Here is a 259119-nt window from a genome sequence, read left to right as displayed (position 1 = left end):
ACATCTCACACACAAAAGGAACCGCAATGTGATGGATTTAAGACAACGTATTGGTCTCATGTTTAGGGTGCAATACTCTGCACTCATTTTTGTAGCTCTTGTAAATGTTTTTTTTTTTTAATTGTTGTTGTTGTCCGATCAGACCATTTTGCACATTTATTGTTCAGGGATTTATTTGAACCATAGCATCAACTTATCAGCCTCTGTCGCAGAGGTCTGTCACTTCATGTTTCAGTGCAATATGCGCTGACATGTCATCTATCATAAGAAGGGACGTTGGCTCTGGTCAGATGGGTCATGAATTGCCAAATTTAGTTGATTTAGCACCAATCCTTTAGGAGTATAAGTCTGTTGTATCGAGTAATTCTATGTTAATAATCACTGAAGTGATGTATTGAGAATGTGCTATTTCTTGTCATACAAGAATCATGTATAAAGAAACCTATTTCTGATGTTGAGCAGAAAACAGAGGTTATTTTTTATTTTTAGAGCAAGCCAATACAAGTGTAGAGAAATCAAAGGATATTATTGTAGAACTGAACTGTGATGCTCCCTCAGGGGGTTGATAGAAAATGTACATGTCTGTAAAGCAAATAAACCTATTTAATCACTTCATGCCAGTGTGTTTTCTCTCTTTCTCTTCTTTCTGTCAGCCATTTATCACAACCCAAATAAATGCTGGAATTGTACTTTAAATGGATACGTTACATTTGCAAGTTATTTATGTAGCAGATACGTTGAAACTTTGGTTATTGTATGGTTAGGTTACAGCACAGCAAGTTCCACAGAGTATAAAAAAATACCACCTGCTCTTTTTGAAACTATACCCAGTGGAAAGAGTGTAAAAAACAACCATGTTTGGGGGCTAAAAAGCTGTTGGAAACACAGTTACATGTCCTTAAAAACACTCATGTTTGGGGGCTAAAAAGCTGCTGGAAGAAACAGTTACAGGTCCCAAAATAAACACCCACATTTTAGGGCTAAAGAGCCGCTGAAAACTACTAGCGATGCATAAATTATTTTTATTTTGCTATACGCACCACTTTTGAGAATTGGATACTGGTTTTTCTCCTCTCCTCATCTCCGTGGAGGCTTTTAGAGCTTGATTTTTATCACAATGAGAGAAGGTTGGAGTTGAATGAAGTGCTGTATTGTTCAGGTGCACTCAGGCAGGTCTCAGTTTGCATAGTAATCTTGCTGTCTGCAGAGTGTTTTACAGATACACTGACACATCACAGACATGACACTCTGTGCTGTGGATGCAGTGGAGAAAAACACATAATATTTACCTTCACAGGAAATGAGGAAGTCCACAGTTAAAGGCCCTCTGTGTGCCTGCGTTCAGAGTTACCTAACATGGCAGCTAATAGCACTAATGGACATGTGTATGACAGGGCTGCACAAACACAAAGAGTAACTGCATTTGACAAAACAAGACTTGAGATGTCGACTGCGAGGCCTTTAATTAGAGAGACTTTAGAGAGGGCAGCGTTATATATGAGGGAGAGGAAGCTCAAAGTGGAGAATTAGTGTTTGGTCGGTGGACGAGCGGGAGAAACCAACACCCTTTCCCACAGTCAGACCAGTCCGTACCCCAAAGTCAGGCGCTCCAATCTCAAAGTCAACACACCTAGTCATGCAGCAGGCAGGAAACTCTGGGGCGTACACAGGAAAAGGGGAGCCATTCTAGCGAGCACTGGAATTTCCATTTGCACTTTGCCACTTAAACTCACAGAGGACAAACTTTGTTCAGCGGGGTAAATTTAGGTTGAAAAATAGCCGCCGGTGGATGTGAAGCTTCAAAATGTCAGGTTGTTCGAGGTTTAAAAGCAGCATTGTTTAGAGGCCATCTATTTTTTAAATGTTGCAGTGCACTGTGAATCACAGTGACCTGTAAAGTCAGCTTTCAATTCAAGTAAGAAAATAAACGTTTTTAATGCTACAGAGGCTTAAATTAAAAACCTAAAATGGTCTCTATCATAAATAAAACGTGAAACGGTCTCATCATGGCAAGCAGCATGTTATTATAAAGTTAGAACACAATATATTTATGTTGTGGGTGACAACCACAATCATATTTAATTACTCTGTGACATTAAAATCACAGTCTAACAAGAAACAAGCCTCAGGAGTTTGTACATTTGACAAAAGAAATTATGTATTTGATTACAGCCCAGTTGGCAGAAGAAATGTTGGCATTTGTACATTTCTGCAAACCAGGAATACTTTACATTTTCACATTTCATACTAATCAAATCATTGTTTCTAATGTGATGTAGTATATGAGCCATTTTGAGGCAGAGGAGATGCCTGCAAAGCTGCAGAACACCGTTTGAAACCAACAAGCAACAACACCAGTTGTTTGAGTCATCGATATGTTTCCAGTGGCTTTTTAGTCACCAAATGTTGGTATTTTTTGGTGATTTGTACTTGTTTTTCCACCAGAGATAGTGCCAAGAAAAAATGTGTTTTTTACCAAGACATCACTGTTTCCAATCGGGACTGTGTCACTAAAACTGAGTATTTCAATCCCATCCAATTGTGCAGTCATTGCTGCATTTCCTAATCACATAATGACACAAAAATCAGTTGTGTTTTAGAGATATTGCTGTGTTTCCAGTCAGGATATTGCCATAAAAGCGGCTGTTCATATCGAAACATTGCTGTGTTTCCAACAGGGATAGTGCCACAAAAAAAGCAGTTGTGTTTTACTGAGACAACTCTGCATTTCCTGTTGGGATTGTGCCCCAAAAACTGGATAACTTAAGCCAAAACGTGATCTTTTACCATCTATTACCAAGTCATTTTTGGGCCTTAACCTAACCACACATTAACTACCGTGTTGTTGAAATGTAAAGTTACTATGGCAACATTTATTCTGACAGTTGTCTTCTTGTTTCCTCCTGAAAATGTACCCCCTTCCTGAGTTGTACTAATGGATTTCAGATGGTCAAATTGGTGCCTTACTCTCCTTGTCTGAGTTCTTTACAAAGGTTTGGTTGCAGGCAAAGACGTCTGTATAATTAGAGTGACCTGACAGTTAATGTGGAGTTACCATCTCAGCACAAATGGAGGTCAGGGGGAGAAACGGAGACATAAAAATTTGCCTCTCTGTAAAAAAAAAAAAAAAAAATGAATAAGAGGTATCTGTAGTCTGCGGTATCACATCTCCACTGTGAATCTCTCACCTTCCCTCTGCTCACACCTACCGATTTTTCCAACCTGCTTTACACTGCAGAAACCTTCACCAAAGAAAGTGTGGTGGAAACATCGCAGAAGTCTGTGGTGTGGGTTTTTCATGTTGCCCTGATGTGAATATTTTTATCTATGTGTCAATTTGTGATCCAGGATCTAATCCAGTGAGGATCTGTCACACCAAGAGTTTTAATACCATTTCAGGGTTGAATTTATCTGTTTTTGGTTTACAGCATTTGAAAATGCTAAAACATGGATGAAATATTAATTGAATGAGCAAAGACTTGGGTACATGTTGTACTGTGTTAAGACAAAGATGCAAAGCGACAAACCAAGTCATCCATTGGCCCATATAGCACATATATCTCAACATGATTGAACATGAGGGATTAAAAGGAGAAACAGAGAACAACAAATGACTCTCCAGGCTGTCAGTGCAATTGAGGAGAAAAGGCAAAAATAGCTCTTTGCTTCATTAGAGGTTCGCTTGAGGCGGGGACGTGCTCAAGTTTTCAACCACTGTCATTACAAGACGACACGATGGAGCGAACAACCTTCACATCACTCTGATGGCAACAAAACAACACCAATGAAGATGTAAACTACAATGAAGAGTGAATGGAGGATGCAGCAAGAAATACATTAGATTTCTAGTCAACATATGTAGTGTTTTCATTACATGTAATCAGTTTCATCATTATATATGAAAACAAGGAAATCTCTTCTTCCATTGACTAGCTACTAGTGAAAACTACAGATGGGACTTTAAAAATGCATATTGTCATTCGGGTGGCATCATCGTCACTTAAGAGCACGGCCAGGTCAGGTTGAAATGCTGCCAGTACCAACGTAATATAAGGAGCATGAGGGCGCTTGAAGGGCGGGCAGGAGGGAAGCTAGATGGGTTGAACACGTGCGGACTTTGATGCTGGAATTTGGTGTTTGCTTCCCGTGTAAAATACAATGTTTTTTTTCCAAACCTATCCATGCAACTCCTTGCCCTAATTCTAACCATCTGCGACTTTGCCGTCTAAACTTACGTAAAGCAGACACAGAAGGCATAATATTTAGATGACGAAGTCCACTGACAAAGATGCAACATGGGAAAACTTAGGATGAGAACGTGTTGCACCACCGCAGCCACAGCAGCGGCCGAATCCAGGATATTCTGGCTTCATTTTTGTACAGTGGGAGAAAGTTGAGACTGTTGTTCATATCTATAGACAGTCAGTAATAAAATGATCAACCAACATATTAATTAACACTATTAATAAAAGGTCCATGTGTCTATCATCTAATCTAACTGGTAAAATAAAGCCAAAAGCTGTTTTAGGGAGAAAATGAACAAAAATTCATTGTACAGTTGAGGTGCCAGATTTGTTGCTTTGTAGCTGAAAGACTTTCCTCGTCTTCTTCCCTCACTGTTGTCGAGCATCTCGTCTTTGAGCGTCTCTTCTTTCATGTGTGAATGAACAGCCAGGCCCGAGGAGCCAACTAACCCTCGGCTGTCAGAGTCTGCATTAATGCATGGCTCCGCATGCGTTACTGTGTCATTAAAGAAGCTGACACATGTTCCAGAGGAAGCGTGAGATGTCCTCCTCCTCTTTACTGTCTGTCCATGTGGAATGAATAAGAGATGTGCTTCATGGTGGGCTGAGCAATGTCAATGAAGGACCAGAGGATTCAAGAAGACGTGAATGGCAAGTAATGGTCAGGCCTGCTGTCGTAGTAGCCACGATGGCAGAAGACGTCATTACCCCACAGCCACTTCTAATGATCACTCCTCGTCTCCCATCAGGCCTTGAAGCTTCACTTCAAACTGTGCCAGTGAGGTCCGATGCAACGAGGGCTTAATCTGATTTGCATGCTCGCTAACAAGGATGTGATGTAAATTGACAGTGGAATAGTGTTACCGCGACTGTGCTTGTTATATGCCGCAGTGGGTTCAGCATCCCGGGTGCAGCAAGTGTAAGTTATGAATATCAGAGTTTTCTGAATTAAACATGAGCTTACGCTTGACTTGGCAAAGAGTGAATGATGTTGGTTGGCTTTAGTTGCTGTTTTTAGCTCAAATGAGTCCATATTTAGAACCACTGTTTCCACTGCAGCATAAGCTGATTCAGAAATACCTCCAAAGGCTATTTATGCGTGCGCCCGTGTGCGCTCCGCAGCATCTGCATTCATGTGTCCCACACGTGAGGCAGGGAGGGAGCTTTGTGAATGACTTGCGTGTATAGTTCAGGCTGAGGCGATGAATGGCAACAAATCTGTGTGAATGGAAGCAGAAGTATGTATGAACACACTCAACAAATAGCCGTCTCTTTCAGGTGTGCAGCCCACAGAAACAGTGACACACACGAACAGATCAAGCAACGCACAAGAACTTCAGATGCACAGAGGAAACCAGTCTCCTGCAAGGGGTCAAGTGGGTTAATTTCAGCATTTGTCGTCATTAAATATGCATAGATAAAGAAATTAATTCAAGGCATTTCTGTTATTTTGTGCTGTGTAATTAAAAGCGCTTCACTCCAGGAATACATTACACAAACAGCTAATATTAGACTTCCCAGGGTAATTAAGTGCTCTCCAATGCTGCTGAATCAGTTATGCTCTAATACTTTGCAGTAGTTGATCTGAATACCTGCAATGCACAAAGTCCCATTCTTCAAACCAGTGAACGGCAGCCAAACGGTGGCTGAATGGTGGCCAAAAGACAAGTTAGACGAGCATCAAGCCCATATGTCCAGATCATACACTGTTTATAAAGATGTGTCCCCAATTAACCCTGCAATGCTTAAGTAAAGCCAACATTTTTGGAATACAGACGTTGCCATCAACACCACCCAATTTGTTACATATGTTATAATCCACTTAAGTCAGACACCAGTTTTTGTGTCTAAAAAGCCACTAGAAATACAGCGATAACTCACCAAAAAGCAACCAGATTTGTTGTTTGTATGTCTGTAGCTTGGCAGGTAGCTCATGCACCTCACAAAGAAAAAAATCCAGAAATATGCTATGAGACTTCAGAAATGTTGATATTTGTCTAAAACATCCAAATGTAACATATTTGTGGTGTCAAGAAACATAAAATGCCAACCATTTATTCTGCTGACTGGGCTGTCATAAATAAATTTTCATGCATAGTTAAGTTTTGGCGAATAATTGGTCACTTATTTGTCTTAAAAAAAAAGTCAGAGTTCCCCTGTCTTGCCTAATAAAGCATCAAAATGAACTCTAAACCACTGTAATTTTTTTCCATTTTTTTCCCGTTGCGTTGTCATTACGTTAATGAACACATACACCATATGTGTCTTTTAACCTTTCTTATATGATATTATCCCGACATTGCTCTTGCCACACTTAAACTAAGATGATTTGCTTCACTCCAGCTTCTTTTCATGCTGCTGTCTTCGCTCACTTTCCTCACCTCTTACACAACCGGAGGAATGAGAGCAGGGAGCTGTTAACCACAAATGAATGAATGTCATTGAGGCGGCGCTGCGAAATGAGTGATAAATGGGGTTGATAGATTATTCATGATGGTAGGTGACCTACCAGGCTCTGCATTCTGTCAGACAGCAATGTTAAAATGGACTCAACCTTCAGATCAGTCCACCCAGAAAAGTTGTGTGCGTTTTAATTTGTGCTGCAAAAATAATCTGAGAGTTAAAATCTCGTATCATTTCGGATGTAGCATGATTGAGTAACCTAACCCTGTTTTTCCAGCCTCAAAGAACAGACACATTCACTACCATATGTGAAAGCACATGCAGGTTATGCACTTCCATTGACCTCATTCTCTAATTTTACCACAGGAATCACATGCTCAAGCCTTTCACATATGGCGAAGAGAGGGAGGAAGAAGATTTATTTTTTCTTGGGAACCTCAGGAAACGGACTCGAATTCTATCCATTCAGGAGCACCACATTCCAAATGGTGCTTAAATCCTAAGATCCTATTTAAGGAACATGACAAAAAGAAAAAAGCAAATGCGGAAAGAGAGACGTGAAAATAAATAAAGGATGGGAGCACAGAAAATAAACTAAAGGGGTTGGAGCCACATGGATATAAACTATTATTACATCAATTCTTGTGTTTATCAGTCTTATTGCATTTAAAGCTAACTTGACTTTGAGTTCCTTGACCTCTTTTTGGCAGTAATAATGAATAAATAATAGACCAAATCACTGTGACATTGCGTTAACAACAATAATCACTTGTGGGTACACAAATGGCAATTGTTTTGAATTGCTGAGATTTCTGCTGTCGTTTTCAGCTTTAACTGTACTCCACTGAGAATCCCAATGTTGAAGCACAACTTCTTTTTCTAAATACAACATTTCTAAAGTCCAGAAGAACCATGATATTAAATAGTCTCCAGTTCCCCCGCTTTATGGTCTCATGCAAAATATCTTGGTAATTTCAAACTTTTCTGGCTTCATGCGCCACTGAGCAACATTCATAGGAATGACCAGGGCCCCTCCCCCAACACTGTATCCATCACTTTATCTCTTTATACATTAATGGTGGCAAATGACTGGAGAATTAGCACCACCCATTACTTATCTACAGAAACCATGTCCCAATATTCACATAACAGCAGTGGATGAAAATAAATGGCATTAATTTGCATTTTCTTTTGAGGATTTTCTAAAAGTTTGTGCTGCATTTGGATGGAAATCTGTCCTCTGCTGTCAGTCTGCAGGCAGGAGATCGTTAAAGCAACTGGGAACACCTGAGGGAGATCAGAGGTTATTTAGGTCTGGCTGCAGCTTCTCTCTGGTTGCTCTTCACTTTGCTGCTGCAGTTGCAGTAGTTTCACTCCACTGCCTTTTGATTTCTTTATGTTGATTTTTACACAAAGGAGCACAAAAAAGCTCCTCAACTCAGAGAATAGATAGAGAACACAGAGTTGAGACTTATTCAAGTTTTCTTTTGGATCTTATTGTCATCTCAAGAGCTGATTATTCAGTACAAATAGAGAATGCTGCAGTGAGAGAGGAAAAAGAGCATTTTAAGATCTTGGGATCAGGCTGAGACAAGAGGAAGGCTTTTTTCAGGAGCTGAATTTAAAAAGGATGAGAAAATGGTCAAAATCTCATTGAAGTTATTTTGAATTTCCTTTCATACAGGCTCCCGATATTCACATAACAGCAGTGACTGACATAAATGACATAAATTTGCATTTTCATTTGAAGATTTTATCAAAATTCAGTTAATATTTGCACTGCATGTTGATTGAAACCCAACTTCTGGTGTCAGTCTGCAGGCAGGAGGTTGTTAAAGAAACTGTGAACACCTGAGGGTGATCAGAGGTTACTTAAGTCTGGCTGCAGCTTCTCTCTGCTCTTCATTCTGCTGCTGCTGCAGTTTCTCTCCTCTGCATTTTGATTTCTTTAGGTTGGCTTAGTTTTGGTCTTTTAACAAACTAAAACTTATTTTCCATTTATGAAGCAAAAATACTGATTTCCACAGTCCATACTTTAAAGCCTTAGTTTGTTTAATCTGTTGTTTGTTTCTTGTGCATTGTTTTGTTCTTGTTTTCATTTAAAAAAAAAAAAAAATCTTTTGTGAAACAATACCTCGGCCACATGAGCCAGGTCATTACTCTAGAGAAAGAGATAAAAACAACAGTGAAATCACTTTTCATGCAGTTGGTTTTCAGCAGCGAGCATCACCATTTCACCATCAAAGTCTAATATTAATTGAAGATTTAGACACATTTTTGAGTCTGAGTAACATGACAATTAAAAATGCAATAGTGCAACATCACTTGCATTGCTACATCAGTGACCAAGTTATGTTTTTGCATCAACATCCTGCTTATATGAGCAAAAGCTGCATCATTAGATGTCGACAAAATTTGAATTCTGCAGATACTGGCAACATGTTTGACTCTGGTATTGCGACAACAGGGATTTCCAAGGGACTCTTGCTGGTGCATGTGTTAATCCTCGCTGACATTTTCTCAAATCAATTAAATTGATCAACAAGTCGATTCATAGCATGAGTGATGGAATTGATTTTCATAAGGATACATTAAGCTAATGACATTCATACTGAAGGCCTCGTTAAACCATGGGAATGTTCAATGACCTCTGAAGCAGTCGATAGTTTAAAGAGCTTTCCTGCCTGTCAGTGAGACGCAGGTGAAAAACGTCAGTGTGTGTGAAATGTCTCACACTGATTTCAAACAAATCTCCTCAAAAAGAAGGCAACAACAATTATGTTCAACCTGGACCCTGTTTCCCCATGTTTAAGTGAATAAGTGACCACTGGGGGCTGTAACTTCTTAAATTGGTCCTGCATTGAAATGCAACTACTTGGGGCATTGGTGTCAGTGAAAGTGCTTATTTTTGCCACTGACAGGCTCTGATTTTTATTCTAAGTGTCTTACAACATTATGAAAAGGATCACAACTGAGGTCAACCTTTTTGTTAAAGAGTAAGATCCTTTTTGTTTAACCCTTTCAAACCTGGTTTGATTTCTTTCAACCTTTACCATTAAATACAAAAGCCAGATGTCAGGGGGTATTAGTGGCTTATTTGTGCAGTGGAAAAGTGGCGTTAGTCGACGTAAAATGATGGTACGAATATGACCCAAGTGGTTGCATTGCAGCCTATTTAGCCGCTGACAGCTGCAGCCTCCTCACTTAATACTGGACACATTTCAGAAAGTGTTGTTCTTATTATTCATATACAAGAGAAAATAGGGTCCTAGGTTGAAAAATACGGAGGTTACCCTTTAAGAGATGGGAGGGTATGGACAGGGACATTTGCAGAATGGTAGCATGACCTGACTGGTGGAGAAAGGGCACCCAAATCTGTGCAGCAGGCAAAATGCCACAACATGTTAGCATGCTGTGCAGCCTTGTAGCCTGTGGACAAAGAGTGGGAACCAATCCAAAAAACCCTGTTCACACCCAGAGGGCTTGATCTGAATATGATCCGTAAACAATCGGACTCACAGTGACATCGGAGACATGTCTTCAGGTCAAAAAGAGACACATTGAGACTGGTGTGATTATGCTCAGAGGTGTTTCTGTATCTGCTCTCTAAATTCTGATGAAGATTGAACATCAGTGTGTGGGACTCACCGTCAGAAAAAGTCCCAAGAGAGAGGGAACACACACCCCCGGTTTTACATACAGACATCTGAACCCTGATGAAGTTTATCCCAGCTTTAATCCAACCAGTGAATCCATCAGATGTGGTGCTGGTAGACAGCATCCAACAGCAGACTCGTGGGACTGAGGGGGATTTATGGGATGTAGGCAGCAGGGTAATCCACGCAGAACTCTCTCCCACCAGCACTGAACATTAAATATTCATTTCTACGTAGGAGACAGTCTGCGCTGAACTCACGATTGATTAATCTGCTCTAATGAGTTGAGAAAGGAACGCGGCTTTTTGGTGGAGGACTGTTGGTGATCTACGTGACTGAGATGACAACTCTGGTTTCAGTTCAGAACAAATTTAGGGATCTTAAAAAAAAAAAAAAAAAAACACACGAGAGAATCATAAATGAATCATCAAATAACTAAAAAATATCTAGAAAACTAAATTGATGATCATTATGATTATACATTTAAAATTACGATATAGAAATATGTATTTATTATTAATGCTTATACTTATTTAGGGGTTTGGTTTTTTTTTTTGCAAATTTCTGGTCTTTCTTGTAACTTTCTACCAATTTCTTGCTTTTTTTGTCATTTCATGTAAGTTACTCATCGCCTTTTTTTCCGTGTTTTTGAAAGAAATCAAGCTGGTTTGCTCAGATTTCAAAGGGTTAAAAATGTGCAGAAACCAAATGAAGTAACACTGAAAACGAGGTTGGGATTTGAAGCATCCAGTTATCTAAATACAGAGGAATCTAGGTGTTAGGAAGCCTGATCCAGTGTGTGTGTGTGTGTGTGTGTGTGTGTGTGAGTGAGCATGGTAGCACCTACAATGCACCAGACTGGGTGTGAGACTGAGGTGTGGACCAGCTGTCATTTACAGTGCACGCTCACACCCATCATACACTGAGGCATCTTCAGTAAACTAAATGATGCAAAAGAAAGATATTTTTAGGATGTCAGCAATGCAGTTTGACTCGCTCATGTTCTCGCTTCCATTAATCTCAGGACTGTGTGCTGCTTGTAGAAAATAGGTCCGCAAAACAAATTTTGGGGCTCCACCTTGTGGCAATAGTTTAAAATTACTACAAACTCCTTTTATAGGTTCATTTTATACAGTATTTTTTGCTGAAGGTTAATATCTAAAACTAAATTAATTTGTCAAAACAACAAGCAGAAGGAGGCACTGGTGTGTGTTTATTGAGACTGGGATGTCCGTGAGTCATTTGCCTCATGAACTGTAGTGTTTGTATTTTAATACCTATTCTGATTTTTTTAAAATTCTACCACTGACAAATACCCACATATTATTATAAAATAAAAACTTAAACAAAAAAAATTAAAAACTAATCTGAAACAACCAAATGCAGTCTGGAACTAAATTAAATTAAAAACAAAATATAAAAACTGAAAAATGCAAAACTATACTACCACTAATACAACTAAAACTCAGCAACCCAATACATATCAAATGCATTACGCCAAAAACACCAGATGCTGTACAGATGCATCCAGTCACATTTAGCAGTATGTAAGCCAGCATGCTTTTCTGTTTATTCTGACCCACAATCCTTCGCACAAAAGAAAATGCATCAAATCGACTGAGCCGTTAGCAGATGACAGCTTGACAGCTTGATGACAGCTGTCAGAAGCTGCAGTGACAGATGACAGCATTCAACTGACTGATGACCAGTCAGAAGTAATAACAGTATACAGTATACTGTATATTAGCGCATTTTGTCTTCCATGTTTTGCATAGGAATCACATTAGGAACCGATTATTTCTGGACCCTGGACCAACTGATGTTGATCCAGGATTAAAACCTTTTCATGTATTTGTTCTGAGGAGTTTCTGAAAGGTTTTTGTTCTGAAAGGTTTTGTTCTCTGATTCTGGGGATCGGCGTGTTAATTTGTCAGGACGCTGGGCTGATATAGTTTATAGGTTTGATGTAGTTTAAAAAGCCTCAACTGAGTGAGGTGGCTGTGACTGGTGCTGGTCACATCAAACAACTTAAAATAAATCAAAACTTGTAGTTTCGATTATTGTTTTCTCATCAGTAAAATCTTTTTTGTAGCGTTCAAGACTGAGTGACAAATGAGAGCAAATCATCACAGTGTGCTTAGAAAAGCATGTTTAATAATTTTCTTAGAAATAAAACATGTAAAGATAAATCAACAAAAAATGAATGACTGGGTATTCCTGCCTTAAGGCCTCAATGACGAACAGAAAGGTGGTGAATTCAGAATCAAGCTGAATTTCAGGGAATAAATTTGAATTCAAACAATGTAGAATTAAAGATGAACAAAGGAGAAAAATGTAGGAAATTCAATCAATTCAATATTTTTTAATTCTACCTTCAATAATGTTCAATGCTGAATTCAAATTTAAGTAAAATCCAGTCCTGAACTGACTGTGAAAGCAGACCAACAACATAAAAACTTCAGTGAGAAAACACAGAAGTCATCTTCATTATGAGGTGTCCATTGAAGTTGTTTCTGAAATGTGAGAACAGATACAGATTACTTTTTTACCAGGTCATGCAGAATGTGGATATATTGCAAAATCAGTTGTTTTGTTTTTTTCTACATATTTTCCTTTTTTTGTTTGTTTGGGCACTACCAGAGACCGAGCGGCTGGACCGCAAACTCACGTGTTTCATTGAAGAGGAAGGAATCCTGATACTCCTTCATGTACTGAGAGGATCTGGCCTCGTCCAGGAACAGAGAGTAAACCCTTTTGATGTCCTCCACCTGGACTTCTGTCCCCTGAAGGAGCCAAAACCACAGAAATTATCATCAAAACAGAGACTTTAGGAATTCACAAGTGAAAAACGGAAATATAAGCAGTTGCTTCTAGAATCCGCTTATTCAGACAGAGCTTACTTTGCGTTTGCGACACACGAGTCCCGCAGTGCTGATCAGCTGGATGGCGTAGCGCAGCGACGTCTCCATGCCGATGCGAGTCAGGACGGTGTGAGCCTCCTCGCTCAGCTCCACGTCCTCCTCCTCACACCTGAAATCAAACCATGCAAGTTGAGTTCTCTTTGATTTTTGACACTGGAAAAAGAAGCAGACAAAGTTTGCTGACAAATGACGAACGCAGATTCTCACCGGATCTTGAGGATCTGCCTTGTTTCTTTTTCGGTGTAAGGCGAGGTGGCGATGATGAGCAGGCGGTCCAGCAGGTCGATGGGTATGCCATGAGGGCTCTGATAGTTTGTGCCGCGGATACTAAGAGATGAAAAGATGGATATTTGACAAGAAATGACAAAAAAATCATGATTTCTTCTCTGATAGAATATGAAAATAGCCAAATAAACAGCTCATAGGAAATTTAAATTCCCCACAAGGTACACTAAGACAATCCATAATTCTACAACTCAAATGATCAGATTGGGAGAAAATGTAGACGGAGTAGTACCGAGTGATGCCTCTGTTGGTGGCCATAATGAGAACTGGGGACAGGTCACTCTCCAGGGCACGGTTCAGGAAGGAAAAGCACTCCATGTCCAGCATGTGGACCTCATCAATAAATAACACCTGGAAACCCAAATGTAGCACTTTAGTCAAGTACAATCACAGACAAACCAAATATTCACACAAACAAGTAGCTGAACTTACCCCGGGGATGATCTCTGCTTTGCCCTCTTCTCTCCACTCACACACTTTGGCGTTAATCTGCTCGCGGACTTCAGATTTGATCTCTCCGGTGTCTCCGGAGAAAAGAGCCAGGAAGCCTTGTGTGCGGCTGTTAATGACGTCGATCTCATGAAGGGACACTGTGTGGACCACCTCTTTTCTCTTCTGCAGCTCTCCCTCGGGACACTGTACAAACTGTGTCTACAACACAAATACAAAAATAATTTCAAAAATCTGCCCATTAGATGTTAAATGTGCAATTTTCTGCTGCAAGTAGTCTCAATTAAACAAAAACTGGAGCGATGCCGTCAGTTGCAGTCAGGTGCTCCTTTCCAAAACAAATGGAAATGGTGATGTAAACCGTAGAAAACGAATAATAAAGTAGTTTCATGTTAAAAATTTGTGCTTCTCTGATACTGTTTGGCTGATTATGGAGGGATCACTTCCTATGGATTAACGCTTAAATTTTCCTCTGATAACTTAAGAGCCAGATGTTCAGGACATTTTTATTGGGAGCCAAATTATTGTCAGAGGTCTCTTATGCTCCAAAAATAACAGACCAGTGGATTTAGGCAGTAAAAACACTCAATAAAGAAGTGTCATGTTAAAAATCAGTGTTTCTTTGATGCAGTTTAGCACTGTAAGGTCTGGTAACATTTGTCTTAACTTAAGATCCAGACGTCTGATGACTTCAATCCTTCATGCAGTTAAAACAGTAAAAAACAACCAAGATCTAAAAAACTTGCTCTAAAAATAGAAAGCCAATTCATGACTGCTTTTTGCAGACAGCCACACTCTTGACACATGCACAAAGGGGATGGAAACTGCACGACACAGACTGTGACCTTGATTAAAATACGGATTCCTCTGGGTTTGAACATTGTCAGAAACATTTGGCGAAATGTACCCAATTTAACAACAATTATAAGGCATTTTAAATGAGTTACGATTCACAAGTAGTCTGGTGATATTAGGCAGTTTATTGTGTGGAGGCAGGCGGTTGAGCATCTGCTGCTGTTTGTGAATTCGTGTCTGCAGCAGTGGCATTTTATTGATGGAGCAGGATACCTGAGCTCCCATGGCGTCGTAGTCTCTGGCTCTGGTGAAAGAGCGGCCCAGCTTGCTGATCTTTCCAGTGGCTTTGTCGATGGTAATAACGTCTCTGAGACAAACAAAAGAGAGAGACAGTTTAAAATCATGTGAGGACGTTTCACGGGCCTGAATCATCCTCATGTTTAAGACTTCTGAAGAAGAAGATTAACTCACCCTGCTTGAACCTTCTCTTTACTCAGACTGTCGATCATTTTGTTTCCCAAGTCGTATATTGTCTCCATCTCAGTAGTCTTTAGAGTCAGCTTGCCCACTTTAGCACCCTGAGAGACAGAGATAAATTAAGTTTCTTTTGCCCGTGACGTCCTTCAAACAAAAAAAAACTGTATATTCTGGCATAAAGAATGTCTGAAAGTACGCCGTTTACCGTTCCAGTGGCTGGTCTATCAATCTGGATCTCCACCACTTCTCCTTCAATAATCTCCGTCTCCTCTCTGTGAAAGAAACTCGCCATAAATATTGATTCATTTCAAACAGTAAGAACTACAAAGCACAACTATTGCTCACTCACTTGATCCTCACTCCGATAGCTTTTCTAAAGGCCTGGCTGAGCGCCTCGGTCTTGCTCATCTCCAGGGAGAAAATCTCACTCCCGGCCAGCGCTGTGAAAGGTGTATCAGGGCCAAGAGACTGCGCAATACCTGCATAAAAACCAAATCTCAGCTGGTGAATATGGGAAAAGGAACTCTTACCTTCATGAAAATACAACATAAGCCAATTACAAGAGCAATATGACTTCCAGAGGGGGAGGATGAAATGATATTGTGTTCTGGAAAGCCTCCAATGTGACCCCTCTTACCCATCGCGATGGCCGTTTTTCCTGTGCCAGGTTGGCCAGCGATCAGGACTGCTCTGCCAGCGATGTGACCGTCTTTGATCATCTCCAGGATGACCCCTGCCGCCCGACGGGAGGCCAGCTGGCCCACCATCCCCTGAGACACCTGCAGGTGAACAGGAACAGGTATTCTTGAAGCCAAACACATATTAATGCACATCATTCTGTGCTGTAATCCAATATATCTGCTAAATTCACAACCTTCTGCTTATAATCCTATAATGAGCTTGTCCTTCACTGGATTTCCTAACAGAGTTATACTCTAAAAAACACCAACTAAAAAGGGAAAAAAGTCCTTAAGCTACATACTCTTCACTTAAGACTTAACATTACCTGTCTTGGCTCCAAAGCATCATCCAAACCGAGACCACGAATGTGAGAGTGCGCTCCTAAACACAAGATAGATATTAATGAAATGAGGGACTAAAGAGCGGGGAGAACTTACATGAGGGCTGACCTACTGTATGTAAACACACAAACATGGGCGCTTACCGATTCTCTCAATCCGTGTGATGTCACGAACTTCTGGGACCTTTGTACTCGCCATCTGTATTTAATTAAAGGCAGAAAGCAGAAATATCTTTAAAATTAAAAAGAAATAATAAATGACGCTGCACAGCACTGTGATATTTCGCAATGGTATACTGTATCGACACACAGGCACCACATATTTATATTTTATTATATAGATTCTTAATACTGCAAGTGCAAATTGAGTGTTGGTAGCCTACTAGAATAGTAAAAAAAATTGCATTTTCAGTCTTAGATGCATTTTGCTGCAATAAAAATTAATAAATAGAGAATGACAGATTTTGTTTTCCTAAGGAGACTTAATTTGCTGCTGAAAAAAGGTAATATAGGTCAGTGTATGTTGTCATAATCCTCAGCATATTGCAAAATGTTTCAAATGTGTTTGTTCTTTGTTTTTTGTTCTTTGTTCTTTTTTATGTGTGATTATTGTTATTTATCTTCATGAGCCATTTTTGGTTTCCTCTCCTGCCCAATGTTTAAACTTTTAAAATCCTTACTGTCTTTTCTAAACACGTGTATGTACAAATAAATAAATTTGGCTAAAATAGATCAACAACAAAATCAGCGAACATGTTAATAACAGAAGAGGAGATGCACCTGACATCAGGGAGAGTGACAGTGTGTATCATGGGATTTATTACAGACTCTGGATGTCTTCCTCACAGTCGTGTCTTATTCCCAAAACTGAAGTGGTCTTCTGTATGCACACTGTATGTTTGTATTTACAAAACTATTCTTGGTAGACTTTTCGCATCTTGTCAAAGTCAGGACTGAATTATGGCAGGGAAACACAAATTATCACTTTTTGCCTTACTCTAAAAACGACAATATTCCAATTAAGCTGTTGCAAGTAAAGTTGTAGTATTTATTATATTTTTGTGAGATTTTTAGTCACTAACTATTTTAACTCCTCGATCAAAGCTACTTCCTTTTGCGCTTTTCTACCCCGATTAATGTTTATATCACGTCTCTAATTAAATTGGAAATGCTTGACGATTCACCCAAAATTTCAGTGCTAATAATATATATTAGTCTGTCCGGTCGGTTGTCATAGTGACAGTTGTAACGCATGTCACAACACCAGAAAATAAGAGCGTTAGCCACTTTGTTTTGGCTTTAAATTGTCATTTTTGTCGTTTTAATAATTCTACAATGTAATTCAGCAACATCGGCTTGACTTAAATGATATAAGGGACCTTATTTCTCCTTACAGTCTATCTTTTATCATATCTTTTCGGCAGCGATAGTGCTGAAAATGTGATGCTAACGCAAGCTAGTGTTATGTTAGCAATCCAGCTAGCTCCATTCATCAGTTTTCTGTCATCAGTAACGTTAAAAAAACACCGATGATTTCCTTATAAAGCCATTTAAATTATAGCAAACATGCTACGGCATCGTTGAGATAAAGATCAGCATCTGAAATGTTTATTAAAGTTATTGAATGAGTCTAAACTCACCTGTGCAGCCACACTTGTGAAAATGTGAGAATGCGGCGCTTCTTTCTAACGGTGCGCAGAGTAAATGTGTCCGACTAGAAACAAGTCTTTCTTTTTCTGTGCAGGTTTTGATGTTGACTGCCCTCTGCAGGCACGGCGGCCTACATAAAAACATCAGCAGTTTGGTAAATTGCACGGCAGTTAAGAGTGGTGGCATGGCCACCTGTTTGTGTCGGTTTTAATCGAAAAGACTGTGCATTTGAGCCGTTTTAAGCGCTTGTTTCGTGGCCGCATTTGGTGTAAAGGAGAAAAGGTAGGAAGATATCCATGTGCTACCTTGTTTCTTGTGATACAAAAACTTGTCAGGTGATTTAAGACGTCAGATACAATGCGACAAATAAGCTTTTACATCTTTGAATATTAGCAGCAAGTCGTCAAACATGCTCTTGAGTTGTTGCTGTAAATGTTATTTGCATGAAATAATCGTTTATATCGGTCTGAGATACCGTAAAACTTAAATTAATGTATTTAAATCATTAAACTCAACAGACTTATATTAGAGACAGGCTTTTAATTCCTTTCACACTTAACTGTTCCTCAGGAAAGAAGGAAATACAATGAAATTATTGAGTTAACCCTTTAAAACTTAGGCAAATTTCTAAATTCTTTTAATTAACACCCTGTTTTTTTCATAGAAGCACAACATAAGTTATAAAAGTAACATTTAAGGCAGTCTGTGGAGTTTTAAGTGGTTTTAAGTGGTTTTCTTGGTTTCTCAAATTGCCCGACTTTAGCCTTTATAAAAGTAAATAAACTACTGACCACGTTAAACAGTCCCACAGTTAAATAGTAGGTCTGTGTTTGCAAGTGGTAAGACATATTTAGTAGTTTACAGTCTAGCCAATTAATTAATTATTATCATAATTCCTGATAATAATACAGGATACAGGTGGATCATCTCCCCACACAGAGGCTTCCGGCCTCGGTGAGCACCGTGTACATTTCTCCCCCAGAGGTCGCAAAAGACTCACAGGTGATTTTACTGATTTCACAGTTTCTGTGCAGAGCAGCCAAAAAGTAACACTGTTTTAGTTGTTGTTGTTGTTGTTGTTGTTTTTTAATGCTAGATCATTGAGTTAACCCTTTAAAATATATATATATATATATCATACTCTGAGCCAAAAATGTAAATGTGAAAATGAAGTTATATTTTTCTATGTAAAAATGAATGCTTTCTGTAGATTAAGTAATTAACTGGGGAAGTTACATGCTTATTAGTTTTTTTTTTTTTTTTTTTTGTTTTTGTTTTTTTTTTGTTATTTCATTTATCTCGGGTGTCTTGCAATCAGGGATACACTATGCCTGAACTACAGCAAAACTCATCCACTGACCTTGACCTCGTGGATTCTGGAGACGTTTTTCATATCCTCCCAACTGTATCTTCAAAGTTTCCCCTTAAGGCTGCAGTTTTGGGATTCCACTATCTGAACTTAATGAAAGTTGCAGATGATTAGAACTGAAATGAAACCTTATGTATGTCATTGTCATCAGTTGGGATGTTTCATGGTTTTTAATCATTTTGTGTTCTGTCCTTTTATTATAAGTGAGCTGTTTGATGCTCAAGACACATACTTGTTAAATTGTTAATATCAAGTTAAGTAGCAACTAAGGAAAAATGGTTTAAAGAATAAGATATGTGAACATGTAACTGGAAAAATGCATGTACCAAAGTCCAAATGAAAGACTTTTTTGTCATTATTCGTGTTCCAGACCTCTAAAATGCTGCATAAAAACCTAAATAACTGTCCAATTTGCAGGCTACTTTGACAATATAATTGCTTAAGGTTTAGTAAAGATAAAGTGGCCACAAGATTGAACTGCTTGTAGTTTTTACACCTACTTTTGTTCAAATACAATAAGAAAAAAAAAACACTCATCGGTTGCATCACTAATATTTTTATCTGCCTGAATCCAGATTCTTAATGACTCAATGACTGAACCAAACCACAAACATTTAAAACTGCTGCAAAATGAGGCTCAGCCATCTGTGAACTCAGGAGCCTCCCAGTCACACCTCAACTACTCCTGTACAATATCCTTGAACCTCTCACAAAACCAAAACACTGCTCTGTACAGACAAAGCATTAATCATAACACACAAACACGTCCTCATCTCACCCTTGTACCATCTTACAACAGATACAGGGGTTTAGAGGACTTTTATTTTGGTAAAAAAAAAAAAAAAAAATTAAAGACCTTTACACAATAAATTGATGCAAAAAAGGAAAATTTGTGCATAAAAAGTTGATGGATATTTCAAACATGTCAAACAAACATAAACAGATGATAATTAAACAAAATGGCAATAACAGAAATGGATGATGACCTATACAAAAAAAACAATGAAATGATTCAAATAAGCAACAAGAAATTAATTTGAACTTTATCTGTAACATAAAAATTCAATTAAAATTCACTATCATGCAAGTAATTTAGTGTTTGATACTCAAAATGTCAGAAGATCCCCAAACCCCCAGCTTTCAGGCTGTTCTCATGCACTGCATGCAGTCATGAGGGCTGCGATCACGTGACCGATGCTGTGACGGGAGTTAGACCAAAGTAAGAGCAAAAGTCTGCAAAATGGGGCAGGTTTGGGTGGCAGTTGGGTCAAACAAACAAAGGACTTTACCCCAGGAGAGTGGTGTTGGTGTCCCGTGTGAAACCAGGTCAACTTTGAGTTATTTAAAGCTACATCGTAATGTTACATTTTGGGGCCATTTACACAGCAAGGGTTCTTGCATGAAACGTAAACTTTTGTTGCGGTTTGGCCTTTTAAAGCTCTTTTAAAACGGGTTCCAGAGTGTAATCTTTTAAAAATGCAACCCTTTCTGTCGCTGTGCAAACTGGCAATGCGCGGATCCAGTGAAATCGCTGACATCACGGCCGTATTTTGTGCGTGCGCATTGGTCTATGGCCTGTCACCACAAAGTTATCCCACCAACTACTGACCTGGCATGCATACTACCGGTTTTTGGTTGTTTTTGCAGGTCCACATACACAAGGATCGTTTTCACAATGTTATCATATGAACAGATTTTTTTAAAAATGGGAAGGAAAGACTTTTTTGTGTTTTGTGTCTAAAGGTAACTTTACATTAAGTGCTGAACAATTCAGCACCCAGCCATTGTTCTTTTCCTAATCTAACCTGTGAAACGTAACATTTGGTACGTAACTTTACGCCAAGTTCATAACATGACAACACCCAACCATGAACCATAAAAATGTAGACTATAGAATATAGACTAAGATACCTTCATTAGACTGTCTTTGTTTTCTCTCTGGTCAATTTATTATTACGAGGACTGGTTTTTTTTGAGTTTCCGTTTATTGCATTTTTCCCTCCTGTATTTCTTTAGGGATCATTGTAACTGACAACATTAACAATTTTAATGTAATATTATATACTGTGATATTTTCTGACACTGTTACCATACAGAGTAAATCTCATACTGTTTCAACCCTGGTAATAATAGAAGTGAGAAGTAAAAAAAAATGGAGCAATGTTTGTCCTTTATATAAAATGTTTATTGATAAAAATAAGTATCACATCAGTATACATGATCATGTGACATATCTCAATCAAGAACAGCCTTCATTATTTGTAATTATAAATTAAATTCATTTGTTGTGTACACCTGATTTTCTATTTTACACATGTTGATTTGCAGAATATTCACAGTCATTAAGAACAGCTCCTCTAATACTCAACACAGTCTTAAAAAATTCTCAATATTGTAAAATTAGTAGGAAGTAGTACTCATGTTTTTGTTCTGTAATTTCAAACAAACTGAATCACAGTTGTACATTGATCATTGGTTATCATGTGTAATTACTGGATGAGGGTGATGGCAGATTCATACCAAACCCAGAAGCCTGGGTAGACCGCCTCGCTGAAGTTGGCCTTAAAGCGGTGGATGAGAGACATGGTTTCCCCTACGGTGTAGAAAGACAGCGTACCCCCGACGTGGTCCAGGAACACCCCGATGCGTGACGAGTAGGGCGCGTTGATCTCTATCTGGTCTTTGCTGTGGCGTGCAGAGTAGCTGGAATCGGAGCAGAAGAGGCTCCAGGACTTGCGATTGTAGCCGATGCGGCAGCTGTCTCCGTAGCCCGTCCTCTTGATGCCTTTGTAGGTGACTCCGATAGCAGCCCCCTCGCCACTCCAGTCGACCTCCCAGTAGTAAGCTCCTCCAGCGAGAGCCTCCTTACACAGGACTTGGGGCAAGGAGTCGAATCTGGCAGGGTGGTCAGCGTAGTTCTGGGGGTCTCTCTTGAGGGCAGCTTTCCTGTTTCCTCGGGACAAGTAGAGCTGTCTGTAGGCTGTGTTTGAGTCCAGGGTGAGCTCGCAAGCATCTAGGGAGAGAAATTATAGAGATAAAATTAAACATTTACTTCACAAGAGGAAGCTGTTAACTTAAATACCTCGGGTTAAATGTAAATGAGCAAAAGCGCCCCTCACCAGCACACCACAAGCTGCAGGTTAATTGAATTTCTACTGCTGTTAGATTTTAACAGATTTGTGCAAAAGGAAAAGTGGTAAGACCCTCTGGCTGCACACAGAAATCAGAACAGTAACTGGGGTTGGATGTCACCTGCCTGCTGTTTATCTCCACCTCTGCAGGTCACACTTGGTGGGACACACGGTAGCGTCTCCTAGATCTGCTCGGCCTATTATCTCCCGGCCTATTATCTGGAATGCCAGAGGTATCGACACTGTTTGTGAGTTTGACCCCAAACAGAGAGTCCATCTAACAAAGTGCATCTTAAAAGCTGCAGCTGGTAACTTTTATAGGAATAAGTTGTTGTCATATCTGCCAAAATGACATTCACACTGAAATACATGAGATAGAAGAAAACCATGTCAATCCTCCTCAAGTCTGACTAAAACTGGACTTTTAAAATACATGTAGACATGTTAGTCCAACTGAAATCGTGCTTAGCTGAATTTCACGAGTTGGACTAATACACCTAGATAATGTGGTTTGGCGTCAATTTACTCTTTCATGTATACACCTCAATAGGACCTGAACTGGCTTAGGCCTTCTGCACATGCTTCATAGTTCCTGTGCAGGGCTTTGATCCGGATGTCAAACTGTATACATTTGTAGAAAAAAGATGAGAAAAACAAAAGAAAAATAAGGAGAGGTACCAAGGTACAAATCAATTCTCCCCAGTGCTTGTATACTGGAAGGACAGTAGTTCAATTAAAAGGATTAATTGAGCTTTAACTGTACCTTCACTTTTCTGTGCATGTAAACGCACTGACTGGCATTTGCAAGAATTAACGCAGCCGAGGAAACACAACTAATCAGAACCAGGAGGAGTCTCTGATGTAGCTGTCAATCATTTCAGTCAGTGCTGGTGAATTGCGGTTTAAATTGTCAAACGTGGCAGCGCTGATCAAATGTCAATCATGACTGTTACTGCTTTGCTTTTGCCAGATATCAGACTGAACTGTTAACTCACTGCACTCAGTTTCCATTTTCAGTCTGACATTGCGTCCACTGTAAACGATTTCTGTTAGATTTTCCCTAACCAATCACAAGAGACCAACCTTTCGGCCTGAATCTAACGTCGCTTTAAGTCCGCATTGGTGCATAGCCATGCCAACATAACGGAGAAAGGGTTGATGGGAGCAAAGTAAAAATGACTTAAAATGTTGGGTGATATTTGAAAGACGTAAATTAAGAGTAGCCTCGATAGCAGCGTTTATCTTGTCTCAAGCACTCGCCATCCTTGTTATTGAGCCTAATTGGTTCAGCCACACCCTTGATAACAGCTTTACAATCGTGTTAGTCCCTCCCATGGCACTGATTGGCTAATCACCTCCCCTTGTTGTGCTAAATGGTTGTTTTTTGTTTGTTTTTTAGCTGAGAAACTGACGTTTGATCTCATGCCTGACGCCAGATGAACCAGTCAACCTGAATTTGGTGGAGAGTGCAGATTCAAAGGTCTGAACTCAGGTAAGCATTGACTATTTCTCACCTCTAAGAAACGCATGACTTTCACCCAGGAGACTAGCATTTGCATCCTGAGCGTTAACTTATATTAATAACAGCATAGCTTCATATGCTAGTATGTGTGGTATTCTTTGCTAGTGACGTATTTGACGTGTGTCATGTTGAATCAGTAACAAAAGGATGCTATTTAATGCCAAACCATGATATATTTTACTAAACCTAACCTGGTAATTTTGATGTAGAACATATTTAAAACTTAACACATGTTGTTTTGTGGCTGGTCATAAGTCGTTTTGGAAGTTGATGGAAGTTCAGTTATTTTGTTGTTTAGGTATGAGAGAGTATTTATCATATTTGATCAGTTTGATCGCAGTTCCTGAGCAGTAATTGACCTGATTGGCAGCTATGTTACAGACTACTTGGCTCCTGGTTATTTTTATTCATGTGGAGTAAGGAGGAGGAGGACCATGATTTTTTTTAAAAAAGACTATCTGGTTCATGTATTGTTTTGTGGATATAGTCACAGTTTCAGCAAATATTACAAAAAATATTTTGTATAGCAGTTACCAACTACAGCTTTAAGTGTAACTGTAAGGTGAGACCCACAACCGTTGAAAGAAAAACTGGCAATTTTCTAAGATAATAAGAAAATATAAGAAATAATATAATATATATATATATAATATAAGAAGAAAAGCTATGAAACTATGAAAACTTGGGAAACCTTTGTGTTTTTCCCCCCCAAGGATGATTAAGCATTACTTTTGTTCTAATTTGAGTGGTTAGTAGACATCAGCTTTTCACACCCTCAGCTTAAATAATGACAGAGCACTTAAACTGCAAACTTAAGTTAAAATCACACAGCTGTGTAAGTGCCAGCTAATTTATTTGCAATGAGTCAATCCCAGTCTCTGTCAACACTGCAGAACATACAGTAGTTACTAAAAACCAGATTTTGTGGTCAGCCACAGGGTCTGACAGAGAACCTCATCAGCAGCTAATTTGCCTTGTGTAGTGAACTGAGCGGACAGAGCAGCGATCTGCGTCCCTGCAGAAAACAGAAATAGAGAAGCGGAGACTCACATTTCAGGAAATCGTCCCTGTACTGAGGCTCCTGGACTGGTAGAGGCTTGTACACGGTTTGTTCTTCATCTGGGAAAGTAAATATGAGTGTTAGAAAATTGTGACGGTGGTATAGTTCATTATAAAACTTTGAACTGACGATTTTTGTTTTTACTTATCTGAACTGCAGCTTCATAAAAACTCACTGGCAGTTTGGCTTCCTAATCAAAGTAAACATTTAACCATGTGATCGCTGAGTGACCTCAGACTAACCTCCAAAGAAAAACATCAAACAGGACTGCACAAAGCCCTATTGAGGACAGGGGAAATTGTAAATCTAACTTTCTCTAGACTAGTGATGGTTAAGGGGGACAGTTCACCTCAAAATCAATCTTATATCATCAATCGAGATAGTTTTGGTTTGAGTCGCAATAGATATCGGCTGGAGAAATGTCTGCCTTCTCTGGAACTAAGCACCAAAAATACCTTTTCGCGGTGATGCGTATTTCCGAAAATCATGACCCAAATCATGGTGCAGAAGCAATCGCATATCTACTGCTTGCTCACCTAAATGTGTGGTTTTGTTTTTTGAGTGACCTGTTCCTTTAATTTTTTGGGGGGCGCCTATATAATTTACAAATACCATAGTTCTGGTAGCTTTATGGATTGTGTAAAAGTAATTTGTACTGATGTTATTACCAACATTACATTGTTGTCCACACAAAATCAACAGTTATTTGTATTAAAAGAAAGACTCACTTTTTATCGACCGTCTCTTTTTGGAATCATCCAGTTGACAGAAGGTCATTTTGTTAACTGCAAAAATACAAAAATAAGGAGTTAATATGATGACATTGGAATTATTTTCATAGTGATACCTGAAATTTGAAGATATATCTGAATATTTAAATAACTTTTGTGTTTTTCTGTGCTCTTGAACTCACCTGCCTTGGCAACCTTAACCAGTTCATCGTTGCCAAATTCATTCAGGTGCTGTTTCATCTCAGAGACGGCCTTAGTTACCGGGCCGAAGGAGAAATAGGGGTTGACGCTCACTGTAGGCAGCTCCTCCGCCTCTGTCTGGGCTATCAGCATGTGGTAACTCTGATAAGAAGAACAAACAAAAACGCAGCTGTGATAAAGTGCACTTTAAATTAGCGTTCTGTTTCTTTTGTTCCATTTTGCAGCTTGAAGTACATTTTTAGTTAGAGTGAGTGATATACATTTTGACTAGAAATGCACTGTGATTGATGGATGCAGAAAGGACTATATATTATACAGTAGGAATGTTACTGGTACCGTTTAAGTTTTTAATTACTATTAAAACTGTGTTTGATTGCAAAGCTTTGAAAAAGTCACTGAAAATACTGTTTAGCAATAACCAAAATTCGCAGTAGCCTTCCAGACACACGTCTATATGGCACATCTTCAATATTACTGCATATTTTATACGTTTTTTAATAGAGCTTTCATCCAATTGACTTCAAATTTTGTCTGTACCATCTAAAGACCCACGACATCAAAAGTTAAGAAAAGCTTGAGTTTTCGTTAGATTACTTATTGGTTCTCTGTGCCCGTTAGGCCCTGTTCTGTTTTTTTTTTCTATGTCACAGGGGAAACATCCCCCTCGATAGTTAGAACATGTGCATTTGTGCCCCCAAAACAAACATGAAAGTAGCAGAGGACTTTGATTTTAATGAAATCCCATTAACCCATTTACGCAAAAAAAAATTGATGCAGAAAATGCACAAAGTGGTGCACACATATTGAAAAGAATACACCAAAATTAAGTGTTTCATGCTCAAAATTTCCTAGGGGAGTACCCCAAACCTTCTATTTCATATGTGTCACTCCCAATATTTAAAACACAACCAACACTTTTGATTAAGTTTGATATTTTGCAACACAACTCTGCCTATATCTTGATTTACTGATGACCCGTCCAAGACAAAACTGGTCTTGTCTCAAAATCGATCTTGTGTCTCTGGAGTGGTGGTCAGTTACCTGGATGAAGTGGATGTGGTCCTCGGTGCGGGACAGCTGGGTGATCTCGTTGTCTCTCCTCCTCAGATCAGCGATTTCATGGTTGAGACGCTCCATGTGGCTCTCTGCATTGTTGAGCGCCGATCTCTTGTTGGAGGAGATCAGCTTGGCCATCTCTTGCTGCATCCTCTCGATGGAGCGCAGCATGTCGCCAAACATCTTCTCGCAATCCTGCAGTGCCGAGTGGGCCGAGGTCTGCACCGGAAATGAGGAAGCATTAGTCAACTGGGTGTTACACTGGTTTCGCTAGAAAGAGACTGTCATCAGTCTGACACCAAGGAATGTTGTCTGTGTAGTAGTAAATTTAGCTTTCCATTCAACTGCAGTGGTTAGACTGGTTTTATGATGGATGGCACAAACCTTGAGTGAGTCCACTGCTTGTTTTAGTTCCTCCATCTGCTTGAGGCGGTCATGAATCTTCTCCTGGATCTCGGCCTGGGTGGCGCCCAGACGTTGCTATGGGGAAAACAATGGACGTTGTTGTTGATGATGACAGCAGTTCCACAAATCAACAGCTCCAATTGGAGGAATCATTAAATAAAAAGAATACTTTATACTTTTATTTCAAAACAAAAGCTTAGTAAAGGGACGAGAAGGACGCATTTTGCAGAAAAACTCCCACACACTTGCAACAAATGTAATTTATTTTGATCTTTCAATAGCAAGACCTTCATCAAGCAATTTTTTTTTGCAAGATAGACAGTGTGCAGAATCATGAAAGGGATACCTCACTGATTTTCAACCAGCTTTGTATCAAAACAACGTGGGTAGTATGTGTCGATAACTGAGATAAACTTTCCTCCATCTAACCAGGGCCTTTATATCCCCCCTCATGGCGAAACTCCGCTGAAACAAAAATGTGGAGGTACATCCTGTAGTTTCGAGCAACAGGAGCCAGAGAAACTCTGCCAGATGATGTAAAATACAACACAGCAGCGTTTCACTGGCTCTTGAGGATGTTGCTCTAACTACAGACTGTACCTCCGCATTTTCGTATTGCCCGCCAACCATGACGCCGCTATGACGGACACAAAGAAGAGTTTCAGAGAAGAGCTGGATCAAGACTTAACTGCTCCTCTCTTTCTCTCTCTCTCAAAACTCGGAACAAAATCTGATCAAACGGTAAAACTAGGCAGTGCTGATCGAAAACAAATCAAGATAATGTTATTGCACTTTTAGAAATGTATTTTAATGCCCCATTTTGCCATAACGGTGAGAGATTATGAGCAGCACACAGATACATAGTTTCCTGCACAGTGAAAATAGAAGCCGAAAAAAACGTGATCGGACGGTAAAACTGAGCAGCGCTGATCAGATATAAATCAAGATTCTGGTACTGAGTTGCCTATTTCTTGCCTTAAATGTTTCCAGAAACATTTATTCGCCTACCGTTAAACTGAACGGACAAGGTTGCATTACGTTATCCACCAGCAAGAGCATGTATTGATCCATTGCATTCTGTTAATTGTAGGTTTTCTACCTTTTGAGCAAAATCCAATTCCACTGTCCTTTTCTCTGTTTTCTCTGTTGATGTAACACCAAGTATCTGCGTCTTTCTACTATATAGAAGGCCTAGTTGTATGTGAAGAGTCTGTTTACATTTGTGAAATACATTTTTAAGCTTAAATATTAGCTGACATTTTGCTCAAAGTTGATCGTGAAAGTTTCGCATGCAGGTAGCTGCTTTGTCTTCATATGGGTGCGTCTTGCTTGTTCTGCTGCTTTATCAAGCAATACCTGCCATTGTATCACTAGTGCAATAAACCGTGGCAGGTACGTGTGTCTCCACTGATTCACAGTTAACAAAATGTTCATGTGCATGAAACAATACTTGTCATGTTGACAAAGAACTTTAGCTTTCTAAGTAAACTTGGTGACAGTCTGAAACCCAGCGCTGTCACTTTAATTAAAACATACCTGCTCATCCGCCCTCTCCTGCTCAGCTGACACCATGTCGTGACCTTTGTGCTCTTTCACCGTACACAGCACACAGATACACATCTGGTCGGTGCGGCAGAACAGCTCCAGACCCTTCTGATGCTGAGGACAGATCTGTCGGTCCAGGTGGCCGAGTTCATCCACCAGCTTGTGCCTTTTAAAAGTGTTTGACTCGTAATGGGGCTTCAGATGCTTCTCGCAGTAGGAGGCCAAACACATCAGGCAGGTTTTGACGGCTTTGTGCTTCTTTCCGATGCAGATGTCACATCCTACATCCTGGGGTCCTGCATAGTTGTAGTCAGGGGATGGAGGTGGAGGCGGAAAGGATTCGGCGTTGCGTTGAAGGGTGGAGTGCCGGGAGCCTCCCATGCGTCTCGGGTTGGGCCTCTTGTTGTAGGTGACCCTGCATTGTGGGCACAGGTATGAGCCCGTGTGGTCAGCATGATCCCAGTAGGTCTTCAGGCAAACTGAACAAAAGCTGTGACCACAGGGGATGGACACGGGATCCCGGAGGTATTCCTTACACAGGTGGCAGTCCTGGTCTGAAGACATGGAGACAGTTTTAGTCCCTCTGATGCAGTAAAGATGCTGTGTAGGCAGTAAGTAGCTCCTGTCAGCACGGTGGCAAAGTGATCTCACAGGTACTACAGGCGCAATTTATATAGAGTAAACAGAGAGGGCGGCTCAACTGGTTAAGCCGAAACCAGTCAAACAAGGGCGGGGCAAGAAAAGGACACAGTGAATGCTTCCATCAGTTACAGAATGTGAGGAGAATGAATGAAATGTGTTATTAGACACAAGGTTTGGCCTGGAGTGTTGACAGCTAAAAGGATAGTTCCTCTTTGCTTGTTTTTTATTTTTTATTTTATTTTAATGTAGACGCCATGAAAATAAAAAAGGCAATACTGGCCTTGAGGACTTCATATATTTCTGAGCAGGAGAGGAGTTCAAACAAAACATGACAAGTCTATTTGGAAGAATTTCAGTCATATTTGCATCGAGGAGTAAAGGCAAAAAAATTTACATTCAAAATAAGCACAGTACATTCAAAAAAGGTAGGTATCTATGAAACTATGTAGTGTAAAGAAAACACAGGTTGAGTTTACTCTGTTAAATGTTAGACATTGCCTTAAGACAAACTGTCCCCTTTGGGCATGTGATGACATCAGTTGTGGACAAAGTGCCTTAAAGCCATGCATAAGTAAAAGTACAAATATCTTACAAGAAATGACTTTGGTAGAAGTTGGAGTCACCTATTAGAATATTACCTGAGTAAAGGTCTCAAGTGTCTGATATTTTCTGTAATGAAGTATCAAAAGTACTGTTATGATATTAAATGTGTTTAAGTGTTGAAAATAAAAGTACAAGTATTGATTTGCAGATTTTTTTTTTAATATTCATTCAAATACAGTTGTCAAGATATTTAATGTCCTAATCAACTTTATTGTTTTTGTTAATATACTCTAGTTCTGCATTTGATGCCTGCAACATGTTCCAAAAAGTCAGGACAGAGTCATGTTTACGACTGTGTCACATCGCCTTCTCTTTTAAAAACACTCAGTGAGCATTTGGGAACTGAGGACACTAATTTTTGAAAGTTTGAAAGTGACATTTCTTTTGCAAGATGCACAAAGGGGGGCACCCCACGAGAAGAAGTGTCTTGAAGCTGGCATCACAAACAAAGGCATCCAAGTATTGAATACATTTAATTTAGTGTGTTAAGTACTTTTTTTCTGCTTCATTCCACTTCATTTCAAATAATTGCCTCAGCACTAGCAAAAGCCACAGCCAGAGGCATTATGAGTTATCCATCCTATTCCTGTGAAAGCGATATCTCAAGAACGCACATCAGAAATGTCTTCATATTTGGCACAAACGTTGAAGAAATAGTTTTTTAATGTAGTATTGTTCTTTCTGTCCTTCTGATAAGGTCATGAACAGTTTACCATCAAGTAAAAGACCCCTGTGTTTAATCGCTGTAGCTACTGATTCAGGAAGACAGTCTTTGAGTTGTTGATGGGATAAGGGCACCAAGAGTGAATTAGAATTGTATCACATTGTATTGTTAACGGCCTGTCCGGGTTTCCTTTTCACTCGTGTTGTGATCCACACCTGCTGATTAGCTCAGCCATTGTTTTGGTCGTAAGTTGCATCTGAAAAGCATCAACAGACTCAGTGTTTCTAATTTTCAGCACTTTGGCTAATAATAATAATACAGCTGCTTTTCTCACGTGCAGCTGTAATGTCTCATGAGTATCAACATCCACAATACCTCTTTTAACCCCTTAAAACCTGAGTGACTTTGTTGGATTTCTAAAAACAAAAACAAAAATTAGCAAGAAATTCTTTTTTTTTAAAATATAAGAAAATTACCTGAAAATTAGCAAAAGAAAAGAAGGAACATTTTTTTAAGTTCTAAGATAATTTTAAATATATAATTATGATAATTGTCTGGACATTTTACCCTGTCTTTTAAAAAATATTTTTTTGAAATCTACTAATTTCTCGCCATTTGCAGGATATGTCTTGCTCAAGTTGTTTAGAGAAATAAAGCCAATATGCACAGGGTTCAAAGGTTTTAATTCTTCTGAAAGGGGTCTGAGTTCAGCACACGAAAACAGATGTTGGTCCAGGTTTCATAGGGTTAATTTTGATGTATGGTCAATAGAATAAGTGTTATTATGCCAATCTAAACGCTCTTTTTTTCCTTTTTTTTATTAAGTTTAGTTAGCCTTCTTGAGCCAGAGAGACCTCCTTAACCTTCATCTCAGCCCTAACGAGTTAATTATCAACTCTGTTTTACTTCGCATTTCATTGCCACTGATTGGTTTCAGAGCAGTTTCTATGAGTCACAGAAAATTTCTGTGGTATAAAAACCACTGTAATATCTCAAATAAGAAAGTGTGCTCATTGAAACCAGTTGTAAGAATGTTTCCTGTCCTCAGCTGAATACTTTCCTCTGTAGATTTCACCTTACAGTGAACACACCTCCCAGCCAAGATGAAGTTTCAGGGCTGTTGAAATGGAGATAGGAATGCGACTACACTTGATAGCCCAGATAACAGGAGGGCCGAGAAAGCCTGCTTAAAAGATTCCATTGTGTTCGAGCCAGCAGGGCCAGAGCCCAGTACCAGGCATTATAGGGTCTGTTGTCCGTCAACAACAGTAACTACAGCTGACATGCAAGACTAAATGTAGCATCTTATTGGACAAAAAATTCCTCTGACAGGGGCCGTAATGTTATGTGCGAGTGCGGCAACGCCGACCGAAACTCTGAGTAGTAACGACAACAAGGTGAAAACTATGTGTTAACAAAATATTTACTTTAAGTGTAGCCTAAATGTATTTGTTTTCATGAGAAAATCTTGTTTCATTTTATTTAATGAACAAAACACTTTGACCTGTAATAGGTTGAAATTAATGGTTACTCAGTTAAAGTAGTGTAACTATTTTAAATACCCGATCAAAGTAATGTAACTTATAACGTTTGATTACTTTTCTAACAAATGCTTTAAACCTGCACGGCAAAAAGATGCAAAGCAACAGAATGAAAGTTATATTCTATAATGTGAAATGGTGACGTGATGGCATTTTATATCCAAGAGGTCAAAAGTCAACTTTACTGTGACATTATAATGTTCTGCAAAAACACTTTTCTAACCATTACTCAAAACCATAGCTCAGGAACAGAAGGGGAGACATTTGGTCCGATACTGAATTTGTGACACTAATCTTGAAACTGTGCTGATCGTATAGATAATCTGTGCTGCGTGGAGGAAGATGTGTGTGAAACATCCATGTTTTCATGGATGTATTGAGAAAGAAACTTGACTGGTGTGTAAAGGTATACAACCACATCGTGGTAATTCAAGGTTTGTTTCTGCGCTGTTCTACCAACCAGGCTGGCCATTTAGACCTGTTTTAGCCAGGAGATGGACTTTGCTTCCATAAAACAAAAATAAAGGAACTTTATGGAGAAGAACATCCTGTTGGTCTACACTTATTTAACTTATTAAACTTGATATTTGACACACAGCGATTTTCTGCAAAGTCTGCACCTACTGCAGATTTACTCCACCTAAGACTGAGTGTCGTAGCAGACAGGCTTTTGAAAGCAAACATGATCACATGGACGTCTGTTTTACAACACGTTTATGCATGTGATGCTTGACCAACATGCTTTCCTTGACACTGAATTGCTTCTAAGATGAAGGCTCCAGTCTGACCTTTTTTTAAGTTTGAGTTTGGCTGAATAATCTCAACTGTTTGTCATGCACAGTGCTTTGTGCCAGACAGTGGTGGACATTTACTCAAGTACTGTGCTTAAGTACAAATTCAGGTACTTTTACTTTGAGTACTTTAATCTCATACCAGTTTCTACATTTTACTCCACTACACCTCCGAGACAATATTGTGCTTTTTTTACTCCAATAAAGTTAGTTGACATATATAGTTATAGTTACAAATGAGGACTTTCATGCACAAAACACATGAAATATACAAGAGAAATGCTTCTGAATAATCTGGGGAATTTGACTCCCTGAATCAAATCTGAGGTCACCAGTCTTGGTGTTATCCTCGATTCAGATTTGAGTTTTCAGTCCCACATTAACAAGGTGACGAAAACATCTTCCTTCCATCTTAGAAACATTAGCTGAAGTACAGACTTTCAAGACTATGCAGTAATACGAAGTTGATAAAAATGACCAGTGTGGTATTAGTGCTTTTACTGAAGTAAAGGACCTGAATATGTCCTCCACCTCTGATACCATTCCTGTAGTACATATGTCAAATCTGCATATTGTTAAATTATGACACCCTAAAAAAAATGGGACCACTAGTTCGGGTTTGGTCCAGTTTTTATAAGGACACACTCATTTTAACACTGAAATACGCTTCACGTGTGCTGTGAAGCTCTTCAGTTCACATCTCTTCTGTCTGTTTCAGTATTTTTCGTCTCTGTGTATCTGCCAGCATCACCAGAACACGTATTCATATTGTGTCTTCCTGTTTGTATTACTCTCACTCATTAGGTGGGTTGTTGTTTCCTTTAATCAAAAAGCCATTTGTGTTCTCCTGCACTCGCTCTGCAGAGAGCAGGTTGACCTTTCGCCCTGAACCTGGACTACGGAGTTGCAGGATAAAAAAAAAAAACAATTCATATAGATGTAATCCCTCCAAGTCACCTCTCATGACCTAATAGAAGAGTGTGGCGATGCATTTTTCTGCACCCTCTGCCTGTATTTTCTATTTTTATTCTCATTTTCTGGGTTTGCAAAAATTTAAAGGGCATAACGCCAAAAGAACAGCAAATACAGAGCGGCAAAATGCCAACCGAGAGTGAATCTGAAGTTGGCTTTTGTGTCACTTTTGCTGGCAACCGTGTTTAAAAAACAATAACTGACAATCCCGATACCTTTTAAATCTCATTAACTCTTTCAAACCTGGATCGACATCACTTTTTCTTGTGCTGCATTTAGACGCCATTCACAAGTATTTAAACCTTTGGACATTGAGAAAATGTATTTGATGTCATTCAACAACATTAGGGGAAAAGTCAATGAGCACCTTTGCAAGAAATCTCCAACAAACTGCAAGAAATTTAGAAATTTAGAAAATTATAAGGAAAAAATGTCCAGAAAACTTAATTTAGAATTATAAAATATGCTAATTCTGTTGAATAATAATGATTTTAAAGCACTTTTTCAGTCAATTTTTTGTTTGTTGTTGTTTTAGATTCCCCTCCCTTTTTTGGTGCTATTTTTAAGGTAACTTTTTTGCATGGTTTACTGATTTCTTGCTAATTTTCTTTTGAAGTTGCTCATTGCTTTTGTGCTGCTTTGACTCTCTAAAAGAAATATACATTTTTGGACCTTTGTGCACTGTATGGTCTTTTCTATTAGAAATTAAGAGTGGCAAAGATCAGTTGTTTAATCAATTAGTTGAAATACTGAAAATTAATCAGCAACTATTTTATTATTACAGATTTATTCCTGCGTGTGTGTGTGTGTGTGTGTGTGTGTGTGTGTGTGTGTGTGTCTGTGTGTCTGTGTGTGTTGTGGTTATTTTATGTGTAAAGCATCTTGTAAGGTAGATTTTGATAAGTGCTATTAAAAAAAAATATTTTTATTATTGTTATTGGTAATTATAATCATAATAATAATCATAATAGTTTATTTGTACAGAAACTTATCAAAGCCTACCTTACAGGGTGCTTTATATATAAAATAACCACTATAAGACACACACAGGGGAATAAATCTGAATGAACAATAGATCAAAAAAAGTAAAACAAACGGGTAAATTTAAATCAAAAATAGAGCAGTGCAAGATTTAAGTGCATATTAGGTGTAATGTACAGTGTAACTCACTGGTAAATAATAATAATAATAACAATAATAATAATGATTTAAGAAATAAATAATTTATAGGTCATAGGAAAGCCTTGTGATTACGATGAGTGTTTGAATGCGATTTAAAAGAAAATACCGACGTAGCTCAATAGCTTTACATTTTTGGACTATGGTCAGATAAAACATACCGTTTAAAGAGGTCACCTTGGGCTCTGGGTAAATACACAGGGCATGTTTCACTATTTTCTGACATTTTATTGACAAAACCATAATTTGAGAAAGTAATGGGCGGAATAATTGATTATTAAAATAGTTGTTGTTGATTTAGCGCTTGATAACAACTCTCAAAAAAAATCGAAACCATGTTCAGGCGTCTGTCCCTTTGCAGGGCTGCTCACCACTAACAGGTAGTTAATCTGTAAGCACAGAGCGCTCCCTTTACTCTGCAGGAAGGAAGGAAAACTGGCTTATCAGAAACCTGACCAAACATGGAAAGGCGAAACTGCCGAGTGTATGAAGTAATGCAAGATATGAATTTAAGGTGCAGCCAGTGTACTTTTAACAACCTGTAATTGACTCTTTTTGCTACCTGATTTTGCAACAAGCAAGAAATGCAAAATACATTTAAAAAACTTTAATTTTAAGACAGAGCTCTTTTAAAGCAGTAGTTGACATTAATTTTTGACCCCAAATAATGGCAGAAAAATTATTAACATTATTATTGGTAGAAACCAGTAAACTAGACCATGTTGAAATGCAAATTAGAGGCTATTATGTCAGCAGACACTTTAATACTGCAGACTAAGTCAGTCTCCTTTGAAGTTTTCCCCCTTGCACTATGAGACTTTTTCAGGTTTTTATGAATGCAAAAATTTTACATGACTTGTGATTAGTCTTGCAAATATGCAAAACATGCACTACAGCAACACACCTGGACCGGACAGGAATGTTGTGCACACGCACTTGTGCATGTGCGTTTCCGTTTCTCAGTGTTGTGTCTCTTGACATCGACACTTACCATCTGACGCGTGAAAGCACCCAGACTGGTCCGACTGGACGCAGTGTAAATACTGCAGCTCTGAAGTCTGGCAGCTCTGCTACAAACTGCCTGCAGCAAGTTAAACTTTTAAAGTTTTTGGTGATAAACATCCCTGATGTTTGAAATTACTTTGAAACTCTGCTCAAGCCTCTGTTTGTTTATTGGGTGGTCCCTGAAATTCCTAAAGTACTTTAGGCTGCATTTATGTTTGTCAGACTATAACCGGTTTGAGACAATGGCGATTCTGTCTGACAACAATAGGTGGAAACGCAGCTGCCGAGAAGTGTGCGCACAACTTGCCCGCAGATGAGCCACATGAGAAATTTCAGAATAAAGGAAGCTGTGAGGAAGGCTTTTTTTTCTGGCACATTCGCTGTCACTTTGTGTGCTTTTTACTTTTCATTCATTCGCGGTCTTTCACTCTGTGCTCTCTCTCCTGTTCTGTCTACGCCCTCTCCCTCTCTCTCCCTCTCCCTGCTTGCTCAACCTGCTTATCTGAACTGGGCAGGGCTCGATATACTCACAGCACAGGGGGAGGGCCTTGTCTGCTTTCAATCAATAACCTCTGGAATTCAGAAATACAAGTAGGTCCTGTCTCTGGCAGGCTGTACCACACTCTTGAGGGCGGGCTCCCAGGCGCACTCGACGGACTCTATCTGCTCCTGCCATTCTCTGTCTGTTTCTGCAGGTCTGACTGAGCCCATCACAATGGCTGATCTCAGTTCTCCAGATTATTTCAGCTGCTCCCTGTGTGTGAACCTCCTGAGGGACCCCGTGGCGATCCCCTGTGGCCACAGCTTCTGCATGGACTGCATCAGCGGCTACTGGAACGAGGCTGACTACACAGGGATTTATATTTGTCCCCAGTGTAAGATCACATTCACCCAGAGGCCAGTGCTGCGGCCCAACGCCACTCTCAGCATGGTGGCTGAGAAGATCAAGAAGAGCGGTCTGAACCTCAACCTCAGTACATCCCAGGGGAACATCTATGCTGGGCCGAGCGACGTCCCCTGTGACTTCTGCTCTGGGAAGAAATTAAAAGCGTTGAAGTCCTGTCTTAACTGTCTGGCATCCTACTGCGAGAAGCACCTGAAGCCGCACTACGAATCAGCCACTTTCAAACGGCACAAGCTGGTGGAGGTGCTGCCAAACCTGGACAGGAAGATCTGCCCGCAGCACCAGAAGTCCCTGGAGCTCTTCTGTCGAACAGACCAGATGTGTATCTGCGCTATCTGCACAGTCAGTGAGCACAGGGGCCATGACATGGTCTCTGCTGAGGCAGAGCGGGGCGAGAAACAGGTAAGGAGTCCTCCTGTCTCTTTTAAACGATCCTTTTCATAGATGAAATACTCAAAAGAATGGGAACAGTAAGTTATAGCATCAGGAATACTGTAGTAATAGTGAAAAACTTCTCATGTCAGAACTACTTGAAAGAAACCACGAGCTGTAGAGGCAGAGGTGGGGTTTCCTGCAAAACTCCACCTTCTTCCAAGGTACTTTGAGAGGGAAAAGAGGTCAAAACTCCAGCAATACTTGCAGCATATAGAACAACTTTATTGTAAGATTGCGTGATCAGGATGACCCTGATGAAGGCAAAAGTGAAAACACATTGATCTTGTCTTTTGTTGCTAGAGTTTTGACCTCTTCAGAAACTCCCCGAATTCAACTTTAACATGTTTTACACTGATAAACTTGATCTTTGATACACAAGATTATTTGTTCACTGTAATAATTTGAGTTTAAAAAAAACATGGTGTTTTTCATATTGTAGTTTGTAAGATGTAAGATGTGTTGCTGGACCTCATTAGAAACTTTCCAGATGCAACTGTAATCTCTTTTAAAGACAGATAAACTTTTAAAAACACGCACATCCTTGATACATTAGATAGTACTGTCATTTGATTATAAAGTCACCCAATGTTGCATGTAGAACAACTTTATTGTAACACCAAGATTGTAAGATCAGAATGACCTAGATGAAGGCCATAATCAGAGACACGATGATCTTGTCCTGTGTTTCTGGAGTTTTGAACTCTTCTGAAACTCCCCTAAATCAACTTCAGCATGTTTTGTAGACATATAAACATTTAAAACAAGCACATCCACGATACATTAGATTAAAGATTAGATTTATCATGTAGAACAACCTAATTGTAAGATCAGGATGACCCTGATGAAAGCCAAAAGCAGAAACACGTTCATCTTGTCTTGAGTTGCTCGACTTCTTCAGAAACTATTCTAATTCAACAGAAAGATAAACATCGAGGCACAGCCGTGACACATGGGATTCTATAGTCAACGCAGTATGTTAAATTCAAACAAACAGGGTGTTTTCCCATTGTAGCATATAGAACAACTTTATTGTAAGGTTGTAAGATCAGGATGACCCTAAATGAAGGCTACAAGTTGAAACACGATCTTATCTTGAGTTGCTCTGCATCTTTAGAAACTCTTTTTCCAGCTGTTATCTCTTTTAAAGACAGATAAACTGCAATAAACAGGTACATCCTTGATACATTAGATTTTGTAGTCATTGTCACTCTCCTAATTCAACTTTAACATTTTTTACAGAAACATAAACGTCTAAAAACAGTCGGATCCTTGATACATTAGATTCTAGAGTCAATGGAGTATTTTGACTTAAAACGGGGTGTTTTTCTCGTTGAAGCATATAAAACAACTTTAATCTAAGACCAAGATTGTAAGATCAGGATTACCCCGATGAAACAAGTGGAAACACGCTGATCTTGTCTTGTGTTGCTAAAGTTTTGACCTTTGTAGAAACCTTCTTAATTCAGCTGTTGTCTATTTTGTAAATGTCAAGAAAACAGGCACATCCTTGATACGCTGGATTATATAGTCATCGCAGCATTTTGAGTAGAAACAAACAGGGTGTTTTTCCCATATTTTCCTATATAGAACAACTTTATTGTGAGATAGAAGATCAGAATGACCCCAATGAAGACCACAAGTGGAAACGTGTTGATCTTGTCCTGCTTGACCTCTTCAGAAACTCTATTATTATCTGATATCTCTTTGAGAGACAAATGAACTTTTTAAAAAAGGTACATTCTTGAAACATTAGATTATTTAGTCAATGGAGTATTGTGATTTGTTATAAAACAAACAGGATGTTTTTTTCCCATTGTAGCATCTAGAACCGAGATTGTAAGATCAGAATTACTTAGATAAAGGCCACAATCGGAAGTGTGTTTGACTTTTCTTGTGTTGCTCAAGTTTTGACCTCTTTAAAAGAGATTACTGTTGATTTAAGGGAGTTTCTAAAGATAATTAAACTTTAGGAAACAGGCACATCCTTGATGCTTTAGATTATGTAGCCCCTGGAGTATTTTGAGTTCAAACAGAGTTTTTTTCTCATTGTAGCATGTAGAACAACTTTATTGTAAGACCAAGATTGTACGATCAGAATTACCGAGATAAAGGCCACAAACGGAAACGTGTTTATCTTTTCTTGTGTTGCTGGAGTTTTGACCTCTTCAGAAACTCTCTAATTCAACTTCAAGCAGGATGACCCTGATGAAGGCCACAAGAAAAAACACATTGATTTTGTCTTATGTTGCTAAAGTTTTGACCTCTTTAAAATAGATTAAAGTTGAGAGTTTCTCAAGACAATTAAAGTTTAATAAAGAGGCACATTGATTATACATGAGATTATATAGTCACTGGAGTATTTTGAGTTAAAACAAACAGGGTGTTTTTCAGATTTAAGATCAGGATGACCCTGATGAAGGCCACAAGTGGAAAAACGTTGATCTTGTCTTGAGTTGCTGGAGTTTTGAACTCTTAAGAAACAGTTGAATTAAGAGAGATTCTTAAAATAGTCAAATTTTAAGAAACATGCATATCTTTGATGCGCGTAGTGTTAAAACAATCAGGGTGTTTTTTTCCAATGTAGTACATCGACTAACAGTATTATAAGATTGTAAGATCTACATCATTCTGATGAAGCCCACAAGCAGAATCGCTTGTCTTATGTTCCTCTAGTTTTGGCCTCTTTAGAAACTCTCCTAATTCAACATGTTTTACAGGCAGAAATTAGAGTAGTAGTAGAGTATTTTGAGTTAAAATAAACAGGGTTTTTTTCCTACTTTAGTATATAGAACAACTTTACTGTAATATCAGGATGACCCCGATGAGGGCCACAAGTGGAAAAACATTGATTTTGACTTGTGTTGCTCAAGTTTTGACCTATTTAAAAGAGATAACAGTTGAATTAAGAGAGTTTCTAAAGACAGTTAAACTTTAAGAATCAGACACATCTTTGATGCATGAGATATATCAGATAGCATATAGACTTTATTGTGCTGTAAGACCCAGATTGTAGAATCAGGACGACCCACATAAAGGCTACAAGTGGAAACGTCTTGTCTTGTGTTGTTAAACCTCTTTAGAAACTCTCTTAATTCAACTGTTGTTGTCTCCTTTAAAGACAGATAAATGTTAAGGAAGAGGCACATCCTCGATACATTAGAACATATAGTCACTGGAGTATTTTGAGTTCAAACAAACGCAGTGTTTTTTCCAACTTCTGCCCCTGCACTACGCCTGGCGCTTGTACTTTGACCCATTTCATGCTATCAGCTGAACTGGCAGGCCTTCACCGCCAAAACAAAATCCAGCTCTCTGATTAGCTGTGTGAACACCGGGGGTGGGAGTGTCGTATAGCCTCTGAAAGCTCAGAGAATGTGGTGTTCCAGCTGTGGGAATAATACACAGAAACTTCCTTTTGCTGCATCGGTTCCCACCTGTGGGAGTGGGTTTGTAATGGTACTGGAATGTCAGGGAGGCAAGGCCTTGAACACCTATCACCACAATGAAATGACTCACAATCACATGGCTTGTTAAAGGATGTACAGAAGATAAGAGCGTCAGCAGATACTGTCTTTAAATCGGAGCAATTCCAGTTTTTATGCATGCGTAATTTAAGAGTTTTTATGGCAGAGGTACGAGCTAAAGCAGTTTTTAGGGCATGATGAAGTAATAATTCAGTTTTCCTTACAACACGGGGAGTCTGGTTTCTCTCATCCAAAGATTTACAACCTGAGTCTCACACATCTCACTCCCGCTCTCTCCCCTCCCCCCTCTCTTGTTCACTCCCCCCCTCCTAGATTCCCCACATTCCTCAAGCTTATCTTGAAGAATGGGTTGGTGGGCTTGAGTAAAAGCTGAATTAGAAGCGCACTATTTGGCGTGTCAGTGCTGCGTGCACCTTGAAACATCTCTTTAAAAGTCAAGCAGCGGTAGATTCACATTCCTAACATGGCCAGAATTCCACTACAGATTTTTCCCCCCGTCTCCCTCTGAGATAAAAGCTGGCCGTATTAAGAAGATTCTTTGAGCCGGGTTTATTAGACATGCCGAAGGGCCTCCCCAGATATTCCTTGATGAGAAAGATTTTTTTTTACTGAACCAACAAATTATGGGTCTTTATGTGTCGTACAATAAAACAGCATGACGTTCAACTAAATCTGATTTAATGCAACTTTTATGATTCTTAACATAATAAATTAAAGGAGGCCGGTCAGCGTGGGAGTGCGCGCTTAACAAAACAGTGGAACAGATGGGTGTGTTGTGTGCTTTTATTTTGCAGAAACTCTTGGGAATCTCCCAAGCTGAGATCAGACAGAAATGCCAGGAGAGAGTGAAGGAGCTGGAGGAACTGAAGACTGCTGTGGATTCATTAAAGGTAAATATCATTAATTTTACGTACGCAAAAAAAGACGTTGTTTGTTTGTGTCTTCTGTAAAACGCTGACACTATGCATTATCTGTGCAGAACTCAGCCCAGAGAGCCATGGTGGAGAGCCAGAAGATGTTTGAGGACATGATCCGCTCCATTGAGAGAATGAGGTCAGAGGTCACCAAGCTGATCGGTATCAACGAGAAGGCTGCTTTCAACCAGGCCGAGGCTTTGATCGAGAGACTGGAGCAGGAGATCGATGAACTGAAGAAAAAGGAGTCTGGCCTCAAGCAGCTGTACAGCACTGAGGACCACATCCACTTTTTGCAGGTAACAAAAGAACCCACTAACACTTACTGACATCTGGCTTTTGTCTTTCGTGAAATGGCTCTGCAGTAGTAACAGATATTTATCAGCTCCAGCTCTGATTGGCTCCAATTAACCGTGATGGACACTCATTTTTGCCCTTTTCCGGCTTGACTATCAGTAACTTCTGCAGCTCTTTGTCACCTCAGCCAATAATTGTGTCCATCTCCATCCAAGCAGCACTCGAACATTTTTTCAAATTAGTCGTCACTGAGTGTCAAACATACCCCTTTTCCACCAAAATTAGTGCATGTTCGCATGGAAAAATAGGTTATAAACTGCTTTCTTATTGCAAGTACAGTAGAGCTGTGTACATGGCTCTGCAGCAGACAAGTGTGCCTTCCTTTGTGTGTGTTTCTTTTGTTTTGTTTTGTTTTTTTTGTTTATTTCTTTTGGCGTGTTACATCCGATATCACGGACAAGCCAGCAAATAGTGGAAAGCAGCATGGACAGACACCAGTGAACACTTTATGGTGGTCACTTCTCTTAAGACTTTACTAACTTATTCAATCTCTCTTGGTGCACACTTATTTGGATTGATGTTTTCGCACTGCAGAGGAGGAAACGGACAGTAATCAGTGGTGGTGCATCATTGCATCTCCCTGGTAAAATGGACTAAAATTAGCACATTCACCCAGGTGTTGTGTCACATCGATGCTGATGAGAGCCAGAGGCGATAAATGTTTTCAACTCTTTCTGTTACTTATGAAGTTCACAACGCTTTTCCTTTCCTGTCAGAACTTCAACTACCTCTGCACCCCCACCGACGACAGCTTCATACCTAAAGTGGCGGTGAACCCTGACTTCTCCTTCGGGGCTGTCAGGAAAGCCGTGGCTGAGATCAAGGATCGTCTGGAGGAGTTTGGCAGAGAGGAGCTGCTGAGGATCTCTAAGTCAGGTGTGACCTCAGCTGCAGAAACGCTTCTACATGATGGGCAGAAAATGCAAATGAACTAAAATTGCTAAATATAAATTTGTCCTGTCTTATAGTAAATGAAGTTCCGGTGTACACCACAGAAAGTCGAACATTGGACAGACGGAGCAGAGGTGAGTGCTGCCACGTCCTATATGGCAATGTCAAACTGCGGGAGGCTAATTATTGTTGAGGGTGATGACGTAGTCGCCATGACTTGTAAGAAGAAAACTCACAAAGTGATTGCATCATAGAGTTACAAACACTTCAAAAAATCCCATGCACAAAAGAATTACAGGCATGTGGGTGTGTGCAGTTCACGTTGACCGAACACGGTGCTTCTTCATGTGCAGGCAAAGAGGTGGTGGACAACGCTCCTCCTCCAGAGCCAAAGAGCAGAGCGGACTTTGTGAAATGTAAGTATGCAATGTACCTGAAATATGACAATTGAACTCACGATAGATAGATAGATAGATAGATAGATAGATAGATAGATAGATAGATAGATAGATAGATAGATAGATAGATAGATAGATAGATAGATAGATAGATAGATAGATAGGGATATCACTTTTATTTGCTTTATTCTTGTTTACCTTTTGTGTACGCATTTTGTTCTTGCCTTTTTGTTTGAGTTTTATCGACCGTTTTCTGTTTGCTAATGTTTATTTTATTATTCCCAGAGTTCCTGCCTTTGCTTTGTCTGTCCAAGCACTTTGTAAACAACTGTTTTTAAAGGTTGCAATGTAAATAAAGTCATAATTATCTGTCTCCTGGGACAGCCCAAAATCACACAGTGTACACTGAGCTTTAGACAGAGGTGAGGTGTTGTTGGCAGTTATATGAAAACGAATCACTTCTTCTTCTCCAGACTTCTGCCAGCTGAAAATGGACTCTAACACGGCCTACAAGGAGCTGTACATCTCTGAAAGCAGCAGAAAAGTCATACGCACTCGGGAGCTGCAGCCCTACAGTGACAGCACAGAGCGGTTCGACAGCTTCGCCCAGGTGCTTTGCCGTGAGGCGTTGTCTGGAGGCCGCTTCTACTGGGAGATCGAGTGGAGCGGGGAGTTCTCCATCGGCGTGGCCTACAAGAGCATCAGCCGGAAGGGCAAAGGGTCGCTGTGTCTGCTCGGCTACAACGACAAATCCTGGAGTCTGCTCTGCTCTGACACCGGTTACTCTGCCTGGCACAACCGGGTGGACAAAGCCGTCAGCGGCCCCCACTCCCCCAGAATAGGCGTGTACCTGGACCACACTGCAGGCGTGCTGGCGTTTTACAGCATAGGCAACACCATGACCCTCCTGCACAGGTTCGAGACCAAATTCGTCGAGCCTCTCTATCCAGGCTTCGGAGTTGGAACCTCAGTCAAGATCTGCAACGTGAAGTGAGCACCTATGTTTGAGCTTTCATTCAAATATCCTCCACATGTTTCTCATAATATGCAGCCATGCTTTTGGAAATATATATTTTTGCAAACCAACATTAATGAAGTTATATTTTTGAAGAAAAATGTTCCTCCCTAAAGTGTGCATCCTTTCTTTTTTTAACGTTACATATCACATTTTACATCTTGCATTGATGTCAAATCACATTTTCATGATAGTTTTCAGAGATATTATTGAAATACATAATCACACAAGTACAATATAAAGTGTTATATTTAAGCATCTGATCATAACTGCTGGATAATATTATAACATGTCAGTCTCCTTGGGCTGAACCTCTTAATGTTAAAGGTTTCCATGGAAGCATAAGGGACATGATATATCTCAAGTAATAATGTAATTAAAAATGAATGTAACCCGAGATAACCTGAGGTACATTTTCTTATATATGAGGACTTTTATTCATGTTAAATTAATTTAAAATATATTGCACCCTAATGATCAGCATGAGTAACACAAAAACAAGCATGTTGGTGCATTAACAGATATTATTTACACATTTTCAACAACATATCTCACTGGCATGTTCTGATATTATCTGATAGTTGTCACACCAGTTGCTGAGAGTCCTCACAGCTTTATTTTCACTTGAACTAACCCTTATTTAATTGTATGTATGTTTACATATATATTGGACAACCAGAGTATAATTCATATCAAGAAATGACTTGTTTTTTAACAAAATTATTCATTGACGGTTCTAAATAAAGAGCTAAATTAATGGAATTTTGTGTTTTGAGATTATATATCCATTTCAACATCAAAAGAACCAGATAGTGTTTTATCTGTATTTTCAAATTAAAGGTCATATTCCCTTAAAAATTATAGGTATGGATTTAAATAAGAAGATATGGCTACTTTTCTTTCATTGTCTGTGCTTTAAAGAGGGTTGAAAAAAATAGTACCTGTATAAACAGAGATATAAAATGTATTTGATCTTAAAAGTATTTAACACGTTAACACATGTTAACCATTTATAATCATGTATTTGTGAATAACCAAACCACCTGCTCTGAAACAAATTACAGCACTGACATAACTTGAACAATGATTAACAGCTCCCTCCCTTGGTTAGTTACAGCAGTGGTTCCCAATCTTTTTAAGATATATTGTTAAAATACCGGGTGGCCAGCTGTTTCTTTTATCTCATGGTTTATTATTGTTAATAATCACCTGCAAATGATACAAATGCAGCTGGTTCATCTTCAAATTAGAAAAAGAATTCAACTTGTCTTCTTTGCTGTTGCAATGTCAGCTACCTACCTAAGGAAATATTTGTTTCTGGCTCATTTTTCGTTTGCTTGTTCATGGTTTTTTCTGTTCTTTCACAGTTCTTACTTGGTGCATGTCAACAAACGGTCTTGTCTTGCTATTATTGGGAAAATGAAAAAAGTGAAGTGATCTTGCTTGATAAAACATTGTGTTGATTATAAATTATATTTTGAAATACAAGCCAAGGGCCATTTAAAATTGGTCTGGCGAGAAAACCAGGTATTTTTTTTACCTTTAAATAACAATCCCATTGCATATTAATTTTGACAAAAACACTTGTTAAATCTACTGGATAGAAGTGTCACAGGTGAAAAAAGCACCTCTGACTTTTTTATCATTTCCTTATATAGAAATCAAGGAGCCTGAAAACAAGAGTATTTCAATAACAATAGATATCTGTTTATTGGTTCCCAGAATTCTTGCAGGAAGTTGAGCATATGATGCCTAAAAGAAAAAAACAAAGCATGACAGTCCAAATTTCAGACAGCGTAGCCGACGATGCCCCCTTTGCCGATGCACTCTCCGATGTAGAACCACATCAACACTTCAGTGGCCACCAGGCCGTTCCTTGCCATATCCTGTGACAAAACAAAAAAATAGATTTGCTATTAGAGAAAATGTATCAAGTGAATTGTTATTTGCCAAAAATGACAATTTTAGTTTCTCTGTTTTCATTGTGGATTGATTAAATCATGTTTTTGTTTTGTAAAGCATAGACAGACTCGCTGTTTTAGTGGTATTTAAGCATGCAATGATTCAACAATTTGCTGGGTTCTGAAATTTAAAGGCATTTTACCGTCCCTAATGTTTTGCGTCCTTTGCCATGAGAACTTCAAGAGGTGAAACTCAAGAAGCAACTGTAGTATAGAGAACAACTTTATTGTTAGGTCTCACTTTTTAAGTTTTTCTGTATACTACCAGTGTTGCTGTAGGTTTACCTTTTTAAATTTTTTCCGTCTTCGAGCACCTCAGAAGTAGAAGAGTTTGTGCCGGAAATCCCTACTCTGCTTCTACAATTACCATTAAAATTTTATGAAATGTTTCACATCTTAATTTTGACAGTTAAATTCTCACACTTCCTTTGTCACTGACAGTGATCACTACTAAAGTTATTCGGGTATTCTGATTCCATAATATCACCTACTTTTGGCCTCTTAACCCAGAGTATATCATGGTACATTGTGTACACCCACTTGTTTTGTTTAACTATGATAATTCAAAGCAAAAAGAAAGTTGAAAACTCAAATCATCTCATAGGTAAGTACATGTTTTGGACAGTGGAAGGAGAAACTGGTGGACGAATGACCCTAACATTTAAGAGTGCCATTTGACAAGACCTCCTAGTTGTACCACTACCGAAAAACTATTTGTCACAAACATTGTTTTTAAAAGTGATATTTAAATAAATGTATTATTATCTAAAGACAGAGTTTGGGATTCTTGCCGAGGCAAAATAACCATAAGAGCCAAACAATTATGCTGAAATACGGCCAGACAAAATATAGAAACAATTGCAAAACATAACTAACAGTGACAACCAATAAGAGTCAATACAAGATACAATTCAAAGAATATAAGCAGCGGAAATAATAGTAGTAATAATATAATTAAACCTGATCAATACAAAATAAAATAAGATAAAGAATAAAAAGAAACTAAAAAAGATGTATTAAAATAGACATCACATAAAAAAAAGTTTATAAAATGGATTTTAAGACGTGATTTAAAAGAGGTCAAGATGTGAGAGGGGGTCAGATTTCAGTCTTTAAAAGTCTTCTAGTAAAGGTAGGCCTTAGTTTTCAAGGTGTCTCCTTTTCAATCAGGACTTTAGAAAGTATCCACTTCGATATTTTGTCTTTTACACTAAAAACCACAATCTAGTGTGTCCTGTTAACTCGAGTCTATTAGATTAATGCTTGAGAATAAGGTCTAAAATCAGCATGGCACAAACAAAATGACAATTTCACATTAGATGCTTTTATTTGGGCTTTTTAAAATAACATGGCATATCACCACAACCTTTGATAACAAATACTTCATATATATTTTAACCGACCACAAAGACACAATATCTGTCAATAACACACCCACCCTGACTGTGAGTTGACCGAGACGTCCTGACTGGAGAGCCTTGAGGACATCTGCGGCCCCGGCGATGGCCTTGGGGATCTCGGCAGGTGAAGGGGGCACGAGTTCAACACGAGCATAGTACCAGAAGGTCTGTAGCCGAGGTTTGGAGTAGCTGACAGCCGCTACGAGAGAAGAAAAGCGCAGTCAGTCTGGTGCAACTATCCGCCGCTGCGGCTAACTGCTACCTTTGAGATTATTGTTAGCTTTAGCCACTTAGCTGTATGACTTGTGCATAGTAAACAATACAAGCTAGCTAGCAGCATCAAAACATATTTACTAAGAAAGTAAAATCTAAAATTTAGACGTGGTGTATTCGGCGTATAATAATATCAGCTTAATAACGTTACTTCATTTTTTGAATGAAGTGGATGTTACGTTAGCTAGCCGGGTCGACCTAGCGACGTCTTGTCAATAAAGATTATATTACGTGCAATTCAGCCCTCCATTATCGCATAGCTATCAGGATTAATAACGCAATAAAATAACTTACAGCCGATCAGAGATGGTACTTTAGCGACCAGTTTTTGCACCGCCTGTGCCATGTTGAAGCGTGTGTCGATGCTAACTGCGCTAGCCCACTGAATGTCACCTCCAGCAGAAGGACCCCCGACGGCGGCTGACCACAAAACTGCCTGTACAGAAACGCGTGCTTTGTATAAGGGACTGTTGGTTATTTATGAGAGGAGGGGGTGGTGCAAAAAGGGGGAGGCATGTCAAAAAAATTTCAGCTGTGGGGAGCAGTGTTTGGATGTTTCTTTTATAATATATTAGGTCACGTTAGGTCAGTTACATATCTGGTTTCTTAATATCTGTAAAAGATGTAAAGCAACAGAATGAATGTTTTACTCAACTTATAAAGTTTTTTACTGGAAAAGAAAAGAAATATATATATATATATATATATATATATATATATATATATATATATATATATATATATATATATATATATATATATATATATATATATATATATACATATACTTTTTTTTCCATATGTAACCTCTTTGTTTTCACCAACATTTTGATTAGTAACTGTACTAAAATTGCTTTTTTTCTCAGTCATTAACTGGTTACAATTTAATTAATTTATTAATTTAATTACTGCAACACACTGGGGAGGGACTTGTGTTTTTTTTATTTGGCTTAGCTGTATTTTGTATTATTTCACTGCTGATTTTTAAAAGAAAACATGCAGGTTTAGAAGGTATGTTTCCTTTAAAAAACACTAAAATTACACTATTTATCAAAGCCCAAAACTGTGAAAATATAAATTATTGTTGCATTTTGAAATTCCTTGGACACATCATATGCGACACATGCTTCCATCAGAAAAACAAACAAAATAAAAAAGAAACCTATTCTAATCTGATTTTGAAATAGTGATATTCCCCAAAAATCAATATATACTTTGTGTAATTTAGGATTTTGCCATAAAAAATAAAAATTAAAAAACAACAACATTTGTGCTAACTTACCAGATGTATTCTGGATTCATTCTGTGTCTAGAAAAGCTTACAAGACCACAAATGACAAAGTTGATCCCAAAAGATGTCATGATAAATTGGACTTATATTTGGTCAGAACATAAAATAAAAATCTTCTTTTACATAAATATTGCAGAAACACTTCACCAGGCTTATATCTTTCTTGAAACTTCTATTTTAGGAGCCATTTGGTGTGTGTGTTTACATTTTTGTAATGCTTATTGCTGTGGATTGTATTGAGAGACTACACATTTCAGACCACTAGATGGTAGCGTGTGTATAGTCTGAAAGGTTAAAACTGGACACAGGTGATATTAATTACTTGTTTTGAGGTCATGGTGGAGGGGAAGTCACTTTGAGCACAGGTGCAGGAACACACAGTTCTTACTGTAACCCCAAACTAAACATGGCTCAGCATAAAACACCTAAATGAATCTGGATCACATCAAGTTCTCATCAAGGTAATCTATTTCTGTCTGCATCATCATTCTGCAATAACACCAACCAAAGATACTTTATGTTTTTGGACATTCACTCAACAATTTTCACCTTTGCACGTGTTTGTTAGAATGTTTGAATTTAATCGACAGTCACAACATCTTTACATGCTTTCAGTCATTTCCATATGGGCCTTTTATCTGTTTGTGTAAGCCAATGTCATTTTTGGAGTTCAACATGTTATTGTTTGGTGAAAATCCAGAAACATACGTTTTACAAGTAAAAGAAAACATTGCACACATAACAAAGATTTTTTTCTGTGCCATTAGATTCTTTGTCAGGAAAATTCTCAATAAACATGCACACATAAAACACATACACATAACCCTCTGCACTCTCCTACAACGATACAATTAACACTTTTAAATAAAATATGATAATACCAGTTTTTTTCCCCATTCATCACCAGTACTTCACATTATTGCTGATAATTTTCTTTTAAATGGTAACTTTCTAGATTCTAAAATGTGTTTTCAAACGTGGTTTCATTTATAATAATATAATATAATAGTAGTCCTTTAAGAAGTGGAGTATTTTTTCTGTATTTTAGCTGATTGAGACCATGTTGTGTCGATTGTTGGCTAAACGTCCATCATTGGATGTAAATAATACAGTACTGAAGGACATTTTTATATCATACTCAAATACACATCACCACATTTGTTTGTGTTTTGCATAACTTAACTTCATTATAAGCTTATTTACCTGTTTCATGTTTTGGATTCATTTGTGAAACCCTGGGATTAAATTAAGGCAATATTGTCCAATAAAATGATGATAACAGGTAAGTATTTTCTTGTTCAGCTCAGTTTGGACACATCGGATGGGGTACAATCTTCAGAATTATGAGGGCATCTTTGTCACTCACAAAGATGATATCTCATAGTTATCTTCCTCCTGCTGACGAATAAAGAGACATACTGTGGTCACTGATTAACTGATAAATGTATTAACAGAGTATGTAGAGGATATAAGGTTTTTTACCTCATTGTTAGTGATATCATTAGTAGGTGTGTCACACTGCTTCATCTTGTTGTAGCCAGTCTTATCCATGACTACCAAAGAAAGAAAATGTCCTCCCTCCTTCACAAGCATAATCACATCCTCCAGATACTTCTCCTCCACATTTTGTCCATTGACTTCCATCACCACATCACCCACAAGTAATCCTGCACTCTGACCAGAGCCCCCAAAAGCCACCTAAACAGAAAAAAAGCACAATCGAATATCACATTTGACAACAAAATTATAAATTAAAAAATATTCTGCTCTCGTCTGGTTATTTCTGCCTCAGTAATGTCAATGCAATGCAGTATTTCTTCCCTACCTGGCTGATGAAGGTCCCAGGATACTTTGGGACGCAGCCCAGGTTAAAGCCAAACCCCAAAGGGCCTTTTTGGAGAGAGCAGTGTCTGGGCTTGCACGAGCCATCAGGTTCTTTTAGTGTTGAGCACCTTGCTGCAGATGTTAACGTGCTGCTCTCCTTTTCTCTCTCAGCAGCATCTTCACAGAAGAGAAGAGGGGAGAGACCCAACTGCAGAAACAAAACCGCAGATAAAAACGTAAGCACTGATTTTTTTTTCTGAATTATGTTTAGATACGACTTCCAAATAGATTTCTAAAGTTTAGGTTTTTTGCTCTTAAAAGATACAAACGCAACTATTTTTTGTTTGTTTGGCTTGGACCAAGTTACAGTGAGCACCATCAGATATATTTAAAGTATTATATAAAGTATATAGAATTATAGGACGCAGTTACAGTTAACAATCATCTGTGAAAACATACTTCACACACGTCTTCCACCCGCCAGCACAGAATATTATACAGTCAGCACAGTTTCAAGACCTAAACTATCCAACAAAATGTCTCCTCTCTCTGTTCCTGAGTTATTAAGTTGAACAAAGTCCAGAAAGTTTTATTTCCAGAACATTATGATGTCAAAGTGATAAAACATGTAACCGCTTCATCATTCTATTCGTTAGACATTTGTCTGAAATTTTGTCATGATTAGCGCATAAATTCTTGTCTTATGGCCTAAACATATTTAATGAGGTCACAGCGACCTTGATCTTTGACCTTTAACCACCAAAATCTAATCAGTTCTAATCAGTGTTGTTGAGATATTCCATCCATGAGAATGAGACAGATGCAGGTTCACACTCAGTACATTTACATGATGCTAAAAAAAGTCAAATTATTGTGTTAGTCTAACTAAAATTGGACTTTTAAAATACACGTAAACATGTAAAACTGAAATCGTACTAATGGAAATTTCCCGGAGCATGGCTAAAATAATGCGGTTGGGTGTGGATTTACTCCACTCCATTAGTGACTCAAAACCCCAAAAACATAATATATCCAGACATGGCTGATGGCCATGTGGAGTTATACACAAACTGTATTTTGGAAAAGACGTGTATCTGGTAAGTGATGCCCACCTGGGTGTAAAACTCCAGCCCCTGCAGAGTGATAGTGGTGAGGGACATCTGTTGTCCACTCTGTCTCACTCTGTCCACAATCTCCTCATGCGTCAGTGACTCCACTGACTCCCCGTTGACCTCCAGCAGCAGCTCTCCGTCCTTCATACCCGCCTTCTCTGCTGGACTGCCGCTGTCCATCTCACGCAGAACATGAACTATTATTCAAAAATACAGTAATATTTACATGGAGCACTAAAGTCTTTAAACACCTGTGAGTGATTTTTGGACTCTTTTCGTCCTCTCACATGTGCGTCCTGATGGCAACTTCTCCAGCCGCAGAAGGAAGCCGTAGCCGTCAGGTCCTGCCACCAGGTGGAGTTTTCTGGTTCTGTGGGGCAGGTTATGTGGGACAGCCATGGCAGGCAGAATGGGCTTTTTCTGTCGCATGTAGCTCTTCTCACTCTCACTGTCAATCACGAGGATGGTGATGTGATTGCCACATTTCTTCATCTACAGCAAAATGTAATTTGTTACTGATAGATAATAACTGCAATCTATTTCTGCAGAAAAAAAGTTGGCATTGTACGTTTCTGCAAACCACCGATACTTTACATTTGCATGTTATTATGAAGTGGATACGTTGAACACTGTGGTTAATGTTTGGTTAGGATTAGGCACAAAAATCACTATTTTGTGGTTAGGAAAACATCATGTTCTGGCTTAAAATTGAAAGCGGAAAAAGCAGTGACGTCTCAGTGATAAACAGTCACTGGGTTGCTGCAAAACACCCTTGTTTTGAGCCTAAAAAGCAGCTGGAAAGACATTGACAGGTGGCCACAAAACACACATTTGGAGCCTAAAAAGCTGCCGAAAAAATGCACACAGGTCACTACGTAACACCCACATTTGGAGCATTGAAAAAGCTCCTGGAAAAACACAGATGTGTTTCTATAAACAGTCATCTTTGGAGCCTAAAAAGCTGCTGCAAAAATGACAGGCTGCTACAAAACGCAAACATATGGAGTCTAAAAATCTGCTTGAAAGGCTTTGACAAGTCACTACAAAACACCCAAAGCCTAAAAAGCAGTTGGATGCACAGCAGTGACTCGCTTAAACACAACTACACAGGTTATCTAACAGGTGACACAACATTTGCTGTCCTCTCACCTTCCGATGACAAAGTCAACTTGAAGTTTCTAAATGATTTCACTTAAGAATTTTTGATATGATGTTCATGGATCATGCAAATGTAAATTATTTGCGGTTTGCAGAAATGTACAATGCCAGCATTTTGTTGTGGCCACTGGATTGTCAATATTGCAATGTGAATATACAGCAGAAGAGTTGTGACTTTGCTTTTTTGATAAAAAGAGGCTGACTACGCACCATCCTGCTGAGTGCAGAGTGTGTGAGATTGGACACTGATGCTCCGTCCATCCACACCAGGTGATCTCCCTTACACACCCCGGCCTTTTCAGCCGCACCTCCTGGAACCACGCTCACTGAGAAGCGACCTTTCCCTCCTACGGAGCAGAAACAGGAGGAGCGACTGAATACCTCTGCACAGACATCAACTCAACGCCCCTCTGTTAAACGTCTAATCTTGAACCTTGGACTTGTTGTTGTTACCAGGAGTGGTGTTACCTTCCAAGGGTGTGAAGTTGATGCCCAGACCCGAGGTCGGATTCTTGGTGATGTGACAGAGTCTGGGTGGTTTGCAGTCTTCTACCTTGTGTGCGCTGACTAAACTTCGGAGGTCTTGACCTCGGGACACGGCCTGCTCATACTTCTCACCATCCAACACCAGTAAACACAACTGGTTTCCACTTAGCTTTATCATCCTAGCCACCTGATTCAGAAAAAGGGGAAACAGATCCACTAAGTATCAGTCCTTTGAAGAGGCGTCAGTCCATTTTATAATGTAGGACGCTCATCTTACCTCAGGGTGAGGGATGTCATCAACATAGCAGTTGTTGACTTCCAGAAGCCTGTCTCCATCTTGAAGGCCACTGCACGCCCCCACCCCTCCTGACACCACATTTCTGATTATGTGACCCTGGCACCCCCTCTCCACCCGCAGATGGAAGCCATAGGACTCCCCTTCCTCGCGTTTAAGGGCACACAGACGTGGGCTGGGTGTCGACACTGAGTCTGAGCCAGGGAGAGACAAAAAAGTGCTGTTATACCTTCTGAGAGCAGAGTAACAATTTACAAGTGTGCATGCACATAATAAATCTACAAATACACGCCATTACCTTAGGTTAACTTCAGGTTAGATAGAGATGTAGTACGTCTGTCTGGTTCATGCCCTGATGAAGGCCCTTTTTGGTCGAAACATGTTGGCTTTATTTTTTTCTCTTCCACCATAAACTAGCCTTTATAATAAAGCTTTATCAGAAGAAGGGTGCCTTGGTTAAGCCCCCCTTTTATACGCCATAACCATCTGTATCTGCAGCATTTTTCTTTTGATGCATTCAGAAAATTGGTTTAATTTCTTTTGAAAACATGAAGAAAAAGACAATGAGCAGCTTGGCAAATAATGCCCTGCAAATTCCCAAATAAAAATGGTAATTATTAATTAATTTATTATTATTAATTTATTTATTTATTGAAATTAATATACTCAATTTTCTATAGAATACCATGTATCAACAAAAGAGGAGTATTTTTTTGGTATTTATTTTTTATTGATATCTTTATTATTATTTTTCCTTCTCTCTCTTTGTTCGGTATCAATGCGGCAACTTTATGTTGTGTATTAAAAGAATGTAAAAGGCTCTATTTTATGGTATTGAAAATGTGTTGGCTATGAAAGATACCTGCATCGTCTGTGATCGCCATCACTGGGTTGTCTATTCCCTCTTTAGGATTAAATGTAAATTTCCTGCAAAAGGAGAAATGAGACACATTTGACTTAGTTAGACTGCAAACTATTGACTATTAAATTTCATAAAGTGGTAGGCACAGGGAAAAACCAAAATAAGAAAGCATGTGATTTTCCTTCTGTTATGACCCTTTAAATCTCTGATGAGATGAATTATGAATGACGTATTTGGTTTTCTATATTTTACTGGATCAGTTATAATTATAGCTCATTACAATTTCAGGTTCGTTACACAACCTCACCTGTTATCACCTCTACAGCAACACTTATCAGTGAACAGCATGCCTTATCTTGGGCCCAAAGTCTTAAAAGAGTACTTCACCCGTAAAATGACCATTTGAATATCAAATACTCACGCCATGTTATGTTGCATTTGTGGAGGAAATACCTCTGTGGTGAACTGAGAATCCTAAAAAGGCAAAACTTTTTCATGAATTGAGGTCATTGGAGATCACGATTAACAACTAAACTGTATAAAAATATCTTTTACAAACTCTCACACTACTCATGCAGTGAAAACTAAATCTTATTAATCCATTCGTGTGCTCAGTACTTCCTTAAATACATGTATTTCCAAAAATAATAATAAAAAAAAGAACACTTCCGCCTAAGAGTTGCATGCTTTGAGAGTGTGCATGTGTGTACTGTACTGACCATTTTTTTGTTTTGTTTTTTTATCAGTTTCATCAAAAATGTGTTTGGGAGGTACTGGATAAATGAGATTATACAGCACGAGCTGTGAGAGTTTGTAAACAGATGTTTTGATTTAGTTTTTTGTTGTTATTGAATGTAGACCCTGTTAACTTAAATTCATGATGCATGTTCATCTTTTTGCCAGAAAAAGAAAATTTAGCTCATGAATTCAACGGTGAGTAATTGATATGCAAATGAATTCTGTTTTTAGGCTGAATGTCTAACTCTGATCTATGCTGTGAAGGATCATCTTGTCATTATTCTCTCAGTTTTTAGTGTAAATGTGTAAGTTTGAACTGACTCTGAAAAAATGAGCCAATTTCAAAATGTATGAACATTGGAGAAAAAACATAGACTTACTCATTCATTCCTAGGATTTCCACCAAACCTTGAAAAACAGATAATATGTGAATTTAATAGCAGCACAAAATTTTTATACATTTCTGTAAATATTAAATAAGTGTGGCACAGTTAATATATTCATTTTCAATCACCACTGACACCACACACCCTCACATTTTAACTCAAAAGTCTGCAGCATAGCAACACAAATCAGACATGATTGTTAACTGTCAGTCGCATAACGATGTATTAATTTGAACTTACAGCTCTGTGAACGTCTGCGTGGTTCTGTCCACTAAACTGGGAGTCTTCAGCTGAACTGTAAGACTCGGTTTTGAGCCTTCGATTACATATCTACAGACTTTAACTTTCAGCTGAGGTGCCATAAAACAGGGTTTAACCTCATGTAATTATCTCTAGTCTTTGCCCTCTCTGAAAGGGGAGGGAATCAAAGCACATTAAAAACCTTATAGGTGCGAATGTCCAGTTAATATCACACCAATATAGAATGGAAACCTGGCACTTTAATGGTCTGTCGGCACTTTTTACATAAGTCATCCTGTGTTTCCAATTGGATTATTGCATCATGACAACTGAAATACAGATATTTTGTCAGAGAAAAATAGAGTTAAGGGTCCGGTGTGGAGAGTTTATGGGGATATATTGGCAGAAATGAAGAATAATAGAATATTTGAATTTCCTTAAGTGTATAATCTCCTGAAAATATAGTGTTTTTGTTACCTTAGAATGAGCCGTGAGCAGGTAAAAACAGGTATGTTGGAGTGCCTCCAGCATTGGAAACAGAGCTCCATTTATTCCCATAAAAGCTGCCAAAAACGTTCAACTGCCATGTAAAAAATTACCCAGATGATCAACATTGCTTCCACATCATTGGGCCCATGGCGGCCTATGGAGTGCCCTAGGGATGACGTTTTTCTGTAAGCCGTCGTGGAAGCTAGCATCGGCCCAGTTCCCTTGTCAAAAAGCCTAAGGGATTTTTCCATAAGATTTCTGATCACAACAGAAAATAACGTTTATGATACTCATTCATATTGTTTAGAAAGATAATCTTCACAAATGAACGCCATCTTTAGGATATTTGGGGCCTAAATGCAATTGCCAGAAGTAAAAAGCTAATGTGAGGCTATAAACAAACAAAAACTATGGTCGCATGATTAATGTTTACAACCACAGCAAGGCTGTAAAGCCGCGTTCAGTGTGGCTCAGCGTAGTGACGTTCTGTAGTCCTACTTAGCCATTTTTCAGCAAGCAGTTCTTTAATGACTCTCAAAAGCTTCAAATATATGTCATAGAACAAAACATGACAGTCTTTTAAGCTTAACAAACCTTATTTCAGACATCTGACCAAAAACCCATTAAAAAACCCATTAACTTCAAGAGGAGTGAACCGTGGGTGCTGAAATGCTGATGAATTTTGTAGGACTTGTTAGTTGGGTATACTATACGTTAAATGCACCAGAGACTTCCGCTAGTAGAGCCATATATTTCCAAGTCAGCACTCTGCCCGCTTGGATGGGAAAAAAAGATTTAATCTTAAGGTAAATCTTCTAGATCTTCCAAATTTCATCACATCAAATGGATAAAAAATCTGTTGGCAGAATGAGGCATTTTATGGGAGTAGTGCTGCCCAGAAAAATGCATTGACTTATACTCTCTGAGCTGTCGAAAGAAGATCGTTAAAGCAACTTTGCTCTCAGATCTAGATTATGGGGATGTGAGTGTGCAGCTGAGGCCGCTGTACTCCCTCTCTGCTCTCAGGTTCATGACTGATGATGATTATAACCCTCACGGCAATCTATATGATAATGTTGGTTGGCCTTTCTGCTTCAGAGAGGTAATAACTGATGGCATGTATTTATCTGCGAAGCACTCTTTGGTAAATTGCCATATCTCATGGTGGTACTCTGAACTGTACTTAGACTGTGTGAAACAGCCTGAGAACAGAGTTAATCTAAGAAAACCTGCTGTTAATGCACTCATCTCATGGAATAATCTCATATGTCTCCAGATAATCACTTCTATCTCAATGTTGCATTTATTGACTTCGCTTATTCCATAAAACTGTTAAAGGGGCTTGTATATTTGCTGAGCCTATATATCCAGTGTAACTCAAGATTCAGTAGAAATAAATAAGTGTATACATTTCTGGTTTCCCATCTGCTTCTGGGCAGTTAGGAGGAATACAAAAATGTCTACCCCTCTGAGACACAGTAATTTATATTTGTCCTCTGTGGGGGACATTACATCATGCGTGCATTCTATTTGGGTCCCGGTGTACTGTACAAAGGACATCCTGGACTCTCTAGTGATGTAACATATAGAGATAATAGAGCACATCTATTGTCTTTGCAAAAAGGGGGATTTATGATAGTGAAAGAAAAAAATGATAACTTTTTTATACTTTCTTTTCATCATATGGATGTTTTTTTATTTATGAGAGTCTTAACTATATTTAATTATTGTTTTTATTTTATTTATTAGATGTAGTAGGATTAAGGATCAACTTTAATTTAATTAATTTAATGAAAACTAAATGTGAAACTAAATCTACCTTTATACCTTGTATATATATTATTATATTTTATTATTAACATTAATTTTAAGCCTTTCAAAATACAGATTCTTTCCCCATGTCCTTTGTTGGGGACAGTGGGACTTGCTTCTTTTTTATTTTCAACCATTTTCCATACTTAAGGATTAGAACACACAATATGTATAACCAGTTAAATAAATGCTCAATACCTTTAATATTTCATTTCTTAAAGTGAATTTAATATTATAATATAAATGTTCTGCATAGGTGACTGTAATCAAATGTATATTTTGTGAAAAAGATTTATCCAATGTCCATTAAAAGGGGCATGTCAAAATAATAATTATATATATTAGAAATTATGTTTCATATATCAAATGACGTAAATAAATAAATAAATAAATAAAATATTTAAACTTTTATCATCCTGGTTCTCAGGAGGCTACACTGACACGAAACTATGACCTGCAGTCCATTAAAAAACAGGCAGCAGGCCGCGGTTGGCCAGCGGGCCGTTCTTCCTGAGACCTGGAATAACATGATGTCAGTCATCTTGAACAACTACAAGCCCAGCCACTGTTTTCTTAATTTGAACACTAGATCTAAATACATTTACTATAGTAAGACATAAACAATGATGGAGATGATGGAGAAATATTTTTTGTAACAAGGTCACACCAATAACCTAATATAATGTCAAATGTTAAACTATCCAGTAGTGTTATATAGTATTTTTTTTATAGAAAAATAGTTTTCCATAGTAAATGGGCTTTTCTGGTCTAAAGAAACTGCTTTTCTTGCCATGTCAGTGGTTGAAAACTATTCATTTTACTCTTGTTTGACCCACGACTCCTTATATTTTTTACTAAATGGCCCACAATCAAAAAAGTTTGGCCACTCCTTCACTAAACCCCTTCTGCACTATCTGTGAGGTTCACCATATCAGTGACACGGAGTCCTTGTTTCTCTGACGCAGTGTCAAATAGAAAAAAAACATACAACAATGAAACAAACTCTCTGCTCCCACATGAAATCCACATATCACGTCACGTCTGAGCAGCTCCTCTCCTGAATAGCTCATACCACAGGCACTTCAGTGCAGCTAATGGGTCACTGTTTGCTTTTCCTGACCATAAACCTTCTGTTTAGTGTCCCTGGAGCATTGTGGTCCTCTTAATCCACACAAAAACAAGCTGCTGGAGCTTGACGAGATGAGAATGTCTAATTAATCAATTATAAAATATAATTTTCTTTTTAGTCGTGGAAGCACTACCCAGCCATATGAATCTATTTAAAAATGTGTATTTCATCAGACTCATGGAGAATAGTTAACACTTATCTAAAGTTGATCCTAAATGCAACACAATAGGATTCAAAGTGTTAAAGGCTGGTGGAAGCAAAATCAGATGTGAGCATTTTTAATTTCTTTATTATGTCTTGTAGTTGAGTGTTGTAACTGTATGTAACCCTGATAACTTGCCTTCATGTATATTTTACTGTAACTGTATGCTGTAATTCTTTAAAAACTTGATGTGAATATTTACATTTTTGTCTACTTTTGCACCATAACTGTAACCTTGACATCTTCTATGTTAACCCTTAAACACATGGATCGCCATCAGTTATCTTGTGCTGCATTCAGACACTTTTCACAAGCATTTCAACCTCAGAAACTTGGGGAAAATGGTTTGATTTCTTTTGACAACATGGGGAAAAACGTAATAAGCAACTTGGCAAGAAAAGTCCCTTTAATTGCAAAAAAAGTAGTAAAAGATGACAAAGAGATCTGTGGGTTATTATTATTAGATATTATCAGAAAACTAGGCAACTATATTTATAGCTCTTATAATTTAAATTAAAAAAAACTTATTAAAGAAAGGAAATATTAGCACTTTATTGAGTCATTTTGTTGTTTGTCTTTTTTGTTTGTGTTTGTTTTTATTGTCTTTTTTTCTTATTTTTTGGTACCTTTCTTGTATTTTTTTTTTACTAATTTCTTTATATTTTTTGGACCATTTGTTGATAAGTTGCTCATCACCTCCTTCCCATGTTTCTGAAAGAAATCAAGCCAGTTTGTTCAGGTTTCAAAGACTTAATTTGCATTGTCCCTATCAGATAAAAATAAATATTTTTTTAAAAAGAAATATTGATGGAAACACAAGAAACATAAAATAGAGAGAGAAAAGGGACAATACAGAGGATATTAATCTCTTATTAGTTAGTGAAAATTAATAAAGATCAGGAAATGTATATAAATATGAATGTATTACCTGTGTTTGATGTCATGTTGTGTCTCTTTCCCATGTGTTCAGCAGTGGCCCACACAGAGGGATGAACCCTCTGAAACATTTATTCTGACCACAGAGAGACTCCTCCCTTTGAGGGCCACCGGGCTTAATGTTTAATCTGTGTGTGTGAAATTCTGAGCTCACATACTTATGTGTCACGACTGCTTCGCATTGTACTGTGGACTGAACAACAAAACGCATAACAAGATCACTCCCTGCTGTTCAGTCTGACTTCATCTTGTTATTCTGTAAACTATCCGTGCATGAGAGTGTTTTACATTTGTGTTTCCATGAGAGTTGTGACTTTCAGTGTCAAGGCCAAAGCTCAGTGACAAGCTGCATAAACATTTGGATAAAAATAACAAGAGTTTGGATTTGTTGTTCAGCTGGTGCAGCTGAAGGAAATTGCTGATTGATGTTGACTGGAAATATAGAGAAAAGGAGGGTGAAGGAGGGTAATGAGAAGTCAAAACATTATTCATGGTCACGTCTAATTTGGTTATCTAGTTCCAGGAAGCCTGACAACATTTAGAGATACATTACTGGAAACAGGAGGTTATTAACTGGATTGAAGTTTTCTCTGAGTCACCATATTTTTCCAGCATGTTTGAAGTTGATTGTGAGGCCTTTTAAACCACCTGAAATCTGAGCAAATTGTTTTAATTTCTTTCAAAAACACGGGGGAAGGCAAGAAGCTATTTAACAAAACACGGCCCAAAAATTAGCAAAGAATTTGTGAAAAAGTTAAAAGAAAATGACAAAAAATAACAACTAAAAATTACTTGAAAAAAGTGCTAAAAACTAAAATACATTAATTTATATATATATAAATGTGTGTGTGTTGTGTGTGTGTGTGTGTGTTGTGTGTGTGTGTGTGTGTGTGTGTGTGTTTATTTGATATATTTTATCATAGATTTTTTTATGTTAATATGAAATAATTATAAATATACTTTTCTGGAGATTTTTGCCTTTTTTCCAAATTATTTTCTAATAATCCTCCCCTGGTTTTTAAAACAAATTTTTAGGTAAAATTGTTCGGACATTTCTTGCCAAGTGTCTTGTCATATCCTTTTTCACCACGTTTTCGAAAGAAATCAAACCAATTTGCTTGGTTTTCAAAAGGCAGTAAGCACTGAAACTCCTTGCCCCGTTTTTAACATGCAAATTGGAAAATATGCTCAATTTTTTAGTCATTGCTCATGATGTATGCTCTGATGAAGATCTGACTGACTGAAAGCTTAGAATAAAGTGAAACACTGCATCAATATAAGTGTGCAAAAACTTTTTTTTAACAAATTTCCACTCAATAATCATTTGTGACTAATAAGAACTGTAATGACCCAAAACACAGGGTATTACTGATCAACTACTTCTGTGTCTCCTGAGAACTTAGACAGCAAGAGCATGTGCGTGTCTGCTGCAACAAAAAGGTTTGAGATGGAGAGATACTTTTTTGAGTGGAGGGAATGCTTCAGAGTCAAACTGGCATTGCTACCTTTCAGTCTGGCAAGTATTCATTCATGGATTTGGTCACAAAGTGACACAAGATAAGCTTGCTGGTAAAAGGATTGTAAAGTGTCACCCCTTGTGATTACATGCCACTGAAGGCTCATTGCAGCATGTCCAGAATACTGTCAGAAAATGACATTACATACAGTTTCTATGATAGCTTCAATCATTTTAACATTAGAATGGACATCAACAAATTCAAACTGCATCAAGTCTAAGCCAACACTGTTGTTGAGGCTTTTGTCCACTAGATGGCAGCAAATTCCAATATTTATGCTCTGAAAAACTATTTTTATTGAAAACATTTATCATTTAAATTACAAAAGGGGAAAAATATCTTTGTTTCTACTTGATCATATTTTTAGTATTTGTGACAAGCCAAGTCAAGCCCTAAATGTATGTGTTTATTTCGAGAGGAACAGGCTTAAACTCTGTTATATTATATCACTTTATTTTACGTTTTAAATATACATATAGATAGATAGATATTAGTAAGACTTGCACTATTTGATGTCATATATTTCCATTTCGCTGTTGCTTGCATGATTTTTTTGATGCATATCTAAGTAGCATTGTTGGAGGGAGCCTGAGATCGAAGGTTTTCATAGAAAACATTTGTTTCTGTAATTGTTGTGCAGTTAATTAGATAGGATAAGATAAAATATCCTCTACTAATCGCACAGCGAAAAAAATTGTATTATTTCAGCAGCAAAGGGGATAGTATAAAATAAGCATCAGGAAAAAGAAAAAAAAACAAAGCAAATATAACACGTAAACAGTAAATAAATAAATAAATAAATAAATAGAATAAAATAAAAAAGCCAAATATAGGCTAATATATAGACAGGCTGAATGGCTGAATTCACATTATTGCACATTGGAAGTATTGCACAGTTTAGGAGGCACTGATATTGTGCCTGAGCCATGTTTGATCATGGTAAAAGGGGGAGCAAAAAGACAATAAAGAACCTGAAATTAGTTTTGAATCCTGATACAGTGAAGGCAACTGACTCATAGATACATTTAACCAAAGAGAAAAGACAGAAATGAGACCAAACTTTGAGCAGTTCACCATTCAGATGTTACATAAAAATTGTTTGACTTTACTGGTTCCTCCTCAAACTGGTATTTGTGACCAGTGAAAACGATCACAAATACTTTTAAAGGTGCAAAGGCCCACACACAGTCAATTAGTAACTTCACCTCCACTGACGTTCAAAGGTTAGGCTGCAATACACTGAGTTTTTTGAAAATGAAATGAAAACCCAGTGACCCAAGATCATTTGGAGAGGCTTTATATAGCATGTGTGTTATAGTTCAACTCAGACTAAATATTTATTTGAGATTACAAAAGGGGTGGTGTTAATATCGTTATGTGACTCAGTGAAAGTGAACAGCGGCAGATTTTCCTGTTGGCAGCTAATTTCTTTTTTTTTTTTTTTCGAAAAAATCGAGCATAAGGGAAACATTTGCAATTTTTTATAAAGATTATTTAGATCATTAAAAAAAAACAATAATGATAATAAATACTAATTTTTAGAACATGGGGGTTCGACCTTTTAGTGTAAGAAAAAAAATGAAAGGCAAAAGCTATCTTGAGTCTCTTGAGTTTATGGACATACAAAAGATTTGTTGTCTACATTTTGTCAGAAACATGTGTCTGGTGAAAAACAAAGGGTGATTTCTGATTAAATGATAATAGAGGATGTGCAGCCTACTGACTTTGAGCAAAGGAAACCTAATTTAAATGCAGTGGTATAATGCAACAAAATACTAATATATTTTTAGTATCTGTGCTTGTAGCTCTTTTCCTTGTTAGTAATCAATGCAATTAATAAAGATTATTTAGATTATCAAGCTAATATTACATTACACGTAATATTGATCATATGCTTTTGAAATTGGGTGGAGGATCCCACTTATTTTATTTTATTTTGTTTTATTTGTTTGTGTTGTACATTCAAAAAAACTGAGCAGGATTGGTGAAGCACAGGTGTGTGTGTGTGTGTGGGGGGGGGGGTTGTGGTTGACACTGCTTGTAGCGTATCATTGATTGTGGCATTAACATTGGTGCTGTGGAGGGAGAGTCTGCTAGGTCCAGCATTGGACATGTACCTGCTAAATGGCAGATGAAAAGAAAGAAAAAGAACAGAAAGTGCATATCAAGTGGTAGTATTATTATGTGATGACATTCCCTTAACCACTGTCTTCTTAAAGTAGAGCAGAAAGAACGAGAGACAGGGAGAGAGAGAGAGAGCCAATGGGTCTTCTATGGGACTTTTCATTTCTTACTCCGGATCCAAGTGTCAGTCTCGCTCAGTCATCCCTGATGGGATCCTCCCAGCCACAGGAAGACACGGAGCTCCCATCTGTGCCTAAATCCTTGCCAAAGCACTGGAGTGTACTAACGGTCAAAAATCTGTAAAGGAGACAGTTACCTTTTTGTGAGCAAGATCCCATTTGATGCACATAGTTCAAGTCCCAAGTGTGGCTGCTCCCCTTGGGGACTTCACTGGACTCCTCAGTGAGCTGCAGGAGACGCAATAAGTAGAGATGGGGACATCTGGTAATAAGGAAAGACAAGGGCAAAGGCTGCAGGACCACCAGCGCTGCTGCCTCTTCATTTTGCACGGAGCCTGAGGCTAATCTCAGCCTCAGTGGGCCCGTGTGACATCCCTGCAGAAGAGTCCAAAGGCCACTCTTTTTATCATGACACACATGGCTTCTCTGTTAGTGTCTGAGTCTTGCATTTGCTCGCTCTGTGAATCCATGGCAACAGTGGTGTGAATGGTCTATTCAGGACGGCCTCCACTACACGCTCTGCCGCTGAGACTATAGATCAGCAGACAAATTGCATACTTGGTTTGGTCCCGGTTTATTAGACAAGGTCCCAGGTGGGAGCCAAAACTCATTAATTTAATCTTTCTGGGGGGGAAAAAAGCTCTGTCTGAGCTCGGTGCAATCCTTTGTCATTCTTGAAATTCATTCATTTATGCCATGGAGTGCAAGGCCAATTATTTGCTTATTTGTTTATGATAACTTGCTCTAACATGTGTTCAGAAATCAAAATATTGCATTTTTAGGGCGTTTCAGAGCAGATATTATATATAGGTAGAAATACTGGTGATACATGTCATTTGTGAGTTTTTAATGAAAGCAAAAATAACACTCTGGATTTCTTTAACATTAATGTGGCCATTGGAGTCATAGCCAGGGATGGATTCAGAGAACTGGATACAGCATTAAACGCGGGCCCTGTTTATTTCTATGAGTCACTCAGTGGCACATGAAGCCAAAAAAGTTCAACTCCTACACATAAAATTACCACGATGATCCATTACTTTGACTGAACTTTGTATAAAAAATAGAGGAAGCTCTCTGAGGCCCTTCTCACCGCTTAATGGCACAAAATGGTTTAGTCCAGCCTGCACTTAAGGCAGAGCCGTATGACTGCTGGAGCAATATTGTACAAATCTTTCTCCAAGAAAAGGAAATCAAAAATGAAAAAAACAAAATAAAGAAAGAAAATAAGATGTGTGAGAGAGACATAGCTCAAAAAGAGGCAGGGTGAGGGGCCCACACACACTACTTATACAGGACCCAGAAGAATTTGGTGCTATGCCCCTAAAATATGGTGATGCAGGTTTACAATGCAGGAATTCTTACTTTAACATTTTTGTGTATTATATAATATACCCCCACAATTCTCCTTAACATTTGATTGTGAAATGTTCATGTCTTTTTTTTTTTTTCCTCGTGAGCCGGAGGATCATTCTGGATGGAGCACAATCCAGATGTTGTTTGGAAGGACTCTGACGCTCTTGGGACGATTCATCATTTGACACCACAGAAAAAAAAAAAAGTCAACATACATCAATTTCTTAGGTACTTTCTACAAAATATCTATATCATGGTGTCCTTGCAGGGACAGGTTTGTGGATTTTACTGCATTCCCCTGGCATTGCTATATGTGACAAATGCCATGTAGTACTAAACTTTCCTGTGAACACTCTCTCCTGCGGAATCCAAAATTGCCATCTCAGCAGAGTGACATCTCTGCGAAGAGGTCAGCTCATTTGAGGAACAGTTTTCCTAGTATTCAGTTTTACATTGTGCAATAACGCTACATCCTCTGCAAACAGATTGTGGATGTAAAAAAGGGAAATGATCACTTCACTGCACACTCCACCCAACAGACATTGCAGGAGTCCAACCAAAACACAATTAGCTTGCAGACATTTTTTCAGCCTATAGACATTTATCTAAGAACCCATTCATTTTATTTTTTCAGATTGTCTTTAGATAATGACATGAACATGCAGTTGTTCTGTACATTTAAGTTGCATTTCGGCGTAAGCAAAATTATTTAGTTCTCTAAAAGTACTTGATCATATTTTGCTTTGCTTGCAAGCTTTGAATGGCGTGACAGTTGGACAACTGTGTGAGGAAGAACCGGTCTGCTTATTCACTTGTGTCATGAAATCAGTTGTGGGACAATAACGCATGCTGCATGCACATGCTAATGCAAAGGTGTAGATTTTAAAGGGGATACAGGCCCCCTTCACAAAATTCACCAGAATGCCAGAAATTAAGTGGATAAATTTTTGGCAGCCAAAAACAATAACCATTTATGGACATACACAAGGTTTGTTGTCCACATTTTGTCAGAAACGTGTGTCAAGATCATCAGTTTAGAGGTGAAAGTTAATTTGATTAAATTGTGATTTGGTTTAGTTTTTGGTTTAGTTTAGTTTAATTAAGTTAAGTTTAGTTGTTTTCCAACTTAACCAACTCAAATACACACACACACACACACACACACACACACACACACAAAACTTAAGTCTTCAAGTCTTCTGTCGCTGTTTTGTGTTTCAAAGAGAATATTGAATGTCTATTAAATATTTAAAATATAAACTTTTGAGGTCATTGCTCATTACCTTCTCTGTCTATGGTTTTGACAGAAATCAAGGCAATTTCCTCAGGTTCCAAAGGGTTAATAGTCGCATCCCCAAAGCAAAATTTAAAAAAAAACAACATAACTCCCTCCTCAGTAGCTCTTCCTGAGGTTTCAACCATTTTTTCCCGCCCGTTATAGGTTTTTTTTTTTTTTTTGGAAGTTTGTCCTTTGTCATATACTGCAAAACCCTCAGAGGTAAATTGTGATTTGTGATAATGGGCTTTATAAATAAAACTGACATAGCTTAACTTGACTCCCCAGTGCTTAAAAAATGTATGAAGTGCCTCCCCAGGGCGAACAGAAGTTGTTCCACTTTTACATTTATTTTTTATATATTTTATGTTGGAGTCTTCTGTCGCTGTTTGGTGTTTCAATAGAATATAAAATGTCTATTAAATATTTAAAACATCTTATTTTTGGGCCATTTTTCATGCCTTCTTCCAATGGTTTTGAAAGAAATAAAGCCAATTTTCTCAGGTTTTAAAGGCTTAATTGTCCCTACACCAAATAAAAAAACATAATTCCCTTCCCAATGCTATTTTTTTTTTTTTTAATGAAGTACCTCCCAATTTTGCACCACCCTTTTTTGTCATACATAACCAACAGTCCCTAATTTAAATGCAATTACTGCTGAATATATGGTTATTGATTGCAAGATAAAGTTGAATTTCTGGCTTGTGCTCAGAGTGATCTGATTGGCTGAGAGGAACAAGTGCACCACACGCAGGAGTGACGTTAATTTACACAGACGAATGATGTGGCAAAAATCAAAGGGCGAACAGAAAGAAGTAGTTCCACTTTTCATTCATTGTTCTATATTTTTTATGTTGAATTCTCCCGTCGCTGTTTGGCGCTTCAAAGATAACATTGAATATATATTGTGTATTTTAAAATCTATAAATGAAACAGTTATTACACACGCCGTGATGCACTTAAAAAAAAAAAGTGTGACTCGGTATTCATCCGCCGTGATGAGTGCACTTCCATTTCCGGGATGTTTTCTCTGCAGACCAACCTCCACCGCCATTGCAGGTCCGGGGAGTCGGTGTAGTGGCAGTCAGTCGTTAGCCAGGGGAAGCCCGCAAGTAAACAGTTTGGGGACGAATAAAAAAGTACCATCACACCGACAGCACGCTTCACACAACGCTTAGATTGAATTAATTTGGACTTTAGACTAGAGGCCCCCTGGCTGTCCGGCTAGGATCTGAGAGAAGAAGTCGTAGTTTGTTAGCATTAGTAGAAACCGGAGGAGAGTGAGAGAGAGGAACCGCCATGGCTCAGATCCTGCCTATTCGCTTTCAGGAGCACCTGCAGGTATGTGGATGAATGAATGGTTAAATTGTTAAGTAAAGTTTGCCTTTCAGTCGTAATCGCGACGAGATTTTCAGCGGCTCCAGAGAGTTTTCTAACACAAGTTGCTAACAAGTTAGCTTACGCGAGGCTATGCTAACTAGCTTGGCAGGGTGGATGACGTTTATCTTAGTTAGCATCTAGCCTGCTTGCTAACAGTTTGAGTAGCCACCCTTGTTCGTGATATAAATGACGAAAGTCTGTAATACACATTATTATTTTGCTTTTAAGTCGTTATCTGAAATGTTGTGTTATCCGTATTGGTGGCATGTAACTCAGTAGATTCACTCAAATACTGTACTGAGTAGAAATTTTAGGAACTTGTACTTTCTTTGACTATTATTTATATGCCCCCTATACTACATTTCAGGTGAAATATAGTACTTGTTAATTCACCACTTGCTAGTTTCTTTACAAATTAGCATTTTATCATAAAAAACATCAGTTTCTAAAATGTGACGCTTTATTGTAAAGTGAACAACTCAAAAGTTTGTACAAGTACAGCTAAAAAATGTAGCCTATTCAGTTAACTCTTTAAAACCTGAAGAAATTGGCTTGATTTCTTTTAAAATCATGGGAAGAATGCAGAGAGTGAGTAAAAAAAAGATACAATAATAATAATAACGACAGGAAAATTAGTTAGATTGTATAAATAAACACAAATAATAGTGTAATAAAATTTTAAAAAGAAGGGAAAATTGGCTTGATTTCTTTCAAAGCCACAAGAAGGAAGTGAGCAAAGAAAAAAATGACCCAATGTAATAACAATAATAAGAAAGAAAAACAATTAAAATATATAAATAAATAAAAATATGTTTTTTAAATAGTATTTTTATTGACAAGTTATGAAGACATAACCCACACATAAATCAAGACATTAAGACATCAAGACAAAAAGTATTATTAAACACACTCACATAATTTATTATAACAGATATCATAATAAAATTTTTAAAAAGAAAAAGACAGAAAGGAAATTACTTGCTTAAAGTGTTTAAATTATAATGATTTTCAAAATGTAATTACAATAATAAAAAATATAGTTTATCCTTACCTTTTTTCTTTTTCACATGACATTTTTCCCAGGCTTTAAAAAAATAATTTTCCACATCTACTGACTTCTTTCATTTTGTGGAACATTTCTTACTAAGTTGCTTATTGCCTTTTTTTCTTATGTTTTTGAAAGAAAGCACATGCATTTGCTCAGAGTTCAAAGGTTTAAATACTTATGAAAGGCAATTAGCTCATTAATTAAAATGAATTGGCTAGTATTTGTGATAGATATTTAATCATTTAATTTTTAATTTTTTGGGGTGTTTCCTGCTACAGTTTATCTGAAGTGGGCATGTTTTAAAGTACATTGATTATATTTAATAACTTTTACATGAGTAACATTTTAAATGAAGGACTTGTACTTGTAACAGAGCGGTTTCACAGTTTGGTACACATACTTTTATCAAAGTAAAGGATCTAAATACTTCCTCCACCACTGGTTTTCCCAGTCCTTTCTTGTAAGTTATGACAGCTGTAACACATTCTCATAGTAAGTATTCATTCTCTGTAACATTACACACTACTTGTTAAAAATAGGCACTGCCAGTTTTCGTGAAGGATTGCTAGAACAGCTTTAAATTGAAACGCTATTTATTATCTTTTAGTGGCATGGTTGAACCACATTCTGCACACTACTTTCCACAACGTAGTTACATGACAGCTGAACAGAAAAAGTGAAAATATTTACTCTTTTACAGTTACTTGTGTGGCGTTGACACATTCTAAGTTTTGCATTGTCCTTTTACTTTGAAAGTGAGTATGCGACCTCAGGAGGATATCACGTTGGCTGATTGTAGAAATGGTCATGTGGTATGCTGGCTTGTCCCTCTGCTATCCGGCTACACATATTGAATGACTTTGTCGAAGTTGGCTGAGGCTCAAATATTCACTGACTTCTGTTGCTGTTGTCAAACTCTCCCCTTTGATATGGTAATAAAGCTGGTATTAAACATTTTTGTAACTCTGGAAAAGCAGGTGTTTTCCTTGATCATTCAGGCCTGCGTGGACTGAGCCTGCGTTTGGGTTTAAATGGCCACACCTTTACTATAACCCTAATAAAACTGCCAGTTGTGGAGGAAGTGGAAACATGCATGGCTCTCTAAGCTGTCCAGAGTGCTGACATTCAAGATGTAATGAATAAATTATAGTGACTTTGGGTGTTTCAGCCAAGCCTCAGATGAGAAATGTGATCTCTCTACCTCTCAGCTTCAGGAAAATAATTTGTTTATTTAATCTTTTTATTTGTTTTCTAGCCTAATCTGTAATCTGCTTTGGGCCTCACAGGCTCATGAGACTGATGACTGTTATCGACAATTTACTTGTGATCCTGGTTGTCTTGCATAGTTTTCCTTAATTTCCAAGCGGCTCTGTCCATGTGCAACACTCACTAATTATAAGTGTGTTTTTACACTGATACTGATGTGAGGTCAGAGGTCATGGTCGGTATGGTAGGAGTAGATTGTGGCTTTAAGAATCATGTTCAAGGACAGCTCAGCAGAGTGAATGTTTGAACACAGGCCTCCTGGTCTTATTGTTTCCTGACACCACAAAACTGTCACTTTTATTACAAATCTTGCAAGAATAGTAAGGTTGAGCTGTTCTTTCTCACAGCAGGTGCATGCTGTCCTCATATTCTATCATTTTTGTTTGCTTTCAATGATGTTAAAACAAAAGAAACATGTAAAAATTCTCATAAGTCACATCTCTTGGTGTCAAGGCCATCTTAGTTTCAGCAGTTGATGAGTTAATATGTAGGCCTATCACTAGAGATTATATGGAGGCCGAGCTTCAGCTATGCAAAGGTCTTTTGTGCATACAGTTACAATGAAATGATTATGGACAGATTTTTGACTCCTTTGTTAACTCTTGATTGCAGGAGTGGGAGTAATACAGCAATACAGAAGTGCTGAATTACTGTGGGTACTGTGAACTAAAAGTGAACTAATATTTAATCTTCAACCGAGGGAGAGGCATGCACAATCATGTCCCCACACTTCACCCTTTTAGTGAAATTACACTTGTAACTTAAGTATTTAAATTTCATTCAAGTAATCAGTGTATTTCACATGAAACTTCTAATAGCTTCTTGTTATTCATACTCATGTCTAACTTTTATGTACATTTTTTGCATATTTTCTTCCATTTTATTCAAATTACTTAATGCACTGTAAGTGCACTATAGTTCTCTGTGATATGAACTGTGTGCTTTCCCTGATTTGTGTTATTTGCACGTCACAAGGTCATTTTGTGTAACTAATCAACTTCCAAGGGATCTCCGGCAACTATCACTAATGCATGACCTGCATATGCTGTTTCATGCATGTTTCACAGCATACATCACTTGAGCAGATCATGCATGTTAGAGCTGGATGATATGACCGAAAATCTGTGTCAGGGTAAACAGTCACTATTCTAAGTCAGATACTACATGATGCTGGCATTGCTCTTCACCACAAGGAAACCACAAAAAAAGTCACAAAATCCTGGAGAGACCAACCTGACATTAGTTTATGGCTGCTTTGGTGCTGTCATGATTTTTCACACAGCGATTGAGTATGCATGCTCAGCTAAGCAGGGGTTTTTTTTTTTTCAACCAGCCAGGTTTGCTTTACCACCTATACTGTAAATTGAAGCTCATTAAATACTTTGATTTTGAGTTTTGCTTTGCAAACAAGAGATCAACAGGGCCACTACTGTCAGTTTGCCCTGAAAGCTATGTAATTTTTAAAGCTATGTAATTCATTAATTTTAGACCCATGTCCTTTAGAGGATTTTCTCCAATAGACTGATGCGATCAATTTATTACAGTTGCATTATCATTTTACAAACTAGATTTTTAGGTCTTAGTTTTGTCTTGTGTGATGGGGATTTAATTAAATCTCTTATTTGCACCAAGTCTTGTATAACAACTAAAAAACCTAAATTTTGTATATAGTTTAAGCTGCTAGCAGATGTTGTGGTTTTAAAAGGTCTATGTTCAGTAGTATCAGCATATCTCCTCTGAAGCTGTCCAACTTTGTATGTCAGCGGTATGCCAGTTTACCATGGTAAGAAAATTTACAATTATATCACATACGTTTGCTTATCTACAGTATTAAAAGAAAAAAAAGCACATGGATGGAGAATTTCACCTTTATTCAAGCTATTTTCGAAAGAGAGACTTTTTACACAAACTTGATCTCTTTCATTTAAAACTTAACTCTCCATCTGTTTTTAATTTCATTAAAAAAAGGGTTTTAAGTTTAAATTTTAGTAATAAAATGAAACTAGAAAACAAATAAAACAAAACTAGCAATTGTTTTCATTATCAACTAATGCTCCAGTTGATAATTAATTAATCAGTTAATCATTTAGTTTATTAAAAATGTTAAACAATATGTGGGAAATGCTCATCACAGTATCAAGAATCCAAAGTCACATCTTCAGTATGCTTCTTTTGTCCAATCAACAGGCCAAAAACCAAAAGACTCTTCATTTACCATCATAAATGACAAAGAAAAGCAGCAAATTCTCACATTTAAGAAGCTTGACACAGCAAATGTTTTTCCTTGAAAATGGCATTGAAATAATTAATCCATTTTCAAAATAGTTGCCAATTAATTTTCTTAACTGACTGATCGATGAATTGACTAGTCGATGCAGCTCTAATAACCAAAGAGAAGTATCAAGTGCTTGGGGATAAGTTTATTGTCCATTTCACTGAAATGTGGTGAAATTGTAATAAAACTCATATCAAGATACTGTATCTTACTTCTTTATTGTCTGTTGCAACATTGAGATGAACTTTTAAAATAGTCAAATATGTCCAAATTGAAGTAATGCTAATCATTTGTTAAAACCTTTTTTTTTCTCTTTTTTTTAATGGAGCTTATGTGCATAATTGACATTTTCTGCAGGATTTAAATTTTTCTGGACCTATTGCAGGGAGCTAATACAGACTCAGCTGTACGTCGCCTATCACAGATTAAAAGCTCACATTTGCCTTGGTCTGTGCTCGCTCCCTCTGTCTTCCTCCCTCCCTCTCCCCTAAACTTTGCAATTGTGTGTCCTCTGTCATCCGGTCAACTTGCATAGCTTGCATTTTTATATATCATCCATTTATATAGTGTAGTGCAGACTCTAGTTAAGAACCTTAATTGCCATGTCATGTAAAATACACTTCACATCTTTCCCCACAGAACATAGTATATGCACTCAGTTCGTCTTGCGCTCCACTTTGTACACTTATCCTGGCAAACCGTATTTAACGTTAAATGAATGACTGTTACAATAGTAGCTCCTACTGCCCAGTGTAACACTTCTGATCAAGACCGGTTCTCGATACCCATCCCTGCCTGGGAGTGAGCTGTGTGTAATAATTAAAAATGGCTCTTGATCCTGTTTATTCAATGACAACACGATGCCTATTCCTTTATTGACAAAAGCTTCCATAGAGTATTTAGTAAGCAGGGCTTCCTCTCCAGTGTTACTGTGGATGATTTATGGAGGGAGTGAACTAATATGGAGGGAGTGAACTAATATGGAGGGAAATACTGTAGTGAAATGTCACAGCGTGACATTTCACTACAGTATTTCACATATATGTCCATAATGACATGTTATTGTAACACATCTCATCAAAACAAAGTTAGCCACATAAGCAGATAATTAGACTGGTTGTAGACAAACCAGGAGTTGTCAGAACTTTTTGGGGAAGGAAACAATGGAAAACATTAAAATAATTGTGCTATCCATAGTGAATGCTGAACTTCACTTTCTTTTCATCGTAAACACCTATTAGGAGTTACTTATCTGACACAGTATCCTCAGATTCCAGCAATTAATTTTGTGAATCAAATAATGTTATAACCAAATAAATAAATAAGACTCAGACTGGTATGATTTTGCAGCACTATTGTTGTATTATCTAATGCAAGCATGTGCAAACTTGACAAATTTTCCCATAAAGAAGAACTAGTGTAATTGGTAGTTACGTTAAATGTTTGTGGTCTGAGAAAGGATTCGGTTCCATGAATACTATAAAAACATGGGACTTGAGATCTGGCAGTACTGACAACAAATGCATGTAATTCCAATTTTCATTGGTGTTTGATAGTAAATGAAATTTGTTTGTGGTAAATACCCACATCATTACATGCCTACTTTTTGCTTGTTGGGAATGGCATTAGTTTATGGTGCCATGCTCGTTAAAATATTCACCTTACAAGGTTTGCATGTTGCACTTTGAACTGAGCCAGTAACTGACCAGCTGATATCTCGTGACAGGCCTGTGAGGATACAGATCTGCTGTGCACTTGACATTCTGCAGCTCTGTCTAAATGTAAGATAAAGCTTGCATTTGTGAGAAAAAAGGAAACTGCAGTCCCAAAAACCACCTCAGCAGAACTGGCCCGAAGTGGAGATGGATGATCTCCAGAAATGCATGCATTCCTTTCTCGTCTCCCCCTTCTTTTTATCTAAAAGTAAAGGCAGCCCTCTTGGTCCTCACCCCTGGGCTGGTCACATGTTCCCCACCAGTGTCACATGGTGGTGGAGGAGGCAGCACTGGGCAGGCCTGTTGTTTCAGTCCTGGTAGACAATGGGTCCCTGGTTTCCTGTTGTGGAGCTCTGCAGTGAAGTGCTGCAAGCCTCAGCACATTACATAGCACATCCTTCCCTGCCCTGCCTTGAACTTTACATGTGCGGGACATACACAGGGCTTTTTTTCTGCTGAGCAAGATGCTGCTTTCCTTTGAAGGAAGAGCATACAGGTTAAACCAACAGATGGGACTCCCCTAGGGTTGTTAGGAATAGTTAAAACCTGCTGGCTAATTCCCTATCTCTGTAGGATTCAGAAGCAGCCATCAGCTCAATTTTATGGCGTTTAATGGGAATTTACTAGGTTTGACTTCCCTGTGAGGCAGCATGGTGACCTCTGAACTAAATGACTGTTTGCTGTCAGAGCTGTCAATGGAAGTAAGCAAGGGATGAGCCATTTAGTTGCTTTCTCATCAGTGCTGATAGATCAGGCATTTATTTGAAAATGTTTCTACTTAAAGACAACGTTTATAAAATGAAACACAATCAAGCTGTTTAATTATCTGCTAAACAGGAGTTTAGTTGGTTGGCGTTAGAGAATGTAAGCAAAACTCCAGCAACAAATGGAGCAGCTTGCAAAAAGTTGGAGATCAATCCCGATAAAAGAGGGTCAATTCTTTTTAAGGCACATCAGGTTTCCAAGTTTTATTATTTGATCACTTAAAATAAATAAAACATTTTAAAAATTGAATTTAAAATCAACTTCGGGCAAGCAGACCAATCTGCCTGGTCAAAAACAGTAACGTTGAACCGTGTATTTGTACGTGAACTTCCTTACAAAAATTTTCATTACTTAATTTAACATGTAGTTATGATTTTCTGATGAAAGCATGTGTGGACTTAGACTTGAGTTGATGTGGTGAGGTTCTTCTATGCAGTGCACTTGCTTACACTGTGAATGGAGCTGATAACATGGAAGGGTCCTGCCCTATGATCCGAACTCCTGCTTTGCCCTCAGAGTGAGGGTCTATCGCACGTAGTCCATCTATGACATAAAAAGTGCAGCTTGGGGTGTTTGTGTGCTTGGCCACAGTACTTTTTTAGGTGGAGAAGAAGAATGTGAATGCTATTGTTTCCACTTAAATGTTCAGCAGTGGTGCAGAGCTACAGCTGCTGATTTTATCGCTCATTGACTTTGTTAATTTCATGATATGGACTTTGATAGCATGTACAAAATTGTCAACTAGGACATTCTTTATCAGTGGTTGTGGCACAGTGTATGTCAACTCATTCCTGTGAGTGGTAGTAGATCATCATGTTAACTTTACTGATTGGTCCAACTGCTGTAAAACATCCAGTGAGTGAGCAGGAAATAGCACTCATCTCCTGACACTATAAAACTGTTAATGGTTCAAATTAACCTATGAACTTTCAGTGAGGTTCACTTTCTTTTACTTATTTGCATGGCAACTCTGCTGTCTCCTGTGCTGAAATATTGCCTTGCAGAGACACTAATTTGGGACATGCCCTACTATAATGTCATGTCATTGAAGATGCAGTTCTGACAGTCATTTGAATAGAGTCAGGCAGAGAGGTTGAGTTAATGGTTTGTCAAGGGACTAATGATAGTAATGCACAGTGAAATAGTGAGTCACTGTGCCTCTTCCTGGCAATTTGTTGTTGCCATTGCACTTGGCTATCTGCTGTAGTCTCTGAAATGTCAGCCTTCAGGTCCTCATGTAAATTGATTCTGTTAGTCTTCCTCTTGACTGCATTGTTTTCTGTTTGAAAGCTTTACACCACATGCCTTGGATGCCAGACGCAGTACACCTGAAGTATCACAGGCCAAACCAGTTATAGGGTGGCAGAAAAACACACATTTTTAAAAGTGAAACTATTTATTTAGTGTTTTTACTAGGTTTAACCCATTGAAACCTGGACCAACATCACTTTTCTTATACTGCGTTCAGACAGCTTTCACAAGTATTTAAACCTTTGAACCCTGAACGAATTGGTTTTATTTATTTTCTAAAAATGTAGGGAAAACTTTGCATGTTTTGGTCTTTCATATTGCAGAAAAATTGTAGATTTAGGGGGAAAAATATAAATATAAATACTTTATTTTAAATATTGTGATGTACTTATATACAGTACGACGAGAAAATACAAAACAACACAAACTGTTGCCCATTTCATGCACATGAGGTGATTGGTATGCATCACTGCCAAGTTGTGACCAAGATTTTATCCAAATTTTTCTGCTCACTGGTGTGAGAGATTTTAAATTGCTGTCCAGTCTGTGTTGTTCTCTTCACTCGCTACACTGTTGTTTATTAGCTGTCGATGTACTCAGAAGTTTTGGGCTACATCTACCCCTGAAAGCTTGTGCTAACAGCTAAAAGCAGCGGCACTAAGGCCAGAGCAGGATAGACTAAACGACTAAATGATTTTCCACATTGGTTGTAGCTCCACTGGTTTGACCTGCTTTCACCCAAATTCCTGCTCATTGATGTCACAGGAGCATTAGCCTGCCTCAGCAGTGTTTTACTAGAGGGTTTCCATAGCAAACCAGTCTGACAGACCAGACTGTGATGTGGTCCAGCAGTGCAACATCTGTCTGTGCTTGTTGTTCTTTATTCCTAGGAACAGAGGTAACATATTCATTGTGACGAGGCCACGCCACTCTTTCCTGTTTTATGATTGCTGTTCATTGTGAATGAAAGCACTTCCTGCTGATCCCAGAATAGATGACAGACGGTAGAGTGAGAGAGCGAGAGCGTGCACACAAATCTGTCTAGAAAACTATTGTGTAATGATAGAGGATAACCCTCCTCTTCTGCTTAATACATGAACACACCTCGGTCTGGTTTAGGGAGATTAGAGAGACGATTTAAAGAAAGGCAAACGGTTAATTCTCACTCTTAGATCTCAAGTCTGCTACATGGGATCTTCTGATATTGTCATAAAAGAAGAGTGTGCGCTAGAAGAAAGATTTCAGTTTTTTACAAAGCAAACTGAAAATGTTATTTCTGAGAGCAGTGTGTAAATAATATTCTCTCTGCAGGCTCTTTTCCTTTGTCTGGTGTTTAAATAAATGTTGCCTTTGTAAACAAGGCTTCCGTACCGGACAATAGCCATGATAAGAGGCATGGAAGCTCCAGTGACGTTACTGCATGATGTCACCCTTCACAGTTATAAAAAAAAAAAGCATGAAACGTTGCAGTGAAAGCTTGCTACAGACCAGTTTTCAGTTCTTTCCTCAGGGCTGGTAGCAACACTTGTTCTGTAAGGTCGTTTATCGCCGTGTCATTGAGAGGAAACCAGGTTACACACCAGTGAAAGAATGTGGGTGGGGCAGGCTGAGGGGAGGGTGTGTCTTGTCATTGATAGAAGGTGTTCCCATTTCGTTGAGCAATTCCTGGAACTGTGGTTTCTGTTTGCTGATTAGGACTCAAATTGTTGACAGTGGAGCCACAATTTATCATTAGCAAGCCTTGAAATGAACACTTGCCACCAGACACAGCTAAATTGTGGCTGTGGCTGCAGAGCCCACTAGGCTTTTTTGAAAATTGTATTCATAAAACTACTCTTGACATTTAAAAATTAAAATGATCAGGCCACAAATAAAGAATTTGTTAACCTCTATGGCTGTTAAGAAGGTAAAATGTCACTGATTCTTGTGATCAGAATACAGAACACAGATTATCATAATGTGTATTTAACATTTCTGTGTTAGCAGTTAGCTAAATAATCGTTATATCTTTTTATTGTACAGTTAACAGTTATGACTTTGGGATTACATCTGTCAGGTAAAGAAAGCTTTTGACCGATCATCACAGTTTACATTTATGCCTACGTAGCTGTACGCACAACTTTGCACACATTGTTTTTACAACATTTGTACATCTGCGAATTTCTGAAAGGTTGCGAAAGTAGAGGAAGTTGCAACAACGCTGGTCTATATGACATGATTTTTGTAGTTTCATTTCCTTCAGATTTGCTTCACAGCAGCTTTGCAAATTGTCAGCAGGAAGACACGGAAGTTCTGTTTGTTTAACCCTTTGAAACTTGGAGCTCCTTTCAGATGCATTTCACAAGTATTTAAAGCTTTGAGCCCTGAGCAAATTTGTGCAATTTTTTTCAAAAAATGGGCAAAAGGCAACGAGCAACTTGGTAAAAAATATTTCACAAATTGCAAGTAATTAGTAGATTTAGAAAAAACATGTTTAAAGCTGGTAAAAATTATAGGCTATTTCTGACTACCATAATTACATATTTAAAATCAGGTTGTGTCATTTCCTTTTTTTGATTTTTTTCTTTCTTTCTTTCTTTTTTTTTTATTTTACAATTTTTAAGGTAATTTTAAAATAAGCTAACAACGGATTTCAAAGGGCCACAACATGTTTTGCTGACACTAGATATAAACCTATTAACTTACTGTGAGCTGTAAATTCACCACTCCTTCACCTTACAGTGCAGCCTCTATCCCTCCATGCCGCTGCCTGCATATATGAAACTGCTGGTACCAAAGAGTAGCATGAAAGTCAAAGTGCTCACTCCGCAGCAAAATCTGTGAACTAAAACGTTCCTAGAAATTCACTGACTAGCACAAAGACTAGCATTAAAAAAAAAACAAAAAACAAAATGACTGTTCGACTTGAAGCAATCTCCGTCAACTCAGGGGTCTCTAATGATTCTATTCTCCGACTTTCAAGGAGCAGCCCTAGTGGGATGTTAAAATCATAAATGAAAATAAAATAAAAGATAGATCACCAGTGGTTTCATTTTAGAATTGTTACCATGATATATGGTTTGTGCTTGAGTCTTAACAGTCCTGCCCAGAGTTGTTCTGGCACTGCCCTCAGTAGGTAGTGCTGTGTCAGGTTTTGTGTGGGTCAGGCAGTATGTGCTGGTTCCAGCCTTGGCAGTGAACTGGGCTGCAGAGCTAGCTGGTGTGACATGCTGCAAAGCACTTTACCCACTGGCTCAGGCTTTACCTTAATGCAGGTTAAACTTCTTCATGTCCTGTATCACATTGTTTGTTCTACTGGGATTCCAGGAAGTCAGCCACATTGAGGCAACACTGCTGAACTGTGGTATACTTTTGTTTAGCATTTCATGTAATTTAGCTTAGCATATGGGCCCCTAATCACGTGTGATTTTCATGATGGGTGTTCTTTATGCCTTGACAGTTTGCAGCTTAACCTCATGCAATAAGTTGCAAGAAATCAGACCTCGATCAGCAGCTAGTGTTCAGACTGCAGTGAGGCTATAGTGTTGTGTAACAGGGCTGTAGTGTCGTCTTTGGCCTGTGCTTTGAGAACTTGGCGTCGGATTAGCCCTCCACCTAGCAGAGCTCTCCAGCCGTCGTGACCACGCCACAGCACCATGTGTGCAAAGAGCTGCTGCTCAGTGTCAGGCTTGGTGATCTCATCAGCTGGCTGTGGTAGTTCAGCGCAGCTGACAAGAGAGTCAAAGACTTCTTATAGGACGCTGTTATTGTTTAATCAGCAGTAGGGCTGCACAGTAAACTAAAATATTATTGAAATTGCAATGTGGTCAGGTGCAATATCCAAATCACGGGAGCTGCATTTTTTTGGTTAAGGGCAAATGTGTCAAAACATGTCATTATAAATGAAGCATTGTGGTGCTATAGAGATACCTTGGCCTACAAAACATATTCCAGATGTGAGGCCACATGCTTGTTTGGCACAAGCCCCAACAAAATTCGCATCATCAGCGTTTATTTATTTACTTTATTTTTTAAAAGAAATTGGAATGCAAAAATTACCATTTCCATTAAAATTGGCACCCATATTGCAATCACAATATCTGTGATTGTCAAATCACATACCTGTCAAATTATTCGCAATATGATCTTTTTTGCTTATCATGCAGCCTTAGTCAGCATTTAATGAATTTGACTGTTAAAAATCATGTGTACAACCTGAAAGTTACTTCCTGCTTCTGACAAGTATGTTTTTTTGTCTCCCCCCTTTATTTCGCCACATGGTTGCTCGGTCATCTCTTGGGAAATACTGCAATGGTTTGCAGTGAAATCAGTATAAGTTAGAACTACCTCTTTTACAGGCAGAAACAAAGTGATCTCAATATTGTCATTGACTTTCTTTGTAAATTATAATTAAAGGGCTAGTCCATCAAATGGTAAAATCAAAATAAAATCAAATGGTGCTGAGCAGCAGCCCCAACTTTTTCATGTCTGTTGGTAAATGCCGGATTGACTGTGGAATGTTTTTTATTTTATTTTTATTTTTTTATTTCTATGTCCCTTTTTTATTTTATTTTTATTCTTGTTTTAATGTCTATGGACCTTTCTATGGGCAGAGTCCTTCATAAAGTTTTGAATTAATTTGAATTTCTCCTTTTCTCTTAGCTCCAAAACTTAGGGATCAATCCGGCCAACATAGGCTTCAGCACCCTAACCATGGAGTCGGATAAGTTCATCTGTATCCGGGAAAAGGTTGGCGAGCAGACTCAGGTTGTGATCATTGACATGGCAGACCCCAATACACCTATCCGCAGGCCCATCTCAGCTGACAGCGCCATCATGAATCCAGCCAGCAAAGTCATTGCACTTAAAGGTAAGGCAGTGTATTAGCACTGAAGAGGCCACATTTCTTTATATCAGTGTAGGAATTACAAGAGTACTTCTTTATTTTTAGCATTCAGTTCTGACATGTTTGTTCAATATAGCAACATTAGCTATTTAATAACTCAGAGCATTTATGAATTATTTTCATCTATTTATGTCCATACACATCCAGCTACTTTAGTTCTCCACTGTGAAGTAGTTTTTATTGGCCAACATGTATGTTTTTTTCCAAACATTTGTCCTGTAGATATTCCCAAAGTAGCATATTTTTATTCTTTTTGTTCAGCATCCATGATTGCTTTGACTTTTTTGTTGTTTTTGTTTTTGTCTTTTCTATGTTCTTTTTTTTTCTTTACTGCTTTCTTATGTGTTTGCAGACGGTGAGTTGAAATTTAACTACTTCATTGTGGAAGTGAAATCCTGTTTTCAAGATAGTATTTGTGAAATTATCCCATTTAGCATTGCCTTCTGTAAATGAATAAAGCATCCAGACTGCATTGATTACAGCTGACTTTATCCGTCTTTGTGTACCACTGAACACAACTGAAATCATGTTTTGGATGCTCCCAGCCTGTATGTAAAAGGCTTAGCTTTTCATAATTTTAGTATATCTGAATAACCTTCTCCCACACTTTGGCCATTGAAAATATTTCTTCGTAAACAGGATTTAGCTTTCACAGCCTTATAGCTTGCTGCATTCCATCATTTTTATTACATGTACGAGTGATTTAGAACCTGTTTTACATGTGGTAATACTATGGGTAAAATGATTTCATTTTAATTCACATTTCCTCTCAAATTTAATTTTAAATCCATGTCCTTGTCCATCCGTGTGAAGTGGTAATTCCCCAGACCTGTTGTTTAACTTGTTTCCCAGCTGTGTTTAATATTTGTTCATTTATTTAGCAACTTCTGCCAAACTTGTTGAAGAACTTAAACTCAGTGTTTGATACAGCTTTTAGAGGCACAGGCAATATGCTGACTTGTAACCTGTATGGGAAGTGCCATGGCATCTGATGGCTGCATTGATTTGGTTTCACATAATCTTGATCGGATAATCTTCTATCACAAGTAGTGATAGACATAGATTCAGAGAAAACCGAACCATGGAGAGATTTTGGAGGCTCGCTTGTTAGGGTGTGAAAAATTGACATAAAAGAATACTTCACCTCCCAAATTACACCCATCTGTTACTTACCCCAAGTTACATTGAATTCAGGAAGAAAACTTTGTTCTGGTATGCGTCCGATGAAAAAAAGAATCCAAAAATTTAGAAAATTCTTAATAAATTGAAGTCATCAGGGTTGGTGTTTCACAGCAGTAAACTGTAACACAAAATCTGTTTACAGACTCTAGCAGCTCCTGCAGTAGTTTTCCACTGTGAAGTAGTTTGTCCTGTAAATATTCCCAAAGCAGTACATTTTTATTCTTCTTGTCCAGTATTCATGATTGCCATAACTTTTTTTTGTTTTTGTCTTTTCTATGTTCTTTTTTTTCTTTACTGCTTTCTTATGTGTTTTCAGATGGTGAGTTGAAATTTAACAACTTCGTTGTGGGAGTAAAATCCTGTGTTCAAGACTATTTATGAAATTATATCATACAGTAAACAAATTAAGCATAGAGACCATGAACGAATTCTTATTTATCCAGTCGTTTACCCAGACAGCCCTTTTAGACAGGGAACTGAACAACATGTGAAACTTAATCCATACTATCTTCAAAACCAGACTTCCTTGGCAAAAACATTAATTTAACCTTGTGAACATGGGAACTGCTGGTTTACTGAATCAGTATATTTTTGTTATTGTGTGACTGTGGTGAATCCAAACTGAGCCTTTAAAAAAACAACACACACAATGACACAGACAAACTTTCGAATTGAGGCAGCAAAAGCCAGATTTTCTTCACGAATTCAATGTAACAGAGTGAATTATTGAAGAAATGATCATTTAGAAGGTGAAGTTTTCCTTTAAGGAGCACTTGCTGTCCAGCTGATTTAAGAACCGAACAGCCTTGTGTTTCCATCTGTCTGTGTTCAGCTCTTGGTCGTGTCCCTTCTCAACTATTAAATAACACTTTGTGAGCCAAACAGCTTGTGTTTTAGGATTTTTGGCTAAACTGTGTCCCTGTGGTCACAGTTTTATGCTATGACAGTAGATGTGGTCTAAGGCCCTTTGGTCCGTCACGTTTCTGTAAAGTGATTGTATTATTTTATAACTTAAAATCAGCATTAGGCCAGCTAATTTTACTTTTACACTACAATAGGGAGGTAATTTCATTTTTGTTGAACTGATGCTGGAGTGATGATGGTGAAAATTTGCTGTAGGGGTGGGACAAAATATCTACATGTTGGGAATAAATCATATTACTTTTTCTTGATTTTATTATATAATCAAGAGATAGTAATACAATATATTTTTTAACACATGCAGGTTTGACTTACCAGAGTCACCGCTCAATGCCTCCTCTTATTAGTGCTAATCAAGTGATTAAGAATAAAGTGAATGGAAGTTAACAATCTTTTAGTGAAGAAACTCAAAGGAGGAAAATAGCAGACAGTGCAAACCTTTCATACCATCATCTTTTCTAAGTTGAAAGTCAGGGCATACTTCTACTTTAACACATTTAGGACGAACAAAATCAAACATGCAAGAAGTGTCTCATGACAGTAAAGTACACAGACAAAACAACAAACATGCATACTTAGCTGTTATTCAGTTCTTTGGTTTTGTATCTAAAAGCAAAGGCAGACTTTTTGGGCCCCTACTGCGCAATTTCTGTGTAAAATGGGCTCTAGTAACATATCGTGGGTAACTCTGTGATTCCCACCCCTACTTACCATGTGTGACAGTGTGTTTGTGTGAGGACATGATGCTACTGAGGACGTAGTACAATGTGAAGTTGTAAATTGTGTGCTGAGCTTTTATAGAGTTCTAGCTTATTGCTGACAGACATGTGACATGCAGACATATAGCAGGAGTGAGCGTTGTAAAAGTTCTGTCCATGCACATCATGCAGCCTGGTTAAATGTTACACAGCAAACAGGCGTACGGCTTTTCATTTGCATTTTTGGAAAAAAAGCTGGTTTGATGCGACTTACACCTTGATAATCACATTTATACTGACATTCATGTGGTACTGTACAAGATAGAAGGCACTGTTTTGAAGTTGATTAGGTTATTTTGTGATTAGGACTGCTCAGAAAATGCTTGCTGTAATATAAGCACAGACAAATTGAAAGAAAATGCATCAGGAAAAAAAAAGAAATAAAACCTGATGAGTCCTATGAATACAGCAATTCAGCAATGCACATTCCTCATTAGCCACAGCATACATGTGTTATGTCATTACAGAGGATGTGTTATAACTATGTGAAAAAGAACAGTTACAGTAGCTCAACAGTGTATGGTAAGCTCATTTGGTAGCGCCTGTTTTTTCCTCACTCATTATGCAGCGTAGGGTCAGCATAAACTCTTCCCACTCTTTCTCCCCACACTGTCTTCTCTGCTCAGTCACCCGTAATGATGCTTCTCAGCCGACCCTGTCATGTGACACAGTATTGAGCCTTAACCTTTTCATTTAACCATGTCTGAAGGACGAACATAATGTGCCCACACACACCTCCCGACAGCTGATCATAATTCAATTAAGAAATCCCTTTGCTTGCTCTTTGAAAATGTGGCTGCTTCTGCAAGTGATCCATTCGCCACACTGCTGATTGTACTCTGATCCCATGGCTTAGTGATGATCTTGACAGTCGTGCTAATGCATTGGTCTTTGCTTTTTCTCACTTTGTTGATGAGTATTAAATAATGAGCAAACAAGGAAGTCACACTGCTTCTTAATAAAGCTTTAGCTCACTAAATTAACCCGAACTAATGAACAAAAAAATGCAGGTGAGTGAACCTTTTTTGAACATTTAGTTCATGATCTGTCATCAGGACAAACTTCAATTGTAAGCAAACAACCGTCAATCATTATTAGAAACCTTTCCTTTGATTCTTGTCCAAAAGTCTCTTAATTGCTTAAAATGTGCCCTTTCCACTTAATTGTGCCTGTATCTGTCACCAACTGTCGTATTCCACCGTTATATATTTGACTCAGATGCAGATGTGTTTGCCTTTTTTGTGAGTTGTTTGTTTCTTGCTTCTTTCCTTTGTCTGCTTTGTTTCTCTCAATGAAGGCTGTTCATTTAATGGGGTGGGCCACGTAGTCGGACATGACAATACATGACTACTCTACTGAGTATATTAATTAGACCTCTTTAAAGAGCTGTGGTCAGTTTAGTTAACCCTTTGAATCATGAGAAAATTGGATTCCTTATGAAAACATGGGGGAAAAAGAAAGTAATGTTCCACAAGAAATTGGTAGATTTGAAAAATTATTTTTAAAGATGCTAGGGAGAAATATCCGAAAAACTATATTTCTAATTATCAGAATTATATAATTAAAGTTTTGAGTTTATAGTAAATTTCTTGGAAAATAGATTTCCTCCTTATTCTTATTTATTTTGTCATTATGGTATCTGGCATTAGACAACTCTGCAGTTAAGTGTTCTTATTTACCTGCCAATTCATGATCTACCAATAGATTTTAGAATAGAAAAAAATACCTGCTTGAAGTGCACATAATTGACACTTTGTGCAGCAAAAACTCAATTCACCTGTTCCATTTTTTTAATAGCAGTTGTCTCACTACACTTAAGATCTGACACGATTTCCGACTACAGCATGTATGGCATCCCCTTTCTATCAGTCATGACGTCGTTGCTTGATGACCTCTGTGTCATGACTACCAATAATTCAAACTTGAATCTCCTCTTTTGAAATTTGGTGTTTTCTGTCTGTGTGGACACACTGTTATCAGAGACTATAATATTCCTCTGGGGCCTGGTTCCTGCCCCCTCTTGTCCACTTTCTAGCCGCCAAAACCCTTCAGATCTTCAACATCGAGATGAAGAGCAAGATGAAGGCGCACACCATGACGGACGATGTTACCTTCTGGAAGTGGATCTCTCTCAACACAGTTGCACTTGTGACTGACACTGCCGTCTACCACTGGAGCATGGAGGGTGACTCACAGCCTGTGAAAGTCTTCGACCGCCACTCCAGCCTGGCAGGCTGCCAGATCATCAACTATCGCACTGACGCCAAGCAGAAATGGCTCCTGCTCATTGGCATCTCAGCCCAGGTAAGTAAAGTTAAATACCAGATGACTTAAACATGACTTTATCACAGAGAATATACAGTGGAAAACCTGTTTTAATTCATAAATAACCAGAGATAAACTTCAGCTTTATCGTGGTTAGCCAGTCAGTTATATACAAAGGTTGGGCTGGTGTGAAAATGTTCAAACCGGGTTGACGTGAAGCCAACAACGGATCAGACCAGTTTACTGAATTTTACCGGGTGACCCACATGACTGAATAGCCACTCCTCAATTGAACATAATGACACTGTGTCCCACAGAAAACGAGTGTCTAACTATCATGTAGCTTTGCGTAACACCGGAGCACTCTGTCTGCACTGAATCTATTGAATATGCACCTCTGTTACCTCAAGTAAACAAACTAGGTAGCTATTAGCTGTGTGCTCGAGGTCAGACTGGAGACCTAATCATTTACCAGATGTCTGAATTGTCTACTTTCTGAATTGTCTACTAGAAATTACATACAAGATAGCCAACCGCAAGTAACGTTAACCGTGCTTGTTTTTAGCCACGATCATTTACCTTAGCAGAAACTTTAAGCTTCATGTCAGTCTTTCTCCAGACAATGTTTAGGTATTTGTAGCGAAAAAAGAATAATTAATTCCTCATTTAAACGTCATAAATCAGGCGGTCCGCTTCCACTGTGGTGCTTTCAAAGCGAGCATCAGATATAAATAGAAACGCAGCGTCCGACAAAAGTTAATCTTGCAAAAACACCTGCAGCCAGTAAGGGCATCTTTTTCGTCTGCTTTAAATTCAAAATGTTGTCATACTGGTGCCATACCGGTTTTAGTCTTTTAAAGACACAAACTCTGCCATGTCTCCTCTCATCAACCCAAAGAGTAAACAAACACCGCATGTGTCGCTCTCCCTCCTCTACTGAAATTAGATCTCTTTAATCTTGCCGACACTAGCCGCCTCAGCTCAGCAATAAATTACACACACTGACCTGTAAGACACAAATTGCTCCATTCGTAAGTTTACAAACCTGATATTATGTTCATCACTCTGTCATATTGCCTATTACTCATGCAGTATATCTTGAATTTAGTGCCTGGACTTAGGCTGCTTTTCAAATTGCTAGAATGTGACATAATGACTAATGTTGGTTCGGCCAATCAAATCAAACTGGTAGCTTGTACACAGGACTGGACAGGCAAAACTAGAAATCGACCCAACTCTATTGTACATATGTTTTTTTTTTATACATAATTCTGTTTGTTGTTTGGTCTTTTCAGCAAAACCGGGTGGTTGGAGCCATGCAGCTCTACTCTGTTGACAGAAAGGTGTCTCAGCCCATTGAAGGCCACGCTGCCAGCTTTGCCCAGTTCAAGATGGAGGGTAATTCAGAGGAGTCCACTTTGTTCTGCTTCGCGGTCAGAGGGCAGGCTGGAGGAAAGGTGACCGATGTTAATAACAATGGAGGAATCAGATTTAAATGTCATTATTGTAGCAAAACTGGAGTCTGTTTCTCACTTCTGTTTTTTCTCTTTTGCAGTTGCATATCATTGAAGTTGGGACGCCACCAACTGGCAACCAGCCGTTTCCAAAGAAAGCAGTGGATGTGTTCTTCCCTCCAGAGGCCCAGAATGACTTCCCTGTGGCCATGCAGGTGTGGAGCGCATTTATGGAATTTACCACCTCAGTCAGATTAAGGCTGTCACTTTTTTAAATGTCAGGTTTCAAGGAATTTGAACTGAGACCCAATTCTTTTTCAGATCTAGGGATGTCGATGGATAACTGTTAACCTGTTAATCCCTGAGAATATTTTTAATATTTGAGCAGGGTTCTCACAGTCATGGAAAACCTAAAAAAAAAAAGTTATGGACTTTCACAGTCACATTTTCAAGGCCTGGAAAAGTCATGGAATTAGTAAATGTTGAAAGTTTTGGAAGAGTCATGGTATTCTGTTGTGTGTAATGACATTGTTGCAGTAATCTATTGTGGATAACCTTCTGGTATTACCAGCAGTAACTGGCAGATGAGCTGTGCCGCGAGCTAGCAGGGCAGAGAAGCCAAGTTTTACATAACATTAGCTAACCACCAGAGACTCAAGGGAGGGCATTTTAACACAGCTGGAGGGCTGTCTCTCAGCAAAACCAACAGAAAACACATTTACATCACAAAACAAAAATTTCACGACCTGGAAATTGATAGCTTTGAAATGCGACACTGAAGCTCACCGAGTCTATTGAGTATCGAATTAAAAGGAAAAGCCTCTTGTATTTTACCTGTTGTTTTTTTTTCTTAACAATGTATAAATCAGTTAGTGGTTTATGGGTGTCAGGCTATTGTAAGCAAAAAATCCTGAAATTGACATCACTTTGAATTTGAGTTCAACCAATATAGCATAACAGCAGTCGTTTTTTGTTAAGTGAAATAGTCATGTGTTTGTTGGTATTATTGCTGTGTGGCTAGAGCTGAAGTAGTCTCAAGCAGGCACTGCTTTGGTGTCATGCAGTCAGCATTGCTTAGCTCGCTGATGTCCTCACCAGTTATTAAGCATAAGCATGCATTAGGTCAGGTTGATGGGGAAATTTAAGAATGCCTTCTGCTGGATCACACAGCAAGCTACTTTAAACAACCTTTTTATCTGTGCTCACAGACAGTAAACTTTGAATTCAAACAGGTCACTACAGTTCAAATATTTATTTTCCCATGTTTAAATTTCAAATAAAAGTAACAGCCCTTGCTCTGTCAAAGTTAAATCAGCCGCCTGATGAAGCAAAATGGACTACATAGGTTTATGTGAGTTTTTGTTGTTGTTTTTTTCAAATCAAATTTACATACACAATATCTCCACTTTGTTTTTTGACAGATAAGCTCCAAGCAAGATGTGGTTTTCCTCATCACCAAATATGGCTACATTCACTTGTATGACTTGGAGACCGGCACCTGCATCTACATGAACCGCATCAGCGGAGAGACCATCTTTGTAACCGCTCCACATGAGGCCACCGCTGGCATCATCGGGGTCAACAGGAAGGGGCAGGTAAGAAGGTCAACCTCTGCTCATCCAAAGTGCTCAAGAAAAATGTTATTTATATTTAGCATGGCTGCTCAGTCTTGTTAATGTCAAAGTACAATGTTGCTTATGAAGCTAAATATTATTCTTTATAAACTTTATCACATGACCACAACAGAACCACTTCTTTATAACAAATCCTCACAACAAATCTGACACGGGTGAATGAATGTAAACAAGCAAAATAACAACATCAGTTGTTGCGTGGCCTTATAACAACAACTCCTTGTCTGTCTGTCATCACCAGTCGAGCTCAGACTTTTCCAGGAGACATTATAAATAATCCAAGGTGTAGTGTTTCACACAGAGAGTGGGGAGAGGGTTGTATCTGACTGCTTTTGTAACTCTGAACCAGAGAGGAGAACTGGATCCAGCCAGCTGATGAATAATGTTCCAGCCAGGCCACACACCACATGAATAATTGAGTGAAGAGCGGAAAGCTGATCTGAGGCAGTGACAGATCTTGCTGTATGGCGGGGCACTGAAGTGCGCATGTGTGTGTGTGTGTACACACAAACAGAGGCAGTGATCTGAGAGATAATAGGCTACTGTCAGTGCCTCCAATTCAGTGGTTTAGCTACCAGTGTTATTGGTAACCTGATTCTCAGTATATTACTACAAAGCTTTTCCCTTCCATTTCTTTTAAATCAACTGCTGTCTTTGGCGACAAGCAACAAAGAGACTCACATGATGAAGTGATTTTAATCCATCTAATATTTTTGTTTCTGGTCGGACTGGAAAGAATAGTGCAGAATGCCACAAAAAAGGGCTTGCTGTGTGGTTCTATGCTGCTGAAAAAGTTCAAGATAAATGGTAGTTTGAAATTTAAGTCACGTTGGAGCTGAATATGTGTGTTGTAGTATTATAGCACTTGGGTTAAAGTTGTAATCATAGACAAAGTAAAAGCAAACCCCCTAGGGGGAAATAAACCCTGGTTAGACAGAACTAAATGATGGTTAACCACAGGGGTGTGTTGTTCTGTCACTGCAGTAAGAAAAACCACCATCACGACCCCAATTTAAGGTCAGGTGCTCAGATCTTGAAAAACGGTGTCAGTATATGGTCCTGTCATGATAACTGCATTATTGACTTTTTTTATACAAGATATGGACACGACCCAGATCATTTTGCTCACCTCAATATTGCCCGTTTTGTTTACATGCTTGCTTGTTGACATAAGAATGTTGCCAACATTTTAGCCAACACGATACCAGAATAAACAAGACCGTTTTGCAGACTAGTATAAGATTTTGGCACAGCAATATTCTCCCTTTTGCTTTTCTCTCCACACTGGCTACTTGAGTGAGTCTGAAGAAAAGTAAAACAACACTTCGGCATCACTGTGCTAGACTCAAACCGTCAGTGTGTTTGAGACTCAGCATCAGTATCTCTGATGCTCAGACCAGGCAGTGTTTATGTGCCATACCTGACATTAACATGCAATGATGGCAGCTGCAGCATCAAATCAACAAAGAGGCAAAGGAGTGAGAGAAAGCAAAGGGCCCACCATCCATCAGCACATGATGTCAAGCGGGAGGCACAGCCTGGTGCCCTCAATCCTCTTAGTGCTGGTCCTCTCATCCAATCACAACCTCCACCTTATCTTCCACGTCATGAGCATGGCAGAGACCTGTGATGTATGCCCTGCGGATCTACCTGTGTGTGTTTGTGTGTGTGTCACTTGATTCGACTGCTCATGTGTCATCTGACGCTCAGTGTTCTCATGTTGAGTTCAGTTGTTCTGGCAAGTGTGTCTCTGTTCTTTCCATCAGACTCAAATCATAACATTTAAATGGCCTGTTACATTGGCTCACTTTTTTGAAGGATTTATTAAGTCTACCATGTTTCTCACACATGTCTCTATTTGTTGTTATTTAAGCATTGCGGTACCATGGTATTACAGTACACCAGGGTATTTAGAAATCCAGATGGTGTGATTTTAAATAGCATTAAAAATACAGAACCTCAGCTTTCTGTTTACTTCATACTGTAGAGGCTGTATTGAGGATGTTTTGCATGCAGTGTGCATCACCTGCCGTGGAGGTTATGCCGGGACCACACTGCATGCATGAGCAGTGTGTGTTCACATGCATCGTGCTGTTGCATCATCAACAACACAGTGCAAATCTTTCACAGTAAAATGCCCTGTATCAGCGACTGAAGGGATTCTGTTGGCAGAAATGCTGTCAGAGGGCTTTTATTTTGAAACCGAAACCAGAAAATGTTAAGTGAAACATACATTTGTATTTCCTCATGTCTGTGACAGACATTGAAACTGTATTAAAAGGGCATACAGAGTCAATATAATAATGCAAGACCATTTTTACTGTCTATTTTTGTCTGAAAACTCAAAAATTGTACTGTATAACTGGTGACACTGAGTTGCAAAGTAAATTTTTCAGCACTTTTTAAATTTATTTTTAGTGTTCTTTTGTTTTCTACCCTTTTTTACTTGTTTTCAGGTGATTTTCTTATTTTATTACATTATTTTTTTGCTAAGTTTTGGGCCAAATTGCTCATTGCCTTTTCCCTATGCTTTTGAAAGAAATTAGTGCATAAAACTAAGTGTTGATTAAAGAGAGAAAGATCAATTCAGAAGGTGTATGGTTTGCTTTCTCTGTTTAATAAGGAAAACTGACATAAAAATTTTACCTTTAGTTGACATCTGGTGAGTGTTTTTGTGTATTGAATAGACTGAAAATTGCAAGACAGCGTGCAGTACATAGCAAAGATGTGAATCTGTGTCCTCCTCCCTGACCACACCTTCATACTGAGTAGAATCTCCACTATATCTATTTTTACTCCTTTTTTCTGTCCATCTTTATTATTTCAACTGCCTCCAATTAATCCACCCACATTAGTGTAAGTGACTCTGTTTCACTGGTAAGAAGAATGAGGTCCAGTCACCCGTGTTAAAAGCCGGGGCTCTGACCTGCTGGGCTTGTTTGTAGAGGGGGCCAACACTGGCTGTCTTTCTCCTTCGCCCGCCTCCCCTTTCCTCCACCCAGCTCTTTTCATTCAACTCATTCTCCTTTCTGTCTCTGTTGCCAGACTGCTCACAAAAGCCATGCGTTACACTGACCCACTAATAATACATTTGCATTCAGCAGCCACAACCCAAGGCCAGACAACGTTTAATGGAGTTTAGTGCCATTGCCCACAGTTATATTCAGCTGAGCTTGCCCACTCAGCTAATTTCTGGCACACGGCGTGAATACAGAATGGGTTTTTTAACTCCAGTGTCGTTTAGATTTCTTAAAATGGAAAAATCATCCATCCATATAAGCCTACCTTTAAGTCAGAGCCTTGCTAAACACTGTGGGGGTGTGGGTTAGGAAGCATTTTATTTAATTTTACTTCATGCTTCGTAAAGACCCATGCCCTGACTTACTGCAGATTTACTTGATTAAGTAAATCCCTTTTTGCTCTGCCCTCAAATAACATGCGATATACTTCAACATTGTCTATTTTCCCTCTAACACAGGTGCTGTCAGTCTGTGTGGAAGAGGAGAACATCATCCCCTACATCACTAACGTGCTCCAGAATCCGGATCTGGCTCTCCGCTTAGCTGTCCGCAACAACCTCGCTGGTGGTGAAGAGCTCTTTGCACGCAAGTTCAACACCCTGTTTGCTGCTGGAAACTACTCCGAGGCTGCCAAGGTTTCTGCCAATGCACCAAAGGTACTCATCCTGTCAGCATCAGGGCCAATAAACAGCTCTCTGGCCCAGTCAGAGCAAAACGTAATACAAGACCCACATGGTTGTGTTAATTGCAGGGTTTTTCTACTGAATTGCATCATACTCTACCAACTCGTTTTGCCTTCTACAGGTTTCCTCAGGATCTGTAAAAAGTCTTAAAAGGCATTGAATTCATTAATATGAAAATAAGTTTAAAAAAAAAAGAAGGCCTTAATTAGCATTAAAATGTTAAATCAGTGTTTTAAAAGTCTTAAGTGCTTAGACATGAGTATTTTATTAATCATTTTTTGTTTTGCATTTATGGCTGAAACTGAAAATCATCAATGCAAATTTTCTGCATTAAAGTTTTGTTTAATCCATATAATTATATTCAGCACACTGTGTTTTGCGCAGATGATTATTACTGTGGCACAATGCGCTTATGCTTTGGACATGTGACGTGAAGAAAACACCTCAAAATGACTCACCCTTGCTCAAAATAGAATACTTGATTTAATAGCGCAGATTAAAAAATGACAGAAAAGAGAGAAAATAGAGAGGGGTGAAGAGAATAGACACAACAGACAATGACAGAAAATATCCAGAGTTGGGGATTATTTCAAGCTGAAACAAATAAAATTTTTGCATCATCGCAGAACCAGTACAAGGCAACAAGGCTCTTTGTAGTGTATGCAAACAGTTTTTTCAACTCGGCACATTAGAAAATTAGTCTAAAATTTGATTGCAAGTGCCATTAAAAATTCTAAAACGTGCCATATGTTGGTCAGATCTCCTCTCACCTTCAGTTAACCTTTCCCCTCTCAGGGTATCCTGCGAACACCAGACACCATCCGTCGCTTCCAGAGCGTTCCCACTCAGCCCGGCCAGACCTCCCCCCTGCTGCAGTACTTCGGTATCCTGTTGGACCAGGGCCAGCTCAACAAGTTTGAGTCCCTCGAGCTCTGCAGGCCTGTCCTCCAGCAGGGACGGAAGCAGCTCCTGGAGAAGTGGCTGAAGGAAGACAAGGTACTGTAGATCTCCATCGCAGCCTCCAGTCACAGGAAGGCGCTCTTCCTGCGCTGCTGATTTGTTTACATGACTCGCCTATTATATCGGATAATGTGAGAACATGTTATGTGAGGAATTTGTGAGGCTTGCTAAGAAGATGTAGATTTGAGTGGTTCTAATGCTTATGTACACGAGAAAATACTTTTAAAAGGCTGAAGTCTGACACCTTCTCACATTTAGAGACAATGTGAGATTTTAGTCACACACTTTTGTTCAAATATTGCAATGACTGGGGAATTTGCAGGTCACGATTTGCAAGACTGGTTTCCCATCCTGCTCCTGGTGGAAAATATTACGCCAAACTTCCCTTAAGAAATACTACATTTTAACAAATCCTCACGTGTCTGCAGAAAACACATAACTCTAGTATCACAAGATAAAAGGCGTCATATGTTGAGAGTATTCTTGTTAATTCAGCATCAATATTATCCATAAAGATAAACTGTAATTACATACAGACTTTATATTTTGGATTTTTGTCACTTCATCTCACTGCTAGCCTCCTTTGGTTTGCTGTGCTGTTTTAGTTGATGGAGATCATGGAAATGAGTGGCGAACAGTTTCAAAAATTAAGATACCTCACTAAAATAAGTGCTGCTAAATTGATCAGATTTAGGCAGCGATCCTTGCTCACTCCACAACTCCACCACTTTCTCCTCCCTTTCCATAATCTAAGAGAGCCAAGAATTCTTGATTTTGTTGGAACAAAAACACAAGAAAAGACTGACTTAAGACAGCTGGGTCTGAGTTTTCCACCAAATGATAGAGATTATGTGGTCGCACAAAACTCTCAAATTCATGATTTTATTGTGACATTTAAAAATCCTCTGTGACAGTGAAATTAATTGAAAAGTCATTCGGTGTAAGGCCAGCTTGGAAAAAGCTGCCCTAAAGACAAACAAGAGGATCAAATTTTTAATTTCCACTAATTTTGTATTCAGCATATATCCATATATTTAAATGTTTGTTTTTTGTCACCCATAATTACCATATTTGCTATTAATTTTCTTGACCTTAGTATGGTGTCCTTTGTTCATTTGACACAAAATATTATTATTATTACTGTTATTATATATAAATTGTCCTAAATTGCTTCCAGTGCTGATGTCACGTGTTCCGTATTTCAGTTGGAGTGTTCGGAGGAACTGGGTGATCTGGTGAAGGCAGTGGATCCCACCTTGGCTCTCAGTGTCTACCTGAGGGCCAACGTCCCCAACAAAGTCATCCAGTGCTTTGCAGAGACTGGTCAGTTCCCCAAGATCGTCCTGTACGCCAAGAAGGTATGTCTGTCCAGCTGAGATGATATTTGAGCCCTGACACGTTTCATAACTCCCAAATGATGAAAGGAGTGGCCCATAAAGGAGAGCGCACATGATATGATATATCAAAACAGAAAGCCTCCTCTCATGCCTAATCCAAGGTTTTCATTTTCAGTAAAGTATATTGCACAAAAAAGTAAAACATTCATGTCTTATTGTGTCTTTATTAAGTATAATCAACATTTGTGTTGATTATACTTAATACTCCAACTTTTTGTTGGAGTTTGTCACATAATTTAATGGATTTAAAATTTGAACTAAAACTTGATTGTAATGTAGATGTGTCCACTTTTTTCTTGCAGGTTGGCTACACTCCAGACTGGATCTTCCTGCTCAGGAATGTGATGCGGATCAACCCAGAACAAGGCTTGCAGTTTGCCCAGATGCTGGTCCAGGATGAAGAGCCACTGGCTGACATCACACAGGTCAGAGGAGGGCAGAGAGATTTCCAGTGATCCGTCAGGAACACGTGGATTTTTCTTACTCTGTGTCTTATAGTGTAGTAGGAGTTTAGAAATCAGCTGTTGCCCAGCAGCACAAGGTTTGTAATTTTAAATTAAGAGAGACATTCTGACCTACTTACATCCAAAGTCTACAGTCAACAAGTCTACCCCAAACTTTCCTTAGAAGTGGAAAAAGTATTTAACTGAGTCACGTGACTTGCAAACATCTGTAAACCTCAGCTATCCAAGAAAGGAAATGCACCTTTTCCTTTGCTTCCTGCTGCTGCAGATGCTCTGCACTGCAAATGTCGACTGCTGACACAGCTGCCTAAAGTGCTGTACTGGCAGGTAACAAGAGTAAACACACTGCAGTGGAGACTTTCTTACATTTTTGGAAGAAGGAATGTGTGTTCTTTTCTCTTCAAATGGCTTTTCAGCAGCTTTAAAGAAGTTTGTGGTCTTCTTGCAGCTCTCATGCTCGATCCTGTCAGTGGTGCAGAGCTTTAGGAGACTGTAGCAGCAGTGTGATGCTAATGTTTAAACGAGGTGTTTTGACAAGTAATATTCTTGTCAGTGTTTTTTAGCAGATGGTTCCTCTCTTGACTTCTCTCCTGTGTGTCTCTATATCTGTCCAGATCGTGGATGTATTCATGGAGTACAACCTGATCCAGCAATGCACGTCATTCCTCCTGGACGCTCTCAAGAACAACAGACCCTCAGAGGGACCACTGCAGACCCGCCTTCTGGAGATGAACCTTATGCATGCTCCACAGGTGCTCTCTCTACACATCTACACATACTGAACTAAAAGCAATCCAGTCAACACTTTGAAACCAGAACCAACACTAAATTACTTGTGCTGTGTTCGAATGCCTTTCAGATGCATTTAAACCTTTGAAACCTGAGCAAACAGTTTATTATTGACTGTTTATTTATATATATATATATATATATATATATATATATATATATATATAATTATATATATATGTTTTTGTTACATTTTTCTGTTGTTTTTTTCCTCTGGAAATTTTCTTGCAACTTGTAACAACTTCGCATATTTTTGAAAGGAATCAAATTTGCTCAGGTTTCAAAAGGTTAATTGTTCTGGGATGCACTTTTTTCTAACTTTTTTTCTTGCTTTGTGTCATGAGTGCAGGTTGCTGATGCTATCCTGGGCAACCAAATGTTCACCAACTACGATCGTGCCCACATCGCCCAGCTGTGCGAGAAGGCTGGACTCCTGCAAAGGGCGCTGGAGCACTACACCGACCTGTATGACATCAAGCGCGCTGTGGTGCACACACACCTGCTCAACCCAGAGGTAGGTTTCAGTTACTGCCCAAATGAAATTCAATTTAAAGTAGAGTCTGTCTTACTTTTTCATTGCTTATCGTGTTTTTTTTTCTTAATACATGTACAAGGTAGATATTACATGACCCGTGAGTTAAATTAAAATTCCCTCCTCCCTCTCCAGTGGCTGGTGAACTTCTTTGGCTCGCTGTCGGTGGAGGACTCTCTGGAGTGTCTCAGGGCCATGCTGTCGGCTAACATTCGCCAGAACCTGCAGATCTGTGTCCAGGTGGCTTCCAAGTACCATGAACAGCTCACCACACAGTCTCTCACTGAGCTCTTTGAGTCCTTCAAGAGCTTCGAAGGTGAGATCACAAACTTTACATTGGCATTCAACGTCATTCGATATTTGACTCTTTTTTCAGTGAAACACACTAATTATAATCCACACTAACTGATTCCTCTAGAAACATGAGTTACTCCATTTATGAAAATCATGGATGCAAATAGGGATGCAAAATATTAGATTTTTTGCTGATATACCAATACAAAAACAGTTTATTTGGCTGATAACCAATATTGATATTGATATATCAAGTTTTTTCCCCACCATATTTTAGTGATAATCAAGTCTCTTCTGTTGTGGAATGAACACCATATTATGCATACTCTTATCGTGATGACAGCAGATAGAGACATAAAATACAATGCTTTTCAGTGTATATGATATTCAGTCATCTTGCAAAATAAGAAAAATACTTTCAGTTAGGGTTGATATTTTCTACCAGTTCATTATATCAATTAAAAAAAAATTAGTTTGTGATATCGGCAGAAATCAGCATGTTGACTTATTCCGATATTTCATGTCAAAGCCAATATCTTTCGATAATGATGACATGCTGATATCACTGTGCATCCTTAGATGCAAGTTATATGCATTGAAATTTGTGAAATTTTTATTTATACCTAAAACATTAAAACAATACACACAGGATGCACCATATTACTAACACATCATCACAAACCATTAAAATGCCACAAAACAAACAAACATCAAAAAAGCGTGCATTGAAACTTCGTTTATATATAATTACAGGGCACTGAGTTTTGCACCAAAAACTAAAACCATAACTTAATAGTTCTGGTTTTCTTTAATATGATTTTAAAAAATAAAAATAAAACTAACATGGAGAGAATAGCTAACAAAATTAACATCTATTGTATTTGTGTAGACATCCCCTCCTGCCCATGCACGTAATGACGGATGTCCCCAAAATATCAATTAGAAAAGTAGGCCAGCGCAGAGGCAGCAATCAATAAATTGAGCAGAAAGGCCTGGAGGTGATTCAGTTAACCTCTTCTATTACTGGAATAATGAAGCAGAAAGGATGACGGGAAGAGCAGAACACCAGTCATGGAGCTACAGTTTTAAATGTTTAAGGACAGTGTTTCCAATTAGTGGGTCGTGGTTCAAAAATGGGTCCATACATGATGGGCTGCAAGTGACTCACGAACGTGTCAATTTGTAAAAACACACTTTATTTTGAAGCACTGATTTTGTTACAGGCCTCTTTTATCATGTCGACCTGTTTTGTTTTGTTTTTTTCAGTAGTTTATTGGTATTATTTAGCCCATTAGCATGCTGTGCCTTTAAGGTGTTTTCATGTCACCCGTCCCGGTGCCATAATATGCACTTTTTTGTTTGCAGTGTTATATATTTACTTAATTGTAGCACTTTCTTCTGTTAGTTTGTTTTATTTAACTGTGTTGTAAGCTTATGTGTTAATTTGTGAAATGAAATTGAATGTGAGGTCGGTTTTTTCTTGTGACGACCTTGAACTAATGACTCAGGAGAAATCTGTGACTGGGAACCACTGTTTTAAGATGCATTACTGGATCTTTGATGCTATAGTTACATTGTTAAGTGACTGTCTGTGTCTCTTAGGTCTGTTCTACTTCCTGGGCTCTATTGTGAACTTCAGTCAGGACCCTGAGGTTCACTTCAAATACATCCAGGCCGCCTGTAAGACGGGTCAGATCAAAGAGGTGGAGAGGATCTGCAGAGAGAGCAACTGCTACGACCCCGAGCGCGTCAAGAACTTCCTCAAGGTAAAGCCACAGAAACATCTGGAGTGATTCAACCCATACATTTAACAGCTGGTTCTGTCTCTCGCTGTTTTACTCAAAGAGACTTATTAATCTTTGTGTTCCCAATCTACACTGTTGCTTTTTTAAAATGTAAAATCTTGTCTGAACGACGAATTTTACACCTGTTGGTAGAATAGAAAATTATCACCAAAGATCCCCAGCAGTCAATTATCTTTTGTGCTTTTCCTCTTTTGTCTTTGCAATGGCAGGACATGTATCAGGTAAACCGATCCCTCCCCACAGTACAGGTCCTCTCCCTTCTTTTTTTTGTTTTCACCCCTACCCCTGAACTTTAGGCACAGGATTTAAACTGGGATTTGTATGGAGGTGTGTATGCTTATACACCACAGTCCATACACCCATACTACATAGCTGTATGTAGTCATTCATGGGGTGTGTTGTGTGTAGTTGCAGTTAATGGCTAACAACTGAGGGTCCTGTATTTCCGATTTGAAGAATTGAAGGTGTCTGTGTGCGTAGTTTCCTGTATTAGAAGCCTTTAGTCAGTGCAGCATGTTCTTGGATGACATCAACAAGGTTTACAATCCCAGTTTGTTAATCCTGTGTGAGTGTGGATGGCGGCAGTGCGGTACAGAGGACTAGTGGTCAGTGCTGTCAAGTGTTGACCCAACAACTGTCAGCTAATAATTAAGTAAGCTTCTTAAGAGTATTTTGAGGTCTTGTTCCGTGACTCTACTGTGAAACGCACTAATTTTTCAATGTGATGAACCATTTGTTGTAGTGACAAACCTTTTTCTTTTCCCCCATTAAGTTGTTTCAAATGTGTATTTTTTTAAGTACTTAAAGGGCAACTTTGATATGTTTCAACCTGGACACTATTTTCTCATGTTTTGTGCCCAAATGACGAAAGAAAACAATTTTTGAAACAAGTTCAGTAATGAAAAACAGACCCGAAATTGCTATCGCCAAACCCACCAAACTACATTTAAATAAACTAATTATACAGAGCAAGCATATTTTTTAACATCAAACTGGGTGAACAAGGATTTTATTTCAAACAAACCAGAGTTGGCAATTGTTGGAACAGTGAAAAGATAAACCAGGATGGCTTTAGTGAGTTTTATTTTGTTTCTGTCGAGTTTTACGATGATAACATTACTGTTTATTAAATGGAGTTTGGTGGGTTTGGAGATGGTGATTTTGAAGCTGTTTCTGGTGAAAAAAAAAACCAAATTAAAAACAAAAAATCAAAGTTAAATCTTTAATTTAAAGGTCCATCTCTGTATAATCCATTCAGTAATGCTATAATAGTGATATAACGCACAGTAACAATCTTATGGTGTATAAATGATGACATTGCAGCATCATCTTTCAAAACTGGACCAATTTTTTAAAAATATATCATTTCCATTAGTCACTTAGACACAAAAACATGGGGAAATAAGGTTCAGGTTGACAAATGGCAAACTTACCCTTTAAAGGAGGTTGACGTAGCTGGAAAATGACATTTTAAGTTTCATTTTCAGTGACTGAGAGTAAATTAAGTATCATGTAAATATGTTGTCAGTTCAGTGGTAAAAGATCAACCCTGTTGCACCGAGGTTGGTTGATGTTTTGTGGCTTGTAAATTGCTGTTTTGTTTGTTGTGTCCTCTCACTGACCTTATTCTGCACTGTGTGTGACGTACAGGAAGCCAAACTCACTGACCAGCTGCCACTCATCATCGTCTGTGACCGCTTTGACTTTGTCCACGACCTGGTCCTCTACCTGTACCGCAACAACCTGCAGAAGTACATCGAGATCTATGTGCAGAAGGTACTGAAGGAGCATTCAAATGCATCATGATTATACTGTGTACTTGTATTGCAGAGATAGGATCATGAGGTTTATTGTTAAATGTGTGTCGTAGGTGAATCCAAGCCGTCTGCCTGTCGTGGTCGGTGGTCTCTTAGACGTGGACTGCTCAGAGGATGTCATCAAGAGCCTGATCCTGGTCGTCAGGGGACAGTTCTCCACTGATGAACTGGTCGCTGAGGTGGAAAAGAGGAACAGGTGCTGCACTATTCCACCTACATGTCTGTCTTTGAACAACTAAAAAGTTTTGACCTCAATTCAGAAAGGTTAACCATCAGGAGAGAAATGTTTTTGCGTTTATTTAAAAAAAGACTATATTCCTACTAAGCTGTTTACATGTCTAATGTAAATGAATATAATATAACATGTTGTCTATTATTTCAAAATATTTAAGTAGAGCAGCCGGAGCCGCTTGTCATTTTGCTTCTTTGCATCAAAAGAAGGATTATTTTCAAAGTTTCCGACCATTTGCAGATTTGTTGGACTTTGTCTTCCTTCCTTTACCCTCTTAAAAATGTTGGTGCTGCATTATTTGTGCATATCAAGAAACCTGTTGATATCCAAGTTATTTTATAAAGTTTAAAAGCAGGTGTTTCTCCTTCGGACCAGAAAGATGGGATGTACAACATTTTCTCATTTTCTTCAATAAGAATATTGTACAAAAAAAAAGGAGAATACAGGTGCACATGTAACCATGTTGTGCCAGCCGGTGCCTGACATCCGTTTTTGTCTTGCAGACTGAAGCTGCTGCTGCCCTGGCTGGAGTCTCGTATCCACGAAGGCTGTGAGGAGCCCGCCACCCACAATGCTTTGGCAAAGATCTACATTGACAGCAACAACAACCCTGAACGCTTCCTGAGGGAGAACCCGTATTACGACAGCCGCGTGGTGGGAAAGTACTGCGAGAAGAGAGACCCCCACCTCGCCTGTGTGGCCTACGAGAGAGGACAGTGTGACCAGGAGCTCATCAATGTGAGGATGAATTTTGATAAATGTCTCTGTTTCAGTTCACTTTCCATTTTGATGTAAAAAAAATCCATAATTTATTATGATGCTTCAGATGTGCAATAGGGTTTTAAGGTGCAATAATTCTTTATATTACTGTCTTAACTGCAATATTTGGTGCGATATTTCAACCACAGCAATCCTCTGTGCAATTATTCAGATGTGCAATGTTCTTCTTGAATGCAGGGTATATTTATCATGTGACACATACTGTTTGTATTCTTATTGTTATTCTTACTTATATATATCTCTGTTGCTCATTGTAGCATTGCACGCATGAGTATATTTTCATACTTTGAACTTCATACTAGTTTTATACATTGCATTGTAGAATAAGGCATGGTTTTATATTTTACACACTTCACACACTCAGCATGTTATTCATATTACAATTTAAATATTCATGTACTACTGCTAATTGTCTAATACTGCATTTTGAAATTGTACTATTACTGCATTTCTTTTTGTGTGATATTTTTATATACTTGTGCTGGTACTTATTTCTGCTACAATTCTCTATGCTGGTATCAGAGCGAGCAAGCTAGTTATAATTTGTGTTTTTTTCCCATCAGGTGTGCAATGAGAACTCCCTGTTCAAGAGCTTGTCTCGCTACCTGGTGCGCCGTAAAGACCCTGACCTGTGGGCCAGCGTGCTGCTGGAGAGCAACCCCTTCAGACGACCACTCATCGACCAGGTAAAGCACGCACAAAACGAGTCTTATTTCAATTCATTCAGCTGCCTGCTGCCTCGCTTAGCCTCTGCTCGTTGCCCTCAGGTGGTGCAGACAGCGCTGTCAGAAACCCAGGACCCCGAGGAGGTATCGGTCACAGTCAAGGCCTTCATGACTGCAGATTTGCCCAACGAGCTCATTGAGCTGCTTGAGAAGATTGTGTTGGACAACTCTGTCTTCAGTGAACACAGGTGTGTAGCTGAAACATATTGGATTTTTTTTTGCTATTTCAGGATATTACAAAAACAAAGTTTATGCCAAAGTAATGAAAACATAAGTACCAAAGGCACGGGGGATGCAATTCTTTCGTTCTGACAGGGCCGGATTTTGCATTAACCAAATATTTTCCATTATTGAGTGAATTTAACATCATAAAAGGATAATAACAGTAAGGGATAAATCTGAAAGCCGTCTGTCGTTTTGACAGATTAGAATACTGAAGGTGATTTATTGTAACCTTTATGTAAAGGAGTGTGTGTTTAATTACATGAGATTTATATTTGTGTCTTTGTTTTTCATTGTGGTATTTAATTGGGTGTTGAGAATTGTGAAATTTCACTGGTATTAGTATTGAGTGTTAGATTTCTGGTGTCATGACCAAGTGGAGTCCTTTCATAATCAAAAATAAGTCATACTGAGGGTTACACGTCTTCTCTGTCCCACAGAAACCTGCAGAACCTGCTGATCTTAACTGCAATCAAAGCTGACCGTACCCGTGTGATGGAGTACATCAGCAGGCTAGACAACTACGACGCTCCCGACATCGCTAACATTGCCATCAGCAACGAGCTCTTTGAGGAAGCCTTTGCCATTTTCAAGAAGTTTGACGTCAACACCTCTGCTGTGCAGGTCAGTCATTGATTCTGAAACAACGAGACTAATGCCGTATTGACTGAACAAGTGTTGAGAGTCCATGTTTTTTTGTAACCTAGGTGCTGATCGAACATATTGGCAACTTGGACCGTGCCTATGAGTTTGCAGAACGCTGCAACGAGCCGGCTGTGTGGAGCCAGCTGGCGAAGGCTCAGCTACAGAAGGACTTGGTTAAAGAAGCCATCGACTCCTACATCAAGGCCGATGATCCCTCCGCGTACATGGAGGTGGTGCAGGCTGCCGATAAGAGTGGTAAGGAGAATTTTTGAGCCCAAGTGAGAAAAAGTGGCACAGAAAATTAGACTTGGTTAAGATTTTATTAAAGGGACAGTTCACTGCAACATATTTTTCCTCTTACCTTTAGTGCTGTTTATCAGTCTACATTTGGTGCGAGTTGAGTGTAGAGATGTCTGCCTTCTCTCCAACATAATGGAACTTAATGGCAGCAAAAAAAAAAGCGGCCAGTTTTTTTTTTTTTTTTTAAATAACCCTGCAGCAATGTCTCTTTGCATAAATCATGGCCCTGTTACTCAAGATAATCCACATAATTTGTTGTGAACTGTTTTACGAAGGAATTGTTGTACGAAACTTTTTACACCCACAGTTTCACCGTGCAGAAGGAGTGCATGCGTCCTTCTGCACGGTGATTCGGTTCGTGGATGTAGTTTGACAGAAAGAAAATAGTTCCTACATGAAACTGCTCACAACAAGGTCTGGATTATCTTGAGTAACCGGGTCATGATTTCTACAACACTATGCCATCTACACCATCTACAGCACCGTAAGCCAAGTGCCATTTAGTTAAATTATTTGGAAGGGGCAGACATCTCTGCAGTGTCATATCTCCAACACTTGGCATCTCGCACCAAAACAATCTAGACTGATAAACAGCGCTACAGGTCAGAGGAACAATAGTGTTTCTTTTATTTTGAGTTAAACTTTCCCTGTAAATTCATAAGAGAAGAGGGAGAGAAAAGCGCCTAACTTTTTGTGAGCAGATCAATCACTATCAACAGATCAGGGTTTCAGAGAAAGCTGCTGGTGTTTTGCCAGCGTCACTTCGATTGAAGGCGATCAATGTGAATCACTTCTGCTGTGTTGTGGAGTTTGCTGTTTGACTTTTATACTGCAGGGTGTTTGCTGATAGCTGCAGCTGATGCAGCAATGCTTTATTGAAAGTGCACACTATCAGCATAAAATACACTTAAGTTAATGTCCCACATCTACTGAAAATAAAAAGGTTAATGTGGAAACACAACAAGTGTTTAACCCTTTGAACTCTGCAATAGAAAAGATCTGCCAGTACTTACATGGGTATTTTTGCAATGTCATTTCTTGGAGTATCTTCAAAAACGTCATATTCCTAAATGCTCTACAACCTAAACTAACAGCTCATGTAAGTCAATAAACGGTAATAATTGATGAAAATATTTAAATTGTGTCAAAAATATAAAATCAAATTTTTAAAAATCTGACCTGTTATAAACAAAATTATTGCAAAACATATTAATCCAAAATATTTCTAAATGTCGAAACATGACCAAATATTTTTAAATAACATTCCGTAAGTTACTTGGACTAGGTACATTATTTCGTTTTTGAGATGTTTTAATAATTTCATCATTTACTCCATTTATCCCTCTGTCATGCATTTTCACGTGGTGCAAAACCACAATCACGTAATGACGTCAATCCAACCGAACAGTGTGATTACATGGAAGACAGAAGCTTTAAGTTTTTGCTGTAAAAAGAAAGAAAGTTCTTGTTATTTCGGTTTTTATTGGAGATCAATATATACAGAATTCTCAAAAAAAAAAATGCTGCCCGCATTATGGAGAAATGCAGGCAGCACAGCATGCTGTTACCACATTTGCACTGCATGTACGGTGATGTAACGTCATGGCGTGATAATGCGAAAAAACAGAAACTTGAGTTCTGATGCAAAAATAATGTACACTCTAGCTATTAACATTTTAATTTTTTAGATTGATTTAAACAGGATCATGAAAATGACGATTTCCTACAGCCATCATGAGGAAATACCAGGGGTTTTTAAGGGTTAATATTACTGTCCATGTGTTTCAGGTAACTGGGAGGACTTGGTCAAATTCCTTCAGATGGCTCGTAAGAAGGCCCGCGAGTCCTACGTGGAGACGGAGCTCATCTTTGCTTTGGCCAAAACCAACCGCCTGGCTGAGCTGGAAGAGTTCATCAATGGCCCCAACAACGCTCACATCCAGCAGGTGAGCGTCGTTCTCACGCAGCCCGCTGTCAATAAGCAGTCGAGACAAGAAGTAAACCCTTTGTTTTTATTGTATCCGTTCTTTAGGTCGGTGACCGCTGCTACGACGAGAAAATGTATGACGCCGCCAAGCTGCTCTACAACAACGTCTCCAACTTTGGTCGTCTGGCTTCAACTCTGGTGCACCTCGGGGAGTACCAGGCCGCTGTGGACGGCGCCCGTAAGGCCAACAGCACCCGCACCTGGAAGGAGGTGTGCTTTGCCTGCGTGGACGGAAAGGAGTTCAGACTTGCCCAGATGTGCGGTCTCCACATCGTGGTGCACGCCGACGAGCTGGAGGAGCTCATCAACTACTACCAAGTAAGAATTTTATGTCATTTATTTATGGGGGTTTTTATGTTTAAAGCTTCTGATGAGATTTTTGAATTAAGCTTTGAAAGTCTGTCGTCATATTAAGGTGCCATCGCCCTAAATAAAAAAAGGTCCTCTATTTGGAAAGAGTTTCATAGGATTCATTGAGTTTTGTTTTTGTCTTTTTTATGAAATCAACTTTCTTTAATCAGTAAATGTGATGCTGCCAGATTGCTGTTAGACTACCTAGTTATCCATTTTTGAGGACAGTAAAATCTAATTTTAAAGGCTAAATGCCAACAAATATGGACTGAAGCGGAATATTTCTTCAGATAAAATGTGAATTTTGGAAAACACTACATTTATCTCTTCTCTCTCAGGACCGCGGTTACTTCGAGGAGCTGATCACCATGCTGGAGGCCGCCCTGGGCCTGGAGCGCGCTCACATGGGGATGTTCACGGAGTTGGCCATCCTTTACTCCAAGTTCAAGCCCCAGAAGATGAGGGAGCATCTGGAGCTCTTCTGGTCCAGAGTGAACATCCCCAAGGTCCTGAGAGCAGCGGAGCAGGCTCACCTGTGGGCCGAGCTCGTCTTCCTGTACGACAAATACGAGGAGTTCGACAACGCCATCATCACCATGATGAACCACCCGACAGACGCCTGGAAGGAGGGACAGTTCAAAGACATAATCACCAAGGTACAGTTTGATTATTTGGCTTTTTGAAGAAAATATGCCCTCCGAACCTGCAGCCATGTTCTCTTCAAAAATCACCAAAAATGTTTAAGAAAAAACAACAAAATATTGTTCTTTTAATTGCAAAAAAAAATATAGAAAGGACTCCCAAAATGTTTCTTTCAAAATCGCCCAAAAAATATTAAAGGGAAAAAAAATCTTTTTAAAGAAAACATGCCCCCCAAACCCACAGGTCTCAAGTTGCATGTTTTCTTTAAAAAATTGGCAGTAAAAATGATACAAAATCCAGTGATTTAAAGTTGTATGTCCCTCCCCTAAGCTGAAAAAAAAAAAAAAAACAGTGCTGAAAAAATGATTTTAAATGCCTCCCTCTTTTTGCAACACCCCTTCCCCTCTCATAAATGGTAGTCCCTAAGTTATGTTTAAATATCCAATAATAAAGCTAAAATAATACATATTTTAAAAAACTTAACGTATATAGTAATAGAAAAGTGACTATTGATGGTTGTTTCTGAAAATGCATCGTCATAAAAATTTGCCTGAAAGTCTTTGAAATTATTGTTAAAAACATGTATGATCTAAATTTCCCGTGTTTCTAATCGTCTCCCTCTGCACCGTGCAGGTGGCCAACGTGGAGCTGTACTACAAAGCCACGCAGTTCTACCTGGAGTTCAAGCCCTTGTTACTGAATGATTTGCTCATAGTGCTTTCCCCCAGACTGGACCACTCTCGCGCTGTCAACTTCTTCACCAAGGTAACACTTTAATCTCTCATTATCATGGAGAATGTGTGCGATAGACATTTCCGCTTTTGTTTTCTATCTATCTTTATGTGTGTTTTTAATTTGCGCATTTAAAACCTGTTTAAAACCTGCAAGACAAACATCTTCTAGTTTCCTTAAAGAACTCAACATAACAATGGTGAGTAATTAATATGCAAACAGTCATTCGGGCGTGTATATTCCTTTCAGCATTATTCATCACTGAAGAAACTTTAAAAAATTGCAGCAGACTAAAACATCAGATGTGTGTGGTACAGAGACGATAACATTCCTCAAATTAATACATGACACAAACATAAATACCATATTCCCATCATCTTTAACGCAGTTTTCTACTGTTTCAGATGATGTTATTGATCTAACACCTCACTGTGTCCTCTGTATTGGTTTATTGCACTGTTTCCCAACTTGTGGGTCCAGACCACCACCAGGGGTCGCCAAAGCTTAACTGAAGAGTCACAAGGCCTTTTCAATATAAGAGCTGTAAAAAAAAACTATAAAATGGGCTTTTATATCAGCATTTTCCATCACTGTGAAACTAAAACTATTTTTTTAAGTTTAGATTTAAAGTTTAGATTAATATTCAAGATATGAATTTTTTTTTAAATCTCAAGGGGCGCAGTGAAGACCTGAACCCATACATATATTTACAGAGCCTTCACTCTCTCCCTAAACACTGAATTTCTCAAAAAAAATCTTTCAATCATGAATGACAAATATCAGAAAAATTTTGCAATATTTGCAGGAAATAATCTGCTCAAGCTTCATCCAGATGGCTCATTATAAACAACTTGTTGCTGTTTTTGGGTTAATTGTACAGTTTATAAGTTGTTTTGTACTGTTACTGTAGTGCATTGAATATGTTATTGCATATCTATAAAATATGTTGGGGGTCGTCAGTTTATTAAATGATAGAGAAGGTGTTCCTTATAAAAAAGGATTGGGCTCCTGACAGGAGAATTAGCTCCACCCACTGTTCATCATGATGCACCTCTGAATATTTACATAATAGCTTTGGACAAAAAGGATGCCTCTACATGTCTTTTGCAGAGTTTCTGTAAATGCTGTTATAATTTGTGCTAAATTCAGATGGAAACTTGGTCAGTGAAGTGATGAATGTGTGTGTGTGTTCACAGGTGAAACAGCTGCCCCTGGTCAAACCCTACCTGCGGTCAGTACAGAACCACAACAACAAATCAGTCAACGAAGCACTTAACAACCTCTTCATCACAGAGGAGGACTATCAGGTGAGGCGGCAAATATACTGCTCATACTAGTCATGAAATGTGGTAAAGATTTGAAAATTCACTGGTAAAAATGTGTTGGAACCTTTTTAATCTTTCTGTTACATGAATGTCATTATTCATATCCTTCTGCTTCCCCGTCACACTCGTGTTAGGCACTGAGGACATCAATAGATGCCTACGACAACTTCGACAACATCTCACTGGCCCAGCGCCTGGAGAAGCACGAGCTGATCGAGTTCAGGAGAATCGCTGCCTATCTCTTCAAGGGCAACAACCGCTGGAAACAGAGTGTGGAGCTCTGCAAGAAAGACAAGCTCTACAAGGTGTTTTTTCTTTACTTTCTTTGCGTTTCTGATGCACTGCGGCTTCGAGCTCTCCTGACCCGTGTGCGTGTATCGTGTGTCCCCTGCAGGATGCCATGCAGTACGCGTCAGAGTCCAAGGACATCGAGCTGGCAGAGGAGCTGCTGTCCTGGTTCCTACAGGAGGAGAAGAAGGAGTGTTTCGCCGCCTGCCTGTTCACGTGCTACGACCTGCTGCGGCCCGACGTGGTGCTGGAGACCGCCTGGAGGCACAACATCATGGACTTTTCTATGCCATACTTCATTCAGGTCATGAGGGAGTACCTCAGCAAGGTGGGTCAGCTCTGTTCAGACTGGTTTTCAGTGAACTGAGGATGTTTTGATGTTAGTGCACACTCGCAGCTACATGCAGGCTGCGGAGAATGTCCGCACCATAAACTTGTGCAAATCACAGACCTATATATTTGTGCAGATGTTTGCAAAAATGCTTATAAACAGGCAAAAAACATCTGCTTTGTAACAACAGGTTTATCACTCCTGTGAAAGAATGAAAAAAGTGATTATTTCTGTCATTCACGCTGCAATTTCCACTCTCGACCACAATGTAGTTTGCAGTAAAGGCTGGGCAATATAAAGTTATTATATCGTATCAAGATATGAGACTAAATATCATTAAGATAATGAATATTGTGATATGGAATAAATTTTGGGGGTTTTTTTACCCATTTTAAAGGTGAATTACAGTAAAGTGATGTACTTTTCTCAACATATCAGGCAATTGTTTTAATTCTTACCTTTACTCACTTAGTCATTATTTCTACATTATTAATATTATATTATATTATATTATATTATATATAATACAGTATTAATATTGTCACATCAAACAGAATTTTTCTAAATTAAGAAAAAAAAGCTAAAACTGTTTCCCAGTTTTAGGAAGTGCTTTTGAGGAAATTTTAAGATATTGAGATATATATCGGTTATTGTGTGATATAATTTTAGTGCATATCTCCCAGCTCTAGTTGCAATGGCAGAGTAGTGAAGTCACATTGACTCCGAGTATTTTTATACAAAACGTGCACGGGCAGCAGGTGAACCTGTGGCAGCTCTCAGTGCCCATTTGTAATCTCAGATTGAGACTTAAAAAGTAAGATTTTCCCTTAAAATATATATATATTATGATTCTTTTAAGATAAAATAATCCTTTATTAGTCCCACAGTGGGGAAATTTGCGTTGTTGCAGCAGCAAGGTGTGTACAAGATAAACAGTATAAAAAACAAAACATCAAACTCAGCAGTTATTAGTTACATTACTTGCACACGGAAATAATTGCTTAAGTTTAAGTCCGTCTCTGTGTGTGTGTGTGTGTGTGTGTGTGTGTGTGTGTGTGTGTGTGTGTGTGTGTGTATGAGCAGTGCTTTTGATAGTGTTTTCTTTTTAGCTCTTTTAATTTTGCATAATTAGTATTTTGTTTTGTTTTCTTAATAATTAAGAAAAAAGAAACTGTCAGGTCCAAAATGAACATTTTCTTAACTTCATCATGTCTGATGTTTGGTTACTGCTTCTAACAAGTGTTGTGGTATCGTATCTTTTAATATCTCGGCGGCGATCAACAGTCTTAGTAATTTCCTGTCGGGTCTGAGGGTGAACAGGCAGGTCAGTCTCTCCGGTTAGCAGCTAACGCAGCAGCAGCTGTGTTTTTAATGTTGTGTCCACACCACAGCATGAAAATGTGCGGGAACCACGTTACTTGAATTCATACTGAAAATTTGACGATACTGGTGATTTCCTTGTGGCTTAAATAACAGAGGAAGTTCTCTCTGATCAGGTTGTGTGTTTTACATTTTTTTCAATTTTCTTCTTCTATGCTGCACCTCTTCTCTTCCAGGTTGATGCGATTCAGGAACAGGTGAAAGCTCACGCTCTGTGTTGATCTTAAAGTGTGGAGCTCGGAAGACTTGCAGCCTGGAGTGTGCATGGTCTTAGCGGCACTCTCACTTTGACGCAGTCACTGAGACATCTCACAAGCCGGATTGTTGTTGTTGGCGAGCTTTGTAGATATGTAGTCTGTAACTAAACTCAGAATCTGAGGAAATTAACCTGTAGCTGCCTGCTGCACGAATACAGGATCAGAGATTTTGTATTCACCACATCGGCATTAGCCACATCTTGACATCAGCATTAACCTGCATGCTTAATCAGTTATCATTTTAAAAAAACGGCACATCACATTGGCCTCAGGGTGGGATTGTAATAAATTTGTTGGATGTCCTGAACTCCTGAACACTGTCTAACTTGCAAAACTACATTTATTTGCAACGTCGAGATCTTGATGAAGCTCAGAAACATTTCGAAGAAATTTATTCTTTCAAACAGACAGTGTGTTAAAATTAAACTTTTGGTCATCCCTCTCCCGTGCACCTGTTCCACGAAACAGATGTGCAAAAAATGCTTTCTTCACAAATTTAGCGTGAATTCACGAGGTAAATAATTGATGAACATATATTTATTTCTGAGGTTAAGTACTCCCTTAAAGGTGCATTTCCTCACAGATGTTGACACTGCTCTACATGAAGCTGTTTGCTTTTGAAGAGGTTGTGTTCGGATTATTGCCAGCTGGTGGATTAAAGCATGCATGGAGACGTCACCTGCTGATACACAGCTGCAGGGGGGATGCTTGTGCCTGGCTTCCTGTTGAAAGCCTTGAGCTGTAGTGAGCACCTGGCCTGAGACTCCTCCTTCTCTCCTCCTCCTTCTCCTCCTTCTCCTCCTCCTCCTCCCAAACTGCATCTCAGTGCTGCAGCCTTTCACTCACTGCCGGCGGTACGACACTTAGACCAGGGATACTCAACTTGCTTTGCTTGGGGGCCACATACAAAATAACAGGAACCTGGGGGGCCAGTCGCAGCAGCCCCACACAGGTTTCTGGGGACTTTAGGACATTTCTAGGATTTTAAAAAGCTTATAAGATTAACAATGTTTCTCAGATTTTAGGACATTTCTTGGAATTTAAGACATTTCTAGAATTTAAGGGTTATTTCTCAGATTTCGGGACATTTGTTAGATTTTAGGACGTTTCTAGGTTTTATGGACGTTTCTCAGATTTTAGAAAATTTCTCAGATTGTGGAACGTTTCTCATATTTTAAGACAATTCTAGGATTAAAGGGCATTTCTAAGATTTTAGGACATTTCTAGGATTTTAGGATGTTTTTAGGATTTCAGGACAGTAGGGGCTTCAATAGGACCTCTGTGGGGATGTAGGGGATCCTCCTCAGGCACTTTTTTGGATATACATGCTTTATTTTTATACGCTCTGGCATCTCATGTACACTAAAAGTACAAAAACTAATCCTAGTTTGAATCAATGGTTTGGGGCCACACGGCACCCTATCAGGGGCCGGATTTTGCCCGCGGGTCGTGAGTTGAGTATCACTGCCTTAAAGCATGAGACTGTTTACAGTGAAGCTTCAGCTCGTTGTAAATGTGTGCGGAGAACTTAATTTGCAGAGCGACTGTTTATTTCTGATTCGGGAGAGTGCACTGCTGAATAAGCTCTCACTTTTAGAGAAATAACCTGCATCCAGGTGCTGCTGCTGTGCTGCCAGGAGCTGATATCAACACTTCTCGCATTTGTCTTGCTGCCTGAAGAAGTTTTTTTTCTACTTATTATTTTTTTTATTTGTTGATTTTTATTTTTTTAAGAAGTGGCTGCTTTGTTGTGACTGTCAGGCAGCACAGACAGTAAGAGAGGAGGAAATGAACGTGATTAGTTTAAAGCTGGAGTAGGCAGTTTCATTTTGGCACCTCCTCTTGGCTCTGTTTTCACGCTTTAGATGGGAGACTTTGGCCAATCACAGGTCATTTCAGGGAACAGGGGTTCCTATTGGCTGCTCTACAGATGCAGATGCGTGTGCACGTCACTTGAATGACGGAGAATCCTGCAGAGGAAGCTGCTATTTCGGAACAGCAAATGTTTTTTTAGGGTTTTTTTTTTAATTTTTAGTATGTTTACACTTTAAAGTGTTGTTACTTACTCTAAATGCTATTGTTTCTTTGCTTTGCAGGTAGATAAACTAGAAACCTCAGAGTCCCTACGGAAAGAGGAGGAGCAGGCAACGGAGACGCAACCCATCGTCTACGGTAACCGTCCTCTCAGGACATCTGAGTCCATTTCATTGTCATCAAAAGCAAAGGCAGCAGTCCACACCAGAAGTTATTAAAGCACTTTAAATTATAGCTGCCCCTGTAACTTTTGGTATTCATGACCAAATTGGCAACAATCAGCAATAATTTTTAGTTTTTATTTATTAATAAAATAAACTGAGCCTGTGTGGGTCGTGGTTTGACCCGTGCGCCTGACGGTTTGCAAGGCATGTTTTCTTTAAAAATCAGCAAAAAGATTAAATTAAAAAAATCCCTCAATTTAAAAAAAAATAATAATGTGATATGCCTCCCCCTTTTTTTCAACCGCTGACTCTCTTAGGTCTGTTTGGGTTGGGTTTTTTTTACTTTTCTTTTTTTGTTGCTTATTTTCAGTTAATTTTCTTGTAACTTTTTGTCAATTTCCTGCTAATTTTTGGTAGACAGATTATCGGGGCCGATCCGGGGCCGATATTTGGCATTTTAATGATTATCTGTATTGGCATTTTCAATAAATGCCAATGAAATTAATTAATTAAAAAGTGCAAAGGAAGTGTCAGCATGAGAGGAACTTTTACTCTGTAGAACCTCGGGAAGCTATTTGTATTTTTTCACTTTTACTTCAAATTTTCACTTAACTTTATAAAAGAAAGTTGCTGTATTGGCTGCATGTCATGTTGATTTATCATTTTTCTAAAGGCATTTAAACAAGGTTTTGTGTTGGAGTTTGTTATATTCTTAAATATATTCTAAATCTTGACAGACAGATTTGCATTTTTATTGTAAATGCGTATCGGTTGCAAATATCAGTTTACCACTAATAATCAGTATCGGCCCCGAAAAACCAATATCTTACTAATTTTCGGGCCGTTTTTTGTTAAGTTGCTCATTGCCTTCTTCCTCTCATTCCTTTGACAGAAATCAAGCCAGTTTGTTCAGGTGTTAATTAACCCTTCCTGTGTGTGTGTCCCCTGCAGGCAATCCCCAGCTGATGCTGACAGCGGGCCCCAGCGTACCTGTGGCCCCGCAGCAGCCTTACGGCTACGGGTACCAGGCGCCTGCAGGATACAGTCAGCCAGCAGCTCAGCCCGGCTTCGGCTACGGCATGTAAAGACCCCTCCCCCTTATCTCCACATGCAGGCTGGAGCAACCATCCATCCATGTCCCACAGTCCTTCACCAGACCATTAGCGTCTCTCTCTGCCCTCGACAGGCAGCGGGGCACAAAACAGACACCCTTTTTTTTTTTTTTTTTTTTTTTTTTTTTTACTTTTCCCCCTTTTTAAACTGTCATGAAGGACTCAGTTTTATTTGTCGTCAAAGAAAAAATCACAAAGATTAATTTTCTCACATTCCGTGTCGACTAGATTAATTTTTTTTCTTTTTGTCTATTTTATTTGAATGGGAAATGGTTTATGTACAATGGGGGGGAGGGGGCGGGCTTGTGGGAAGAGCTAGTTCTCTTCTGGGTTTATAAAGAAAAGGTCTGTTGTGAAGCATCTGATTTGCACTCTGTAGTGAGAAAAAATTAATGTAGAGCCTCTTCCTTTTGATGTGTGTGAGCAGCTTCTTCTGTCCGACTGTAAAATGCATTTAATTATTGTATATTCAGACACACACAATAAAAAAACGCTACTATGTTCCTCTATATTTGAACATGCCGCTACCATGACCACAATCCTGAAACACTACGTCTGGTCCCCCCCCCACACACACACACACTTCAGGGCTGAAGAAAACTCGAGAGTATTTTACAGACGATTCCAGCAAAGCCAATGCAGGTAACAAAATTTTCATTCACATGACGTTTCCGTGTGCTTGTCTAACGTGGGACCATTCCACCTCAGGAGGGACTGCAGACCTGTTTGTGAGCGACTAACACGCCCCCTCTTCTATGCTGCGGTTTGTTTCTGCTGGATGTCATTTTTAGGTGTTCAGGAGAGAGATTTTTTTCAAACTTTGTTCTCCTCGTGTCTCGTCGAGGGTTGCCTTTAACCTTTTTTTCAGCTGACGCGCTCATCCAGCTCAGTATGACAGGACTTGTGGTAATTTTGAAGTTTTTATCAAAGGCTTGCGTGTATACATGAAATCAATCATTAACTCCTTTGAACTTATATTCTTATCTAAATTACCTTAGATTTAAATTGTGCACTTAAGATACTTGATTGTGCATATTCAGGATCATAATGAATGAAACGGCAGTTTTGTTTTCCACTTAAAAAAAAAAAAAAAATAAAGGCTTCTTGTTTGTCAACAACGGTCTGATTGTGTCTTACATGTGCTGTCGTGTGCAGGAGGAGAAGACGGTCACGGTACCGGACACGTTTATCTTCCAGCCAGTGACACTGCTGCACCTCCAGGCTTCTGTCTTACACATATAAAGATAATTTCACGCCGTCAAAACCGTTAAATGAGTCGTCGCAGCCGCCCCGTGCATGTTTCTATGATTTGTCAGACGTTTCTCGGATCGGAGCAAATTGGCTTGATTTCTTTAGAAAACATGGAAAAAAGGCATGTCCCAAAAATTGGCAAGAAATCTGCAAAAAGTTGCAAGAATATTGCCTGAAACGTTCAAATAAACACCGAAACATGGGGGGGGGGGCTAAAAAAAAGTGCAAAAATAAAATAAATAACTTTTTTTCTGTTGTCTTATTTTAAATATATATTTGGAATAATTTTTAAAAATAGTTCTCTTGATATTTGTGCCAAGTCAATTGGATATTTTTCCGATGAAAATCTTTCTCCCTCATTTTTTTTAAGCTGCGTTTTTTTATGTCACCTTTTAATATTTTTCTTGCAAATTTCAAGACATTTCATCCCAAGTTGCTGATTGCTGTTTTTCCTACGTATTTGATATAAATCACATTTCAAATGTTACGATACAGAAACTACTCAACTCAAGTCTCAGATCTGAGACCTTTCTATGCACTTCACGTGTTGGTCTTTTTAAACCCTTTTCCAGGATCTCCGCCTGACAGGTGCGGCGCATCAAGATGCTGATTAAAACACAGGTGACAGGTGTGTCTTGGGATGGTCGCAGTCAAAGGACACTCTAAAATGTGCAGTTTCATCTTGAAAAAATACATTTATTTAACCGAACTTTAAGAACGTTGACCTGATTTGGATCCTCAGTTCACCGTGGAGGCGTTTTCTTCACAAATTCAACGAAACACACGGTGAGTAAATCATAAACATTTGGTCATTTTAGGAAGTGAAGTGTTCTTCTAACACGTTCGTGACCAGAGTTTGAGAAAAACCTTTTGTGTGCACAAAAAAAAAACTCTTGATAAAACTTTCAGTTAGTGAAACCTTTGAACTCTGATTTCTTTGAAAAACCTCAGAAAAAAAGGCAATGATGAAATTCAAAAGATAATTCCACAAACTGCAAGAAATTAGTCAATTTTGAAAATTCTATTCTTTGTATCTTATTAATATGTGAAAAAATAATAAAATTGTTTAAGAAAAAATTATATTCAAAATGCTGGGTGAAAATGTCGAGGGGGAAAATCTATATTATAATTATGATAATTACATATTCAAAATTAATGTTACAAAATTATTTTTTAGGTATTTTTCCCTGGTCATTTCTTTTCCTCTCTTTTGTTATTTTTTAAATTGTTTATTTTTAGATAATTTGTGCTTTTACTACTGTTTTTTTTTTTTTTTTTTTTTTTTTTTACTGTCAGCACTTAATCTCCTTGATGTTTGTTTTTTTTCTTCACTGGAAAAAAACTGAGGAAAAATGTCAAGGGTTAAAAAAGAGAAACTGGGGGGAAACTACATGTATAATTACATATTTGTTTATGTTTTCATTTCTTCTTCAGGTTTCAGAGAGTTCCCTCAAACCTGTGAAATAACCACGGCAAAAGCAAGAGTAATGTTTAAATATTTGTTCAGCGTATTTCAGAACTGATTTTTCAAGACCGGGCAAAATATTTCAGATTTTATGACAAAATCTGAAAGCCATCCACTCCAAGTACAATATGGATGTGACATTAATGTAAATTGTTCATTTTTGCATAATTATACATACATACATTTTTTTCTAGAAAATTGTCCTATTATTTAAGAATTTTCTCTTTTTTTAAACTAATTTTTAAGTCATGTTCTTGCCTCCCTCTTGTAATTATCAGAATTCGCAGGACATCTCTTTCCAGGTTGCTCACTGACTTTCAGCCACGTTTTCCAAAGAAATGAAACAGTTTTGCTAAAGTTTAACACGTTTAAATGAAAGGTGTCTGAATGCAACACTAGAAAACTGATGTGGGTCCAGGTTTCACAGGGTTAAACAGCTTCCTAGGAATATTGTTTTTTGTAGAATTAGGGCAAAAAAATGAATATTTTTTACATGTAAATGTACTCTGAACAGTGTTTGTAGTGCCTTTTGTTTCTGTCAATGAAGTATCACAGTAAAATATTACACATCAAGCTTTTTTTACTGCTTTTTTCCAAGAGTCATCAAATGTGAAAGGCTCGTGTGTCCAAAACTGCACCAAAAATTTCAAGTATTTAACATATAATTGATTGTTTATTGTACAAAAAAAAAAACTCCTTCGTTTGCATTGCAAATAGTTATAACACAAAGACGTCGTAAGCAGGTCGGCCTGATGCTGGAACTCTAGTAGAGCTTCAGGTCTCCAGTGACTTTGTCCACCAGATCCGCCGGGCCTGGACCGATACCCAGCACGGTGCGCGATCCGGGCGCAATTTGTGTCCTTCCTGCGTCCTGAATCAGGCTGACGGGAAGCCCAACTTCTTTGGCGTGAGCGAGCAGTTCGATCAGGGTGTCCTCATCGGGCGCCTTCACCACCACCTTGGGCTGGCCGCAGTACTCCCACTGCTTCAGAAGCTCCGGCTTCCTGCGCTGAACCTGTTTGTAAGCCGACACGGCGGCGTGGGAGCACTGAGCGGCCACCTTCCCTTTACCCATCTTCAGGTCGTTTCGGACCACCAGTATCATCTTGAACTCGCCGCCTTCTCCCATCACGCTCGCTTCTTCACCGGTGCCGTTCCCCATCGCCGTCATCAGGGTTTTGGATGTGGAGCCCAAGCGAGCCCGAAGCTGCCAGCCGATGAGGAGCCCACAGCTGAGTCCTGCTACCAGACCCAGACCCAGTGGACCGTACGGCAAGTCCATGTTGTTGCACCTGCAACAGCGACAGAGCAGAATAATTATAGGCCACACCTTCAAACTTAAAAAGTTAAAAAGTTTCAGCACCTCACAGAAAAACTGACTTCACTGTATTCATGAGAAAACGTGCAGAGATCTCTGCAGAGAAGTGATCCTCAGCTTAAAGCCAAAAAACACAAACAGTAATCTGCTGAGTGGCCGGTAGATTTTGTTCATTTCCAAACCTAAAGTCCTAGAAACATGTACGGGGCTGCTGTGGCCCCTGGGCCCCTGTCATTTTGCAAAAGTGGCCCCCAAGCAAAGCGAGTTGAGTTCCCCCTCATGACATTTTTATTCCTCCAAACTTAAGGACATTGATTTGGTTTCAATTCTTACAGGAAACTTATGCAAAAGCATAACGACAGCTGGTCAAACCGCTTACGTTACAGCTGTTTTTTTTTCTTCAGCAGGTTATATTTGGTGTAATGTTAAACTAAAGGCAAGATCAGACTGAAAATAACAAACTGTATATCATCCAACTTTTATTACTTTTGGGAAATTTGGGAAAAAAAATTGGGGAAAAATTCAATTGCTAAAGATATTAAAGTTACTGAATGATTATGATCAACTCCTCCAAAAGATGCAGCACGATCAAGAAATTTCATTTTCATTCAATTCAATTTTCAATTTCATTTTTAAACTTTGTTTGTATAATATGAATGTAATTAATCATTTGTTTAATAGTTTATTGTTTTAGATTTTATGTATTTATTTTTTGGTTGTACTGATTTATTTTTATATCTGTATGCAGTTTTGTATTGATCTTCTATTCAATAAAAGTTTTTAAAAAGTTGTTGAAAAAGTAGCTTAAAAATGAAACACTGGTTATTTTAAGTTTAGTATGAGCCTGTAGTTAGCTCTGACTTGATGTAATCTTGTACTATGGGCAAGATAAAAATCTGAAAATAACAAATATTTCATACAATTTTTAAAATATTTTTGGAGAATTCCATATAGATAAGGTAAAGGAGAAAAAGGCTATTAAGGCATTTCAGGTATTAAATGGTTTAAGTATGATGTAATCTGGCATTATGAAATGTGAATAATTATTTTGTTGTTTTTTTTTTAGTTTTCTCATTTTATGTATTTGTTTTGTATTTCAGAATATATCTGTATGCAGTATTAAAGATCTATTCAATAACACGGTCTTTCATTGCTCTTTTTAATCTTTTTGGCTTTTTTTTGTTTGTTCTCTGTACATACTGTACATATCTTTATTCATTATTGTTATTTTATTGTATTCTACATTAAGTGCCTTCCTTTGTGTGAATATATATATATATATATATATATATATATATATATATATATATTTTATGTATTATATATATATGTATAATTATTTTGCCTTTTTAATGAATATTTTTATTCAGTTGCTGCTCTCTTATTTGTTGCTCTAACAAAACAATTTCCCTCACAGGATTAATAAAATATTTCTATTCTAAAAAAGTTATTTAAAATGTAGCATAAGATATATAATCAAACAACTTTTAATTACTTTTGGAAAATTCCATATAAATAAGTACATTTAATTTATTAAGTGATTATAATATGATGTAACCGGATGTAACTGTTTGTTTGTTAGTTCTTGTCTTTTTATTTGATGTATTTTTATTTGTTTTGTACTTCTGTAAATATTTATATGCAGTTTTTTTTTACTGATCTTATGTTCAATAACAAAGTTTTTTCTTAAGCAGCTTAAAAAGGGAAAAAAAATGGTTATTTTAAGTTTAATATGAGCCCATAATAAGCTCTGACTAAAGAGTTAGTTAAGTTTGTTTCTAAATCACAGATTTCAGATTTTAACTCATCAGTTTTTATATTTTTAAACAAACATCGCGGCTAACAAGCTAACACAAGCTAACTAGCCATGCTAACATTAGCTTCCCGGCTAAAGGCAAGAAGCTCCAAAAACATCGCGTCAGTTCGACAGAAATCCCTCTGAGAGACAAATAGTTAAACATTTCATGCTCTCATTGTGTCACAGCTGCACAAAAACCCCGATACTCTGATTACTCTGATTTCAGATCATACCTGCTGACAAGTTTAATGTGCTGAGTGTCAACCACCACGTGACGAGGACTTCTTCTTCTTTGGTCTTTAATGGCGTTTCGCATCTATAAAGTCGCATTACCGCCACCTACCGGATTCACCCTAAAGTCTCAACCAAATGGGACAAAGACATTTTTGTGTATGCATCACATTTATTTAACATTTTTAATATACTCAGATATATAAATTAACACTTTATTACACATGCATTAGTGTTTTAGATAACTTTTTGGAAGATAGAATAACAAAATATGGCTGAAATAATGCTAAAACCTAAAAAAAAAAAAAAAAATGTCCTAAAATAGCCTAAAATCGTAGAAATATCCTGAAATCCTAATGACATATATGGGGCTGCTGAGACTGGCCCCTGGCCTCTTGTCATTTTGTAAAAGTGGCCCCCAAGTTAAGCAAGTGGAGTGTCCCTGAATAACATATTAAAATAATCGAGCAAACAAGACAGAAATAAATGATAAGGAAATAAATAATAAGGAAAGACTAACAGAATAAAAACAAAATAAAAGTGACAATTTAGGAGTTCATGATAACAAGACTGTCTTTAATTTAACTTTTTTTTCAAACATGAGTTTTAGACTGAGTGAAACTATTAGTTTCTAACATTTGTACAGAGATCATTTAACTGTTTTGTTGCTGTTGAAATTTTAAAGAAAACAATAACAACAATAATCCTCGCCTTGTTGGTGATCTTTCTCTCATTTCTCAATGAAATGTTAAAATAAATAGTATCTTATTAAGTACAAAAACATTAGCCATGGACAAAAACAATTTAAGCTTTTAGTTCAGTAATTTTAAATAGCGTTGCAATAGTCTTGAGAGATGTTTTGTTGTTGTTGTTTTTACAGTTTATTAAGTTGTCATATTGTTGTTGTACAGGCATGTGACCAGGAGGTGGTGCAGTAAGAAAGCTGTGATTATATCACAAAGTGCATGCACATTATAGCTACACCTGTATCTTAAATAATTGCTAATACATTTAAAATTGACTCAATTGTGTTTCGTTTTTCTCAAGGTGTGCTTATGTGTTGTTGTTTTTTTTTTTTAATTATTTTAGACAGAATCAATAATTAGGCCTATTTACCTAAAATATTAGCAATATAAGTTTTGGCTATTTCATTGAGTCTGTACTACAAGGTACAAGGTAGATTTATTTGTCTTTTTTTAAAATACAGTTTAAAAAAACATAGTTTAAAAAAAAGAAATTTAAATTTGTCCCTAAATCTTGTTACATCTTTATCCATAATGTAATATAAGCTACTGCAATAGGGTACAGATTACTAGTTACATTACTTATTGCATTTGATTACTTTTGATCAGGCCTACCTGTCTAACAAATGTTTTAAAAAGTGCAATAAAGCTGAAAAGTCCTCTCAATACAAATTGTAACTAAAAACCTCAACAATGATAACTGTCATACTTTTATTAAAAGTTATAATATAAAGAATAATATATAATGTTATATTATTATTATATATTAAGGTTTTCTTCATAAAGCATGAGTAGTTTCAGTTATGCAGTTTGGAGTGAGACGTCTCTTCATATAGACGAGTCAGGTGAGGCTCCATGTGATTTCGTACCGTGAACATTGTTCAGCACGACATGGAGCCAACACTGACTGCCAAAATCCAGCCTATAGATAGTGTGCTGCATATGAGCTGACATGCTGCTGAAAACTGATGCCACCTTTTCCTGATATCAATACCTGAACTCTGGCTATCGGCTGATGCAGAGTACAAATATATATTTGTATTAACCCTTCAAAACCTGAGCAAATTGGAGAAATGGTTGCTTACTCTGTCTTTTTTAAAATTTTATTTGTGTGCTTTTTGTTTTGTTTTGTTTTGTTGTTTGTTTGGGTTTTTGTTTTTTTTTACTACTTTTCAGGTAATTTTCAGGCCCTTAAAATCCTGGAATTGTCCTAAAATCCTAGAAATGACCTGAATTCCTGGATAAGTCCAAAAATACTAGAAACCTTCTTAAATCCTAGAAATGTCCTAAAATCCTAGCATCGTCCTTAAATTTTGCAAAAAAATCCTGTAATCATGACAAATGTCCTAAAATCCTAGAAATGTCCTAAAATCCTACAAACGTCTTAAAATCTGAAACATTTTCAGAAAACCGAGAAATGTCCTACAATCCTGAAAAAGTCCTAAAATCCTAGAAATGTCCCAAATCGGGACATTCTAAAATCTGAAAAAATGTCAAGAACATCCTGATATCCAAGAAATATAAAAAACAATCATCCAAAAATCCTTGAAACATGTTAGACACTGCTAAAAGGCCCCTGGCCTCCTGTCATTTCGCAAAAGTGGCCCCCAAGCAAAGAAAGTTGAGTCTCCCTGCTCTATGGGATTGAGCAGCTTCTGGAGCCAGCCTCAAGTGGCGGTTTGAGGAACTGCATTTTTTGGCACTTCCACATTGACTTCATTTTTCTGTTGCTGCTTGACCTGACCTTAGTGCTAACACTCCCGATGTTTTGCACTTTGATGCAGACAGAGGATGCTTGTCCACTTTAAACTGAACTCCCTCTGCATCTTAAAGTCCCAAAATAAAGTCATTCAAACACTCCAGTCAGACATAACATCCACCACTGAAAACACAGCTCTGAAATAAATGTTCTCACTCTGATAAAACCACATGATGCTGATACTAAAACACGGCAACATACAGTTCTCTAGTTATGACCTGATAAATGTGTTGCCCTGAGGTGTTTTTTTCTCAGTTTGGGATTTAAGCTCTCTTTGCCCAAATGCCATTCACTCACTCTCTGTGTGAAACCTACTGAGGACTGAGAAGTGTTAGAAGTGCGCTCCAGGAAAGTGATCCACTTATTTATAGACCTTTAATTAGACTGGCCCTCTGGAGGTTCGACCAGGCAAATGATGAAATCTCTCCCTCTTTTCTGTGTGTCTCCTCTGTCAGCCCTGTGCTCCCCTCCCCCGGCAACTCTGTATCAGTGCTCGATCCTTCGCTGGCCCCCTCCATCACCACACCCTGCACTCAAGTTATGATGCAGTTCATGGGTAGCATACTTTTGCCCTACATTGCCACCGGGGCTCCAGCAAAGGTTTTCATCTGAGCCCAGAGTTTACTGTGGATTAAACATCAGCTGAACGGTGAGTTTACTTTCTCTGCATAATGCATTTAATGCATTAACGCATTGCACTCCTGCTCTGTTTTACACTTTCATAATCTCTCTCTAATGCACTGTTTTGAAATTATCTCTGTTTAAAATGTGAAAACTGTTTGCAGATTATCAAATTTCTCATCCTGTAGTGTGTTGAGTTTCTCGTTGTCCCAAGAGTTACTCAACAGGTCAGGGTTGTTTTGGTAGAAGTGATTGCGCAATCAAGTGCTGGAGCAGGGCTGCGCTACTGTGTTTCACACAAGCAGCATTGTTGTTATGAAACGGTACACTAGGTATTGATTGTGAATAATGCATCGAGTTCAGCCCTTTAAAACCTGGAACAACATCACTTTTATTGTACTGCTTTCATACGCCTTTCACAAGTATTTAAACTTTTGAACCAGGAGTAAATTGGTGTAATTTCTCAACAAAACAAAAAAAAAGAAGAGCAACTTGTTAAGAAATGTTCCACAAATTTCAAGAAAATTAGTTGATTTAGAATAATAATATTAAAAACAAAAAAAGCTAGGGAAAAATATCAAATGGGGAAAAGTAAGAAAACTATATCTATAATCATAATAATTAAAATTATGTTACAGAATTATTATTTTTTATACTAATTTCTTGCTGCGTCATTTCCTCTTTCATTTCTCATTCCCTTATTCCCATGTTGTTGTTTTTTTTTAAATCAAGCCAACTTGCTTACATGGTTTCTGCAAATCTTTAAAAAGTCTTAAAAAGGCATTTATTCCATTAATCTAAAAATAAGGCCTTAATTTGCATTAAAATGTCTTAAATAAATCTCTCAATTGTCTCAAAAAGCTAAAAATTATGGGAAACTTTCAAAATAAAAATGATAATTTACAGAATGCCTCTTACATTAACATCACCAAAGAGTCTTTTTTTTATGTGAAAATAAATATTTGAGAAATAAAATAAAATTCCCCTGAACCTTATTAATGTCAGTACATGTTTTTCCTTCAGTATTGACGTGATCTTACATTTCTTTCCAAGTGGCATTAAAAAACTCTTCAAAAGCCTAAAATCCTACTTGTCCTAAGCTGTAGGAATCTTGTGCTCGGGTTTCAAAGGGTTAATTGATTAATTCATTGTTTTGTAGAATAAATCAAATTAAGTGCATAGTTTACACAAAGTTTTGCACCAATTTCAACACTTGATGCTGCTTGCAGGATATTTCATGCACATTGTTGAGCCCCTGTGTTGCACAGTGCATTGTGGGTGTGTATACCATTGTGCATGAAGCATTGGCACATCTAGTGCGAGCGTGTGTGTTCAAGGTTTAAGGTTTGTAATGAAAAGCTTTTGTTTGTGGTTCCCTGAGAGGGCCAAGAGTAGCTCTCCAAATGCCTCGCAGTCTAATCGTCTGAGAGGAATTTTTATTTTCCTCTGTGTGACACTTCAGATGCATGAATCAGACTTCAGAGCAGCCTCATTTGTGTATGGGGTGTTTCTGGTTAGTTGGGTACGCATTTTTTTTGCATTTCCATTGTGAAAAGTTGTGGATGGTACCTTTTGTACCTTTGGAACTGTCCCAATTTTTCAACTGTTGGGGTACTTAGCACACTGATGAGGTACTAAAAGGTCTAGCTACATTTAAGAGTACTGTCTGCAGTGGAAACACTACACAGATCAAGTGTCTAGTTACATGTTAGTAGGTGTTATTTTTGCTTTTGAAGCATCTGTACTGAAAGCTTTTGATGAAATTGCAATACTGTAATTCAGTTACCCAGGATGCATGTTAACATCAGGTGTAAAGAGTGTGCATGCACTGAAAAAAAGAGCCAAAAGCTCAGACCTATAGGTCACAGGAGAGAGAGGTTAAGCTCAGAGAGACACTGACACTTCTACCAGATGGTGAACTACGTGCCTCTGTGTCAGAGTCCCCATCTCACTGCTCACTGACAGATTCTTGGCTCTGTAGTGAGACGCTGTGCATGTGCTGGAAGGCACATGTATGTATGAATGTGTAGATCTCCTTTGAGTATATATCATGAAGAAACATGAAACAAAATCTCATCCTGTATTCCCTTTCACCCATTATTTATACATTTGACTCTTCTGTGTACGCCATTTGAGATATTCAGGAGTAATCTGATTCATTTTCTGTTTTCAGATTTGATAAAATCTTGAAAATGGGATGTTCAGAAGGAAAAAAGGAGATTATGAAATCAGATAAAATAATCCAGTTTTGGTTTTGATCTGGATCAAACCTTTGAAATATGAACTCATCGGTTTGACATCTTTTTAATAGGCAGTAAAGAAGAAATGACCCAATTTCTAAAAAAAAAGAAGTTACCTGACAATAGGTAAATTTAAAAAATAAAAAGAAAGAAAAAAGCCTTTAAAAAAAGGAAATGACCTGAAAAAATGCTTCAAAAATCATGACAATTTTGTGACATAATAATAATAATAATTGTTGTTTATAATGAGTGACGAGAGGAAATGACCCAAATATTTGCAAAAAATATATAAAGAAAAAAAAAGGATGGGAAAATTACATGAAAAATACTTTTAAAAATAAAGCAAAGACATGTGGGACATTTTCACGAGAAAAAAAAAAGTGCAATTATGAAATAATTATAAATATGTTTTTCCCTATAGCTTTTTTCTTTTTTCCCTCGACATTTTCCCCTAGCTTTTTAAAAATAAATTTCTAAATCTACTTACTTCTTGCACTTGTGGAAGATTTCATATTAAGCTGCCTTTTCATTGCTTTTGAAAGAAATTGCACCAATTCGCACCAAGAACAGTGGTGTTACTCCACGTTTTAAGTACGTGTTGCTTAAGGAATACTTTGGATCCAAAAAAAATAACAATCTGGGATCATATTCACAAAATTCTGAGAACACTCTTGAAGAGCTCCTAAAATTTTAGCAAGGAGTCCTTGCTTTCGAGTGATTTAACAAAGTTGTCAGACAGCTCTGAGCGAGGACGGGACAGAGACGTTTTTGGCGAGCAGCGTTGGGTACAAAGTGTCTGTGCTAAAGACTTGTTTCTTCTCTCAGCTGGACTCCTTCCCGGTGAATGAGATGGCAGAGTGCGGGGCCGAAGGTGAACTACCTCAGAGGCGTCTCGGTGTCAAGGAGCAGTTAAATGGAGAGCTGGCTGGTAAAAACAAACCACATCTGATGATCAGCTGAGCAAGAAATCAAACCCATGCTTATTAGGGCATCAAATGCCACTGAGAATATGTTAAAAAATGTTGTATTTGCATTTATTTAAAAACATGAATCCATCGTGTTTATTTGTGTGTGTATTTGCAATGCTGTGTGGCCAGACTCAGAGCTGTCTGTGGATCAGAGGGAACAGACGGACAACGAGGAGCGAGAAAATCTGGTATTATGGAAGAAACCTCTGCTCACACTCCACTACTTCACTCTGGAGTTGCTCATCACTCTTAAAGAGTGGCTTTGGAGGTGAGACCAGGGGCCTTTCCCAAACCACCCCTACAACCAGGGATACTCAACTTGCAGCCTGTGGGCCAAAACTGGCCCCTGATAAGGTGCCTGGTGGTTGTACTTTTAGTATACATATGGTTCCAAAGTGCATGAAACAGCATCAAACTAAGTCTGTTTATCAAATAAAGTGACAGTGACAGAGGTCCTTGCTACGCCCCTAATGTCCCAAAATCATAGAAATGTCCGAAAGCCAGAGAAACATCCTACAATCCTAGAAATGTCCTAAACTGTTAGAAATGTCTTTAATCCTAGAAACATCCCAGAAACTTTGAAATGTCCTAAAATCTTGAAAAAGTCTTAAAATCTTAGCAATGTCCCAAAATCCTCCTAAAATATTAGAAATGTCTTAAAATCCTAGAAACGTCTTGAAATCTGAGAAACATCCTTAAATCCAAGAAATGTCCTAAAATATTAGAAATGTTCTGAAATTCTAGAAACATGTTTGAATCATAGACACATCCTAAAATCCAAGAAACGTTATAAAATGAGAGAATTATCCCGATATTCTAGATACAACCTAACCCAAAATACTAGAAATGCCCTAAAAACCTATGTCTTGAAATACAAGAAATGATAAAATCCTTGAAACATCCTAAAATCCTAGAAATGTCCTACAGTGCTAGAAATGTCCTAAAATATTAGAAATGTCCTCAGATCCTAGAAATGTGCTAAAATCCTAGAAAGTTCCTAAAATCCCTGAATCATGTATGGGGCTGCTGGCCTCCTGTCATTTCGCAAAAGTTGTCCCAAAGCAAAGCAAGTTGAGTATCCCTGTATTTCCCCGTAAACTTATATAGAAAGCAGCATAAAAATTTGATTTAATTTCACTTCATTCTCAGAAAAAACGTCAGTTGTTTCACATATAATGATTTCGGTAGTTATTGTTCATGTGTTGATGCAACAGCAGCTAATCAGTGTTTTTGTGAAGTTAGTTTTTTTTATAGAGGTGCTGCTGCTTGTCAGTCTTGGGCAAAAACAGAACATGATGACTTTCTCACTCGCACACACACAAAAACACAAACAGAAAAGAGACCTTGATTGTGTCAGTGCTATCAGCTCAGAAGGGCTTCTCATCATAGTTTAGTCTTCGGTCGGATGTCTAATGGAGCCAATAATGCAGCACAAAGGATTTTTTAAACCTTTTTTTTACGCTAATAACTCATTCTTACCTCTGATAAGTCTTTTTACCTCACTAACTGACGTCACATCGCCAACAAAAGCAACAGCACCAGACCAGACTGCATCAGACTGTGGTTTGATGACAAACTCCCCGCGCTGCACAACATGTCTCATACGTACCTGATAATCTTTGTTGACACAGAATGCCCAGAAGAAGGTCAGAGTGTACGCTCAGGGAGGCCTCTGTGGTTAAGTGTGTGAGGACAACGTGTTTATTTTCTAAACTACAAGAGGATGTGGTGAGCCGCAAGCACCACGAGCAGCGTTCTGACTGAGAGGAGCTGCTGTTCACCGACACTCAAAACACATGGTGTTGTAACTGCTGCAGGGGGATACATGTGAACCCATTACGAGTGCAAAGAGTTTGTCCTGAATGTTGATAGAGGTGGTTTGTAATTTATAGCATATGTACAGGGAGTCCTCGGGGCTCTGCACTTGTTTTGCTTAAGATGGAAATGGGGGCAGTGGATGTGAGACAAAGGGAGGGAGCAGAGTGGCCACATGATATCAATTCATATTGCATGAGAACACTTGGCAACTTCGAGTGGCGTGTGGTTTAACAAAACTATTAAACAAGCATAACATCTAAGTAGTAATTTGGGTAATAGGGCTGTAATTGAGTATGTCAGTCATATTTACTATATTATGAAAAAATTAGACATAGTGCAGAACATTTTTTTAATCTATTTATGTAAAACCATGTATACTTCACACAAAGAGGACCTCTACAATCAGCACAGTTTTGAGATGGTTCATAAGCGTACTTGAGTTATGGCCAAACACATGTATGAGGTCACCGTGGCCTTGACCTTTGACCTTCGACCAACAGATTCTAATTAGTTCATACTTGAGTCCAAGTGGACGTTTGTGCCAAATTTGAGGAAACTTCCTCAAGGCTGTCTTCAGATATTGCGTCAGATATATATTTATGGTTTTAAACATGCCTTCCAGCCTGCATGTTTCATTAAAGAATCGCCAATTACCTTTATCATAGCCAGAAACTGTAAAAACAGAAATTACCATTGGATTTTGAAAGTACCGACAGTCCTTGAACACATCATGTGTTTCAAAATAGCCATATTTAATCAAAATCACTTTATTCTACGTTTTTTAACTCTTGGATTTCGTCTTCAACTTTTGACTTTAAAGCATTAAAGGGTAACTATTAAAATCTAATAACTAATTCATGGGAGAGGGAGGGTCATGCATTTTCCTTCAGTCACTCAGGGAGGCTCAAGGACAATATTTGTAGCTTTGGGGAGGGTCAAAATAATTATTAAATGAAAACAAAATCACAACCCAGCCATGCCCCCCTCTAATAGATAAAGAACAGTCCCTTACTTCTTGGTGATCATGTGACCTTTGTAATGTCCCAGATTTTTAGTGAGGGAGAACAGGGTAACAGGAGTGGGTGAAAACCTGAACACAATAAAAATGGTAATTTCAACTAACATTTAATTAACTGTCATTGGGATGCATGATAATTTCGGCACATATCAGCCAATATTGGCTTTATAATGAAATATTGTAATTAGACAACATGCTGATTTCTGCCAATATCAATCCGATACATATGCATTTACTGACAAAATGAACATGTACAAAACATCAACTCTAAATCGAAGTTTTTTTTAATTTCATTTTGCGCAATACATTAATACTATATACACTGAAAAGCATTGTATTGTATGTCTCCATCTGCTGGTGGGCCACCACAATAAGAGTATGCATGATAGTATGCATGACATGATGTGCAGAAAAGACTTGATGATCACTAAAATGAGTTGGGATATATTGGTTATATTGGTATCAGTTAAAAAAAAATAGTTGTTCTGTAAAAAATCGAAATCGTGCATCCTTAAGTTCTAATAATAAAAACGTATTTCAGCCTACGTTTAAACTAGAAATAGAGTCACACAATAACCTAATAAAAAATAATGACTTCTGAAGGATTTTAATCAATTAATTTCATGGTAAAATGTTGTCCTATGTTTTTCATTGTTCAAGATAGTTTTTATTAAGATTCTACACGATGTGTCTTGAAATTGCAGGACATTTTATTCTTAATATAGTGTAATATACAGCCACTTTCCGTGCTTATTTAAGGCCCATAAACCATCCCTGAGCGGCAAAAACCAACTTCACACGAGAGTTGGGCTGTCGGACTGATCACGTGACCGGCGGAGACAGGTGCACGCGCGAGGGAGGGCTCGCGCAGTCGCGTCACTCCATTATGGCGGTTTGAGTCTTAATCCGTTTTTACACGCAAAAATCCGCCGCTCAACACACCGGTGAGTTATAGAAAAATAATTTTTTAGCAGTTTAACCGGACTGAAAGCTTACTAACTTATCATACCATAATTTGTTAGCTAACTAACGTTTTAAAGCTGCGTTTACCTCCAACAGAGGACGGTAGTTAGCCAAAATACACTAAACGTTTACGGCCAGTGTTAGCTTCTACCGTTAGCTGGCTAACTTTAGCTTTACAAGTAACGTTTCCTTAGTTTTTCCTTAGTTAGGTGGAAGAAGTGTTCAGTTAATTTACTTAAGAAAAAGCACTAATACCATCCCGTGAAAATGCTATGTTACAAGCGAAAGTCCTGCATTTAAAATATTATTGTCGTGACTATAATCAGCAAAATGTAGTGAAACGTGTGACAAGTAAAAGTAACCAATGCCGAAAAAATGAACAAACCCAGTTAACTCAAAACTATTTTAGAAAATAGGAACAAATACAGACCCCAATATTTTTTTTAGATACATAGAAGAAACACCAAACCTGAAAACTGAAAAAAAAAACACCTCCCTTAACTCAAAATTATGTAAAGAAAGAAAAAATAGAGCAAAACTCAATTATTTAAAGAAAAGGAAAATAGAAGTAAAACTAAACTGAAAAATGTTTTTAAAAAAGAAGAAAAAAATCCAAATTACAAAAAAGACTTCAAAATTATAAACAAAATTCAAAATGACATGCCCGTAAATGCAACATTAAAAAAAAAAATAGGCAAAAATGTTTACAAAAAAGTAATTAAGTTTTTGCTCTGTGCTTTTACCCTTTTCCTCTAAGTTTATATGCATATTGCGATCAAGGCTTTAATTGTAGTTCAGGGATACTCAGCATGCTTTGCCTGGGGGCCACTTTTGCAAAATGCCAAGGCCCACGATCTATGGATGTTTCTAGGATTTTGGAACTTTTCTCAAATTTTGGGACATTATTTGGATTTTAGGATGTCTCATGGATTTTAGAACATTTTTTGGATTTTAGAACATTTTTCTGATTTTAGGACATTTCTAGAATTATAGGAAGTTTCAAGGATTTTAGGACATAGCTTGATTTTAGGACATTTCTAGGACTTTAAGACATTTCTAGGGTTTTCGGAGATTTAGGGCTTAGCAAGGACATCTGTAGGGGTTCGGAGGATCCTCGAGTGGCACTTTTTGTAATCTCTGCTTTGATGCTGTTTTATGCACTCTGGCATACTATGTATACAAAAAGTACAGACACAATTCCCATTGTAAATCGCTTTTTTAATATTGTGAATTAGAAAATGTTTGGTGGGGCCACCTGGCACCTTATCAGGGGCCAGATTTGGCCCATGGGCCATGCATTGAGTGTCACTGTTGCAGTGGCTTGATTAGTTTCCAGCAGATGTCTCTCTCCCACAAAGTTTGAATCAAATTTAACTCCATCTAAGAATTCCTTTCCTTTCACTCATTCTGCCTTACTAATACTTCTAACAATTCCTCATCTTTTTTTCATCTGCCATCACATTTTGTCCTCCTGACTCACCATCCGTTTCTCTGTCTTGTTTACCATTCACCTCCGCTCCCTCACATTTGCATCCATCATTTTCCACCTTCATACTCTTCTTCTCCTTCATCCAGGCTCTGGCAGCAAAGACAGACTGTGTTTGGCCTGCTGATCCTGCTTATCCTCCTCTCCATTGCCTACTGTATTGAAGGAACACACCAGAAGGTGACCAAATATTCTGAATATTTTTCACAGTACAATATAACCATACTGAGGATGCTGTGGAGGGCCATCACCTGAACTCTTCCAACTTTTTTGGCAGGCTTAAATCATAAAGTGTGTGTCTTTGAAGGGAGAGTGTCAACTTCTCTTTCTGTGAGGGGTGCTTGCTTTATAATTACAACGTGCAGGTCACAGTTTCCTACTTTTTGTGCTGACATAACATCTCTTGCTAACTGGATGGGAGGGGGGATGATACAGCTAAAAATGTTATAACCACAAAAAATCTTTTTATGTGGAAATTGAAGAAATATTCGGTAATTTGGTCTATATATTAGACTGTATATATAAAATAGGTTTATTGCAACTAGTTGAAAGAGGGAATATCACCTCCTGCTGTGGTGGAGTCAGACATACTTCTGTCAATAAATCGATTCTTCCTCAGTGCATGTATCGTAGGACAAGGGCAGTAGTCCAATTAAGTGGCCTAATTGAGCTATAACAGTAGCTCGACTTAAGTATGCATGTAAATGTACGGACTGATGGAAACTGTCTGCATCAAAGCTTTGTTTAATCCGTGTAACTTTAAACAACACCCTGTGTTTTGCACAGATTATTATTACTGTGGCACACTGTGCTTACACTGATGGCACAGGACATGAAGAAAACACCTCAATATCAAACATCTGTGTTCAAAATAAAAGATGTGATTTGAGACTGAGAAACACAAAATCACAAACAAAACCTTGTCAGCAGGTATTTCCCACTTCTGTTCTTCCCTTATCTCCACCACAAAATAAAAAATACACTACAATTAACATTGGGCAAAATTTTAAGTCCGACTTTGGCAATTTTTATGCTCAGCAGACCCTTAAGTGCCTCTCAGAGTTGTTCCTAATCCTTCATAATTGTCAGTTCAGTTAATTTTTTTCTTCACTTTTGATTATGGGAAAGTTGGCCTTAAATGTTACTATGAGTGGCATTAAAAAAGTCCCTAAAAGCCTCAAATCCAATTTAAACTGTAGGAACACTTATTATATATTGGCATAGAGATTGGGATGTGCATCTCGCTTTCCTATGAGAGAATATTTACACAATCATCTCTAACAAGTGTGTATTTGTGGTAGTGTGCCTACATCACTTTAGTTTAATAATTAACTTCCCACAAAGCCTTGTTGTACCTTCTAATCTCTTGTGCCCACAGGGCAAACTTCTGACTGCAATTCACTGTGCTGTAGATCTGAATAACACACCTTCCCATTTCTTTTTTCCACTTTTTTACTGACGTGCTGTAGTGTTTGGAAACCCACTTGCATAAAAAGGTTGGTTTTTTTTCCCCCAACGTTATATATGCACAGACTCAGAAGTTGTGTAATCACTTCTCAATAACCATACGTAACAATTGCCCATGGCTGGCACTGCACTTCCCAGCAAAGAGAGTGTGGTGTTTTTGTTTTGCTGGGTTTCCTGGGAAATGGAGTCTTCTGGTCAGAGCCTCCCCAAACTCCTCAGTCCCCTCCCTTCTTCCCGTAATCTACACACTCCATGCTTCCTCCTAAAAACGACCTGCCCTGGCTCGAGGGAGGAGGTGTGATAGATGGAGTGATAGTGGCAGATGAGCAGGAGGAAGAGGAACATAGAGAGAGAGAGAGTGACAGAGAGATCTTGGCTTGTCTTACTTTACGAGTTGTGTAAGAGCTGGCTGCAACCAGAAAGAATAATGGTGCTGTTCTTCTGTCAACGTGCTGAACACTCCTACCCTACGGCTCTGTCCTCTAAACTCAACAACAACCTCTGTCTCTAAAGGTCTCTCTCTCACTCTCGTCCTCTCTCCCTCTCTCTCTCTCTCTCTCTTCCTCTCCCTCTCTCTCTCTCTCCACCACTCACTTGCCCTCTCCCACCCTTTTAAGTGGCCTCTGTTTTGCACACTTTCACTCTCGTACCTTCTCTCACTCTGTCTCTGTCCCTCCTCTCTCCGTGCCCCCCTCCCCTTTCTTGTTTTCCTGTGCGTGTGTCTCTGCCATGTGGTTGACTGTCCCTCTTTCTGGCCTCTGCAGTATGTGCGCTACATGGAGAAGAAGACGCTGTGGTGCGCCTATTGGGTCGGCCTGGGCATCCTCTCCTCGGTGGGTCTTGGCACTGGCCTGCACACCTTCCTTCTTTACCTGGTGAGTGTTTTCTGTGACTCCCAAAGACAAGTTGCGCACCACTTTTCTCACAGTGCAGCTATTCACTTGCCTGTGCATGTTTACAACAGAGCTGAAGCTCAAACACAGTGGATGATGGTGGTGCAGTGACGCAGGTTTAAAAGGCTGTGTTGATGCTGTTGTTGGGTTGTTGCAAAGCTTTAATAAGAGCATTATGAAAAGCTTTTGCAGGCTCCTTATGCATTTGCACATGTGAGTTAGCATGGGGTTTGTGAGCACGTGCATTTCAGAGTGGGGCGGAGATGAATAGACGCTGTGGTAGCCGCACTGTTTTGACAGGCAGTCTAGGAACAATCGCACTCACTGACCCCTCTGACTGAGTGCACATGAGGATAAAAACACTCTCCCTCCCCCTCTTTGAGTTCTTTCTCTTTCCCTTCTCCCTTTGCTCCTGCTCCCCACTGTGTCGCTCACTCTCACTTTCTCTTACACTCCCTCCTCGCACTCGTTCTCCTTTTTATGTCTCTCCTTTTCTTACATCTCCCCCACCCCTTCTCCCTTCCTCCCTCTTGCTGTTTTCCCCCAACTCTCTATCTGCCTCTGAGTGTTTTTGCTCCGTTTCAAGCGGTGTTGGGTCTCTACTGCTGATCAGATGATGGTCCCAAAACATCTGCTTGTCTTCACGGCTCCATCTGTCACCAGGGAGTCCACTGTCACACTTGTATGACCCGGCCCAGCGGAGCTGAACTGGAAACTTTGAAGTGCGTGTCCTTCATTCTGCTGTTTTTAAAAGCCAGACTCTGGCCTCCCAAATGTAATTTGAGAGTTTTTTTTGCTACTTTCTCTCACTGGCTCTGCTCACTTGTGCAGAAGGTTTGAATGTAGGATGTCACCATCTAGTGAGCATGGCTGCTACTGCAGGTTGTGGTGTCAACGGGTTCATGGCAGAACTTGGTGCTCCTTGCTGGAGCTGCTGTAGTGCATTTTTTATAGAGCTGGACTGATATTGTCTTTAAAGGGCAATTCTGGTGCAGATATTTTTGGATTTAATCAACTCATATACAATGTTTTTGCATGGATACTCAAATAAAAATATATATATTTAAAATTTTTACCTCATATATATATAATCTGAATATACAGAACGGTGCAAAAGTCTTAGGCTACCTTAAACTTTATTTTATCAAGGTTATAATGTTTATACATATTTATTTGTCAGCAGTCTCTTTAGGAAAATATAACCAGAACATACCGGAAATATGTATACATTATTAAAAATGCAAATATTTCAGATTAAATCAACTTCAACAGGTGAAAGTTGCATTTATTTAGTGTGAACTGAACTCCCTTTTCCCTTAGCATGTCTTGAACTCTTTTGGGTAGTCAATTTACAACACTAATCTTCTGGTATACTAGAAGATTATTTAAGAAAACTTCAGGATAGTCTGCCCAAGAGAGTTCAAGAGGTGCTACGTGAAAGGGGAGGTCACAATAAATATTGACATCAGTCTGAAGAAGCCATTTTGTTCAGACTTTTTGGCGTTTTAATGCATTGTACATGTACTCTGTGTTCTTCGTTTGCATCTTAATAAAGAAACTGAGAAATAATATATTTATATCCTTATTGCAGCGTCGCTAAAACAAGAAATCCTAAGACTTTTGCGCCATACTGTGATTAATCTGGCCCAAGTTGATTTCTTGTAGGGTGGAAATGCCTCTGATACTACATATAATACCATGAGACAGTGCTATATGCATTGAAACATTGCAGTCTTCTGCAGACTGACACCTGTTGATGATAATCCATCTTGTACACACTGAAATAAAAGATTGATATATATATAAAGAAACAGTCAGTGGTCAGTGAGAAAATTGTATTATATTAAAGATGATTATCTTTAATTATATACAATTATATATGTGTGTGTTTTTTTTAAATGAAAAACCTAATATTGGCCTTATTTTTAGTCTAACCATATTTGATTATATAAAGATCCCTGTCTGATCTAGTGTCTGATTCCTCTTCTGAACTCTGAAACCACAAGTAAGAAGTACAAAACCTGACCTCAGAGAATCCAAATTATACATCCTCTTTTCTGTAGATGCTGAAAGGAGCCACTGAGATTCTAAAGTGATTTTGTAGATGTCTGGCCTCTGACATATTTTCCTGATTTCTGACAGAAAAAAAGTTTTTGTGGTAAGGGACAGTGATGAGTACGAGCAGACAGGTTGTCCTGTTTTTAGGAACTAGGACTGGGTCAGACATTGTAACTGGGTCAGACAAGCTCAGAACATTTGATAAGATGTCCCCACAAACTTGTGGCCGAAATACTTGGGGCACGGACACGACATGTTTGCCACAGCATGCCCACAGCAGAGTGTGTCAGTTGTAATCAACTGAAACTGCTACTCTGACCACGGACACCGCGTGCACCTGCATATGCATGGTGCGGCTCCTCTTGTCTGTTTTTTATTTCTTGAGGTGTGACGCACAGTCTGAGCTACTTCAGAAAATGCCTGTGATTCCAACAGACGTGTTGCCGTACATTTCAGAAGCATCCCAAAAGCAGCTCTCCAGTCTCCTTAGTTAAAATTATGCATGTGGTCTATTTTTGATGCGAGTAGCGATGTGTTTCATGGAGCAAATCGAGCCAGGCAGGAAGTGGAACTGCAGCATCCGGTCCATTTTCCAAATAAACACCTTGTAAATATAAAACTATGTAAATATAGATATTAGGGGTGAAAATCGGCAGAGACCCCCGATATGATATCACCCATAGACTGTATATAAATATGCAGGACACACCCCCGCTTACCCTCGCTATGCGCATCTGCGCAGTAGCGTTACTCGTGGTGGGGGAGTTCCCACCAAAACACCCGTCCAACCAATTGTGCGCGGTTCCATTGAATGTGAGTGCACGGATTGGCTTACAAGGCTGTCAATCATGGTGGAAAAGCCCCCGTTTGTGTAATGTAATAATTTATTAAAACCAAACTTATCAGACAGAAACCATCTTTGGGAAATATTTATTTGGCGTGTACCTTGAGTTTTTAGTTCAGCCTATGTCCCATTCACTGACATGGAGAGGCGAGCCTTAGGACCTATACTGCAGTCAGACACCAGGGGGTGATAGAGATTGAGTAGTCTCACTTTGGGGAAGCTGTCATGTCATACATCTTTATTTACAGTCTATGATATCAACACAATACTTAGGTCAAAAATCAATACAGTATTGTTGCAATATTCAGTATTTCCCAATATATTGAGTATTGCGATAACAGATATATTACAATTTCATTTAACCTTTTTTGTCAACTGCAAATTAAGGAAAACTTTATCAAAATCTGTTTTTGTCTAATAAGAATAAGTTTTTAATCTGTTCATCTCACTTCAACAAAAAACAAAGAAGTAGGAAAAAACAACAATAAACACAAAACAGGCATAAAACTGAACCATTTAACTGCATAGCCTACTTACCTATTTATAATAGAAGCCTGAATATCATGTAAAAAGTGACCACATCAACAAAATCTGCAAGTCTGCAAAATCAGACAGCCAAAACGCTCCCTCTTTTGTAGGAGATTGTGAGGAAGACGATGCAAAACCTGTTGCAGCTGTGCGCGTTGGAATTCACAGAAAACGTACAACTTGAACTCTCTGTAGCTGTTTTCCTTCCTGTCTGTAAGACTTAATAATATACTAGAAATGAGGACTGAAGTGGGCCTCTGTGTTTACCAGCTCTTGACTTTGATTTAGCTCCATGTCAACATTTGGAAAGAACACCACCACAGTTCCTCTGTCAGTGGTATACAAGTGCACCACTAGAGATATACACCAGCTCAGGGGAAGAAGAACTGCAATGAATTTTTATTGCATTTTCAGTTCAGCAAACTTTCTGATTGTGAGGAGTAGCAGAGCTCAAATCAGTCAACCAAACCAAACTGTTACTTTTCTTGGAGAAAATTCGAGGCAACTTTTTTGATGATCTGCTAATCATGTAAGTCGATGAAAATGTTATCTTGTTATTTTGCTCCTCTGTCATTATAGACTGACCCTCCTGTGGTTTTGGACTGTTGGTTGCACAAAGCAAGACATCTGAAGATGTCCCCCTGGGCTCTGGGGAATTGGTTATTATTAATATTTTCTGTTGTTTTATAGACAAAACAACTTTCTGAGAAAATAATTGTCAGATGTATTAAATATATATTAGCTGCACTTAGTCCTAGATTATATTCTTCCAAATAGTATTATATATTAGAATCAAATCTACAACTGATGTGCTCTGTTGTTAAAAAAAAGGCCCGTAGAACTTAAGGATTAATTAATAGATACTAATTAAAGCCATTGTATTTGTAAATAATAAATAATTTCTAAATTATCAGATGTTTGCAACGGACCTGGTTCATTACTATTAACAGTCAGTAGAGGGTGCCAGTGGTTTTGAAATGCTGATAAACCAGAAAAATCAGGGCAGACTATTAATTCAATACTTGAAGGGTTTTTCCTGGCTCGAAACGAGGTGGAGGAGGTACCATCCTAATCATGTGCACACACGTGTATGTGCACTGGGCCTTCAACTGGCTTAGAGAAACACTTTATACAAGCAACATATTTTAGGAATTCTAATAAAATGATTAGGAAAAAATTATAAATTGTGGCTAAATGGATAGTCAGTTGTGTTTATACCGTGAATCCCAGGGAATTAAATGTGCTCTTGCAACTTTCTGTAGTGGTCCCAGTAATATTTGTTTGTGTACTGAAGCAGCAGATCCCATGACTTGATTAAGCTACGTCTGAGACTGACAACTTTACCACAAAATCATGATTTCTGAATGACACACTGGATATGTTTTATTCTGCCACCCAAATATTTTTTACACAAATGTAGATATTCTGCTTTTGAAGGATGAAAAAATAATTTAAAAATATATTTATTTCAAGTAATCCTCTGTCACACACTTTTGGAAGACACTTTAATAAGATGATTTGATATCTAAATAATTTATTTTGATTCCTTTACTTACTGTTTTAAAATAATCACTATTCGTAGTAGATATGTTCTCATATATTGCAGTGAACTAATATCATGTTTTACAGATGTCTGTCTAAGCTTTTGTACTTAAAGTGTGTGTGTTTGTGTGTGTGTGTGTGGGGTCATAAAAAATTCTTGGAAATTTTTTTTTTTTTTACATTTCACTGGTGTAAATGTTTTAGTCTCAGTACAAGGCAGCATTAAGACACAATCTGACTACTGTCTGCAATGACATTTAGAAACTCTGGTGATATAAAACTCTCAGTGAACAGCAGCAAAAAGGAGTTCTGTTTTTCTGAGTTTTTTTATTGTGGTGGCAAAGATGGGCTGGCCCGAGCTTTGCTGTAATCCATTACTTTTTCCTTTTCTTACATTCCACCCCTGCCTCTGGACTTACTCTAATTTGGGGCATTTAGTATCTTTCATGGCCAATATATCAAACAATATTGGCTGGTTGGACAGGGGTGGGCAATATATCAAATATACTCAATGTATTGCAGCTTGTTCCACATGAGATATATAAAATGACTATACAGCGATTCATGAACATGGAGGATAAATTGTCATTTTTTTAAAGTCACTGGCATAAGACTGCCTTTGGCTTTATCAGCTCTTCTACGGCTCTCCGCCTCTCACAGACACACACAAAAGGCAGGGCTTTTTCAGAGCTCCAGACTGTGACTATTTAGTTGCTTTTTGCGACTATGTAGCACCACTATGACTACTATTCAGATACTAAAAGCAAATACTGTTAATATCTGGAGAGCTGTTAGTTTTCGGCTTTCAGCAAATTAATCATCAGGTTTACCGGCGCTGTGGTAGTCTATGCGTGATAGTGGCACTAGTGTGAGCAGGTGAGGTGTGTTTTTGTATCAGCAGAGCTCTGATTGTGACTGTTTAGCCACATTTTGCGACCACGGAGCACCAGTACAACTTGCAGATGTTTGTAATATATGAACTGGAGAGCTGTTAGTTTGTTTGCGGCTCAGAGTGAATGAATCCTTACATTTAAAGGCTACGCAGTGACAGTTTAACTTTCTCCTAACGCTAACATCCAGCTGCTCACTGGAAGCTTCAAGTCCATAAACATTGACACTTCCAGCCCGCGATGAGCCAGGTCTTTCAAAATAAAAGCACTGTGGGTTCCACTTTGATTTTTCAAATTATAACAATATTCTGTTTAACTAAATTGTAACAGTATTTTAACTAACTTCATTATAACAGTATTTTATTTAACTTCATTATTTGGTAGTAGCTACTTCAATTGAATTGTAACTGTAGTTCATTTAATAGTTTTGAATTTTAGTAGTCTATATTACTTTAGAAGAGATTTTGAAATACTGAGATAAATATCATGTATTGTGATATAGCCTAAGAATATCACAATATTATGTTAAAGCTATATGGCCCACCCTAGTTAGACACTGCAACAATTAATGTCTCCGATGCACATAAATCTTTGCTATTGGTTGAGTCTGAGACCTTAATGGTCAAAGTTCACCAAAATTGAACTCAACATGAAGCGAAGATGCTTTGCCTCAAGAATCAAATGTTTTTTTGCCCCTTTGTTTGTGTTGAATGGATGTTAACGGAAGGAGAATACTTGCAAGTTTTAATTTCATTCACTTGTGATTGTACCTGCAATTTCAGAAATCCACTTAGGGCGATGCGTATTTGAAAATAGTGGTTTCCATTAAGACCCGTGTCAGAGTTTTGTCAAGAGCTCGAGGTGCGGTAAAATTTTGGCTGCTGTGTCATTCTTAATTCAGGAAAAACTGAATGGATGTATCACTTTTGTGACACCAAGTATCTGTGTTTGTAGTCACATAAAGGCTGATCAATGAAAACTAAAAATGACAAAAAAGGTTAAGTGTTATATATCACATCATTGAAGAGCATATTGAACCATAAAAAAGTACATTTCACCGTATTCCAGTTTTTTTAGTCATCTGTCTAATAAATAAGCAGTTCTTACGTGAATACTTGTAGGTCTAACAACAATCACGGTCCTCTGTAGTGGTTTTTTCACATGACATAACATGTGACTCTGTTGTCATATGACTTTTCCTTTTATTCCAGTTGTCTTCATGTGTCCGTCCCTTTTCTGGCTTCTTTAACCCTTTGAAACCTGTAGAGACTTCATTTTTCTTATGCTGCTTTCAAACATCCTTCATGTCACCTTGAACTGGTAAAAAGGCAATGAGCACCTTGATAAGAAATGTTCAACAAATTGCAAGAAATTAGTAGATTTGGTAAAGTATCTTTAAAAAGGTGGGGAAAATGTAAAAAAAGAAAAATAGCTAGGAAAAAACTGTATGTATAATTATCAAAACTTCATTTTTTAAAAACTTTCTCTTTTTCATTTTTTCATTTTTTTCTGTCTGTCTTTCTTTCTTTCTTTTATTTATTTTTGTGTGATTTCCTTATAATTTTTTCTAATTTCTTGCTAAATTTTGTGTCATTTCGTCTTTTGTTGCTCCTCGCCTTCTTCCCGTGTTTTTGAAAGAATTTAAGCCAATTTGCTGAGGTTTCAAAGGGTTAAAGGACTTAACTGTTCGATTGAAGCTAATTTTTTTCATTTCCTCCAGTTACAGTAAATCTGTGGTCACATTTTTCTCTGCTGACAGCTAAGTGTTGACTCCACTGAAGTGCTGCTACACACAAGGTTTCTGTTTAACCTCTGTGAAATTGAAATGGCAATCTCTCAGTGCTAGGTGTTTTGTTAGAAATAAATGACTGGCACTCATCGCATATTAACGGCACACATCCTTGGTAGGAACTGTTATGAGAGTACAGCAGAACTGCCAATAGATGGGGGTGCAGAGCCAGTAACATGCAAACCATCCCAGTCAATGAAACCAGAGCAGAAGTGGCAGCTCTCCTGTTCCCTGACATGGGCAATTGCTGCCCTGTGTCTCCTCTCTGTGTTTGCATCCCGCTGAGACTGCGGGAGATCATTGTGTGCGGACAGGACTGGTTATTGGAGAAAGATAAAACCCTGCAACTCAGGCGTGGAGAAGAAAAAAAGCACACTTCTTGGCACACCATCAAGTGTATTTTATCCAGCTGGTCGAAGGGAGGAGGTCATGGGTGGGTGCTCATAATACAGACCATGAAAACAATAAAATCATGCAGGAGCACCGGAGAGATCTTATTTCGTTGGGGGGCTGCGGAGGAAAGGATCACACATGCACACTTACAGAGAGTCCTGCACCTGCGCATGTGTCTGCCATAATGATTGTGAAGATCATAATTATGAGTAGGACCGGCTTTCATCCCCACTTAGATTTTAAAGTATTTGTTTTGAAGTGACAACGAGTGTCACTGCCCTCCATAAATCCTCTTTTAACTGAGAAGGGGTTAGTGATGAGTGTGACTCTTGAAAGCTTGGGAATGCTGTAAATATTTTAGAAGAGAGCTCATCTGAGTCATCCACCATTAAATTACTTTCAGTAATGGCTGTTGCGATTAAGTCATTATGGGCAGCACGAAAATTGTTGTGTTCAACGTTAAATCAACAGCAACAAAGAATTAAAGTCATTATAATTGAAGCCGCGCACGTTGCTGTTTACATAATAGCAACTAGGGTAGTCTTCTTTTTTTGCTATTCATCCGAGCTTTAAGCTGTTTTATGAGTGAGAGGTGTACATGTCTGTCTGGGAGCAGCCTTTAGGCTAAAAGACAACAGCAATCCTATGGGATAATAAAAAAAAAAATCCTACCATGTTTGTAGCTGGTTTATGACTCATGATTTACAGTGCCTTGTCTTTCAAAAAATAAACCAGTGGCTCATCTAAATAAAGGCACATTCTGTAGTTTTCTATATTCAGTTTCTTTTAGGATTGCTAAATTATAGGTTGCACAAGAGGTTTGTGTAGAGTATACAGATTTTCCCCTACAAACCCCCTGAAATTAAGTTTTGGCTGTTTGGCAATTACCAGGAGCACAGCTTTAATTAGCTCCAGCTATCGCTGTGAGCGCAGAGCAGGTCTTAGAGTGGAGCTTCCACACTGTCCCTGCATTGTTGTGAATATCATGCTTCCTCACACACACACACACACAACACATGCACACACACACACACACACACACACACACACACACACACACACACACACACACACACACACACACACCACTACGTACTGCTGCTGCACCATTTTTGGGTCCTGATAGGATATGCGATGTGATTTTTGGTATTGCGATTTGATATGATGATTTGTTTTGAGTTGAGTGTACTTTATAAACATGAGATGTGGGATAATCAACTTGCTTTGCTTTTGCAAAATAACAGGAGGCCAGGGGCCAGTTGCAGAAGCCCCATACATGTTTCTAGGATTTTAGCACATTCCTAGGATTTGAGGACATTTGTAAGATTTTTGGACTTTTCTAGTATTTATGAACTTTTTGAGGATTTTACGTAATCTGTAGGATTTGAGGACATTCGCAGAATTTTAGGATATTTTGAGGGTTTTAGGATGTTTCAAGGATTTTAGGACGTTTTGAGGATTTAAAGACATTTCTCGTATTTTAGGACATTGCTTGCATTTTAAGAAAATGGAAAAAAATTGAGTATCACTGCACAAGACCATTGGAAAATTTTAAACCATACAGTTCTTGAGACTGTATCATTAGACATTTTTTCAACAACAATGCACACCACATGCCAGTCAGTCTTTTTGATTGTAATTTCAGCAGCATCACGCAGTGCTTAGAAAACTGGTAAAAAAAAACAAAACAAAACAGAACAGAATACCTGTTTTTATTATCTCGTTTTTAACTATTCTACTCCAAGTAAGCTCTGACCTTGCTCTGTGAAATGTGCTATATTACTCAAACTCTACTTACTAAGATGTTTATGTATAATAAAATGATTTAAAAAATATATTCTTTAGGATGTTAGCTCTTCCTGGTTATCAAGCTTGCTGTGTTAACCATAAATGGATTTTTTTTGTAGTAGGGCTGGGCTATATATATTGATATAATATCAGTATCGTGATATTAGACTGTATTTTGGATATCATAATATCATAATTGTTGACTTTTCCTGGTTTCAAAGGCTGCATTACAGTCAAGTGATGTAATTTTCTGAACTTAACTTACTAGACTGTTCTAGCTGTCCTGGTATTTGCCTTTACCCACTTAGTCATTATACCCACATTACTGGTGATGATTTATGAAAACTATCATCGTGTAAAAACTTTGTGAAAACTGCAATATTGCATCATGTCTCCAGAAGAAAACTTTACCAACATCTGTTTTACCTGATAGAATAAAGTTTTCTGTTTGTTCATCTCACTTTAATCAACTTTATCACAGCTACATTTATCAAGTAGACTGAAAAGCAGTTGATTTGTTGTTCTAGTTGGCTACCAAAGATTTATTTGTATTTGCAATATTGATAATTTATATTGAAAATATAAAAAAAAGTTTGATATTTGGTGTCTGTGTAAAGATACAATATTTCCACGCAAAATATGGCAATACTATGTTTAGTGGATTTTCCCCCACCCCCAGTGAAAGCTGAATTTGGGTTTCTGTTAGAGCAGCTCAAGGTCCGCATCTACAGAATGTCCACTACTTGAAATAGATATGACAGCACGTTACTCGTAGCTTACCACAATAAAAGGATCTATTTCCACCTCTGCATTTGCATTATATAGATTCAAGCATTAAAGTCTATTTAAAAAGTTGTAACCAAAAAGAAAATGAAGATACTAAATTGAATCTTTTTTTTCTGGCTTCTGCTGCTGTTCAGGTCTTTAAAGTTCTCTTATGCTGTTCTACAGTTAAGTGCAGTCCACCCACGCATTCACAGTCTGACAAGAACATGTGGGTGAGGGAAACTCGGTCACAGCATGGCAGCGGGGTATCAGACAAAGGACTGATGTGTTGGTGTGTACGTGTGTGTGCGTGTGTGAGAGAGAGAGAGAGAGAGAGAGAGAGAAAGACACTAGTTCTCATTCACCTGACCATTGTGTGGCTTTTACAGCCTTACTACAACCCCAGAAAACAATGGGTCACCTTCACGTTCACATAGACAGAAACCTGGTTGCTTTGTTTTAGATGTGACTCACTGTCCCTCTGGTGTGTGTAACCTGGACTAACATTTCCACTTCTCATAAGTGTTGATTGTAGAGTTGTTTTAGAGCTGATAAGCCTCCACGTCGGCTCTTTAGAGAGTGTTGAGTAGACTCTGACTGATGTTGACTTACTGTGTATATAAACTAATATATTGATTCAGAACGTTCTTTGCCGCACATGCTTTCTGTGTCATACATGACTCAACACAGCACATTAATAGCTCCTCTGTTCACTAGCTTGTGAGAATTGATACCTTGCATGCATGTTACCCGCAACATGGGTGACACATAGGGATCAAGTTCAGTAGTTCTTTGAAAAGCTGAAAAGCTGCTCTTGAGTCACCAGTGGCCAGCAGTAACAGATCTTGCTTTAATGTCGACACCTCTTAAATTCGAATAGAAGCCATTCATTTTTAACTACATCTAGATAGTGTGTCAGAACTTTATCGCCTGGATTTTATCCTCCCACTACTGAATGAGTAGTATTACTTACATAAAGATACGTTGGTTGGGGATTTTCACGCTGCTAAGTTATGGATCTGCAGCTGCTCGTGAGGGGAATCTAACTTTGAGGCTTTCACTTCCTTTGGCAAAAAAAGAAGAGGACAAAACACTTTCTTTTATGTTTTTTTTTTTGTAATTAATCTTCCTCAGACGCTTGGAGACATAGATCTGCCCAAACGTCTTTAGACTTACTCATCCTCACCAAACTCCTTTAAAGATGAATACCAGAGAGATGTGTAAATGGGAGCTTTCTCTGTGTGTGGTGTTTCGAAAGGCTTCTCAATCTTAACTGTCACACCTCAGCCATCCAAAGCATGCGTCTGTCTGTCTGTGTCTCGGAGGCCCCAGGAGTCCTGTTAATACCAAGTACAATAACCATTCACTCTGAAAGACATGCATTCACTCACACACACTCGCACACACACTCCACAGGAAGCAAATCCTGGGCCAAAGTGGGCTTAGTTTGTAGCCAGTCTGGAACAGCACCAACAACCCTGTCAGAACAAGCCAAACCTGACCAGACCAAACCAGAGCGCGGCTGCTGGCACCCTGCAGGTGTTTAGGTGATTTGGAATTTTGTTATGAAATTATACCACAAAGATCACCCAAAGCTTTTCAGTTACCCGTCACATTATCACAAACCCTCAGGTGTTACTGTGTAGCACAGGAGTTGGCAACCTGTACAGTCAAAAGAGCCCCAGAAAAACCTTTTGGAGTCGTAAAACATATTAAAGCCTTATAATGAAGGTAACACAGCTTATGAAGATTAAATTAGCCCATAAACTTTCGAAATAGGTTTAAATTAGCATTCATTAATATGTTTTACCACAGAGTGCCTTCTCTGCAGAGGGCTATTTATGATTATTTGGGAGGCTACTTTGACTTAACCCTTTAAAACCTGGATTGACATCAGTTTTGTTGTGGTGTGAATGCCTTTCACAAGCATTTAAACCTTAGAAATGTGAGGGAATTGGTTTGATTTCTCTCTAAACATGGGAACAAAGGCAATGAGCAATTATGCAAAAAGTATTCTGCAATTTGCAAGAAATTATGTAAAGATGACAAGAAAATGACTTGATAATGTGTTTTAGAGAGAGAGAGAGAGAGAGAAAGAGATAATTATTGGAGAATTATCCCCCCGAAATAGGGGCGTTTTTACTTTCACTTGTTGCTAATTTCTTGCAAATTTTTGGCCATTTCTTGTTAAATGTCACATTTCTGTCTTTTTTACAAGTTAAAAGCATTGGTGGTGAATGCAAACAAATCAGCTCAAGCACTTTTCCTTTTTTGGACCTGTTGCAATTTTCTTATATTAACAGCTTTAGCCTTCTTTATATCTGATGGACTTTTAGTGGGGACCATCATTAGTTTCCTTGTAGTAGTTTTAGTTAAATGAAACTCATCCAAATCCATTTAACTTTAATCCAATAACGCCATCACTGATTTAAAATAAAGATAAGTACATCTTTCCCATTAAAACCTGTTTAAATAGTTAATTATTTTAAATGAAGAATTAAAATTCAAATTTAATCTTTCTTATCTTTTTATTTCAGAAGAGTACAATAATCTCCAATCACCAATGGGTGAACATGCAACAGTACACTGAGTATCATGCTTTCTCCCATCCCTCCCTTCACCTTTTCTCAATTACGCAAACAAAAAAAAAAGAACAATAAACAATAGCAAAGTTTTAGGTAATATCATAATGTGTCCTTTATTCATATATCCATTTCCAATTCCAATGTCGGTCACCTTTGTCAATTTTCCAAGCAAGGAAGTAACAAAAACCAAAGGTCTAAAAACATAAAACCACAGTGTTATTGTTAAGATAAACATGTGATACTTGGTCTAGAAAAGCAAAAGCAAAAGTATCTCTTTCATAGCAAAATATGTTATAGTTAATACTTTGCTTTTTTTTTTAACAAATTGAAAATCTTTCATATCATTTACTACATAGAAACATGGGTTTCAATCAAATTTTCAAAATTATTTAGTGAAGAAATTAATCCAATTCCAAAAACATTTCAGCAAATCGCATTACCAACACAGATAAACACACGCATAGATGTTCCCCCATAGTTTTCACCTTCTTTGTAAGTTTTTATGCACCTTTACACAACTGAGATAGAATTTATGATAACTTAAAATTAGCTTCCTTGATGTTGTTACTTATAAATGAGAAATTGATTATTTTGCAAATGTTTAGCTGGAAATTTTCATCTGAAATCATCCCTAGGTCTTTATTACAGATATTTAAGAGTCAGGAAAGATGTATAACCTCTTTTAGATGGATGATCTTAAAATTTGCTAATTTTACCCTCAATTGTAATTAAGAACATAAATATATTCTGTATTTTAAAATGTACATTTATGACATATTATGTGGTCTATGTTTATTGCATATTTTACTTCATTGTGTAACTATAGGCAAAGGACAGAGCATGTTTATTTCATTGCATGTTTTAAGACAAAGCACTGCAAAACATAACCCCTGGTTCATTCAGAAATGTGCCACTTACACATTTGAAAACATAGTTATTAAGTGGTTGTGGTAAGGGGTTGTGCTTTCTTTATCAGTGGAGAAGGGTGCCTGTGGTGTGACTAAATTTTGTATTTTATTAAAAAGATTTTTAATGTTTGTAGCCACCTTCCACTGACCTACTATTTACTACTACTACTATTTTTCTTTAAACCTGACTGAGTGACTGGGGGTAAATGCGTGACGCTTTCTTCAACATAAATTATCATATTTTAATATACTCATGCCAATTGCCGTATCAGAGCCAGTGCAATGATCTGGAGTTGAAAAACGTCTTGCAGGAGACCTGAATTTGTTTTTATTGATTTATTTATTTTTTTAATAGAACGCGGTTAGTGTAACAGCTTAAGTTTCAACAAAATCGTAAACAAGAACTTGTAAAATAGCATGATTGTGAGGGAATATCACACAATTTTAAGCTTTGATTTGGTAATGTGTCCTGCTGAAAAAGTTGGTCACACATGATTTGTTCAAAGACTATACGAAATTCCAAAATCGAATGAAAATTTAATGTATCAAATGTATCTACTATGCTAAATTATTTTTTTTTATAAAAAGGAAACATGCATTTCAGAGTGGCTGGTGGCTTAAAATTAAAAATATGAGTGCCTTCCCAGTAGTTTAAAAAAAGTATTTAATGTGCCTCCCCAGTTTTTCACCAGCCCCTTCCTCTTGATAAATAACAAACAGTCCCTGAAGTTAAATAAACACAAGATATTTACATTTAATTTTCCTTTAAGCATGTGTACACATTTTTAATTCGCTGCTGTAAGTCCTGAATTTGTACATTAATTATGAAGTCAATTTCATACAGTTTGGATTAAAATGAAAGCGTTGTCTTTCCAGTGTTTAATCTGTCGCTCAGTGGGAGGTCAGAGTGAGTGTGTCTGTCTGCTCATCAGGGAGAGGTCTCTGAACATGGAGTCGTATGATGAAACCACGTAGATAAATCACTGGGACCAGCCCCTCAAACCTCCAGCATCTCGCAGTGAGTGAGTGAGTGTGTGAGTGTGTGTGCTTACCACCCACTTCTCAACACCCCCGCCCCTCTCTCCGTCTCCGCTCCATCACTGGCCTCACTCCAGCGTTCTCTTGCCTCCCTCGGAGATCCTGACCGGGGCTTCTTCATAACGAACTAACCTCTAATGTTTGTCCTGCTTTGCCTCCAGCAGTCTCCCACTGTAAGGAGCGGTTAACAGGTTATGCCTGCCGGACCGTGTCTAATGTGCTTAAATGGCCCTTGACAACCACAGCGACCTGTTAATGACTGGACTGTCCTGTGGTCGTGGTCGCTGAGAACTGGTCAGTTTATGGTCACCCATTAATGTCTGGTTTGGGGCTTCAGAAGCAACTACATTTGCCACCATAAACCAACAAGAGAAGTCCATGCCATCACTGGTGGCAGGGACGATTATGGGCTGCATCTGCTAGGGTCTGGTAGGGATTGTATAATTTCCCAACACAATTTGTGGTAATTTTGGTGATTTAAAGTTTCGCCCAGTACACAGCATGTATTTATAAGCTACAGACGGCGCACACTTTTTATCTGACTGTCCTGCACCACTGCTTCCTAATGGAAATGTATCGTTTTTTAAATTTGATGTGATGCGTGATAAAATTTTATCATGAGTGAACCATCAGTTATACTTTTGATTTTGTAAAGCCTCTTTCTTGCAAAAGCTGTTTTGCATTCAAGTCATCACGCCTACGCTGTTATGCTCAGTGGCGGGGAAAGTATTCAGATCCTTTACTTAAGTACTAAGTAATACTAACACACTGTAGAAATACTTTGTTAGACATAAAAGTCATACATTGAAAATGTTACTCAAGTACAAATAAGTAAGTAATAAATATGACCAAGAACATGCACTTAAAGTATTCAAAGTAAGTGTCCAGTCCCGCAAAAATCTAAAATAAATAAAAGACAAAACACACAAAAAACTCAAAATGATTCAAAATAAATTGAAAAACAGCTTAAATACTAATCATATATATTTAATTAATCAGCCAATTGATTTATAAACTAATTGTTTCAGCTCTGTTTAAATTAACTGTTGGGTAGTTAAACTCATGACAAAATTTAATATTTCATAAACTTTACGTTGCTTTTTATCCATAATCTTAGTTTGTAAAGTAACTAGTGACTAAAACTTTCAGATAAAAGTAGTCAAATAAAAAATGCAATAATTTCCTCTGGACTGTAGAGAGGAAGTGTAAACTAAAATTCATCCTTAAATACAATACTAAAGTAAATGTACTTAATTACATTCCACCACTGATTATGACATAATGCGAATAACATTGCACCACAGAGGAAAGTACTGTTCTACATGTTTAACAATTCAAAACTATTATAACAATTACACTGGATCCCCAGTACCAAAGCGCACGATAGCCAGTCAGTATCAGTCGCTCATCTCAGCAGCAGCTATTAGCCAACCAGCTTTCACTTCCTCCTGCAGTGGGCACACTGATGTACACTCTGTTTGTGCTGTGGTGCAGAGAGGAAGCTCCTTTCCGCTCATGTGCTTTAGCAACTGTCATGCTTGAAGCCAGTCCCTCTCATTTGTCCAGAATAGATGTTAAAGAAATGTTTCACTGATAAATAGAGGGTTCTCGTATAAAACTAGGCCACGTATGCAGTAGAAAGACACAGATGCTTATGAAATTGGTGCTACATGACCAGAGAAAAAGGAATGTGGCATTCACTTTTGCTAAATAGGTAGAAAACCTACAACTACCACAATGCAATGCACCTCACCAGACCAGTAAACGTTCGCTCTGGCGGGTGATGTAATGTAGACTGGTCTGTGTGAAACAGTGGCAGTTGATGTTAAATTACAGTTAAACAGTAAGCTAAAATATGTTAATGAAAACATTTGAGGTGAGAAATAGGCCACACAGTAACAGAATCTTGGTTTATATTTGATTAGAGCTGCTTAGTTTTACTGCTTGATCTCTCTCTCTTTTCAGCCTTTGTTTTCACTGTACAGGAAGCAGTATGGCGACTACTTCTTGTTGTTGCTATTACAGCTCAGCACGTCACTGAAATGTGTTTCTAAGAACATTTTAGGAGAGAAATATGCAGTGCAGTAATAGAATCTTGATTTATATTTGATCACCACTGCCCAGTTTTGATCGCATTTCAGTCTGAGTTTGAAATGTTATCACGCATCACATCAAATTTTAAAACCAGTACATTTTGCTTTCTCTGAGTTTGAAACCTAAGCAAATTGGTTCGCTTTCTATCAAAGGTTGAATAAAAAAAGCTTGTGAGGGGCATCTCAATGCAGCACAAGAAAACTGATGTGGAACCAGGTTTCAAAGGGTTAAATAAAGAAATAATGAAGGATGTCCAGCAAATCTTTCAATCAAAAAAAGAGATCCTCTTTAAGATTCAAGGATGTTGATGTGGATGAGAATTAACCAAGAAGAGGACCAGTGAGTTATAATATTGATGATATATTGTCTCCACACACACACACACGGAGATATGTCTCGTTACCAGATCCAAACTGTGTGCGTCTCCTCAGAGTCTGCGTGGATGTACTCATACCCAGGAGTGGGGATCCCACTCGATTTGGAGGCCAGGCGTTGGTTTCTGCAGGTCGCCACAGGAATGCCAGCAATGTTGCCTCCATTGTGGATCCCATCGGGTCAGAGAGAGGAACTTTGTGCCTCTGTCAGTACTGATGTGTATTTTAGTGGCTGCAAACATCATCAACATTCGGCAAATCTCAAATTAGACACAGTTAGGAGGTGGAATAGTTATTTCAGCACACACACACAAACCCTCACCACGACTTTGTTTATAGTAAACATTGTATAAGGTGGAATAATGGCTTCTTCTAAGAGAGGAAAAAAACAACTTCCTCCACTGTGAAGCTTTTTTCCTGATATTAATCGTCACCTGAGCCGTTTTAGCGGATGATGTGCGCCTGTTTGTCCTTGCATGTGTCAGCACATCAAAAACAAAACAAGGCAGAGCAGCTACCTGGATGCTGGGGGCTGGGCTCCAGATTAATTGTAAGTCACCTGGACAACGGCAGAGGACTGGGCTTTTGTGAAAGCTGAGAAGCAGTGACACAGCATTCGACAGAGAGAGAGAGCAGATACTGAGAGTCACGCAACACTCTCTGTTGGCAGGCTGTGTGTGTTTGGTAAACACACATTACCTGAGATAGAGTGGGAAGGTGTGAGCAAGAGGAATATAGTGTTTCTTTGCCACACAAATATTCTCCTTGAGGAGTCTGTCTGTGTGTGTGAAGTGTGTTTATGTGGATGTCAGGGCAGAGAGATCCCAATGGAGAGTCAGTGAGGGGGATGTGAGTCCTGGGAGTATACAGTGCTGGGAGTTTCTTGACTTCTCCCTCTGGGTCACTGAAGATTTTCCTATTTGTCTTTTGGTTTTGTCAGAAAACAAGTGTATAAAAAAAACCCAAACATCTTACCACTATAATATGTAATTTTCTGCTGCTATGGGTCTCTCAGTCAAAAAATGACAAAAGACAGAGTAAGACCGTCATTGCAGTGTGTTTATCGCAGGACTCTTTCAGTGTTCATTGTTCAGGAGGTTTTTACCGGGAGCCGAATTATTTGCAGAGCTCGTGCTGCATTCATATGATGTCTGAAGGTCATGGTTTCCGAGTTGGGAAGTCGTTCTTCCGACTTTGTTGTGTTCGTGTACTTTGAGGTTGTAAATTTGGAACAACATGGAAGCTACAAAGAGGATTGGCTGCATTTTAATGCTAAAAGTGTCTAAACAAGAGGTTGATACCTGTTTCCAGTTTTTATTTTTATTTATTATTTTATTTTTTAATACATTTTATATATTATATATATATTTATATTTAATCTAGGCCACTCTACATATTTGATATATTGAATCAAGCGCCACTCTACACTATGCCAGTTATTCAACATGTAACATACCAGAAGTACTTCTCACACAGCCTTAATCGTAATAACAAATATAAATTAATATTCAAATATCAATTTTTATTTATATTTAATCTAGGCCACTCTACATTGCCAGTAGTAAACATTAATACCATATTAAACTTTAAATGTGATTCAAAATTGATATTTGTGAATTAATAAGAAAAGGTTCTTACCATTGACCAACACTAACTTTTGTCTGCCATGTTTATGCATCTATGACGTCAAGTCGGCAACTCCTGAGGTAAAATAATATTATCAATGTTTGTGTACTCTCCTGACTTGCTTTATCATTAAATATTTGCTTGTTTCCTAAAATTTCAAGGGGATATTTGATATATGACGGTAAATGTTAATAGAAGTAATATTCTCACAGCTGTTTTCCTTATTCAACAGAGAAATACAATTTTGAATTAAAGTTTCTCTTAAAGACTGATAAGGCTTATTAGCCTTGTTAACTCATAATAAAACAAACTTCATTCAAACCCGACAGAAACAAAATAAAACTCCCCCAAACCATCTTGGTTACTGTTCCAACAATCACAAGCTCCAGTTTGGTCGATGTAAAACTTTAATTCACCAAGCTAGATCTCCTGGTTTGAACATTGTTTGAAATATTTTGGATAAAAGTTAAAAGCTCAACAAAATATATATACGCTGGTGGAGTCATTTTTAGACGTTTTAGTGTGGAAAAGTTACGTATTTTGTCTCTCAAGTTCCTGCTGGTGCTTTCTAAAATTCTTAATGTAAATGTGACTGCACCTGCTTACTCCTACTGTGTGTGCATTAACGAATCTGTGTCATCTAAAGGGAGTGAATTATTCCCAGTGAAGACATTTGTTTCCTGTTGCCTCACTCGCCACTGTCCTGCTCTCCCACGTCCCGTCCTGCCCTGCTTTGTCCCATGCAGCTCCGGAAGCTCCAGCCCCACCCCAGGTTTGCCAGATTGCTTTGGTGCTACATTGCGTAATGCCAAACTACCCCCGTGCGTCACTGGGAGCACCCTTTCTTTGCACAAATACGCACGAGTGTAAACACACAGACTAGAGAGAGTACACAGGGCCTGCTTACATCTGCCCACTCTGTGGACTTGCCTTTATTTGCAGCAATCACATGCGCGTTACTGACTTGTTTGATAATCTCTGTCATTTCAGATCCACCTCGATCATTGTTTAGTGGGTGTTCCTACAGAGGAAATGCAAAGTTACATGACCTTTTCTTCCCACTGGATCCTGTTCACCGCATTTAACAACCGTATTGTCATAATGAGTCAGTGTAGAATAGCCACTAACCATTTGTACAAGTAGTTTCCTTGTTTCTCACAGACAGCAAACTTTGAGAAGGGAATTCATGCTGCAGGAAAAGCAATTTTCACAGGACTAGTTGTACTTTTTGTACCCTGTTTTGTTCAGCAAGCCAGTGCTCACACCTTTGCTTTGACCTAAATAAGAAATTAGATCACTCTTTATAACAGGTGAGCTGCATGAAATCACACCTCAAAACAGGTGTGTCAAATGAAGTCCAACCATTTAAAGGAATACTTCATCCTCCAAATAACCATTTGTATTTTAATTTCTCACCCTATGTCACTCTCAGTTTGTGAAGAAAACGTTTTTATACCTCCAGTAAACAAAGAATCCAGACAATAAGGAAATTCTTGATGAATTGAATTTGCAGGTGTCTGTGTTTAACAACGGCAAAACTGTGTGAAAACATCTGTTTACAACAACCTTTCTGACAGAAAACTCAATGGAAAATGAAACTTGATCAATGCTCTCTACAGAGCCAGACTCCATAGAGAAACCCAGAAATGAGTCCTAAAACCCAGGAATCTGTTAGCATTTCAGCACCTCCGGTCCCCCCGTCTCAAAGTCAGTGGATTTTTTGAATTTTTGTTTTTGGTTAGAAACCTGGGATCATGTCTGACTTTCACATTTTGCTTTGTGACATCACATCAGTAAATACCACACTCGCAAAACCTGAAGCTTTAATGTGTCTTAAAAAAGGTAGTTGCTAACAAGTGGCAAAATGAGACTACAGAACGTCATCAAGCCAAACTGGACAGAACACGACCTAACGGCCTCATCGTGGTGGCGATGTTAAGTCATGCAACCATGTTGTATGTGTATTGCTTAATGTTAGAGTTTTACGTTTGGCAATTACATTTAGACTTCAAAAATCCTAAAAGTGGTGCTATTTGTGGAGATTACCTTGCTGAACAAAATGTATCAAAAATGTTTGTTTACAAAAGAGCTTATTTTCTGCAATAATCCAACATCCATCGAGGGAACCAGGGTGACGTTAACTTCCGTGTCGGCCTACAGAAAAACGTAATCCCTGGCGCACAAAAACATTTATATTACCTCGTCTCAGTGTTAGTTTGTGATGCCGGATGTTGGCCGCTGCTGCTGTGTGAGGTTGTGCTAACCGGGCAGACAATGAACTGACCATTCAGAGAGACTTCAGCAACAAGAAGTTTTCTTGGAGCAGTCTGAGATCAGACCCACGGTGCAGAAAAGGATCAAATGCAGATGCTGTTGTGTTTAGTTTTTTTGTTGTGGAACGGCAACTCCAATGACTTAACTTATTCAAAATTGGAAATTTTAGCTGCTTCTTCACTATGATGGCATACGAGAAAAATAAAGTTTACCTGCCAAAATTAAATGTAATACAGGCTAAGTAATTAGTAAACAAATAGTCTTAATAATACATTGTTTAAACAATTTTATAAGGAATCGCTTGTGTTTTCAATAGTAGTGATGGAATAAGAGAAAGGAGGCTTCAAATGACCAAAGCTAGTACTTATTTTCAAAGTCCCAGAAGTGTGTTGAAATGGAGATTTCCCCTCTTGATATGTTCATTTTGGTACTTCTGTGTAAGTGAGTTTGAATTGTGAGTGTGTGTGTGGGGCCTCTACTCGGCGGCATTGTGGATATTTGGATGACTTGTTTTTTGGGGTTTGAACAAGAGCACAAAGCTGGCAGCTCAATAAACTTTCACCACGCCACAAGAAATCCAACCTGCACTTCTCTTCCTCCCTTTGATTCCTCCGTTTTTTCACTGGAAGCCTAATTGAAGCGAGTAAATAAACAAGAGCCAGAAATGTAAACCAGACCAGACCTTATCAAAGACAGCGGGTCCTTAAGTATGCTAATGTCTCATTCTTACAACAGGAGAAGTCAAACATTAATAAATTCTGTCTGAAGACTTTTAAATCAGGCTTCTTATTCTGTGGCTCTTTTCTTCGTGATCATTGCCCTCCTGTGGGCAGATGGCTGCACTCGGCTGTGTACATACGTCACCTGGGAAAGATGGGGAGAATCGTCCTTTCTGCTACATATTTTCATCTTTATTTGTCCCTGACATGTCTTTGAGGTTCATTTGTTTGAGCGAATGAGTATACAAGTGTGTGTGTGTGTGTGTGTGTGTGTGTGTGCGTGTGTGCGTGTGTGTGTGTGTGTGTGTGTGGTGAGTGTACACCAAATGGTTTCTACACCCCAGCTTTGGTTTCCATCCTTGATTGTTTCCACCCGGGGCCTTCCACTCTTTATCCGTTGACACTTCTCCTGCAGGCTTTGAAACAGCATGAAGCAGCACAACGCTTCAGTTTAAACACAGTTATGTGTTTTTCTCCATTTCCTAATTGCCTGTTTAACCTTTCAAAACCTGAGCAAATTGGCTTGATTTCTTTCAAAAACACAGGAAAAAGGCAATGAAGCAACTTGACAACAAATGGCCCAAAAATTAACAACAAATTTGTTGTTTTTTTTAAGTGCAAGAAAATTACCTGAAAATCAGAAAAAAACATCTGGAAATAACCTGGAGAATGTACTTAAAAATGTTAATATATTCGTAACATAATTTTAAATATGATACATATAAATATAGTTTTCACCTAGCTTTTTTGTTTGTTTTTCCCTAGTTTTTTTTTTAATTCTTTTTTTTAAACTTCTAAATCTACTAATTTCTTGTAATTTGTGGAACATTTATTACCAAGTTGCCCCTTTGCCTTTTTCCATTTGTTTTTTTTTTTTTTTTAAGAAATTGCACCAATTAGCTTTGGGTTCCACAGGTTTAAATACTCGTGAAAAGCATCTGAAAGCAGCACAAAGAAACTGACTGATTCCAAAGGGTTAACTCATACAGACAGGAAAGCAGAAGGCACGTCCACTCTTTATGTTTTTAATGAAAAGCAGAGGAAGAGTTCCACTGGTGTAGGAAGTACAGGAGACACAGCCTCGACACTGGTGGCCCACATATAACTGTCTTCATGTTATCAATCAGTGTTTGACTCATGTCTGTCTGTTTCTTCCTATGCTAATATCAAAGGGGTCTTCCTCTGACTCAAAATTGCTTCCAACAGGTGCACTCACACCTCCCACTCTCTTCTCTGTCTCTCTTCATCTTCCTCTTACGTATTTCTCAGGGACCACACATAGCGTCAGTGACCTTGGCAGCATATGAATGTGGCTCAGTGGATTTCCCCGAACCTCCCTATCCAGACCAAATAGTCTGTCCCCAGCAGAGTGCAGCAGCACCAGGCTCTGATGCTGAGCAAGTGGGACTGGAGGCCACGGGGGCAGACGGGCTGGTGGAGTCAGCTGCCATCCAGGGAAGCATCTCTCTGTGGACAATCATTTCCAAAGTGCGCCTGGAAGCTTGTATGTGGGTGAGTGTCTGTTACACACTGGTGCTGGTGCCTGGAAGGGCTGTGCAGTAGAGCGCCCCAGGGATGACGTTTTTCTGTAGGCAGACAGTTTTGCATCGGCCCCCTCATCAAAAAGCCAATGGAATATTTCCATTGGATTTGGATTACATCAGGAAAAAAAGCTCTGTGGCAAACAAAAGTTTGTGATACTTACATGTTTTCAGCAAGATAATCCTCACAAATGAACAACATTTTTAGGATTTTTTAGGCCTAATGCAATCAGTGGAATTAAAAAGCTCAAGTTAGGAACTGTACCACGGTTGCATGATTTAAAATTGCCAACACAACAAGGGTGTAACACCCTGTTTGGTGGCTATCGGTGTGATGAGGTTCTGTTGTTTTTTTAGCAATAACAACAAACAAGCAATAACACAAACAGTTACTAACTGTTTCTGCTTAAGAGCTCAATGGCTAAAACAAAACCCAACAATCTTATAGAACAACTTTGTTTTTAAGGCCATGCCCTCTTGACTTTAGCTGTTTATGTACTTTCTCTGCTTGTCTGCTGAGTTCAACTGCCAATCATAGTGACTTTTATCCTGACGTGCTCCGCCATCTCCAACACTGATTCAACATGCTAAATCAGCCGAAAAAAACGTCAACAAGGGCCTACTTGTGCCAACGGTGCAAAACACACTGCAAAAACTAGTGGGCGACAGATGCTTGCCAATGGATTGACATTGACCTGCATTTGACACCGTTGGCTCAGTGTTTCAGGGCTCTTAAAAGGGCAAAAGAGTGATGCATTATAGTAGTATAAGCACTGTAACTGTTATGCTACTCAGATGCCTAAAAAGAGTCTAATACTAACCCTAGAGAGAAATTAATCGCATTATTTATTTTTTAAATAATAAAATGTATTTGAAAATGAATTGTTTGCATTGAGAAAAAACAAAAACAAAAAACCCTGTAATATCGTAGACGTTTGCAATGCATTTATCTTCCAACATCGCAATGCCAGTAGAAAAATGATACATTGTGCGGCCGAACTGCCTTGAACAGCTGAAGAGCATTCAAAAGCAGGATCTGCACACAGTTAAGCTTTTATAAACATTTCTCACGGTGCATTTTTGGTTGCAGTCTGTGTTGACCTTGCACACTCGCCACAGCTTTGACCAGCACTGAGAGCATGTGCTTTGAAATATTGTTGCTGCCAGGTGAAAACCTCATATCTCCCAAAGGCCAGTTTTCTCAGGCAACCAAGAAAAACAGTCATGTTTTCAGATTGACCGCCATGCATTTTTGAATTTACCCAGTGGGTTTTGAAAGGTGTCATTAGAAAGAGGGTGGTAGAAACATGAAACTTACCGAAATTGAAGGGGCAGCATCAAAATGTGCATGCCAAGGACTTAAAATTAGGTGCACAAATCAGACTGTGATTTTTTTATTAGTTAACATGCAATTTATGCTGTGGTAATAAAGCAGTGAAAAAGTTAACTTAATACAAAGAATTATTTCAATCTTATAGATCTCCCTCTAAACAAGTAAAAGACTCCTTGCACCCGACTTTAAGAATGACTCTTGATTACTTCTTCAGTATTCAATTGTATAACCAGTTAAGGTTCAACATAGTAATTTGCATAAACATTGTGGGTGAAATGTATTCATTGATAACTCATTTGCTTGGAAACCCCATGCGCCTTACCTTGAATTTCCCCCAAACAGCGTCAGTGGTTTCACACCTCTAACCAGCGTTGTGGCTGCTCAGAAAGATGAAATATTTTCAATCTGCAGGCTTTTTGCAGCACCAGAACAGAAACATCTTTACCATTTTATAGTAGATATATATAAAAATAGCATGCTAAAATTACCAGTGTTTCTGTTTAAAGATTGGACCTAGACAAAGGACAGCCCTCTCTACCTGGGAGTCTACGTTTAGCTCGGGCCCCAGTGGTTTATCAGTGACTCACACATGTCTCAGAGTTACTATGAAACCACTGACTGGCTTATGCTACTGTCACGCACACACACACACACACGCATGCACATGAAACACAAGGTCAGATATGTGCCACAGTGATGTAGCAGCCCATTATAGACTTCTTAGTAACTTCAGTAACTGTTAGTGTTTTTCATGAGAAAGGCAGAACTGCCACGCACTGAGAAAAGAGAACTCGGTCACTGACACTCGATATGACTTTTATCGTTCTTTGTTATCTGTTTCCCTGTTCTGCGTAATGTGGAAAGGGCTGAGATGAGGGGGGAAATACAAATCCTCTGCTACTTCTTCTCTTTACAGGAACCAGGCAGGATTTTCACAACCTGTAACTGCCCTCCCCCCACTGGCTTCCTTATTGTTTGTAATACATTAACCATGCATACATTCACAATTACAAAAGCAAAATTTGGCACACATAAAACTTTTAAGGTTTCAGTTTCTTGAATAATCATTTCATTACACAGATACATTTTTGGACTACTTTTGGACTACTTCATTTATGATACTCATTCACTATCCTCTAACACTAACCTTTTTCTTTACATTATAAACTAAGTATTAATATTCAAATAATATCATTGATACCAAAATAAATGGTCTGACACACCCTGTCTTAAAGGTTGTTGCTTAGTGTTGGAGATATCAGCGGTTGAGATGTCTGCCTTCTCTACAATATTATTGAACTAGATGGCACTCAGCTTGTCGTGCTCAAAGTGCCCAAAACACATATTTGAAATACTCAGCAGCAGTGTCTCTTACCAGATGTAGTTGTTGTTGGCTGATGTAGTTTAGAAGCTTAAGTACGTTGTAACACTTCCAGCCCATGACGAGCCGGGAGCTTCAGAATGAAAGCACCTGAGGTTCTGCTTTAATTTATTTTATAGTAAAAAATACTTTATTTCAACTTTATCATAACTGTACTTTATTTAACTTTTTTATAACAGTACTTTATTTAGTTTTATTATAACTGTACTTTATTTAACTTTAATATAATTGCTATTTATTTAACTTTGTTATAACTGTGCTTTATTTAACTTTGTTATAACTGTGCTTTATTTAACTGTATTATAATATCAGATCAACTGTTTATTTAACCTGTGTAACTGGACTTTATTTGACTTTATTATAATAGAACTGTATTTAACTTTATTATCACAGTGCTTCATTTAGCTTTATTTAGTATTTTATTGAACTTTATTATATAACGGTTGTTACTTTACCTTTAATATAACTGTTGTTTATTTAGTAGTTTATTATTTTAGTAGCCTAAAGTAGTTTAGAGGAGATTTTAAGACATTAAGAATATACATATATATGCTGTATTGCAATACAGCAAAAAAAAATCATATCATTTATTGGCCATGGGGGTGAACTGACCCTTCAATACATCTTCATCCCATTTAGTGTGTGCATGCAGGCACAGCAGTTCTGCATGTAAAATTTTGTTTATTTGTTGGTGCAGCATGTTAGATTTCTGGCAACAAACTGGAGTCACATTTACTCTGAGCCAAGCTGCAGCCACACCAGCAGCACTATGCTCTGAGGTGTGATATAGGAGTCCGTGTTTGTGGGAGTGCGTGCCACCCAATCCCGTCGGACTCACCACCACACCCCTGTAACCCCAGCCAGGCTGAGGCTTGTCAGCTCTGCATTGGGAGACACCTGTTGCACCCACAGTTTCAGAGCGCCCACGCCAGCATTCCTCCTCCTCCTCCTCCTCCTCCTCCTGCCAGCCTCCTATCTTCTGGATACACTGTTGATGAGACATGAGACACTCCCCCTCCCCGCCACCACAACCTCTACTTCTCCTCCTCTCTCCTTTCTCTTTCCGTCTTTCTTTTTGTCTCTTTGTCTATTCCCTCTTGAAGCCTCTCTGTCCACTACTGCAGCTCCCTTAAGTGCTCCACTTCAAACACCACCACTGTGCAGGTGGACGTCTTTCAGTGCCCCCTACACACACACACACACCCACACACACACACACACACACACACACACACGCACGCTCACAAACAGAGCTGTTGAATGGAGCAGCTGCCAGGCAGATTAGGGCACGTCTCCATTATGAGAAATAACTGGCAGATTTCATCAAAGACTGCAGTGTTAACAAGAGAACAGGGTGTCCAGATTAAAGATGCCAGGTTTTGGGATAGCGCCGCCTCCTGAGAATGATTGTTTGGACTTGTTGTCGCTGCCATGGTTGCTAACTACCCACTAATCATCTTCTGGCTCAGCAATCCAGCTACATACAAATAATGTGGCTGTGATTAGTTAGTTATGTTCTTCTGGGAGGGAGATTGACTGATTTTGTGTTTGTCCTGCCTAAACAACTGAATTTTTTTTTCTTTTTTTGTTTTTGTCATTGCTGTACATCTGCGGATGCTAGGTATGTGGTTTCAAATAATCCATATGCTGCCATGTGTAACTGTAACTAACTGTATCCTCAGCATCTTCTGTCAACCCCCTCGCACCCCTACTCTCCCCCTGTGCCTGGAAACATTAAAGTAATGAGCTGTGAGCAACTCCAAAAACACTGCATTTCTTGGCGGCTGTTTTCATTGTGTTAATTAAGAGTCTGTAGCCCTCACCCCCTCACCCCTCACTCCCCCCGTCTCCATGTTTTGGCGGTATGAACTTGCTGAACCGACCAAGTGCTGAGGATTTATTTCCCTCAAATCACTTCCGCTCTCTTCCTGTTAAGCCCCCCTCAATCACACGGGCTCCACCGCTTTATAGCTACAAGCTCCTTTTGGCTGTCAGATATTGATATCTTGGTTCCTTTGGACCCCCCCTGGCTTGTTAGCACTTCTTAAATTTTCCAGAAACACTGCATTCCACATGTCCACAGTAGATTGGAGCGGAGCAGTTAGCGGCGCAGCGTGTTGATATGCTGTTTAGAAGTGGCATCTGGTTTTTCACCTTCCCCAGGCCTGTGTTTTATGTCTCCATGATCGTTTAATAATCTGTGGGATTTTCGTTCTCGTAAATCCTTTCCGTTTTATTCCCATTAAGTGCTCTGATCGCACAATCCCAGACGTCAAGCGGTGCAAGCTCCTTTGGATCGTGGATATTGATATTTTTGCTCCATTAACCCCCAAAGTAACCATGGCACCGTAGTCTTTATACTAATTAGCACGATGTTAAGACAAATATTTTTACAGCTAAACCACTCAATGCATGATAATAAAAATACACTTGAACCCTGTGAAACCTAGATCGACATCAGTTTTCTTGTGCTGTGTTCAGTCGCCTTTCTCAAGCTGTTTAACCCTTCGAAACCGAAGCAAATTGGTTTGATTTCTGTCAAAAACATGGGAAAAAGCCACTGACAAACCTGGCAAGAAATGTCCCACACACTGAAAGAAATTAGAAAAAGGTGTCAAAAAGTTGTTTAAAAAAAGAGGGAAGTATTATAGTATTATATTATTACAGAAAAAAGTAAAATAAATACACCTTTTCTAGATCTTTTTTTTTTTGGTTAGCCTTTTTTGTGCCTTTTTCAAGTGATTTTCTTGTAATCTTTTTTTTTGTCATTTTTAGGCCATGTTAGGTTGTTCATTGCCTCCTCTCTATGTTTTTAAAGAAATCAAACCAACTTGTTTGAGTCTCAAAGGGTTAAAACGATGATTGGGGCCACAGTATCTAAATACAGTTTGATAAAATTGATACAGCAAACATTTCTCCTTTTAAAGCTGTGTTGAATTGAGATTTATTGCTGTGTTGGGACAGAAGCATGTGTTTCCAAAACAATATACAGAAGCACGTCACACAGGGGAGTACTGTAAACACTGAACTATGAACAGCTGAGCAGCAGCGACTAACAATCTCCGTATGTGTGTGTCTGTGTGTGAGCAGGGTGCAGGTACAGCTATAGGAGAGCTTCCTCCCTACTTCATGGCACGTGCTGCGCGTCTGTCAGGCACCGACCCAGATGACGAGGACTACCAGAGGTTCGAGGAGATTCTGGACCAGACTGAGTCTGCACAGGTGACACACTGCACCCTGCATCATCCTCAGCCTTTCCTCACCCTCTATTATCCAGCCCCGTCACACCCTCCTCCTTCTGCCACGTAAAGGCTGATGTACAGCTGAATGTAGCAGGGCTTCAACTAATAATTGTTTTCCCAATTAATCCCTTAGTTTATAAAATGTAAAAAAAAAAAAAGTGAAAAATGCTTATCTCATGTTCCAAGAGTCCAAACTGACGTCTTGAATTTCCTTCCTTTGTCCAACCAACTACCCAAAACTCAAAGACTCTTCATTTACTATCTTAAATTACAGAAAAAAACTAAACATTTTCAACATTTAAGAAGCACAAACTAGCAAATCTTGGACATTTTTGCTTGAAAAATGACTGAACAATTAATTGACTATAAAAATAGTTGCCTATTAATTTCTTTCAATCGACTGATAGATTAATCAGCTGATCGTCGAAGGTTTAGTGCTTAGGCCCTACACAGAGCCTACGCCATTGTGGTCATTTACACTTTATACTATATACCTTCAAAACGCTACTTGGCGGTGGGCTTTCTGTGCCACTCATGAGTTTCTGTGAAGTGCAGTAATGCCGACAACACACCAAGCAGCAGTGTGTTGCTTGACCAGTAAAAATTGGAAGGCGTGCTCAAATGTTTCAGGAAGGAAGAAATTGTTGTATTAAACATTTTAACAGGGAACAGTATCGAGCACGTCACATATTAAACGTCACTGGAGTCATAGGTCTCTTCGACAGGAAGTACACTCTTGTCAGTTAGAAAGTTAGAAATAAACAATTAAATGTTTCTTATCTGTGAGATAAGAGTAAATAAAAGCTTGATTTCCACAGAGGGAAACCTCTGCGTTGTTGACGTGTAGTAACAATTCCAGGGAGATGTGCATCACGCAACTGCGTTGGCTATCATGCAGGGTATGACGTCAATTCAGCGTAGAAGTATAAACTGTCCATAACCCACACAATATGGTCGTCTTGTAAAAACTTAAAAACCATATCTTGTGTTTCCCACTGCTTCACTTTATTCTCCCCTCTGCTCTTTGTGCTTTATCACTCTGTTGCACTTCGACGATTTCACTTCGTCTGGTGTTGATTTTTTTTTAACAGTTCTGGTACTTTTATGTAAAACTGACCGTTACAATCTCCCTGATGTGAAATTTGTGTGTGTGTGTGTGTGTGTGTGTGTGTGTGTGTTTGTGTACAGTTATCCAAGCCCCACCTCTGTGTCTCAACGGTATCAAGTGCTTTCACAATGTTATGACTAATAGAGCAGCAATGATGCACTCGAGTGAAATGTTCCCGCCATTTCCGGCTCTTCATTTCTAAATTCCCAGTGAAGAAGAAAAAAAATGCTCTCATTTCAAACATCCCGGCAAATGTTTCAACAATGCCGAACAGCTCATTGTAAATATTTATTTTTCCACCCTCTTGTGATTGTGAATGGAAGAGGAGGAATGAGGGGAAACATGCGTGTGGTTCTTTAAAGGATTTTCATCAGACTTGTCTGTCCTGACACAGACTTCATCCTCAGGAATGCTTTTCTTTCTCCAACAGCTTGGGTCAAACAGTCAGACAGGTCAAGTGCAGTAAAACAACTGCAGCCATAAATGGTTTTGAACTTTACAGCGCACTCACTTAGTCATGTATTTGCAAATAAACTGTAGCAGACTGTACTGGACTGTGAACAAATAAATACAGTTTTTTTTAAATGAGGGTATCCCAGATATCATGGGATTGCTACAATGGTGTATTAAGGACCATTGTAGGCAAAAAACAAGAAATTCTCAACTGGGGAAGGGAGTAATCTGATTTTTTTTAAAAACAAAAACCTTGTATATTCTTTTACATTAAAGTGATAAATTTACCTTAAGTATAAAGTCATAATGTTGCAAGAAAATCCAAGAAATCTCAGAGATTAAAGTCACAAATTTATGAGAATAAAAAAGTTAAAATAAAAAAAAATAAATAATGAAACCTAAAACACATATTACAGCTGTGTTTGTGTAGTAATGGGTTGCTGTTAAAAGATGTCTAGTTAAAAGTAAATGGTATTCTTCGACCATAATAGCTATGTGATGTACAGATTTGGATATATTGGTGCACAAGAAAAAAACCTCACACATTTACTATAACATAATCTAATATTTTCTGAGATTATATGATATTTATTTATTTGGTTTATAATTGGGTGTGTGATCCCCTCTACCCACTCCCTGCTTCTTGTTACCTCCCTGGAGCCATTAGTAGGTGTGCCAGCCCATGGGGAGTTCTTCAACCTGAACACCCTGGGGAAAGGAGAACAGGCGACGGTGAATTTGTGCATAATACAATATACTATTACAGTTAGTTTAGCATGCTCTTAGATTACACTCTTTGATTAACAATATTTTGCTACTATTGAGTCAGAGGAACACCTCAAATGAACTCCAAACAATCAGTCAATTCATTTGTTAAAATGGTACATGTGTGTCTGTTTAGCTCGTGCACCAATATGTCCAATCTGTGCAGCAAATACCTATTTTTTATCCTATAATATCCTGTAACAGAAATCCACTGTCGCAAATACAGCTTTATTATGTGTTTTGGGTTTCTTTTCTTTTTCGAATTTTATTTAAGTTGGACTTTTTTGTTTTTTTTCCTCATAGTTTTACTACTTTATTCTCAGGGAATATCCAGATTTATTTATTTTTATTTATGTATTTATCTTGTAAATTTATGACTCTAATCTCGTTAATTCTGACCTTTTTGTATTGGAATATTTCCCCACCACAATATTTAGTTTTTTGTTGGAGTTTTTTTCTCCTACATTCACCACTTTATTCTTGGAGAATATATATGTAGTTTTTATCTTGTTCTTTTTCTTTTGCTTCAATCTGATAAATTTTGTTTTTTTATGGGAATATTCAGATAATATTCACCCCACCTCTTTATTTCTTTTATTTTTTTATTTATTCATTAACTTACAATGCCCCCAATATGCTGCTGTAGATGACTCAGTTGATGTAGATGACTGAATTTTTGTGACAGTATTAACCGGTATTTCATTTTAAGCATGCATGCAGGATTACTTAAAATACAGCCGTGGTTTAAATGGAAATCAGTACTTGTGGTCAGAAAAAGTAAGAAAAAAAGAGGAAGGTTCACTCTAACAAGCCGTTTATTCTGATGTAGTCCCATTAAAAACAAAAGTCTTGATGATGTTATCTGTTATCACCGTTTTTCCATCTGTGTTTACATGCAAAAAATATCACCCAAAAATAAACTGTGCTGTTACAAATTCCATACAATACAAAAATTCTTTCAATCAGGGTAATCTCTTCCAGTTTAGGTGTTTACATGAGGGATTTTTCTTCTGATTGGGCTTTTATTAGAATTATTAGTGGAATATTAGGGTCTATGAAAAACATATTTTCCTTGAAGCTTATGGCTGCTGGTGATGGAGGAAACGAATGCGCTCAGGGAAAGCACCTGTGGTTGACGCCACCTTTGTCATGTGGATCGATAATGTCAGGTCACATAATGCTCTCGTCATGTATTGAGAAACGGTAAATAGATTCGGCAAAAAGTGCAGATGTTACTAATAATGCAATGATAGCCAAGCGTTAGTTAGATAGTGATCTGCGTGAGAAATAAAGAAAAATCCTCTTGTAAACATCCGCTTATCAGTTTGACACGGAAAGACGAGATCACGAAAGCGCTTTGCACTTTATTGCATCAACCACTTTTTGTCATAATCAGCATATTAGCATTTAACTGACTCCCTGTGCTGAACTGAAGTGACCTTTTTGAGACACTAATGTTGAAACCGATTCAAGGAAGTAAAAAAAAAAGGTTTTGAGAAGAAGCCGTGCTGCTTGTTAACAAGGGGCAGGGGTGCAGCACCTGCTCCGTTACTAATGCTGTGGACAGCTGGGCAGGTTGGCACTGACAGCAGCCCTGGTGTTCGGACCACATGTGTGAAAGCGGAGCTTCGACATCGCTCACTGATAAAGTGGCGCTTCCCACCAAAACTGCAAGAAAAGAGTGGAAGAGTGCGACAAACGGGTGGCCTGGGGAAGAGGAGATTTTGTCTAAATGATCATCTCAACATGGAAGAGCTCCTGCGCGTTTTTTCCCAAACAAACTAACAGTGTGACGCAGGAGGAGCATCGCCTGTTGGTCTCGCATCCCTGTGAGGGCAGATTAGAAGTGACGCTGCATGCTGCTGTCTCAGTACGCAGCCTTAGTCTCGCTCTCTCTCGCTCTGACATTGTCCCTCTCCTCCTATGCTCTTATTCTTTCTCACGCACTCCGTTTGTGTCCTGCTGTGCATTGCTCTCTCTCCCACTCTCTCTCGCTCTCTCTCTGATGATATCTGGCAGCCGCTTATGTATGTAATGTGCGCTTGTGTGATTGGACAGCATCTGGAGGCAGGTTGCTAGCACCAGCGAGGACCTGCCACATACGGAAACATTTTTTCTCTCGCCAGGGCTTTTACCATTACTCGGATGTTCCCAGGGTTCCCTCTTTCGCTCGAGGAAATCCCGCAACACCTTTCTGATTTTCGCCCTTTTTACACCTTTTTAAGGTGGACACGGAGGCGTTCAGCCGCTGCGGATTTGTGTCAGTTTTTGATTGATAGCTGAAAATCAATAGCTGTAGGCCAAGACTACCCCTGGGATCGGATTGGAGGAACTGTGGTATCATTGGATCGTTGTGTATGAGACAGGAAGTGGTTAAATTTTGTCCTCAAGGATGTGACCCCCCTTCAACCCTACCCCCCCTCCAAACTCACACTCCCCCCCATACACACACACACACACACTCTCCACCCTGTGGCAGCAGAGCTGGATTAAGATGCTGACTTCGTCCCCTCGGCTCAAGTCACAGAGGTGCCAGCAGTTTGACTTAAACCCAGTGGTATTTCTCTCAGCCTGCACGTGCCAACTTCCTGCCACAAGTGCACGTGACGCACAGCAGCAGAGCACTCTGGGCTTTTTTTTTCTCATTCATTCAACAGAGCTATTCAAGAATAATGAAGTCATGCCTTTTCTAACGGCTCCAGACGCTGATGTCATGAACATCAGCTTTTTTTTTTTCCCCCCCTCTTAAATCTTTAGCTCAGAGCGCCCGGTGTGCCGGAGAGGAATCCTCAGCGTCTCGGAGAATCCTGTGTGGATCGCGTCCATGATTGCTTGTAACTTGATAATGAAGTTATTTCCTGCCTTTTTTTTTTTTTCATCCGGCACGGAAGGGGTTAACAGGCTGTGAATTCTTGATTGCCAACTCCCAGGATTGTATCTCCTGTAACTCAAATCAGGGCCATCTGCGCTGGGCGTATGCCTGCCTTCCCCCCTGGCCTACTGCACTCAAAGGCTCTCTGTGCTGTGGTTTGCCCGGCCCCGTCACGTGACTTCTCTGAAAGTGCCCCCTCCCTCCTCCTCCCTCTTTATTTCCAGTAAACTGTTTGAAAGGAGGGGGGTGAGTCAGAGTAAAACCAGCTTCCCTTTAACCACAGCTTGTTAAAGAATTTGTCAACGTGGACTCAGGGGTGCATTTTTTGTGTGCGTGCGTGTGTGTGTCCGGGTAGATTTGAATGCGCAGCTCGCCTTTCTTCTTGAAAAAGTGGACTGTAGCTTCTATTGCGTCAGGACTCCTTAATCACTCCACTTCCTGTGCCAGAGAGAGCAGGCGCGGGCTTGTCAGGAGTTAATGAGATGAACTTTAGCCATCTTTGTGTCGGGGGGCTCGCGGCCGAGATGTGTGTCTTCTGTGTGAAAGACTTTCATTGAGAAAAAAAAAGAAAACAGAGAGAGAGAGAGAGGGAGAGAAAAATGTGCGTGGGTGTTGACTTGTGTATAGGCTATGCATAGATTTTTCCTTGTCTGACACTTTAATTTTCCACATGGAGCAGAGTGCCTTGTCGCTGCCTGCTTTTTGTCTCTGTTTGAACTCTGTACTCCATCAGCACGACTGAAAACAAAGTGTTTGCTTTGCCAACTTTTTCACAATGAAAAGTCCACTTTTTTTCATGAGAGATCAACTTTTTGTCAAATCCAAAACAAACAGATGTCGCATTGTACAATAATGCAAACAGGCAAAAAAATAAATAAATAAAAAAACAACAAAATAACCCCAACAAACAACAAAACGTCACTGTTATTGTTATTTCAAAAACCTGGCATTTGAAACTGTTGACATTTATACAGAGTTCCCACGGTCATTGGAAAAGCAATAGAATTTCACAATGGCTATCTGGAAAAGACACCGAAAGTTTTGGAAGAGTCATGGAATTAGGAACAATCATGAAAAGTCATGGAAGTTTTTAGTGTAATGTAAAGATTACAGTAATCTTCCGTGAATAACCTCCCACATAACGTAACATAGCTGTCGACGTAATGTAGCTCTGTATCCGTGTGCTTCGTTTACTGTCGCGTACGTTTCTCAATTTTCTCCCTGTGTTTCGGCTCTTCCCTCACTTGTGCCAGCTAGCTGACATCATGTTTGGATGTTGAGAAAAATGACAGGCAAGTGAGGCAAGAAGAAAATATAATTAATATGTAATATAATTGTTCCTTGAAAAGTCATGAAAAAGTTTTGAAATTTTATCCTTGAAAATGTTTCGGAGCCCTGTTTGCAGTACATCAAGATAAGGAATCAAAGTTTTTTCTGTTATCTTTTTAGGGGGGGTTGTTATATCATGTAAAAAAAATCATATTTTCCAGTTGAATTTTTTAAATCATCACCTGGCAACTGAAAACACAGATATTTAACCCTTTGAAACCAGAAGCAACATCACTTGTCTTGTGCTGCATTCAGATGCCTTTCACAAGTATTTAAACCTTTGTGATTCTGGTGATTTCTTTCAAAAACATGGAAGAAATAGCCAATGAGCAACTTGGCAAGAAGTGTTTTACAAATTGCTATAAATTAGTAGATTTTGGAAAGAAAAAGCAAAGAAAAATGTGTAGGAGAAAAGGAAATATGTAAAAACTATATTCACAATTCTCATAATTACATATTCAAAATTATGTGACAGAATTCTGTAATTTTTTTTAAGAACTTTTTGTCAAGTATTGAATTGCCTTTCTTTTAATTAACTTTTTCATTTATTTCTTTATTACTAACTTTCAGGTAATTTTCTTTTACTTTTTACTAATTTCTTCCTAATTTTCAATGTTAATTGTGTTCTTCCCATGTTTTTGAAAGATATGAAGCAAAATTGCTGGTTTCAAAACATTTAACTATCTTCTTAAATGTAGAGGACATGCTTTTGTGTTTACGGAGTAAGACTCATGTCCAATGTACCTTGTATCTCGTTTTCATTTTATGAGCCACACGTGCTAGGTTTGGGAAGAACATTCATTTCACTGATTCATCTACCTTATATTAACTGGGATTAAATGCAAATAGATGTGGTGCATTTCTTGTGTTTAAAATTATTCTTGTACCATTTTATTTCGGATAAACACCAAATGATTTTTACACAAAAGTGGCCTTGAAACACTGTACATGCCTTAGAGAATGAGAGACAACGCTTGAGGAGCACTTATGATTTCTTTATTCAGATTGGTTAATTTGACTGTCAGAAGTAAATAGGAAGGAGGGGGATCAAACGCGAGTATTGTTCCCCGCAGACAGAGGTCGGCTCCATGTGGGGTGACTGTGCAGACTGCAGCATCTGTGCCTAGCAGCCAAATCTGGAACCAAAACCTCCACAGTTTTAATGACACTGCACCCTTGACAAGATTTCACCAAATGTAATTGCTGCTAAGCCCAGCCCTGCAGGCCGGCGGTGACGGGGGGTGGAGGTGGGGGGTGGCAACAGGCAGCCCTTGGCAAGCTGCCTGGCAAAGATGGTGATTTTCCATAAGCCGCCAACAACAGAGTCTGGATGTCTGAATCCCAGCCATCCAAGATAGACACTTCCCTGGATACAGAAGTGCGGACCAGAGAGTCACAATACACAGTTCAGCTGTAGTAAATCAGTGTCACAAGTTCACACACACACACACACACACACCCTTTCGCACCCCTCCCCTCACCTCCTCTGGGACCCTTTGTTCACACTGCGGGGATATTTTTATGCTGCATGAGCCAAAAGGAAAACCAACAAAATGTAAACAATGCACGTGTCATGATGTCAGAAAATGAATGGGATTCACTGATTGGTTCTGCAGGGTTCTGTCCGCGCCGCAGCACTGTCAGGTGTCCCTGGTCCAGACGCAGCCCTCAGCGGTTCAGCTGTAAGCCAACCATACACATTCCTTCCCTCCCTGTCTCCCACCAGCTGAGCAACACACACACACACACACACACACACACACACGTACGCACACATGGGGACTGGCCAGAATTAAAACTACAGGCTAGTCCGAGGAGGAACCGTGTGATTGGACGTCAGTGGAGGCAGAAATTCAAATTGTGAGCCAATCAGATTCTGTGTCCCTTCGCTCCCCCCACCACCACCTTATTAGGCGACCTCCCATGTCTCTCAAATTTCCTGTCGGCTTGGTTGCACCCCGTAAAGAATGTCATCAGCACTGTACTGGTTTTGTTGACCATATTAGGCATGATCGTGTATTGCCAGCCCCCCCCCCCGTGTCTCTTTGTTTTAATTAATATGATGCTTCAGACACTGAGGCCTTACTTTTTGGAAGAAAACAGAATTTTTTTCCCTGTCTTTTCATGTAAATCATATGAGTCGTTTTCTTTTGTTTCTTTATGAGAGAATTTGATGTTGTTTTAGATGAGAAAAATATGCTTTTAGTGGTTAAAATCACATACACAAACATTTATTAATCATATTTAAAATAATTACACAGACCACTAACGATTAGAGTTTCATTTATTCAAAAGATGCATTTTTTGGAATCGCCGTACTACATGAAAAACATCAGAAAATATTACGATACAATGATTTTGTTCTAGAAAATAAACAATTTTCTAAATGTCTTACGGTGCATGTTTCCATTAATACCAACATCATTATGTTTTCATATCTTCGATATGAAAGCATAATCATTTTGGAACAAACACCTTTTTTTTCTCAGTAATTATATTTGCATCTACTAATTAATTACCATGATTTTCTTCCACTAATTACTATTTTGTTCACAAATATAAAATGACTTTAATCTAAAAGGCAGAAAAGGATGCTTTTAATGCGTACGTAATGTTATTTCATATAGCCAGTCCAACTAAAATAAACACATTTGTTACAGTAGCACAGATTTACATTAAAGCTCATTCATGAGCATAATTCTATTTAATGATAAATTAAGCTTACATTTAAAGCTTAATCTCACAAATATGTATTTAGCTACCAAAGAGACAGCAGCTGCCAATTAAGAATTGTGTAAAGCAAATACTTCATCCATTAAAACATAGATACAATTACTTTTATTAAACTGAACTTCACAGGGTTTAAAAAATATATTACACTGTAATTTCATTACAACAACTATAACACTTTACAAAGACAGAATTATCTTAATGTTTTCCATAAAAAACAGTGCAACAGTTTCAAGATAACTTAAAAAAAATATAGAAACAATAATTTGATAACGAATAAAAGCTATTTTGGGCTGTAAAATCTAAATTCTCTACAGTAAACAGATCAAATTATTAACATATTAAGGCCTTCAAAATAAAAAATCCTGAATCAGATATTTTGGAAAAGGACTGTCCTCAGTATATCACATTGTTTTTGTTTAAAAAGCTTCAGTTTTCATTCAAAATTAGGCAATTTCTGTGCAAAAAACAATAATTTTAGTTTAGCAATTGAAAATCTAGCATTATAAGGAAGTAATCTTTTTTTATAAATTACCTAGATGTTGAAAATGTCGTCCAAAAATATAAAAAGATCCTGGATCAGGGGTTTCTTCCACCTTCCCACAGTGTTCCCAGAATTATTTAGGTAAAAATCCAAACAGATTAAGGCTCCTCTTCCCAGAAAAGGTATATTGAGGAAAAATCTGTGTCATTGCTGTGAAAAGAGGCTTTTGTGGAGCTGTCAGGAGGGTTAGCACAAGACCAGCAGAAAAAGCAAGAATTTGTGAGTCACACGAATGACCAAAGTCTGCTCTCTTGTTCACACATTCCCAGTGACAATTGAGTTAATAACTGGTACAAAACGTTAGATACAGGCATGCTAAAACCAGTTTATCACGTTCCCAGAATGAAAAAGCATGTTTAGAGATGAGCCAAATTCTTTGAGAATATGTTGCAGGTGAATCAGTGCATTTCAGCTCTGAAGATATTTATTTTGACAGGACAGGCATGAATGTACTTGATTTAATTGTGAAACCAACATTCTCATGTTACATTGTTATGGGTACATTTAAATAAATATATTTTCCCTCTAAAAAGATTAATATTATTTTAAGATGATTGATGATAAGATGATGATTTGATGTTTTTTGTTAAATATACACAAGCAGGCAACTTTCCTCCACCAACAGTTCATTTCACTTCTGCTTTTCACATTTACTCTGCTAAATGCATAGAAATTTGAATTAAAACAGTTCAAATATTATAAAAAATGCATCTTTTGGTATCATTTTTTCATTTCTATTTTTATTTTTATCCTTTAAAATGAAGCACCTCAACTTTGAAGCATTTAGAAACACACAATCTTAAGATTTAGCAAGTGAAAATCACTCTGAAGCACATTTCTGTTCAATATATATTTATTTTTAAATTTGAAACACTTTTTACTGCTCTACATCTAATTTCTGATTATCTAAATATTTGGTTTACCTTGCTCAATAACTGCTGAAAACGTTTTGTTGAGGGCACATTTACAGGGTGTAGAAAATCCTCCAGCTGCTTCTCCTTTACACTTATTTACACTTACTTTTTAAAAAGGCATAGATTAAAAATTAAAATACAGGTTATTCACAAATTTTTCGTTTCATTTGAACACCAGTATGTTTTTAGTCATAAAATGGAAATTTTTAATGTCAGTATACTGACAGAAATGTGTGTGTGAGTTGGAAATGTAACAGTCAGAGATGATGGAGAAATCCTGAAGGCAGATCTTTTACTAAACAATGTTATCTTAAATATAAGATCTTTTCCTAAATTCTTCATTTATTTTAATGTGGTATTTGAATGGGTTTCAACATTTAAAATCTCTTAGTAAAACAACAACATTTCAGACGGATACACACAGTTATTTCACACACCTCTGTGATATTCCCTCGTCCACAGAAATGTTTACAAAAACACTGAAAAAACTGTTTTCTCTTATTTGCCCTTAAAAAAGGTTCCAGCAGCCAAATGTATTATTTGAATTAAAACAAATGTACTTATCAATCTGAAATTTACCAAAAAGAATTATAAATAATTTATCATGAAATTTGAATGAGTAATAATCATTTGAAGTTGTTTAAATCTGTCAGATGTAATCCTGTTTTAATACAGAAAGTGTGACGTGTATCTGATAGAAACTCTATGACAGTAGTTAGTAGAATAAATTATTTTGCAATTAATTAAATTCTGTGCTGCAGATTTGACATGTCTCCCGTAATTAAGTGATGACTGTTTCATCCATACAGTATCTTTTATGTGGTCAGTGTTGGCTAAACATCAAATTTCTACAGAAAATAAAATCAAACATTTTCCTCACTTCTGCTCTTTTGCAGGACTTTGCCACCCGAGCCAAAGTGGCTGTGCAGAAACTCATCCACAGGGTCGGATTCTTTGGGATTTTAGCCTGTGCCTCTGTGAGTCAAATAACACATAAAGTTTGTTTTTTTTTGTAAAAATATTTTTCAGTCAATCCAGTTTATTGTCATTTTACTGTATACCTGTGTGCAAGGCAGATAGAGAGAGTGTTTCTCTCGGCTCAAGGTGGGACATAATTAAATATCACTGTACCTCCATTATGGGCTTTACAGTTTAAATCATTTTCTCACATTAATGTTATGATCAAAGTGGGAAATAAGCATCAGCCAAGTGCTGGTAAAATAAATAGAGTGGCTACAAGATTAACTCACCAGCCAAAAAATAAACAGTGGTAATCTACTGTAATCCACCAGCCACAGTGGCAGGTGGACAAAAAAGTTCATTTCCAACCCTGATATGATGCCTTAGTGTATTTGTGCATATATCAAGATAAATAACAGTGAACAGTTTAACACACTAACAAAAAAATATATTTTATAAATTGTTCACTAGATAAATATTAGATATTTTCACAGCACTGTTTGTGACCTCTTGTAGTAGTTCCTGTAGAATACAGATTTTAATATTGTCCTGCATTGTTTCATGCACTTTCTCCAAATTATTTGTATTTTTAAGGTGTTTTTTCACATTGTCAAGTCTAATTTTCTCTTTTGTTTCTCAACCAGATTCCAAATCCCTTGTTTGACCTGGCAGGAATAACATGTGGACACTTTTTAGTCCCATTTTGGACTTTTTTTGGTGCAACGCTCATTGGAAAAGCAGTGATCAAGATGCACATTCAGGTGAGGCGCAGTTATTTTTTTCATGTATTTATGTTATTAGAATGTGTGCTGTTTAAAACATTAATGTCACCATTTGATGCACTGTAGCCGATATAAACCTTGAGATTTTCTGTGTGTGCACATCTATTGTCATGTGGCAGCAGGTGAAAACAAGGAAACAAAAAACAGTACAAATTAAAAAAAACAAAGCTGCACACAAAAGCACATTGCAAGTGTAAACTTGTCAAGTAAAAGATGTTAAAGTCGAGCCAAAGTCATGAAGAGTATAAGATTTCAAAGAGTTCAAAGTCAGTCGTTTTATTTGCCAAAAATTAAAATACAGTAAACTTTCACAGCACTGAATATGCTGTCAAAGTGGTATTTTTTCTTGAGCTAAACTTATTTGTGTTGAAGTTTGTTGAAGTCTGCACAAATGTTTAACTCAGAGGCAGCAGTGCGTTTGATAGTGAATCTCACTTATGCACAGCATCTCTGTACTGCAGTTCAGCTGGTAGCAAGGAGGCCATTTTGTGCAGCCAAAGACGAGTGAGTCAACCATTTTGTGAACGCAGCTGCAGCACCCCCAGCACAGTGTACAGTAGGCTGGTCAGACGTCAGCAGATTGAGGATTTATGGGAAAGTCAAAAGATACATTCTAACCCTTGAATAAGAAAGTGCTGTTAGGAGGACTTGGCATCACAGACGTTACTTCTAATCCTGGAAAATCCTCAATTTGCGTCCAGGAATTTGCAGCATGTCTGTGATTACCGTCAGGGGCTCGACTTTCTGTTTTCTAAGCAAACGTTGGAATTTGCTTGCTGTGATTCAGAGAGGAAGGGTTAAAAGCTTTTTTTTTTTTTTCCCCCACACGGCCTCATTCCTTATCATACGCAGAAAGCATTGTCCTGCACCAAACTGAGAGAAAAGGTGGCGGTGGTGGTGGGAGGGAGAGGTGGGGGGGACCTAGTGAGCGCAAGCTAAAGCTGATAAACATTGTCTGTGGGAGGTGATGGAGAAAGAGAGTTGGGGGAGGAATGGGGAGGGGGGGTACATGCATGGCAGGCACAATCACACACACGGTACCAGATTACACCCAGGGGTCCCAGGGGCCCTCACTGACAGAGGTGTGTTCCTCCCTGTCTCACGGAAAGAAAGACTTCACCCGGCTCTCCGGCATGTCTGGGGGGCCCCCGTCTCTCCTGTAGCTGCTTGGTTCAATTTTCTTCAAGCTTCTGATGCAAATGTAGTTTACAGTGTGTGAGCAGAAAACAAAAAGCATTAGAAGAGGGAGCAGAGCAGGTGACATTCTCCCTCACGGGCCAAGAGGGAACAAAAGGGGATTTTGAGGCTTGTGGTGTGTGTGTGGGCGTACAACTCTGAATGCTTCAAAGTGTGTTTTTGATCCGGGTTTGTACCTGTGTGCTTCAGGTGTGTTCAGTCTCCAAGGAGAGGCTTTTTTATTCTGCGCTGCTTCCGCCTTTTCATTAAGCTTCACATGTGAATGTCCGCTGTTGAATGGTGCACGTCGGCGCCTTTGTGACGCAGCAGGTCACCTGAGCGTGATGGGTGATGTCATGTCGGGCCCTTGAGATAGGTAATTTTGCAGCGCACAGAAGAGTGTGAGGTGTGGCAGCATATGGTCTTTTAATAAAGCAAAGGTGAAATGAGAGAATTGTTTTTGTTTACCCCCCGGGGTTCTTGTGGGTCCTTGAAAAATCACAACCTTGAAAGTTTTGAAAATATATATGAAAATACAGGTTTCCAACAGTCAGTGAAGACCTGGAAAAGTCATGTAAAAATCATTCAGTAATGGAAAATTGTTGTGTACAATAAAATGAATTATTACAGTAGTCCTCTGTGGATACCCTTCCACATAATGTAAAAAAAATCCATTATCAGCTATTAGAGATTTTAAAGGGTTGTTTGTTTTGAAAATGTTGTAAAAACACATAAACTATTCAAAAAGGGGAAAGTTTTAAATTTATACCCTATCTGTGCAATCTGTTTCTGGAGACAGACTTTGTAATTTGGAAATTAAAAGTCATATTTACAAAATTAAATCAATAAAATCAACAAATTCTGTTATTTTAGCCCAGATACATTAGAGAATACACATGTACCTGCCCAATTAAAGGTTAATTTTCATACAATAGTTAACATCTGATTTAAAGTGTACTTTTCAGTTCTGCTCGTGTTATACGTTGTATATGGTCATTAAATGTTATTCATGGTAATTGAAAAGTCATTGAAAAGTTTTGAAATGTTTTAAATGTTTTTAGTGACAATGTGTGGGAACCCTGTAAATAGTCATGGGTCTTTAAAAGTGCTTGAATTTATACACTTGTGCTCATGGTTTGTACAACGTGCTTCAGGTGCTTAACAGCTTTTAACAGAATTTTAAGTTGTGGAATACCTTGAAATTCAGATATTTCTTTACTCCATCCTTGAAAAAGTACTTGAACAAAATTGAGAGGTGAACTTAATGATAAATTAATTGGGAAAATGTTTTAACTAAAATGGCAAGAATGGTCGTACTTGCAATTATTTTCTACAACAGTATGACATCAGATCGCCAACTGGTTGGTAAACACCATTAATTAGAAATCTTGAAAGCCTTAGGGCCTTGAAAGTTTTTTAAAATAAACAAAAATAGAGATCAGTAATTGAATGTTCTAGAATTTATGCATTTTGTGCATAGGGTTTGTACAAGGTGCTTAAGTATGTGGATTTGGATACGTTATTTCACAAAAACATGTTTTTTAAACTACAAAACTGAGAACAACCGTGCTAGCCGGTTGAGCCCGCAGCACCGACGGGTTGGTGTAAAAACTAATAGATACTTGATGTCGGGATGTCTGAGTGGAGTTTTGAGCTGTAAATTGGCAATAAATAAGCAGTTGTGTGTGGCTGACTTTGGATGGTGATACTTGTTTTTTGTTGCTGCGGTGGCTGTTAGCAGCTAGCCCTGTTTGTTAGCAGCTGAACTGCAGCAAAGGGACTGTTGAACCCTGCAGTACTCCACTTAGATCTGTTGAGAGAGGGTCTGTGTTTTGATTGCTGTTTGACAGGCAGATAGGAGGCTCAGTTATCTGTAAGAAGTGGTGGATGAAGTACCTGAAAGCATACTTGAGTAAAAGGACAGATAACTTGCCAGAGAGTGATTTTAGTAGAAGTTAAAGTCACCTATTAGAATATTACTTTAGTAAAAGTATTTGATATTTACTAATCAAAAGTAATTTTGTAATATTAAATGTACTTAAGCATTAAAAGTAAAAGTGCATGCTGTTGATAATAAGCAAGTAGTTAGAATTTTGAGAGTTATGAAGTTTATTTGTTGGTAACCTGTACACCACTGAAAAATGGACATAACATAACATATGACATTTGAAATAAAGCAAGGTCTTAAGATATACATCTTATTAAGAAAATATAGTAGTGTATAAGTGAAAGTTGAGAGAAATATTAAAACTCAAGTAATTACAGATACTAACAAAGAATATTTGTGTACTTTAACAAAGTATTATTACTCTGTTACAGTGCACCTCTGCCTGTAAGTGAAGCTGTGCTGTAAGTAAACAGTCTGAACTCAGGGCAGTTTTCTCTGACAGAGCTGAGAGTCCAGTTTTACACCTCCAGACTAACATGCTGCAAATTTAGAAATTTGTGCGAAATAGTTATTTTTTCTGATTCTTAACAGTGAGATCAGTAAAACAGAGTTCATACCGAAGCTGGGTACAAATCCTAGTTGTTTATTTTTTTTGTTATTTACTGTCTCATTGTTTGAGATTCTTTACTTTTTCAATTGATAATCAGTACATGTGTGCTTGTAAATCGTCCTTTAAACCTGTAAAAAACTCTGCGAGAGAAATGAAAGCTTTGTCAATGTGTAGAAAATATTTGTAGTTGTTGGAAAAAATATTTCTAATTTAGATGTTGTGCTAAATGATATAAACAAGGACGATTCACAAACACTGTGAGTGCTTTTCAGAACATGTGAGAGTTGAGTCATTGATGCGCCGTGCGCGGCTCTCTGTATTATTTTCCTGCTTTTTTTTCCCCCTTTAACAATCACATGCCTGAATAATTTAAAAAGTGTTAATTTTAGCACCTCGTAGCATGTGTTTGCTCCATTTATGAATTTGTACAACTCTATTGCAACAGATGGTTGTGGAGAAGACAATTTCAGCAATGAAAATAAAAATGAGTACTGAAGGAAAAAAAATTATGCTTTAATATTAGTAATATTAGTAAATAGGTTAAAACACTGTTGTCTGTGAGCTTCTGTGCAGCCTGCTACTTCTCATTATGAAACGTCTCTGTGTTGCAACAATAACTATCATTGATCTATGTCTTAAGCTATGCTGTGTTGGGTCCTTGAATTTGAGATAGTTTGGCCTGAATAGTCATTGAATTTGATGTTTAAGATGGTGTGCACACCCTTTGGATTTTATGATCTGAAAGTTTACACAACATTTAACACAGGATGCTCTCACTTCCACATTACTGTCAATTCGCTCCGAGCACCTCGTGGTTTTTGATAGTGAGTGTTCCTTTTCTGTGGGCCGTCGACAACTGAGGTAGTGCTTCCCCCTTGTTTTTGTGTGTAAGGCAAAATGGTTATGACGTGCATAGCTCTTATCAGCATTATCTGTTAACAGAAATCAGCGAGTCAAGACCATGTCACCGTCAGTTTCCCAGCAGACACCTTTGAAGCCATCTTAGTCAGCTTTCCTGTGTCGGCCATCTTGCTGTCCATCCTTTCCTTGCTTTGTGTGGGATGACAGATTACTTTTTTGTGCCTGGTTGCACAAAATCAATAATCAAGTGCATGACTCCAAAACGTCTTCCCGGAGCTGGAGCTTAAAAAGTTGCCATGAGGGGATTTACGCACTGCATCGTCTCATGTTTGCTTTCTGTGAGGCACAAAAATATCAGTCTTTTTTTTATTGTTGTAGATGTCAGTTGCGAATTTTGTTATTTTTGTGACACTGCCATAATTTTGATTGCAAGTTTGTCTAACCTTCAATGACGTTTTGTGGCTTGACACCCACACAGATTAAAACACAGTGACCAAACACATGTATGACCTGCATGGCATCATGTTATGTAAGAACACTGTGACAAAGCACAGGTCAAAGACTGCTGTCACGTGAAATTAAAATCTTTCCATGTGAATGTGATGTTCTGTGTGTTGTCCTGACGTGGCTGTCACATCACATCACACACACACACAGATTTTTTTTTCTTTCAAATTTTAGCACATATGTCCACTTTCGCTCAGTGATGAACTGATTTGATTTTAGTGGTCAAATGTAAAGGTCAGTGTGAGCTCATCTGTTTTCACACTTGTGAACCAGATATCTATAGAACATTGTGAGTGATTTTTTTTGTTTGTTTGTTTTTAATTTGGCACAAACATTCATTTGGTCTCAAGAATTGATTCATTCGATTTTTGTGGTCGAAGGTCAAGGTCACTATGATCTCATCTTTGTCAGTCGTGTGAGCCAGATATCTCAAGAACCCATTCAGCGTTTTTTTCTTTTCAAATTTGGCACAAACATTCTGTGAACTCAGGGATGAACTGATTAGATTTTGGTGGTCAAAGGTCAAGGTCACTGTGAACTTGCATCCCTCTCAGTCTTTCGAATGCCATATCTCAAGAATGCCTTTGAGGGATTTTTTAAAAAATTTGGCACAAACGTTTACTTGGAGTCAGCAATGAACTGATTAGAATTTGGTATTCACAAGTCAAGGTCACTGTTATATTTTGTCTGTCTTTTGTCTATCTCAAACTCCCTCAAGTAGGCCTTGAGGGAGTTTCCTCAAATTTTGCACAAATGTCTACTAGGACTCAAGGACAAACTGATTAAATTTTGATGGAAGATCAAGGTCACTGTAACCTCATATGTATCATTCTTGTGAACCAGATATATTATGAACACTTCTTAATTTGGCACAAACGTTCACTTAAACTGATTTGAATTTGGTGATCAAAGGCCAAGGTCACTGTGACCTCATCTGACTTATTCTTGTGAAGGCAATATCTTTAGAAGGCTGTCAGGAAGAATTCTCAAATTTTGCACAAATTTCCACTTGGACTCAAGAATAAACTTAATATGGTGGTCACTGTAACCTCACAAAACATGGCTATAATATAAGAAATCAAATGCCAGTTATGACAAAATTCCATGCAAATCTCTAAAAGGATACAATGATGAAGTGCTGACATTTAATATACAAAAGGTCAATGGTCAACTTCACTGTGATATCATTATATTCTGCATAAAATGTTTTTCTAGCCATTATTCAACATCATATCTCAGAAACAGAAGGGATTTGGTCAGATACTAGATTGGTGACTCTAATCTTGAGTGCCCAAGACGTTACCTTGATGCAAATTTATTACCTAAAAGTAATGAATATGCAGTTAAAATACTTTTCTAAAAGTAATGGCTTAAATAGCTAAACTTCAGGGTTCCACCACTGTTTGTGAAAAATGGAAACTTGACCAAACTAATCTGAACATTGACAGTTACATCGCGTAAAAGCATACTGTAACTATATGATAAAATATTGTAATGCATTAAATTTGGGAATAGTGTTAAATAATGTCCAATTAATGATCAATTTATATGAACATGTTTTATAGCTGGTGACTACTTTTAAGTTAGATGAGAAATTTCTTGACACTTCCACATTACACTGTATATTCTTCTAGCTTACACATTATATTGAGTGAAATATACAAATCCAAGATGATATTTTTATGCCTCCATCATTACATAAAATGGGAAATTCTAGATGTCTCATGTATCATTTTATACACTTTTCCCTGTAATTCAGCAGTATATATTTAGTATCTTTGGAAACCTTGGGATCTGGACTAGAATTTAAAATAAGGTTCTGCGGGTTTGAACAATCCTTTTCTGCACAACACGAGTTTGTAATGATGGACCCGCCAAAAGCTCTGTTGGGTTAAGCCTTTCTAATGGCATGTTGAAGGCGACCGAGATGTTACTGGATCAAACCGCATTTTATAGTGATTTTTAAGAATACAGTAACCTATGACAACTCAGAGGGCACGTACAGGACCTTGAAAAGTCAGGTCAATTATTGGAATTGGAGTGGGTGCCAGTCGCTTTTCTGTCCCCTCTGGCTCGATGACTAAGCAGGAATCGGACTGGACAGGAGCCGCCCTCCAGTACAGACCCCTCTGAAGCAATGACACATCTTTGATTCCCTTACTCCTCTGTTCATCCATCCTCTACACACACGCACACACACACACACACACACACACACTCACACACTCTTCTAATGACAGCCAGTGTGATACGCTGACCTCGTGTTGGTCGTGTGTCATAGAACCTTGGCCTTTTATTTCTTGCTTTTCATGACAAAAGGGCGTCTTCATGGCTGCTTTTAGACCAAACCGCCTTGGTGGTGCAAGGCATGGGCTCGGGCATAAAGGGTAGGGTGTGTGTGTGTGAGGGGGAGTTAAGGAATTACTGATCAAACTATGATGCACGAACTGCCTTGTTCTGCACCCCAGCAGTGACCTCATGGTTCAGTAACTGACTCGCTCTTTCTCTGTGTGTTTCTTTGTCATACAGAAACTGTTTGTGATCATCACCTTCAGCAGGCACATAGTGGAGCAGATGGTCTCCCTCATCGGGTGAGTAAGCCTCAACGGGCGTGTGTGTGTGCGTGCGTTTGTTTGCTCACCAAAAGTACCCTGTGTGGGGTGTGCATCTATCGCACATGAAAGAGTTAATGCAGAACTTGACGGTTGAGGGACCTTTTAAGGTGGTCATGTGGCATTCAAGTAATTTATGTCCCTTTGTGTGAAATCTGTCTCTTCCTCCTCTGTGTGACTGATGAATGTCATGCCAGGCGAGGCAACTTTATTTATACAGTGCATTTCATACACAGAGGTACTTCAAAGCGCTTTGCATCATAAAGTGTTGCCTGTTTTTAAAATTAGCCAGAGGTGGGGCACATCTAAGATCTTCAGGAAGTTTATTTCAGCTCTGTGTAGCAAAATAAGTGCGTTCACTGTGTTTTATTTTAATCCTACAAACACTTAGCAGACTGGTCCCTGATGGCCTGAGAGGTCTAGAGCAGATATACTCAGCTTTCTTTGCTTGGGGCCAAAATGCCAGGAGGCCAGGGGCCAGTTGCAGCAGCAGCAGCAGCAGCATCATACATGTTTCTAACGTTTTAGAACATTTCCAGCATTTCTCAGATTTAAGGACATTTCTAGGATTTAGATTTTTTTCCAGGATTTAAGAATGTTTCTTGGATTTTAGGACATTTCTGGGATTTTGTTTTGTTTTTTCTAGGATTTTAGGTCTGTTTGATATTCACACATTTCTTTGATTTTAGGACGTTTCTAGCATTTTAATATGTGTCTATGATTTTAACACATTTGTAGGATTTTAGGATGTTCTCGGATTATAGGACGTTTCTAGGTTTTTTTCTAGGATTCAAGAACATTTGAATTAATTCATTCTGATTAGAGATTACAAGTGAACTTTTTACATGGATGCTGAATAAAGTGACCCAATAAGATGTGTGTTTACTGGTCCCAAAGCACACAGTTATGATGTAACTGTTTTGAGTTGTGTAAAGGGTTGGCAGTTGACTGTTCATTCATCGTATCTGAATTTGCATGATCATGACTCAACCTCAGCTTTTATGAAAATTCGAACTGTCCATTGCAACACTGTCAAACTGTCACATTCTGTTACTGTATTGCCAAAAACATAAGTGTTTTCAGAAACATATTTGTGAAAGCTTGAGCAAGCCAGAGCGTTTTGGGTTCATGCACGTCTTTCTAATTTTTTGACTGGATTTGATGTATCTCTACCGGAAGTGCTATTTTGGGAAGGCCTGAGACTGTTACAGTAGTTTATCCTACTGGAAATGAATGCATGAATTGGTTTTTCCAGCTCTTCTTTGGACATATTATTTGGTTTGAATGAAACATGGTGATTTTTAAAAACTGCTTTAAAAACATTGTACAGACCTTGAAACAGAGGTTTCGTCACATTTTGTTCCTCTTTTGTCTCCTCACTTTGCCATAATAGTCTACATAGTGATTAATGGCTTGGATTTTTCCACTGGATGACTATGGGTATGAACATGTTCCATTTACTACACAGGACAGGATGAACTTTTGTCTATCATAGAAGCCTCCTTTCTGCTTTATCTCTTATGAAGCACTGTTGTTGGCCTTTTAACTGATTGGATGCTACCTGCTTGATCTCATTGAGAGCATGTGCCAATAGAGAGGGGGCCTCTTGTGAGCATCCAAAGATGGATCAATGTCATATTTCTTGATAAAATAGGGCCCTTCAGGTGTCGGACCTCTCAGTCAGCATGTGCTCATGTTAATTAGCCTGGAAACTTGTGGAAGGAAAGAAAAAATGGAGTTACCAGTGAGAGAGATTTCACAAAGGAATATATTTGTGCCAGTATTTGTTTGCCAAGCTGCAAACAGCATCAGTTAGACACGCACTCAGGATCCTAAATGATCAAACACGCATCCTCTATCATGAATATGAAGTTTTACCGTCAAGCAGACGTTTCAGAACAAGCAGATGCAAAAGTAACCATTTTAAGTTTTCCTTTTTCCCATCCATTATTGAATTACTGAACAAACAATCAGGCAATCCCTCCTACTGACAGCATCTCACTGAGCTGAGGGGCAGGTGAATTAAGAGGTTTTTTTTTATCCATCTTTATATATTTAAGTATACTATAAATTGTTAACTATACTGTAACAGTTTCAAGTTTGAATTTGCCTCTGCAATAAAAAAAAAAAGCTGTTGTGCTTGATTTTTTTTAAAAGTATTGCTGTAGGCGCCATTTTGGCACTGGTATCGTTTTAGCACCAGTACGAGGAAAAACCCCAAACAATTCCAAACCCTAATTTTATTTTATCTCATACTGTGGGATTAAGAGACCAGTTTTATCATGAAGCCAGCAGACACAGGCTGGTTTTTAAGATATAAAACCAGTTAAATATTTTTATAAAACAAAATGTCAAAATCACACTAACACACACACACACACACACACACACACACACACACACACACACACACACACTCACACAGAGCCTCTGGGCATCGTGAAAATAATGACTGGATGTTGGTAGACATGGGTGCTGGGTGTGGGCGCTGAAAGGTGCCATGATGTCCTTGTAGAGATGCCAGGGGTTGCAGCTGGAAACTGCCCTCGACACACCTGCTGGTGGGAGTGCCGATTATCACACACACATTCATACGCTCTTGGTCTCTCTCACACATACTTGTTGAAATCATGAGATGAGATTGCATCATCTCTCGTTTTTGCTGTGTTGTCTTTTTGCGCTTTTGCTTTGTTTCTAAAATAAATTTTGGGAGACGTTGGTCTGAGACGGCTACTAAAGGAGCTGCTCTCCTCTCCACATGTGTATTTTTATAAGCGGTGCCTGATTGTTGTTTTAATGCCACAACTTTTTCCTCTGTTCAGATTGAGGTTTAATCAATGAAGCTTAGATAACACAAGCTTCTCCTTAAATGCGTTTTTTGGCAGATTGCATTACCAGCTTTTAGATGCACACAGCTACAAGCACAAGCTTTATAAGAAATGTTTTACGTGTGTTTGTGTGTTTGTGTGTTTGTGTGTGTGTGTGTGTGTGTGTGTGTGTGTGTGTGTGTGTCGGGTTGTGAAAGGCCTGTCCGCTCTTTTTCAGTCACTGTTCATTGAGCTGTAGACTCACAGCGACAGATCATTGGTTATTGACAGGTTTCAGTCTGACTCATCGCCCTGCTTCTTCTCGAAAGGAAGTTTCCCTCATTACAACTTGTCAACCGTCAGCTTCCTTCCTCGCTGAGGCCTTTCCACCTTCACCTCTGATTCGCTGCACCGCTTGCACTCTCACTTTCAATCACACATCACCTTATGAATGGGTGACAGCTTTTCAATTTTAACCCTTTAGGCACAGAATGATAGCAGTGGTGATGTTCATTGTGCAGGTGCTTGAGACTAAATTTACACCTTTACACCCACTTGAATGTAGGCACCTGCTCACCCGCCTCCGCCCCCCACTGTGCACGATGTGCACACATAAATCCTTTCTGCACATGCACACACTAACATTTGTCCTCTGGATGCCCTCTTTCTAAAAATAAAAAAAACAGTTCTTCTAAATCCCCACGTCTTGTTCTTCTTCTTTTCTTGTTTTTCTTGTTTGTTGTGTAACAGGATAAATTGAGAATGAGGTTCATTTTTTGTTTTGTTGTCCTGTCTGTGAAGACTTAAGGGATTTACTTTTCAGTAAAATGACCTCTATTTATGTTGAATTCTCCTGGGTCGATGACCGTGAAAAACTTGAGTTACGTTTTAAAAGGGGAACCCTTTTTTGTGGCAGACTTTGTTTGCTGAACCTGGGACAGAAGGCTGAAAATTTTGTTTGGGGACTGAGCTGTAAGATGACATGTATTTTGGATTGATCACTGCAACTGTATTGTATTGGTTTTCTTGTATACCCATGAGGGTTCGACACATATTTGTGTGCATGACACAAAGTAAAGAATCAATCAATCTCACAACAAACACTTTTCCAAAAATATGAGCATTCAAACCTGCTGTAAAAAACAGATTTACTCTCCTTTTTTATTTGTGTATGGAAACTATTTTCTGCAACATTTTTATTTATTGGTGCTGCAAGATTGCAGATTCCTAAAATAATAAATAAAAATCAATGATTCAGAACCATGCCCGCATTAAAATGTTTGATGACTGCTTTTGAAAATTCTTACACCAATGACTCATTTACTGTGTGGTCTGATAGCTTTACAGCATTTGAGGCATTTTGAGTTATTTGATTCAAAATTAGCTTAAATATGACTCCATTATTTGTTGCTCTCACTCTGTGTGTGTGTGTGTGTGTGTGTGTGTGTGTGTGTGTGTGTGTGGCATTTGCTGTGTTTTCCAGCTGATGGAATTGCTTGATGAAATAAAGGCATAAATTGTGTCTTTATTAAGGGATTTTAATATTCAGGCTCAGTTTGTTTTTATTTTACTTGGCTCTGGATTTAGTGTCTGTAAAGTGACAAAATAGTATTTTGTCTTTGGGTGGCTGAAGTAATCATTGGTAGGCCTGTCACGATAAATACATCATCCACTGTGGAATTGCAATTTTATTTATTTATAGTTTTTTATTTAATTTAAATCAATAACTATTTCGTTGAACTCATTTATCAGCTTGCTGAACAAACACGCCTTACCCTGCAAGTCTATGAGAACTTTTGCTTTGATTCAAATTTAAATAATTTTACTGGGTCAGTCCCCTGAATTGCATTGTGAAGTGTGACCTTTAATTTTTGAAAAAGGCCAGACTTTGAGTTTTTATAATAGTGATGTGGGAAGTATGTGTGTGGTGGTGGTGCCTCTTTGCTTTATCTAAGCAGTGTATATTTGTATTTATTTGCTGCCTGAGATGTAATGATGGCTGATTTAAAGAAAAACACTGGCTGCTGGCTAAGTGCTGCATTATGATTGATGAAATCTATAGTACAGCACTATAGTTACATGTTTTTTTGTAGGCATTTCTGCAGTTATGGCTTTTTTAGGGAGTGTGTTCTAAAGAAATAAACCTGGGATGTGACTGATTGTTTGATTTCAAATCAGTTGTAATTCATCACACTATTTGTTGTTGGAAAAAGTGATATTGTGACTGTAATGTGTTATATGTTCAAACTGACTGTCAAACATTTATTTGTTGTTGTCCCAAACAGACAGTAATTAGAAAAACAGTTGAAAAAGGAAAGAATCTAGTGTTATAAGTAAACAGTTGTGTAATGTAACAAAGTAATAGTACTTTGTTACAGTGCTTAAGTATTTTTTGGGAGCATTTGTACTTTACTTGAGTTTTTATATTTCTGCATTGTTCACTGCATCTAGATTTCCTGAGTGAAAGGTGTACTTTTTCTCCTCTACATTTCCTAAATAAAATGTTTACTTTTACATCACTACATTTCCCCCTAAGCATTTTAGTTAGTTACTGCAACTGGATTTTGTTCTTTAAATCCTATAAGTTATAAAAAGAAATACCCTGTTTTTCTTTAAGTGTAGTGTAGGCTCCATTGTAAGGTGGTGTTGCATACAAATAAAATTATGACCGCCTGCTTTTTTATCAATAGAATTTACTTGTACTTATACTTTCTGTCACTTCTTATTTATGCTTAAAGTTGCTGCTCTATACTTGAAGTTGGTGCGTGTGTGTTTTCACATGTGCCTTCCTTAATTGAAAATGTTCTTACTTTCATTTAGTATTTACCTATTTCTTATACTTTTTCTGTTCTTTTCTTTGTGTACTTGCATGTTTATACTGGGATCAGGGAGAAACAGCATTTCAATCCTGTTTATGTCCTGTACATATGAAAGAATTGACAATAAAGTTGACTTTGATTACTTTCAATACTGAGGTAGATTTAATTTTTTTTTTTAAATGCTATTGATTCTTAAGAACAGCAATTATCAGATACTTTGACACTTTTACTTATGTTCTAATAGTTGACTTTAACTTCAACCAAATTCAAAAAATCTATACTTTTACTAAAGTCTGGCTTTCAGGTACTTCATCCACCACTGCTGGTAATGCATTAATACTTTAACACCAGCTACTGGCTCGATACTGTTGTGTGGTCATCAACAAATTAAATACACAATACAGCATTCTAAGTTAATGTTTGATTTAGGAAATATTTGTGTGATTATGACAAAGGATACTTTCTTACTCATTCATCAGGGAGTGTCCTCTAATTATTCCTATGTTTCAGTAAGAAAATATTGTGTTTTGCAATGCTGTCACTCAAAAAATGGTCATGTGGCAATCAGAGTTGTGTGTCATGATGTAGTCATATTATGGCTTACTTGTTTCCAAATATGGACCTTTTCTTTAAAGGGATTTCTAAATGTTTTCACTCAGTCATCAGCAGTTTAACTCAGGAAAGTAGTTTTCTATGAACAACAAATGGAAAGTGTGTTACTGAAATTCAGTCTCACAAGAGAGCTTTGGAGCCGAGGCTTTAAACGTCATGAGGCTCTAAAACTGTCAGCAGCCATTTTCATCGCCTCTGTTAACAAAAATGACCAGTTCTTTTTTTTTTCTTTTCCTTTTTTTTTTACTAGCTGGAAATAAAATGTAGAGAAAAGGACTTTTTTAAGACAAGTTGAACATAAGTGAGTTAAAATTTCCATTATACATTTACGACTGTCTAATGTTCCTTTTGAGAGTGAGACAAAAAAAAATGGTTGGTGGAAAAACGAGTCCTTTGACAGTTGTTCAGTCAAGTGAAGTATTCATTTTTCAACTGTTTTTCTAATTACTGTCTGTTTGGGACAAAATAAATGTGTGTAAGTCATGATGTATTACCTCTTCATGTGTATTGTGGAAACAGATTCTTATATCTCTGGCAGATGAGTTTCACCCTTGTTTTCCTGCCGTGCAAAGCATTTAAGTTTAAATCTCTAACCTTCTGTCAGCAGCAGTAGGATAATAGTAAAGATAATTTTGCTTTGAACTGCCACAAAGTCACAATAAAACCCTCCACGGATGCCTTTTGGGCTGATAACAAGAGCTGATAACCAGGTCGGATGGAGCTGCGTGTCTGATCAGACTTGTTGGGTTTCTTGTGTCCTGTGACTAATGTACAGATGTCTCCTCTTCAAGGCCGGCCGTTTGTGTACAGTCATTGTTTAAGGCAGGAGAAAAAATTCTGCAAACTCACATTAAGAAAGGCTTTGATCAAGATCTGAGGCAGTTTTATGTCAAGAGGTTTCATGCTGTTATTTAATCAGTGTTCATTTTGCAGTTTTTTGCTTCTAGTCATAAAAAACAGGTTTCCCATCTTTTCTGACAAGTCATGAGTTTGTAGATTTTATAAAAATAAAAATACATTTTTTTAAAATGTATTTTTTTCTATCTTTACAACAAAACTTTACACTGTATCCTCCAGATTTGTCAATTTATATTCCCACCAGGAAATTGCAGGCATTTTTTCATGTCAAAGGAATTCCCCCTGCAGTGATGAATTGTGGCTGAACTGCCATTTTTTTGTTGTTTTTTGAAAATTTTGTAATTTATCCTGTTATTAGGCATATTGTTATATTTAAGTGCAGGACTGCTTTAGTGACAGGCTGTCTGTGAGGCTTCGTTACAGTCTGAGAGTCAGAGCCCTCGGTCCTCCACACCTTCAATCTCTTGTCCAAATATGGTCACCTCTGGCTCCACAAAAGTAACATGGCGACAGCCAAAATATCCAGGCTTCAAAGCGGCGTTCCACAAACCAATAGGTGACGTAACAGTAGTTATGTTTATTGTTTATAAAGTCTATGGTTAATTCGTGGCATTCACATTAAAAAAAAAAAAAAAGATTTGCAAATAGTGGTTGTGGTAGTTGCTTGCATCGCCTGTGGTTAGTGGCAACAGTGCGGTATTTCAATACTGTGGTTGTTGTGTCAGCTTGATGTTTTGGCCTAAAATGTCTGATTTCAAGGCAGCTTTTCTAATATATATATATATATATATATGATGCATGTTGTGTTTTTACAATGAAATTGCAGGAGCAAGTGAAAATTGCAAAAAAAAAGTTGCTTTTTATATACAGATCCAGATGCAAAAGCTCTGTCGATGTTATTTCCCTGGTCTGTTGTCAAAGTGTTTGAGCTATTTGCCAGGTGTGTTTTGTAGTAGTAAATGGGGGTTGACAGATTATCAGATGGCAGATTATCTGGGCCATTATTTGGCATTTTGGTATTGGCGATTTGTTTCCATGATTGCCAGTGAACTTGAATAAGTTGCAAGTGCAAAGGAAGGGAGCTATTTTTATTTATTCATTTTTTATTTAAATTTTCACTTGACTTGATAAAAAAAAATTGCTGGGAAATGTGATGTTGAAAGTCTCAGTTTTGATTAAACATTGCTAAAGGCATTTAAACAAAGTTTTCTTTTGGAGTTCATTATAATTCAAAGTCTAAATATTGACACAAAGATTTTCATTTTTATTGTAAATGCATATTGTTTCCAAATATCAGTTATCCCCTATTAGTAAAGTGCTTTTCAGTCAATGACTTTAGTTTGTCTTCCATGACGAGATGGCATGCAGTGTATAACAGTTAATCCCCGCTTTTGTCAGGGGAATTCCTTACATGGTCTTGAGCAGTAATTCTTGTTGGGAAATGTGAGATTGTGTTGAAGATTGAAGTTTGTGTTGCATGTCTGCATCTTCACAAATGATGAAAAAGCAGGTGTGTTTGTACTGATTGGTAAAACCCTCAAGAAACGTTGATGATTGGTCTAATTTGTAAAGGATTTGCAGTGATTGGACACAGTTCATTTCACAGGCACTGGATGAATTTGCATCAGTTTTTGTCCTGCAGGGCCTGATTATTTGTAACTCCATGAACCTCTCACTTAACACCATGATAACAGTCATGACACTGTCCTGTCTTATCCCACAACATGCTCATTTTCTACTCTTGAATTCCCCTGAATTTAATGTGCCAGTGACGTCAATAAGCCTAGAAGGAGTTCACAGAACGAACAAGCCCCTGCTGCTGTGCTCCATATAACTTCAGGGCAACACATTCATCTTTTCCTGTGCCCAATCCTCCCTGTCCTCCTTTCTCTTATCTCAGCTGGGGCTTCGTCAGCCAGCGAGGTGGTGATATACAGCAGGAAAGAAAGCACAAAATCACTCATTGCATGCAGTAATGGAACATCGAGCTCTCATATGTTTGACATGCTGTCCAGGTCTCCAGTTTGCTCATTTGATCTGCTGTGAGTTGCTTTGTTTAGGCTGAATTACTACCTCTGATTCATTCTGCTTTTTCTACAGCCATATGTGATGATGATATGTGGACAGGAAAATAGGTCTTCTCTAATTATGAGAACAGCTGTAGAGATGAGACTGGTGATTCACAGTCTGCAGGAGTCCAGTGTGTTTACACCTTGTCAGCGGTGACTGGTGGGACTGGGTTTAGTTTCTGTAGAGGTCTGGGAGAGGACAAAGTGCATGGTTGTGTTTGTGAGAATGTAGAATAGAGAGAAAGTGAGAAAACACATCAGACACCATTACAGTTTCATCTTATAGCACCAGTCTAGCTCTTTTACATTGGTTACACTGGTATGCCTTATTAGTTCATTACCCTTTGAAACTGGAGCAAATTGGCTTGAATTCTTTAAAAAGACAGGAAGAAGGCAATGAGCTACTTAGCAGGAAATGACCCCAAAATTAGCCAAAACAAGTAAAAAGTACAAGAAGTATACCTAAAAATGTGCATAAAATACAATAAAAATAACAGAATATAAAAGAAAAAAGTAATAACAAAAAGAAACAAAATAAAGAAATTACCTGGGAAAATGTGCTTAAAAATCCAAATAATTATGCAAAACATTTTTAAATATACAATTAAGATAATTGTAAATATAGTTGTTGGACATTTTTCCCTAGCTTTTTTTAAGCTTCTTTGCCAAGTTGCTCATTGCCTTTTTCCTGCGTTTTCAAAAGAAAGGCATCTAAACGCAGCAAGAAAAGTGACGTCGATCCAGGTTTTAAAAGGATTAAGTGCACCCAAACATTTTCAGTGCTCTCTTGCTGCAATAAAACATTTTCAAAATAAACCTTTTTTGTCAGTTCCCAAACACAATGGTAATTTCTTAACTAGGGTTGTAATGGTCCACAGGAGTCATGGTTCATTTAACAACTGGGTTTAGGAGTCACAGTTTCAGAGATAGTATAAAAGTGCCAAAGACAGTTGCATTCTTCCTCCTGGGGAATCAGAGCATTTTACCCACTGGCAACTTTGATTGATAATTTTATTATAAAATATTGTTTTATTATTGTTGACATTCCTGTTCTAGAGGCTGCTTGACCGCAGCAAGTATAAGTTTGGCTCTTGTTTTTTTTTACTCATCCCAGTGATCTTCACATCTGGATGATGCTGTCAAATTTGCATTAGCATGCTGCAAATATTTCCACTTACATATACTTTCCCTACAATGCTCGTCTTCTAAGCAACTCTTGTGGTCACTTTAGTGACTGACTCACACACACATGAACAGCTTCTCATGTTGGAAAAACAACTCAACAACTTGGAAAATATTTTAAAACACAAGTTGCTGACTTTGCGGACAAAAGTCAATGTCAATGGTAATAAACTTTTTTATTAATTCATATATGGACACAGCTATTAACCTCTTGTTTAAACACTCTTTGCATTAAAATTCTTCTTTAACCCATCTTTAATGTATCTTCCATGTTGTTCCCATTTTACGACCTCAAAGCACATGAGCACAACAAATTTGGACTTCCCAACTCGGAAATTGCGACCAACATCACATGAACGTAGCATAAAACCCAGCAGTCGACACTGCAAGGAAGACACAAAAGGCCGAGAGGACCGGCTATGAGGTTGTTCCTGTAAATGTTCTCCTCCTAGGTTTTACCCCCAGGTTCCTGCAATGAAAACACACCTAATATCAGGTGAGCCAGTGCGACCAATGAAAATGTTTCGTCACACTTGACAGATTTTTGGTGGCACTGTGGGGCCCTGCTGTAGCATCTTATCTTCTGGCTTTGCACTTAAAATGACTGCTCTCAATAATCCATCACCTCGACTGAGTGAGCCACTCTCTGTGTCTTGTATTGAGCTTGACAAATCCTTCAGACTCATGTGTCAAGGGAGGCCTATCACTGTCGGGCTCTCAGGGAGAAAGCCATTGAGATGCAGAGAGGAAGAGTTGAGACCTGAAAAGGTTATCCAGTAGAAACCGGTGCACGTCTCCATGAGAATGCACCCATTTCCATGCAAGTCCATCTCTGAGGCGGGAGTCCATTACCAGCACAATGGGCCTGCAGATGGCTGTTCCTGGCCACACAAGGCTGCTGGCATTAGAGGATCACAGCAGGCATCCCTGCTCAGAGGGAGGCCAGGGGAGAGTCACAGGTCAGGGCAGGGCAGCCGGGGGTTGTATGAGCCACTCACTGGATCATACTGGAACTTCCCAGATCAGATCTTATAGCTTATTCTTGGCTAGAAAGCTACTGAGAAAATAAAAAACAGTGTGTATACATTAATAATGCTGGGTCAGGATTTAGGAGGGTCACCTGTGGAGACCCCCACTGATCAATGATTGGCCCAAAACTGCTCATATTTCACATAAACAATATTTGCAGTTTTACCAGTTTGTTGAAATTTGAACTTTTGTATGTTAATAAAAAGGGAGTGGGATATTCTCATAATTTGGTTTGATGTCAGCAAACTGGCTCTCAGTATCAAAATACTGAATTCCTTTTTTTTTTTTGAAATCTAAAAACAAAATTATGGGGATATTAAATTGAACATCTATTGTGTTAAAATTGAAAGAGTTTTTGAGACAAAGTTTTTAGGGGTTGTGATTGATCAGAAATTAAATCTGTAAATGACACCTTGACTATATTTAAGGAAAAAATGTCAGACAGTGACAGTCCTGTATAAATCTATATATATTAAATGATATATTAAACTCTCAGGCCCTGTATATAATTTATTGCTCACATATACGTCCTTATATGTAATTGTGGGGGTCAACCTTTTAAACAGCGACAAATTCAGTAATCTTACTTCAAAAACGACCCATATGTATGATTAATTAGGCTGGTTACTATGATCACGCTAATGAACTGTTTTCAAATCCAAAACCATTAAATCTAATCATTCATATGACAAAAATAATGTTCAGGGCAAGAACAAAGTCACTCCCAGACTGTGTACAAAGATTTTTTTTGCACAGGAGAGCAAATGTGATTTGATAGGTTTTTGTAATTTTTCTCTACAAAAAGCTAAAAAAAAAAGATTAAAAGGAGATGTGTTTCTATTGTACTGGTTAAAATGTGGAACAATGCCCATATAAGTTTAAACGTGTGTAACTCATTTTTGGTTTTCAAAATAAGGGTTTGCAACATTAAGGGTTACACGTCTGTATGATTTTTTTTTTTATTCTTGAAAGCATCGTGGTAACTGATAAGAATTCAGGCATATTTTAGCTTTTGCTTCTGCCTGAGCCTTTTCAGTCACTACTTCATACATAGACTGTAGATTTCGTTTATTCACTTTGTATTGTTTGTACTTACTTTAATATGTCTGACGACTGAATACAAACACTGAACTGTTAGACCAGTCATTATATCATAATGAAGGCAAAAATACGCTGCAGTTGTTTTAGCTTTCATTAACTTGGTACTCTAATACCCTATTTCCACCAAAATAGCCACATGCATGCAGGTTTTTAAATACGGGAAAACTTGGTAAAAATTGGCGATAGACTCCTTTCCCATTGTCAGTAGACCAGGGCTGTGTTTACAGCTCTGCAGCAGATGAGTGTGCCTCTCTGTATTGTTGTTGTAGTTGTTTTATCTGGTGTGTCACATTTGTCATCACCTGAAGTTTTGAATCTATCCTTTTATAAAATCAGTTTTTCCTTTCATGTTCCTGTTCTTAACTAGTTCGGAGGTCACCACACATTATTCTGAATTTTAACTATCAGCTCAAACAATGTTGTTTCTTTGGAGAAGTGAAATTGCTGAGAACCATGCAAACTATTCTGGGTTTTCACAGTAGTGCAGTTATTGTGTGAATGTTAAAGTACTGAAGTTAGTGGAGAAAAGTCTGTTATACTTGTTTCCACTAAATTTTACTCATATTATACACATCCCCCATGCTCATATAGAAACTAGGTTTGTGTGGTTTCATACTGAATGTCGGGTTGTCTCAGTTGGAGGTTATTGCTGCTGTGAGAGTTGAAAGTCACTAAGCAAGGAGGGATTTTTTTGAGTCCCCTGTTTCACCACAAAAGTCTGTGTAAAGCTAAATGTACCAATTTGAGGCACGGAATTGTATTAATCCGTAAATACTTGTTGGGTAATATGCAGGACAAATTCAGGGCCTTAGAAAAGTCTTTGGCCTCGATCAGAGAAAGCAGCTTATTACGTCTCTTTCTGTTAAAAATTGTCAGAAGGTGAAGTCAGAATCACCTGTCCTTAGGTTAACCACTATTTTACTGTGAAATAAAACTCACAGATCTGTACCTTAAACCCTGTAGTACCCATTTAAAACCTTGGCTTTATTGGCTTGATTATTTTCAAAAACGTGAAAAGGGCAGTGAGTAATTTAGAAAGCAATGACCCAGAAATTAGCAAGAAATTAGTAAACTAGATGTATCACCACACGATTGTATACATCTGTGCATCAGTTAAGTTGCACTCACTGTTTACATCTATGCCTGTGAAAACAATGACGCTTCACAAACATCTTCCTCCCGGCAGCACAAAACATCTATATAATCCGCACAGTTTCGAAGTGGGCACCCAAGGTTCTTGAGTTATGGCCTAAAACGTGTTTTATGAGGTCACCGTGACCTTGACCTTTGACCGTCAACCACCAGATTCCAATCAGTTCATTCTTGAGTCCAAGTGGAAGTTTGTGCCTAATTTGAGGAGAGTCCCTCAAAGCCATCTTTAGATATTGTGTTCACAAAAATGAGACAGATGCAAGGTCACAGTGACCTTCACCTTCGAACACCAAGTTCCAATCAGCTTATCAGTGAGTCCAAGTAAATATTTGTGTCCAATTTGAACAAATTCCTTAAACGTGTTCTTGGGATATGGCTTTCACAAGAATGAGATGAATACAAGTCACCATGACCTTGACCTTTGACCACCAAAATCTAATTAGTTCATCCTGGATTCCACTCCAACATTTGTGCCAAATTAGAGGTATTCTCTTAAGGTATTCTTGAGATATTGCTTTCTCAGGAATAAGACATATTAGGTCAGAGTAACCTTGATCTTTGACCTATGACCACCAAAATCTAACCAGCTAATGTTTCAAAATTGAACAAATTTCCATGAGGTGTTCTTGAGATATCGCTTTCATAAGCATGGGTTGGCCAGACGGATGTAGAGATGGACAACCAAAAACATAATGCCTCCACCCTTGGCTATCGCAGGCATGAAGGCATAAAAAGTATAGAACTATTACTTAAAAATTAGGGAGGGAAAATGCAAACAAACAAAAAAATAGAAAGTAAAATAAAATGAAAATAAAATTTAAAAAAACTACAAAAAAACTGACCTGATAATACATACTGCTTGGTGGAAATGCAGCTTTGGAGAGAGTATCTTTTCACTTTAAGTGTGTATTTCCATCCAAAAGTTTGTTTTAAAATTGTATTTGAAACTGGTGTTTAATTAAATTTAAATTTAACTTGTTTATACCCGTAGAGAACCTGTGCATGTGGTAGTGTACTACACCTTTGCAGACTGAAGTTATCTATTTTTAGAACAGTGGTAAAGTGTGTAGGCATTTCTTTAACCATTTACACCCCTGGTCACATCACTGATTCTATAAATAGCCGTCTTTGAGCCATTATGACCACAGTCTTCCCGTTAACCAAATACGCCAAAAGGGAGTATTTTCGATCCTGTTAGTCACCGGGTGCTCCGGTCACCTGAGAAGCACCCTGACAAAGATGGCATTGATCAGTCCTTCCGTGGTCTGCCCTTCTCTCCTCAAACACAGTCAGACACCTCACTCAAGATGACGGGATCGGAGGTGAACAAGGCAAGACGGTATGAGTGAGGGATGGTGCGGCAGGTTGCGGCCGACTTTCTCTTTATACAGCGTCGTTAAGTTTAATGCGAGGCCCGGCGGGGCATCTCTTTACTTAAATTCTGATTACCTTGGCCCACGAGCGCTGACAGAAATACAGAGGCAGTAATAGTCAGAGAGACGTTTGAGTCAGAGCCAAAAGGTCTTACCACGGCCATTTAGAATAATATTCAGTCGCTCAAGAAGACTTATTGTTCGGATCGTGTTCTGTAGGATTATTCTGCAGTTAATGGCACAATGAGGGACTCAGAGGGGGTTCACAAAGATCTGAATGTAATTGTAGCTTTGATGAGTAAGTGTGTATGAGACAAAGACACAAAGAGAGGGAGAGGTCAGATGTGTGTTCCAGGTCTGGTGTCATATTATGTGCCTCCCGGGCACAGTGTGTGTCCCAGGACTTAACTTATCTCTGATTCATTTGTTTTGGTCCCAGTCTCGCACTCTGCTCCGCGCTACACATCAGATCATTCCTACATTGGCTCCGGCCAAGATGATGAAATTACTAATGTATTTATTCACCAGGATGGCAACTGGCATGTGTGTTGTTTTAGGAAACAGTCCGCCATTGATTCATTTTTAGAGCAGCTCATTTATCAGGGGAACAACGCCTGACCTTGAGCTCTTAATCAGCATCGTCCACTGAAGTGTATTGTTTAGTGAATCCCATGAACGTTGTAATGTGCGCTGTATTTTCACCAGTTGTCATGAGTCTGTGTTTCTGTCTGTGTTGTGTGAGAGGAGTCATCCCAGACAGGACCTGACTCAGAGGCCAGACAGGCAGCTGCGACGGGACCCCGCTCCCTCCCCGCTCTGCCTCCACCACACCTCAGTCAAAACAGACATGTTGTCACCACAGAAATACAGTGGATAGAAAGGACATTGAACCGTTGGCCATGGGCATTTGGCCAGTACAAGCAGGGTTTGTACAAGGTGTATTTGAATATAATTGAGAGGAGAACAGAATAAAAACAAATTTATGAATTACACAGAGTAGCCCAGGGCTGATGTTTTTCTGTAGGCCAACCCAGAAGGTAAGTACTGGAATACCTTAAAAGTCAAACATTTTTTAAACTTCATCCTGGAAGAAGCACTTTAACATACTTGAGCGGAGAACAGAATAAAAAGAAACAATTCATGAATTATATAGAGTGCCCCAGGGATCTTGTTTTCTGTAGGTAAACATGGAAGCTAACTTCAGCCTGGTTTGTCAACAAGAATATATGCTTACAAGTTATGTTCAGCCAGATAATTTTCACAAATGAACATCATTTTTATGATTTCCAAAGCCTAAATGCAGTCACTAGAAGTAAAAAGCTATTGCTAGGCTAAAACGAAAAACAATACGGTTGCGTCGCCACCGCTGCGAGGATTTAAAGCCATGTTCTGGATGGTTCAGCATGATGATGTTTTGTAGTCTTATTTAGCCACGTGTTAGCAACCGTCTTTTTAAGACACATAAAAGCTTCAAAGTTTGTGAGTGGGGTTTTTACTAACGTATTTTATGTCGCAGCACAAAATGTAAAAGTGTCTTAAGCTTGTGTTAACCACAGACTTAATTTAAAGCTTATAACCAAAAACCCATAAAAAAAAAAAAAACATTGGCTTTGAGACGAGGGAACCGGAGGTGCTGAAATGCCAAGTCATTTCAGGGTTTTAGGACTCATTACTGGGGTACTCTGTAAAATAAAAGTTTTAAACTAGGAAGCAAAGAACGCCCATGGTTGCAATTATTTGCTAATGTCGTTTTAGTGCCAAGTGGTTGGTAATCACCAGTAGATAGTCGGTGCCAGGATGTTACGTTCATTAATAATAAGATTAATTCAATTTTCTTGCAACTAATGGTTGTAAAGAAAACAATTCCACCCTTGAAAATAAAACTGAGTGCTCGAAAAAGTCCTTGAATTTCACTGGCTCCTGTTTGTACAAGCTGTAAAGTATTTTGCCTTTTGGCCATTCCTGTTTTCTTTATGAAACAGCAAAATACTGCCGTTCACCAATCCAAGTTTTTTCTCTTTCACCGAATTAAGTGCGTTCACATGAAATCAGGCAGACGACAAACCAGATATTATGTTAGTGGACAAGAGCAGGAGAGTAAAATTAGGTGAGGCAGGCAGAAAATACTATAAATAATGGTAACAGTAACTGCAAAAAACAGGTAAATTACAGTTACGTTTAAGTAATGATTGCAATGTTTCCCACAGAAGGACAGTGATGGGTTTAACCTAACCGTGTGCTTTTGTAAACCTAGAAACTAAGTTGTTTTTTAAAATTATATTGCAAGTTTATTTTTAAATGTAAGTAAGTATTCAACAAGTATATAAGTATTAGTAGTAACAAGTATTCAGTTCCTTAACTTAAGTAATATTACTTATGTCACACTCAGTACTCCGTTTGGAAAAGTAAAAGTCTTGCATTGAAAATGTTACTCAAGTAAAAGTGAAAAAGTATAATCAGGAACATGTACTGAAAGTACTAAGAGTAAAAGTACCCAATGCAGAAAAAAAATCTAATTAATCTTCAAAAAAATTAGAAAAAGATTTTGAGGTTTTTTAAAATAGTTGTCATTAAATTTTCTGTGAATCGGCTTATTGCTTAATAGTCATATTCTAGCAGCAGGTCTTGTACAAACTGTTGGGTAGTTTCATGTATAACAAAACATATTGTATAAACTCTTCATATTTTTTCTGCCAAAATCTGAATTATAATGTAACTAGTAACTAAAGCTGTCAGATAAATGTAGTGAAGTGAAAGTACAATAATTCCCTTTAAAATGGAGAGGAGTGAAAGTTTAAAGTGATGTGAAAAGAAAATACTTTCATAAGTACCTAAAATTTGTATTTAAGTACAGTACTTGCGTAAATGTACCTAGTTACATTCCACCACTGCATGTAACGAACAGAAACTGTACCTTTTCTTCGAGAATGAGAGTTTATTTTGAAAACATACAATGCACAACAAGCGTAAATTGAAATGCTGTCCCTTGGCTTCTAAAACTGATGCCGGAGGGGTGCCCTAGCAAGTCATATATTGATGCGTAGGGCCATTGACCAAGCATCAGTAATTGACGAGTTGCAAATGAGAAGCTGTTGGTTACAACAAAAAATAACTCTGACCGTCGTACTATTATGATTCGAATGTACATTCTCCTCTCATTCTATTTCTGTGGTTGTTCTCCTTCAGCCCGAGTCACAACACCGACAAGCTTTTGGGAAAAGGAGAGATATTGTGGAGAGTTGTTTTGGATAATTCTTCCCGTAATTATGCTCAATATTGTCCAGTTGATCATCCGTGTTAGGCCTCAGCCTGAAAACCAGGGCGACCATAAATCTTAATTATGAGGAGGTTGTGTTTTATTTGTTTTATCCCAGACACATAAATCATGTGCTTATTATTTTATTTCGTCAAACTTCAAAGATTCACCACTGCGAACACAATTTATTACATTTACTAAATCTGAGGAACAGACCGCTTTGGGATCCTAAATCACATTCACACAATGTAACAGTTTTATTGGGAAATAATGGAGTATTTTGCTTTTTGCTCGCCTTTTTTCGTCATACCAGCACGTTAAGACATACTGTAGCATACTGTCTGACAAACAGGCATCAGAAACTGTCACTTGTCTTAACCGCAACCTCTGCAGCATATACACTGAAATGCAAGGCTTTACTGTATGTAGAAATCATAACAAAGTAAATCATGTAGCTATATAATCACTTTTGGCAATTTGACCCTTTTTTTGCTTTTGTTATGTATTTAAAAAACTGATTTAGCTCACCTTGCTGGCTGTCTTTATGTTGATCTCCTTGTTGTTTTGTAAAGCAGTCGTTTATAGAGCAGCCATACAACGGAAGATATACAGCACATTGTGGTTTTCGACAGGTAGGAAGTAACCTATGTGGTTGTCTGAGCAGCGCATCACGATATATATGAACCACCAGACTGCATAGACTCCCACAGTGTACTGTATGCTGAAAAAGTCCCTCATAGACTCTCACTTTGCTAACCTGCTGTGTTGGATTAGCGACATAATTGTTGCAGTCGAGCTTGAAACATTCTCATGTTCTCATTTATTCAAGTGCTGTTAATTTCCCGCCCTGTGACCTTGTTTATTTAGTGTTTTTCTGTCTTTCACATTTATTTAAGGTGTTGTAATGTAATCATTTAACCCATCTTTTTGATATTGCTGCAATGTTTCCCTATTTAGGACCAATAAAGCGTAAATTTAAAATGCATTAGGTGTGGTTATCGTCAGGTGTTCATTTAAAAGGAGGGCAATGTTTGCATACAGACCAATATTTCACTGTTATTTGGAATATGAAAATATTCTGCATATTCAGTTTAAATATTTCAATTTAGGCCTTTTTCTGAATTAAGCATTTTTTTGATAAAGACGTGTGAAATATGCAGATATTGTTAGGTTTTAGAGAGCACTTTTTGGACATGTGTACAGCACATTCTGAATATGAATCTTTTTTTTTAATTAATTTATTTATTTGTACCATTAAAAACGGGTACAAAAGAAGGTGCCTGAGAGATTAGAAACCCAAACAGGCTTACAGGAAAACCTGACCGAAGGGAATATAATAAATTACAATACTCTGATATAAGCATTAAACAACGGGGTCAGCAATAAATGATAAAAAGATTCAAACAAATTATGAGCGTGAATTCCGCTACAGAAACAACAGGTTTTTGGATATGCACAAATATGTAAACGCCAACCTTTTCAAGAAGGTGGTTAAAGGAAGAATCGAAGGGCGGCAGTGTTAGAGAGTTGAACAAGTCACAGGTGGACTTATTTTGAGCTGGGGTTTTTTAATATGCTGCTAAAAAGTAGGAGGATGGGTCATTTGGGTATAGCTCCGTCATTGTTTAGAGTACTTTATGATTTTAGTTTTAAATAAATTAAAAATCAATAATACCACTGTGTTGTATCAACCCAAACCGTGAATTTTGTGAACCATTACACCCCTGATGTATTGTGATTTTACAATGATGTCTTTTAACTCGGGCTGTCAGGGTTAATGCATTAATCATGATGTGTTTAAGGTCCGTACACAGCGTGTTTTGGGGTTTTTTTTGTTTTTGTGTGTCATTACAGACATGCCCACTTTATGCTAGTCCAGTGCATAAAAAACATGTTATGTATAGAACTTAACCCTTAAAAACCAGGGCAAGTTGACTTTATTTCTTGAAACAGATCATGGGAAGAAGGCAGTGAGCTACTTAAAAAGAAATGACTCAAAATTTAACAATAAATTAGTGAAAAGTACAAGAGAATTACCAGAAAATTAAGAAAATAAACCCCAAAACAAACAAACCAAAAAATGGGAAAGTAAAAAGCAAACAAAAAATAACGCAACAAAACAACCTGAAAAGTAATAATAACTCTGTAAAATTATTTTAAATAAATAATTTTACAGTTAGATGTATAGATTTTCTGGACATTTTTTTCCTCAGCTTTTAAAAAATACTTTTCTAAATCTACAAATTTCTTGCAATATGCAGGACAATTGCTCAGTTTTCTCAGAGTTCAACTTGTGAAAGGTGTCTGAATGCAGCACAACAAAACTGTTGTCAGTCCAGATTTCAGATGGTTAAATGTGCTGCAGTCAACTTGTTATTGCTGACAGCCCTAAAAATATCATAATTGTCAACATGCAATTAAAAAAAATTGATTAAGTGTGATTAACCTCTGAAATTCAGTGATTAGTTGCAATTTAAAAAGCTGTTGTTTGCCAGCCCTAATTTTAGCAAACTGGTGAAGCCTGAAGCAATTTTTTGTGGACATAAAGATTTTTACTATAGGATCCTATAAAGTGGCCATTCACAGTAAAGATGAAGTCACTGGAGAAACCAGCGATGCCCTGCACCTCTTCTTCTTCTTCTTCTGTTCTTCCATCTCCTCCTCTGTTTCCATCCTGCCTGTCTCTGCCGCTCTATGACTTGTCTGGATGTGTCTCCATTCTCATCTGACTCATTGAACAACCCTCTTGCACCGTTGATAGGGTCCAAGCCTGGTTAGACAGTGACCCAGCACACACCTCCACACCCAGAAACCAGAGTGTGGGCACCTGAACCCGGGGGGTCGCAGGGCAGCGGGGTTGGAGGGCTGTTTTATGTGGCTGTCTGGGAAGTGAGAGGAATAATAGACTGCTATAATTGTTGCCCCCTGATTTCCTGGCAGCACTGCGGCCGGGCACCCAAGAGGATAGCATGTGTCCGAGCTTTGTGTGTGTGTGTGTGTGTGTGTGTGTGTGTGTGTGTGTGTGTGTGTGTGTGTGTGTGTGTGTGTGTGTGTGTGTGTGTGTGTGTGTGTGTGTGTGTGTGTGTGTGTGTGTGTGTGTGTGTGTGTGTGTGTGTGTGTGTGCTGGCTGACGTGTGTGTGTGTGTGTGTGTGTGTGTGTGTGTGTGTGTGTTCCTCCTCCATTTCAACCGGGCTTTTTCCCAATGACTTCATCACTAAAGCATGGAGCCCACTCCTGAACGGAGATCCCCCTGCCCGGCGTGTTTATCACATCCCTGCTCCACACAGCCATCTGTGTCAGCCAGCACACACACACACACACACACACACACACACAGATATTACCTTACAGCATTTGCACGTGAATCTAGATTTTCCTCTCCAAAACACTCCTCCTCCTCCTCTTAACTCCATAATTTAATTATTCCAACAATTGATAAAAATTGGAGCGGTAGTTATTTATGAAGCTGATAAAAAGTGTTTTGCACAGACATAGTGTGGAGGTCAGTACCTCAGGTCAGAGCACTGCCTAACCACGGTGTGCGTGTGTGTCTTGCGGCGTCTGTGCTGTTATGTTAGGTGTGAACTGTGGCCCTGTGGAGCATTGGGTAACACTCGCGATTGCCTAAGCTAGTTGTTGTGATGATGTCGTAACCAGTTGGACCTGGCCGGGGTTTGGCTGTCATGTGAGCCCTTGTTCTCTATCATCCCCAGCTTGGGACGTCAGGGCACGTGTGTGTGTGTTTGTGCACTGTTTGTGATTTCATGAGCATAAAGAATTTTGAGTTTTATGAGTGCCGTCGAAGGTGGCAGCCTTCAGAAGGGGCAGACAGGTCAAAGGTCTCCTCTGACTCACGGCCTGTGGAATTTGGTTTAAACAGAGCGATCACAGGACGCCTAAACACGCTCCACGCTCTGTGAACGGCAGCAGGAAATGATAGTTCATTAAAAAATGAGAGGCTGACATGGCACTCACAGATTAACCCTTTTACAGCAACAATCAGGCTGCAGGAAGTTGAGTTGCGGGGTTTCCCCTCAGTGTCTCTGTGTTTTGTGCAAGCTTCTCTCCCCCCTTATTTCCTTCTTGATTATTGATCAACTTAACCTCTTCATTTTGGGGCCTGGTGTCTGACTTGTTAATTAGTAAAGGATACATGACTTTTTTGTACTGAAATAGCTTTAGAACAAAAAAAAACCACTTTCCACCCCTCATGAGACCAAATGTGCAGCTTCTGGTGCCTACATGTCATTTTTAAAGTCACAAATTCTGAGCAAACGTTGCAGCTTTGTACCTCAGGCTGCAACTAATGTTTGGTTACTTTGTTGCTTATTTTTTTCAGTTAATTGAGTGGTTGTTTGGTCTATAAAATGTCAGAAAATAGTGAAACAATTTGATGCTGTTTCCCAGTAATTTGTTTTAAACACAGCCCAAAAGATAATCCATTTGCTGTCATAAAGGAGCAAAGAAAACCAAAAATATTCATGTTTTAGAAGATGAGTGAAAAACCTTTTGACTTTTACTTTATTTAAGAAACACTTAAAGAATTAGTTTATTTAATAGTTGACAACTAATTGATTGCAGCTCTACTTTACACCTTGCAGGCCAGCAACACATGCAAATGCTGTATTTTTCTTTGTTAGAAAAAATAGACAAGAGAAGGTGACTGTTGTTGAGAGTTTTGTCAGCTGTATGAGTGTGTGTTTTCTTTTGTGCAGTTCACAGGGAATATATGTTTCATGTATTTTTCACATGATGAGCTATTTGTGTCATCATCAATAACCTTTAAATAGCTCAAATTATTTTGGTTTTATTCTTAAAATTATTTAATTTTTCATAGATAGTTTGAATATCTACACTTTATAGTGTGTGTGTGTGTGTGTGTGTGTGTGTGTGTGTGTGTGTGTGTGTGTGTGGTTCTCCTCACAAACCCAGTATCTGCTCATATAATTAAATTAGGGCATCTTTTGTTTGACGCTTTAATCTAAAACTTTGATTGCAGTCTCCACCAAATTGTCAAACACTGTGTCTTGCTCATGTGTTTACATTGCACAGACGCGCTGTGTGTGTGACCGCACTGAGAATTATTTGGGGCGAAAAAATGGAAAAAGTGATCGGTCATATGGGATTGCAGGACGGTGGTGCTTCTGTGGTTTCTCCTGTATCTCTGAGTGAGAGCTGCTCAAAAATATTGATCAAACTGTGTTTGGTCATTTTGAATTTAGTTTTGGATTAAGTGGTATTCCCCTAAAGCATTTTTCATTTGCATTTTCTGTATACTGTGATGGCACAAGCTTTAATTTAAAAAAGCATGTTACAGAAAGTGTGTATGGAACAGAAATGTCCATTTTCAGACTGTTTTTTGTTTTATTTGAGCTCATCATATATCCAAACAGATGCAAATAGATTTTATAGCTGTATTGTATGCAAAAAAAATGCCTCTTCCTCTTCTCTTAAACCTTATTTATTGATTTCTTTCAATAACTTTTTGGGGAGGACACGTCCACCTCTATATTTCAAACATGCCCCCCCCCCACCTCACCCTCCCCTCTTTTATTTTCACAAAGTTAAAGACATTTACAACATAAATTGATGCAGAAAAGGCACAAATTGGTGCATTACAGGGCGATGGTGATTCTGTAGTTTCTTCTGTATCTCTGAATGTGAGCTGTTGTCAAACTGTTTTGGGTCACTGTGGTATTCCCCAAAAACCCAGTCATGTTACATACTTCAATAGCACAGGCTTGAAGAAAAAAGGGAGTGTAATAGAAATTGTGTATGGATCTGAAATATCAATTTCCTGGGTTTTTTTTCGGTTTAACTGAACTCGTCATCAGTCGTATCAAACATTTTAAACATGTTTATTTTGCATCTTAGCTTGTGTTTACTCATAGGTGTAGATTTCGGGGGATACAGGGGGCACGTCCTCAGTATTTAGAACATGTGCATTTGTCCCTCCTCAGTAAAATCATGAAAGTAACAGAAGACTTTTGACAAAATTGAAAAAGATTTATAGCATGAATTGTTGCAGAAAAGGCACACATTGGTGCATAAGAATTCACCAGAATGCAGGATGGTGGTGGTTCTGTGGTTTCGTCTGTATCTCCTGAGTGAGAGCTATAGTAAAATTACTGATAAAACTGTGTTTGGTCACTCTATTTATACTTAGATGAAGTGGTATTCCCCTAAAGCATTTTTCACACTGTAATGGCACAGGCTTGAACAAAAGAAATGTGTAACAGAAAGTGTGTATGGACCAGAAATGTCATTTTTCTGACTGTTTTCTTTTTTTAAAATCATATATCCAAAGTGATGCAAACAGTGTGGTACCTACATTAGCAAAGAAAAACAAAAAAAACCCTCCTTTTCACACACATCACATCCTTTACAGTTGTGTTAAATAGTTTACTAACTTCTTTAAACAACTTTGTGACAACTTTCTGTATACACATAGGTGTGGATATCAGGAGGGACATGAGGGATATGTGCTTTTGTCCCCCACAATAAAAGCATGAAAGTTGAACTTGAATATTTGACAAGATTAATGACATTTACGCCATATATTAATGAAGAAAATGCACAAATTGGTGCATAAAATTCACCAGAATGCAGGACAGTAGTGATTGCTGTGGTTTTCCTTGTATCTCAGAGTGAGAGCTGTTGAAAAGCATCGATCAAACTGTGATTGGTCACTTTGAATATAAACTTAGAGGAGTGGTATTCCCCTAAAGCATTTTTCATTTGCATAGATTGTATGCTGTACTGGTACAGGCTTGAACAAAAAAAGTGTGTGTGGATAGAAAATGTCAATTTTCTGTCTCTTTTCTGTTTTTTTTATTTTTTATTTTTTAACTCCTCTTATACCCAAAGGAATACTAGCAGTTTTTTACCCGTATTAGCAAAAAACTTCACACACATCACGTATAGTCATGTTAAAGATTTTATTCATTTCTTCAAATATCTTGGTTACAACTTTGCATATTTGCTTCAATATACATTTTTTTTGTCAAATTAAAGACATTTACACCATAAATTGATGCAGAAAAGGCGCAAACTGGTCTAGGATGTTGGTTGTTCTGTGGTTCCTCCTGTATCTCTGAGTGAGAGCTGTTCAAAAATATCAAACTGTTTGCTCACTTTGAATTTATTCGTGGATGAAGTGGTATTCCCTCAAAGCACAGCATACTGTAATGGCACAGGCTTATGAAAATGTGTGTATGGATGAGAAATGTCAATTTTCTGACTGTTTTCAGTTTGTTTTTGTTTTTTGTATTTAACTCATCGTATATCAAAAGAGATACAAACAAACTCAGCAGAAAACTCCTCTTCACACTCATCACATACAGGACACTCAGTCATGTTTAACATTTTATTCATTTCTTTAAATACCTTTGTTACAGCTTTGCATTTTGCATCTGTATAGGTGTAATTTCAGCACAAAGGCACAAATTGGTGCACAGATTGACCAGAATGTAGGATGGTGGTAGTTCTGTGGTTTCTCCTGTATCTCTGAGTGAGAGCTGTTCAAAATTATTCATCAAACTGTGTTTGGTCACTTTGTGGTATTCCCCCAAAACACATACTGCATACTGTAATGGCACAGGCTTAATGTGTATGGAGGATACATTTAAATTTTCCGTCTGTTTTTGCTTTAATTTGAGCTCATTGTATATCCAAAGCATCGCACACCTCACAACATTTTAAACATGTTCTTTAAAGAAAAAGAAAAAAACCTTTGTTACAACTTTGCATTTAGCTTCTGTATACACATAGGTGTAGATTTTGAAAGCAGGGGACATGTCCTCGTCAATATTTAAAGCATGTGCATTTGTCCCCCCCAATAAAAACGTAAAAATAGAAGAGGACTTTTCATTTGACAAAATTAAAGACATTTACAACATGAATTGATGCAGAGAAGGCACGATATGTACGTGAAATGTCAATTTTCTGACTTTTTCTGTTTTCTTTTGAGCTCATCATTAATCCAGAGCATCACACACAACACATTCAGCACAGCAAGTCATGTCTGATATTTTAAACACATTCATTTTTATAAGTACTTTTGTTAAAACTTTGCATTTTAGCTTCTGTATATACATAGGTGTAGATTTCGTGGAGGATGCAAGGGACACATCGCCCGGAAAATACACTTATGTGTTTAAAAGCATGAAAGTAGCAGAGGACTTTAATTTTGGCAAAATTTAAAACATTAACACCATGGATTTAATGCAGAAAAGGCAAAAATTGTGTGCATAAAAAGTCACCAGAATGCAGGAAATTAAGTGTTTGCTATTTGAATTTTTCTGGCAAAGGACGCACAAACCACCCGTTTCATGTGTCTTGTGTCGACATATTGCAACTGATAAATTCATAAATGTCCCTTTTGCATCTAATATGACAAATAACCTTTGACATTTTTCAAAATAACTTCATTTACTGATTCATTCTGTGACTAGACTAGACACTTGAGCTACGATAATTTGCTTTTTAATATCAAGTCATACCTGTCACCTTTTTTATGTTGATTTAAAAATGTATGCCCAAATACATTTCTTACGTTTCAGAACATGTACAGGTTTATAAAACACACCTACAGTGTTGATAATCAGCCACAGATATTTACTGGGAGTCATTTTTTGAGAGTGAAGCTTCTGCTTTTTGACACAACTTCTGGAAGCAATTCAATCAACTGGAGAGCAACTGTTATAAAGTTTGATAGCATCCACACATGCAGCTTTTATGGTTGTTTCAAACTAAGTCTTTTCATTACTTTTAGAATTATCCTTTTTTTACTAGCCCATATTTTTCAGTTTAAAGAAAGAAAGGGAGAGGAGTCGTATTTTACAGATCTGGTCAGAACATTTTTTTAATACTTGGCAATAAGTCAGTTTTGTCCATCTGTATTTTTGGATACCAAGATGCAAAAAGGAGGATTATCATACATAATACATAATAAAATTGCTTATATGTATTAATATACAGCATGTTTAAATCTAAAGTCAGATTCTCTGCTTGCTGCCTTATTAAATAAATGTAAATGTAAATATGAACTTAATTTTAGTCACATTTATGTCACAGTTGTTTCAGCTGATTAAAAAAGTCTTGCAGGACTTATTCTGCATTTTATACATTTAAAAACAGAATTATTAGCCTAACATGCTCTTCTGCAGGACTTCTTTTATACTTTTTGCAACTTACGCTCACCATAAATTCAGACATGATCTTCTTTTTGCTAGAAATGACTCTTTATAGTTAAAACAAAATGGTGGAGCTTCTAGAGTGGTAAGATCAGGCTTTGTGCCTTTTTTAAAAAGAGTTTTGTTGATTTCCCTGATTTTGGAGGCCAAACTGTTTTAAAGCCTCACCTAGAAAAAAAAAGACAAGTAGGGAGTTTTCTGTTAGTCTCACTTAAAGCAGAGGATTTTAACAAACCAGTTGTTAATGTTTGTTCAGTAGCTGCTGAGTAAATAGCTCTGGCTTATTGAAATTACATCTTATGGTTGTTGTAAAATTCAGCTTCCAGTTTTCTCCCTCGATTTGACTCAACTCAGAAAGAGCTGAGAAAAAACAAAATTACAAATCTTTAACTTGACATTAAAATCAACTTTTACAACAGTTACAGTACAACATAAAGCTATTTTTACATATATTTGACACATGCACAAATTACAGGAATTTCCTAAGTATTTTAGAAACTTCTTTCAGGTACTCACGTATGATATGAACACACCTACAGCAGAAATTCTTAAATCCAATTTAGCATGTATTCCCAAAAAAAGCACAGTTGTTTAATGAAAGGACCAAGAGACGGTGCTGACTGTGAGGCATTAAAAACGTGTTTTAGACTGCTAGCTTTGAGCTTCTTTGTTGGTGGATTTGCCCAGGCTCATGACTCAGTCTTGCTCATCGTGTAGGAGATGATTCGCCCGCCATTTCTGAAAACCTCTCACTCTTTGTCCTCGCCTGTTTGCTTTTATCTGCTGAACTTGTGTTTTTCCGCTTAAAGTTTTCTCATTTTTTCATCCACGTTATAGATACATCATTATATTGTGTATTTATATTTTTATTAGTTTGTTTCTGCGTGTGGAGAGGAATTTTGTGAAGTGGGGGATGGGAATAGGAGAGGCTTTGTTTCCCTCCAAAAAAAAAAAAAAACAACTCGATTTTTGATGCCATTGTGTAATTTAAAGCCATCTGTTCGACTTCCTGTCTGCTTTGCCCATTCATATGTATCCATTACCTGGTGTGAAGTTAATCATTACTAAAAGGTGTCCTTGTTATAAACTTCTTTTTTTTTTTTTTTGCACCATAACATGATAGCGGAGGGACGGAAATGACTTGCCTCCCTCGGAGAAAGTTATCAGCTATAAACTCAACCGTATGTGACACCCACGCAAACCTGGCTCAAAAAGATCTTTGATGTGTGTTTGATGATGCCTCCTCGAGTGGAGCATGAGGAGTGTTTTTGAAACAATAGCTCAGCGGATGTAATTGACTGTGCATAAGCCACAAAAGAGAATAAGTGAAGGTCTTTAGTATGTATTTGTTTAGTGATTAATCACTAACTCCAGCATAGGGATGGGCCACTGATTCGCTATTCTAGGGCATTCTCTGCAGTCTCTCGCGTCTTTTTTTTTTCTTTTCGAGGCGAGAGGAGGAGGGGAGGTGGGGGGGTTCGGTAGTATGCTTGTAGTTGGTGGCTAAATCTTGTAAAGGGTTTCCTAATATGGGCCGTCTTACAGGAGCGCCCTCCCTCTGTGGGCCATCCCCCCCAGATCTCAGCCAGTGATGACACAGCTCGGGTACGACTCACTTCCTCATTAATTGGCTGAAACCAGTTCTTACAGGAACCGCCTGTGATAAATGTGAGAGTTCTGAGAAGTCATTCATTTCTCCTCGCTGCAGCGGCAGAGGAGGCACTGCAGGAGAGTTGAACGGGTTCACCGATGTGTGTGTGTGAGAGAGCGAGGGGCGCCGAGTATGTGTGTGTAAGAGAGGAGAGGAGAGCAGAGCGGGAGAATGTGACTACTGCTGCTGCTGCTGCTGCCGTATGAGGATCAGCCAACTTCATTTTATTTTTATTTTTTTTAACAGCAGCACTGTTTTCTGTTGCTGTTGTACCGTCTTTTTTTTTTTTTGACCCTTTATCCCTGCGGGTTTGTTTATGTGTGGGGATGAGCAGGGCTCGCGGTCTTTCACTCTTCTCGGAGGGAGGAAACAGGGGAGACCGACACTGTACAGGACATAGGACAGCATGCCTCCCTTTGTTGCTGCCCTTGGGCTGGTGAGTAACAATGATGTGACGTGATTTGTGCCCCTCCACCCCCCACCCCCTCCCTTCCTCCTCTTCCCCTCCATACCTCCCTCCCTCCTCTCTCTTTCTCCTCTTCCTTCCCTCCCTCTTTCCCTCCTTTTCCCCCTCTCTCAGATCTGTTCCACTGCTGGGTGCGGCACTGCAGAAGCCCTTCAGGGAGTACTTGGAGGCCCAGAAGGCCAAGCTGCACCATCACGCCGGAGAGGGGATCCCGACTGTAAGTACAGGGGGCCTCACAGCCTCTATTCATTCACGTGTGCGCGCCAAGAAAAGAATGCAGCCCCCTTACTTTTGCCTCTTTCACTCCTTCTCCCCTCCACTTTTTTTGTCTCTTTATCCTTCCTGTATATCCTATTTTCCCTCACCCTCTTTACTTTTTTTTTTTTTTTTAATTTAAATGTAATTTCATGTTTATAACCTGTTACAGTAGATTACAGAGGCTTGTTTAGGGCCAGAATGACAGAGTAGCTGCACTGGGCGGGCTGGAGGGGAGGGAGGTGAAAGAGAGGAGGGAGGGAGGAGAGGGGCCAGTGTGGGGTCTGGCTCCGCTCGCCGTATTGAACTGTACTACTGTAGCGCGGGGCGTGCTGACTCATGCTCCATCTTACCAATTGGGAGTGTGTGTGTGAGTGTGGTCACTCCCCTATGTGTCACACACACACACTTGCACTCGGTGCCCCGCCTGAACCCAGCACTGACTGTAGACCGGGGCGGGGGCCACCCACCCCCCCACCCTCTCTCCGCCAGTGACAATCCATCAAAACCCCCGTCTAGAACAAAAAGAGCCAGTTGTAGCCTATTTCTCTTTCAAAGATTTTCACTCCCTCTTTCTCTCTCTCTTCATTGAATTTTTTTTTTTTGCACTTACTAGCACAGAGGAGGGAAAAAAAAGGATAAACTTTGAGTTGCACAAGGACAGATTAAGGCATTTCTAGAACAATGTTCCTTTTTTCTTGTAACTTGAGCCTCCTGCAGTTACAGGAGAGAAGCGAGAGGCAATTTAACTTGGTGGAGGCAGGCTGCAGGCTGGGGTCAGTGGGGGCGTTTAGGAGGGAGGACGGCGGGGGCTGCCGCGTGTTTTATTACCCCTGATCTCTATCTGTCCTGCACATGGAGCTGGATCCCCACCTAGCCTACAGCATCAGGAGCAGAGAGGGGAGAGCAGGGTGTGGGGTGAAGGGGGGGGGAGGGGGGGCGGCAGTGGCGGCCCTCGCCTGCACTGACCGAGCTCCTCTTCTCTCCTCTCTCTGTTCTTACTGTGGTTCCTGGCAGGAGGAGAGCTGGCTGTCGTGGCTCTTTGAGAAGGTTGTGGTCATCATGGTATGCTTCTTTGTCTGCTCCATTGTCAACTCCATGGCCCAGAGCTACGGCAAGCGCAAGCAGCGGGAGAAAACGGAGTGAACTTCAGAAGCTCCTTTACTCATCTCTGCTCCCTCCGTCCTGGCACAAGCAAAATATTCCCTCTTGTTATTGAGTTCACGCTGGACTTCCATTTGCTTAGTTTTGAAGGTAGTGACGTGCGCGTTTGTGCTCTGTAAGGTAGGTTGCTTGTTGGAGTGTTGTGTCTGTGCTTCTGAGCACGTGAGAAGAAGCTGCTGGTGATAATTGTCCTTAGTGAGGCCTTAAGCTGCACCGTAGAGGAGTCTTACATGTCACTTTATCTGAATAACTTTTGAAGTTATGTGCTCAACAATCTAATTATTTATGATCTGTATTTGCTGGTTTACTAATAAGATGTGCATTTATGACTGTACTACATAGAGTTGTTGTGCGGTATCGGCTGTGTTCACCTCATTTCGAGATATTCTAGAGCTTAAAGTCAGTTGATGTAGAGATGTTAATGAGTGTGCTTGTAGATGACCACTTCTTTTGTGCGCACAGAAAAGCTCGTCAAGGTACTTGTGGATGAGAAATGATAAATCGGCCATGAATCACCCTGCTGGTCCCTTTGTCTGCCCTTATTGTTCTGCTTCCAGGAAGAGAGTACATGAGTCAGCCCGGGGCTACTTTAGCAGATGCAGCCATATATTGAATCAGATCTGTGTGTGAGACGGAGAGGGATAGTAGGTTGCGTGGCTGCCACATTCTCCTTTTTTTTATCTTTTATGGATTAAAGCCACTAATAGACCTGGGAGTCCTAGTATAGCCGCCTTAACTTAAGAGAGTCGTGTTTTTCTTTGTCTTCACTTGAGCTTTTTTTTTTTTATCCTTTCTTCTTTTTTCTTTTTTTTTTTTTACCTCCGCAAGCTCACGTCTGACATCTCCTTAAAAACATTTTATACGATCATTTTGGATAACGTCAGCTGGCTCTGGTTATACGCAGCACCTTCTTTTTTTTCAGAGAAATGTGCTATTTTCTTCTCCCTCCTCTGTACCGCCGCTGTGCTACGCTGGACTGAGCACAGTGGGCGCTAGAGCAGGCAGGAGAGAGAGAGCGAGAGGGGAAAAAAAAACCTTCAGTGAAAAGCGTCTGTGCCGTTACCTCAGCTGAACCTTCGGATGAACTCGTTGCACTGGCCCAGTCGCGGAGCCAGGAGACGAATCACTCGAGTAGATTCAAAACAGAGGGGTACTGTTGAGCGGGCTGAACCCTGCGCTCTGCACCAGCTCTACTCAGAGCTCTCTCCTCTTTTCTCCTGTCATGGTAAGTCGGATCAGGATTTTTTTTCTCTCTCATTGTTGTGTACATACGTCTCAGGCATGTCCGTCACTCTCTCGGCCTGTCAGATAGCTTATCAGACTGGTGTTGGCTGTTAAGATTGCAAGGCGACAACAGTCTGTAGGCTGTCTGACATTTCGGGCTCTTTCATCTGACCAGCATCCTGTTTTGTCCTCCTTTTCTGTTACTGTCATTGTCTCGGTTAGCATCATTTAGAGGTGTGTATGTGTGTGTATGTGTGTGTGTGCAGCAATGTCACTTCCCTTTATCCTCTGTGTAACGTCAGAAGCCTATTGTTTATTTCCTCCACGCTGACGTCCGTGAGGGTTTTTATGTGGTTTTTATGTGCGAGGAACTGTGTTCTCGCATGTTTGAAAATGCAGATGTAGCGATGTCTGTGTACGTGTGAGCTGAATTTCCAGAGAATCCAGACAGTACACACCTTATTGCAACACATCACATTGTGACACCCAGTCCTAGGTATGGTACACGCAGTGCTCACACAGCTCTCCCCTTCCCTTTTACACTTCCCTCTTCTCTTTAACTGAGAACTTTCTTCTATTGCTCAATACTCTGTTTTTTCAGGAGGTTTTATTGGAGCAACTCTCTAGAGGGGGTGTTTTTTTTCTCTAAGGGCCGCAAATTGGTAATTATACAAAGCTGAAAATCATCGCTTGACCAGCGGATACTTTTCCCGCAAAGTTTTATTTTAGATTTTTTTTTTTTTCTCGAACTTTTTCCTGGTCATAAAAGCAAAAATCATTGGATAACACTGGAATGGCTCGCTGGCTTAGAGAGTGTTTTTCTTGGCAGTCTCAGGATGTCCTGTTCCATAAGGGAGCCCCCTTTTGGCATGCCTGTCTGAATGTGTGTGTGCATGTTTGTCTAGAAACTCTGTTTATACTTGGATGTGTAAGTGGCTCTATTTCTTGTCTAATAGATGTCTGTACCTGGGGGGCTATTTTAATAGTATGTATGTTTTTCATCTGCTTTTACTATAAATAAAGTCTGTTCAAAAGAAAAAAAGAAGATTGGTGTTCTGTTCATTATGTGACGACCACACTGGGCCGGCGTTGACCCTCAGGCCTCCGAAGAATCTCACATGTCAGCCGAGAAAGAGGGTCAGCAGGGATACTGAGTCCATCACAACTCCGATTTCCCCGTCTAATGTTTCACATCCAAACGGTTATCACGTTACTGATTTGCTCTCTGCACACTGACATCATCTCCATTTCAGATTCCAAGTTAAGCCTTTGCTGTGAGTTGTGAAAATAGCTGCACTTGTACTCTTGTGACAAAGTGTATTTAAACTTGTGTAAGTAGCAGTAAATGATAATAATAATGTAAAATATTTGATGCAAAAAGTTTGGTTGCAAAATTAATCTAATTTTTGGAAAAAAACAAAAAGTACAAAATATTTTGCTGTGAAATAATTATGGTTTAGATTATGTTTAGTTTCTTTAGCAAGCGTTTACAGCTACAAGAATAAGTTTAATACAAGTATCAGAATCAGATTTATTGCCAAGTAGGTTTTCACATACAAGGAACTGACGTTGGTGTTTTGGTGCAAAACATAAACATAGTAAGATAAAATTAAATAAAAAATAAAAAGTATTGAAAGATTTGTTATAAATATTTTTAAAAAATCAAAAAATAAAATCTAAAGAGTAAAAAAAACTGAATTGAAAATGAAAAGTGAAAAAAAATTAAAAGTTCAAAAACATTTTTTAACAGTAAGAAATCATGAACAAACATTGGAAAGTTAAATCTAAAAATATATGATTTTTTAAAAATTTGTACAAATCTGATTTTATGACATAATGCATTTTTTTAACTTCAGATCTGAGTGGTTAAAATTTGAAAAAGAACTGGATGTGTGATTATCATCCTGAGGTCAGATGTGTGTCTTGTCCTTAAGGACCCCTGCTGAGAGACATCCTGTTCCCATAGCAGCCACACCCTTAGCACCACGAAGACGACTACGTCCACCCACCTCACCTCACCCCACCCCGACTTATCCCGGGGCTCCGACATGCAAATCCTGGCTGTCCAAACAGGCTGGGGGACTGATATTCAAATAATGACACTGCTTTTGTCCGTTCTGTCTCTCATCCCTCCATATGCCGCACATACACTACAGTTGGTTTAATTTCTGGCGCCCCGCCTCCCGCACTGTCTCCATTTTTTTTAGTTTTTTTTTTATTTTGCCCCTCCCTGTCAGCAGGCTAACCACCGAGGGATGCTGAAATATCACTGACTTCATCCACCGCCCACCCACAAGCCCGCTCTGCCTTTGGTTATCCACTTAGTTCCTTTCACACTCTGTCTCATTACATTATGCTGACCAAGTGGATTTTTCTCCTTTGGTTTTTTTTATTCAAAATCACATTAAGGTGCTTTTGTTTTTGTAAGGAGCGGTCAGGGGGTCGTATCAGGCCACGGTGGAGTGAGCAGGCAGAACAAACTGTACAGGAAAAAGATGCTTACCGGAGGAAAAATATGGCTTCATCACTGTTTTAGTTGCAGAATAGAATGACAGTTAGTTTGATTGCAAGAAAAAATTAAGTGTCATGATTAATCCCCTGATTTCAATAGTTAATCACGATTAATCACGTGTTTAAATTTTCATTAGTTTGCATTTTAAAATAGTTTTGAAGTCCATATTAACAGTTAAAAGTGACTCTCACAAGAGTGTCTTGATTGGGAATCATTCAAATGCAAAGACATTTTTCCTTTTAAGATTTTAATAATACCAAAGCAGGAAAATTTACAAGCCACATAAGAGTTAGAAGCAAAATAATTAGAAAAAAATAAAAAGCAAAAAAGTTAATTGAATGGTAAAAAAAGATAAAATTCAAAAAAATACAAATTAGATAAAATAGAAAATAAAAAAGATAAAATCTTTCACTATATAAACCTTTCCCTTACTCAGATACTGCATGTCTACTGATTAATAGTTGCACAGGATACTGAAACACTCGTGTTTTATAAATATATGTATATACTATAAATATAAATATATTTACTATTATTATTATTATTATTACTGCTACAATAGTGAAACTGTTTTTCCCACGACATATGACCTGGGTTCTCCACCAAGTTGACTGATCTGCAGTCAGTTTCCACTCATTTAGCAGCGCTGTAGTTAACTTCTTTGATTTAGTTTGATCCACAGGTCAGTGGTGATCTCACACTCCCAAATAGTGCTTTGCCGGCTTTAGCGATACGGTTGCCTGGTGACATTAGTGTGATTAGCTGCACCTGTATGCTCAGCTCGTAGGTTGGAGCACAACTTTGAAGTATTTAGGTCATATTTTAATTACGGTTGACACAAGTTGCATATTAATTTTGACTTCCTGACTGAGCCGTCTGGGAATGTTTTTAAGTGAAATTAGCCGTTAAAAGCACTAAGGTGGCATTACTTTCAAGTACTGCGGTAGCTTGACTATAATAAGGGTGCGTTAGCAGTACAAGATTAATGTGATTAATAACCCCAAAAATTCCAAACAGCCCGTGCATTAAGAAATAGATATTCAACATTTTTTAAAAATTCATCCACAATCTTTATTTTTAGATATTATAATACAAGGACATTTAAACGCAGTGATAGTTTTGTGACTTCGATTCGCACTCATCTAACGTTAGTCACCATCAGTCCAGCATTTCTGAAACTGGAACAGTTTGACCACATGTGGCAGCCTTACAGACACAGGATGTCAAAAATGTCAAGTGTATGGCATTGTTAAAGAATTTGTGATTATTTGTGAATTTGCAATCATGTTTGAAAAACAAAGTTTACATGTGCAACATGTAAGATTAAGATTTTAGTGGCACCTAGTGGTCAGGATTGCAGATTGCAACCAGCTAATACTCTTCCTGTTTAGAATCCCTTAATTGTTAAGAAGGGTTTTAATGGGATCTGTATTATCTGCAGAGGTCTCTGAAACCCCAAAACAAACAGGCAGGTGATGAAAACCGGTAAAAACGCTGAATAAAGTAGTTTCATGTTTCAAATCTGTGTTTCTTAAACATTTTTTGACATGTGCACATTTTTCTCTTGTACCTTAAAATCCAGACTTTAGACCAGGTGATTTAAACTAGTAAAAACACTATCGTGTAGGGGCTGCTAAATATAGTGGCCAATGCAAAAACGCCAGTGGCCCTCTTTAGAGCCAGTAGCCCCTTTATATACAGATTACGCTGACGGGCCACTAAAAAGTTCCTTCATTAAACAGTGTTTTCATTTTTACACAGAACCAAATGACTCCAGTGTGTGATTTTTAGACAGCATGCCGGCATTGTGGAATTAAGACAGGTGTGACTTTTCACACAACAGTGTCGGTTTCTAGTGTGGCATATGCCATATGTGTCGGCAGTGCTTTATAAACATTAACAAAGGAGTAACATGTCAATAACAATCATTTACCATCCCTGTTAAATAGCAGCTGATCTCGTCCTCTCGTCCTCAGAGGGTAAGACGCTCACAGACCTCATTGTTTTCCCAATTTGTGTACATTTTTGGCTGCTGTTCTTTGAGTTAGACGTTAACTGGGCCAGCGTTGTCACAACATTAACCAATGTTCCTGTCCTGCTGGCTGTCTTGTTTATACAGAGATCATTTCGGCATTGTTACTACTTCTGGTGCAGCCATTCCTCGATTGTACCTTTTATGCAGACCAGCAAGGCGGCACAACGGCATTAACATCTCATTCTAAGGTAACGAAAAAATAATTCTTATTTTCAAGTTGATTAAACACCAGAGACAAAAAAATGTTATATAATGATTATTTTCTGTCTGAGTCAAGTCTTTAGTCATGAACACGAAGTCAGTCAAGTTGAGTCTTTTATCATTGTTAGTCAAGCAAATCTTCAGTTCTCAAATTTGTGACTCGAGTCGAGTCATGTGACCACCCCTGGCTTTCTGTGTGTGGATATCTCTTCATGCACACATGTTTATATGTGCACATCATAATTGTGGTTACTGTAAAGCTCCGGCTCAAAAACCCTTTGTTTCCTTTATTGTGGCTTTGGCTTGCTGAGATCAAACAGGCTTATCGGCATCTTCAGACTCTTCGTAATTCGCCCCATCTGAGAGGAGAGATATTATTGGTCTCATTTGAATCAGTGTCTAACTGAACGGACCAACTGGCACTTGACAGGCCTCTGTTGTCATATGATTTACAGTGATTTATATATTTCATTTAAACGGTTACTATCTGATGATGCACTGTTCCTCAGATTGAATTTGACACAACAAAACACGGCTGCCTGCGCTGTGTTGAACTAAATTATGTGTGGGTATTTTAACAGAGCATAGTTAGGCAGGAGCATCTGCTGTTGCTGCCCACGCAGTGCCAACATGGCAGACAGCCTAATGGCTGGTGCCAGGTGGCAACGCCAGGGCACTGTGACGAAACACACACACACATCTGTAGCTCCTCTGCCTGCCTTTTTCTCAAAGAGTCACAGTTTATTACTATTGCTAACTTCCTCTGGTGTAATCTGTAACAACATCAGTCTGCTGCGGACCATTAACAAAATGTACGTTTGCACAGAATATGCAGTCAGTCAACAAAAATGTGTAAATTTACTTTGAAAACAAGTTTACCCAATACCAAAATTATTGATCTTTCTTGTCGTATTTACAAATGCTTCCACTAGGGACGGGAAACGTATTGATATCATGTCAATCATGATATCCGAGTAGTTATAATGTTAGATTTTGGATAATATAAGTTTTATCTTTTCCTGTTTTTAAAGGCTGCATTACTCAGTCCCTCCAGAATTTCACTGCGTTGCAATTACAAACTATGTACAGCCTTGCAATTTTGTCCAATCACCACTACTTCACCGCAAATTTGACTCATTTAATCATATAGCTGTGCAGTGTATTGATCCACTCAGCCCCCCTTTTTCTGTCTCTGTTTATCATGAGAGCACTGCTACGGCTGTCACACACATAGTGACAGACATACACACAATGCGTAACTGCTTTTCTGTTTTTTTTAAAGGACAGTTGACAAAAGCAACATAAATCCAGGTGTAGTCGTCTTTAAGCTTTGACCAGTTTTGATAGTTTGCGATGGAGAAGCTTTCAGAGGAAAAATATCAGTGACTTTCAAATCTAGCTCACAAACTGGCTGCATGACCCATTTCATGAGCCGAACCCAGGAAGTCTTTTCCTCTTTATGTGTCTACGTGTCATAACAAGACGGAGAGGAGTCATAATGTCTCGTCATGCGTCTCCCACCTTTTGTGTCCCGCCGAGAGTTCTGCCAAGCGAACTGCGTCATTCAGGTGTGTCATGAATACACAGGAGAGGACATGACGGCTGTAGTAAGACGAGAAAGCACAATAAAGCAGCAGCAGCATGCCTGAGAGTAGAGTGGGCGTACTATTCAAGAAATGTACCTAATACTCCAACACACACAGAGACAGAGACGGCGCTTTGATGTGAGAGGACGTCACTGAGTAAACCTCTGGAATGCTTGAAATCTGACAGTATAGACTCTCCTCCTCCTCGTCCTCCTCCTCTGCAGCAGATTTTATCCTCAGGCACTGTGTATCTTAAGCAGAGCTTTACATGTCAACGCAGGTTTCTGTGTCATGACATGATGCCATCTTTGAAATATTACTCAGGAATGTCTCACACTGCCTTCCAAGCATACCAATGCTGGGAATTTGTGGTCTGCCCTTTCTGCTGCATATGCAAATTATGCAACACTATACAATTAAGTGGAAAAAATACCATTAGATGCATGTTTGGACAAAGGTTTAAGTTCTGTAGGTGACACTTGCTTTGTTTGAGGAGGTTGAAAATGTGAATGGAAATAGACCAAACCACCACGACTTCACAATAACATTGACAATATAGTTGAACACTGTTTTTCTGACGTTTGGGATGTTTCCGCTGTGCTTTTTCTTATCTCTTTAATTCTCTGCTCAACCATTTGGTAGAGCACATCTTTAATCACTATATCGTAATAAAAAAATAAGTTGAATTCAATTCAACCTGACTGAGCCATCTCTTACGTTCAGTTCAGGTAGTTATACTAAAAAAAATCCACTTGATGTTGCTGTGTCTTTAAATAGGTAGGGATATTTATTTGAACTTACTGAACTTTCTTACTGAACAGATTTATGTAACTTTATACAAATATTATTATTTATATAGTTCATGGTGCTATGTTGACAGTTTTTCATGTGTGTAATTTTCAATGGTGGTTTATGGGGGAAATGCTCTCACTGCCCCCATGATTTGCGGTAGCATGCTCTATTTCGTCCGTATCTGCAGAGTACAGACAGAGGGTTCCCTCATGTCTGTATGTAACGTTAAATGCCCTTAACATGTGCATGTAAATGGAACAAGTCTCACAAGTTAGGAAATTTCTTTTTTTTTAAGTTAAATGATCTGTTGAATCAAATCGACGCATCTTAAGTTCTTCAGAGCCAGAGGAAAAAAAAGAAAAATCTGTCAGACACTCCACTCCAATGTCCTCCATGTCTGTATACCAGCATCAAAAACATATGACATTACTGTGACCAACTTAAGCTCTCAGCCTTCATGGCATTGCAATCAACGCTAATTTTAGTCCTGTCCACATACTCTGCATGAGGTCTGTTTACCACATGCAGCGCGGTTGTAAGCAGCGTGCCCATCAACGTGCTGCAAACAACCACAAAGAGCAAACAAAACCAGACACATCCATGCCAGACTACACAACAAACACACTGTGCTCCCAGCTCATCTGCACTTTCTGCAGTGATATTCCATCAGAGTACTTTTACTGCTCTGAGAGCCTCACCTGAGCCTCCAAAGTACTTTAACTGTGATAATCGTCATGCCTATCCTGCACTTCCACAGAACCAACATCTTTAAGAAGAGACGCGACTCTGCAAGCAGGACGGTGTCTATAATTGGCCTCGTACACCAACAGAAGTATAAAAAAAAATCTGGATGTCCTAAATTCAGTGCTTGACTTTCTAATCCAATTAGTATCTTCACGGAAATTAAATTTCTTGAAGGAAATTAAACGTACACGTCCTCACTACTCTTTTTACAGCCTCGTCGCCAGAATAAAATGTATGCATTGTATGTTTCTGCCAAGATTTAAGTTACATTTGCATGTTTCAAGCGTATCATATTCACATTCCTAAAGTGACGTAGTTCAGATTACATTCAGCGACCTGAATGGTGTGACACCTGAGCGAGACGGCTGCCAAGCAGCAGACAGCAGCAGGTCACTGTTCAACCAACAACCTGTCAGGTGATTTCCAGCCATGTTAGTTGTGACCAAACTGGTCATTTTTTGATGGTACACTGGGACATTTCAAGATTCAAGATTCAAAGATTCAATTCTTGAATCTTGAATCTTGAAATGTCCCAGTGTACCCAGTGTACATTTTTTGATGGTACACTGGGACATTTCCATCTGTGTGTATTGCAACCAAACTGGTAACTTTTTAATGGCACACCTTGACATTTTTAGCCGTGTTTGTTGTGTCAGAACTAGGAATTTTTTACCAGCTACTTTTTAACGACAGGTTAGAACATTTTCAGCCAAATTTATTGCAACGAAACCAAAGGTTTTAATGGCACATTGGGACATTTCCAGCCATATTTGTTGTGAGGAAACCGAGTACTTTTTAATCATGTCGGGACATTTGCACCCGTGTTTGTCGCGACCTAAGTGGGTATTTTTGAACTACATCTGGGGAAATTTCCAGCCGTGTTTGTTGCGACCAAATATTTTTTAATGGCATGTTGGGACATGTTTAGTTGTTTTTTAATTGCGACCAAACAGGGTATTTTATAACTACATGTTGGGATATTTTCAGTCATGTTTGTTGTGACCAAACTGGTCAACTTTTAACAGCAAGTCTGGAACATTTTCAGCTGTATTTGTTGCAACCAAACCAGGTATTGTTTAATATGTTTTGGGATATTTCCAGCTGTGTTTGTTGCAATTAAACTGGTCACTTTTTAACTGCACATCTGGACAATATCCAGCTTTGAGTGCAACAAACGCCACAACCAATGCTGTTTGTTGGTTTTGAACTCCCCTTCCTGGGTCAGAATCCACTGTGTGTTGGACGCATCCACCTCAACCTCAACCCACCCTGAACGGACTTTCGTGCTCTTTAAACTACGTCCGTTGCTTTAAGCATCTATTAATGAAACAGGTTGGAGTTGGTGGAAAGCTCGGTTCATCTCATACAGATGTTAAACAGTGTCCCTGATGTCATTAAAGTGGTGCAGAGGGAAAGGGTGTCGGTTAGCTTTAGGCAACAAAACTACTTGGTTAAAGTTAGGGGAAGGTCTCAAACACCACAACCGATGATGTTTGTTGGTCTCGAGTACCGCCATCCTGGGTCAAAGTCCAGTGTTTGTTAGGGACATCCACCTCGTGCCCGTGCTGCATATTTTGACGCTCTGGGAAAGAGACCAGGCTGCCTGTTTAGAAACCACTGTCAAAATTTATATAAACTGTGTACAGTAATGCCTGTGAGCTTCAATTCTGTTGCACAATTTATCATCTCTCCTACTTCGAGGAATTGTGTTGGTTTGGACATTTCAAACACAATTTGTCGTTCAATTGTTCCGACACACATCTGAGCCAAAATCTAGCGCAGCTGACATGACGTATATATTATGGCTGATTCTGGGAGACTAGTGGCCGTATGCACAAAATAAACATAACATGCGGGGGTTATGGGGACTACCCGAACAGATGCTTTCAAAACTCAGTTTGCAACCCATAATGTCTTTTGGAAAATATCCTCCCTCACCTCCTCCACTGTGTTAAAGTAAAGTTTTGCTGTTGCTGTTGGATTTCAGCTTTGATCAGATAGCTTATTGTGATAATTTGTGTCAGTTACAGGCTTCTGCACAGTTAAAGGGGAACACCTGCAATTTTATCAGTTTAGTTGTATTTGCAGACCAGCTGAGCATCATAAAAAAAAAATATGAAGTTATTGGTGCTTATTATTCTCATAAAGATCATCCAGATTACAAGAGGACAAAAGAAAGAAAGAAAAAGAGAAAACATCACATCATGAGGCTGACAGCTTTCACCCTGCGTTTCAAATTAATGACCTTCCATATTGACAGAGTCCAAACATGAGAATACAGCGCAGTCAGTTGATATGCAAAGTGATTTTTGAATGAACACAACACTGACCTCAAGTCATCACACGGACCCACAACAGAGCTCTGAGACTTTCTAACAGTGTCTAGTCTGTTCTTTTGTAAACATAAACAAAGCTAAACAAAACAGAGAACACACACAGAAAACAGATTCGGTTACCCACTGCAGCTGGTTCTGATCACCGGGCAATCAAAGTAAAACAAACGATCAGATGGAATTGAGGCAGCGCTCAAAGTAACGCCGCCCTGCAGGGGACCCGTCCTGAGCCTCTGGGGGGAGACGTTTCAGGAAAAACCCCACAATAAAAGACGTTGTGGTACAGATTGACCTTCTAGCTCCTAAACTGAGAACCTAATGGGAATTTCATGTGTAATCACTGTCACTTTAACTAAATTATGGTGCAGATCAAATATGGTTTAACCGCTCAAAGACTCTTTTTAAGGGAAATCTCATCAATACTTATGTCAAGCTGCAGCTGGGACGCCCTGCAGAAGTATTTGAGGAAATCAGCAGGAAGGGAAAGCTGGAGATTACATTAATTTAACCCTTTGAAACCGCAACTGACATCATTTTTCTTGTGCATTCGGACACCTTTTTTTAGAGTATTTACACCTTTGAACTCTGAGCAAATTGATTTGATTTATTTCTAAAAATTTATTTCTAAAAGGCAATTACAAAAATGTCCCACAAAATGCAACAAATAATTAAATTTAGATTTTTTTTTAAGCTATGAAAAAGTGTCTGGGAAACTATATTTGTAATTATTTCACAGAATTATTTTTTTTTTTTTTAGGTATTTTCTCTTTTTTTACTTTCTTGTTTGTTTTTGTTTGTTTGTTTGTTTTCTAGAGTAAAGCATCAAGTGAAGTCACAATAAGTGAAACGCATTGCTGAGTAAAGAGGGAATTTAAAAAGGTAATTCAGTACAAATAGGACACACTTGTACCAAATATCAGCAGATGACAGCACAACAAAGAAACAAGCAAACTGTAGAATTTTTAGAGTGTGTTTTCAAATTCATCCACAAAAGATGGAAGTCCCTCTGTAATTACCATACACGTATGTAGGAGTGGGATTTTTGTGACGTCACAAATTTGAAAGACAGTCATGGTCCAATAAGTTAATTAAACAAGTGTGATGTGAAAACTCTAAACATGTATGAGAATAGATTTGAGAGTGTTTATTATAATGTTGTTTTTTTGTCGTTGTTGTTGTTTTAAAATGTAATTTACCAAATAGAAAAGGACCAAAATGTTTCTGATATCAGGAAATTTGAATGTGATTCAGCTGAGCTGTATTGAGCTACATGGATGTATATTTTTATATAATAATTATTTTTTTAAATTATATTTATGGGTGAAAAGCTAAATAAGATCCTCTTAAAAATAAATGTTTGTTTGCCTCATTTCCTTTGAATTTAAAAATAATAAGAAAAACATTTCATGTCATGCATTTTATAAATATTTATGTTAATGCTGAATCAGACATTTGCCAGATAACATATCAGAAGATTTTTTTTTTAAATTGTTTTTAAAAAAAGTCATTTATACAACAGTAATTTCCATCACATTGTTTACTGTTATTGAAAATAGTGTATCTATCTATCAAATTCAAATCATGGCATGAATGTTTGTCACATTGTTGCCAAAATAATTGATGATTAAATTATTAAATACATTACAGAAATATATTTTAGACCCATATTATTTATGTATATATGCTATCTGTCTATCTATCTATCTAAAATTAAAATCACTGAGGGGAGTAACAAGTTAAAATAAGATGCACACCACTTAAATGATATATATGCATTTTTTCAGAAGCCTAAATTGGACTAAAGAGCTTCAGTAGAGTGCAGCTCTTCAGTCAGATTTTAGGATGAATGAAAAATGTCCTTCATGTTGTGAGGAAGATTTCTTTTTCCCCACTGCCACCTACTGGAGAGAGCAGAGTGTTGTAAACAGACTCTGCAGTAAATTACAGGGATATAATCTGATTATGACTGGGTGGAGCCCAGTCCAGCCTGAGATTTCACCTCTTTTAGTGTATAGCCAAAAAAAGGCCTTATTGTGACTCGACATGGTAGGAAAAGTGCAAATGCTACTAATGACATTAACAATGGATCCCTTCTGTTCCCAATGACAGGGTGTCTGCAGGTATCAGACACTTAAACTTAATGCTTAACTTAATATTTTTAACCAAATTTAAGGCCACTCATCTTTTTCTCACTCGAGCATTGCAAGTCAGTCTAAAAGTATGCTTGTTTTTGTCAGAGGTGGGTTTTATGCAGGAGTTAGTCTACATTTTACCATCAGGTAAGTGCAAGTATAAAATAAAAAGACAGTATGAGGTTCAGAAGTAGGTTTAAAAATTTAAAACATCAGACGTGGACTTTTAAACAGAAGAGGCTTTAGTCATTTTGACAAAAAGAAATTAAAATTAATTTAGCTAAAATGTTTGTGGGCAATTAAGAGATCACAAATTCATATGTAAGACTTGTCTATTAAATGACTTTTAAAGCCCAATAGTTATACATTTCATAAAACATTTTAAATATCACCCCAATGTAATTATGTTTTGTGAAATGTTGTATTTTGTGAAGTGTTTTTTTGTTAAATGTTGTAGTGTTTTGCTGAATGTTGTGTCTTGTGAAATGTCATGTTTTGTTGAATATTATTGTGAAATGTTGTGTTTTGTGAAATACGTTTTGTTGAATGTTGTGTTTTGGGAAATGTATTTTGTGAACTGTTGTTGTGTTTCATAAACTGTGTTTTCTGAAATGTTGCATTGTGTAAAATGCCATTGTGTTTCGACCCTCACAGCCACCGTAGATAATAGAGACCTCAATTGAAAAAAAATAAAAATTTAAAATAAGAATAAATAATTGTTATTTCTTAAATAATATATGCTGGTTAAGGAGAAATAGAAAGACCATGAGAAGGATTTCCTCGTTTTAAAAAAAAGTGAAATAAAACCTTAATTTGGCCAACAGTTATTTAGTAATGGTACATAATACCACTGAGTAATGCCATATTGTTGATGTAGATAATTATACAAAATAATAATAAATCCAATATAGTTCAAGTTGGACTTTATTTTATATAATGTAAGTATTTTTCAGAGTGAGTTTAACTAATTATTTTTAATTGAAGGGCAGCTAGCTTTAATACTATTACATGTGAATAATTTATTATCATTGCAGGATGTCATTTTTTTTTTACTAATATCTTTATTTACATGTCTCCAAACCGACCAGCTGTGTTATATCCCGGTGACCGACACTAGAGGCTTGTCGGTGCTCGTCTTGTTTTGGTTAGCTGGATGTTAGCTGGCTGTTAGCCCATGCTGCTTCCTACCGGAGCCGGTTGTAACGGTGATGGCTCTCCCATGAGGCGGGGGAGCGGGACTGAGTTTTCTGTCTAAACGTCGACTGAAAGGGCCGTGGCCATGGCCGGGGTTTTCGACATCGATTTGGATCAACCGGATGAGAATGTCTCTGACGACGAACTTGAGGACGGGGTGAGTTTACGTTAAGTTGAAGCTAATACCGCCGGCTAGCTTAGCATTTAGCATGTCCCAGGCCTGCGTTGCTAACACCAGTGTGTCCATTATCGGACATGCCCTCGTTTGCCCTTTTTCCCGCGGAATATGGCAGCGCCCCAATAAACAGTCACTACTACACTGTATATACAGATTTTAATTAATATTATTTTCAATTTAAAATGAAGAATGACCGCTGTTAAGTTGTATCACCACCGACACCGGTGGTTAAGCATATTCCGGTCTAACAGAAGTGTTGACCGCGGACAAGTTGGCGTTTGTCGGTTTGCCGTATGTTACGCTCAAACGCCAAACCCAGTGAAGCCACAAACACCATGTTAGCATTAAGTTTTTGAGAAGAAAATGAAGTAAACGACGGCAGGAAACAACCAGAGCAAAAACTGAATATAAGGTAAAAGTTGGCGGTATATTTTCAACCGGGCGTTGCTACATGTCCGACAACGGAAACATAAAGTAAACGGTCCTAAGAGCTGCATCGGTATTCGTCTGTTGTAGGGATTTACATTACATCGTAGGTTAGTTAGTGACATGAATGTTACATGTATGGTTTGACAACTTCAATTACAGTGTTAATACGTGGGATATAGATTATTTCACACCAACAACAGGCTAAAATCCTACCAATGCTAACGGGGCTGTAGCTAAAAGGATCGCACTGCTTGCTAGCTTTCCCACCTGAAGTTAGTAGTTAGCGTTAGAAAACAGATATTTGTGACAAACATGGGCTTCTTTGAATATTGCTGTAAGGAGAAAGTGTGTCTGTTTAACTAGCATGGCAATTAGTTAGTTAACTGTGACTGATAACTTGAAATGAAGGCTAAATTGTTTGGGTTGTTAATAACCCTATTAACAAAGTGATCCTCAATTGAGGGCCCGCGGGTCAAATCTGGATCACGATAGGGCGCCGGTGGACCCCAACCATTTGTGATTCAAGCTGGGAATTTGTTTTTGTACTTTCAGTATACACAAAGTGTCCCACAACTCCCGACGGAAATCCTAGCTCCTTACCAAATGTCCTCAAATCTGAGAAACGTCCTAAAATCCATTTAAAGGTCCTAAAATCCTTGAAATCTCCTGAAATTGGGGAAAAACCTAAAACCTTAGAAACTTTCTAACCTCAGAGTAAAGCCCCAAAATTTGAGTTGCTTCCTAAAATTCTAGAAATGTAATAAAATCTGAGAAATGTTGTAAAGTCCATTAAATTTCCTGAAATCCCAGTATTCTCCCAAAATCCTATAATTATCCTAAAATTGGAGTATCATCCTAAAGTCCTTGAAATGTCCTAAAATCCAAGAAACATCCTAAATTAGTAGAATAGAAATGGTCTAAAATCCCAAAAATGTCTTAAAATTATATAATTGTTTTAAAATAAAATAAAAAGGGTCCTAAAATCCGAGAAATGTTCCAAAATCTGAGAAACCTCCTAAGATCCTTGAAATGTCTGAAGATCAGAAAAATAACTTAAAGTCCTTAAACTGTAGAAATGTCCTAAAATCTGGAAAATGTTCAAAAATCAGAGAAATGTCCTAAAAACTGAGAAGTGTGCTGAAAACCCAGAGACGTCTTAAAATCCCAGACACATGTATGAGGCTGCTGCATCTGGCCTGTGGCCTCCTGTCATTTTGCAAAAGTGGCCAGAAAGCAAAGCAGGTGTAGTATTCCTGCATTAACACTTATATTAAAAATAAATTCAATAATATTTCTATAAATAATCTCAGGTGGGCTGGTAAATAACACTCCTCTATCACATGCCTGTATGCTGAGATTTTCTCTCCCCTCTTGTTTTTTTTTCAGGGCCAGCTCAGTGAATACATGGACCAGTGCAGTGGCTTTGAATTGTAAGTACAACAAAAACTGTAATTTACTGGGTCCCGAAAGGGGCAACAAAGTCATAATAACTGGGAGTTATCCTCATGAAATTGTAAACAACTTTTAGTCCGTATTAAGATCTGTAACTTACACAAAAGTATGAATATCACACTGTGGAAATACTCTACTTGAAGTCAAAGTCTTGTATTCAAAACTGTACTCAAAGGTTCAGTGGGTAACTTTTATAAAGATATTTGTCATATTTGCTGAAACTGTCACTATATCCTGACAGTAGTACACAAGGCAGGTACTCTGAAAAAGTCATGTTCCTCTTGCTCCTCTTCGTTCTTCTTGGGACTCATTTATGCTCAACGTTCTGTCCGTACTCTGCGTTATTTGTCCATATTTGTGCATGTTTTCTGAAAGCTTATGGACATGGAGGAAATAGAGCAGTAACGGTGGAGATTGTGGGGTGAATGTAGCACAGTTCAAATGAGATAATTAGTATCTATTTTCAAACTTAGAAGGAGCATAAATGAGCCGTAATGGCATCTGCAAGAATCCACGGCCGCTGAACGAAAGCAAGCCAACAGAGCCAGGAGGGCTCTCTCCCAAATAAATTGGGGACAAAATCCTTTTTTTTTTCCTTTACTCTTCTGAAAGGCTTAATAGGTAGCATTATGTCTAATATATCTACATTATCACTGTAAGACTCAAACAAATCAAGTGCAAAACATAAATAAATGTATACATGATTGTAGTGACCAATTAAAAAGTTTGAATATATTTTGTCCTAAAATTCACCCTGAATCCACGCTGCTGCTGAGATCAGGATAATCCTAATTTTCTTTTTTAACAAGGTATCCCAATCTTACTAACACACACTGAAGGTTTGATCCAGATCAAAACCACAATTTGATTTTTGTGATCTAATCCGATTTCAGAATTATTTTTCTTTTAAACAACCCATTTTCAAGATTTGATTCAATCCGAAAGCTTGAAATTCAATCAGATAACTTTCGAAAAACCGGGCCCAGATGTTTGTTGCATGTCTGTGCTGTGAGAACCACGCATCTCTAAAAACTTTTCGTGGTGTCAGAAAAACAGATTTGTTTTCAGCTTTGTGATGAGGCACTTTCAAACCCATCCAAGAGTGTGTGTGGGTTTTTTTTTAAACGTTTATTTAGCTTGATGTGATGGTGTGATGTGTAACACTGTAGTCTGTTGTCATCCATAGAAATTTAATTTGGATTTGTTGACAGTGAAAGCCGTAACATATGATTCTCATCATTTTTATTAAAACCATTCAGTGACCACTCATGCCCCATTAACATTTGTTTTTACTTGTTTCTTAGGGTTTCTGTTAATTTGTCGCTTATCCATATGGATCCATGTTTAGACACAAATGCTTGTAACTCACATTACTGCTGTTTGTCTTTGAAATTATAAACACAACGTTGATTGACTGTTTCAAATGTAATCTTTTCTTTATTTTTTTGTTTTGCCAGTAACATGGATGACTGTGAGAAGTTTGAAATTTCAGAGAACAGCGTCAACAAGGGAACAGAGCAGATCAGGCCTGAGTGCTTTGAGCTGCTGAAAGTTTTGGGAAAAGGTGGCTATGGAAAGGTGAGGCCTCTGAGTGTGTGGCATAAAACAAAGTAATTCCCCTTCATGATGCAGCATGGCTTTAAATTTGTATGTAATCGTAATACCTGTGAGATAAGAAAATTTGTCATATCATGGTTATTTTTGGTGTCAGCATTATGTTATTTTGTAGTTCTGGACTTTTTCCGATGTTCTCATTTCACAGCCTGACACCAAAAGTGCACATCGGTTATTTTGGAAACACTTTCAGCAAACAGATGCATGACTTGTTCTTTCTTGAAGTGGTTTTTTTGTATGATGACTAAGACTTTTCTGCACCTCGGGAATTTCTCAACATTACAAAGTAATTATATTTTTTGAAAACACTGTCATTGTTTTGGTACCCTCAAGTAGTTACGGATATAAGTTGGCAAAGCCTCAAGGTTCCTTGACCCTAAAACTGGAAGCAAATAGTTTTTCAAGAATTATGCTGGTAAACAGACACTCAAAACACAGACTTTGCCTCACGCAAAGTCAGAGCAGTCCCTGGTCGCACTAAAGTCAGAATAACAAAATACTTTTACGCACAAAGACACTGACCTTTATTGAGTCATTGTTTGGCCAAATGAATACACATTGTGCACAACAGCAGCTTCTGAACTTCACATTAGTGCTAAAAATGCAGTTCATTGGTCCCAAATAATTTTTCTTGATAAACTATTTTTCAAGTCTCATTTATAAATAGAAAAAAATATCTGGTTTACTCAGCCAAATGAAATGATGTGCCAAATGGTGATGCTAGGACATCTGCAGGTCTAAAAAAGTCTTAAAAAACATTGAATTGAGTTTTTTTTTTTTTTTAAATCCTTGGAAGTTATGAAAAGGTCTTAAGTTATTTCTACAAAAAACACTTATTTACACGTTATGATCCAGTTCTGATACGTAGATGCAAAAATAAGCTATACAAGGTCTTAAGCCTTCAGATTAACTCTGACCATATAGAAATCTTTGTAAATGGATTTTGCTTGACATGATGTGCATTTCTACAGGTGTTTCAAGTTCGGAAGGTATCAGGTGGTGCTTCTGGGAAGATATTCGCTATGAAGGTTTTGAAGAAGGTGAGTGAATCTGCATGTTTAAGGGTTGGTTGAGGGTTTTTAGGGCTGCCCCTTAAAAGTCAGAGATTTTAATTATTAGTCGGAGACCCTTCTGTCGACTGAGATTACTTCAAGTTGAGCAGTGTTTTTTTTTGTTTGTTTGTTTGTTTGTTTGTGTGTGTACTTCTGGTGACATTTTGGTCCCCAGATTTTGCTGCGGAGTGAGCGCTGTAAGGTGAAGAAGTAGTGAATATACAGCTCACATCAAGTTAATACGAAACAGTCTCTGGCTTTTTTCTAGCATTGGCAAAACATGTTGCGCGCATGTTTCAGCCAAATCTGAATTGACTTGCATAATTCTGAGTCGGGTACAACCCTAGTTTTAATATTATTCAGTGAGAATTATCTCATTGATTTCAGAGATGCTTATTGTCCTTCACTCACCCATTAAAGGTGGGTCTTACTGCCCCCTAGTGTTCGTACACATTAACGTGTTGAAGTGTGGGAGGAATATCATCTGCATCTGCAGGAATCTAGCTGTCAGTGACCTTGCAAGATCCCCAGTTTTTGTTAAATTTTAAGCCTCCTGCAGACTGAGATTTAAGCAGTCTTATAAGTTTAGTGCAAGCTACACTGCGACATGGATCCTAATAAAATTGGGTACAACATTAAGTTTGATGTATGCAGACTTTACAATGACATCACCAGCTGAATCGCAGGTTACGACCTACGTCCATCGATGTCAATAATCAAGAACAAAACATCCTTGCATGCATCATCACTGTATGTTGCTGTAGTGGTAAGAGCAAAATGTAAAGACACATCGAGCCTTCGCTATAGTGCCATTTATGTGTGTCGAAAAAGGTCTGAGGGGGGAGAGAATGTGAAGGCGGTCGTAGTTTGGGAAAAGAGGCCAACTTGGCATGCCAGTTTTCGACGAGAGCTCGCAACAAGTGTTAGCATCTACTTAAATTTAACAGTGTGTCGCTGATCAGTGCGTCATTTTATGTTGCATTTCTGTTTGTTGGTTTGTGACGTAGTTCATAACAGCAGTCACACAGTGAGACTGTCATCCCAAATTTCTGCCACTGTCAGAATTTTAACCCAAGCTGTCTTTTACCGCAAAACGGCCATCCTTGAACCTTTCTCCCTGTCAACGTAGTACCATTGTTTGAGTCACAACCAAAGATATCGCCACGATTCTGTCACGTTGGTCATCTTTCATCTGAGACAGCCCAAAATCGCACAGTGTAAACTGGGCTTTACAATGTGTGACTAAAGACTCACATTGTCTTAAGATGTGAGAGAGTGTCAGACTTGAGTCTTTTGAAAGTCGTTCCAAACTCTATCAAATGTTTTGTAGGCATTAACAGTTAAGTGTTTCACATATACTGTGTGTCACTTTTCTGGTGACCCAGTGGTGCATTCAGCTATGGAGCCAGCAGCTCACAGCAGACCACCCAAAATAATGGCAGCAGGTTTTTTCCCATGAAACCTCAGATCTGCAGCCTCTGTTCAGCTTGGCCTCCTCTCTGCAGCTGACGCAGAGCTGCTGCCAGACTTTTACTTGAAAAGCCAGCTCATATTCCCCGAAGCTTGAGGTTTTGGTTAATGGCTGTGTTTATTGGCTTAATGAGACTGTAGCTACCAACCTGGTTTCCTGATTCCTGCTCTGCCTCTGATGTCGAAGCTGCTCTGACACTCACTAATGGGAATAAAGTTATTGCCTGAGTAATTTCACACTCTGACACTCTGTGCCTTTTCGTCCCTTGCCAGGCCATGATTGTGCGCAATGCCAAGGACACAGCGCACACCAAAGCCGAGAGGAACATCCTGGAGGAGGTGAAGCATCCTTTTATTGTGGACCTCATCTATGCCTTCCAGACAGGGGGGAAGTTGTACCTTATCCTGGAGTATCTGAGCGGTGAGCACGAGCTTTTTACATAAAGATGGTGCTATAGGAGTGCTGATACATTCATTCTTTATGCCTGCTTTGCATTTTTAAATTTAGTGTATGATTTTAAATTGACTCTGGCATCGCGATGCCAAAAGAGGTGTGACGGACGTGACATTTAACTCAACGGCATTGGCCTCTAGTGTTACATATAACATACATGTACAACAACAACACCCTCTAAACAATAACAATTTGAATTTGCTGTTAACTGCTACTTTCAAAATCTTACATGACATGTCAAAATATCAGACCCGCTCCACCCATGGTCATGTCTCTCTGGCTTTACATTTTACGCAGATCTTGTTTCAATGCTATCATTACCTCGTGTCCCGGTTCAGAGACATGACCACTCTGTCCCCTCTCTCTGTGATATGTTTTATACAGAACGACAAGTCGGTATGATGGCGCAATATTACCACCTTGCAGCTGTAGTACTCTTAACTGTTGTAAATGTTTGAGATCATTTTATTAGCATGAATTGTTATTTCACTAACTTGAAAATGTGGATCTCCATTTCCCCTGTGAATACATTTTACTGACTTTGTATGCATTGACTGCAGGAGGAGAGCTGTTTATGCAGCTGGAAAGAGAAGGCATCTTCATGGAAGACACAGCATGGTGAGTTAGTTTGTTTTTTACAGGTAACACTGTAAAGGGTCACTGTGGTACTTTTAAACCAGGACTCTGGTGTGCCATATTTTTGAGTTTTGGCGACTAATAGATGAACTATTTCTGAGAGTACTGACAGCGAGCGCTGTAGCCAGTGACGGCGAAGCAGGCTGCAATGTGACCACTTGACGCATTTGTCCACTAAAAATACTTGGTTTTTTCCACTGACAGGCTCAGATTGTTAATCAAAGTTTTTGGAAAGGATCTGTACAGAGATAGACCTTTTTGTTACAAAGTTTTTTTTGTCCAACTATAAACAGCCCTGAAATCACCAAACCCACCAAACTCCATTTAAATGAACAATAACTGTATCGTCATAAAACACACTTGATTAAGGACAGCCATGGGATATTGTTTTTTTGCATGATCCTGTTTAAAGCGATCTAAAATAAAAGTCATAATAGCTAGAGCACTGATTTGTTTTGTAGCAAAAAGCTAAAGGCTTCTCGCTTCCCCGTCATACAGTCATCACGTTACGTTACTTACCCTTACCCTACGTGGTAACAACGTGCACTGGTGCTGATACTTCCCTGCAGTGGCTGCAGTAGATCGTCATCACATAAACCTGTATATTTTATCTAAAATAAAAACCATTATAGTGAGAACATTCATTCTTTTTGCAGCAGTGGTTTTCACTGTCACCACTTTGTACACTGCAAAACCACAGCAAAATGCAGGGTGGTGCCAGAAGAGTGAATGATGAAACTATCAAACTCATTTGCACTCTGCTCATTAAATGGAGAATATCTCTCTTGTTCATCTTTCTACTGTTCCAGCAATCACCAACTCTTGTTTGGTTGAAAAAAACATTTTATTCACTTAATTAAATGTGAATATATGCTTTCTCTGTACACATTAAAATTACTGTTTATTTGAATGGAATCTGGTGGGTTTTGTTGACAGCAAATTTGGGGCAATTTCTGGTTAAACACAAAGGATCTAGTTCTTTTTAAAAATGTCTATCTCTGTTTGGATCATTTCCATAACGTTGTCAGACACTTAGAATAAACTGAGCCTGTCAATAGCAAAAACAACCACCTTCATTGGATATAAAATGAGTGTACGAACACGCGCCGAACGTGCAACCAACCACAGGTGGTTACATTGCAGCCTGTTTCGCAGCTGCAGCACTCTCACACAATACAGGACTGTATCAAAAATTGTTCCCATGAGTCACTGAAACACAAAAACATCAGCAAATGGGGTCCAGGTTGAAAAGTACCAGTTCCCCTGAACCATGTGACCAGATAAAACATGCCTTTAGCTTTCCTCTAAGCAATTTAAAGGGTTTTTGGTGGTAACTGGGATTTTTCTTTTTAACTACCCTGTTTCAGGATGTTTGGCTTAAACATGTCAAACCTTAATTTGTTGAATCTTTTCATCCCCTTTGCCACTCACATCCTCTGTTTGTACACATATTTTAAAGGCCATCCCAAGTATTTACAATGTAAAACCATTTCCAAATGGCAGCAGTACGGGCATTTTAACAAACACCTCATGCTGCCAGCTGTTTCTTAGAGGTCTTTTTTTGCTGACTCATGATGTACAGCAGGGTAGGACTGCCAGATGATGTTTGAATGTTTGTGTGATCCGTTGTCTCTGGCAGACTAAGGCCCTGATCAGACTGAGGGCTTTTTGGCAGCTTGCTGTGTCTTTAAAAAATAGTTTTATTGTTGGAACCACAGGCTATATTTAACTATTATTATAGTTTGTTCTAGGGATACACGACATTGGATTTTTTGCCGATATCAAATATGCCAATGTTTAACAACTCATTTGCCCAAAAAACGTTACCAATATCGATATATCCACTTGATCATCAAGTATCTTGTAGTGGAATAAACATCAAATTATGCGTACTCTTGCGGTGATAGCCCACCAGCAGATGGAGACATAAAATACGTTTTTCAGTGTATGTAACATTCATTCATTGTGAAAAGTAGGAAAAATGCTCCAACTTAGGTTTGATTATGTGTACATGTTCACTTTGTCAATTTAAAAAAAGACAAACGGGTTGTGATATTGGCAAAATTCCCCATTTTGGCTGATTTTAATATTTCATTTTAAAGCCAATATCTGTCAATACAGATAACGTGCCAATATTATCCCTTATCTACAATTTGTTCAGATACGTCTTGCTATGTTAATAGTTAGCTATAAGTACAGTTTGAATTAACAAAAAGGCTTAATCAAAGTCTCAAGTTCTGCACTACAGCCTACAGCTCGACTGTTTTCTGTTCATGTCATGGTGATAACGGTTTGTAAAATCATGTAGCTCTGGATAGAGACAGAGACAGCCGACATCATTTTGTCATACATGTTCTCTCCACCTGTTGCTATTGCAACTATAGAAGGTCCTGCAGTCAGATAATCAGATTGGACAATGACGTTGGGTGCTTTTTCTCTTTTAATTTGAAGTTTTTCCAACTCGAAGCATTCAAGGTGCTCCTGCAATAAACAAAAGTCGCTCAATAATGCAAAAGCAGCGAGCAAAACACTTAATTGGAAACGATCTTAAAGGTCGCCCAAGGCTGCCAAAATACATTAGTTAAATCAGGGCCTAATGCTTGTAATTAAACTCTTTTCTTAGTGGTAAGCATTTATTTTTGAAAAATCAGGCAGATATGTGATGCTGTTTCTGAGGCAGTGTGAGGGTCACTTGAAACGAGGACAAAACACTTGCAGTACCCGCTGATGTGTTTTATAAACACCGTCTGTAGATGAAAACAGTGATTACATGAACCAAGCTACAGAACAAACAAGGGCGTGTAATATTCCCGGAATAACTGTTGTGACATTCAGAATAACACATTGACTGCAGATCACTGAGGAGCAAGTAGAACATTTCGTTGGTACGAAATATACATAATTAATGATTCATGTGATGTCAGCAGTATTTTGCTGACCTGCATCTTGTTTTTTGTGTTGACAGTTTCTACCTGGCTGAGATTTCGATGGCGTTGGGTCATCTGCACCAAAAAGGCATCATCTATAGAGACCTGAAGCCTGAAAACATCATGCTCAACAACAACGGTACACTCACCACAAGTGTCCATCACAATAAAACACTAGATTAGAAAAACTAGATACATGTTCTTTTCAAAAAAAACCTTTTTGTTCCCAGTTTGAATTATTTCTCCAGGTGATCTGATACTGAGGCTACATCCACATTACTCCGTTTAAAAATTTAAGACTTACAACAAAAAAACGATCCCCGTCCATATGAGTGTTTTAGCACCGTTGCTGCTCTTATCTCCATCCATATTTAAGACGGCTTAAAACACATATTACGAGGATCGTTGTGGCTTACATCGCCCAATCAGAAGGCAGACATGAGTTTCTGCATCAGTGTTTTCAAACTTCTCAGTTTCTGCCCGTACACACTAAAAGACAGTGCCGGAGTTTTCAAAATAAAACAGGGCAGCATTGTTCCTGACTGCTTTGTTTTAGGGCTGTTAAAACGCCAGATTAGTGAGGATCCCAGGCTGAAGCGTTGCAATATTGATGTGTCTTAAATTTAAAACAGAGTAATGTGGATGTAGCCTGAGACTATTGCGTTTTTGGAGTTTATCTCAAGTCCCTGCTTTGGTTCTGTTTCTTTCCAGGACACGTGAAGTTGACGGACTTCGGTCTATGCAAAGAGTCCATCCATGATGGAACGGTCACCCACACCTTCTGCGGCACTATCGAATACATGTATGTCACATAATCTTTGTGTACAGGTTGAAGATTAAGTCTTGTAGAGGCATTAAGGCACATTTTCTGTTTCTCACACAGTTAAGTGTATCTGCTTTATCCTCTCGGTCGTTCCCCTCTCCTTCCTCAGGGCTCCAGAGATCCTAATGAGGAGCGGACATAACCGAGCAGTGGACTGGTGGAGTTTGGGAGCTCTCATGTATGACATGCTGACAGGAGCAGTAAGTGCACATTAAGGCTGCATTCATACCAGATCCAGCCACTCCGCATTTATTTGAATGTGGTAGTGGTGGGAAAAAAACACAGCTGCCTGTGGTGAAAAGTTGAAATAGATTAAACTTTTGGACAAACGCAACCCAACAAAAGCAGCAGTGACCAATTATGTAATTGATGAGCAGACCAGAAGGAGTCCACAGTCTCTTTTTGGTGCGCTCCAGTAGCTCTTTTGGTAAGTCATGTGTCCCATGTGTCAAAGGGTTAGTCTTTAGCAGCCACCCATTTTCGATTCTGACCCCTCGGCCCTTTGCTGGGCCCATTTCCTGGCAGTTTTTAGTAAAACTATCAAATAAAGGAAATTCTACAGATCTTTTAAGCCAACATAAACCAGTTTACCAGAGACCAGAGATTGGCTTTCTCTTCACCCTCCACTTCCCTACAAATCGTCCATTAAGTGACACTCCTACACAGTCGCACAGCCATGCGGTCAATTGCTGCAATGCCGTACTTGGTGTGAATGCATAGTATCACAGCTAAAGTAGATTTAGGTAGGAAGCATATGCAACTATGTCTAACTTTTGTTTCTGTCCTGCAACTTTTTCACAGCCTCCATTCACTGGTGAAAACCGAAAGAAGACGATTGACAAAATCTTGAAATGCAAACTCAGCCTTCCACCTTACCTCACACAAGAAGCCAGGGACCTCCTGAAAAAGGTGATCTGTGAAAGTCCTCCTTCTGCCTCCTGCTTCACCGGCCATGTTGTCTCAGAAAAGACATCTGGAGTGCTGAAAATAAGTTGCAGTTTTTTTTTTCTTCCAGCTGCTGAAACGAAATGCTTCATTACGACTCGGGGCTGGACCGGGAGATTCTGCTGAGGTCCAGGTAAATACGTCCGTTTAAAGTCACAAGGTCATGCATGCATCTGCGATATAACACACTAACTCTGAAACCTGAGCAAAATGGCAATTTAGATTTCTTTTAAAAAAACAGGAAGATGTTACAAACTATAAGAAAATTGCCTGAATTTTTGCAAAAGAAGGAAAGGAAAAACAAAACAAAACAAAAAAAGATAAATAAATATGTAGATAAAATATATCTTCTGTTAATTCTCAGGTATTTTTCTTTTCCTGATTTCTTGCAGTGAGCAGGACATCTCTGGCTAAGTTGTTCAGTGCCTTTTTAGTTTTCAAAGAAATCAAACGTCGCTCAAGTTTGTAAAGGTTGAATGCACGTGAAAGGCGTCTGAACACAGTATAAGAAAACTGATTTGTTCCAGGTTTCAAAGAGTTAACCCCCATGTCTCATGTTTTTGTGTCTCAGGCCCACCCGTTCTTCCGTCATATAAATTGGGACGACCTCCTCGCTCGCAAAGTAGAGCCTCCGTTTAAACCGTACCTGGTGAGTTTGTCTTTTTATTCAGCAATGTCCTCTGTGACCCGTCCCCCGTCCCCCGTCCCCTGTTCCTGAAGAGATGATTAACTCAGCTGCTTCTTTTGGCAGCAATCGGCTGATGACGTCAGCCAGTTCGACTCCAAGTTCACCAGCCAGACTCCGGTGGACAGCCCCGACGACTCTACGCTCAGCGAGAGTGCCAACCAAGTCTTCCTGGTGAGTAACTGGTGCCGTACCTCTCTGCAAACAGCGCACCTTTCTGCTTTTCTGTCTTAATCTCTCGAGTACAGTTTCCAGAAGTTTTTACAACTTGATAACAAATTGTGCTAGTAAAAAAAAAGAATGCATGACTCAACAATTTGATTTGAACCAGAATTGGAGTAAATAAATAACTTCATATGAGTAGAAAGCAGAAAATTCCCCTTTCTAGCAACAGTCGAGAGTAAAAAGTTTGTATATGATAAAATAAGGTGACGAGGCAGCAATGTTAGTTTACAGAAAGATAACTCACAGCCTGCAGCCAGGGATGCAAATTTGAACCAGTTTCTTTAACCAATAGTCATCCACCTTTACAACTGATCATTTGTTAATCATTAATAATGAATGAAGTACTTAGGACATTTTTCCCATAGACTTTATAAAACATTGTGCACGATGCCGTCTTGAATTTTTGTCATCAGAAGTGACCATATTTGGAGATGGTGGCACCAACTCTAACACTAGCTGAACGTTTGGTTAGCACTGTGCATTTACAGCTATGGTTCACTGTGATAATGCTAATTTTTGCAATCAAAAAGCTGGCTTAAAATAATTTTTAAAAAAATGAACATCAGACACTCCACCGAGTGCTGCAGCCACATTCTTCAGATAATCCACACATTTTCTGACAGTTACGCCATCGGTCCTTCATCTTTAGCATTAACGGTTAATGTATTTTTTAAATTTTAATTATTAAGGCAATTTACTGATAATCGATTAATCACCCCTACCTGGAGTTAATCAGAGTCGAGTACTTTCTATGTACTTGGTATTTAAATATTTATTTCAAAACATGCAAAATTAAATGGAAAGAAAAATGAATGAATAAATAAAAATATAAGTAAGAAAACAACAGAATATCATATATCAGTAAACAACTCAGTATTCACCATACAAACCTCAGTCAAATCACAAAAATTAAACAGTCAAGACAAAACACAAATAGCTCAATCTGAGTCAAACACACACCCAAACAACAAAAAAGGCAACAAAACAAAAACACAATCAAAAACAACCTACATATCTTGTCCTCTTTTTACTATTAAAACATTTTTTAATTTGTCGAATCTTCTACATGTTTTCATCTCCACACTACAATTATTCCATAAATGAACCCCTTTAACTGTGATACGATGACAGTTAGAATTCACTATGTTTTTCTTTAACATACAAATTCCTCTCAAATCATGTAAACTTTCTGTAATTAGAAACAACTTTTGGATACTTTGAGGAAGTAGTTAATTTTTTGAATGTTTGGATGTCAACCAATTCTTTGAATGTTAGTGCTTTTTATTTGATAAAGAGTGGGTTTGTTAGTTCTCTGTAAGTGGTTTCCATTACAGTTCTTATTATATGGTGTGGTACTCGTATTAGTGCAATGTGACTCATAATTTGTTTGTTGACGGGTTTAGCGCTTGCAGAAAGAACACATTTTTCAAGCAATATTCTCCATAGTTTTATTATTGGCATAAACTTAAGTTTTACTAATTTGAATTGGGCTTTTAAAGGAAGGATGGAGGGTGGATGTGGGAGATTAATAAATGGCATCTACCTTAAATGTTTTCTGTGTCTGCAAACAGGCCAGCTCTGTCTGGACATAGTGGTTTTTTTTAAATTTCCTTTTAAACAAGTTGGCCTTACGAGAATCAGTTAATGCGTCCCATCTGGTGAAGTCCTGTTGGTTTTCCTGGAAGCTTCTCTCACTGTTCCACCACATTGCATGATATGGTTTACTCAGCATTTCATTGCTCATCATCAGCTGTGGGTTGTTTTTGGAAAGATGGTCTTTGAAGAAGGTGGACTTAGAGCTCTCTCTCTCTCTGTTTTTGTCCCCCTCCCCCTCCCCAGGGTTTCACATATGTAGCCCCATCTGTGCTGGAAAACGTCAAGGAGAAGTTCTCTTTCGAGCCAAAGGTGCGCTCACCACGGAAGTTCCCTGGAAGCCCAAGAACACCTGTGAGGTAACAGCGAGTTGTTTTTGTCTCTGGTTCCCTTGAATATCTTTCGTAAGCAAGTTTTTCCCTCATTGGTTACTCATCTGCTGACCTTGTAGATGTAGCGTAAATAAAACCATCATTAGGAGGGTAAATAAAAGTTCCTTTCCAATAGCAAAACAAGAACTGCTCAGGGCTTGAAAAATAATTAATCATTATGGGTTAGATAAGTAGGGATCAGCTGTGCATATCTTGGGAGGAGGGGGAGGGTTTCAGTAATTTGAGATTTAAGGAAAACACTCCCTTGTCAGGCAGATGAAGGAATTGATGTCAGCATATTTTTCCATTTAGTGATTATTTAAAAGGGACAATGAACAGTTTAAAAGTAAATGTTACCGTTTGATGCACCGCACGAGATAATAGTTTAGAGATAATTAGCATCTGCAAAACAAAGACACAGCAAAATAACATAATAATATAAAGTTGTACAAAAAAAAATCCACTAACTAAACAATGTTGTCTATTGAAATCATTCTTCCATCAAACACGACATTTACTTCAGACCTCTGACATTTTTAAAGTAAACATTATGTATAATATTTTCTCATGTAATAATCAAATGTCCAGTTATAGCTGTGCAACATACATGTGGCGTGCTCTGTCAAAATCTGTCGGATATTGCAACAGCTTATTTCTAGATTTTTATTGTCACAATTTTGGGTCTTGTTTGATGTTACGTAAACAAAGTCTTGGTTTTCAGACTATGAAACGTGCGTAACTTATGAAACTTACATCATAAATCCCACCTAACAAAGATGGGTACAGACATTCGTGACTTGGCAAGTCTGCCCGAGAGCAGCGATCGCGAAGGGAATCTCTCTCCAGCAGCACAGTGAAAGTCAACGGCCACCGTGGGTGCTTGTTCTTATGGAAGTGTAAGGAATCAAGTTGAGCTATCTTTGCTTTCAGAAGATTAAAACCTCTAAACCTCCCACTAGGTCACCTCTGTGCTAGTTCTAAGTGGCTAAGCATTGTAGATCAAAAGATGATGTTCAGTGATTAAACTTTTGTCAATATGGAAATGCTGCACGCCGCTATCTCGTTAATTCGTTAATTCTCCTCAATTCAGCCTCATAGTTCATTATAAGGAAACCATGAGCACTGAAGAATAACTCCTTCAGAGAATGGCATTACAAGAAAGACATAGATAAAAATTGTGATTTTTTTTTTTTGTCTCTCTTAAGGCAGGAATGTCTGAATTTTTTATGTGAGCCAGATTAGATCATGTGAAAATATCTGTGGTTCAGCTGCTTCTCGCATTAAATGTGTTATGAAAGAAAAAAATCACAAACAAGACAAACACAACTGTTTCATCTTTCCATGAAAATGTATTCACTTAATTACTGCTCCAGAAAGCAGTGGTCCTCACTGTCGACTTAACGCGTCGCTGCTGTTGTCTGCGACCCGGCAGGAAACCGTTCATTTGCTTATTTACATTTTGTATATGAAAACACATCAGTTTCGCCTGCACAGTTCCTACTTGATGCATGTCTAGAAAATGAGAGCTTCAATAGTCCTGTCATTGTGACATTTGGGGAAAAAATGCAAAGTGATCTCCCTTGATTCACCATTTTCGTGTGGCGGGCCACTTACAGTAAATTTTGAAACTCATGCTGAGGGCTGTTAACAATTGGTTTGCAGATCCAGCCTTGGGCATGTCTGTCTTAAGCAGTCATTGAGTTGGAAAATGTGTCCCTTCCTTGATCTGTTTTTAAAACATATATTTCCTTAGTTTGTAAGGGTCAATTATCAAATGAATGAAAAGGTCTTTTTATCAAAAGAATATAAATTGTCTGTAAATGCAGTTCTTTCGACATTAACTTCCTTTTGTCATTTTCCTGCATGATGTTTTTGGGTATGCTTGTCTTCATTACTTTGCTGGCTATGAGATAAAAGTGTCCCCGAGGTGTTATGAGTGTTTTCCACTCAGGGACAGCTCCCAGGGTACAGCAGGAGCTCCCGCTTTGGAAGACCAATGGGCTCTGTCATGTATCTTTGCGGCCATCACACTAAAAACTGTGCAGGTCTTTTTTATCAAAATTATGGCTTTCTGACAGTCTTTGTGTAATGTGACATGTTTTGCTTATTATTTGGAGTACAAAAACAATACTGGTATAATAGTCAAGCATAAAGTGTCCTCTTTCCAACAGTGTATAAAACTTTGTGATTTAAAGTCTTGCACAGTGACCTCACAGATAAGAGCCGATGCATCACAAACAAAAGTGTCACATCTAAGTCAGGTCAGTGTTGTTTATGTAGCCAAGTATCACAAATCACAGTTTGCCTCAGGGGGGTTTACGATTTGTACACCATATAGCCCCCTCTGTTGTTAGACCCTCACAGGAATAAGGAAAAAACTCTCCAGAAAACCCCGTAAAAGGGAAAAACTGGAGGAAACTGCAGGAAGAGACACTGAGGAAGGATCCTTTTCCAAAGACGGACTGATAGGAAATAGTCGTCGTGTGCGCAGTATATGAAAAAAGAGGACCTGGGAGGATGTTAAGCAGCTTCCAGGTGTCGCCAAACAGCAAGTGCCACACGACTTCCTCTCCACCATGTAACCTGGAAGGAGGAGAGGCTACACAAACAGAAGAAGTTAAAGTGAAGCCCGACATTCACACAGATAGGAGAATGAAACTAACAGAGAGAAAGAGAGACAAGAGGAGAGGCTGAAACTCCTGAAGGACTGAGATCCAGATTCAGCCTGTGGAATGAGGGACCAACAGCCGAGAGAGAGAAAGAGAGAGGTCCCGGGACGGCTGATGGTCCAGCACAGAGAAGCCTGAGTAAAGAGAGAGAGGAGCACAGCAGTGTTTAAGAAGAACAACAGTTATTAAGAAGCAGTGGCCTAAAGTTAATATTATAGCAGGACTGCAGGGCTTAAGTTATGCATTGAAACTGAGCACGACTCGCCAGCTTGAGTATGTCAGAACAAAAAGTTAAAAGAATACTTTCCAAATTACCATTTGTATATCAATTACTCACCCTGTGTTGAAGAAAACTTTGTTTTGCTCTGACTGAAGAATCCAAAAAAACAGAGAAAGTTCTTGATGGATTTAAGTAAACACGGTCCATGTTTAACAATACAGGGTTCCCACAGTCATGAAAAACCTGGAAAAGTCATGGAATTTCACAATCTCAAGTCATGATATTAGTTTTAGAAAAGTCATGGAACTTTTTTTGTGTAATGAAATTAATTGTCATAGATCTCTTTAATGGATATCGTTCCAAATAATGTAACATGATGGCGAACTTATTTTCTGTAAGTTAGCTGTTCGCATTATGTTCTCCAATATACGCTCAGTTAGGGCTGCATGATATATCGTTTCAGCGTCGGCATTGCCTCATGCAACAGCTGCATTGAAGAAATGGCAAGTAAGACAAATTAACTCAAACATCGTATTTGCTGCTTGATGCAAATGGAAAACTTGTACGTTTCCCTTTTACTGTCTTACAGTATTGATTATTTTTTTCTCAATTGATCTAATGATTTTGTTTTATGATTAGTCAGCTAATCTAATAACTATTTTGATTATTCTAAAGATTTTTTTTATTACTTGATTAATGTGACTATTAATTTACCCAGAAATTAATATCAAAAACTTGTCTCATTAATATTTAAGTAATTTTATTCAATCATCTTCTTTAAGAAACACTATATTTTTAAGTTATTCTAGTTTTTACATAACTGCTGTTATGATATTAATAATACTGATTATTATAGACCCTATTTGTCATGTGTCTGATCACAAAAATGCTGACCTCAAACTCAAAATGATCGCTGTGACACACACATTAATCACTGTATGTCATTGCAGCCATTTCCCTGAAATACAGTTAAATTGATAGTGATTTATTTTAGGTTAAAAAAAAAAATAGGTAGCTAAAAACTAAACAGTCTGTCTCATTTCAAGTAAAAGATTTTAATGTAGTTTTGCTGTTAAACACAAATGCTTTACAGTGTAATTCATCAAGAATTTCTCTTTTTTGGATTATTATTCACAGAGATATGCCAGAAAAACAGTTTTTTTTCATGATTTCAGTGCCCCACGGGCTGAGAAACTGATATACAAATGGTCATTTGGGGGGTGAAGGACTCCATTAAGGCAAAAAGACGAGTTTGGATTTAAACATTTCCCTCTTCCACAGTCCAGTGAAGTTTGTAGGAGCGGACTGCTGGCCTCGGGGACCCACGCTGACCGGCAGCACTGTGGAGCAACCCATGGAGGTGTCGACAGTGGAGCAAATGGACACGAGCGTCAGCGGCGCCTCCGAGGCCTCCGCGCCTCTTCCCATCAGGCACCCTTCAGGCATCAACGCAGGGCTCTACAAAAAGCAGGCCTACCCCATGAACTCCAAGCGACCAGAACACCTACGAATGAACCTATGACGCTCGGCTCACCTGCGAACATTTAGGACTCTTCCAATTCCTCATCCTCTTCCCTTTAGTTGTTTTCTTTTAAAAAGACTTGTAGGATTTTTTTAAAGAATTGACTGACACTGTCAGTGCTGATCACCAGCTCTTCCAGCAGCGCCTTCCCATCCTTCCCGACTCCGCCTGAAGCCGATAATCAGCAGTTGAGGTTCAGTAGACGTGTGGTCAGACGGAGGAGTTGTGAAAGAAGTGGTTTTGGTGCACTCAACTGGCATTATCATATGATTTACTGGTGCTCTTTTATCCTCAAGTCTGGACAATGTCACTCGTAGTGTTACAGACTCCATCACAGTGAGAGAATTTGGTTACTTTAATTTTCCAGGCTTTTATGTTATTTATCTTATGATAAAAAGCTGCAGATCACGCTGTCAGTAGGTAGAATTATTGGATAACACTTCCACAACGAACACAGTAGTTAACAGTCACATTGCCTTTGTCACTCACTGGAGCGTGCGGTCAGGAGGAGGTGGAGCACCACTTACAGAAAAAAGCAGCTATAAAAAGAAGTGAAATCTCAGCTGAAAGCATCACTTCCAACACAATCAATACCAAAACGCTGGCACTGCTTTCTGTTAGAGGCCTGTCCAGAAGCACTGTTCAGTTTCTTTGTGTTGAATGTAAACAGACACTCAATGCCTTTTTTGTGTGTTAAAGAAATAGTTTTGACTTTTTTTTTTAAGTGGGGTTGTATGAGTGACTTATCCATAGTCAGGGCACTGATGGCACATTTAATCAGTGGAGCTGATTAGTAGTGGGAAGGAAAATTTGACATGTCAAAACGTTATTTGTAGATATGTGTAAAACAATTTTACCGGCGTACAAATATGTTTTCACATGTAGAAATTACATTTCAACTGTGAAAACAGATTTACAGATATTTGACGTAATTACAGATATCAGTAATTACTTTTTTAACCAGAAAGAAAAGTGACTACAGATATCTTATGTTTAATTTCCACATTTTGAAAAAGCAATGTGACTAGTGGAAAGATATCAACAATTGTATTTTGGATATGGCCAACACATCATCAAACCATCTCAGGCTTTTTTTGTATAGTATTTCATACAACAGGGCAATTCAAAGTGCTTTACAGAGCAATAAAATATAAAAAATAATAATAAAGGATACAGATTTACAATCAGAGTAAAGAGCTAAAATACAAAAGGTAAAATTAATAAATTATTTAAAAAATTGTAAAACAAAAATCACCATTAAAATATAGCAAAAGTGCAGACAAGATGTGCAAAGATAAAAAGATAATTTTAAATGATTTAAAGTCAAGTTAAAAATAAGTTTGAAGTCACTACATATATTAATGTGCCACATAAGCATTACTCCACTTTTAAATTACCGTATTCCTGAGCAATTGTGGATATCTATAATGAACATTGCCAAAAGTAAGAATTTAGTCGGTGATATCAAGAAATATCTTTTTGACTGGTGAGAATTGAGTTTTATTTATCATTAATTAGATTTACAGCTAGTCAGAATTACATTACGGATATGTTGGCTTGGAATTCGAACTAGTCAAAAAGCAGTTTGTATCTACAATTGCTTTTACCGAGACTGAATAAATTTAAAAGGGCCTGCCATGGTGTACGACCTACAGTAGATGGCAGTCAGGACGTAACCAGTTTGGTGAAGAGTGCAGGAGTTTTATCACGGACGCTAAGCAATGAACTGCTGTGTCGGGGGCAGCAACAAAATGTATTTTTAGCCACTTAATAAAATCATTTCACATTTAAAAGCCAGATGTTGGCAGATTTTTCGTGCAGAGGAAAAGGAGCTTTATATTAAACTTTTTTTAAAAAAACTTTTAGACAAGTCAATTATTCTAATCTTAAACTTCTTACTCTTAAAAATTAGTTGTTAGGAACATCCCTACTTCAGTTTTCTGCAAGGTAAAATAACTTTTTGTCAATTGAGTGTGGTGGCTTTGTAAAGATAAAACAGCAGCAGTTACCCAACACAAAGGGCTGTCTGATGATAATCCAAAGCATTGAGAATATTCTGAACATGATTTTTTTTTTTTTTTTTGGTGGCTAAAATACATTTTACTGTTTCTCCCTCCACAGCAGTACAGTTTCTGTTTCAGCCCTCCTGCTGCTTCTCCAAATTACAGTTATGCTGATTGACATCTAGTTTATGTTTTACACTGACTATGGATAAGCACCCCTCTTTAAAAAAATAAAACTATCCCTTTAAATGTCTTGCCCTTAGCTCTAACAACCCCTGCAGCATTATATATTTTTTTAACTCATCCATTCATGCAGTCTCCACCAAGCAACACACAGGTCGACCCAAAACACGCTCAGCCAAATTCATATCACTGCCCTGCTTGATTCAGGCAGCGTTCATGTCTCCTGGTGCTTTGCTTTTTGTGCGTTTACACTGACGGGGCTCTCAGTGGTCGGGGGAGAAACACAGACTTATATGAGTGGACCATTTACTTAAGACCTGTTTGTGTGATGTGAAGCTGCTATATGAGCCGTCTGGAGTCAAGCCATGCGTAACTTCTCAACTTAAAACTGACCACACTGTCGGATGCAGATGCCCGTGACGTTAACTAAAAATTGAATCGGTGAAAATTCAGTTTGAGTGGCACTCTGATATTTAAAGTCATCCAAATACTTAGCTACATCCACACTAAGGCCATGTCTACACTTAGACGGATATTTTTAAAAACGTGTATTTCCCCCTTCAGTTTAAAAAATAAAAACAACTTTATTTTACAAACTCTGTGCACACTACAACACAAAAAAAACCCAAATGCTTGCTGGCGCTAGCTGTCTTCTGCAGTTTTCCCTTGTCACAGTGGTTTTGAAGTGTGCAGGCAAATGTTGCCTCTTTAAAAACTCCTGCTAGAGATCTCATCAGTCCATAGGGTGCCCCAGGGACGGCGTTTTTCTGTGGGTGACGCACAAGTAAACTTGTTAAAAAGCCCATGGGATTTTTCCACAAGATTTCGGATTACGGTAGAAAATAAGCTCTGAGGCAAACAAACTTTTGATACTTGCACGTTTTGTTCAGCAAGTTAATCTTCACAAATGAATACCACTTTAAGGATTTTTGGTCACTAGAAGTAAAAAGCTAACGTCAGGCTATAAAGGACCTATGGTCACATGATTTAACTCTACGTGGTCCATGTGATGACTTCCTGTAGTCTCATTTAGCCACTTGTTAGAAACCGCCTTTTTTAAGACCCATAAAAGCTTCGAAGATTGCAAGTTAGGCTCTTATGTTGTAGAATAAAACGTAAAAGTCTCTTTAGCTTGTGTTTACCATAATAATGGAATATAATTGGTCTTGACCCCTAAAGACTTCGAAATTAAATATCATCATCAGCTGACAATTAACATTTTCGCTAATATGACAGCCCTTAAAAATGTGACTTTAATGGATAAAGGTAAAACTCGCAGTATTTGTGAGTATTGTAAGGCATCATCCAAGCCCGTTGAAGTAGGATGATTTTTACAGGTTTGTCCGAAAACGTTCCATAAAGATAAATGTGGCATGTTTTACATGTAACCTAAGTTCAGTTCAGTTTTCTTATTTTGCCCAGTTAATGTTAATGCTTTGAGGAGGATTGTATTTCATTGTTTTTTATATCTATTTTCCAGTTGGACATCACAAGAAGAGTAGACATACTAATATGTTCGTTCCATTTCAGGAGGCTCTTTATGTTCTCTGCAATCAGGTGGTGAGAAAGTGTAAATATATCAGCATCAGTGATAGGTCAAAATGAGTTGCTAATTATCATTTATTTCATTATTAGCGTATCGGATAAATATCCAATCTCATGCATCCCTAAACCTCAGACATTGAGCCAAAAACCCATTCAGAAAACCCAATGACTTTGAGATGCAGGAACCTAATTTCCGTGTTTTAGGACTCATTCCTGAGGCACTCCGTATGTGATTATTTCTGAAATGGTGCTAAAATGCTCAAGAGTACTTTATGAATTCCTGTTTTGAAACAAAGATGTATTAGTGTGGATGTGGCCTGAGTGTGAATCGACCAAAAGCACTGTTAATGAACCAAATGCTTTTTTGCGGGGAAACAGACCATGGAGAACAACAGCTTTTTCAGAACAACAAAATTCAAAAATAACGTCACATTTGACTATGCTGACTTTGTTCTCCACTTTAGAGCTTGTAGAGGCAGTTTACTGTGCTAATATTTCTTCTTTTACCATTCCGGTACAACAATTGTGTTAAAGACCAGTCACTCCACTTCCTTTCTTTGTGAATTTGTGACAATATTTATTTTAAGTGCCATTGTGTTTCCACTGCATTGTTTACACTATGCAAACTATGTATTTATTATGTAGTTTTATTTAGATAAGGCAGCAGAATGTGTGAGAATTTTAATTTCTTGTCAGAGACTTATTTTGTCTTAATAATAACAGTATGATTTTTATTCCTGCAGAACAGTCTTTTTTTTTATTCCAAAATTGATGACAGTGACCGAAACCTCTTACAGTATTTATTGTGTGGCATAGTATCTTATTGAAAGGGGATTTTAAGAAAACGTTTTAACATCTTTAGACTTTCCTTGCTGAAAACTTGAACTTCAGGTTTTTTTTGCAGTGCTTAATGCAAGGGCAGTTATTGTGAAGGAAAAAAAACATGCAAAAACTAAGGATTACTTCTTTGCTGCGTGTGTGTGAGAGTGTGTGTGTGTGTGTGTGTGTGTGTGTGTGAGAGAGAGAGAGAGAGAGACAGAGAGTGGTAGGGAAACTAAAACCATCTTATCAAGCTTACTTCAGGTTGGAAACACCATTGATTGAATAATTTCTGTTGCTTTGTCACCGTTAGATCTGCCCTTTCAGATGGGGAATGTTAATATGTATCATGTACATACTGAAGTCCAAATAAAAAAAATCATGAATTTTGTCTCTGATCAGTCGTAATGTAACAGAATGGACAGTACAAAGCAAAGCGGCAAAGTATGTAAAATTTAACTGGTGTTTATTTGAACTATTTTCTAATGTTTTTGTGTTTAAATGTCAAATAGGAAAACTATATTTAATGTTGATGCAGTATTTAGCCAGCGCCTGCAGCTGCAAAACAGGTTGCAATGTAAACACTCTGGGCACTTGCGCAGTGTCAGTTTACATCCAATTAACAGCTTTTTTTTTTTTCTCTGACAGGCTCAGGTTATTATTTTCACCCTTAAGACTGTTTGTTGCATTTTACACCCTTTTCATTCTTCTTCTTTTTTTAAACACATAATAATTTTGGCTATATTTGTGCATATGGCATGAATACTAGAGTGTGTTTGTTTAATCTTGGAGTTTCCAGCTCAGCACAATAAGTCTAAAATACACTGTGTAAGCAAAATAGTTATATTTATACTGCGATGTGCAAAAAATGCACCTTTGAAACCCATTCAAACTGCAATTTTGATCCCACAGCCATCGAAGCATAAAAACATGCATTGTGTTAATTCTGGGCATCATTTTGCCCTTGAATTTGGATTTTTTACTATTTTCCACCTGATTATGTCAATTTTTCTACTATATTTTGCATATGTTGAAAATACATGCTGTTACCACTGAGTCACAAGAATTGTTGCTGCAAATCAGTAACATGTACCAGGTTGTGATAATCAAAAAAATCTGCTTAGCGTGTAGTGCATTGAGTAATACTGATTTTGAAAAGCGCATTTTGTGCAGACCGATACATGAGTGTAATATTAAAGCGCCCCGAAGGGTTAGTGAGGAAGCTCTATTCAACCGTTGTACACCATCTATTATATTTACAGTTACTTTAAGGCTTAGATACTTGACAAATAAGTGATTCTCATTTTGTTAAACAAAAGAAGTCACAAATGTTAAAATTGTAGATCTTTATTCAGATAGTTTATGCATCTAAATGGATAAAAATAACAACACAGTGAAATGATTTTTGTACATAATAAAATAGATGTTTCTCTCCCAGTCTTTGGTTTTTACAAAAATGAGGCTCTGTCACCTCTATAGAAAAATAATTTATGTGTAAATCAGTCTCACAAGCTCAGTTGCATCCTTTTTAGCAGACGTGGGAAAAAAATAGCCACCAAAAGCTGAAAGCGAAAGGCAAACTGTTTATCCATCACAGAAACATATTCTTTAGTCTCTAGTGGCAAAGGTCTGGTCATTACATGTGATGTCGCAGTGAACTGTGCGTCCTAAAAGCCTTTGCAGTCCCGTTCAAGCTCAAAGACGCAGAAAAAGCAAAATTCAGCTCCTGAGCTGAGGTTCGCAGCTGCTCACCTCTACACATTTATTGTTACAAATCAGAAGTCGCCTCCACAAATTTAGAAACACTGGATAAGAGAGGGTGCATGTGTTGCATGTTTGTTCAAACGTGTTTAAAATACTTTTTTTCAATATATATTTCCGATGTTCCCATATTTACAAGTAGGAGAAAACAATTTCTTGCCACGTGAGGAAAGTTTATATCATATTTAAAGGTGAAAAAAAGCAACACAACACAAAAGGACACAACTTAAAATGGAAAAATTACTTGGGGGGGCGTGAAAATAATCAACTGTTCGTTATCTGTAAAAGTGACAAGTCCCAGTAAATAACCCAGAAACATGTCTACTGCAGGTGCAAATTGAGTCCTTACTGACCTCGGCCCCCAGGGGCCACAGCCCTTAGCTGATTAATGAAACAGTGTGTACAACATTACTTGTCAGTGGGATTTGACAGCCACAGAAAAATCACATTAAATATGAGCTAATACCGACATCCCACACCCAAAAAAAAAAAAACGCCACCAAAACCCCATCAGTCAATAAATCTGCAGGTGAGGAGATGTGGCTCCGTCCCTCCATTTGTAAACCTTCTCTGCGATCACGGTGCGACAGAGAGGGCAGCTCTTCTCCCGGTTAAACCACAGAGCGATGCATTCGTCACAGAAAATGTGCTGCACGGACGAAAAATAACAGCATGTTAGAAAATCCTGAACTTAACCGTATATGACTATAACTGATCTGAATCAGGCAAACATTAGGGGTCAGATAAAACGAACATAATTACATTCAGGTTTCTCACGAGGTGCTTTTAGTGCTTAAATTTTGAGGGGGAAAAAAATCAAATAGCTTTAAAATAGCCCCTTTGCTTAAAAGCTCCTAAAATTCAAATGAACCACATAAAGCAGTCTTATATTTGACCAAAGTTTTGTTTATCACATCTATAATTAAATCAATCAGAATCAAAGATCGCTCATAGCTCAGATATTTATTTATTTATTTAATCTCTGGCACGTGTCCGCCTTCATCGCGGCCCTCTCTTTTTGTTCTCACCTTGATAATGTCCTATCCGATATTGTATTTTATTTTTATTTTGCTCCACTGTTGCGACCCCAGTCAAACCATCAGATTCATGTTGGCATCATGGCAAAATTGAATATGATTTTACTTAATAAGCCTGCTTTTCACCATAATTTGTTTCCCCTCTCTTCAGTGTTGTGCTGATGTTAGAGCTCTGGTGAAAATTTGAAGTGAAACTTAAGTTTTGGGATTTTATACCCCTGAAATAAGTGAGATAAGTAAGCCTTCACAAAAAGAGAAACATTGTTAACATCACTTATTGATGTTTAATACGAATTTAAACTGCCAAATGAATTATTCACCTTGAGTGAAGTCCTCAATAATAAAAAAACAGAGCTTGAAAAAGTACTCAAAGGTCCTTAAATTTTATTTTGTAATGTCTGTATGAACATGGATTATTGTTACATTAGCAAATAAAAAATAACAGTGGTGAGCAGAGACACAATTGCAGTTGTGTAGTTGATTAACTTTGGTATTTTAAAACCTGGGAGCTATTTTTTCATTTTTGTGTCAAAGTGACTAATTAGAACAACTTTTGAAAACGGTCCAGTATCGACAGGCTGCAATGTAACCACTCACCTGTGATTTAAGCTAATGGATGATTCAGTAAAAAACACGACAACTAAAATGATGACATGTGGTGGATGCTATGGTGTGTGTTTATGGTTTTACCTGACAGAGTAGGACCCGAGGCTCTCTGTATTCTCCCTGACAGATGGGACAGACGTCTCCAGCCTCGCTGCACTGACTCCTAGTGGCTGCTGTGCCTGTATGCTGAGAAACAAACAAACAAAACACCTCAACACATCTGGTTACTAAAGGCGACTTTTTACCATTAAACTAAGAACCTGTTCACCACTGACCTCGCCCTTTAGAAATATCCTCACAGTTTTCAGCAAAGACGTCCACTGTCCGTACAATCCTAAAAGCTGAAAGCATGAGAAAAAGAATAAAGTTAAAAAAAACCCAAAACTTTCCACTTTTTAAATTTAAGGAATACTTAACCCCCAAATGAACATTTGTGAGTTAGTTACTCACCACGTGTTAGGTTGA

The 259119-nt window shown here is 38.3% G+C and overlaps 10 protein-coding genes and 1 long non-coding RNA gene across 19 annotated transcripts in view; 5 read left to right on the top strand and 6 right to left on the bottom strand.

Moving 5' to 3' along the window:
* Positions 1-12426: 12426 nt before the first annotated feature.
* On the bottom strand, positions 12427-17969 carry ruvbl2 (RuvB-like AAA ATPase 2). The gene is made up of 14 exons (XM_042499376.1): positions 17893-17969; positions 16397-16451; positions 16238-16293; positions 15869-16010; positions 15581-15710; positions 15437-15503; positions 15226-15332; positions 15028-15121; positions 13942-14160; positions 13742-13860; positions 13432-13551; positions 13204-13333; positions 12972-13086; positions 12427-12816 (listed from the first exon to the last, which is right to left on the bottom strand). The coding sequence occupies exons 2-14, from the start codon at positions 16449-16451 to the stop codon at positions 12791-12793; spliced, it is 1380 nt and encodes a 459-aa protein (XP_042355310.1). The 5' UTR covers positions 17893-17969; the 3' UTR covers positions 12427-12790.
* Positions 17970-21434: 3465 nt separating this feature from the next.
* ftr83 (finTRIM family, member 83) lies at positions 21435-29575 on the bottom strand. The gene is made up of 7 exons (XM_042499966.1): positions 28914-29575; positions 27357-27452; positions 26958-27191; positions 25898-26057; positions 25713-25769; positions 24975-25043; positions 21435-22284 (listed from the first exon to the last, which is right to left on the bottom strand). Exons 1-7 carry the CDS (start codon positions 29484-29486, stop codon positions 21761-21763), a joined length of 1713 nt encoding a protein of 570 aa, XP_042355900.1. The 5' UTR covers positions 29487-29575; the 3' UTR covers positions 21435-21760.
* A 7014-nt stretch (positions 29576-36589) lies between these two features.
* Positions 36590-45480, top strand: ftr82 (finTRIM family, member 82). Its single transcript, XM_042498902.1, has 7 exons — positions 36590-37625; positions 41938-42033; positions 42123-42356; positions 43131-43290; positions 43383-43439; positions 43659-43721; positions 44177-45480. The coding sequence occupies exons 1-7, from the start codon at positions 37035-37037 to the stop codon at positions 44695-44697; spliced, it is 1722 nt and encodes a 573-aa protein (XP_042354836.1). The 5' UTR covers positions 36590-37034; the 3' UTR covers positions 44698-45480.
* Positions 45481-46403: 923 nt separating this feature from the next.
* On the bottom strand, positions 46404-48778 carry atp5l (ATP synthase, H+ transporting, mitochondrial F0 complex, subunit g). Its single transcript, XM_042498904.1, has 3 exons — positions 48647-48778; positions 48118-48278; positions 46404-46604 (listed from the first exon to the last, which is right to left on the bottom strand). The coding sequence occupies exons 1-3, from the start codon at positions 48696-48698 to the stop codon at positions 46506-46508; spliced, it is 312 nt and encodes a 103-aa protein (XP_042354838.1). The 5' UTR covers positions 48699-48778; the 3' UTR covers positions 46404-46505.
* Positions 48779-50036: 1258 nt separating this feature from the next.
* Positions 50037-54138, top strand: LOC121953095. Its single transcript, XR_006106478.1, has 3 exons — positions 50037-50104; positions 51639-51703; positions 54008-54138. It is a non-coding gene; the product is annotated as an uncharacterized LOC121953095 (long non-coding RNA).
* On the bottom strand, positions 50098-61422 carry pdzd3b (PDZ domain containing 3b). 4 transcript variants are annotated; one of them, XM_042500036.1, is made up of 11 exons: positions 61305-61422; positions 56499-56526; positions 55381-55445; positions 54501-54712; positions 54206-54410; positions 53948-54084; positions 52867-53071; positions 52580-52776; positions 51469-51675; positions 51126-51341; positions 50098-51041 (listed from the first exon to the last, which is right to left on the bottom strand). In XM_042500036.1, the coding sequence occupies exons 1-11, from the start codon at positions 61381-61383 to the stop codon at positions 51006-51008; spliced, it is 1587 nt and encodes a 528-aa protein (XP_042355970.1). In that variant the 5' UTR covers positions 61384-61422; the 3' UTR covers positions 50098-51005. The 4 variants fall into 4 exon arrangements, with proteins under 4 accessions (XP_042355970.1, XP_042355971.1, XP_042355973.1 ...); XM_042500037.1 differs by having other exon boundaries at positions 50098-51038; XM_042500039.1 differs by lacking the exon at positions 56499-56526.
* A 7380-nt stretch (positions 61423-68802) lies between these two features.
* cltca (clathrin, heavy chain a (Hc)) lies at positions 68803-116946 on the top strand. 2 transcript variants are annotated; one of them, XM_042499163.1, is made up of 31 exons: positions 68803-69105; positions 82106-82313; positions 82702-82704; positions 87246-87514; positions 88771-88932; positions 89031-89144; positions 90351-90524; positions 94042-94239; positions 95062-95262; positions 96432-96584; positions 96926-97048; positions 97702-97839; positions 98226-98390; positions 98544-98724; positions 100305-100468; positions 102158-102283; positions 102378-102520; positions 103060-103294; positions 103900-104022; positions 104104-104249; positions 104724-104907; positions 104991-105183; positions 107017-107174; positions 107261-107533; positions 107905-108222; positions 108842-108973; positions 110137-110247; positions 110400-110570; positions 110660-110881; positions 114618-114693; positions 115671-116946. In XM_042499163.1, exons 1-31 carry the CDS (start codon positions 69064-69066, stop codon positions 115802-115804), a joined length of 5040 nt encoding a protein of 1679 aa, XP_042355097.1. In that variant the 5' UTR covers positions 68803-69063; the 3' UTR covers positions 115805-116946. The 2 variants fall into 2 exon arrangements, with proteins under 2 accessions (XP_042355097.1, XP_042355098.1); XM_042499164.1 differs by lacking the exon at positions 82702-82704.
* A 2073-nt stretch (positions 116947-119019) lies between these two features.
* Positions 119020-121939, bottom strand: ptrh2 (peptidyl-tRNA hydrolase 2). The gene is made up of 2 exons (XM_042499773.1): positions 121897-121939; positions 119020-119839 (listed from the first exon to the last, which is right to left on the bottom strand). The coding sequence occupies exon 2, from the start codon at positions 119827-119829 to the stop codon at positions 119311-119313; it is 519 nt and encodes a 172-aa protein (XP_042355707.1). The 5' UTR covers positions 119830-119839; positions 121897-121939; the 3' UTR covers positions 119020-119310.
* A 3022-nt stretch (positions 121940-124961) lies between these two features.
* Positions 124962-218948, top strand: LOC121952899 (vacuole membrane protein 1-like). Of its 5 annotated transcripts, XM_042499769.1 has the most exons (13): positions 124962-125045; positions 128083-128185; positions 128355-128493; positions 133600-133690; positions 135742-135852; positions 159355-159597; positions 165431-165562; positions 173726-173791; positions 177194-177274; positions 177902-178018; positions 185611-185672; positions 215378-215480; positions 216536-218948. In XM_042499769.1, exons 2-13 carry the CDS (start codon positions 128107-128109, stop codon positions 216662-216664), a joined length of 1353 nt encoding a protein of 450 aa, XP_042355703.1. In that variant the 5' UTR covers positions 124962-125045; positions 128083-128106; the 3' UTR covers positions 216665-218948. The 5 variants fall into 5 exon arrangements, with proteins under 5 accessions (XP_042355703.1, XP_042355704.1, XP_042355702.1 ...); XM_042499770.1 differs by lacking the exon at positions 173726-173791 and having other exon boundaries at positions 124963-125045; XM_042499768.1 differs by lacking the exon at positions 216536-218948 and having other exon boundaries at positions 124963-125045; positions 215378-215738.
* Positions 218949-231390: 12442 nt separating this feature from the next.
* Positions 231391-251910, top strand: rps6kb1a (ribosomal protein S6 kinase b, polypeptide 1a). Its single transcript, XM_042499558.1, has 15 exons — positions 231391-231592; positions 233429-233472; positions 234952-235072; positions 236080-236148; positions 237904-238051; positions 238645-238702; positions 241686-241786; positions 242359-242449; positions 242580-242670; positions 243272-243379; positions 243486-243548; positions 243987-244064; positions 244167-244274; positions 246165-246277; positions 250460-251910. The coding sequence occupies exons 1-15, from the start codon at positions 231521-231523 to the stop codon at positions 250698-250700; spliced, it is 1506 nt and encodes a 501-aa protein (XP_042355492.1). The 5' UTR covers positions 231391-231520; the 3' UTR covers positions 250701-251910.
* A 4671-nt stretch (positions 251911-256581) lies between these two features.
* rnft1 (ring finger protein, transmembrane 1) overlaps positions 256582-259119 on the bottom strand; it is a 6427-nt gene continuing 3889 nt past the window's right edge. Inside the window, exons 7-9 of the mRNA XM_042499975.1 lie at positions 258930-258995; positions 258739-258840; positions 256582-257660 (exon numbers count right to left, since the gene is read on the bottom strand). Coding sequence (XP_042355909.1) covers positions 257526-257660; positions 258739-258840; positions 258930-258995 — 303 coding nt within the window. The 3' untranslated portion in view covers positions 256582-257525. The remainder of the gene's footprint in view (positions 257661-258738; positions 258841-258929; positions 258996-259119) is intronic.

The sequence above is a fragment of the Plectropomus leopardus genome, chromosome 13, assembly GCF_008729295.1.
Source record: "Plectropomus leopardus isolate mb chromosome 13, YSFRI_Pleo_2.0, whole genome shotgun sequence".
Classification (NCBI taxonomy): domain Eukaryota; kingdom Metazoa; phylum Chordata; class Actinopteri; order Perciformes; family Serranidae; genus Plectropomus; species Plectropomus leopardus.
Note: the sequence above shows the minus strand (reverse complement) of the source record. Positions and strands in the feature narration are given on the sequence as shown.

Coding starts and splice junctions, on each gene's coding strand:
- ruvbl2 (XM_042499376.1), bottom strand. CDS start 16,451: ATGGCGAGTACAAAGGTCCCAGAAGTTCGTGACATCACACGGATTGAG. Junction 15,711..15,868: donor AAAAACGGCCATCGCGATGG/GTAAGAGGGGTC, acceptor GTTTTTATGCAG/GTATTGCGCAGTCTCTTGGC. Junction 14,161..15,027: donor ACGACGCCATGGGAGCTCAG/GTATCCTGCTCC, acceptor TTTGTGTTGTAG/ACACAGTTTGTACAGTGTCC.
- ftr83 (XM_042499966.1), bottom strand. CDS start 29,486: ATGTCTTCAGACCAGGACTGCCACCTGTGTAAGGAATACCTCCGGGAT. Junction 27,192..27,356: donor AAGCAGTGGACTCACTCAAG/GTTTGTGCCATC, acceptor TTTCCGGTGCAG/ACCTCGGCCCACTCGGCACT. Junction 25,770..25,897: donor GGTTAAGGTTGCCAAGGCAG/GTGAGTTCAAGA, acceptor GTATTTTTGCAG/TTAACAAAATGACCTTCTGT.
- ftr82 (XM_042498902.1), top strand. CDS start 37,035: ATGGCTGATCTCAGTTCTCCAGATTATTTCAGCTGCTCCCTGTGTGTG. Junction 37,626..41,937: donor CAGAGCGGGGCGAGAAACAG/GTAAGGAGTCCT, acceptor TTTATTTTGCAG/AAACTCTTGGGAATCTCCCA. Junction 42,357..43,130: donor ACCACATCCACTTTTTGCAG/GTAACAAAAGAA, acceptor CTTTCCTGTCAG/AACTTCAACTACCTCTGCAC.
- atp5l (XM_042498904.1), bottom strand. CDS start 48,698: ATGGCACAGGCGGTGCAAAAACTGGTCGCTAAAGTACCATCTCTGATC. Junction 48,279..48,646: donor AGTACCATCTCTGATCGGCT/GTAAGTTATTTT, acceptor CTTCTCTCGTAG/CGGCTGTCAGCTACTCCAAA. Junction 46,605..48,117: donor TCGGTCAACTCACAGTCAGG/GTGGGTGTGTTA, acceptor GTTTTGTCACAG/GATATGGCAAGGAACGGCCT.
- pdzd3b (XM_042500036.1), bottom strand. CDS start 61,383: ATGTTTCAGAGGGTTCATCCCTCTGTGTGGGCCACTGCTGAACACATG. Junction 56,527..61,304: donor CAACATGACATCAAACACAG/GTAATACATTCA, acceptor CTGTTTTTCAAG/GTTTGGTGGAAATCCTAGGA. Junction 55,446..56,498: donor GAAATCCTAGGAATGAATGA/GTAAGTCTATGT, acceptor CTCCTTTTGCAG/GAAATTTACATTTAATCCTA.
- cltca (XM_042499163.1), top strand. CDS start 69,064: ATGGCTCAGATCCTGCCTATTCGCTTTCAGGAGCACCTGCAG. Junction 90,525..94,041: donor GGGTCAACAGGAAGGGGCAG/GTAAGAAGGTCA, acceptor CCTCTAACACAG/GTGCTGTCAGTCTGTGTGGA. Junction 98,725..100,304: donor GTCCTTCAAGAGCTTCGAAG/GTGAGATCACAA, acceptor TGTGTCTCTTAG/GTCTGTTCTACTTCCTGGGC.
- ptrh2 (XM_042499773.1), bottom strand. CDS start 119,829: ATGGACTTGCCGTACGGTCCACTGGGTCTGGGTCTGGTAGCAGGACTC.
- LOC121952899 (XM_042499768.1), top strand. CDS start 128,107: ATGGCAGAGTGCGGGGCCGAAGGTGAACTACCTCAGAGGCGTCTCGGT. Junction 128,186..128,354: donor GTTAAATGGAGAGCTGGCTG/GTAAAAACAAAC, acceptor CTGTGTGGCCAG/ACTCAGAGCTGTCTGTGGAT. Junction 135,853..159,354: donor ACACCTTCCTTCTTTACCTG/GTGAGTGTTTTC, acceptor CGTATTTCTCAG/GGACCACACATAGCGTCAGT.
- rps6kb1a (XM_042499558.1), top strand. CDS start 231,521: ATGGCCGGGGTTTTCGACATCGATTTGGATCAACCGGATGAGAATGTC. Junction 236,149..237,903: donor CTATGAAGGTTTTGAAGAAG/GTGAGTGAATCT, acceptor GTCCCTTGCCAG/GCCATGATTGTGCGCAATGC. Junction 243,549..243,986: donor GAGATTCTGCTGAGGTCCAG/GTAAATACGTCC, acceptor TTTGTGTCTCAG/GCCCACCCGTTCTTCCGTCA.